Source organism: Coregonus clupeaformis, chromosome 14 (assembly GCF_020615455.1).
Source record: "Coregonus clupeaformis isolate EN_2021a chromosome 14, ASM2061545v1, whole genome shotgun sequence".
In the NCBI taxonomy this organism is placed as follows: Eukaryota; Metazoa; Chordata; class Actinopteri; order Salmoniformes; family Salmonidae; genus Coregonus; species Coregonus clupeaformis.
In genome coordinates, this window is record NC_059205.1 from 27,455,242 (window position 1) to 27,685,737 (window position 230,496).

General features: G+C 42.6%; 4 protein-coding genes across 10 annotated transcripts; 2 read left to right on the plus strand and 2 right to left on the minus strand.

Moving 5' to 3' along the window:
• Positions 1–920: 920 nt before the first annotated feature.
• LOC121581070 (alanine aminotransferase 2-like) lies at positions 921–20,182 on the plus strand. 3 transcript variants are annotated; one of them, XM_041896438.2, is made up of 12 exons: positions 921–1,052; positions 1,493–1,684; positions 7,199–7,288; positions 7,523–7,631; positions 7,847–7,980; positions 8,218–8,461; positions 10,243–10,322; positions 16,638–16,774; positions 17,031–17,205; positions 18,431–18,586; positions 18,933–19,045; positions 19,316–20,182. In XM_041896438.2, exons 2-12 carry the CDS (start codon positions 1,547–1,549, stop codon positions 19,404–19,406), a joined length of 1,467 nt encoding a protein of 488 aa, XP_041752372.1. In that variant the 5' UTR covers positions 921–1,052; positions 1,493–1,546; the 3' UTR covers positions 19,407–20,182. The 3 variants fall into 3 exon arrangements, with proteins under 3 accessions (XP_041752372.1, XP_041752373.1, XP_041752371.1); XM_041896439.2 differs by having other exon boundaries at positions 1,498–1,684; XM_041896437.2 differs by lacking the exon at positions 921–1,052 and having other exon boundaries at positions 1,078–1,684.
• Positions 20,183–26,413: 6,231 nt separating this feature from the next.
• LOC121581542 (phosphotriesterase-related protein) lies at positions 26,414–42,864 on the minus strand. Of its 2 annotated transcripts, XM_041897037.2 has the most exons (6): positions 42,768–42,864; positions 37,871–38,102; positions 28,848–29,079; positions 28,396–28,661; positions 27,110–27,250; positions 26,414–26,915 (listed from the first exon to the last, which is right to left on the minus strand). In XM_041897037.2, the coding sequence occupies exons 2-6, from the start codon at positions 38,068–38,070 to the stop codon at positions 26,705–26,707; spliced, it is 1,050 nt and encodes a 349-aa protein (XP_041752971.1). In that variant the 5' UTR covers positions 38,071–38,102; positions 42,768–42,864; the 3' UTR covers positions 26,414–26,704. The 2 variants fall into 2 exon arrangements, with proteins under 2 accessions (XP_041752971.1, XP_041752972.1); XM_041897038.2 differs by lacking the exons at positions 37,871–38,102; positions 42,768–42,864 and adding an exon at positions 29,195–29,199.
• A 22,788-nt stretch (positions 42,865–65,652) lies between these two features.
• Positions 65,653–115,942, minus strand: LOC121581069 (matrix metalloproteinase-16-like). Of its 4 annotated transcripts, none has more exons than XM_045224894.1 (12): positions 115,506–115,942; positions 113,815–113,963; positions 113,620–113,634; positions 111,871–111,987; positions 109,960–110,126; positions 109,706–109,843; positions 90,456–90,617; positions 74,194–74,411; positions 69,566–69,704; positions 68,184–68,334; positions 67,188–67,303; positions 65,653–66,968 (listed from the first exon to the last, which is right to left on the minus strand). In XM_045224894.1, exons 1-12 carry the CDS (start codon positions 115,632–115,634, stop codon positions 66,601–66,603), a joined length of 1,869 nt encoding a protein of 622 aa, XP_045080829.1. In that variant the 5' UTR covers positions 115,635–115,942; the 3' UTR covers positions 65,653–66,600. The 4 variants fall into 4 exon arrangements, with proteins under 4 accessions (XP_045080829.1, XP_045080828.1, XP_045080831.1 ...); XM_045224893.1 differs by having other exon boundaries at positions 90,441–90,617; XM_045224896.1 differs by lacking the exon at positions 113,620–113,634.
• Positions 115,943–132,686: 16,744 nt separating this feature from the next.
• On the plus strand, positions 132,687–205,196 carry LOC121581068 (epidermal growth factor receptor). Its single transcript, XM_041896436.2, has 27 exons — positions 132,687–132,980; positions 180,656–180,807; positions 181,263–181,449; positions 182,311–182,442; positions 182,762–182,830; positions 183,858–183,976; positions 184,853–184,994; positions 185,585–185,701; positions 186,025–186,151; positions 186,724–186,797; positions 186,926–187,013; positions 187,145–187,344; positions 187,770–187,902; positions 188,500–188,590; positions 194,161–194,327; positions 194,497–194,535; positions 194,694–194,838; positions 194,967–195,089; positions 195,474–195,572; positions 196,820–197,005; positions 197,677–197,832; positions 198,110–198,185; positions 200,295–200,539; positions 200,710–200,877; positions 202,734–202,787; positions 202,976–203,069; positions 203,352–205,196. Exons 1-27 carry the CDS (start codon positions 132,878–132,880, stop codon positions 203,804–203,806), a joined length of 3,741 nt encoding a protein of 1,246 aa, XP_041752370.1. The 5' UTR covers positions 132,687–132,877; the 3' UTR covers positions 203,807–205,196.
• Positions 205,197–230,496: the final 25,300 nt, after the last annotated feature.

A 230,496-nucleotide genomic window follows, 5' to 3' on the forward strand; every position in this document is an offset into this window, starting at 1 on the left:
AGGAAAAGTCCAACTGCAATGCAGGAAAATGTGGTCTTTAAATAAATCCCTGTTTAATTGGCTCCAAGCTGTTATAATCTCATACGGTCCTTGTAACAAATACACTGAGTGAATGTGCAAAACATTTGGAACCCCTTTCCTAATATTGAGTTGCACCCACTTTTTCCCTCAGAACAGCCTCAATATGTGGCGGCAGGTAGCTTAGTGGTTAAGAGCGTTGTGCCAGTAACCGAAAGGTCGCTGGTTCTAATCCCCGAGCCAACTAGGTGAAAAATCTGTTGATGTGCCCTTGAGCAAGGCACTTAACCCAAATTGCTCCTGTAAGTCGCTCTGGATAAGAGCGTCTGCTAAATAATGTTAATGTAATATGTCGGGGGCATGGACTCAAGGTGTCAAGCGTTCCACAGGGATGCTGGCCCATGTTGACTCCAAGGCTTTATTTGATATTGAGATAAAAATGGCTGCCTTGGACCTTTAATTTAGGAATGGATATATCCTTTGAATTTAGTATTTGTTATTTACATTTTTACATTTTTAGTCATTTAGCAGACGCTCTTATCCAGAGCGACTTACATGAGCAATTAGAGTTAAGTGCCTTGCTTAAGGGCACATCGACAGATGTTATAATGTTATAATAAAGAACTATAATTTCAGCTATAAATATGGTATAAAGGGGACTGATAAAGCAACATCTATTTCATTCATTCACACTACAAACTTAAGTAGCCTAGAGTGGAGGGCCCTTAAAACGTATCTAGTTGAGCGCCGTGCACATTTCGTGTAAATTCTGTATACTGCTCCAATAGTGAGAGATCTGGGCTCGTGTCCAAATAGGAGGAGGAGTTGCGCTCAATTTCTGCAGAATGGCCAGGTCTGTAGTCTCCTCCCAATAGTCTAGAGCGCGCCGCCGGGTGTGTATTGACCATCGAAAGAGAGGGAGTTGCACAGAAAGGGAGAACGTTTGAAGCTGTTCCAGATCTGCTCGCATAGGCTAATCGCTTGTGTCTGTCGTCTCGGAAACCGGAGACCTGATCCTGACGGACAATTTATCGGTGGGTAATGGGGACGGGAGGGGATGGAGGTTGGATAACACTCACATGGGGGAGTAATGCTACAATGTGTGCGCAGCAGAAAACATACATTTCATGTTGAAAAGAGTGCCCCAGTCTGTGAATAACTGGGTTGTGGAAATTGTTAGGTCCAAAGGTCTGTCAGTTTTTTTTTTTTTTTTTGTCAGTTGAGCAACAAACAGTTGTCTGTCTGTGTGCATTCATTGAGCGTGAGGGTGGTCGCAGCGCTTCCCAACAAAGATATATCTTGTGACATGTCTGCTTCGCGCATAGGACAAATGTTGCCATCCAGAAGCTCGCGCGTTATATCCAGAGGAATTTACCGGTTTTTCGGCAGTGAGGCACAATACCCCGCGGGGCACCTCACCTCTGGTGTCCGCTCAATGATGATCCCCTCTCCACTGTCACCTTTCTCTTCCCAGAGTAGAACACTTTCAGGAGTCAGTGAACCGCAGCGTGGACTTGTCCAAGAGAAAATGACCGATAATGAAGTGTTCTCCCGGAAGAAGGTTTTGACCATCGACACCATGAACCCCACGGTGAAGAAGGTCGAGTATGCCGTGCGCGGACCCATTGTGCAGCGCGCCGTGCAGATCGAGAAGGAGCTGAGAGAGGTATGCTTAATAATAACATTTACTTTGTTAAATAATCACTTTTTTTTTCTCCATTTGTTTTTAAATTGTGTAAATCATTTGTTTCTCTCAATCTGAAATCTGTTGCAGTTTGCAAAGTGGGAAAGCACTGACACTGTCCCATGCACTGTCTGTCTCACCTAGACAAATTGCAACAGTCTGACTTTTAAAGAACTTGACAGTTTCCTGTGGCCTCACTGGCTCTGTTTTTCTGGATCTGCAACTGCAGCAGTGACATGCAGCCTAGGCCTATAGGCTTGCGTAATATAGGGTGACCAGACGATTTTGGTGGCCTATCCCCAGCTAAAGATGTCCCCGAAATGTCCCTGATTAGCTCTCAGAAAGAAAAAAGCAACTCTGAAGTAAATTGAGGCTGATATTTCAGTAATCAATCAGATTTGTATGTAAAAATAGTCTATCCCTGTACCAAACTTGTTTTCTCTCTGCTACCAAACTTGGGTGATTCTAAAATAAATAGATAGGCTAAGATTATCAATTTCTGTGTTATAATTGACAAAAGTATTTTAACCCCCACCCCCCCTAAAATGTCAAAAATAACTGGTTGTCATGTGCTTGCTCTTCCCTTTGCCCTCTAGCCTAAATGTTCACCAAAATATATCGTTTTTGAGTGCATTTGCTCACACACCCAAATAAAAGAAAATTGTATTGGCCACATGCGCCAAAAACAACAGGTTCACAACATCACATTACAGTGAAATGCTTACTTACAGCCCTTAACCAACAATGGATTTATTTTTAAATAAAAAAGTAAAATAAAACAACAACAAAAAATTGTTGAGAAAAAAAGAGCAGAAGTAAAATAAAATAACAGTAGGGAGGCTATATATACAGGGGGGTACCGGTGCAGAGTCAATGTGCGGGGATACCGGCTAGTTGTGGTAGTTGAAGTAATATGTACATGTGGGTAGAGTTAAAGTGACTATGCATAAATAATTAACAGAGTAGCAGCAGCGTAAAAAGTGCAAATAGTCCGGGTAGCCATGATTAGCTGTTCAGGAGTCTTATGGCTCGGGGGTAGAAGCTGTTGGGCCGTACGCACTACCCTCTGTAGTGCCTTGCGGTCGGAGGCTGAGCAGTTGCCATACCAGGCGGTGATGCAGCCAGTCAGGATGCTCTCGATGGTGCAGCTGTATACTTTTTTGAGGATCTGAGGACCCATGCCAAATCTTTTCAGTCTCCTGAGGGGGAATAGGCTTTGTCGTGCTCTCTTCACGACTGTCTTGGTGTGTTTGGACCATGATAGTTTGTTGGTCCAGTGTGTCACCGCCTGCCAAATTCTACTACTTTACAGGTTAGTTGAGCCTTCTGTTGGTCTTCTATTGATTTTGAAGGCAAGCAGACTGACCCTCATCGGAAATCCAATGACTGTTAAAACGCCACAGCGCTGATTGCTTATGACACTTGTCTAGTTATTTGTTCAACAATGGTGAGGCAAGATCTTATTTGTTATGCAGTTGAAGATTACAGTTTTTAATAAAATGTACTCTAGTCAGCTGGTAACCCCAATCTCTCTTTCTGTCACTCTCACTTTCTCACTCATTATCTTCCACGCCCTCTCTCTCTGTGACTCTCTCTCCCTTTCACGGCCGGTTGTGATACAGCCTGGAATCGAACCAGGGGGTCTGTAGTGTGACGCCTCAAGCGCTGAGATGCAGTGCCTTAGACCGCTGCGCCACTCGGGAGCCCCATCTATTGACACTGTCCACACTGTCTCACACTTTGGTTAGACTTAGTCAATGTTATTTCCAGTTGTTTTGTATGTACTTTCCCTCAGTGTAACCCTTACCTGTCCCATCCCCGTCCCCTCTCACTTCATTTCAGGGGTTGTCATGGAAACCCAGAGTGCATAGTTTACTGAGTTCAGTTAGGTGTGTAAAGCGGACCCTCCGAGTGGCTCTTTCCAGGAAGGCGAGCAACGTGTGTCTGTGTGTTTGAGAGAGAGGTGAAAGGGTCACTTTTTGGCTGCGGCGGGGGGTGGAGGGACTACGGTGACCTTTACCAGATGGTCCTGGGGCTTTACCCAAATACACGTTGGATTCATGGATTTTCTTTCTTGTTTTTGTTCAGAGTCATCCTCAAACACCCCAGCCAACCTGGGTTAGGGGATGTTGGCCATTCAGAAGTCTACCTCAGGGGTTTAATAAGAAGTTATTACATCCTTATATCATATTGAGCACCTGGAAATGAAAACAAAGTCTGTTTTGTTATTTACGGGAACCTCCAAATATATGAAGTCTAACCTCCAAATATATGGAGTCTAACACGCAAACCTTGTTAATCTGTGCTGTATCAGGTGAAGACTTCATATATTTGGAGGTTCCCGTTAATCTGTGCTGTATCATCTGTAGGCTATTTCAAGTCTAACTGGGCAAACCAGTCTTGTTTTTGGTTTTTTAAACCTGCTTTTCATACATAGCTGTGATGGGAGTTAGATTTCTTTGTGAAAACAGGGCACAGAGCTGACATTCACTTGCTTGCTTTTGTCTAAAATAGGTAAGGAAGGAACACCCACTTTCACACAAAATACATTCTGTCTTTCTCTGCCCCTCTCTATCCCCTTTTCACAATCTCTATTTTATCCTACTAACATATACACCTATTTTGAGGACTTAGATTAACTGTAATGTTTCAGATGCGGATAAAGTTTAGGAACATTTCCTGAAACCTGACCTAAATTGTCGTCTTTAGTTAATTCCCCTTTTAGCCTAGCAGGAAGAGAAAAAACACTAAGTAGAATGTGAGCAAAACAACTTTAAACCATTAACAGCTCAAGGACCAGGCTAGAGGCCCACGGAGATGCCTTCTATCGCCTCAGTGGTCTCCATGGAGACTGCAGGAGGATTGCTTAGTAGTATGGCACACTGTGACTTTCTTTAATGAATGAAAGACATCACATTACATCTCCTGCCTCTGCTACTACGCTACTTTTGAAGAGTAAACTAGTAACCATAATGATGTAACTTTCTTTGGCCAAACTTTGAATTTGTTTTGCCAGACCAATTAGAATGCTACTTACCAGATAATGCTACTTACCAGCCAGACCAATTAGAATGCTACTTACCAGAGACAGAAAAAGAGGCAAATAAACGTACACATGCAGAAAGAGCAAAGGAAACTAGAGAACTGGGTAATGAGGTAGAGAGAGAGGGCAAAATCAACTGTAGGCTAGTTTCAATCATCTTATAAAGAACATGCAATAGGCAGCACTCTGACAAGAGCCACATGGCCTAATCAGTGAAGGTGTTTCAACAAGGGGTCTGCTATGTTGTCTGTATGTGACATTATAACAATACTTCCTGGGATAAAATACCTTCTTAGAAACACTTAGAAGACTTTAGGAACTCTTAGGAAGCTTCTTAGGGGATTTTAAGAAAATTCCCAGAAAAAGAGTGGGACAGAATTTTTTATTTTTTATTTTTCATGTTTTTTAATAAAATGTACTCTAGTCAGCTGGGAACTGACATGTTTTTTCTTCTTTTTTTGCACCATATCTCTTTGCAGTAAAATGTAAACTACTCTACTCTGTAAGTCACTTTGGATAAAAGCGTCTGCTAAATGGCATATTATTACTCTCAGTATGAATGGAATGGGAGGAGGTCCTTTGTGTTCAGTGGGTGTCACTCCCCTGCTGTTTGTGATTGGTCTGGACTGAGAGACACCTCTGTCTTGTGACCAATGGGAGTGTAGGAGGTTTATTTTCTGTTGTGAACTTTGGTGTTCATTGCTGGTCCAGCTGGCCCAGTTAGATTGGATAAATGTATCTGGTGGGTAGAACAACAGCAGGGCTGCTTTGCTTCCCACTGGGTTTGAATGAGTTCCTCTTGTGGCCACTGACCGCTGTACATGTTGTTATAGGGTTTCAAATACCAAACATTTGGACACTCACTGAGGAGTCTGTTCTTGGCCAGTTTAGTTCCGTTGTCCTTAAGGAGATACTTTCAACCTCTTGACATATTGTTCTCAGATATTCTGAGAGAAGTAGCTAAGTAGTGCCATTTTTATTTGTTTATTAGGACAGAGAAAAGGGAACAGACAGCTAGTGTTACTATTGGCCTATAAGGACATAATGTTACCAAATTCCTTGACAACCTCCCCAAATTCTGTATTGTTTTCTATTCTCCATGACCTGGTCTGTTTTGGAGTCTGTTTTTTTACACCTGGTTTACTACTTATCGTCTGTTTCTACAGCTGGAAACCAGCTGATAAAACACTTGACAAGCCTTCCAGGCAGCAGGGGAATGTGTGTTTCTTTTTGCTTTCCAGACAGCATTTTCTCTCCTTTAATATATTAATATACAGTAGTTGGGCTGTAATTTCACAACAACTTCTTGCTTTGTCTCACTCCAGTCTGCTCCCAAACACACAGACACACATGATGTGTTTGTGTTTGTAGGTAAGTGTGTACAGTTGGAAACCCTAACATTAGAAAAGCTCAAATTGTATTCTGTCACTCGTGTTTTATATTTTTGTTATGTTTTTATTTAATTTAAACTTTATTTAACCAGGCAAGTCAATTAAGAACAATGACAGCCTGGCAAAAGGCCTCCTGTGATGTCCTACATTTTAGGACCTAAAAGCAAGGGGAGAGTACAACACATATTAAACCAATGCAGGCTGCCAAGTCATTTCTTCTGGCAAAGACTATACCTGATTTTGTATTTGTGCTTGAGAGTTTAAGTAAAAGCACATGGTAAAGAAGATGATAAAGAGTTGTAAGGGTTGTCTATTTAAAGGTCTAGAATTGTTTTACAATGGTCATCCCAAGGATCATTTAGCTATTTTATTTTGAATTTTAGGGCCCCTGTAGGTATACATTTCCCCCCCCAAAAAAATTATTTGATGAAGCATTGAATTTGGCCTACTAGCCCATAGAAACACATTGCATTACATATTCATACATTGAAAAACAGTGCAAAAATAAAGGAAGTATGTTTTGAAGTGTCTGTCCTATATCTGAGCGATATAAGAACGTTCAGAAAATAAAACATGTTTTTACTGTGGAAATGCCACATTCACTTCCATTCATTTTTCGGCCTTGTACCTTCAGACGTGACCTCATATTCCAGGAGGAAGTGACCTCATACTCATGTCTTACTTAGAGGGACACGCTCAGATCAGTAGTTATAAATAGTTAATTATGAGTTTATAAAGAATAAAGTAAAGTATTGGACTGCCTTTATGCCCTGCACACCCCTGTGACCCAAGAATGCATAGGACACACTCTTTTCACGCCACTTCGAAACAAAGAGCATTTTTGCTACCCCTAACCCTTTTCCTAGCCTTAACCTCAGTCTCCTAACCTGCTGTGTAAGTTCCCCTAACCTTCTACGAAAAAGTCATTTCGGTTTCGAAGTGGCGTGAAAAGAGTGTTTCCCAAGAACACATTGTATTCATCCATCTCTTTCTTCCTTGCCCGAATTGTTTCATCCTCTCTCTACCTCTCTCATCGTTTTGTGTTGTTTCTCTGTCCTGCAGGGAGTGAAGAAGCCCTTCACTGAAGTCATCAAGGCCAACATCGGTGACGCCCACGCCATGGGCCAGCAGCCAATAACCTTCTTCCGCCAGGTCTGCTTTTATTACCTATGTTCCAAACCATTTATCTAAAACAGTTTTATTTTTGATAACAGGGTGTCTTTCATTCTCCTTTGTCGCTTGAAACCATTCTGTCTATGGCAAAATCACATTGTGACATTTTCATGCAGATTCATGCGGCGTTTCATGCAGATTTGTGTACATTATCCTGCATCAACTCCTGTCTGTTCCTCACATAGCTCTCTCTGTCCTCTCTTCCTCCTGAAGGTCTTGGCACTCTGCTCCTACCCAGAACTCTTGAATGACAACATATTTCCAGAGGATGCCAAAAACAGAGCACGCCACATTCTGCAGGCTTGTGGAGGGAGTAGTATGGGTATGTTGTTCAAGTACTTGATTGATTGTGTCTTGGAAGGATGTAAGTTAAGATAAAATACATACGGGGATATTTGAGCCAATAAGCCTGTGTCAGCCTGTTAGTGTCTGCATAAGCAATGAATCACCTTTCGCAGTCAAGGGTGGCCAACCCCGGTCCTAGAGAGCCGCAGTGTATTGAGTCTCTCTCTCTCTCTCTCCCTTTCTCTCTCTCAGGTGCGTACAGTGCCAGTCAGGGTATAGACTGTGTGCGGCAGGACGTAGCTCGCTACATCGAGCGTCGGGACGGGGGAGTGCCCTGTGACCCAGACAACGTTTACCTCACCACCGGCGCCAGCGACGGCATCGTGGTAAGAACTCAAAATCAAATAATTATATTTTTCAAGTAACCTTCTCACTGCAGATAAAGGGGAGGGCAGGAGGAGAGCGTTGAGGACTATAGACTTGAGATGCACCCATCGGTCTATCATTCTATCACCCATCAACCTTATCACTTATTATTCTTGATTGATTGATTGATTGTTTGAATGGCCTATCATTTGCTCACCCACTCTCTCCCTCCTCCTTCTCTCCCCTCTCTATCCCAGACTATGCTGAAGCTGTTGGTGTGTGGTGAGGGTGCGTCGAGGACAGGGGTGATGATCTCCATCCCTCAGTACCCTCTGTACTCGGCTGCTCTGGCTGAGCTGGGCGCTGTGCAGGTCAACTACTACCTGAACGAGGAGAAGTGCTGGAGCATGGACCTCAGTGAGCTAGAGCGCTCCCTAGCGGAGGCTAGGAAGCACTGCAACCCCAAAGCCATCTGCATCATTAACCCTGGAAACCCCACTGGTAAGTACAGTTGAAGTCAGGAAGTTTACATACACTTAGGTTGGAGTCATTAAAACTTGTTTTTCAACCACTCCACAAATTTCTTGTTAACAAACTATAGTTTGGGCAAGTCGGTTAGGACACCTACTTTGTGCATGACACAAGTCATTTTTCCAACAATTGTTTACAGACAGATTATTTCACTTATAATTCACTGTATCACAATTCCAGTGGGTCAGAAGTTTACATACACTAAGTTGACTGTGCCTTTAAACAGCTTGGAAAATTCCAGAAAATGATGTCATGGCTTTAGAAGCTTCTGATAGGCTAATTGACATAATTTGAGTCAATTGGAGGTGTACCTGTGGATGTATTTCAAGGCCTACCTTCAAACTCAGTGCCTCTTTGCTTGACATCATGGGAAAATCAAAAGAAATCAGCCAATACCTCCGAAAAAAATGGTAGACCTCCACATGTCTGGTTCATCCTTGGAAGCAATTTCCAAATGCCTGAAGGTACCACGTTCATCTGTACAAACAATAGTACGCAAGTATAAACACCATGGGACCACGCAGCCGTCATACCGCTCAGGAAGGAGACGTGTTCTGTCTCCTAGAGATGAACGTATTTTGGTGCAAAAAGTGCAAATCAATCCCAGAACAACAGCAAAGAACCTTGTGAAGATGCTGGAGAAAACATGTACAAAAGTATCTATATCCACAGTAAAATGAGTCCTACATCGACATAACCTGAAAGGCCGCTCAGCAAGGAAGAAGCCACTGCTCCAAAACCGCCATAAAAAAGCCAGACTACGGTTTGCAACTGCACATGGGGACAAAGATCGTACTTTTTGGAGAAATGTCCTCTGGTCTGATTAAACAAAAATAGAACTGTTTGGCCATAATGACCATCCTTATGTTTGGAGGAAAAAAGGGGTCGCTTGCAAGCCGAAGAACACCATCCCAACCGTGAAGCACGGGGGTGGCAGCATCATGCTGTGGGGGTGCTTTGCTGCAGGAGGGACTGGTGCACTTCACAAAATAGATGGCATCATGAGGTAGGAAAATTATGTGGATATATTGAAGCAACATCTCAAGACATCAGTTAGGAAGTTAAAGCTTGGTCGCAAATGGGTCTTCCAAATGGACAATGACCCCAAGCATACTTCCAAAGTTGTGGCAAAATGGCTTAAGGACAATAAAGTAAAGGTATTGGAGTGGCCATCACAAAGCCCTGACCTCAATCCTATAGAAATCCTATAGAAAATGTGTGGACAGAACTGAAAAAGCGTGTGCGAGCTAGGAGGCCTACAGACCTGACTCAGTTACACCAGCTCTGTCAAGAGGAATGGGCCTAAATTCACCCAACTTATTGTGGGAAGCTTGTGGAAAGCTACCCGAAACGTTTGGCCCAAGTTAAACAATTTATAGGCAATGCTACCAAATACTAATTGAGTGTATGTAAACTTCTGACCCACTGGGAATGTGATGAAAGAAATAAAAGCTGAAATAAATCATTCTCTCTACTATTATTCTGACATTTAACATTTTTAAAATAAAGTGGTGATCCTAGCTGACCTAAGACAGGGAATGTTTACTAGATGTCAGGAATTGTGAAACTGAGTTTAAATGTATTTGGCTAAGGTGTATGTAAACTTCCAACTTCAACTGTAGCCCAAGCTTATCACATACAGTCATGTCACTAGATGGCGCCAGAGGAAATAGATCCCACTTAGACATGAACCAACATTTCCAGTTCTGCCCATATGAATCTGAACCTTTCCCTCTCCTCCTCTGTAATAGGTCAGGTCCAGAGTAGACAGTGCATTGAGGATGTGATCCGATTCGCTGCTAAGGAGCGTCTCTTCCTGATGGCAGATGAGGTAAACCAATCAGTCAATGTCAAGAACTGGGGCCTCATTTATAAAGGTTGAGTACCCACAAAATATGCCCCAAAACATGCGTGTGGCAGTTTTCACGTAAAAGTTGGCATTTATAAAAACTAAACTTGATGTAAGAATGTGCTTATCATCCTGCAAACTTTAGACCATGCATACGCACAGTTTCTAGTGGTTAAAGTATTGCATTGCAAGAATTCAAAAGTAGCCTTGTACAAATGGGGAATATATGATGACTTATTCATAACAAAAAAATCAGTAGCTAAATATAATAACAAGATGCAATCATTTGCTGTTAGTGAGAAGTGCGACAATCAATTTATTTTATCTTTGCATTCTGAAATAATTAGAAATCCATTTCCGATTATTTATTACATTTCCATGATCATTGCAGAATAAATTCTTCACCTTTTCTGACTGTGATGGTTTCATACCCACAAAATAGCCTATAGGTCTACAACAAGTCAGGATAGGCTACCATTCGTCCCATCTCTCATTTAATTGGACCCACTTCACAGTACTAAATAGATAATCTACCAATATTTAAAGTATTTTGCTCTTTGCAATCCGAAGCGCAGTTTAACGGTAGAACAGACTGTTCACATTTTCTCATTTAATTGGGCCTATTAGATAGACTATTATAATGTAAAGTTTTTTTCTCTATGCGTCCGAATGGGAGCACAGTTTATAATATACAGTAGAATTTAACAGGTGAACAGACAGTTGATTTTTTGCATTGAAGTGTGTAGGCTACCATTGTAAGTAGTCCTACTGTAGTTTTCATTTTTTTCTGAGTAGACAATGTTTCAGAATTCGTGGGCAGTGCAGCATATTTAGGTTCGGGAGAAAGTAAATGCCAAACATTATTGAATTCAAACGATCTGTTTACAGGTCCACAACAATTTGCAATTGTTTTTGTGTTTCAGAAATGGTCAGATACAGCAAATATCACTGCAACAAAACAACATTCTGCCAACACCTCAAAAGACATTTAATCAAGTTTGCCTTTGATATTTCCTTTATATTTACTGTCTTGGCCTAATTCCAATACTTCCAATGTATAGCCCTACAGCAAATAAGGGCGTTATTGTCACCATAAAAGGGGAATGATGGGCGTTATTCAGGCGGAGTTATAATGCTTGTTCACGCGCGCACATTTTTACGACAGGTCTGATTTATAACGGGAAACATGCGTTTAAGTTTATAAATCTCAATATTTCTGTGCGTGTGCAGTTTTTTTGTGTAAAATTTAGGCTACGGTTATAAATGAGGCCCCTGGTGTTGCTTTTGTCATCCACCACATACACTTCCTTCTCCTCAGTTTAGGGACAGATCACATTTTACAAGGGGGGAGGGGTGGTCCAAAATAGGAGAGGGTTGTCAAACTTTTCTTTGTTGCTTTGGGGAGGGTTGTGTGTTTTTTTTTATTGGGCACAGGGGAGGATAGTGCGTTTTTCCCTTTACATTGCTCTTTTGCAGGTTTTACTATAGCATTTCTTCCATCTTAGCCAAATTTCCTCATCTGCTTGAATGCGCCTCCTCTATATCAAGGTGTTTCGGTACTTCCCTTATTCACTATGCTTTTCCATGTGCTAACTATTACTATACCACAGGTCAGTATAGTCTACCAGTCTAATGGTCTATCCTGCCCCCTATCCACCATTTATAGTGACAATAGTGGTAGGTGGATCGTTTGTCCAGATCTGCAATAGGCTAACTAGCAATCATACCACACATAAAAACATTCAAAGCTGCATACATTTTTTATATGAATAGACAATAACAAATAGGAATAGCTGATAGGCAGCGGAGGGTCAGGTGCATCATTGCGCATGAAAGAACAGTGAAGACATGAGACACACAACTCAAAAATTGTTTAGGGACAAATCAATGATCCTACCTAGATTAGCCTACAACACCACAATGCAATGAATAATTGCATAATTGGTTTCAAGTGAGTACAACATTCTACACTAGGCTGCAGTGAAAATATCATTTGAATAACGGAGCAAAAGCCCTGTGATTTGAATGTTTCATTAGATTTGGATCAGTTGTGGGTCTACTCTCAACAGTTCATAAGGTCTAGAAAGGCACAGTAGCAGGCCAGTCTGGCTGTATTTTTACTTCTGATACTGAATGTGGTGTCTGTTGCAGATCATCATTCTCCCAAGTCGTCCTATAATAATGTGGCCACATATCCTCTTGGCAGGCCCAGTTATTCAGGAAAGCTTAACGCACGCTCTGCCTCCTCTCCAATCCGAGTGGCTATTCCTCACGCACCTAGAACCTAATGCTTCAATATAGCCTAAATATTTATAATGTAACTTTTTTAATGTATTACCTTTTTATATGTGACATAAACACAACCAGTCACAATGTTTTAATCTGATTAGGCTACTTCAAAAGTCTCCTGTAGGCATGCTCACCTTCATCCCAAATATAATTCCAGCATCCTCAAAATGGCTTGACATTAACCAGGTTTCAATCCAACTTTTTTATGTGAGTAAAGTAGCCTACATGTCTGATAAAAAATGTCACCACATCATGGGAAAGCATGCAGTTTATTAGGCTACAGATGAAATAAGTTATGATGAATTACACAGGGTGGTGAAAGTGCATGGTGATGAGGTTGATGCTCCTTTCAATAAATATTGAGGGTCTTATTCTGGTGACATGATGATTGATGCTTGGCTGCCATTTGACAAATAAAAATAATCTTGCACTTTTGTCCATAGTAATCTCATAATGTAGTAGGCACTGTATCGGCAAGCTGTTGGCTAGAACGTACGTGCCAATACCAGAGTGGGCTCATTCACTATACCTATGCAATTTGTTTTGTGACAAAACCATCAGTAGGCCTAGAGTTGGAAATGCAATGGAAACCCATTCAACTTTTATTTTTTATTCAGTACATGGGAATTTAACCTCAAAAGTTATTTTTATGTGCACTACGTATTTACGCACAGACTTTTATCTTCAACAAGTCCATTTGATGGTAATTGGCAGCATTTGCCCCCCAATTTTTTTTTTTTACAAATAAAAATACAATTGTAGCAGGCCAAATTGTCCAAGAGAGGCTGTCTATCATAGCCTACACCCCAAATTGATGCTTCAGCACCATTCTCTCATGCCTTGGCCTGCTGCTGAGGAGAGAGAGCACAACAGAGGAGCCTTGGCCTAGGCTACTGTTGATTGCGAAGATGGAGACCTTTTTCATTGAAGTAAAACAAAAGTTATAGGAAAAAGAGTATGCCTATAGTGAAAAGCCTTCAAGGGGAATTTAATATATTTTAATATTGTAGTGGACTAAGATGAGAAGAATGCAGGGTCCTTTGCAACTCCCTATTCAGGTAGGATGCAATTTTGGAACATAAATTTATTTATAATAGTTTGTTTTAACATTATTATTATTATTATTATTATTATTATTATTATTGTAAGCCTATGTATTAATCAAAACCAGTTCTTTAAATATGCAAACACCTGTTTTGTTTAATTCTGTTGAGACATTTTCATTGGCTAAATTAAATTAGATCTGTCTTTTTAATTGTGTGCTCCATATTTAGTTTAAGATAGATTATAAGTAGGTCTGTTGTAAAATAAATAACATTAGCCTAGTTTTGTCATTTGTTGGGTATGGTAGGTACTTGCCTTTGTCGGTAATTGATGCAATATAGCCTGTTCAAAACTTTTGTCAGGGTTTAAAACAGTTAGCAAGTGTTTTGTTTCATTCTGTTTAGACATTTTCTTTGGCCAAATTAAGTTCCAGCTGTAATGCCACAGACAGAACAATGAGACAGATATTTCACCGGATGGATAAATGTGAAGCATCCGCTTGGCGTTTCCACTCACTACCAAATATGGTAGTGAGAGGAAGCCCAGTGGCCGGCAGTGGGAGAAGATGGATTGAGATGTATTTTGGCTGACATTTAGCAAACTTTCTCATCAATGAAACATTTGATCTCAATGCCGTTTTCTGTTCCCAAAACTACAATCTGTTACGATCAGAGTGGACTACGTTTTGTAGACTTTACCCTTTGCCAAAGTAAAAAAACAACAACAACTGAAATATCACATTTACATAAGTGTTCAGACCCTTTACTCAGTCCTTTTGGCAAACTCCAAGCGGGCTGTCATGTGCCTTTTACTGAGGAGGGGCTTCCGTCTGGTCACTCTACCATCAAGGCCTGATTGGTGGAGTGCTGCAGAGATGGTTGTCCTTCTGGAAGGTTCTCCCATCTCCACAGAGGAACTCTGGAGATCTGTCAGAGTGACCATCGGGTTCTTGGTCACCTCCCTGACCAAGGCCCTTCTCCCCCGATTGCTCAGTTTGGCCGGGAGGCCAGCTCTAGGAAGAGTCTTGGTGGTTCCAAACTTCTTCCATTTAAGAATGATGGAGGCCACTGTGTTCTTGGGGACCTTCAATGCTACAGCATGTTTTTGGTACCGTTCCCCAGATCTGTGCCTCGACACAATCCTGTCACTGAGCTCTACGGACAATTCCTTCGACCTCATGGCTTGGTTTTTGCTCTGACATGCACTGTCAACTGTGGGACCTTATATAGACAGGTGTGTGCCTTTCCAAATAATGTCCAATCAATTGAATTTACCATAGGTGGACTCCAATCAATGGATTCTCTGGTCTGATGAAACCAAGATTGAACTCTTTGGCCTGAATGCCAAGCGTCATACCTGAAGTGGTAGGTCCCGTCTTTCTGTCCAAAGCCACTTACAAAGTGTCACGTCTGGAGGAAACCTGGCACCATCCCTACGGTGAAGCATGGTGGTGGCAGCATCATGCTGTGGGGATATATTTCAGCAGCAGGGACTGGGAGACTAGTCAGGATCGAGGGAAAGATGAACGGAGCAAAGTACAGAGAGATCCTTAATGAAACCTGCTCCAGAGCACTCAGGACCTCAGACTGGGGCGAAGTTTCACCTTCCAACAGGACAACGACCCTAAGCACACAACCAAGACAACGCAGGAATGGCTTCGGGACAAGTCTCTGAATGTCCTTGAGTGGCCCAGCCAGAGCCCGGACTTAAACCCGATCAAACATCTCTGGAGAGACCTGAAAATAGCTGTGCAGCGACACTCCCCATCCAACCTGACAGAGCTTGAGAGGATCTGCAGAGAAGAATGGTAGAAACTCCCCAGGTACAGGTGTGCCAAGCTTGTAGCGTCATACCCAAGAAGACTTGAGGCTGTAATCACTGCCAAAGGTGCTTCCACAAAAGTGGCCATTTTATTAATTGTTCAGCAGTCTTATGGCTTGGGGGTAGAAGCTGTTAAGGAGCCTTTTGGTTCTAGACTTGGCGCTCTGGTACCGCTTGCCGTGCGGTAACAAAGAGAACAGTCTATGACTAGTCTTTGACAATGTTTTGGGCTTTCCTCTGACACTGCCTAGTATATAGGTCCTGGATGGCAGGAAGCTTGGCCCCAGTGATGTACTGGGCCATACGCACTACCCTCTGTAGCGCCTTACGGTCAGATGCCGAGCAGTTGCCATACCAGGCGGTGATGCAACCGGTCAGGATGCTCTCGATGGTGCAGCTGTATAACTTTTTGAGGATCTGGGGCCCATGCCAAGTCTTTTCACATTACCATCCCTCCCTACAAGGGAGTTTTCTGTTTATCCAGATTGACATAGTCTATTTATTGTCGTGTTGAAAACGCAAACCATGATATTGAAGTGCCCGAAGTCAGTATGTTTTGTTTATTGGTTGTGTAGTGCATTGGCACAGAAACATGTTGGTGGAGAATGTGTTGCATACAGTATATTTCATGTAAATATAAATATGGCATCAAAATGTTGAAAATCTGATTTCCCCCTAGCTGATCATTGTCTGAAACCGGCTCTGATCGTGAAGTAATGAAACAGGCAGGGAGAGTGAGCTCCACTGTGGTGCTCGGCGAACCCTCAACCTTCTGGCCCGTAGCCCTGTGTGGCATTGACTGTGACACAAAAGCAAAGTAGATATCCACGTTTATAAACACAGGGTCGCTACAGTTATTGTTTTTTGTGGTCATAAACATTATTTTGAGTTAATTCTCTGAGGGGGGAGGGGGTTCTATTAATTTTACAGTACAAGGGGATGGTCATGTGAAAACATTGTTTATTTTGGGGGAGGGGGGTGATTTTTTCAAATGACACCTTGAGTTGGACCAGCCTCCCCCCTAGTAAATTTAGATCTGTCCCTTACCAATACCATCCTGATCCTCCTCAGAAACACAATTTCAACTGTGCTTACCTTTACATATACTACTAACATCTCCTTCTCTCTTCTCCTGTCCCTTAGGTGTACCAGGATAATGTGTATGCGGAGGGTTGCCAGTTCCACTCCTTTAAGAAGGTGCTGTTTGAGTTGGGACCACAGTACTCGAACACTGTAGAACTGGCATCTTTCCACTCCACCTCCAAGTGCTACATGGGAGAGTAAGACATTTTCTCCCACTCTTTCATACTCATACCCTGAACCGTTCACAACCAATATACAAACAGGCCAAGAGGACTGAGTTTGAATCTGCATTATTTTTTGTAGAAACCTTGAGCAATATTCAGTAACCTGACTCGACATATCAACCATTATATGACTTAATTTAAACTGTATCACCAATAGATATGGTAATGGTACATTTTGATGTGTTGCCTTATGAACCACTGTAACTGGTCTCCCCCCTTTCTCTCCCAGGTGTGGTTTCCGTGGGGGTTACATGGAGGTGATCAACATGGACCCAGAGGTGAAAGCCCAGCTCACTAAGCTGGTGTCGGTCAGACTGTGTCCCCCCGTCCCTGGTCAGGCTCTCATGGACCTGGTGGTCAACTCCCCACAGCCAGGAGAACCTTCCTACACCACCTTCATGAAGGTAATAATTTGGTAATAAGGTCATTTAGCAGACATTTTTATCCAAAATGACTTACCGGACTGTCAACATTGATAGGGACACATATTTAATATACAGTGGGGTCCGAAATTATTCACACCCTTGATAAAGATGAGCAAAAATGACTGTATAAAATAAATAAATAAAATACTGAGCAATATTGTGTGCTCCAAAAAATTGGGGGAAATTATATTATTTTATACTAATAAAATAGCTCCGAAAAATAGATTTTGTTTAACAAGTAAAACTTTTTTTCTCAAAAAGGTAGGGGTAAAAATTATTGACACCCCTGTTTTGCGCATATGGACTGCCCTCTTCAATTCAAACCACATAACATAAAAGATCCACCACCATAGTTTACAGTAGGTATGGGGTTCTTTTCTGCTCATGCATTCTCATTTAGATGTCAAACGCATCACTGCTGTGCGTGGCCAAAGAGCTCTATTTTCACGTCATTTAACAAATGTAAACGCCTGGAGTTTGCTAAACGGCATTGACTTTTTTTTAGTCATTTAGCAGACGCTATTATCCAGAGCCATTTACACTTGGATTGGAACCGGTGCTTTGGTCACATGACATGAAAATAGAGCTCTTAGGCCACGCACACCATTGGTGGGTTTGGTGTCGAAATCAGAATGCATATGCAGAAAAGAACCCCATACCTACTGTAAAATATGGTGGTCGATCTTTGATGTTATGGGGCTATTTTGCTTCCACTGGTCCTGGGGCCCTTGTTAAGGTCAACGGCATCATAAACTTTACCCAGTACCAAGACATTTTATCCAAAAACCTATTTGCCTCTGCCAGGAGGCTGAATCTTGGCCGCAAGTGAATCTTCCAGCAAGACAATAACCCCAAGCACACATCAAAATCCACAAATAAATGGTTAATTGGCTACATTTTGTAATGACCATCTCAGTCTCCAGACTTGAAAACCATTGAAAACCTGTGGTTTGAATTGAAGATGGCAGTCCATAAGCTCAGACGAAGGATATCAAGGATCTGGAAGGATTCTGTATGGAGGAATGGTCTAAGATTCCTCCCAATGTGTTCTCAAACTCATAAAACATTTTAGAAAAAGGCTCAGTGCCATTATCCTCGCAAGGTGATACATTGGTAATTAATGAGAGATAATTTTTACCCCTACCATTTTTGATTGCCCATGCGGCAATCAAACACACCCACACACCGTCTTCCCTGTGTCCAGGAGCGAACAGCGACCCTCAGTCTGCTGGCAGAGAAGGCCAAGCTGACAGAGGAGATTCTGAACACTGTACCTGGGATCACCTGTAACCCTGTCCAGGGAGCCATGTACTCATTCCCCAACATCAGCCTGCCTAAGAAAGCCATCAAGGAGGCGAAGGTTAGTCAGCCCCACATTACTGCTGCTCTGCTGTTAGGAACTGAAATAAGTCAAATTCAGGAAATTCATTTAAATTTTATTTGAATAATAATAATAAATTGCATTTGTAGAGCGCTTTTTGTTTACAGACAAATCACAAAGCTCTTTATATTGTGAGCAACCATTAAAAGAAAAAGCTTTTAGAAAAAGGGCTAAAAACATTAAGTGAGACATTTTCTACAACATCCTTTTATTAATCTGGTTGTGAAATACTTACTCTATGGATGTGTGAACCTACTGCAATACCGTAATTCACATATGCTTGTGAAAGTGCTTTTAATACTGTAATTTATGCCTCTCTCTCCAGGCTCTGGGCCAGGCACCAGACATGTTCTACTGTATGAAGATGTTGGAGGAGACTGGCATCTGTCTGGTGCCAGGAAGTGGCTTTGGACAGAAAGACGGGACCTACCACTTCAGGTATGGCCAACACAGTTTGCTCAAACATGTTATCACAACCTCTCTCACCGTAAAATGGGCATAGTACGTTATGGTGAAACTGTCCCTTTTTGCTGTACATCCCAAAGTAGAAATGCATGCAACATAAGTAACGTTTGTCATCAATCATTTCCAATGCACTGCTTTCTGTTCAAAGTCAAAGCTGTAGTAGATTACCAAGGTGTGGAGTATATTATTTATTTTACAGCTCTTTAATGATGTTCTCTTTCATTTTCTCCCTCCTTGTTCCAGGATGACCATTCTGCCGCCCACAGACAAGCTGAAGATCTTACTGGCTAAAGTGAAGGAGTTCCACCAGAAATTCACTCAGCAGTACTCTTAACCATCCTCCTTAACTTTCACCAAATCAGAAGAGAATAGGACACAGACCAATATGCACACTGTCTACCAGCCAACATATCAGAATTCATCTGTCACTAAGTGCCTACTCTACTACCACACCTTGGTAATCTACTCTGTCGTCGATCGCCTTGACAATGGACTTTAATTCCTAGGCCTACAAGATTCCAAGAAATGGTGGACTCACATACTGTACATGTGAAAGTGTAGTGGTTGTGAACACCCAGGAGATTTAGTTTTTAGGAATCAGGATTAGAGCTGTAGTTTTTTAAATGTTGGGACATATCAAATTCAGATCTATCTGACATACAATACTTGATCGAATTTATGTTCATTGTCATCTCAGTCATGTGTGTGTCCGTGCTTACATGCATGGGTCCTTGTGTGTGATGATCACACAAGTCAAGGCCAGTATGATGGTACAGTACATTTTCACATTTGAGTCATTTAGCAGACACTCTTATCTAGAGCGACTTACAGTAGTGAGTGCATACATTTTCATACTGGTCCCCCTTGGGAATCAAACCCACAACCCTGGCGTTGCAAGCGCCATGCTCTACCAACTGAGCTACGCGGGACTAGTAGCAGTGTATGAAATGGAAAATGCTACTAGATTATTTCCAGACTCTGTAGAAATTGTTTTGTCAGAATTGTAGAAAGGTAATGTATAGGATGGGATTATGTAAGAGAAGCTTTCACATAATGATTTTAATTGAAATATGATTTTATTGTATTTGCTAAATAAATAGAACATCTCTATTATCGTTTTTTTCTCATTTTTTGCATGTTGTTTTGTGTGGAACTTTCCACCACAGTGCTAGAATTCCACAAGAGGGCAAACTTGTCACACGCCATACATCTACTACAAAAAATGTCCTTGACTTTCAATTGAATAGCATACCTTTACATTCGTTAGAGCAAATTAATGGAAAAACCTGGATAAAGAGAAGACAGCAGTGAGAAGACAACACTAGCTCATGGCAAGTATCATGAGGAGTGAGTGAGGAGCCTACTGTGCACACACACACAAACACACACACACCCTGGGAGAGGCTGTCTGTCCGCTTGTCTGTCCCCTGAGGATGAATTCTCCTTCAGGGCTGGCCTGCTTTCACAGGTTTTATTGAGAGTTCAGTTCCTGTAAGCATTATCCCTGTTATTTACTGTATAACCACCACCTCCATGCTAAGCTATTATCTACAATGATCAAGACATTGTTGGACATACACTACCGTTCAAAAGTTTGGGGTCACTTAGAAATGTCCTTGTTTTCTAAAGAAAAGCATTTTTTTTGTCCATTAAAATAACATCAAAATGATCAGAAATACAATGTAGACATTGTTAATGTTGTAAATGGCTATTGTAGCTGGAAACGGCTGATTTTTAATGGAATATCTACATAGGCGTACAGAGGCCCATTATCAGCAACCATCAGTCCTGTGTTCCAATGGCACGTTGTGTTTGCTAATCCAAGTTTATCATTGCCTTAGACCACTGCGCCACTCTAGCTGCCTGTAGCAAACTATTATAGGCTTTTATTGTCCCCTCATTTGCTTTCTACATCCCTCCTTTTCGGTCACACACTTCAATTTTTTTTTGCATCTTATTGTTTTTCTGTATTTTCTCTTACTTTTGCCTCATCCCTCTCTCTCTCTCTTCTTTCCCACTGACCTCTGTTCACTCCCCAAACCCCACCTTTTTCTCATCTCTCCCTCACCACCATCTTCTCCTATATTTCCCACTCATTCATAAACCTCTGCCATCACATCTCAACATGCTAGAGTCTGCATTTTACATAACACATGTAGGCCTATACCTAGTAAAAGGAGTAAGAAATATAAAGAGTGAGTGAGAGCTAGTGGAGTAGGAGATTGCTAGAATGTGATCTGGTTTCTCTGTGGCTCCAACAGCACCTCAGAACCTCTTGCAGCCAGGGTAATTAGTTAATCCCAGACTGGCCTGATCGATCGGTGTCTCTGTGTTCCCCTGGCATGTTTACAATCTTATCTAATTTGCCACTAAGCTCCTTGCCACCGCTCAATCGCATTAGCCGAGAGTGACACACCGCCCCCCTGATGTTATCAGCAAGTGGAACATTGATTGGTGCCCCTCTAAGAATCCATCCTCTCATTTTCATTTGGGAGATTTGTTTTTGTCTGGTTTCTATCTGTAACATCCCTTTGCAGTTTTGGCATGGCAGGTTAATTTGACTGTCTCAGAATGCCTTGTACTAAGTCCATGTAGCACCAAATGTTCGATGTCAGAAACACAACTAAGAGCATCCAAAAAATACATTCGCAAAATATGAACTCCGATCACAGTCATTTTGTCTTTGAGAGGCTTCTATTTCAGAACCCAGTCCATTTTTATTGGACTTGATTCTAGATGTGATGTAACCACTGATCAGCTACAAGACACACTTTATGTTTATGTTGAGTGGTTGGTGGTGTGGTCACGGGGGAGTACATACAATTTGACACATTCATATAAAGATTCTGCAGAAAGAGCTGAATGTGTGAAAAGCAATGTGGCCATCCAACAAACAGGACAGATTATTAATTGATCAAATTACTTATTTACTCGGACTTATTTTAATTAATTAAATCATTGCACATCTCACTATTCATATTCTCATTATGATGAGGTTTTGATGTAAGGTCCCTCTTCTAATTTTGTGCCAAATCATGTCCAAATAATCCTAAAGTATCAGAAAAATGATTGTGTAACTCAATTAAGTTACTTGTAGATGATTTGGACATGATTTGGAAAATGCTAATTTAGGTACCATTGACTTGCATTGGATTGCCGGAGGGCATTGGAGCAGGGGGCAGTTTCCCCCAAACACACTCACCTTAAATTTGACTGCTTTATTCAAAACTGATTATATATATTTAGGCTCCCCTAATTGTATATCTATAAAACGTTTATAGATCTAACTTACTTAGATTATATACAGTGGGGAGAACAAGTATTTGATACACTACCGATTTTGCAGGTTTTCCTACTTACAAAGCATGTAGAGGTCTGTAATTTTTATCATAGGTACACTTCAACTGTGAGAGACGGAATCTAAAACAAAAATCCAGAAAATCACATTGTATGATTTTTAAGTAATTAATTTGCATTTTATTGCATGACATAAGTATTTGATACATCAGAAAAGCAGAACTTAATATTTGGTACAGAAACCTTTGTTTGTAATTACAGAGATCATACGTTTCCTGTAGGTCTTGACCAGGTTTGCACACACTGCAGCAGGGATTTTGGCCCACTCCTCCATACAGACCTTCTCCAGATCCTTCAGGTTTCGGGGCTGTCGCTGGGCATTATGGACTTTCAGCTCCCTCCAAAGATTTTCTATTGGGTTCAGGTCTGGAGACTGGCTAGGCCACTCCAGGACCTTGAGATGCTTCTTACGGAGCCACGCCTTAGTTGCCCTGGCTGTGTGTTTCGGGTCGTTGTCATGCTGGAAGACCTAGCCACGACCCATCTTCAATGCTCTTACTGATGGAAGGAGGTTGTTGGCCAAGATCTCGCGATACATGGCCCCATCCATCCTCCCCTCAATACGGTGCAGTCGTCCTGTCCCCTTTGCAGAAAAGCATCCCCAAAGAATGATGTTTCCACCTCCATGCTTCACGGTTGGGATGGTGTTCTTGGGGTTGTACTCATCCTTCTTCTTCCTCCAAACACGGCGAGTGGAGTTTAGACCAAAAAGCTCTATTTTTGTCTCATCATACGTCATGACCTTCTCCCATTCCTCCTCTGGATCATCCAGATGGTCATTGGCAAACTTCAGACGGGCCTGGACATGCGCTGGCTTGAGCAGGGGGACCTTGCGTGCACTGCAGGATTTTAATCCATGACGGCGTAGTGTGTTACTAATGGTTTTCTTTGAGACTGTGGTCCCAGCTCTCTTCAGGTCATTGACCAGGTCCTGCCCTGTAGTTCTGGGCTGATCCCTCACCTTCCTCATGATCATTGATGCCCCACAAGGTGAGATCTTGCATGGAGCCCCAGACCGAGGGTGATTGACCGTCATCTTGAACTTCTTCCATTTTCTAATAATTGCGCCAACAGTTGTTGCCTTCTCACCAAGCTGCTTGCCTATTGTCCTGTAGCCCATCCCAGCCTTGTGCAGGTCTACAATTGTATCCCTGATGTCCTTACACAGCTCTCTGGTCTTGGCCATTGTGGAGAGGTTGGAGTCTGTTTGATTGAGTGTGTGGACAGGTGTCTTTTATACAGGTAATGAGTTCAAACAGGTGCAGTTAATACAAGTAATGAGTGGAGAACAGGAGGGCTTCTTAAAGAAAAACGAACAGGTCTGTGAGAGCCGGAATTCTTACTGATTGGTAGGTGATCAAATACTTATGTCATGCAATAAAATGCAAATTAATTACTTAAAAATCATACAATGTGATTTTCTGGATTTTTGTTTTAGATTCCATCTCTCACAGTTGAAGTGTACCTATGATAAAAATTACAGACCTCTACATGCTTTGTAAGTAGGAAAACCTGCAAAATCGGCAGTGTATCAAATACTTGTTCTCCCCACTGTATATATAACTTTTTAAAAATGACAAAATATTAGATCAACTTACATCAGAATAGTTTTGTTGGAGTGACTTAGAAAATGTAGATTGTTTAGAACATCGGTTTAAGGTCTCATCCCAAGACTGAATTTAATATCTGAACAACCTCAATTAATGAACTGATCTCTCTGCTGTCTTTTGGGTAATTGCGTTATCATTCAGAGGTAGCTTATCCAGCTTTTTTATTTTTCACTAACCAGGTGTCCATCAAACCGTTTTATGCAAGTAAAATAGGCCTTTGTCACGCATTCTCCTGCTCCCTCCCTCCGGCGCTCAACGTCACCGGTCTACTAACCACCGGTCCTGCTAACCCACATTGCGCACACCTGGACTTCCATCACCACCCTGATTACTGTCCCTTCATATAGCCTCAGTGATCAGGCAGTATTGGTTTCGTTCAGTACACTTATCCTGATGTATTTTCTTTATGTTTATTATTATTAAACTCACCTTCTGCTTCCTGACTCCCTGCGTATACGTTACAGCCTACATGTCGGATATTATTTTTTTAAATGACAGGCCTGATGGAAACAGAACACTTGTCGGTAAACTTTCCAAATGTTCGACAAAACAAAATATTGTAGACAAGGTGGGATATTGTTGTGTAGGTAAATTGAATTATGCGATTATATCGGTGGCAACGCTTTTATGTGCAAATATTGATATAATAACCATCATATCGAAGTAAACTTGTGAGTCACGCGATGAAATTGTGTGGTCCTCCCAGTACGACTCGTCAGGAAAGCGTGCAGTTTATTAGGCTACAGAATAAAGAAGTTAGGAACTTCACAGGGTGGTGAAAGTGCAAGGTGATGAGCTTGAAGCGCCTTTCCAATACATATCGAGGGTCTTATTCTGGTGACATGATCATCGATGCTTTGCTGCATTGCCTATTGACAAATAGCATTAAAAATGGTAGGAAAATATTCCTTGGTCACATTTCTCTGAATGGCAGGCTACCATGATGTTCGATTTGGTGATGTATCAGAAACAAAGAGACACTCCTACCTCTAGTCCCTAACTTTTTAAATCCCATCACACACTGTCCTAATGTGACATATTGGTTTTGTATTGTCTGCTGTGATGTCGTTGCTCATGTGGCGAAGTCCCTCTGTGATGCCACCTGTTCTCAGAAGGGAAGACCATGTCCTTCAGGATGACCTACCCAGTGTTGCCAACTCCTCAGTAAGGAAAGTAGCTATTGGCTGTCCTAAAAGTCGCTAAATGACGTCATCACCTAATTTGCATAATTGGCCATGTGCATGTAATTGCGATGGAGCTGTAGGAGAGAGGAATAACGTCGTGGGAGAGACAAAAAGTGAGTAAAAAACACCCTACATTTACATCCTGCCCTGAATGTAAGCTAGGGCGAGATCAGCCAGCGGCGGCTTCCCGCATGCGCAATTCATTTGCAGTCTGGACGCGGAGGGGTGAACATCTCCTGCTCTGACTGCAGCTGGGAGGGACTGCTGCGCGAGGACTGGGCCGCCTGTGGGTGCTTTGGGACGGGGCTGCTCGTTGAGAAGAGTAAGAACGATACGTGCTTTCACATCAGAGTCTCCAAAAGTCTCCAATAACACCAGAAAAAGTCGCTAGATTTGTCGCTAGTCGCTTTTAAAAAAAATTGTCGCTAGAGGGGTCTGAAAACTCGCTAAATATAGCGACAAAGTCGCTAAGTTGGCAACACTGGACCTACCAGCCAACCAGCTCCCTCCCATAGGAACCCATTGGGTGACATAACCTATCAGCCAACCAGCTCCCCTCCTATAGCCACCCACTCACACTGTGACATCATGAAAACTCATCTAACAAGCTTTGAGTGCAGAGCATACTAATAAAGAAAACTACTGGTACCCCAATATCTTTGAGCAATAAAAAATGTATCCTAAATGGGAACAATGGTAATACTTTTCACAAAGAATCTTTGTTAAATGTCATTACTACAGGGGCGGCAGGTAGCTTAGTGGTTAAGAGCGTTGTGCCAGTAACCGAAAGTTCGCTGGTTCTAATCCCCGAGCCGACTAGGTGAAAAATCTGTCGATGTGCCCTTGAGCAAGGCACTTCACCCTAATTGCTCCTGTAAGTTGCTCTGGATAAGAGCGTCTGCTAAATGACTAAAAATAAATAAAAGCTGCAATGGCTTTCAGTAAAACTAGTCAGAACGGACAGCACCATATTTATGAGTAGTGCAGAAGATGTGCAGTCCTTGAGTTTGTTTAGGGCAGAAATTGTTGCTTTGTCTTGTTAAATGACATTTGGTTTCTGTGTATATTGGCACCACATTTATATTTAGTCTACGACTTCTTTTCTAGCTGGATGGTTTTATTTATTTGCTTACAGTATTAATTATTCATCACAAACATTAATTGAAGCTTTGATTCAGTCTTGGCTCGTATTACAGGACAAATTAAAATAATTTATTCAACGTTACTATCAGTAACGTTGTTAGTGTTCAACAATCCAAGGTTTTTTCCTTGTTTACTTCTCCATAGTACACTTTAATTCAGTACATCACAGATAAGTAGCAAGAATAAAGTGTCAACTTCTGACGTCAAATGCATTTGGTGATTTGCAAGTAATAAAACATTTATAAAATCTGTATTTTTTTATTTTTTTTTAGCTGATGCAAAGGATAAAGGCCTATGGAGCAGCCTTTCTCTGCTCTGGGTGATCTGATTCTGATCCTTCATTTGAATGTGAGCCAGCGTTTAGGGTTGTCTATGAGGATCTTGTCCACCTGGGTCTGGTTGATCCCTCTAATCAGCATCTTGGGCACAATGTTCTTCAGGATGTGCGAGTAGCCATGGCCTCCGTACTTGGTGAGACGGTTCTTGGTGTGGATGTCGTGGGCGATGACGATGTTGTCCTCATATCCCTCCTGGACCAGGAACGCCAAGCTAGAGAGGGTGTGTTGTACACACACACAGCCATGCACGCACACACACACACACACATCAAAACAGATCCATGGGTGTTATTTCACTTTTTACATTTGGTAAAGTATCGTGAAGAAGATACAGACAACCAAATTGCCCTAGTTTAGCTGTGGTTGTCTAGTAGGTAGTTTTGTAGCAACATAAAGAGCACTCACGCCTTGACTCTCTGGCTGTCACTGGGCATGTCCACCTCCAGGTTATAGGCATAGTTCAGCATCTCTGATCCAAACAGGTCGTATTCCAGGTAACTCCCCATCTTAGCAAACTCCAGCAGGTCTCCATTGTCAAATATGGTCCTGTGTTAGAAAAAACCCCATAAATAATTTACAGTCACTCATCACTGAAGCTACCTTTGAGCTATCAGCAGATTAAACATCTCCACAATAAGCATTCATACATTCCTGAACAGCTACAGTGCATTCGGAAAGTATTCAGACCCCTTCACTTTTTCCACATTTTGTTACAGCCTTATTCTAAAATTGATTACTTTTTTATTAAATTTTTTTATTTACACACTATACCCCATAATGAAAAAAATAAAATTTTACAAATATACACTGCCGTTCAAAAGTTTGGGGTCACTTAGAAATGTCCTTGTTTTCGAAAGAAAAGCAATTTTTATGTCCATTAAAATAACATCAAATTGATCAGAAATACAGTGTAGACATTGTTAATGTTGTAAATCGCTATTGTAGCTGGAAACGGCTGATTTTTAATGGAATATCTCCATAGGCGTACAGAGGCCCATTATCAGCAACCATCAGTTCTGTGTTCCAATGGCACGCTGTGTTTGCTAATCCAAGTTTATCATTTTAAAAGGCTAATTGATCATTAGAAAACCCATTTGCAATTATGTTCGCACAGCTGAAAACTGTTGTGCTGATTAAAGAAGCAATAAAACTGGCCTTCTTGAGACTAGTTGAGTATCTGGAGCATCAGCAATTGTGGGTTCGATTACAGGCTCAAAATAGCCAGAAACAAATAACTTTCTTCTGAAACTCGTCAGTCTATTCTTCTTCTGAGAAATGAAGGCTCAATTAGCCTTTTAAAATGATAAACTTGGATTAGCAAACACAACGTGCCATTGGAACACAGGACTGATGGTTGCTGATAATGGGCCTCTGTACGCCTATGTAGATATTCCATTAAAAATCAGCCGTTTCCAGCTACAATAGCCATTTACAACATTAACAATGTCTCCACTGTATTTCTGATCAATTTGATGTTATTTTAATGGACAAAAAAATTGCTTTTCTTTCGAAAACAAGGACATTTCTAAGTGACCCCAAACATTTGAACGGTAGTGTATATTTAATTTTTTTAAAGAAATACCTTATTTACATAAGTATTCAGACCCTTTCTATGAGACTTGAAATTGAGCTCAGGTTCATCCTGAGTCCTGCCACCCCTCCAGTCCAGTCTGGGTCCTGAAAGCTCTCACCTATCCAGGTGTGACATAACGGTCTTGCTGATGTCACCTCCAGCTTCCTGCAGGAGACGGACTATCTCAGCCGGTGCACCAGGGTTCCGTCCCGGGTGGATGATGACTGGGCAGCCCAGCTCGGTCTGAGCGTGTGCAGTGGCTTGCAACACTTTCTTCTCACTGTCCGTGATTGGCCAGCTGCAGCCAATCTCTCCAATCACACCGCAGCGTATCTCGGTCCCATCCGCCCCGTGGAGAACCTCACTGATGATGATGTCTGTGAGCTGGAGAGAGATGTCGGGTGTTAGTCAGGGGAGGGAGAGGTAGACAATGGACACAAACTGACCATAGCTCCCTCTGGTGGGAGACAGCTGACCAAATCCACTTGGATACATCTTACTGAGACAGGGCTTCTACAAATGAGCCAGTATACCTTCACACAGACACAAACTACCATAAACCTCCCCTACCTTCTCCACGGTCATCTTCCTGGTGGCCTCAGAGTGTGTGGCATCCACATAGTACCCCGCCCCTCCTATGATGTGGACGCCCGTATCCTTGGCCAGCTGTTTGAGGCAGGGCAGATCCCGGGCGATACCCTGGGTAGTGTTTTCTACGATGGTTCCCCCTCCTTCCTTTCGGTACTCATGCAGCTCTTCACGCACGGCACTGGTCTCCTGCAGCAGCAGCAGGTTCTCATGGCTAAAGAAGAAGAAGAAAAACAAAAATAATAAGAAGACCATTGTCACAGAGATTTGTCTTTTGGCTTCAGCCTGAACAGGTTCTAGACTACAGGCTGTTACAGGTTTTAGACTACCTGCTGTATGGTTCTAGAAATCTGCCTGCTGTTAGGGTTCTAGACTACACTGAGTGTACAAAACATTAAGAACACCTGCTCCTTCCATGACAGACTGACCAGGTTAATCCAGGTAAAAAGCTATGATCCCTTATTGATGTCACTTGTTAAATCCACTTCAATCAGTGTAGATGAAGGGGAGGATATAGGTTAAAGAAGGATTTTTAAGCCTTGAGACAATTGAGACATGGATTGTGTATGTGTGCCATTCAGAGGGTGAATGGGCAAGACAAAATACTTAAGTGCCTTTAAATGGGGTACGGTAGTAGGTGCCAGACACACCTGTTTGTGTCAAGAACTGGAATGCTGCTGGGGTTTTCACACTCAACAGTTTTCTGTGTATATCAAGAATGGTCCACCACCCAAAGGACATCCAGCCAACTTGACACAACAGAGGGAAGCATTGGAGTCAACATGGGCCAGCATACCTGTGGAACGCTTTCGACACCATGTAGAGTCCATGCCCAGACGAATTGAGGATGTTCTGAAAGGCAAAGGGGGGGGGTGCAACTACACTTTAGGAAGGTGTTCCTAATGTTTGATATACTCAATGTATTTGCTCTGAAGGTTAAAGACTGCCTGCCGTGACAGGTTTTAGACTAACGCTGTAAGGGTTCTAGATGACCTGCTGTATGGGTTCTAGACTACACTCCCCTCCATATTTGGACAGTGAAGCACATTTTTTACATTTGGCTCTATACTCCAGCATTTTGATTTGATATTAAATGTTTCATATTGAGCAACAGTACAGAATGTAACCTTTTATTTGAGGGTCTTTTCATACCCATCTGTTTTACCGTTTAGAAATGATAGCACTTCATGAATCTATTCCCCCTCATGGGAAGAAGTCAAGTATTTGGACAAATTCACATAGTTTATCAGAGTAGTCAAAAGTTTAGTATTTGGTCCCATATTTCTTGCACGCAGTGAATACATAAAGGTTGTGACAATACAAACTCGTTGGATGCATTTAAAGTTTGTTTTGGATTATGTTTTGCCCAATAGTAACTGAATGGTGAATGATGACTGTAGGGCCCTATAAAATCTGCGTTGTGGAGAACACGGACTGAAACACAGAATCCAGACATTAAAACAGAATTCAACAATATTCAAAAATGTATTGAACTTAGTAGGAAATCAACTAAATGTATTGAACTTATTAGAAAATGTATTAATTTGCCCAAGTTAATCACAAGACATTAACAAAATGCATCAGTAACTGGTACTTTTCTGCAACTTTCTGAAAGGTCATAAGAATGCTCCTGTATGTGTCACACTTTGTGTAGCCATTAGCGAAGATGCTAATGATAGCCATCTTCTTGTAGAGATGGAAAGTAGTGATACGTGGGTCAGCTGTTTGTTCACCAACACACTTATGTATGCAATTGCTAATAATCCATCCACAACCGCAATACTATATGTGATAAAGTAAAAATCTGAGGCCCGCACCTGACCCTAACCCGCAAATATATAAACTGCGCTGTACGATCTGAGATGGCGTAACCATTTTTTTCCTGCTTAGAATTTCCCACATTTTGGTAGGCTATTTGTTAGTCAACTTTTATATAATTAGATACAGTGCATTCGGAAAGTATTCAGACCCATTGACTTTTTCCACATTTTGTTACATTACAGCCTTATTCTAAAATGGATTAAATAGTTTTTTCCCCCTCATCAATCTACACACAATAACCCATAATGACAAATTAAAAACAGGTTTTTAGATCCTCTCAAGCTCTGTCAGGTTGAATGGGGAGCGTCGCTGCACAGCTATTTTCAGGTCTCTCCAGAGATGTTCAAGTCCGGCTCTGGCTGGGCCACTCAAGGACATTCAGAGACTTGTCCCAAAGCCACTCATGCGTTGTCTTGGCTGTGTGCTTAGGGTCGTTGTCCTGTTGGCAGGTGAACCTTCGCCCCTGTCTGAGGTCTTGAGCGCTCTGGAGCAGGTTTTCATCAAGGATCTCTCTGTACTTCGCTCCGTTCATCTTTCCCTCGATCCTGACTAGTCTCCCAGTCCCTGCCGCTGAAAAACATCCCCACAGCATGATGCTGCCACCACCATGCTTCACCGTAGGGATGGTGCCAGGTTTCCTCCAGAAGTGACGCTTGGCATTCAGGCCAAAGAGTTCAATCTTGGCTTCATCAGACCAGAGAATCTTGTTTCTCATGGTCAGAGTCCTCTAGCTCCCTTTTGACAAACTCCAAGCGGGCTGTCATGTGCCTTTTACTGAGGAGTGGCTTCCATCTGGCCACTCTACCATAAAGGCCTGATTGGTGGAGTGCTGCAGAGATGGTTGTCCTTCTGGAAGGTTTTCCCCATCTCCACAGCGAAACTCTGGAGCTCTGTCAGTGACCATCGGGTTCTTGGTCACCTCCCTGACCAAGACCCTTCTCCCTTGATTGCTCACTTTGGCCGGGCGGCCAGCTCTAGGAAGAATCTTGGTGGTTCCAAACTTCTTCCATTTAAGAATGATGGAGGCCACTATGTTCTTGGGGTCCTTAAATGCTGCAGACATTTTTTGGTAAGCTTCCCCAGATATGTGCCTCGACACATTCATGTCTCTGCGCTCTACGGACAATTCCTTTGACCTCATGGCTTGGTTTTTGTTCTGACATGCACTGTCAACTGTGGGACCTTATATAGACAGGTGTGTGCCAATCATGTCCGATCAATTGAATTTACCACAGCTATAGACTCCAATCAAGTTGTAGAAACATCAAGGATGATCAATGGAAACAGGATGCACCTGAGCTCAATTTCGAGTCTCATAGCAAAGGGTCTGAATACTTATGTAAATAAGGTATATATATATTTTTTATATATATATAAATTAGCAAACAAAAAAAAACAGATTTCGCTTCGTCATTATGGGGTATTGTCTGTAGATTGATGAGGAATAGGTTTTATTTAATCCATTTTAGAATAAGGCTGTAACGTAACAAAATTTGGAAAAAGTGAAGGGGTCTGAATACTTTCCAAATGCACTGTACATGCAGCTTCTCTTCTGTCATTACTTGTTGCCCTAGAATACTAAATAAACCCTTGCAACATTTACCTGGAGCTAACGCTGCAGATAGCAAGATCGGGTGATTTGAAAAGTCATAGTCAATCGATCAATGTTTATCTTTAATTTACAATCTATAGAAACTATGAGAATAGAAAGGTTCAGAACTTTTGTGAAGCATCACAGCACAGTTGAAAAATATATGTCAAATAGAAATCCAATATGGATGGTGTTAAGAGATAGATGGGAGGGGTTGAATGGAGCTGAACGGTGGGACTAATAACAACAAGATAAATGTAAAATATACTGTGTCTGTAAAATGTATTAGGATCAGAACTTTTGTGAAACAGCACAGTTAAAAATATATGGCAAATAGAAATCAAACTGGATGGACATCAGAAAAAGATGGGAGAGGTTGAGGGTAGAGGAAGGACAGGACTAAAAACAAATAAAATATAACTATTGTAAAATAGATTGTGTCCGTAAAATGTATATAGTATGTATAAACTGGAAGTAGAAGCCTAAGTGTTGTTATTCATTAGTTTACTCCAATTAGGGAAGAGGTGGTAGGATTAGCGGAAAATAATAAAGGAAAATATATACAAAAATATATGTGCAAAATTTCCAAATGTCATCAGTTTGACCGGTTTTAAGGAAATAAAAAGCTGTTAAAATGATCCAACATGTTTTTGATAACATTTCAGTTTGGCTTGGATGCAAATTTTATTGGTTGAAATACTAGGCCTATCAGCTTCTAGGATGCTGATAAAGATAGCACCGCCACCTTTACAGACGGTCCCTAACCGCACATTCTTTCTCTCAAGATGCTGAAAGAAATCAATCATATTTCGCCATTTTAAGTCCCCATCCTGTGACTGTTGAATTTTTATAGCATTTTTGCATATACTACTAAAGTTAAAAAGGTATTGCTAAAGTTAAAAAGCATTAGATTGGTATAAACATGGGCGACAGCGAATTTCCTTCCACCATATTTTTTGCACCAGTCTCTGCGCTATTCCTTTTAAATCCAAGTCACATTGTGGCCGACGTCTTTCATACGCACGCCTTTCCTACGGACTCCTCAGTATTTGGTATTCAGACTTATTAGGCCGCGTAACGTGATCTGCAGGTGTGGCTACCTTGCTGGCGCTGAATACATTTAATTCAACTGCTGAAAGCCCTCCCACTTGCTGGCAAACAGATTTTGTTGTGGAGTTTTCATTCAATAGGGTTTTCAGTACATTTATCTTTTGCCATCCCTTTAAATACGGTTTTACCTTTTAGTTCGAATTTTGTCGACAGACTCACTAGAATATATCGAGAGAACGGGTTCTGAATATTAGGGATCAATGAAAGAAATCCATCGAAATAAAATCTCAGTTTTCAGATTTTAAAATACTCTGATCTTGTAGATTATTTAGGTTTAGGAAAGTATTTATGAATCATAAAAAATTGATGATTAATGGTCCATTAAAATAACATCAAATTGATTAGAAATACAGTGTAGACATTGTTAATGTTGTAAATCGCTATTGTAGCTGGAAACGGCTGGTTTTTTATTACATTTACATTTACATTTTAGTCATTTAGGAGACGCTCTTATCCAGAGCGACTTACAGTTAGTGAGTGCATACATTATTTTTTTCATACTGGCCCCCCGTGGGAATCGAACCCACAACCCTGGCTCTACCAACTGAGCTACATCCCTGCCGGCCATTCCCTCCCCTACCCTGGACGACGCTGGGCCAATTGTGCGCCTCCCCATGGGTCTCCCGGTCGTGGCCGGCTACGACAGAGCCTGGATTCGAACCAGGATCTCTAGTGGCACAGCTAGCACTGCGATGCAGTGCCTCAGACCACTCCATGATTCCATATGTGTTATCCAATTTGATTTCCTTACCCTGTAAGCAGTCTATGGACAACGTATGACAGCAATCCATGCCTTGGTTGTATGTCCCAGGCACGGCATAAATTCCATGTAAGTTATGGAACCGATATTAGCATTATTGCGCACCATGTCCACATCATCAGAAAGTATCTAAAATAAATTCTGAAGCTCATCAAAGTCACTTATTGATGATTTTAAGATGATGCGCAAAAAATGCTAATATCGGTCCCATGACTTGGATGGGATTTGTGCCACAAATGCATTTGGAAAGTGCCAGGGAATCTAAACCAAAGCATGGATTGCTGTCATGCCTTGTCCATAGACTGCTTACAGGGTAAGGAAACCAATTTGTCATTTTGTCATTTGGGTGAACTCTACATTTAAACCTAACCTATGACCTGATCCATCACCTTGGATATTTCTGCCTCCCAGTTGCCAAAATAACTTTGCAACACAAATAGCTTCTAGCCTCCTACGCATGCTTTCTGTCCGTAGCACTAAAACTGAAACTAAATAATATTAAAACTAAATATACAGCCCCAGTCAAAAGTTTGGACACATCTACTCATTCAAGGGTTTTTCTTTATTTTCACAATTTTCTAGATATATTTTCTAGGGTGGCTACATTAAAGAATCTCAAATATAAAATATATTTTGATATGTTAAACACTTTTTTGGTTACTCCATGATTCCATATGTGTTATTTAATAGTTTTGATGTCTTCACTATTATTCTACAATGTAGAAAATAGTACAAAATAAAGAAAAACCCTGGTATGAGTAGGTGTTTCCAAACCTTTGACTGGTACTGTAAACTTATAATCCTCATAGCCTACATGTTGTTATTTTTCCGTAAAAGCACAATGTGTATGAAACGTTGAATTTGGTCATTTTGTGTAACTTCAGTTGTCTAGTCAAGAAAGCATCATGCTAAATATATTGGCACACTCCACTTACCAACACCATTGCCAGATAAGGCGTGCTGTCACCTACTTTTATAGTAAGGCCTGAGGTGGTACCACCCAGCACATCTAAAAGGGAGTGTATTTCATACCGAACCCCTCCCTTGAGATGACGTAGAGGCACCTTGCACCTTCTCAAGGTGCCTCTACATCATGATTTCAATGGTAGAGTTGAAACGATAGGGGCAAAAAGAGCTACAGTGCATTCGGAAAGTATTCAGACCGCTTCCCTTTTTCCACATTTTGTTATGTTACAGCCCTATTCTAAAATTTATGAAATAATTTTTTTCCCTCAATCTACACACAATACCCCATAATGAGAAAGCGAAAACAGGTTTTTAGAAATGTTTGCAATTTATTTATTTTTAAATACAGAAATACCTTATTTACATAAGTATTCAGACACTTTGCTATGAGACTAGAAATTGAGCTCAAGTGCATCCTGTTTCCATTGATCATCCTTGAGATGTTTCTACAACTTCATTGGAGTCCACCTGGGGTAAATTCAATTGATTGGACATGATTTGGGAAGGCACACACATGTCTATATAAGGTCCCACAGTTGACGGTGCATGACAGAGCAAAAACCAAGCCATGAGGTCAAAGGAATTATCCGTAGAGCTCAGAGACAGGATTGTGTCGAGGCACAGATCTGGGGAAGGGTACCAAAAAATGTCTGCAGCATTGAAGGTCCCCAAGAACACAGTGGCCTCCATCACTCTTAAATGGAAGAAGTTTGGAACCACAAAGACTCTTCCTAGAGCTGGCCGCCCAGCCAAACTGAACAATCGTGGGGAAGGGCCTTGGTCAGGGAGGTGACCAAGAACCCGATGGTCACTGACAGAGATCCAGAGTTCCTCTGTGGAGATGGGAAAACCTTCCAGAAGGACAACCATCTCTGCAGCACTCCACCAATCAGGCCTTTATGGTAGAGTTGCCAGACGGAAGCCACTCCTCAGTAAAAGGCACATGACAGCCCACTTGGAGTTTGCCAAAAGGCACCTAAAGGACTCTCAAGACCATGAGAAACAAGATTCTCTGGTCTGATGAAACCAAGATTGAACTCTTTGGCCTGAATGCCAAGCGTCACCACTGGAGGAAACCTGGCACCATCCCTACGGTGAAGCATGGTGGTGGCAGCATCATGCTGTGGGGATGTTTTTCAGCAGCAGGGACTGGGAGACTAGTCAGGATTGAGGGAAAGATAAATGGAGCAAAGTACAGAGAAATCCATGATGAAAACCTGCTCCAGAGCGCTCAGGACCTCAGACTGGGGCGAAGGTCCACCTTCCAACAGGACAATGACCCTAAGCACTCAGCCAAAACAACGCAGGAGTGGCTTTGGGACAAGTCTCTGAATGTCCTTGAGTGGCACAGCCAGAGGCCGGACTTGAACCCGATCGAACATCTCTGGAGAGACCTGAAAATAGCTGTGCAGCGACGCTCGCCATCCAACCTGACAGAGCTTGAGAGGATCTGCAGAGAAGAATGGGAGAAACTCCACAAATACAGGTGTGCCAAGCTTGTAGCGTCATACCCAAGAAGACTCAAGGCTGTAATTGCTGCCAAAGGTGCTTCAACAAAGTACTGAGTAAAGGGTCGGAATACTTATGTAAATGTGATATTTCATAAATTTTTTGGCAAACATTTCTAAAAACAATTTTTTGCATTGTCATTATGGGGTATTGTGTGCAGATTGATGATGATATTTTTTGAATAAGGCTGTAACGTAACAAAATGTGGAAAAGGTCAAGGGGTCTGAATACTTTCCGAATGCACTGTAGATTTACTACTTAAAGACCAAAATGTATCACTTTTGTAACGAGCTGTCAAAAGGAAGACCAGAATTGACTTGTTTCACTATAACTACGCCTAATAAATCTGGTTTTCGATTATGTTTTTATTTTTTTCATAAAAGTTACTCTTTAAAAAAGTGTGATTTTGAGATCGAAATACAGAAAAACGGAAACCAGGAAAAACTAAACTGAAAAAAATGAATTTGGGGGAAAAAACGGGATCAGGCAAAAAATTACAGATTTTATAGAGCCCTATGACTGGAGTAATTTTCTTTCTAAGTGAGTAGGTAAGATGTTTCTGAACACTTCTAAATTAATCCTGATAATGCCATGGTTAAGAAAAATCATGAATGAATCATGAATAATGATGAGTGAGATGCCGTTCAGAGGCTACAACAAAACATGCTAACCTCTCACCACTACCAATAACAGGCAAGGTTAGCATTTTGAGGGGTGGTATGATCTTTGTGCCTCTGTAACCTTCTCACTCATCATTATTCACAAATTCATCATGACTATCCATAATCATGATAGCATCCACATGAATGTAGATGTGTTCAGAAACATCTTCTATCCTTACTTACAATAAAAGTGACTCCCAAATGGCACAAGTCATTATTCACCATTCAGTTCCTATTGGGCAAAACATAATCCAAAACACAACCATAACAAACAGCAAATGCATCCAACAAGTTTGTAGAGTCACAAACTTGATGTAGTCATTGTGTGCAAGGAATATGGGACCAAATACTAAACTTTTGACTACATTAATAAACTAAGTGAATTCTTCCAAATACTTGACTACTTCAAATGGGAAGACGAGAAATGAAAGCACTTTATGTCTCTAAACGGTAAAACAGATATGTATGAAAATAACCCTCAAATAAGAGCTCACATTATGTACTGGCACCTAATATGAAACATTCTATCCCTCCCCCCCCAAAGAAATGTGCTTCACTGTCAAAATACATATGGAGGGGAGTGTACCTGCTGTAAGGGTTCTGCTTCAGCCAGAACAGGTTCTTCATCTGGATGGGTGCCTGGGCCACGGTCTCGTCACCCGGGGCCGGAGGGAAGTAGCAGCACTCAAAGGTCATGGTCAGGTGCTCGTGGGTCATGGTTCTACCCAGCTGGTCGGGTTCTATTGGACCCAACACCGTCTGGACCTTCCCACTCAGTGCTGACATGGTGAAATGGATGGGTGTCTGGGGTTTAGATCCTGCAGAATATAAGATTTTATAATTACTACATTACACATAACTTATTATTTATGAGCTATTCCAGTACTGGAAGAAAAAAAAACTTAGGAAAAAAGATGGCAGTCAGAGTGCAGTATAACTGCAGTATGCTGTGTCCAAAATAAGTATTTTTTTACTACAGTAATTTTGCAGAGTAACTACAGTTATTCTGCAATTACTGCGTCCAAAATACCACAGTCGACTGTAGTTACTACACTTTTACGGCAGTTTCAAAACTGCAATCTTTAAAAAAAAAAGGGAAATCTATTTGGTTGATGGATAGTTTTATGGATTGCTGGATTGATTGAGACCAACAGCAAAACACAGAGGTAGAAAGCAACTGTGCATGCATTTAGGCCACAACTCTTTCACATGAATATGTATGACTAGACAGGTGCCCATTTAAGCAGGGTTGCAATGTTCGTGATTTTCCGGTCAAATTGGGCTACTTTGAAAACGATGTCGCGGGTGAAAATGTATTGTTTGCAGGTTGTGGGTTTTGGGGCTAATTTAAAATGCACCGCAGCCGACATGGCATTTCTCTTAAAAAATGTATATACACTACATTTACATTTACATTTTAGTCATTTAGCAGATGCTCTTATCCAGAGCGACTTACAGTTAGTGAGGGCATACATTTTTCATACTGGCCCCCCGTGGGAAACGAACCCACAACCCTGGCGTTGCAAGCGCCATGCTCTAACACCAGTCAAAAGTTTGGACACACCTACTCATTCAAGGGTTTTTCTTTATTTTTACTATTTTCTACATTGTAGAATAATAGTGAAGACATCAAAACTATGAAATAACACATATGTAATCATGTAGTAAACAAAAAAGTGTTAAACAAATAAAAATATATTTTATATTTGAGATTCTTCAAATAGCCACCCTTTGCCTTAATGACAGCTTTGCACACTCTTGGCATTCTCTCAACCAGCTTCATGAGGTAGTCACCTGGAATGCTTTTCCAACAGTCTTGAAGGAGTTCCTACATATGCTGACCACTTGTTGGCTGCTCTTCCTTCACTCTGCGGTCCGACTCATCCCAAACCATTGTGTTGAGGTTAGGGGATTGTGGAGGCCAGGTCATCTGATGCAGCACTCCATCACTCTCCTTCTTGTTCTTGGTAAAATAGCCATTACACAGCCTGGAGGTGTGTTGGGTCATTGTCCTGTTGAAAAACAAATGATAGTCCCACTAAGCCCAAACCAGATGGGATGGCGTATCGCTGTAGAATGCTGTGGTAGCCATGCTGGTTAAGTGTGCCTTGAATTCTAAATAAATCACAGAAAGTGTCACCAGCAAAGCACCCCCACACCATAACACCACCTCTTCCATGCTTTACGGTGGGAAATACACATGCAGAGATCATCCGTTCACCCACACCGCGTCTCACAAAGACACAGCGGTTGGAACCAAAAATCTCAAATTTGGACTCCAGACCAAAGGACACATTTCCACTGGTCTAATGTCCATTGCTCGTGTTTCTTGGCCCAAGCAGGTCTCTTATTATTATTGGTGTCCTTTAGTAGTGGTTTCTTTGCAGCAATTCAACCATGAAGGCCTGTTTCACACAGTCCCCTCTCAACAGTTGATGTTGAGATGTGTCTGTGACTTGAACTCTGAGAAGCATTTATTTGGGCTGCAATTTCTGAGGCTGGTAACTCTAATGAACTTATCCTCTGCAGCAGAGTTAACTCTGGGTCTTCCATTTCTGTGGTGGTCCTCATGAGAGCCAGTTCCATCATAGCGCTTGATGGTTTTTGCGACTGCACTTGAAGAAACTTTCAAAGTTCTTGACATTTTCCGTACTGACTGACCTGATGGACTGTCGTTTCTCTTTGCTTATTTGAGCTGTTCTTGCCATAATATGGACTTGGTCTTTTACCAAATAGGGCTATCTTCTGTATACCCCCCCACCTTGTCAAAACACAACTGATTGGCTCAAATGCATTAAGAAGGAAAGAAATTACACAAATTAACTTTTAAGAAGGCACACCTGTTAATTGAAATGAATTCCAGGTGACTACCTCATGAAGCTGGTTGAGAGAATGCCAAGAGTGTGCAAAGCTGTCATCAAGGCAAAGGGTGGCTATTTGAAGTATATTTTGATTTGTTTAACACTTTATGGGTTACTACATGATTCCATATGTGTTATTTCATAGTTTTGATGTCTTCACTATTATTCTACAATGTAGAAAATAGTAAAAATAAAGAAAAACCCTGGAATGACTATCAGGAAGTGAGCAGGCTGTTACTGAGTAAGTGAGTTAGTGAGTGAGGAAGAGGAAAGGCTGGAGGGGTGTGTGTGTGTTAAGAGCATTCGTTGAGAGAGCACTGAGTCACGGAGACAGAGCAGTATGCGCACACATCGTGACAACTTTTTACCAGTTGTTGGTAGGCTATTTAGATAGGTCATTATGGTATTTCCAACCCCTTTTCCATAAAACATATTAACGCGCTAGAACTGATATAACGGCGACAAAGTATTGGAAAACTAGAGCTCTTTAGATAAATTAGCTCAGAGGTGGTTTAAAGTAAACTGCATTCTAATGTCGACTTTTCCTTTGGAAAACCGTATCAAGCAAAGGGTTTTACGCATGCTCAGTTCTAGGGTCTGGAGCGCTGCACGAGTGGAAATTTGAAATGGAAGTTATAGAACTCCCTTGCATGCTACTGTTATGGGGAAAAAGTCCACAATGAAACTGACATTAAATGTGGAGAATGATACATTTGCATCTGTTGGTCATCATGTAGGCTATTAATTTCTATGCCATTGTAGGCTACTGTAGCCTCCCATTTGATACAATAGATATGTTGAAATGAAGATATCACTGGAGTCCTTGCAAATCAATTTGTGTAGCCTACATGGAGCTGGCAAACATATTTAATAAATAGCCAATAACTTCAGTTTGCTGTTGTAGCCTTGTGTATCTATGCAATTATTAATAGCCATGTTTAGTTAATTAAATTGGAAGTGATCAATTGTGATCATGGTCACAGCTCTATCGCCAATGTAACATTCTCCACATTTAATGTCAGTTTCATTGTGGACTTTTCCCTGAAATTAGATGTTGGCCTATCAGGGGCTATAGGCCACCTGCATCTACCTCAGCAAGCCATGGCAAAGTTGAATTGCAATTATAAACCTAGATTTTAGTCAGTAGCCTATGCTTATTGAAATAACAAATAAATCTCGCAAATAGGCCATTCATAACAGATTGTAGTCTTAACATCTGGCACATAATAATGCCACAATTGCCAGAAAATAGCCTAACATTCATTTTTTGAAGTTCGTCCAAGTGTTTCTTGCACAGAGATTTTGAGATCCTCTGTCGAACGTAGATCACTCAAACTCTCCTGTCGGATTTATATATAGTTATGCACATGCGCAAACAGGATTTATTTAAGCAATAAGGCCCGAGGAGGTGTGGTATATGGCCAATGTACCACGGCTAAGGGCTGTTCTTACGCACGACGCAATGCGGAGTGCCTGGACACAGCCCTTAGCCGTGGTATATTGGCCATATATCACAAACCCCCGAGGTGCCTTATTGCTATTATAAACTGGTTACCAACATAATTAGGGCAGTAAAGATAAATGTTTTGTCATACCCGTGGTATACAGTCTGATATACCACGGCTGTGAGCCAATCAGCACTCAGGGCTCGAACCACCCAGTTTATAATCACAATTGCCCTGAATGCTAATTGGTTGAAAGCCATGGTATATCAGACCGTGTACCACGGGAATTACCTAAAAAATATTTTTACTGTTCTAATTATGTTGGTAAACAGTTTATAATATCAATAAGGTACCGCATGGGTTTTTGGTATATGGACAATATACCTCGGCTAAGGGCTATGTCCTAAGAACAGCCCTTAGCTGTGGTATATTGGCCATATACCACACCTCCTCAGGCCTTATTGCTTAATCATAGCAGTCAAAACAAGTTATATCGGCATCCATTGATGGAAAATTATCTGGCGAGTTTAATAAGGGCGATTTATATTTTATCTTGCGACATATCTTACTTACAATAATTATCATTTTAATGGAAAACCATATTTTGTTTCTTAGCCTATGTCGTTAAAAATGACGTCAACATTCGTTCTTAATTCGCTCTATATCATTATGGAAAAGGGGTTTATTGGATACATGTGGCAACTCTCTTTCTGCGAAAAAAAAATTGGCCTAGTTTTCAGGCCTTGTGGGCTGGTTTTGAGACGTCATTGGGCTAGAAATTGTATCTTGACCTGGCAACCCTGCACTGAAGAGACCTTTAGACCTATGGTTGTAAACAAGAGGTCAAGTGCCCCTATTTTAACTCACATGACCTGCTAGCTATAGTCTACTGCAGTCTCTGGTGCGAATAAATATCATTTAATTGTTCAATGTTCTTTTATCACAAAAATGATGCTGTCTTCAACCGTTTGTTTTACATTTTGTAGCACACTTATATGTATGTGATCTAAAATCATTTAACAGGCATTCAATTGAATGTAGTGACTGAGCCTAGCAAATACAGTGGGCTGAAGCATTCAACTGTGATTTCTGAAAATGCAACAGCTATTCAGTTCATTGGTGAAAAATATGCATTCATTGTTCACGACACTACGATATATCAAAAAATATATAAGACCTGGAAATCTTGCTTCGACTCAGCAGTCCACCACGTTCCTCCCAACTTACAGAAAATAGACATACCACTGCTAAAACCAGGAAGCAACAAGTCGTGCGATTAGGCAGTCCTAACTATCGCGAGAATTTGACTGACTCAAGGTGGCCTACTGTAACCCGCAGGAATGTATCGTACAATTTGATAATTTATCATAATGAGTAATGACATTAGGATACTCAGTGACTTTACTCATACAGTCATTTACATATTAATATAGTCTTCAAGAATATAGTACCACCATGTGTTTGAAGAACTGAGTATTCTTGCGAAATGCTACACACGATTTACAGTGCCTTCAGAAAGTATTCACACCCCTTGACTTTTTCCACATTTTGTTGTGTTACAGGCTGCATTTAAAATGGATTAAATGTAGATTTTTTTGTCACTGGCCTAAGCACAATACCCCATAATGTCAAAGTGGATTATATACAGTGGGGAGAACAAGTATTTGATACACTGCCGATTTTGCAGGTTTTCCTACTTACAAAGCATGTAGAGGTCTGTAATTTTTTCCATAGGTACACTTCAACTGTGAGAGACGGAATCTAAAACAAAAATCCAGAAAATCACATTCTATGATTTTTAAGTAATTAATTTGCATTTTATTGCAATACATAAATATTTGATACATCAGAAAAGCAGAACTTAATATTTTGGTACAGAAACCTTTGTTTGCAATTACAGAGATCATACGTTTCCTCTAGGTCTTGACCAGGTTTGCACACACTACAGCAGGGATTTTGGCCTACTCCTCCATACAGACCTTCTCCAGATCCTTCAGGTTTCGGGGCTGTCACTGGGCAATACGGACTTTCAGCTCCCTCCAAAGATTTTCTATTGGGTTCAGGTCTGGAGACTGGCTAGGCCACTCCAGGACCTTGAGATGCTTCTTACGGAGCCACTCCTTAGTTTCCCTGGCTGTGTGTTTCGGGTCGTTGTCATGCTGGAAGACCCAGCCACGACCCATCTTCAATGCTCTTACTGAGGGAAGGAGGTTGTTGGCCAAGATCTCGCGATACATGGCCCCATCCATCCTCCCCTCAATACGGTGCAGTCGTCCTGTCCCCTTTGCAGAAAAGCATCCCCAAGGAATGATGTTTCCACCTCCATGCTTCACGGTTGGGATGGTGTTCTTGGGGTTGTACTCATCCTTCTTCTTCCTCCAAACACGGCGAGTGGAGTTTAGACCAAAAAGCTCTATTTTTGTCTCATCATCAGACCACTTGACCTTCTCCCATTCCTCCTCTGGATCATCCAGATGGTCATTGGCAAACTTCAGACGGGCCTGGACATGCGCTGGCTTGAGCAGGGGGACCTTGCGTGCGCTGCAGGATTTTAATCCATGACGGCGTAGTGTGTTACTAATGGTTTTCTTTGAGACTGTGGTCCCAGCTCTCTTCAGGTCATTGACCAGGTCCTGCCGTGTAGTTCTGGGCTGATCCCTCACCTTCCTCATGATCATTGATGCCCCACGAGGTGAGATCTTGCAAGGAGCCCCAGACCAAGGGTGATTGACCGTCATCTTGAACTTCTTCCATTTTCTAATAATTGCGCCAACAGTTGTTGCCTTCTCACCAAGCTGCTTGCCTATTGTCCTGTAGCCCATCCCAGCCTTGTGCAGGTCTACAATTTTATCCCTGATGTCCTTACACAGCTCTCTGGTCTTGGCCATTGTGGAGAGGTTGGAGTCTGTTTCATTGAGTGTGTGGACAGGTGTCTTTTATACAGGTAACGAGTTCAAACAGGTGCAGTTAATACAGGTAATGAGTGGAGAACAGGAGGGCTTCTTAAAGAAAAACTAACAGGTCTGTGAGAGCCGGAATTCTTACTTGTTGGTAGGTGATCAAATACTTATGTCATGCAATAAAATGCAAATTAATTACTTAAAAATCATACAATGTGATTTTCTGGATTTTTGTTTTAGATTCCGTCTCTCACAGTTGAAGTGTACCTATGATAAAAATGACAGACCTCTACATGCTTTGTAAGTAGGAAAACCTGCCAGATCGGCAGTGTATCAAATACTTGTTCTCCCCACTGTATGTACATTTGCTAATATTTCTAAAAAAACATGTTTTCACTTTGTCATTATTGGGTATTATTTGTAAAAAAAAATGTTTACAAAATAATCAATTTTCAATTCAGGCTTTAACCTCTTAAGGATCGGACCCTTTTTTTTTTACAATTTTCGCCTAAAATGACATACCCAAATCGAACTGCTTGTAGCTCAGGACCTGAAGCAAGGATATGCATATTATTGATACCATTTGAAAGGAAACACTTTGAAGTTTGTGGAAATGTTAAAGTAATGTAGGAGAATATAACACATTAGATCTGTTTTTTTGTTCCATCATCTTTGAAATGCAAGAGAAAGGCCACAATATAATATTGCAGTTTACACGTAATTTAGATTTAGGTCACTAGATGGCAGCAGTGTGTGTGCAAAGTTTCAGATTGATCCAGTGAAGCATTGCAATACTGGACTATTTTGTATCAAGTCTGCCCAAATGTGCCGAATTGGTCAATTGATACATTTTCAAGTACATAACTATACAGAACATACAAAAATGATATGGTAATACAAAATGTAAGTTTAACCACTCTCAGGAATGTCATACATGATGGATCGTTTGCTTATACACTAACTTTCACATGTCTAGATGGCCGGGCGGGTGGGTGTGGAGCCAGAGACAGCAGGGGTTCAAACTATACATTTTACATTTTAGTTATTTAGCAGACGCTCTTATCCAGAGCGACTTACAGTTAGTGAGTGCGTACATTTTTCATACTGTTATGGGTATGAACCCATACTATAAAACCCAGTTCCTACATTTGAATATAAAAATGGATGCACTCTCCTCAAACAATAGCATGGTATGTTTTCACTGTAATAGCTACTGTAAATTGGACATTGCAGTTAGATTAACAAGATGTTAAGCTTTCTGCCCATAAAATATATGTCTATGTGCTGGAAAGTTTGCTGTTACTTACAACAGTCCTGCTAATCACATTAGCGCACGTTAGCTTAACCATCTCGTATACGGGACACCTATCCCGTAGAGGTTAACACAACAAAATGTGGAATAAGTCAAGGAGTATGTACTTTCTGAAGGCACTGTATAACAGGATTGATTGCAATTTGGACATGTTATCACATCCCCTTTGTTCATCTCTATCTTTCTCTGCCATCATCTATTCTCTCTAAATTCCATATTTTCTATTTCCTTTGTATAGCTCCCATCCCTTGAACAGGTTCACTGACAGTGACAGATGGATTAGGTAACCTCAGTGTATCATTCTCCAGCTGTCACTCAGTGACCGGCCCAGTGGATATGGAACTCATATCGCATGTGAGATCATTGCAGAGAGCCTGATATACAGTTGAAGTCGGACGTTTACATACACCTTAGCCAAATACATTTAAACTCAGTTTTTCACAATTCCCTGTCTTAGGTCAGTTAGGATCACCACTTTATTTTAAGAATGTGAAATGTCAGAATAATAGTAGAGATAATTATTTGTTTCAGCTTTTATTTCTTTCATCACATTCCCAGTAGGTCAGAGGTTTACATACACTCAGTATTTGGTAGCATTGCCTTTAAATTGCTTAACTGGGGCCACATTTTTCGGGCAGCCTTCCACAAGCTTCCCACAATAAGTTGGATGAATTTTGGCCCATTCCTCCTGACAGAGCTGGTGTAACTGAGTAACGTTTGTAGGCCTCCTTGCTCGCACACGCTTTTTCAGTTCTGCCCACACATTTTCTATAGGATTGAGGTCAGGGCTTTGTGATGGCCACTCCAGTTCCTTGACTTTGTTGTACTTAAGCCAATTTGCCACAACTTTGGAAGTATGCTTGGGGTCATTGTCCATTTGGAAGACCCATTTGCAACCAAGCTTTAATTTCCTGACTGATGTCTTGAGATGTTGCTTCAATATATCCACATAATTTTCCTTCCTCATGATGCCATCTATTTTGTGAAGTGCTCCAGTCCCTCCTGCAGCAAAGCACCCCCACAGCATGATGCTGGCACCCCCGTGCTTCACGGTTGGAATGGTGTTCTTCAGCTTGCAAGTCCCCCCTTTTTCCTCCAAACATAACGATGGTCATTATGGCCAAACAGTTCTATTTTTGTTTCATCAGACCAGAGGACATTTCTCCAAAAAGTACGATCTTTGTCCCCATGTTCAGTTGTCCCCTGGCTTTTTATGGCGGTTTTGGAGCAGTAGCTTCTTCCTTGCTGAGCGACCTTTCAGGTTATGTCGATATAGGACTCGTTTTACTGTGGATATAGATACTTTTGTACCTGTTTCCTTCAGCATCTTCACAAGGTCCTTTGCTGTTGTTCTGGGATTGATTTGCACTTTTCGCACCAAAGTACGTTCATCTCTAGGAGACAGAACGCATCTCCTTCCTGAGCGGTATGACGGCTGTGTGGTCCCATGGTGTTTATACTTGCTTACTATTGTTTGTACAGATGAACGTGGTACCTTCAGGCATTTGGAAATTGCTCCCAAGGATGAAACAGACTTGTGGAGGTCTACAATTATTTTTCTGAAGTCTTGGCTGATTTCTTTTGATTTTCCCATGATGTCAAGCAAAGAGGCACTGAGTTTGAAGGTAGGCCTTGAAATACATCCACAGGTACACCTCCAATTAACTCAAATGATGTCAATTAGCCTATCAGAAGCTTCTAAAGCCATGACATCATTTTCTGTAATTTTCCAAGCTGTTTAAAGGCACAGTCAACGTAGTGTATGTAAACTTCTGACCCACGGGAATTGTGATACAGTGAATTATAAGTGAAATAATCTGTCTGTAAACAATTGTTGGAAAAATTACTTGTGTCATGCACAAAGTAGATGTCCTAACCGACTTGCCAAAACTATAGTTTGTTAACAAGAAATTTGTGGAGTGGTTGAAAAACAACCTAAGTGTATGTAAACTTCCGACTTCAACTGTAGGCTACAATTTGAGTTAGGGCCAACGTATGTGCTCTCTCTGAGCACGTTTGGGCAGAATCTGTTACACTTTATGTTCTCCAGCATTCAGTTTTGAGAAATTAGTTCAGGGAGAAGTAGACCATCTCTGCCAATGGATGAATGAATGACAGACTATGGCTGTTCTCCATCTGTAGGCAAGAGTATGACTTCTCAACAGTGTCAAGTGGGACAGAGAGAGAGAGAGGCTATGACAAAAAAAATTTAAACTATGTTTTGCCCTAGTTATTGTCTTTAACAGGGGCCCAAACTCAAGCCCCTAAAGATGACTGAGGCCTAAAACTAGAGCTAACTGCCCTCAGAGGCGGCTTACCATTAGGCAGAAAAGGCAATTACCTCAGGCCTCACATCATTAAGGGGACTTGTGAACTGGGCATAATAAAACAATACTAGTAATACATTTCTACCAGCATGTTAAATGTGCAACCAGAGGAAAAAATACTCTAGACCACCTTTACTCCACACACAGAGACGCGTACAAAACTCTCCCTCGCCCTCCTGATTCCTGCTAATAAGCAAAAACTAAAGCAGGAAGCACCAGTGACTCGGTTAATAAGGAAGTGGTCAGATGACGCAGATGCTAAGCTACAGGACTGTTTTGCTAGCACAGACTGGAATATGTTCCGGGATTCTTCCGATAGCATTGAGGAGTACACCACATCAGTCACTGGCTTCATCAATAAGTGCATCGATGACGTCGTCCCCACAGTGACCGTACGTACATACCCAACCAGAAGCCATGGATTACAGGCAGCATCCGCACTAAACTAAAGGCTAGAGCTGCCGCTTTCAAGGACCTGGACGCTTATAAGAAATCCCACTATGCCCTCCAACAAACCATCAAACAGGCAAAGAGTCAATACTGGACTAAGATTGAATCGTACTACACCGGCTCTGACGCTCGTCGGATGTGGCAGGGCTGGAAAACTATTACAGACTACAAAGGAAAGCACAGCCGCGAGCTGCCCAGTGACACAAGCCTACCAGACGAGCTAAATCACTTCTATGCTCGCTTTGAGGCAAGGATTACCAGGACGTGTACTCCGAGCATGCGCTGACCAACTGGCAAGTGTCTTCACTGACATTTTCAACATGTCCCTGACTTAGTCTGTAATACCAACATATTTCAAGAAGACCACCGTAGTCCCTGTGCCCAAGAACACTAAGATAACCTGCCTAAATGACTACCGACTCGTAGCACTCACGTCTGTAGCCATGAAGTGCTTTGACAGGCTGGTCATGGCTCACATCAACACCATTATCCCAGAAACCCGAGACCCACTCCAATTTGCATACAGCCCCAACAGATCCACAGATGATGCAATTTCTATTGCACTCCACAATGCCCTTTCCCACCTGAACAAGAGGAACACCTACGTGAGAATGCTATTCATTGACTACAGCTCAGCATTCAACACCATAGTTCCCTCAAAGCTCATAATAATAATAATAATATGCCATTTAGCAGACGCTTTTATCCAAAGCGATTTACAGTCATGCGTGCACACATTTTTTTTTTGTGTATGGGTGGTCCCGGGGATCGAACCCACTACCTTGGCGTTACAAGCGCTGTGCTCTACCAGCTGAGCTACAGAGGTCCACACTAAGCTCATCACTAAGCTAAGGACCCTGGGATTAACACCTCCTTCTGCAACTGGATCCTGGACTTCTTGACGGGCAGCCCCCAGGTGGTAAGGGTAGGGAACAACACATTTGCCATACTGATCCTCAACACGGGGGCCCCTCAGGGGTGCATGCTCAGTCCCCTCCTGTACTCCCTGTACACCCATGACTGCATGGCCAGGCACGACTCCAACATCATCATTAAGTTTGCAGACGACACAACAGTGGTTGGCCTGATCACCGACAACGATGAGACAGCCTATAGGGAGGAGGTCAGAGACCTGGCCGTGTGGTGCCAGGATAACAACCTCTCCCTCAACGTGATCAAGACAAAGGAGATTATTGTGGACTACAGGAAAAAAAAAGAGGACTGAGCACACCCCCATTCTCATCTACAGGCTGTAGTGGAACAGGTTGTGAGATTCAAGTTCCTTGGTGTCCACATCACCAACAAACTATCATGGTCCAAACACACCAAGACAGTCGTGAAGAGGGCACGACAAAGCCTATTCCCCCTCAGGAGACTGAAAAGATTTGGCATGGGTCCTCAGATCCTCAGAAAGTTCTACAGCTGCACCATCGAGAGCATCCTGACTGGTTGCATCACCGCCTGGTATGGCAACTGCTCTGCCTCCGACCGCAAGGTACTACAGAGGGTAGTGCGTACAGCCCAGTACATCACTGGGGCCAAGCTTTCTGCCATCCAGGACCTCTAGACAAGGCGGTGTCAGAGGACGGCCCTAAAAATTATCAAAGACTCCAGCCACCCTAGTCATAGACTGTTCTCTCTGCTACCGCACGGTAAGTGGTACCGGAAAAGGCTTCTCAACAGCTTTTACCCACAAGCCATAAGACTCCTGAACAGCTATTCATGGCTAACCGGACTATTTGCATTGCCCCCCCACCCCAACCCAACCCATCCCCCTATTTTACGCTGCTGCTACTCTGTTTATTATTTATGCATAGTCACTTTAACTCTACTCACATGTACATATTACCTCAATTACCTCGACTAACCCGTGCCCCCGCACATTGACTCTGTACCGGTACCCCCTGTATGCATATTATTTATGCATAGTCACTTTAACTCTACTCACATGCACATATTACCTCAATTACCTCGACTAACCGGTGCATTGACTCTGTACCGGTACCCCCCGTTTTCTTAAAAACTGCATTGTTGGTTAAGGGCTTGTAAGTAAGCATTTCACTGTAATGTCTACACCTGTTGTATTCGGCGCATGTGGCAAGTACAATTTGATTTGATTTGATTTGAGGGGGGGGTATTTGCCTGGCCACTGAGATTTTTTAAAAGTTAATTCATAGACCTGTTGTCTGAAAACTTTACGAAAATGATGCATGCACATCGATGTGGCTGGAAGCCGTGCTTTGTTACAGTTAGATACATTAGCTAGCAACAATGACAAGAACCTGCCATGCGGGGAATTGTAGGTGGCTCATTTCAGCTAGTTTTATCTTGTTCTTGATATCATGTCTTGTTTTGAGGTGTTATGACTGATTTCATGTCAATACTAATATGGCAACAAAAAAATCCCTAGCTAGCTAACCAACAACTGTAACAATGTATTTAAGAGACAAGTTTTCATTGTGCAAATGTGTTTATGTTTTCAATAAACATTTTGAGATTAAATATAGTTTACATGTTGTCAACAATGTAAGCCAACCTCCTTCTCTTTTGCGCCATAGTTGTGCATGTGTCTGTTTTGTTGCTAAACAACCATCCCGTTTATACAGACGCATAATTATTAATAATAGATCAATAAGTATACATACAGTATACATATATTTCATATCAATATTAATATGATCCACATTTTTCTCATAATAGTAGAAACAAGTGTATTTTATCACCGATGGACTGGTTCATAATAATGGACTATTCCACCCTAACAGAGTTCCCATGCATTGTTTCACGCGACATGATTGCAAGTGTGACTTTCATTGAAATTAAACTGCAACAATGAGGGGCTTTAAAAGCGGGCAGAGAAAAGAAAAAGAAAGAAGATTGAAATTTAACAGAAACATTTCCACAGTTAGCGCATTTCTTTAGTAAAAAGACAGGTGCTGCTGTGCTGATAATTCTGCCATTGTCCAGACAGCATCAAATACATGGGCTACATATAGCCTGTCATAAATTCTAAATCAGTCCTAGCGATGCCAAAATCTGTCTGTCTGTGTCTGTCTGTCACACACACTCTAAGTCTCTCTCTCTGTCTTTTTATTAACCTGCCTGTCTTTCTTGTCTCTTGTCTTTCTTGCAGGCTGTTTGGGCAGCCATGTACTGAGGTCAACATGGCTCTGGTGAGTCAGATTAAAGCCTGGAGCCCCATGGCCGGCTGAGGTAAGAACCCTACTTCTGTATAAATCAAACTTAACTTCACTGTGGAAGATCCCTTTTCGTACATTTTCTGAAATAGAGAGATAGAGGGGCTATGTGCTCTGACTGGTCTGACAAAGGAGCTTGCTCCAAAACGTGAATCTTTTTTTATCACCTCAGACACTTTGTAATATCCATCCTTGCTAGTGGTGTAGGCATAGTAAAGGTTATGCTCTAAAATCATAGCTCACAATTCCCCAATTGGTGCAGTTTATAACAATGTAAAACAGTGTACTGTAGCATTACAAGAAAGGTAATACACAATTAAACATTGCTGGTCTTTCTCTTCCCCTATTCTAGCTGACATCAGCCTCTCCAGTAGAGATAACAGCCAACCACATGTCTCCAGATAACCTCCAGGTTGAGAACCTCAGCTTTACCATGGCCTATATCGAGATAGCTATGGGCTGCTAGGTGTTTATGAGTCAGACATTTATAGTTAATTCACTGTAAAATCATCAACAGCAGCCCACATTTTTATTCTAAACAAGGACAAACCTTGACGCATCATAGTACCGCATCATAGTACCGCAGAGTCACGCTGTTGACACCATTTTAATATAATGTATATTTCTACTTATCAATGAAAAATAAAAATAAAATTATTAGTGCTTTTTGTTGTGATTTTCAACAGGGTTCGTCAAAAACTCTCTCTTGGTTCAGTCTTCTGGACAAGGAACTACTGCAACCTCTACAACCTGCTGCAGGGTAAGACCTAGTTTTCTATTATAGAGTAGTTCTCTACATTGTTATTACATGCCACTGCTCATTAAGTCTTATAACCGGTACCGGCTCCGGCGAGTTTGGGGGGGGTACTTCCCCCACAAACAAATGTGTCCGAAAATAAAAAGTGACATATCATTTGAAAGCTACAGCCCTTGTCTTTTTGGAAATCGAACTCAAATTTTACTTCAAGCAATGTCATAAGAATATTCCTGCAAGACCAAAAATGACGTTGCACAAGGCCTGTACGTTTAAAATAGCAGTGTTCCTATGGGAATTTGTCCATGTTTAGAGTGTCACCATTGAGTAAAAATCCTTTTGAACCGTATTTATTCTCCCCAATTTGTAGTTACAGTCTTGTCCCATCGCTGCAACTCCCCTACGGACTCGGGAGAGGCGAAGGTCGAGAGCCATGTGTCCTCTGAAACATGACCCTGCCAAGCCTCACTGCTTCTTGACACACTGCTCGCTTAACCCGGAAGCCAGCCGCACCACTGTGTCGGAGGAAACACAGTCCAACTGGCGACCGAATTCAGCTTGCAGGCGCCCGGCCCGCCACAAGGAGTCAATAGAGCGTGATGGGACAAGGAACCCTCCCCTAACCTGGACGACGTTGGCCAATTGTGCGCCGCCTCATTGGTCTCCCAGTCACGGCCGGCTGTGACACAGCCTGGGATCGAACCCGGGGCTGTAGTGACGCCTCAAGCACTGCGATGCAGTGCCTTAGTCCGCTGCGTCACTCAGGAGGCCATTTCTTCCCTTTCTAACAGTACGAAGCATGTGTTTGTAGGGCTTATAGTTTTGAATCCGAAATGTACTTTATGAGGGTAGTATACAATATTATGCATCATTTAGAAAATGCCACCAGAGGGCATCAGATTTTAACAGGTTAACTATTTTCATGTCTGTTTCCTGTCTTTACAGGAAGTGGACTCCTCTTTGTTCCAGGCTACGTTGATATGACCAACGATTGGTCCTGTCTTGGATACTCATTGGCCACCTGTAAAGTTTGACCAATGACAATGTTGAGCGGACATGTACCTGATAATTGTCTGTTGAGAAAGAGATATTTTGTGTGTAAATATTTCAAATTTTCCTCAAAGCGATACCATGACAGCTTTTTATTATTTTCCTCAGGAAACCTATATTAACCTACTGTATATTGTAATATCTATTTTTTTTTAAATAAAATACTGTAGATACAACCACATTATTTTTATTGAAATATCAGACAGTTTCATCCTGAATGATTCTCTGATGGCCCTTAGATAGCTGTAGATCCCTACAGAAAGTTTATTTTACTGATCCACTTCTCTGATGTGGTCAGGATATTCTCCATTCATTTACATTTTAGTCATTTTGGCAGACGCTCTTATCCAGAGCGACTTACAGTTAGTGAGTGCATACATTTTTCATACTGGCCCCCCATGGGAATCAAACCCACAACCCTGCCGTCGCAGTTGTAAATGAGAACCTGTTCTCAACTGGCTTACCTGGTTAAATAAAGGTGAAATAAAAAAATAAAATAAAAAAAGTTGCAAGCGCCATGCTCTACCAACTGAGCTACAGGAGGCCTGTACAGTAGGTAATCATTCACAAATTGGATGACACTCCAATTGAGGAGTCTTCATGTCTCACCTGGTATGACCATTTCCATGGATTATTATCATGCACTATATTTTGTGGTCAAGGGAAGAAATGTCTGTGACATGAATAATGTGTCCCATGCAGTACAGTAATTAATTGGTTCTGTGAGAATGATATCTTCTTATACGCCTCTGTCCCATGATGCATGTCAAATGACCCCAGCCTGATTCATCTGCTACCTGTCACTGTTAATCAGAGATGTAGTACCTACCGTGGTGCTGCTGTTCTACTGTAACTCTCCTGGATAATACATATTTCATACCTTCTGTTCACCATCTTTGACTTTAACTTCATTAGCATGTGCTTTTTCTGCAATCATCCCATCACACATCACACTGCTTTCACAGTGTGTTTTTACTATTTTAGTTTTGTCGAATGTCATTAATTGTCGAGGACAAAACAGATGGATGTTAATATATGGGTCTGTGCTGTGTGTGTGCGCGCCCCTCTTCTCTCTCTCTCTCTCTCTATCTCTCTCTCTCCAAAAATGTCACGTCTCTTGTATCGACTGCTGTGTAATGGCCTCTTCCCACTTCCATTAATGGCACTCCAAATTATCCCTAATGGCTTAACAGCATGTGTCAAAGCAGCAGAGAGAGAGGCACTCAAGAGGCTGGTGAAGATAACACTTATCTACTTCCAGAGGACAGACAGAGCTGATAACTATGCCAGGCAGTTTTAAGATTTAATGCTCCTGGTTTTCATAACATTCCCTTTTGCCCTTAGTGGAGACGATCGCATGTTAGATGACTATAAAATTATATGGTTTTGGCTTGATTTGGCATTGATGCTGATTCTTTGTACACACAGATGGAATTCTCTATACAACCAAAAATGATTACAGTTTTTCTCGATTGCTAAGACACATTTCTTGAAAGCTGCTCTCCTTTTCTCTTAACTGTGAACACAAAACCCAATTTTCAAGCTACATTCACAAAACCTCAGACTCTTCTTGCAAAACCAAACTTTCACCTCAAAACAGTTCAATCTGTGCTCAAAACTGAACTATGTTGTCAAATCGTGCCCCGAGTCAATCAAAATAAAAAACACTACTGAACAGTCACTAAACACTACGTAGAAAAATAGAAAACACAATGCTCAGGACATGAAGCTGGAGAAATACATGTTTATGTTCACTGTAGGCTAAATGCATGTTGCAAAACAAAAAAAAACCTGTGCATTTAGCACTTGTACAAAAAGACAAAACAGAAATCTTGTGCATTTACATGTAGCACTTGTAAAAACAAACAGAAATCTTATGCGTTTGCCACTTGTGTACAGTAAGCCCATGTAAAAATAAAGTACAAAAATATACAAATAAGTGCATTATTCAGCCACAGCATCAGGTCTCCGTACTGGGTCAGGCCACAGGACTTCATCCACATCACAGGCCACATTTTGTCTAGCCAGGCAACGGGGGAAAAAACCCCTGGCATGCCGTATCCAGGCTTGGCATGCCTCCACACCTATGTCACCACAGGCAAGTCCCATGGCTTGCAGGAGATTTACCCTGGTGTAAGGTTGGCGTTCATATACCTTCCACCGCCATGAGGAGAAGAATTCCTCAATGGGGTTTAGGAAAGGGGAGTACGGTGGAAGGCAAAGATTGATAAAACCTTGGTTCATATTGTGCCACTCTCTAACCTGGAGGGCTCTGTGAAAACTCACATTGTCCCAAACAACAACATAGATGGGATGCTCATCCTGCTGCCCTAACAAAGCATCTCGCATGTGATTGAGGAAAATGAGGAGCTGGTGAGTGTTGTAGGGCCCCAGGTTGGCATGATGGTGGACAACCCCATGATTGCTGATGGCAGCACATAATGTGACATTGCCACCACGCTGCCCAGGAACACCAACAATGGCCCGATGGCCAATCACATTACGGCCTCTCCTTCTCCTTTTGGTGAGATTAAACCCAGCTTCATCCATGTAGATGTATTGATGAGGTCTTTCCATTGCATCCAGTTGAAAAACCCTCTGTAGAAATAGATATAGTTTTGTAAGTGATACGGAAAAAGTGATTTAGGCCACTACAGTAAATCACTACTTAGAGTAATCAACATTGAATGTGTCTGGATATATGCCAACCTGTACATACTGGAATCTTTGCTCTTTGACTCTGTCTGAGTTGCGATCAAAGGGCACTCTGTATAGCTGTTTCATGCGCAGTCTGTTGCGCTTGAGGACACGATCAACAGTAGAGAGGCTGACACTGTTGATACCCTCAAAATTTAAATGGTCCTCAATGATCTTCTGCTGAATTTCGCTCAGTTTAATGGCATTGTTCTCACGGACCATATCAACAATTAGGGTCTCTTGGTGTGGGGAGAACATACTTGTCCTCCCACCCCCATGTGGCAGTCTTTCAATTCTACAAAAAGAGAACATGGAGTTACAAAAAATATACATGGAATACTAGGCCTACAAACAGTTAGACCAACCCTCCATTACAATACTACAGTTCATTGGTACAGTGATGTACTGAAACATATATTTACTTACAGTATACTGTGGTACAGTATATAGTATGTCATACAGTAATTGCTGTCAACATTTACATACTGTACTATAATGTCAAAAAAAGGTAATTACCTGTTCTCTTCTCTAAATCTTTGGATTATGGTGGACACAGTGAATCTACTGATGTTTGGTTGTACCCTTTGTCCAGCCTCCCTCATGCTCATACCATGGACAAGAACATGGTCAATCACAGTAGCTCTGATTTCATCAGATATTACTGTTCTTTGTCTTCGCTGACCACCTCGACCTCCTCTCACACGAACTCTTCCTCTCAGATTTCTATCCATTGTAGGGCCTCACAAACCAGTGCTCTCTGAACTGGCTTACTGTATATGTTCCCTCACATCATTAGCCACAAGTGTGATCAATTTTGAGTTGTTGTGTTCAAGTGGTGACACCTGTGCTCTAATTGTGTTTGACTTGTGTCACCTGTGCTCACCATTATGCAGCACGGGTGCATCACAATGAAAATGTGTTGGCAAGTTATGTCTAAACAGGTGAAAAGTGCTTATGGTTTTGCCAAAAGAGTGATTGATTCAATCAGTGGGTTCAGGCAACTGAGCATTTGGTTCAGACAATAGGGTTTAGTGTTTTAGCAATTGAGAAAAACTGTAAATGGCTAAGCCTTTTTTAAACAGTGTATTCATCCTTTTGGTTTAGCCTTTTTTCTCATTTTATCTTTCCATCTCTTTACTTTCAAACGTTGTTCAATCATCATTTCTGTTGGTGATGATACTACGACCACTGTATTTCATTTAATGATAACTTACAAATATTAATGTTCTTAGATTTAAATACTTAAAATGAAAACAACATTTACATGAATGATGTGACTGTAATGTACAATGACAAAAACAACCAACAACAAAACATGAGGATGACCAAACATCCACTTTATTGACAGACTTTATCTTGCCCTCAGAACAGTGCAATGAGACTGAGGTGCTGATGAGCACAGATGAATAAATACAGCAATACAGTACTGACTGAACTGAACTAGCCTGACTGGCTCTGATCAGAGCTGAATTCCAAAACCTCATTAAGGAAAATTGGAATTTCAGCATACTTCACGAATTGACATGGAATTGACCCCAACCCTGCCTTACTTTCAGACCTACCTTTCAGACCCTCACTACAAACACACTGTCACGCCCTGACCTATAGAACTCTAGTTAGTTTAGTCAGGGTGTGAATATCATGTGTGTGTTTATTCTATGTTTGTATTTCTATGTTTGGCCGGGTGTGATTCCCAATCAGAGGCAGCTGTCGCTCGTTGTCTCTGATTGGGGATCATACTTAGGCAGCCAGTTTTCCTGCCTGGGTTGTGGGATCTTGTTTGTGCTCGGTGAGTTTGGCTTGTTAGTGTATAGCCCACGTTTCGTTGCCTTTTGTATGTTTATTCGGTTTAATAAACATGTATGCATTTCACGCTGCGCCTTGGTCTGACCCGTTCTTCAACGATTGTGACACACACTAACCATTAAAACATGGAGTGCAGGCAGGCTTTCTTCTTCAAGTTTAAATCATATGAGAATGTATAACCAACAGCAATTGGATGTTGAATTGGATTATTTGGACATCATTTGTTTCATGGCCTTCCAATGAGGAGAGGTTTGGGGAGCAGAACATTGGGGAGTTTCTATCATTCTTCTCTGCAGATCCTCTCAAGCTCTGTCAGGTTGGATGCAGAGCGTCACTGCACAGCTATCTTCAGGTCTCTCCAGAGATGTTTGATCGGGTTCAAGTCCGGGCTCTGGCTGGGCCACTCAAGGACATTCAGAGACTTGTCCCGAAGCCACTCCTGCGTTGCCTTGGCTGTGTGCTTAGGGTCGTTGTCTTGTTGGAAGGTGAACCTTCACCCCAGTCTGAGGTCCTGAGTGCTCTGGAACAGGTTTTCATCAAGGATCTCTCTGTACTTTGCTCCATTCATCTTTCTCTCGATCCTGACTTGTCTCCCAGTCCCTGCCGCTGAAAAACATCCCCACAGCATGATGCTGCCACCACCATGCTTCACCGTAGGGATGGTACCAGGTTTCCTCCAGACGTGACACTTGGCATTCAGGCCAAAGAGTTCAATCTTGTTTCTCATGGTCTGAGCCCTTTAGGTGCCTTTTGGCAAACTCCAAGCAGGCTGTCATGTGCCTTTTACTGAGGAGTGACTTCTGGCCACTCTACCATAAAGGCCTGATTGGTGGAGTGCTGCAGCGATGGTTGTCCTTCTGGAAGGTTCTAAAAACCTGTTTTCACTTTGTCATTATGGTGTATTGTGTATAGATTGATGAGGATGTTTTATTTTATTTTATCAATTTTAGAATAAGGCTGTAACGTAACAAAATATGGAAAAAGTCAAGGGGTCTGAATACTTTCCGAATGCACTGTACTTCCATTCATTTTATGAACTGGTACCGGGGGATCTTCATACGAGTCTTTTGAGGCATGTGGGCGTCCTAGAGCAAAACAACCGACATGTACCTGTTCGTGAAAGTCTCACCTTTCCGTGGCCAGATCGTTCGATGCTACAGACGATTCTGTGAGAAGATGGATTTTCGGGATGTCTCATGGTCTGACAAACACCGCTCTAGCTATGTTACCTTTCACCGCAGATGCGGAAGTGCAACATCGGCAGATGCAGTGGGTCTCTAGCTTAAACGGATTGATTTTTATGGGGATTTTTTTATTATGCTAATTACATTTCTGCGAGGCCGCGGACATCGACTCTAGGTTAAATGATCCATGGAGAACAACAATGAGAAATTAATGGCTTGATAAGAACCCTTTAGTTTTATGATTTCGAAGGGTTAAGATACAGTGCCTAGTGAAAGTTTACACACCCCTTGCACAGTTTTCACATTTTTCTGCCTTAAATTTAAATCTAAAAAATATATATATATTACTGATCTACACAATCTACTCCACATTTTCAAAGTGAAAGAAAATGTATAGAACATTTCTCAATGTCTAATTTCACCAACTTTGTAAAACTTTTAGGGCAGCGGTTCACAAACTAGGGGTCGTGAGTCTCGGGAAAAAAATATATACAAAAAATATATAGATATTATACAGTGGGGAAAAAAAGTATTTAGTCAGCCACTAATTGTGCAAGTTCTCCCACTTAAAAAGATGAGAGAGGCCTGTAATTTTCATCATAGGTACACGTCAACTATGACAGACAAATAGAGAATTTTTTTCCCAGAAAATCACATTGTAGGATTTTTAATGAATTTATTTGCAAATTATGGTGGAAAATAAGTATTTGGTCTCCTACAAACAAGCAAGATTTCTGGCTCTCACAGACCTGTAACAACTTCTTTAAGAGGCTCCTCTGTCCTCCACTCGTTACCTGTATTAATGGCACCTGTTTGAACTTGTTATCAGTATAAAAGACACCTGTCCACAACCTCAAACAGTCACACTCCAAACTCCACTATGGCCAAGACCAAAGAGCTGTCAAAGGACACCAGAAACAAAATTGTAGACCTGTACCAGGCTGGGAAGACTGAATCTGCAATAGGTAAGCAGCTTGGTTTGAAGAAATCAACTGTGGGAGCAATTATTAGGAAATGGAAGACATACAAGACCACTGATAATCTCCCTCGATCTGGGGCTCCACGCAAGATCTCACCCCGTGGGGTCAAAATGATCACAAGAACAGTGAGCAAAAATCCCAGAACCACACGGGGGGACCTAGTGAATGACCTGCAGAGAGCTGGGACCAAAGTAACAAAGCCTACCATCAGTAACACACTACGCCACCAGGGACTCAAATCCTGCAGTGCAAGACGTGTCCCCCTGCTTAAGCCAGTACATGTCCAGGCCCATCTGAAGTTTGCTAGAGTGCATCCAGAAGAGGATTGGGAGAATGTCATATGGTCAGATGAAACCAAAATATAACTTTTTGGTAAAAACTCAACTCGTCGTGTTTGGAGGACAAAGAATGCTGAGTTGCATCCAAAGAACACCATACCTACTGTGAAGCATGGGAGTGAAAACATCATACTTTGGGGCTGTTTTTCTGCAAAGGGACCAGGACGACTGATCCGTGTAAAGGAAAGAATGAATGGGGCCATGTATCGTGAGATTTTGAGTGAAAACCTCCTTCCATCAGCAAGGGCATTGAAGATTAAACGTGGCTGGGTCTTTCAGCATGACAATGATCCCAAACACACCGCCCGGGCAACGAAGGAGTGGCTTCGTAAGAAGCATTTCAAGGTCCTGGAGTCTCCAGATCTCAACCCCATAGAACATCTTTGGAGGGAGTTGAAAGTCTGTGTTGCCCAGCGACAGCCCCAAAACATCACTGCTCTAGAGGAGATCTGCATGGAGGAATGGGCCAAAATACCAGCAACAGTGTGTGAAAACCTTGTGAAGACTTACAGAAAACGTTTGACCTGTGTCATTGCCAACAAAGGGTATATAACAAAGTATTGAGAAACTTTTGTTATTGACCAAATACTTATTTTCCACCATAATTTGCAAATAAAATCATTAAAAATCCTACAATGTGATTTTCTGGATTTTCTTTTATCATTTTGTCTGTCATAGTTGACGTGTACCTATGATGAAAATTACAGGCCTCTCTCATCTTTTTAAGTGGGAGAACTTGCACAATTGGTGGCTGACTAAATACTTTTTTCCCCCACAGTAATATAGTATTTTTATCTCAAAATACATTGTAATGTGGTTAATCTTAAAAATCTAAATGAAAATGATTAAAATCTAAAAGATTAAATTAAACCAGAGAGCACCTTTAGATTATGGGAAAACGCCGCACTTGACCGTTGCACTTGACTCATTCCCACCGTGAATGGCTAGGCCCGCTATGCTATGAAACCACACACTATTGCAGAAACTTTGATATTACCAGCTGCAATTGATATGGTGAAAACAATGTGTGGTGAGGCAGAGGCACATAAACTCATATCAATACCTTTGTCAGAATAACACTGTTAAATAAATAATTTATGCTATTGCTAGCAATCAACAGGAAACTCTGACTGAACGACTCAAAAACTCCCCAGCTTATGCTCTACAAATGGACGCTAGCTGTGAGGACCGAGATGCCCATGCATTGACTTTTGTCGGGGCATGCTATTCACGAGGACATATTGTTCTGTTCAGTGTGCCGCGTGGCTACATTGACGAAAAACGGATTCCATGGGATCGAATGGTGGGCTTTTCCACAGATGGTTCTCCATCTATGGCGGGATGGCGGGCAACCCTCTGCACTCTAGTATTGAATCTGTCTCCCTCTGCCTTATGGAAGCATTGTATGACACACCGAGAGCAACCAGCGGCAAAAGAGCTGAGCACAGAACTCAGAGATATACTGCAGCAGGTAACTTCGATCAAACCACATCCATTGCGCACACGCCTGTTCGCAAAACTATGTGGAGATATGGGATCAGAGCATGACAAATGTTTTGTTTCACACCGAGGCTTGGTGGTTATAGAGGGGAATTTTTTGAAAGATTTTTTCGCATTGAGAGAGGAACTGTTGTCACTCACAATGGATGAAAAAAAAGAGACTTGGTTGACTTTCTGTGTAATGAAAAGAACATGTGTCTCCTTGCCTATGTAACAGACATATTTGGGAAACTAAACGAACTGAATGCAAGCATGCAGGGGAAATACAAAAACATTCTACAGATGAGTGACCGAATCAGTGGATTCAGAGGAAATCATTCTTATTAGAGAGAGTCTTTCAAAAGAGAACCATGCCCCCTGCCCTCGGCTGTGCATGTTCCTAACAGAAAACAGCTTCAGTAAGTGTCCCACACATTAAGGACAGCTTCCTTTAATTGAGTTGCACCCCCCTCCCTTTTGCCCTCAGAACAGCCTCAATTCGTCGGGGCATGGACTCTACAAGGTGTCAAAAGCATTCCACAGGGATTCTGGCCCATGTTGACTCAAATGCTTCCCACAGTTGTGTCAAATTGACTGGTTGTCCTTTGGGTGGTGGACCACACGGGAAACTGTTGAGCGTCTAAAACCCAATTGCAGTTCTTGACACAAACCGGTGCGCTTGCCACCTACTACCATGCCCCGTTCAAAGGCACTTCAATCTTTTGTCTTAACCATTCACCCTCTGAATGGCACACATACACAATCCATGTCTCAATTGTCTCAAGGCTTAAAAATCCTTCGTTAATCCGTCTCCTCCCCTTCATCTACATTGATTGAAGTGGATTTAACAAGTGACATCAATAAGGGATCATAGCTTTCACCTGGATTCACCTGATCAGTCTATGTCATGGAAAGATTGCTCAAGCTCAGTCAATTTGATTGGAAATTATTGATGTATAGCAATATTCAAATCTGTCTCTGATTTTCAAGAAGATTTAAGTCTGGACTGAGACTGGACCACTTAGGAACACTAAACACCTCTTCGAAAGCCATTCTGGCCTTAAAATTCATATATTTGCCACACTGAAAAATAATATTATATCCCACTGTTAGGTCTTCAGAGGACTGAGGCAGATTTTCCTTAACATTTTTACATAGTCCTTTCATCATTTTTTAAATCTGGACCAACTCCCCAGTTCTTGCCGGTGACATGCATACCCATAACATGATGCTGCACCCACAATACTTGGAAATACTCTGTGATGTGTTGTGTTGGATTTGTCCCAAAAAGTTCATTTATTTGCCATGTTCTTTCACTGTGGACTAGATTGTGTAGATGAGTAAAAAAAACAAAAAACTATTTAATCTATTTTTAGATGGGAATTTAAGGCAAGAAAATTTTAAAACTTTTACAAGGTTGTGTAGACTTTCACTAAGCACTGTATAGTATTGATATAGCTATTGATATGGAGTTCAATATCCTGATTCTATCAAATATTTTTAAGTTAAAAAAATAAGAAGTACCAAATGTGGACAACTCAAATCCCTAAAAATGTAAAAAGAAGTTTCTTCACGTTCACCGGGACTCTCACATACTGAGTCATCTCACACACGTCGAGAGGAACTTGACATCACACAACCACATTGATTTTAATATCATGGAGGGCAACCATGGGCAATTCAGAGACAATATACTGTAACATGTTCATTGGGACCTACTGTATATTGTATTCACATTGACTGTATCCACTGTACAGTGGGGAGAACAAGTATTTGATTCCCTGATTTTGCAGGTTTTCCTACTTACAAAGCATGTAGAGGTCTGTAATTTTTATCATAGGTACACTTCAACTGTGAGAGACGGAATCTAAAACAAAAATCCAGAAAATCACATTGTATGATTTTTAAGTAATACATTTGCATTTTATTGCATGACATAAGTATTTGATACATCAGAAAAGCAGAACTTAATATTTGGTACAGAAACCTTTGTTTGCAATTACAGAGATCATACGTTTCCTGTAGGTCTTGACCAGGTTTGCACACACTGCAGCAGGGATTTTGGCCCACTCCTCCATACAGACCTTCTCCAGATCCTTCAGGTTTCGGGGCTGTCGCTGGGCAATACGGACTTTCAGCTCCCTCCAAAGATGTTCTATTGGGTTCAGGTCTGGAGACTAGCTAGGCCACTCCAGGACCTTGAGATGCTTCTTACAGAGCCACTCCTTAGTTGCCCTGGCTGTGTGTTTCGGGTTGTTGTCATGCTGGAAGACCCAGCCACGACCCATCTTCAATGCTCTTACTGAGGGAAGGAGGTTGTTGGCCAAGATCTCGCGATACATGGCCCCATCCAACCTCCCCTCAAATCGTCCTGTCCCCTTTGCAGAAAAGCATCCCCAAAGAATGATGTTTCCACCTCCATGCTTCACGGTTGGGATGGTGTTCTTGGGGTTGTACTCATCCTTCTTCTTCCTCCAAACACGGCGAGTGAAGTTTAGACCAAAAAGCTCTATTTTTGTCTCATCAGACCACATGACCTTCTCTCATTCCTCCTCTGGATCATCCAGATGGTCATTGGCAAACTTCAGACGGGCCTGGACATGCACTGGCTTGAGCAGGGGGACCTTGCGTGCGCTGCAGGATTTTAATTAATGACGGCGTAGTGTGTTACTAATGGTTTTCTTTGAGACTGTGGTCCCAGCTCTCTTCAGGTCATTGACCAGGTCCTGCCGTGTAGTTCTGGGCTGATCCCTCACCTTCCTCATGATCATTGATGCCCCACGAGGTGAGATCTTGCATCTTCCATTTTCTAATAATTGCGCTAACAGTTGTTGCCTTCTCACCAAGCTGCTTGCCTATTGTCCTGTAGCCCATCCCATCCTTGTGCAGGTCTACAATTGTATCCCTGATGTCCTTACACAGCTCTCTGGCCTTGGCCATTGTGGAGAGGTTGGAGTCTGTTTGATTGAGTGTGTGGACAGGTGTCTTTTATACAGGTAACGAGTTCAAACAGGTGCAGTTAATACAGGTAATGAGTGGAGAACAGGAGGCTTCTTAAAGAAAAACGAACAGGTCTGTGAGAGCCGGAATTCTTACTGGTTGGTAGGTGATCAAATACCTATGTCATGCAATAAAATGCAAATTAATTACTTAAAAATCATACAATGTGATTTTCTGGATTTTTGTTTTAGATTCCGTCTCTCACAGTTGAAGTGTACCTATGATAAAAATTACAGACCTCTACATGCTTTGAAAGTAGGAAAACCTGCAAAATCGGCAGTGTATCAAATACTTGTTCTCCCCACTGTATATGTCTTCAGATCACAGCCAGGATTTTGCCACTTTTTCTTTATGCTTTTCTTATACTTTTTTTTATCACACCATGTAAAAGGATACTTGAAAAACCAACCGCTGTCACTGCCAGTCAGAAGAACGACATGTCAAAAGATGTTCAGAAATGGATGGATAGAGTAAAACCCAATACCACCATCTTCATACAGATTTGTAGAGCCTACGTACTGTAGATATGTAAACGCACACATGCACGCACGCACGCACGCTCTCACACACACACACACACACACACACACACACACACACACACACACACACACACACACACACACACACACACACAGACACACAAACACACACAAAGAAACATAACAAAAGTACGCTATGATTAAGGCAGTCTCCAAAATATTGCAGAGATGGTTTTGGCCCCTGTGTTAGAGACAGACTGCCACAACAGTCTTATTCAGTTCTCATCTCTGTTCCTAGCTGCTGCTGCTTCACATAGACCACACAGACAGAGAGCACACTAGACCAGACGGATGGTCATGAGCAGATATGGAAAAGACATGGCCAAAGAAAATGTGAGCGTAATGTCATGTCATGATGATATTAGATCCATAGTTTAGAATTAAACATCCCATCAAAGAATCCCGGAGTCGTAATCCTTTCTGGGAAGGGAAGATAGGTCAAAGGTCATATTTGGTTTGGGTATCAGACAGTCCACCTCACAAGTACTAATATTTTAAAGATAATTAAATCAAAAAGCACAGAGTCTGGGCAACTTGAACTTTACTAGGACATGAAAATAAAAAGTAGTAGCCTATTGCTAAATGGTCCACTGTACTGTAGTTAGTTAGTAAGGGCTTGTTACTGGCGTGCAGAGACAGAGATAGACATAGGTCCCACACAGCTTTCCTCTTTCTCCAATAACTACTAAGTGTACCCAATGATAGAGACAAGAGTTAAAGCAGACACCTCTTAGTTGGAATTGGTAGCCACAGTCCTTCATAGTCTTGAATGAAGACGGCTAGCGTCACTCCACCTTGCATGTCACAAAGAGGGCAAAGCACAGTTTTGAACATGTTAGGAGGACTCCTCTACTGTACTGTATATACTGTCCATCCACAGAGGGGCTTAGTTCAACAGTTAGAGAGCAATAGGAGTTTGACAACTCTTCCCTATAGTCCCTAGTGGGAGTTCCATCCACCTCCCCTACAGTTCCAGTCCCCTCTCAGGTTTAGCTCACACCCACTCCTGCATAGAGCGCTTGCAGTACAGTATGTGTCTCTGCGTGCTCTTCCTCCTGAACTGGAACACGGTGTAGAGCAGGACCATCATGCACAGCGCCAGGATGCAGGGGATGGCGATAGCCACAGCATTCTCTGTGCCCCCCGTGCTGTCCAGCTTGATGACGATGTCCACGTCACCGTTGCTGCTATCGGAGTGGCGCTCCTCCACCTCTGGGGGGCTCCAGTCCCAGTCGGGGTCGGCCGGCAGGCCGTCGCAGCCCATGAAGTCCCTCAGGATGGAGCGGGGGTAGCCCGGCTCCACACGCAACCGCTGGTTGTTGAACTTCCAGTACTCCTTCCCCTTGTAGAAGTAGGTGAATCCTGTTCACAGGAGAAAAATACTCAACATTGAAACATTCATACAAGTTAATAAAATGACTTGTGCCAAAAAGTTTTAGAACACAATATTTACTTCCTGTACTGAGAAGCAAGGCATAAATTACTACATAGAGCAAAGAGCAAAGAGGCCAATTTTAGTCATTAGAAAGAGATGTGATGCAGAGATAGAGGATGATATAGAGGGAGGAATGGATGGCCTACCGTTGGCCTTGTCCACAAACGCCCCCTGAGGGGAGTCAGGGATGCCCTTCCACACCGTAATGGGTTTGGGGTAACCAGGGTCCATGTTCCTCATCTCTTCATTGTACCTCCAATATCTAAAGCCAGGTAGGAATGAAACAGTGCAGTCAATATCCATAAATGCAGATGTAGGATCGTAATTTGAGCCAGTTTGCTACAGCAGGAAAATAATCTTGCATTAATAGGAAATATGAATTATTATGTGGATTATAATTAATGAAATTTTTATAGGGGTTGATACATTTTTCGTTAGGGCAACTTAAGTCTGAAATTTCAAAGTGGAAATTACAAACTTTGAAGCTTTTTTAAAACCCAAATACACTACAAGTTTGCATTTCCTGCTTTCCTGCACACACACGCACACACGCACCAACGTTATAATCTCATGATCTTCTACACATACACACAACTTTTAAGGTTCAAGATAATGTTATGCTGTCAAACACAGAGGGATGATGTCATGGTCTTAAAAACAGAAAATCATATTAGTGAACAGTGTGCTGCGGAATGATGACAGCATCATGACAAATCATTTTATCTGCTCTCACAACAGGGTCAGCACCTCATATGATTTAATCTATCATGACAGCTTCACAAAATATTTGAGTCATATTGGTAAACATCATGTACTAACTATAGCATCTTATCCTTTTACAGTCCACATACACAGGATGGTCTCCTTAGCAGAAAATCCCTCAACATTCGTGCCAATATCAGTCAATTCTATATCAGCTAGCCTGTATCATTGTCATTGATAAAAACTAATACAGTATAATGTATAACCTAATTCACAATCTAACAAATCTAATGTAACGCATAGATGGTCTCAAAGCCTCCATAGCATCCAGGCCCCTTGACATCAATGCCTGCCAGTCAATTCTATAATCAGCTACACTCTATCTTCACTATGAACCAAACCAATGTGGTGTCATGGAGAAATGAAAAGGTAAAACAGACCTGTCTCCCTTGAAGAAGTATGTCTTTGCCACATCCTCCCACCACACAGCGGTCTCTATACTCTGGGTGGGCATCCCACTTCCAAACAGAGAGATATCCTGAGGGTAGGTGGGTTGCAGAGTAGTGTCCTTGAACACCCAGAAGCGGTTCCCTAAAAAACCCCAGACACAAATGGATCAGTGGTCATAATTATCCAGTAATCACAAACAGAGCCTGGGTGCAAACATTATGTTTTACACTTTGCTAAGAAATATCCCTTGCTTTTTGCTGTAACACTGTGAGCAGTATTGGTGCTATTGATGCTACTTAATTCATTCCAATAATGAAGGCTTATTACACTGGCGTACTGGACACCCCCGCATCCTCTGCAAGGCGGGGGGCCCACACCTCTGGGGGCCCATCCGCCTGTCCTTGATGTCTATTTTATTTATTTAATCATTTTTACAGTAACCCTCCAAAAAGTCAGTTATAAACCGTTTTAATTTGAATATGTACTAGGAAGCTAAGTGTTTGTTTCTTGGGCTTCAGGAATGTGACTGAAAAAGTGCCTCAGGCCTTGAAAAAAAGAAACTGATTGAAAGAAATGGGATATCAGTGAACAAATGCCGTGGTCAAGGCTACGACAGCGCCAGTGCAATGAGTGGAGTTTACTCAGGTGTTCAAAAGCATATATCAGACCGAGAGTCTAATGCTTCTATGGTTCTTTATGAGTTTTAGTTTAGAAAACGATCTCTCCGCAGAAGCGACATTTACAGGGATGGTAAAAACAGCTTTATGCTGTAGCAACATCAGGGAAACTGGGCAGAAGGGAGTGGTGCTTCAAATACTGCAGTTGTGTAACATCTTTAATTGAGCCTCTCATTCTCCTTAATTGCTCGCCTCAACACTTTACGGAAAGAGATTAACTGTATAGGAAGCTCTGGGGAAAGGTCATCTGGATACTGGACAGTCAATACATTTGTCCAGTCCAGTAAGTAGCTCCTCCACGAGGGAATAAATAAATCATGATGCTCTCTGTGATCCTGCTGGGTGACAGATGTCATGTTAATCTGCCTGATGGAGGGATGCAGGGAAGGATAGATGGAGAGATGGAGGGATGGAGGAGGGGCTGAACTCTCACCCGTTATCATACAGTACAAAATGGATGCTATTTAGAACATATAAACCATATTTCTACTAATTGCATTGGCATTCTCTTGTACTTATCAATATGACATTGTGACAAACTGCTTTGCTCTGTCTTTTTCTCTCAATTGCTCTCCTCGAACTACCCTTCAAATGTAATGCTACCTTCTGCTGATACAAGAGTAAAATAAGCTCCCTTTCATCTCCTCCATCTCCCCCCCTCTCCTTCTTTCCTCTCATTCCTCTCTTTTGCTCACCTTTGAAGAAGACAAACTTCCCTTCGCTGTTTTCATAGACGGCGTCGATCTTGGCAGGCAGGCCTTTCAAGAAGTAGTTGATCTGCATGGGGTAGCCAGGGACCACTGAGTTGTCCCTCACCCTCCAGAACCACTGGTCCTACACACGTGCAGACAAAAACACATTATCTTCATCCCGTTCTCTGTAATAGTGTAACCCAAACTCTGAAACCTGCTTCGTCGCATTCCCTAAAATGAGCCGTGATTGATTCCACTGGGGGGTTGTGGTTACAGGTACATTATCCATTTCAAATTATAACTTTATAAAACCTGTAGGGTAATCACCGAATACAGAGTTTATTCCGGAATTGGGTCAAACAGTCCAGTGCGCACTGGAACCAAACAGGCACACAGGGAAAATATACCCCGGCAATACAAAATACACGGAACTCAACCGAGCTACGCCGAAGCCTGCCCGAACCAGGAGAGGAGGCAGCTTCGGAGGAAGTCGTGACATCCACCCCCAACCTCACATCCCATTCCCCCAACCCCACCCAGCCAACATGTCTCCATCCAAAGTCAGGGGGCGTGGTCAACAGTGTGCACCTCATCTCTGCTGTCACATCCAACCTGGATCGATATTTGGTTTTAATGCAGACGAGAGCACTGAATCCAGATTCACACAGATATGAGCTGGCGAAGGGTACCATGAGTTTTAATGCTCTGAGGGAGATGGCAGGGTATATATAGAGCCCCACAGTGGAGGTGTCATAATAACCATAAAATCTAGCGTTCAAACAGGGAAATGGTTCCAATCATTTTTCCACCATTAATTTTTCCCATAGGAAATATTAGAAACACTTAAAATAAGGGCTGTGTTTCGTGTAGGCTTACCTGGCGTGACGTTTTGATAATCATGTAAATCTCTCTCGGACAAGGTGACTTTAGTCAATATATTAGGTTTTATTTACTCTCAAACTCAAAAATGCTAATTAGCATCAAAGTAGACATCATGCAAGACTGACACCTTTGCTAACAGGTATTGTGTCAATTTAAAACTTACACAAGACAGTTCACAGAATTTTCAATTTAAAGAAATGTATAATTTTTGAAAGTAATTTAATATCTGTGTTTATCAAAGATAGAAGGTGATAGTGAGAGCACTGGGTGGAGTCCTTACCTTTTTGAAATAAAAGCAAAATTAGTGCTGTATTTACATCCCTTCAAAATGAACCTTTGTGAACGGCTGTGTTAATCATTTCAAGTAGCAGTGGACCTAATTGGTTCCAAAAAAATGTATAGACCTCAGGAGGAATACCGTCACAACCAGGTGATTTGTCTTCATTCATGTTATCCAATGCCCTTTTGAGTTGATGGTGAGAGATGTGGACTCCCAGCAAGCTGGCTTCTTCAGTTGAGAAAAGTTGAGGAGTTCTTATAGCTTTTTAAAATGACTCAATCTGGCTTGGTGTGGTTGTACAATCAGAGGTGTACAATTCTTTATAGAAACAGGAGAATCTTTGGTTGATTAATTTTGTTTCTGATATTAATTCACCTGATTCAGATTCAATAGTTGCAATATCCGCTAATTGATCATTACTGCAAAGCTTGTTAGCCAGTAGATGACTGGGTCGATTACCATGAAAGTAAAGGTTGAGTCTAACTCGATGGATGTCAAATTCTGCTCTCTGTCTTATCAATAGATTTAGATTTGTCTTGACTTTGAAAAGAGTAGTCGCTACCTAGTCTGAAAAAAGTGTTTGTTAAGAATGCTCTAACGTCGTTAACAACAATCTTCTTTTATTGTGATTTATTCAGCCCAGATGAAATGCAGTTGCATTGTTTTTAATAAAACCTTTAATGGCATCTCATAAAATCTGAGGATCATCGACTGAATTTCTGTTAATCATTATGAATTAATTTAATTCAGTTTCAAATTGTTCACAGAAAGTAGGATTTTGTAGTAAGGAAACATTAAAGCACCATCTTGTGTCTCTTTTAGGAGATTCAGACATTTGTATCTAGCATTAATAAGCATGATGATCAGATATGCTAATATGTTGAATTTCTATTTTCTTGATGAAAGAAAATACAGGAGTAGATAATAGCATGAAATCGATACGGGAGACTGTCTTGTGCCTATTTTAATAGAAAGTGTCCTCTTTTGCTTTAGGGTTATGAGCTAGTCAGGCATCAATGAGGTTGTAATCAGAGAGTATATGTTGGAGAGCCTTGGTTGTCTCTGGATTGTTGTTGGTCTTATTAGTTTTGTCCCGCATGTCCAGAATGGCATTCATGTTTGTCCCAATAACCAGTTGGAATTCACTTAATTCTAACAATATGCTGCTCAGAGAATCAAAAAAGTAGGATCATGTGAATTTGGAGCATACACATTAATAAAGGCCATTTTCTTTCCATTATGGATACATTTAAGGAAAGTGATTCTGCCTTCTTGGTCTTTGCCTTTACCCAAGATGGTAATTTTTTATTTCTTATGTATCATAATGATTACCCAAGCGAAACAAAATAGTATATTTTAATATATTACAAGTATCCTAAAATATACTAAAGTATACTTAAATATACAAAAAAAAAACAATAATATACTTCAAATACGAGATGTATTTTTCTAGTATATCTTAAGTATACTATAAATACATATAATATCATTACACTTCAACACACTTATTAAAAGTGCACTTTAAATTAATTGTTTTTTTTTAAGTATACTATATGCTCACTATCATCACTGTACTTCAATTTCAATCGCTTTAATTGTAATTTAGTATATTCATTCAAAATACACTTAGAGTTGTTTTTAAGTTGAAGCATTGATTTTTTTTATGAAACTCTGCTTGTGAGTGATCAAGTACACTATAATTATACAGTGCCTTGCAAAAGTATTCATACCCCTTGTATTCACATTTTATTGTGTTAAAAAGTGGGATTAAAATTGATTTAATTGTCATTTCTTGTCAACAAAAAAACAAAAAAACAAAAAAAACAATGAACTCAAAATACTCTGTAATGTCAAAGTAAAAAATAGACAATACAAATTAGATCACTAAACTACAGCCATTGCATAAGTATTCAGACCCTTTGTTTAGGCAAGCTTAAATTAGTTCAGGAGTACAATTTGTCTTAACAAAATCACAGAATATGTTACATGGATCTGTGTGAAGTCATAGGGGTTGACATTATTTTTTAAATGACTAACCCTTCCTCTGTCCCCCATACAACATATGTAAGGCCCCTCAGTCAAGTATTGAATTTCAAGCACAGATTCAACTACAAAGATGAGGGAGCCTTTCAAAAGACTCATAAAAGGGCTATGATTAATAGATCGGTAACAATATAAAATCAGACATCGAATATCTCTTTAAGCATGGTCAAGTTAATAATTATGCTGTGGATTCTGTAATAAACTACCCAGACATAGCAAAGGTACAGTTGTTCTTCTGAAATTAGCTGCAGGACAGGAATGAAACTGCTAAGGGATGTTACCATGAGGCCATTGGTGATTGATTGTAAAACAATTACAGAGTTCAATGGCTGTGATGGGAGAAGACTGAGGCTGGATCAACAACATTGAGGTGACTCCACAATAATGATGTAAATGACAGAGTGAAAATAATAATATAAATAAATATACAGAAGAAAAATATTCCAAACATACATCTTAATTTATGAGAAATACACATAAAATGTACTTACGGTGTATTCAAAGTATATTTGTTTTGCTCTTTATCTATTATACTAAGAATATACTTAAGTACCAAAAAATGGCCCCAATTTAGATATTGTTTTGTGTATTTAATATACTTAAATGGTAATAAAATACAAATAAAATTGACATTAATGCATTAAATGTATTTAAAATAGTTCACATTTAGATTATTTTAAATATACTTAAAATATGTTAATGAAGTATGATTTAAGTATATTTAAATATTTGTAAAAAATCCCTTGGGTGCACCTTTAGTTTTGTTTGGGGCTGATGAAAACGCAGCCAGTTTGTACAAATAGTTCTCTACTCTATGTGCGTCCTTTTGTAGCAGGTGTGTTTCTTGGAGCATTGCTATGTCAATATGGTTTCTATTCTAGGATATCAAGACAGCTGGAACGTTTAATAGTTGAGTTTAGGCCTTTCACATTCCAAGAGAGAATAGCTAGTGTTGCCATTGTTTCCCCCCCAAAAAACGTAGTATTAAAGATGTAATTATTATCTTTAGTGTTAATAAGCCCATGGATGTAAAACAAAAAGCAGGACCCCACAGGGAAACTCACACATTGGTCGTTCCCCCCTCACGAACAATCTGGTAAAGTCTGGTATTGAGAGACGCCATATTACCACTGTCGAATTGTGGACAGACAAATTCTAGCTGCTGGAGCGTAATAGACCTGCTAGTTATTCCTTGTCACACAATGAATGTCCCACACCTTAATATGATGTTTAGTATTGACAAGTTTTAGGAAAAAAGTCCATTAATTTATAGTAATTAGCAAAAGAAAGCCACGAAAAAGCCACACTTTTCAATGCATGCCACCGGAACCGGAAAGCAAAATCAATTTATTTTTAACACTTTGTCTATTAGATTTTATGGGCTAGACAAGTGTACATTATACAGTATCTGTGCATGCCAACCTACCTTGAATACGAACAGCTCCTGTCTGAGGATGGCCACGGTGTTGAAGCCTCCGTCACAGATGTTGGGTTTGGCGTAGGGGTTGGAGGGTTTGGCGCCCTGAGGAGGGCGGTGGGGCCGGACCTGGCGGTCGTGCTTACGGGGTTCCAAGGGGGGGTGGAAGCGTGGGGGAGGGGCCGTGGGTGGAGCCCTGGTGGGCTGGAGAGCCCTGTCTGGTGGACCTGGAGATGAATGAGAAACATTAGCCTAGCCAGCTAACTAGCTAAGGGCGTAAAAAATATACATATTGTCATTGAACATTTGTTCCTTCAATGAAAACAATTAAACAAATGTTTTTTAAATTACATACACAAGACTATTATTATACTACTTGGTGTAGATTTGGTGTACTAAACAGATTGAGGACATTACTATAATATAATATTCCATAGATACAGGTAACTGCCCAAATAAAGGAAACCCTTGAGTAAATGAAGGATACAAAGTATTTTGAAAGCAGGTGCTTCCACACAGGAGTGGAACCTGAGTTAATTAAGAAATTAAAATCACATCATGCTTAGGGTCATGTATAAAAAAAAGAACTCAGTGACTTTGAAAGAGAGGTTTCAAAGGAGCATAGGGGGTTTAAAGGGTGTGTGTGTGTGTCTCAGTCACCAGATCTCAACCCAATTGAACATTTATGGGAGATTCTGGAGCGTTCCCTTTCAGTCAGCCAACTTCGGTACAACATACTATGGGGAGTTGCACTCTCGCGACTTCGGTTGAACGATCTACAATCACGCCTGACAAGGTCAATGAAATCCACGCCTCGTGAGAAGCCCCGCCTTCCACAGGTGATAAGTGTGATGCTCGGATTCTTTCTTTCAATTATTCCACTCTTCACCGCGGTGTGGTCCCGTGTGGCTCAGTTGGTAGAGCATGGTTCGATTCCCACGAGGGACCAGTATGAAAATGTATGCTCTCACTACTGTAAGTCGCTCTGGATAAGAGTGTCTGCTAAATGACTAAAATGTAAAAACAGGAACGATTCACGCTACTAAAACAAACAATTGGAAAATGAAACTGTCTTACGTTGCGCTAACTAAACTGTCCCATAGTGGTAGAGTGCTCACCCCCTGGACGCTGTACTGGTTCTCATACGTTTTCTAATCACAAATAGTTAGTTATTCTTCAATTTGTTGGTGCAATGACTAAGATGGCCAAGAAAACGACAGAGACGACAAAGGCTAAGCCGGGTATGGGGTCGAGATCATGCCCCCAGTCATGCGGTTATAGCATTTCTCTGAAAGATACTTAAGATCTATGTGTAGTTTGTCTCGGTTTGGAGCACGCTCAGGCGGCCCTCAATTGAACCAGTCCGTGTGCGCATTGCCACGTACTGCTTACAAACTTCCTGGAAAGATGTGTAGCATTCTTGAGGAAGCTTGGAATTACTGATGGTGACTTTCCTTTCCCGGATGCTGGTACCTCGGCTGGGACCGAGGTGGAGGAAGCGGAGATGGAATGGGTGGTCAGAGCAAATGTCTTGTCTGCCTGGGCGTGGGGTATGTGGTGGCTGCCTGTGCCCAACCCGGCACCTGTGCACTCTGTCATCGGTTACGGGAGGCTATTCGAAGAGAGGGGCGGCCAGGTTCGGTGGGTACCTCCCGCCGCCTGTGTCTGCCTCGGTCAAGCATCGCTTGCCTCTCTTCCCAGACTTGTTGATGAAGGGTCCGGTCCCACCTCAGTGATCCGTTCTTATGTGGACTTTCGAGACCGGGCTAGCTAAACAAGCCAGGTTGGCTAACTCACTGAGGCAAGCTAGCTATTACGAGCTATTCTTGTCTCCCCACGGTGGAGTTGCTGGGGTAGCTCTCTTGTTTAGTATATGTATCGTTAAGTTGCTTAGTTATTCTAAACTGACTGTGCTGCGGTCAAAGAGGCTAGCTAACCTAGCTTATGCTAAAAAGCCTCCTGGCTAACATTGGCTAGCATGCTTAACTTCCGGCGAGTGAAACTTACTAGCTTTCCCCTGGCGTTATGGCAACCCTATTCCTATTTTCAGTTCCTGGAGTTGGAGGGAGTGAAGGAAACTGAGTTTTTGTGCACCGCCGATGAAGAAGTATCCCCCCGGGCACTTGGCTGGGGTAACCCCCGGAGCGAGGGGCTTTGGCTTGGGTCTGTGACAACAGTGCCCCCACTTTAGGTAAAACGGTTACTACGTCAGCCATTGCCAGAGCCCCCTGTGCCCGTAAAGGGGCCGGGCTTCATGCAGGCTATACAGTCTCACGGAATTACAACGTATGTTGGAAGCTTGTCCATGTTTAATGCTGCCCCCTCTGTTACCCCATGTTCAACGGTGTTCATAGGGTTCAAGGGGATATCAGTGTCCCCAGGGTGAGAGTGACAAGTTGGGTCACTGTCCGCAAGGGGGCGTCCCTCCCCCATTGGTGGCTAATTACTGGTATCATTCCTGATTTCCTGCCTGTAGCTCACTAGTCCCTATGAGGTGTCTAGTGATACAGGTTATGGGCTATATAGGCGATTAGTTGTTGGTAATGGAGTCGAGGGAACGAGCAGGGTTGGACACGACCACGCTTTTATCCCACACGCAGTCTCTATGGTTCATATGAGCCCCCCAAATGAACTGTCTGTCTCCAGTTCAATGCTTTTCATTCCTGGGAATAAGATTAATTTACGAATCGCCCCTGTCTGCTACAACAAAAGGGGTCCGTTTTTTAGAGCTGTCTGTCCCATTTCCAACTAGGTTACAAGGCACTTTGTCGCCAGTGCCTATCACTGGTCGGTAGAGTAAACTCCATGATAACGTTTTTTCCCTGGGTCTATTTTTTATGCGTGCGGTGCAGCTCTGGGTGACAGCCGGTTACTGGAACGCATTTTACCGCCTAAACCGAGTGAGGCTCGTTGTGACAACAGTACCCCAAATGGCACGGACAATCGGGGATAGCCGGACCCAGAGTGGGCCGGGCTTTAGGCAAACCTTGGCATATAAACACCAATTTTTCAAGTGAGTTCCACACTGTTCACGGGTTTTAAAACTGTTGTCTCCTGTATTTAAGTTTTATGAAAAGTTTTCCTTCTCTGGGCTTCCGGTGACGCAATTTAGGAAATGGCTGCCTGATTTTTCGTACTGCATATCGGTTGGGTATTTTCCCCATAAATTAAAATATTTACTCTGATTATTAAAGTAACTTACACTAAAATGGAAAAGGGGAAAGTAGGAAAAGGTTATGGAGCTACAACGATAGTCCGTAACAAGATAGGAGAAGCTAAAATCGTAGACGAAACAGAGATGGTTAATGCTAGCGAAAACGAGCTAGCAGCAGCAAAACAACCCTCATTCTGTGAGGTGATAAAGGAGGAATTGCGGGAGGTGCTCGCTGGCTTTCGAAAGGAACTTCGAGAAGATGTACAAAAATAACTAAATGAGTTCAAGAAGGACATTAACCAGAAACTCGAAGAAAACAAAGAAGAACTTCTACAAGAATGGGGGATGCAGAACAGCGCATTGGGGAAACGGACACATGTAACACTGTGGTCAAAGACGCACTTGTACAGTCTTTAAAATGCCATCACGCACTACAGGCAAAAGTGACAGAACTCGGAAGGTTTTTCACATCGTAATAACATTCTGTGGCTGAGGGCACAGAAAAAGTCTTGATGCCCAAATTCGTGGAGGGTCTATTCAAATAAATACTTGAAGACGACACTGACTTGGGAATCGAGAGAGCACACCGAGCTCTGGCCCCAAAACCCCCCAGCGGCGCCCCACCAAGATCCATAGTTGTACGGTTCCTATAATTCTCAGTCAAATAGTTTTCTTTGATCATGACTATGCGGGAGAGATACTGAAAAGAAGGAAGGAATACACCCCTATCAAGAAGGCACTAAAGGAGAAAAGGAATTGCTTCCAAACACCATTTCAAGGCAAAGATTTGAGTATTTCTGGATAATGGCCCGGTTTCATACGAGCATGCAGACGAGGCGGTTGAGGACCTGAAGTCGAGGGGCATCCCAGTGGAGTATTCCCCCAGGAGAAAGGAGTCTTCACTGGCGGAAAGACTCAAGCAGCTCCAATGGACCGTGGTCGGCGAGCAGAGTCGCAGAGAAAGAGGGAAGTCACTTCAGCGAGAGGACGTTCACATTCAAGAGAGAAGATAGAAGACAATGAATCCAATTGAACAGTTACCGCGAGCTGTTAGACATATTGGGCCGTTATGGTTGACATTGCAAGAGGTAAAACAGCTCTCCTATTTTCCCCCACTGCTGTGTAAGGGTAAGTAGCCAAAAGTATGTGGCCTTTATGGACACATTATGTATGGTCACGTTAATAACAGATCTATTAGCTAAGGATGAATGACACAGTGACAACGAGGTGACAGAAGGACATATCATGGGGAGGATTCAATGAATGGACTGCATATAATTAATAGCTTATATTAACACATAGTAGGCTATGAGATACAGACCAGACTGTTTTTGTTCCATTATTTATCCCCTATTACATTATACTCACACCCCTAGCGCATGACCTATACATTTTTCTCTTGTAAGCAACAAAAAAGGCGCCATTTTTATTTTTGGTTCCAACAGTTTTTGTTTGTGTCACGCATTTTGACATTTGAGCGAGGGGCCCCTCCAGCGGTCAGGTTCATCCCATCAAACTCCAGAGGCAAGACACAGTCCTCTGACATGGGAGTCCTTATAGCAAAGTCTTTCCCCACTTTGGTAAACTTTTTTATTGTTCTTGTTTTTTCGTTCTTTTTTAGGTTGATATGGTTTAAGGTCGTAAGTCTCAATGTAAACAGATTGGGGAGTGCCATCAAGAGAAGTAAGGTAACAGCAAAGATGAAACGGGAGAGAGTTGACATATTATTCTGGCAGGAAACTCACTTATCCCGTCCTGAACACGAGAAACTCAAGAAAATGGGATATAGGAATACCTTTTTCTCTTCTTATTTTAATTTTTTTATTTAACCTTTATTTAACTAGGCAAGTCAGTTAAGAACAAATTATTATTTACAATGACGGCCTATCCCGTCCAAACCTGGATGACGCTGGGCCAATTGTGCACCGCCCTATGGGACTCCCAATCACGGCCGGATTGTGATACAGCCTGGAATCGAACCAGGGTCTGTAGTGACGCCTCTACAGTGGGGAAAAAAAGTATTTAGTCAGCTACCAATTGTGCAAGTTCTCCCACTTAAAAAGATGAGAGAGGCCTGTAATTTTCATCATAGGTACACGTCAACTATGACAGACAAAATGAGGAAAAAAAAATCCAGAAAATCACATTGTAGGATTTTTAATGAATTTATTTGCAAATTATGGTGGAAAATAAGTATTTGGTCAATAACAAAAGTTTCTCAATACTTTGTTATATACCCTTTGTTGGCAATGACAAAGGTCAAACGTTTTCTGTAAGTCTTCACAAGGTTTTCACACACTGTTGCTGGTATTTTGGCCCATTCCTCCATGCAGATCTCCTCTAGAGCAGTGATGTTTTGGGGCTGTCGCTGGGCAACACAGACTTTCAACTCCCTCCAAAGATTTTCTATGGGGTTGAGATCTGGAGACTGGCTAGGCCACTCCAGGACCTTGAAATGCTTCTTACGAAGCCACTCCTTCATTGCCCGGGCGGTGTGTTTGGGATCATTGTCATGCTGAAAGACCCAGCCACGTTTCATCTTCAATGCCCTTGCTGATGGAAGGAGGTTTTCACTCAAGATCTCACGATACATGGCCCCATTCATTCTTTCCTTTACACGGATCAGTCGTCCTGGTCCCTTTGCAGAAAAACAGCCCCAAAGCATGATGTTTCCACCCCCATGCTTCACAGTAGGTATGGTGTTCTTTGGATGCAACTCAGCATTCTTTGTCCTCCAAACACGACGAGTTGAGTTTTTACCAAAAAGTTATATTTTGGTTTCATCTGACCATATGACATTCTCCCAATCCTCTTCTGGATCATCCAAATGCACTCTAGCAAACTTCAGACGGGCCTGGACATGTACTGGCTTAAGCAGGGGGACACGTCTGGCACTGCAGGATTTGAGTCCCTGGCGGCGTAGTGTGTTACTGATGGTAGGCTTTGTTACTTTGGTCCCAGCTCTCTGCAGGTCATTCACTAGGTCCCCCGTGTGGTTCTGGGATTTTTGCTCACCGTTCTTGTGATCATTTTGACCCCACGGGGTGAGATCTTGCGTGGAGCCCCAGATCGAGGGAGATTATCAGTGGTCTTGTATGTCTTCCATTTCCTAATAATTGCTCCCACAGTTGATTTCTTCAAACCAAGCTGCTTACCTATTGCAGATTCAGTATTCCCAGCCTGGTGCTGGTCTACAATTTTGTTTCTGGTGTCCTTTGACAGCTCTTTGGTCTTGGCCATAGTGGAGTTTGGAGTGTGACTGTTTGAGGTTGTGGACAGGTGTCTTTTATACTGATAACAAGTTCAAACAGGTGCCATTAATACAGGTAACGAGTGGAGGACAGAGGAGCCTCTTAAAGAAGAAGTTACAGGTCTGTGAGATCCAGAAATCTTGCTTGTTTGTAGGTGACCAAATACTTATTTTCCACCATAATTTGCAAATAAATTCATAAAAAATCCTACAATGTGATTTTCTGGATTACTTTTCTCAATTTGTCTGTCATAGTTGACGTGTACCTATGATGAAAATTACAGGCCTCTCTCATCTTTTTAAGTGGGAGAACTTGCACAATTGGTGGCTGACTAAATACTTTTTTTCCCCACTGTAGCACTGAGATGCAGTGCCTTAGACTGCTGCGCCACTCAGGAGTAAAATGAGTAGAAGGGGCGTTGCAATTTTGATCCCAAATTCAGTTAATTTATATCAGAAATAGAAGGCAAGGAGGGTAGATTTATCTTTGCTAAATGTAAACTGGATCACTAGGAAGTTAAATTATTTCATCTTTACGCGCCCCCGGGGAGTGACATGGTCTTCTTTAGGAATGTGTTTGATTTAATTGCCACATAAACCACTGGCACGCTTATCTGTGGAGGGGATTTTAACATGATTTGAAACTCAAAATTGGACAGCACAAATCTAAATAGGAAAATTAGTCTGGTTGCTAAAAAGATCAATAGGATATTACAGGATTTAGGACTGTTTGATGTATGGCGCGACTTCCATATGTCAGATAGCGAATATACTTTTTACTCAGCCCGCCACACTGAATAATCCAAGTTAGACTACTTTTCATTTACAGTGCAGATAGGCACAAGCTTAAGGATTGTAGGATCGGGCAAAGCGACATCAGATCATAATGGAGTTTACCTAACTCTACACCTTGATAGCAAACCAAGAAATACTCTATGGAGGCTTAATACACGCATGCTGAATGATCCAGCATTCAAGGAATCAATAAAGACTGAACTGAACGTCAATCTGCAGAATAATGATAACGGGGAAGTATCTCCTGCTACATCGTGGGATGCAGCTAAGGCAGTTAGTAGAGGGAAGATCATAGCCACATCATCTTTCAAGAAAAATATTAAATCACAGAAACTGCTGAAATGACAGGAAACATTAGGAAGCTTAGAACGATCTCATTTTCATTTCAAAGACCCTCTTATATTACGTTAGATTCCAAAGGTAAAACAGGAAATTGACCAGATTTATCTTGAAGAAGTAGAGAAAAAGCTTAGGTCCTGAAACAGCGATATTATGAAGCAGACTCATAGGCATTAAAATTACTAGCATGGAGACTCAGAAAACAACAAGCACAGAATACAATTTTCTAAATAAAAGACCCCAAAACAAAGAAGATTACATGCAAATTGGATGAAATACAGAATGCATTTGACACATACTATACAAATATGTACAAGCAACCAGAGAAGGCAGATGCACAGACAATAGAGCATTTTTTGAACTCACTTGAGCTCCCCTCAATTGGGACGGAACAAAATGATAGACTTACTTCAGAAATAACCATTGAAGAAATGAATAATGCAATATCTAATCTAAAAGCAAACCAATCCCTAGGCACTGATGGCTTTCCTTCAGAATGGTTCAAAGCCTTCTGAGTACAACTAACACCTCTACTTCAGGCCTGTTTTAACTGGAATCTGCGGGAGGGGGATCTACCACCATCGTGGAGAGAAGCCATAATATCTGTAATTCCAAAAGAGGGTAAAGATAAGAAGGAATGCAGTTCCAATAGACCTATCGCAAGTCTTAACATGGATTATAAATGGTATGCATCAATAATAGCCAAAAGAATGGAGGACATAATCCCAGAATTGATTGACAGGGATCAAACTGGTTTCATACGAAATAGACAGACACAGGACAACATAAGGAGAACAATACATTCTCTCTAGATGCAGAAAAAGCATTTGATTCAGTGGGAAGGGAATATCTATTCCAAGTTATGGATAGATTTGGTTTCAACAAAGAAGTGATACAGTGCATCAAAACACTGTATTCATGTCCGACTGCTAGAATAAAGATGAATGGACATTTGTCACGAACGATAAGTATAGAACGAGGGGCAAGACAAGGCTGTAATCTTTCACCCACTCTCTTCTCCTTGTACATCGAGCCGTTAGCACAGGCAATAAGACACCACCCATCTTTAGAGGGAATAACAATAAGAGGCAGTGAACATAAGATATGCATGTATGCTGATTATGTTCTCTTATTCCTTAAAGACCCAGGTTCAAGTGTACCTAGACTGGTGGATGCTTTACAAACATTTGGAACATATTCAGGTTATGTGCTTAACGTACACAAGACTCAAGCCCTAGTATATAATTATACCCCACAGCAAGAGCTGAAGAGCAGGTAGAACTTCCAGTGGACCTCTTCATGAACAACAAACCTGGTTTAAATAAACAGATAAAGCAACACCTCACGGAACAACGCCTCTCCCCTATTTGACCTAGATATTTTGTGTGTATGTATTGATATGTAGGCTATGAGTGCCATTTTTAAATGTATGTAGTTCTGTCCTTGAGCTGTTATTGTCTATTAATGTTTCATGTTCTGTGTGGACTCCAGGAAGAGTAGCTTTGGCTTTCGCAACAGCTAAGGGGGATCCTAATAAAATACCCCAAAAATACCATACATTAAATATCTTGGAGTAAATCTACCAATAGATACACCCAAACTGTATGACATGAATTACATTCCCATCAACAAGAAAATATATAGATGACCTGGACAGGTGGAATTCACTTCCTAAGGGATCTTAGTAGTAGAATTGAAACAAACAAAATTAATATCCTGCCAAGGTTACTGTATTTGTTCCAATCACTGCCCATAGAAATCCCACCTAAACAGTTTAGGGAATGGGATAAACAGATATCAAGGTTTATCTGGAACAGTAAGAGACCAATAATTAGATATACAACAATTACCAAAAGACAGAGGAGGCATGGCCTTACCAAGCCTAAAATATTATTTTGTGTCAGCCCAATTGAGGCCTCTGGTCTGTTGCTGCAATTCAGAATACGAATCCAAATGGAAAGACATTGAAACTACTTTGACAGAGATACCCATATAGTCAGTTTTGGGTAACAAGGACATGGTAACAGAAATATACAATAGACAAAATCAGTGGATTAATTTCTCTCTCAAGACATGGTTTAGGATAGTTAAGCAAATTCATTTAGACAGAGAGGTCAAACTGCTGAGTTGGCCCGCATTAAAATAAATAAAAGTGATTGACCCTCGGGCACCTCAGAAATTGATCCAAGTACAACTTGGGGAGTATTAAAAAAATGATTTCAAATCTTTACCTGGGTATTCTATCCTCAAAGAAACACTATACAAACTATATTAAACAGAAATGGGAGGAGGAACATAACATTGAAATAACTGATGAAACATGGTTGAACATATTTACAACTCAATTATGCTCTACCAAGTCATGGTCTTGGAGAGAATTCTGTTGGAAGAATGTTATACGTTTCTTCATAACACCTAAACTGAAATCAAAACAGACTGACTCCCAACGCCCTTGTTGGAGAGAATGCGGGCTATCAAGGGCGGAATACTCTCATATCTTTTGGTCCTGCCCCGCTATTGAATCTTACTGGGGAGAAATAAGTTATGGGTTTTGACATAGAACAAACATGAATTTATTTGTATTTGGGTGAAATACCTGATAACTTACACAATAGAGACAAGTGCGTGTTGAAGGTTCTACTGGCAGCCAGTAAAAAGGCTATAATGGCTATGGGTAGACATTGTTAAAGAAACACACTATATGGAGTGTCTGACCTTTGCTTTAAGAACACATGAGGAGAGAGGACAGGAATACTTGGAAAAATGGGTTTTGTACTTGAAAATGGTCTAATTCAAAGATAGTGTTATTGTAACTCATCTGATGTATGTATGATGTGTGCTGTACCTGCCAGACCATTTTTTTGTTTGTGTGTTCGTTGGTAAAAAGAAAGTATAACAAACAAAAAAAGTGTTCCTTCTCCATGTTCAGACACACGGTTGTCAAAAGTGGTGGAAATGGAAGAACAACCAATCTCTCCCAGTCCACAAGGTGGCGTCCCGCCCCTTCAGATGGTACTTCACGGGAGTCTCGCTGTCTGCTCCGACCAATGGTGAGCATGGGCAGTGTCACTCTGGATCATGCGAAAAGTGACGTCAGTGTACAGGCTACAATTTGTTGTGCGTCCCCCACGCTTCTGCAGCGTCATCACATCGACTGTTCCTGAGGCCTCAGCGCCCATTTTGAGGGAGTAAATATCCTTCCCTCCAGAAGCAGGCAATCCAAGTGGTTCCTATGTTGAAGATCCGGAACTGCTGGTACAGTCTGTATTTCCTGGTTATGAAAAGGGATGGGACTTTGCGTCCCATTCTACGTGCCCTCAGCAAGCACCTCAGAGTCTACAAACTCAGAATGCTCAAGAGCCGCCGGCTATTACAGCGATTGGCTGGTGGTGGCGGAGTCAAGGGGGCAAGCAGTGTTACACACATCCATGCTACTGTCCCGTATTCAGTCTCTAGGCTTCATAAGAAACCAGAAAAAGAGCTGTCTGACTCCATCTCAGTGTATTCCGTTTCTGGGTTTTGAGCTGGACTCACTCACGTATCACGCTTTTCTATCCCCATGGAGGGTGTCCAAGTTCCGGCTCTGCTTGGCCAAATTTCGGCTGGGTCACACAGTGCGTTTTGACTACTGGGGATGTGCCTATGACTACTGGGGATGATGGGTTCTGTGATAGAAGTCGTTCCCGTGGGAATATAGTTGATACAGCCCTTCCAGTGCTGAGTGCTAGTCACTCACCTGGACGCATCGCACAGCCTAAGCTAGTCGCTTCGAGTGTCCCTGTCAGGCCTACGGGCCATGGACCAGTGGTGGAACCCTCTGCTATTGTCAGTGGGCACCCATGGGCTGAGTTGTATCCCACAAGGCGATCATCACAGATTGATCCCCCCGAGGGTGGGGTGCGCTGTATGAAGGCAACTCAATTCGGGGTTATTGGACACTGGTGTAGACCGCACTGCATGTCAATTACCTGGAGTATCTGGCAATCAGGCTCTTCCCCCTGTTTTTGTCGGGCCAGTTTGTGCTGGTCAGAACCGACAATATGTCACTGGGGCCATGCATCAACTGATGGTGAAAGACTTTGTCTCTCTCCCTCCTAACCTTGGCTCGCTCCCTTTTGCTGGGGAGCAGTGCGCACATGCTTTCGCTTTGGGTGACGCATGTCCCCAGTTGTGTTACAGGAGGGGGTCGCAGTTCCGGAGCGATCCACTAGGTGTCCTCCTCTGACAACCTTAGGCACCTTCTCACTCACCGTCTGGACTAATCATGATCCTATTGGTGTCACCTGTGTCTACCTGTTCACCTGTGTATTTATGCCCTCACTTCCCTGTGTTCCCTTGCTCAGTTTTCTCTACTAGTTTCTCTATGCTCAGCAGTACTAATCAGTGTCTGATCGGAGAAGTATGTACAGGTACTCGAGAAGTGTTCTCCCTGTTTCTTTATTATCCAGTCGTAGTTACTATTTCGTATTTTGGCGGTCAGCCTGTTTTTGGAGATTTATTTGCTCCGACTTTCTTTTATCGTGTTAAATCCGTTGTTTTGTATCCTGGCTTCGGGACCACCAGTAAAGATCCTTGTTTCACCATCTCTGCCTACTGCCTACTGTCTATCCTGCACCGCACCTGGGTCACACCTCACACCAACCCTTACAGGTTGCCTCAACTCGGGTGCAGATCTTTTATCCAGGTGGAACCCTCTCTCTCAGGAGTGGAAGCTTTCACAGGTATGGGACATTTTCGGCAAGGCCAACGTTGAGCTTTACGCTTCGCGAGAAAACGTGCAGTGTCGTCTATTTTTCTTGATGAGGGACCCGAGTGCCACGTTGGGAACAGATGCTCTTGCGCACCAGTGGCCTCTGACCCTCCTTTACGCGTTTCCGACCAGTGGTTCTGATTCAGCCCACATTGGAGCTTACCATTGATTCTTGTGGCTCCCCGTTGGCCCAGGCAGCCTTGGTTCGCAGAGATCATTCGCTTTTAGGCGGGATCTGTAGAAACTCCCGTTGCGGAGGAACCTATTGTCCCAGGTTACTATGGGCCTGGCCCCTAAGAGGGCAAATCTGATGGCTAGAGGTTTACCTCAGAATTGTATTGCTACCATTCAGTCTGCAAGGGCGCCCTCCACGAGAGGGCTGTATGTGTATAAGTTGCAAGAGTTTGAGCTCTGGTGCCAAGAAAAAGGACTTGTTCCTTTTCAGTGCTCTGTGAGGGACGTCCTTATGTTCCTACAGGAGCTTTTCAAGCATTCTCCACTTGAAAAGTGTGCATGGCCGCTGTCTCAGCGTGTCATGTGGGAATTGACAGAATCTCACAGGGGCTCACACACTGGTGGTGCGGTTCCTGAAAGGTGTATGTCGTCTCAGACCGGTCTCTAAACCTATTGCGCCCACATTGGAATTGGCACTGGTTTTGGAGGCACTGTGTGCGGCCCCCTTTGAGACTCTGGATTCGGTGAATCTGAAGATCCTCTCCTACAAAAATCCCTGCTCATGGCTATGTCCTACAGGTCCTTAGCTTTTGAGCTATTTCCCTTTTTGTATCCTCTTTTTGCTTCTGAAGAGAAACAGAGGTTACATGCCCTGTGCCCGGTGCGAGTTTTACGCATGTACATTGAACGGACCCGGGATATCCGTTTATGTGACCAACTTTTTGTCTGTTTTGCTAATCCAGCACGCGGCAGTGCGCTCTCTAAGCAGCGTCTCTCCCATTGGATTGTGGAGGCTATCTCCCTGGCATATAGCATAAAGGGGCAAGGGTTACTTAGCGGTGTACACATCCACTCCACCAGGGGTCTGGCGGCATCTTGGGCGTTGTTTAAAGGGTTGACTATAGGAGATATATGTGCTGCGGCGAGTTGGGCATCACCACACCCTTTTGTGAGGTTTTATTGCTTGGATGTCACTGCTCCCAGTAAAGCACACAGTGGACTTACGGCTGGGACAGGGGAAAGTCACTAGCCAGCACGTCGTGTGCGCAATACCCAGACTGCCGCATCTGGCGGGATCAGGTCTGGGTGGTTTGCCATGGGCCGTTTCATTTATTATCCGATGGGGTCAGCTTGGGGCGTGATTATATTTCCCCATTTTATGTTGTACCGAAGTTGACTGACTGAAAGGGAACGTAACGTTTTGACTATAACTACTGTTCCCTGAAGGAGGGAAACGCACCATCCGTTCCTGGGCTCGGTTAAGAGTGGTAGTAAATTGAAGGAGAGAATCCGAGCCTCACGCTTATCACCTGTAGAAGGCGTGATTGTAGATCCTTCAACCGAAGTTGCAAGAGTGTGACTCCCCATAGTATGGTGTACCTTGTTGCCCTCGTTCAGGGAACAGTAGTTATAGTCATAATGTTAAGTTTTCCACCACCATCAACAAAACACTGAATTATGGAATTTCTCGTGGAAGAATGGTGTCGCATCCCTCCAGTAGAGTTACAGACACTTTTTTTTATTTAACCAGGAGAAGATGTGCAAATAGAGATACTGAGGTGCAAATGAGCAAAAAAAAAAAAAAATGCTCTAACAACTGATGCTTAAAGTTAGTGAGGGAGATAAGAGTCTCCAGCTTCAGAGATTTTTGCAGTTCGTTCCAGTCATTAGCAGCAGAGATCTGGAAGGATTGGCGGCCAACAGTGATCGCTGAGATCCTGGTTGAAGACAGCAGAGGTGTATTTAGAGGGTCAATTAGTCAGGATGATATCTATGAGGGTGCCCATGTTTACAGATTTAGGGTTGTACCTGGTAGGTTCCTTGATAATTTGTATGAGATTGAGGGCATCTAGTTTAGAATGTAGGACGGCCGGGGTGTTAAGCATATCCCAGTTTAGGTCACCAAGCAGTACGAACTCTGAGGATAGATGGGGGGCAATCAATTCACATATGGTGTCCAGGGCACAGCTGGGGGCTGAGGGGGGTCTGTAACAAGCGGCAACAGTGATAGACTTATTTCTGGAGAGGTGGATTTTTAGAAGTAGAAGCTCAAACTGTTTGGGCACAGACCTGGATAGTATGATAGAGCTCTGCAGGCTATCTGTACAGTAGATTGCAACTCCGCCCCCTTTGGCAGTTCTATCTAGACGGAAAATGTTGTAGTTGGGGATGGACATTTCAGAGTTTTTAGTGGTCTTCCTAAGCCAGGATTCAGACACTGCTAGAACATCAGGGTTGGTGGAGTGTGCTAACGCAGTGAGTAACTCAAACTTAGGGAGGAGGCTTCTGATGTTAACATGCAAAAAAACAAGGCTTTTACGGTTACAGAAGTCAACAAATGATAGTGCCTGGGCAGTAGGAGTGATACTGGGGGCTACAGGGCCTGGGTTAACCTCTACATCACCAGAGGAACAGAGGAGGAGTAGAATAAAGATACGGCTAAAGGCTTTAAGAACTGGTCTTCTCGTGCGTTGGGTACAGAGAATAAAAGGGGCAGATTTCCGGGCGTTGTAAAATAGATTCAGGGCATTATGTACAGACAAGGAGATGGAAGGATATGAGTACAGTGGAGGTAAACCTAAGCGTTGGGTAACGATGACATAGCATCACTGGAGGCACCGATTGAGCCGGTCTCCGCGTGTATGGGGGGTGGGACAAAGGAGCTCTCTGAGGCTGGTTGAGTGGGACTGGGGGCTCTACAGTGAAATTGTATAATAAGAACTAACCGGAACAGCAATAGGCAAGGCATATTGACATGGGAGAGAAGCATAAAGCAATCACAGGTGTTATTCGAGAGAGCTAAGACAACTGGTAATGGCGACAAAAGTTTGGGCTGAGGCTAAACAGATAAACAGGACAGATAGACAGGATGGGGGTACCGTGTAAAGGAACAGTCCAGCAGGCATCAGCTGTGCAGCTGAGTGATCATAAGGTCCAGTGAACAGCAATAGGTGAGACCGGGAGCAGTTTGAATGGCTGCTACAGCACAGGCGAACAGGAAGCAAGGCTGTTGATTGCGTGTGCTAGCGGACCGGGGCTAGCAGATGGATCTTCGTCTTCGTCGCAACGGGAAGCCTGTTGAAACCACATCAGACGATTACGTCGGCAGACCAGTCGTGATGGATCGGCGGGGCTCCGTGTCGACACTAGGAGGTCCCGTCCGGTTGACAGAGAGGTAGATAGCCGGGAGATGGGCCTGGCTCGAGGCTAGTTCAAGGCTAACTGGTGCTTGCTTTGGGTGGCGGTGGTGATTAGCCAACAACATCCATTCGGTTGCAGCTAGCTAGTTGTGATGATCCGGTGTTCAGGTCCAGTGATTCCGGCAGAAAATCCGATATGTTCTTGGTCGATAGTGCGCTGTGCAGACAGTGCAGACTTGCCGATAATAGTCCAGGCTAGAGCTGGCTGGTAGGTAGTGCAGGCCACGGACAATGGTGAAAACCGCTAACGGTGGCTAATAGCAAGTAGCTAGTTAGCTAGTTAGCTGGCTAGCTGGCTAGTTTCAACTGGAGGTTCTGGATAAAAAGGTAAAATAAATAATAGAATCCGTTCCACATTGGGTGATGCGGGTTGCAGGAAAGTATATTTAGTTGAAGGATGAAAAGAGTGATTGAGAAATATACACGAAAGAGACAAAAAAACAGAAAACAGGCTATTTACATGGACACACTACAGAGTACACGACAGCACTGCTACGCCAAGGTGCATTGAAGCTGTTCTGGTGGCTTGTGGTGGGTGGCCCAACGCCCTATTAAGACACTTTATGTTGGTGTTTCCTATATTTTGGCTGTTACCTGTAGGTACAGTACCATATATTTTCTGGATGCCCTGAAGGTCGTCGTGAGGAAGTTTGAAGTTCTCTGTGTCCATGTACTGGTAGAATGGAGCCATGATGGCTGTGGGGTCATTGGAGTGTTCCAGACCCAGGGCGTGGCCCAGCTCATGGACTGCCACCAGGAACAGGTCATTACCTGGAAGGGAGAGAGAGAGACTAAGGATTAGAATCACACACACGCAGCGTGTCTGCAATCACGCATGCACACATGCACACACACAGGCCCCAGCTAGCACATTTGGTTCCTTGGAAGTTGTGGGAATGTATGTTTTTGATTTTCCATTGGTTCTGGGAACGAAGCCATACGTTTCCTGACCGGTAAAACAGAACGTTTTTTTTTATTCTAAAAACTGAAGTAAAACATTTTGCCTGTTCTGGGAATGTTCATTTTTAGGTTGCAGGGAGGTTCTGAGAATGTTTTACTATGGTTCCCTGAATGTTTTCCTGGGAGGTTTTATTAATGTTCTGAGAATGAAAATCATGTAAATTAATCTGCTTAGGCATTAATCATGCAAAAAATGTGTTTTATTGTGGCACAGCGTCAGTGAGATTCGAAAATCAAGTATGGTTTAAATGCCAGTATGTTATACTTATTTCGGCTCTTCATCTAGTAGAATTCGATGCACACTTTTCCATAATGCATTCGAAGAGTTGGGCTGCGAGAGATAGGCCCTATTTCTCTTCAAGTAGCCAAACAAAAAAACTAGGCTACTTAATTGAGAAGATGCTGAATAGCGAAGCTTCTGCGGTGGTGTTCAAATGTACACCACCGTTCAAAAGTTTGGGGTCACTTAGAAATGTCCTTGTTTTTTGGTCCATTAAAATAACATCAAATTGATCAGAAATACAGTGTAGACATTGTTAATGTTGTAAATGGCTATTGTAGCTGGAAACGGCTGATTTTCAATGGAATATCTACATAGGTGTACAGAGGCCCATTATCAGCAACCATCAGTCCTGTGTTCCAATGGCACGTTGTGTTTGCTAATCCAAGTTTATCACTTTAAAAGGCTAATTGATCATTAGAAAACCCTTTTGCAATTATGTTAGCACAGCTGAAAACTGTTGTGCTGATTAAAGAAGCAATAAAACTGGTCTTCTTGAGACTAGTTTAGTATCTGGAGCATCAGTGTGTATCTGGGCTCCCGAGTGGCGCAGCGGTCTAAGGCACTGCATCTCAGTGCTTGAGGCGTCACTACAGACCCCCTGGTTAGATTCCAGGCTGTATCACAACCGGCCGTGATTGGGAGTCCCATAGGGCGGCGCACAATTGGCCCAGCGTCGTCCGGGTTTGGCCGGTGTAGGCCGTCATTGTAAATAAGAATTTGTTCTTAACTGACTTGCCTAGTTAAATAAAGGTAAAAATATATATATAACAAAATCAGCAATTGTGGGTCCGATTGCAGGCTCAAAAGGGCCAGAAACAAAGAACTTTCTTCTGAAACTCATCAGTCTATTCTTGTTCTGAGAAATGAAGGCTATTCCATGTGAGAAATTGCCAAGAAACTGAAGATCTCGTACAACGCTGTGTACTACTCCCTTCACAGAACAGCGCAAACTGGCTCTAACCAGAATAGAAAGAGGAGTGGGAGGCCCAACTGAGCAAGAGGACAAATACATTAGTGCCTAGTTTGAGAAACAGACGCCTCACAGGTCCTCAACTGGCAGCTTCATTAAATAGTACCCGCAAAACACCAGTCTCAACGTCAACAGTGAAGAGGCGACTCCGGGATACTGACCTTCTAGGCAGAGTTGCAAAGAAAAAGCCATATCTCAGACTGGCCAATAAAAAGAAAATATTAAGATGGGCAAAAGAACACAGACACTGGACAGAGGATTGGAAAAAAGTGTTATGGACAGACAAATCAAAGTTTGAGGTGTTCGGATCACAAAGAATAACATTTGTGAGACGCAGACCAAATGAAAAGATGCTGGAGGAGTGCTTGATGCCATCTGTCAAGCATGGTGGAGGCAATGTGATGGTCTGGGGGTGCTTTAGTGGTGGTAAAGTGGGAGATTTGTACAGGGTAAAAGGGATCTTGAAAAAGGAAGGCTATCACTCCATTTTGCAGTGCCATGCCATACCCTGTGGACGGCGCTTGATTGGAGCCAATTTCCTCCTACAACAGGACAATGACCCAAAGCACAGCTCCAAACTATGCAATAACTATTTATGGAAGAATCAGTCAGCTGGTATTCTGTCTATAATGGAGTGGCCAGCACAGTCACCGGATCTCAACCCTATTGAGCTGTTGTGGGAGCAGCTTGACCGTATGGTACGTAAGAAGTGCCCATCAAGCCAATCCAACTTGTGGGAGGTGCTTCAGGAATCATGGGGTGAAATCTCTTCAGATTACCTCAACAAATTGACAACTAGAATGCCAAAGGTCTGCAAGGCTGTAATTGCTGCAAATGGAGGATTCTTTGACGAAAGCAAAGCTTGAAGGACACAGTTATTATTTCAAATAAAAATCATTATTTCTAACCTTGTCAATGACTACATTTCCTATGCATTTTGCTATATTTCCTATTCAAACTCATTTCATGTATGTTTTCATGGAAAACAAGGACATTTCAAAGTGACCCCAAACTTTTGAACGGTAGTGTAGGCTAAATCGTGTTTATTCTCCATTACATGATCACGAGTATTGCATCGTAGGCTACATCTTTGAAAACAGACGTTTATTTTTTATTTATTTTTACCCAAAGTGGATTTCTGTTTCACATTGAAAAGTGTTTCTTGTTCTCTTGGCCTTCGTCAGAGTTTTTAAACCAAATACTAAACCATCTTTTGATTTCTGAATTTGTCAGCACCACGGACTCGGGATGTGGCGGCATTATTGATGTCATGTTAATCAGGCCTTTTGATTTGAACATATGGACTGGCTAGGCTACCTATTTAATTATTTAATTTATGGATCAAGCCTTGGCAGTCATTCTGATCTCGTTCCCAATGATCAGTGCTTTAGTTTATTATGTCGTGGTCCAGCGGTTCTGAATTTGCGATGCACCCGACTGTCCACATTTTTCTGTGCAATAGCCTTTTGATTTGAACATTTGCAAAGTTTTGGTGTGTGTACTAGGCTATTTGATTTATATATGTTACAGCACTTTGGTTTCACTAATAAATATGTTGAAATGGAACCAAGTGATCTGTTTCTGTCTTCAGTCCTTTTTAAATAGGATAGATGGGCTATATGGGCTACGGTATAGGTTGAATGTGATAGTCACCAGCCTGTGTCGGCCTATAACTCCATTCCTATTCTATTCAGAGTTTAGAGAAATGAATCGCATTGGAAATTAGCTACTATGATGCTGGTTAATGCGATGCATGTTTGTTGAATTTGGAAAAATCCACCCGCACTCTGCCCCGCCCCACCTACTCAGCCAATCAGGAGGCATACTGCATACTTTTTACTAAACGGTACATGCTAAATAGTATGCAACAATGAGTACATAGTATGCAATTTAAGTATGTAGTACGCTAGTATGGGTATTCGGACACGGCCAGAGTTTTGTTGACGATGAAAACGGAATGTACACTGAGTGTACAAAACATTAGGAACAACTGCTCTTTCCATGACATAGACTGACCAGGTGAATCCAGATGAAAGCAATGATCCCTTATTGATGCCACTTGTTAAATCCCCTTCATTGAGTGCAGATGAAGGGGAGTAGACAGGTTAAAGAAGGATTTTTAAGCCTTGAGACAACTGAGACATGGATTGTGTATGTGTGCCATTTAGAGGGTGAATGGATAAGAACAAAGATTGAAGTGCCTTTGAACAGGAGATGGTAGTAGGAGCCAGGCGCACTGGTTTGTGTCAAGAACTGCAACTCGGCTGGGTTTTTCATGCTCAACAGTTTCCTGTGTGTATCAAGAATGGTCCACCACCCATAGGACATCCAGCCAACTTGACACAACTGTGGGAAGCATTGGAGTCAACATGGGCCAGCATCCCTGTGGAACGCTTTCGACATCTTGTAGAATCCATGCCCAGACGAACTGAGGCTGTTCTGAGGGCAAAAGGGAGGGGGGTGCAACTCAATTATAGGAAGCTGTCCTTAATGTTTTGTACACTCAGTGTATATGTTTTAAAATAACATTCTTAGAACGTTCTTTGAACACTACTAATGTTTTCTTGTGGTTTTTATGGAAAGTTCTCTTAATGTTCTTAGAACCATGAGGAAACCTGCAGAAAACGTTATTTTGAAGTACTGAAATTACCACAGAAGAACATTGTTTCTTAACGTTCTCAGAGCATTCTGAGAACATTACTTTAAATAGAACCATGAGGAAACCTGTAGAAAACGTTATGTTGAAAATACTGAAATTCCCATCTAAGAAACTGAAAAAGAAAAGAAAAAGCTGGGTATCCTGCAACATTCTCAGAACATTGTGGGAAGGTTGTATGCAAAATAACCATAGGACAACCAAGCTCTCACCAAGCTCTTAGAAACATATGGTTCTGTGCCAGCTGCGACACACACACACACACCCTTACGAAGCTGGCTCATTTCCAGTTGAATTCTACAGAAGTGTATCACCATGTTAATCACACTGCTGACATTTACTATAGTCTATAGGGCTATAATTCATACGGTTTCGAGTTTTTCACCTGGGGAATCAACTCTATTATGAACGGCAAGGTTAGAATGAGGCTATTGAGGCTGGGAAACGTGAAGGGCATATTATGTGTCTATAGGGAGCCACAGCTTACACAGAGAAGAGTGTCCCTGCCCAGGGCATTGGGACATTCATGTCCTGTTATACAACACAGGGGCGCGCGCACACACACACTCACAGGCACACACACATGTCCACACACACAGCAGCAGGACCACATAACTATGTGCTGGACTTTACGCTACTGTCAGCATTCAGTTAATAGTAGAGGTCTTCACGGAGCCTCCTGTACCCGAATACCCGAGACCCGATTCGGGACCCGAGCAGGTTGGGATCCAGAATTCTAAATAACGTCACAGGTCTGGGTCCAATCTGATATGTTTGTCATGGGTCTCGTGTAATTTTAATTGACTTGTCCGGAAGGGCCCGTACAGATCCGAACGCAACTGCTGCAGTAGAGAGAGAGAGAGAGAAACTGTATAATTTATGCTGCTCCTCTTGCTTTTCACGAGAGTGGAGCATGACAGGTGTAGCTTGTTGTTGTTGTTGGCCAATGACAAGTCATTAAAAGCAGCAATAGGCTACAGTCATTGAGCCTCCGTGTGGCAAAAGTTAGGAGATATCTAATCAATGGAAGATGGAATTAAAAGTTAAAGGAGAAGGATAGGCTACAACCACCAAAAGCCAACAGGTTTAGCTAATATTCTGAATGGAGTTGTTGTTATTTGTAACTGTAGGATGAGAAAGCGCATGCACTGCAGTGTCAATTAGCCTAGCTAGTTTAACTAGCTTCTCCCGGTTTGAGTTTCTAGTCATTTAGCAGACGCTCTTATCCAGAGTGACTTACAGGAGCAATTAGGGTGAAGTGCCTTGCTCAAGGGCACATCGACAGATTTTTCACCTAGTCGGCTCGGGGATTAGAACCAGCGACCTTTCGGTTACTGGCACAACACTCTTAACCACTAAGCTACCTGCCGCCCTTTGATGCAGTCAAGACAGGTACAACTTAATCATATTTGATGATAAATAACCTAGCTATGGCAGCTATTAGTCTACTATAGCGCGAGTCGGCAGGGTTGGTTGGTTGGTTGCTGTCTCTGGTCTCTCCCTCCCTGCTCCCTGTTTCACTCGCTCACAGTACGGCCCTTCCCACACCTGTTGGAGCTGCACTTCTCTTCTTCTTCGATGGGGTTTAACGGCGGTTGGTCTCCAATGTTAATGGTGCATCACCGCCACCGACTGGATGGGGCATTGAATAAGAAACTTTTAAAAAACATTGCGAGAAAGGGGGAAAACGTCATCATACAAAATTAAACACGTCAACTAAGAAAACCCATCCCACTTCTTCAATCACAGTCCACCCAAAAATACATCCCTACACAGGCTCACCGACTACACACTTTCCTCCAACACATTCCAGATTTCCTCGAGACGTTAAACGGATTTCCCAAGTAGCATTCTCACTTTCTGTACTATTAGCTTCACCCGACTCACTAGCAGTTTCAAACGAAACTTAAGTTTCCGCCATCTTCCCGCGACACCTCTCTCCCTCCTCTCGCGCTTTATCAGCTCTGCTTACAGTGGGGAGAACAAGTATTTGATACACTGCCGATTTTGCAGGTTTTCCTACTTACAAAGCATGTAGAGGTCTGTAATTTTTATCATAGGTACACTTCAACTGTGAGAGACGGAATCTAAAACAAAAATCCAGAAAATCACATTGTATGATTTTTAAGTAATTAATTTGCATTTTATTGCATGACATAAGTATTTGATCACCTACCAACCAGTAAGAATTCCGGCTCTCACAGACCTGTTAGTTTTTCTTTAAGAAGCCCTCCTGTTCTCCACTCATTACCTGTATTAACTGCACCTGTTTGAACTCGTTACCTGTATAAAAGACACCTGTCCACACACTCAATCAAACAGACTCCAACCTCTCCACAATGGCCAAGACCAGAGAGCTGTGTAAGGACATCAGGGATACACTTGTAGACCTGCACAAGGCTGGGATGGGCTACAGGACAATAGGCAAGCAGCCTGGTGAGAAGGCAACAACTGTTGGCGCAATTATTAGAAAATGGAAGAAGTTCAAGATGACGGTCAATCACCCTCGGTCTGGGGCTCCATGCAAGATTTCACCTCGTGGGGCATCAATGATCATGAGGAAGGTGAGGGATCAGCCCAGAACTACATGGCAGGACCTGGTCAATGACCTGAAGAGAGCTGGGACCACAGTCTCAAAGAAAACCATTAGTAACACACTACGCCGTCATGGATTAAAAGCCTGCAGCGCACGCAAGGTCCCCCTGCTCAAGACAGCGCATGTCCAGGTCCGTCTGAAGTTTGCCAATGACCATCTGGATGATCCAGAGGAGGAATGGGAGAAGGTCATGTGGTCTGATGAGACAAAAATAGAGCTTTTTGGTCTAAACTCCACTCACCGTGTTTGGAGGAAGAAGAAGGATGAGTACAACCCCAAGAACACCATCCCAACCGTGAAGCATGGAGGTGGAAACATCATTCTTTGGGGATTCTTTTCTGCAAAGGGGACAGGACGACTGCTCCGTATTGAGGGGAGGATGGATGGGGCCATGTATCGCGAGATCTTGGCCAACAACCTCCTTCCCTCAGTAAGAGCATTGAAGATGGGTCGTGGCTGGGTCTTCCAGCATGACAACGACCCGAAACACACAGCTAGGGCAACTAAGGAGTGGCTCCTTAAGAAGCATCTCAAGGTCCTGGAGTGGCCTAGCCAGTCTCCAGACCTGAACCCAATAGAACATCTTTGGAGGGAGCTGAAAGTCCGTATTGCCCAGCGACATTCCCGAAACCTGAAGGATCTGGAGAAGATCTGTATGGAGGAGTGGGCCAAAATCCCTGCTGCAGTGTGTGCAAACCTGGTCAAGACCTACAGGAAATGTATGATCTCTGTAATTGCAAACAAAGGTTTCTGTACCAAATATTAAGTTCTGCTTTTCTGATGTATCAAATACTTATGTCATGCAATAAAATGCAAATTAATTACTTAAAAATCATACAATGTGATTTTCTGGATTTCTGTTTTAGATTCCGTCTCTCACAGTTGAAGTGTACCTATGATAAAAATTACAGACCTCTACATGCTTTGTAAGTAGGAAAACCTGCAAAATCGGCAGTGTATCAAATACTTGTTCTCCCCACTGTATAAAGTAGCTTAAAAAATGACTTTTCTGCTGCTTCCCTCACTCGGATTGGATCGGGTCTGGATCTGACCAGGTCTATATGGAACAAGTCTAATTGTCCTCGGGTCCGTTCGGTACGGGTCTCCATTTCTGAACGTTCCAACATTTTGGACCTGTGAAGACCTCTAGTTAATAGTGTCAGGTTGATTTTGTGTTCAACATATAGTACAGTATCTCTCTTTAGCATGTGACTGCCCAACTAGCACATTTGGTTCCTTGGAAGTTGTGAGAACGTATGTTTCTGGCATCACATTGGTTGTGGGAACGAAGCCATACGTTTCCTGACCGGTAAAACTGAACGTTTTTCAAAATGTTGCCTGTTCTGGGAATGTAAATGTTTAGGTTGCAGGGAGGTTCTGAGAATGTTTTACTCTGGTTCCCTGAAAGTTTTCCTGGGAGGTTTTATTAACGCTCTGAGAACGGAAATTATAGGTTATTTTAAAGTAATTAAATAACATTATGAGAACATTCTCCAAATGTTGTGCAAGTTTTGTTATGGTTATTATTTAAAGTTTTCTTTAACACTCTAAGAAATACATTTAAAGGTTATTTGGAGGTTTTTGAATAGCATCCTTAAAACTTTCACTGAATTCAATAAGACTTTTAACAACACTGCTAGCTTATTTTGGGTTAACTTATTTTAACTCAAAGCACAGATACAGTAGTCTGGGTACCAGTCTTTTTAGCTAACATTCCACTCCTTGCCACTCCTGCATTAGCCAAAGAGACTGGCCTTTCAGCAATCTCAACATTCAATATGCAGCCGGATTTACAGCGCAGTTGCTGATTGGTAGTTGGAAACAACATTCATATTTTCCATGACAACATTATGGAACATGGGGTGTGTGCAAATGTGGCGCAATACAGAATTTTAAGAACAACAATAACCAATACTGTTACGACCTGCTGCGGTCATTCCCTTGTGAGATGTTAGTGTCAATGCACTATAATTTTGTTCAAAGTGGCTAGAGATGACTCTGTAATGAGAGAGAGAAATAATGATACGGAACATATTAGCCTACAAGATTCAATCGAGCTACGTTTGCTTCAGTTGCATCCCAGTAATGATAATGAGAGGGAAGAAAACACAAAAACTGGCACCTGTCGTCATTCCTCGCACATATGCTGATCTTCATGACTTGCTTACATTTAGACATTTTTGTTATGCTCATTTCAGTTATATTATTTGTCTTACATTATTTGTCCCTCCTCTCGTATTAAGAGATGGAGTCTAGACAGGCTACTTTAGGAAACTTTTTGAATGGACATAAAGAGAATTAGCGAACTCACACCCACACCCTACGATTAAAGGCTACACTGATCACTCATGCTTGGCTGCCAATTTCCAAAAAGGAGCTCAGTGGGGAATCGTAGATTCACTGTTTTGTGATCTGTTGCCTACGTCAACAACCAGGGTTTCATTAAATAGGCCTAGGCACTATATCTTTTTTATTGCACATTTAATTAAACTGACGCATTTGGTGATGTTCAACTTAAATTCATTGGCACAAAATGTGCGTCAGACAAAAACATTTTTTGGGTCTCTGACTTGCATAGCACAGGTGGTGGTCTCCTAAATTCACTGTAGTAGGCTAGGCCTAATATAGGTGGAATAATAGCCCAGCCTATGAATCAACTTCTAATGTTTAAATGCCAAGAGTGTGCAAAACTGTCATCAAGGCAAAGGGTGGCTATTTGAAGAAACTGAAATCTAAAATATATTTGTTTAACACTTTTTTGGTTACTACATGATTTAAATATGTGTTATTTCATAGTTTTGATGTCTAAACTATGAAATAACACATATGGAATCATTTAGTAACCAAAAATGTGTTAAACAAATCAAAATATATTTGAGATTCTTCAAATAGCCCCCCTTTGCCTTGATGACAGCTTTGCACACTATTGACATTCTCTCAACCAGCTTCATGAGGTAGTCACCTGGAATGCATTTCAATTAACAGGTGTGCCTTCTTAAAAGTTAATTTGTGGAATTGCTTTCCTTCTTAATGCGTTTGAGTCAATCAATTGTGTTGTGACAAGGTAGAGAAGATAGGCCTATTTGGTAAAAGACCAAGACCATATTATGGCAAGAACAGCTCAAATAAGCAAAGAGAAACGACAGTCCATCATTACTTTAAGACATGAAGGTCAGTCAATACGGAACATTTCAAGAACTTTGAACGTTTCTTCAAGTGCAGTCGCAAAAACCATCAAGCGCTATGATGAAACTGGCTCTCATGAGGACCGCTACAGGAATGGAAGACCCAGAGTTACCTGTGCTGCAGAGGATAAGTTCATTAGAGTTACCAGCCTCAGAAATTGTAGCCCAAATAAATACTTCACAGAGTTCAAGTTACAGACACATCTCAACATCAACTGTTCAGAGAGGACTGTGTGAATCAGGCCTTCATGGTTGAATTGCTGCAAAGAAACCACTACTAAAGGACACCAATAATAAGAAGAGACCTGCTTGGGCCAAGAAACACGAGCAATGGACATTAGAACAGTGGAAATTTGTCCTTTGGTCTGGAGTCCAAATTTGAGATTTTTGGTTCCAACCGCTGTGGCTTTGTGAGACGTGGTGTGGGTGAACGGATGATCTCTGCATGTGTATTTCCCAATGTAAAGCATGGAGGAGGTGTTATGGTGTGGGGGTGCTTTGCTGGTGACACTGTCTGTGAATTTTTACTAGGATTAAATGTCAGGAATTGTAAAAAACTGAGTTTAAATATATTTGACTAAGGTGTATGTAAACTTCCGACTTCAACTGTGTGTGTGTGTATATATATATATATATATATATATATATATATATATATATATATACACACAATCGGGAAAGAAGCAAGGTTGTTCTTGCTTGCTGGATGTAAAATAGGCTACAGCATTCACAATGAACTGGCAGGGAAGATTGAATAACGAGAGCTTCTCTGGTGTGATACGATCACATTGGCTGGTGATAAAAAATGCAATAAACAGGAATCCTCTGCTCTCCCCACGCCCAGTGTTTATGTTTACAATGAAATGTATTACGTCAGAATGCCCAATGCTATAAGTTAGAACATTTTCCTATAAGTCTAATTTGCATAAACATTGTGATTGGAGGATAGCTGTGACAGTTATCGAATCAGGATCAAATCCTCTGATTTCCTCGAGCTCATTAATGATAGAATGTTCATATTTGAAGATTGCCGAAAGGGTCAGTCTCTTTGGCAATGACAAGGAGTGGCAAGGAGTGGAATGTTAGCTAAAGAGACTGGTACTAAGGCTACAGATACAGTAAGAGACATTGAAATTCATTTGCTTAAGCATTAATCATGCAACATTTTTTTTATTTTTTATTGTGGCACGGCATCAACACACACTCATTAAGATCAGGTGTGACCAATTAGTGGGCACTGCCAACCAGTGGTGGAAAAAGTACCCAATTGTCATACTTGAGTAAAACTAAAGATACCTTAATAGAATATGACTCAAGTAAAAGTGAAAGTAACCCAGTAAAATACTACTTGAGTAAAAGTCTAAAAGTATTTGGTTTGAAATATACTTAAGTATCAAAAGTAAATGTAATTGCTAAAGTATACTTAAGTATCAAAAGTAAAAGTATAAATAATTTCAAATTCCTTATATTAAGCAAACCAGATGGCACCATTTTCTTGTTTTTTAAATGTATGGATAGCCAGGGGCTATCTCCAACACTCAGACATAATTTACAAATAAAGCATTTGTGTTTAGTGAGTCCACCATATCAGAGGCAGTAGGGATGACCAGGGATGTTCTCTTGATAAGTGTGTGAATTGGACCATTTTCCCATCCTGCTAAGCATTCAAAATGTAATGAGTACTTTTGGGTGTCAGGGAAAATGTATGGAGTAAAAAGTACAATATTTTCTTTAGGAATGTAGTGAAGTAAATGTAAAAGTAGTCAAAAATATAAATAGTAAAGTAAAGTAAAGTACTGATACCCCCAAAAACTACTTAAGTAGTACTTTAAAGTATTTTTACTTAAGTACTTTACACCACTGCTGCCAACACACCTGAACACAGTTAACAAGAAAGAGGATAGAGTTTTGTTGACACTGAGAATGGAATGTATATGTTTTTAAATAACATTCTTAGAATGTTTTCTGAATGTTACTAAGTTTTCATGTGATTTTTATGGAAAGTATTCTTCATGGTCTGAGAATGAAATTCAAAGCTAATTGATGTTAATGTGTAGAATTCAACTTTGTTGAACGTTCTCAGAATATTGCCAAGAACTGACACAAAAGAGAACCATACATTCTCTGAACGTTCTGAGAACATCGCTTAAGGAGTTTCAGCTTTCCATGGTGACATCACCATGCGGTAAATTGGTTAATAGACCAATAACAAAGAGAGTTCCAAACCTCTGCCAACAACAGCTAGTTTTCAGTTTTCCCCTCCCCACTCAGACCACTCCCAGACAGTCTTAGCATAATTCTTGCTTGAGAAATAGTTTTTTGCTAAAAAAGCTATTTTTGCTGATTTGAATGGAAATCTATTACAGTAAGGTACTTAGTTGTTACCCAGGAATGATTTGATATTGATATAAAAACGCCTGCATTTGGCCTTTAACGTTCTTGGAACAATTTGAGAACATGACTTTAAATAGAACCATGAGGAAACCTGTAGGAAACGTTATGCTGAAGTACTGAAATTCCCTCAGAAGAGCTTTGTTTCTTAACGTTCTCTGAACTATTTGAGAACATTCCCAATGTAAACCCGTTGGAGAACATTCCTAGAACATTATCAAAATGTTAACTGAATATAACCATGGTTGAACTTTTAAGAAATATTCTGTTAAAGTAATGAAATACCAAGAAAATATGTTACTTTTTTTGTCAAGTTCCTTAAATGTGATGAGAATGTTCCGAAGCCAAGCAACTATCCTGCACCATTCCCAGAACGTTGTGGGAAGGTTGTATGCAAAATAACCATAGGGCCACCACGCTCTCACCAAGCTCTAAAAAACATATGGTTCTCAGAACATTATGTGCTAGCTGGGTGAAGATGTCACAGGGAGATGGCTGTCCTTTACAATATTATATCTACTCCTGTCACAACTTCCTCCAACTACTCCTGTCACAACTTCCAAGCAGGCTTCGGCGTTCGTCGTCACCGGCCTTCTAGCCACTGCCGCTCCTCATCTCATCATTCCATTTGTTTTGCCTCGTTTATAACACACACCTGGTTCATATCCCCTCATCAGTACCTGTATAAGTGTTCCCTCTGCCCTCTTGTCTTTGTGTGTGATTGTTTATTGTGGAGGAGAGAGAAGCTCGGTGGAGCTCCGTGTACTTTGTATCGCCGGGAATATTCCCCGTGTGCCTTGTATTTTCCAGTGCGCCTGTTTTGTGCAATGGAGTGTTTTTACGCATTACTCCGTAACTCTGTGGTTCAGAATAAATCCTGTTATTCTGTGATTTACCCTCCTGCGCCTGACTCCTTCAAAATCATCTCATTACAACTCTAGACAGGAGCACAAAGAGCCAGCAGCACAGAGAACACAGTAACAACAGCAACAGCTGACCCTCCTATCTACGCAACTAGCTGAGAAAGAGGCATTATACAGAGATAAGATCCAAGCCCTCAAAAGGCAAGATCCTGCCCAGTGGCATAAGAATATCAAGGACATAGCCAACCTCTCCCACACTGAGGCAACCTTCCACATAGAGGGTCTTAGACCAGGTGACAGAAAACAAGCAGCAAATGAAATCAACAAAGCACTATCAAAATTAGCACAGTCCCTACCACCCATCAACCCAGCACTGCTGCCCTCCTTTTTACCAGCACGCCCTGCTCCAAAGGTCCAACCCTCGGAAGTCTACAGAAAATATCAGAAAACCAAGTCACTAACCTCTCTACTGAGCAAAGTAGCTGAGAGCTTTATCACTGAATGGGCACTCAGTGACATTCTATATCAAATTGACACCCAACAGTATGGATGTCTACAAGGCCAATCAACCACACTGTCTGGTGGATCTAACCAATGAGCTCTTCAAGTCCCAGGATAAGAATGGTTCCATCTGCTCCCCGGTGACCACCGACTTCAGCAAAGCCTTCGACCGTGTCTGACACAACCTCATCATCACCAGGATGTAAGACCTCAGGCTTCGTCCATCACTCGCCAGATGGATAGGCAACTTCCTCTCTAATAGACACCAGGTGGTGAGGTATCATGGTGTGCTGTTGGACAGTGTCAGTATATCTTGTGCCCTACCTCAATGAACTCTGCTCGGCCCGCTGATTGCAAACTGCAGTCAAGCAATGGACATTTTTGGTTAACCTTAATTTATTAGATACCAGACAACTGACATCACCTTCCACCATCCAAGAAGAGCTGGTTGACCTGGAGAAGTAGTCAGTGGGGAGCCACATGGTTCTGCACCCCAAAAAGTGCAACCTGCTCCATGTGCACTTCACCAAGTCACCACCCGTACTACCACCCCTGTCTATAAACAACACAACACTACAGAAGAGGTTATCATGATCCTCGGAATCTACATCCAAGGAAATCTAAAATCAACACAGGTAGAGAACATCTGTGAAAAGGCCAACCAACGTCTGTTCCTCCTCCGACGCCTGAAGCACTTCCACTTCCCTAACCTGGTAACGGTATTTACCACCTACATCTGGCCAACGGTGGAATGTGCTGGCCGAGTGTGGCATGCAGGGATAAACAAGCGGCAATCCGATGCCATCGAGAGAGTTCAGAGAACAGCAATTCGTATCATCATAGACTACACTTCCTACTCAGATGCAGACATGGCCTCTGACTCCTCCTCCACTAACTACAGCCCATAATAATACCCAGGGGACAGGCCAGGCCACCATTAGCACACATGTCAACATGCAACATTCACCGTTACATACACCACCGTGGAAACCTATTAACTTAACATGCATCTAAACCCTTATTTGACAGCTCTGTTTTACAGTCATTGATTTACACACACAAGCTGAGGCAAAGGATTGAACCAGAGTCTATTCTACATGGGTAGCCATGATTTTTCAACAGCACGTAGAAAGGAATCTGAATCAAAGATAATAACAAGAAGCGACTGAGGAGAATTGATAGGGGGCTACAGGACAAAAAGCTGAACCAACAAACAAAAAGAAACAACACTGCTTTTCACACTAACAGGCAGGTGGCCTAGGAGGGGACTGCCTATCTAAGTGGCAGTGTTGTGCCAGTTAATGCTGCCTGACAGCTCTCTAGATGTGCTGTTCCGCAGGCAGCAGTAACGGCAGCCAGAGCAGAGCAGGCTGGCAGCAGGGTAATTAAAGTAAAGTGCTCCCTGACAGTGGATGGGTGTAGGCTGACAGGGCTGAGAGAGGGATCTGATTACCCTCTTCAAGCTACAGCTCTCTAGGGCTGCAGGCTGGATCCACCCTCCACCCTGCCCTGCAGCTACAGTACAATACACTCCCTCACCATAACACAATAGAAATGTGAGGGTTTATATCTGATAACAGCAGGGATGGGCTCTGCACTATGACCTGGTGCTGTGCAATACAATGCAGCCTGTTGAAATGCAGACTGTATCAGTGACGGGAAGTCAGGGTAGGCAGTTTAATAAGAAAATCTGTAATGAAAAGCCAAATAAAAAATTATATAAAAAATGGTCATTCTTTTTTTAACCGGATGTCTATTCTCAGTGATTCTGGTGGTTTTTATGCACACAAAAAAAATCAAAAACTGCATCAAAACCTCAGGAAAGGCGCCAGGGTGTGCATACCTTCATTCCCATCCTTTAAAATCCATTCAAATCATTGACGCATGTGGCCGTTCATGACTCCAGTCCCCGTTAATGGACAGGGTCAGGATAGGACTCACTGCTTTGCCTAGCTGACATTCGTTGCAGTGAGCTGATTTCATATTTTGCACATGTTGCCTAAACATGTTGTGTGGGTAAGCTCTGCACATTTGGGCGTGTCTACATAATTTGGCGTGCACATCCCTTAAAATGAATGAAACTAGCTAACTAGCAAAAACAACCTGACAAAATGGACACTATTGCACCTCAAACAATTTTCCAAGTTAGGTGTTAGGTATCTATATAATATTGTACGCTTTCTTGATTTTATTCTGGATTTGGTGACTATGAAAATACTTAGATTTCCAAGGAAAACTTAATTCAGAGAGGGAGACCAACACCTGCGCTTCCTGAATTTCATCAGAGGAAGAGACAGAAAATAATCTGATTGTTTAAACAGGAGTGGTTTGAAAGAAAAGAGTAGCTGTGTGGCTACGCTACCAGCAGCCGCCTGTACTGTTTCCCCTGCCTGCTCTTCTCAACCGGGGACAACATTTGGGTAGAAGGCGGCTACTGCAACCTCAACAATCTGACCAATGCCCTCAACAAACACAAAAAGTCGGCATCGCACATCCAACACCAGATCACCCTAAAAACTTTTGGGAACACATGGATCGATCTGGCGTTAAATGAACAGCAAAAACAACAAGTGACCATCCACAATGCTAATGTAAAGGAAAACTGTGAGATTTTGAAGGACCTTATTAGAGCAACATGCTACCTAGGGAAACATGAGTTAACATTTCACAGTAATGATGAGAGTACAATCTCATGTAATTGTGGCAACTATGTGGAGTTATTGTATACCTTTGCTAAAAAAGGTTAGCTAAACACATGGAGACTTCCACTGTGTTTTCGGTTATCAAACAGAATGATTTGATTGAAGCAGTCAGCGATGTGATTCGAAAGGACATTGAAGATGAGATTAATGCAGCCCCATTTGTTGCAGTAGAAGTAGTTGAGACCACAGATGTTACAAACAAATCCCAGATCTCTGTGGTTTTGCATTATGTGGCTAAAAGTGAAGTCAAGGAGGCGTTTTGGGGATTTAATTATATCAGCGATAGTGCTGGGCGATTAGTGCTTTTTGAGGTCGGTTCGGTTTCAGTTCGATTATTAGTTCGGAAAACTGCCCTTTTCGTCCTCATGCTAGCTAGCAGTAGCCACAGCAGCCATGATGGAATGGCAGTCGCGTTGAACAACAAAGGAGCTAATTGGCTGAGACTGCCATTCCAAAATGGCTGCGGTGGCTACTGCTAGCTAGCATGAGGACGAAAAGGGCAGTTTTCAACAACAATAATCATTATTGCAATCTTCTCGATGTATCAGTGTGGATAAAGGTACAATTTGGAGTACAGTGGCATATCTCATCCCTACATTGAGGTAAGTTTTCGGACCCATATCTGGCGCCGGCTCCACGGTGTCTTAAAGTAACCATGATTGTGTTCAGACCCCAGTGCAGCTCAATCTAAACAAGTGTAAAGGTAGGGAGGATATCTTCTGCTTAACATCAATAGATCAATAGGAAATTACTATGAAAAAATTTAATATTTCAGTAGCAGTAGCAGCCAGCCAGCCAGTCAGCCAGACTATCTAATGTTATCTCTGTGCTCCCTATACTGTGCTATCTTTAGTCATCCTATTTATCTAGGCTAGCCTGCCTAAGTATGCAGCAGAGCTGTCTGAAAAAATCATTTTACTAGTTCTTCAAAGTAGATAAGGCATACTTTCACGAACTGTCTCTGTCCCTCTCGTCATTGTCGTGTACATTCCTCTTTCATGTGGTCTATGCTGTCTGTGTGTATCTAACCTAATGTAGCAGGTGTAAAAGTGTATCCATCTCTGTTTGAGCCAGAAAGAACAGGCACAATGGATTATGGTCATTGTAGTTAATTACCACGTTTCTGCGCTGAACTAGGTTGAATATTTGCTTAATGAAAACTCCCTTCAGCCCAGCATCCCACATACTGTAGTTCTTGACTTGATTTATCTCATGAATGATTTGATTTCTCTCTAGAGAAATGGCGCGTTGGCCTAACATACACCAAAAAAACGTACAACTTAATTTCATAAAGCGGTCTAGCTGTTTATGGTTTTGATTAACGGACAACATCCCTTTAATGCATTTGATTTATCAAGCTAGAATTCCGTTTTGATGAGACACTTTTGTTTTGTTTTTGAATTTTTTAGTCATTTTGATTGTTGATATGGACATTTTGTTAGTACCTTATTTATTATATACAGTATTTGTGCGAATTATTCGGATGAAACGTGTCCATATATGGGTATTTTAGTGACACCTATCAGTTGTAACTGTGGACGCTACATCGGTCTATGACTGAGCTGAGTTGAGCAGTGTGTCATTTTGTCGGATGATATGAAATATGCCGCCATCGGAGGCTATCGCTTGTGTATCTTAGCTACATTGGTATTTACATTTAGTGACATTTTTTTGTCAATTTCGGTTAATAGCCTACAGTTGAAGTTTACATACACTTAGGTTGGAGTCATTAAATCTTGTTTTTCAACCACTCCACACATTTCTTGTTAACAAACTATAGTTTTGGCAAGTCAGTTAGGACATCTACTTTGTGCATGACACAAGTAATTTTTCCAACATTTTGTTTACAGACAGATTATTTCACTTATAATTCACTGTATCACAATTCCAGTGGGTCAGAAGTGTACATACACTAAGTTGACTGTGCCTTTAAACAGCTTGGAAAATTGACCACAAGCATACTTCCAAAGTTGTGCCAAAATGGCTTAAGGACAACAAAGTCAAGGTATTGGAGTGGCCATCACAAAGCCCTGACCTCAATCCTACAGAAAATCTGTGGGCAGAACTGAAAAAGCGTGTGCGAGCAAGGAGGCCTACAAACCTGACACAGTTACACCAGCTCTGTCAGGAGGAATGGGCCAAAATTCACCCAACTTATTGTGGGAAGCTTGTGGAAGGCTATCTGAAACTTTTGACCCAAGTTAAACAATTGAAAGGCAATGCTACCAAATACTAATTGAGTGTATGTAAACTTCTGACCCACTGGGAATGTGATGAAAGAAATAAAAGCTGAAATAAATCATTCTCTCTACTATTATTCTGACATTTCACATTCTTAAAATAAAGTGATGATCCTAACTGACCTAAGAAAGGGAATTTTTACTAGGATTAAATGTCAGGAATTGTGAAAAACTGAATTTCAACGTATTTGGCTAAGGTGTATGTAAACTTCCGGATTCAACTGTATGTCACTTTGGTTGTTGGAGCTTTCTGTTGTATGGTGAACTTGGGCTTCATCAAGGTTTATTTGTGAGTAAATTTGGCTTTGATAATAGCCAGTGCCTACCTAGCCACCGACCTCACCGTATGTCACTGGACTGTATCCATTTACATTCTTTGACTTGTTAGTCTTTGATATGATTCTCACACAACCATATTCCTTTAATCTTTCTCTCTAAACCTCCCCACCCACTCCCTCTTTCTCTATCTCGTTCCCCCTTCCCCTCCCTCTTTCCCTCCCTCCATCTCTCACCATCGTGGTTGGGGTTCCCCAGGGTCCAGGGTTCGTCTGAGTCGAAGTGGGTGTCCCCTCCGATCCCAGGGCCCGGAAAGTAGGCGTGGGCTAGGAACCCCCCCTCGCCATCGAAGGGTGAGCTGTCACCGTGGAAACCTGAGGTGAGATCAATTTAATTTAACTTCAAAGTTTACATTGGGAGAACGGGATTAGGGCAACATTGACATAGTTTCAGTTTTCCTCTCCCAGGCACCACTCAATACAATTCTCACCTGAGGCGAAGATGATGGTGATGTCCACGTCCCGCCTGCCGCTCTCCAGGGCGCTGTAGGGGACGGCCTCGAAGTGGAGCGGTGTCACTCCCTGCCACACGTCAAACGCACGCCGGATGGCATCGTGGGTCTCCCTGGAGCCCACTTTGGGCGTGACGTTCTTTATGCTGAGGGAGGAAGAGAGGGTGAGTCAATATAGAACATATTCTTATTTACATTGACAACATGTTTTTACAATAAAGACCTGATGTTAGGAGAGAAATGGATAGGGTGGATAGGGAATATGATAAAAGTGAAAAACAGATTGCATCCTGGGTGGGGGGTTATTGGAAGCTTGGATGGTACCACCAGCTAGATAAGAGCCACTTTTTACTTGTAAAAAAATATAAGACATTGACAGTAATATAAGAAAACTATTCTACTCATTAGAAAGATTTAACTCCTATTCTGCACTAGCCAGAATAAATATACCCACATCATTCATAATTTTTACTGCAGTGGGCTAAATCAAGGTCACACAGTGTTTCTTGGTAGTCTTAAACAAATCTACTTTGAAACAAAAGTATACACCTCACACACATGGTTATGGGCTTAAAAAATTGAAGACACCTGTACCATGCCAGATATAGAGTTGATATGTATTACATTTTTAGTTTGCATTCCAATATTACACTTTATATACATCACAGAAGACTGAAATATAACGATACCATTTGACATCGAAACACTGGATTTTCAGCGTTAAAAAAATAAGAATGTTGATTAATTATGACATTCTGAACAATATTAATAACATTCCACCCATGAGGCCACTAGAGGGTGATTTGGTCATTTGACTGCAAGAAAGGGCTACAACAAAGCTTTAACACAAAGCAGCCCCGCAAATACAGCATTTTAAATATAGAAAGAAACAGATGGCTACAGCGTCACATACAGCACCACATATCATATACTGTATGTCCAAATCTGAACCACCCTCCCACTATTGCTTGGGGAGAATATTCTCGAAAATGGATGATGAGATCCTTGAAAAGTTTCAGTATTAAACTATTCCGACAAACCCAGCAGCTTTCACTGCACTTTTAACACAGCTGTCGTTATCAGTCGCTCGCAGACAGAGAGAGAGAGAGAGAAGTCTTCTCCCCCTCATTTTCTCTCCCCAACTCATTTTCATGGAGAGAGTGCAGACAGCAGCAGCAGCCAGAATGACTGACATTCCATTAGAAGAGGTGCCTCATCAATTCACATGCAGGAAGGAAGTAAGGATTTAAATAAATTGACAGAGTGTTATCATCTATTACGGCTGTAACCTGTCAATTTCCCACCGCGCCGAGCAGCACCCCTTATCCTGCTCTCTCAGACCCCATTAGCAGCGGAAACTTAATCACGCGTGATAAGATGGGGAATTTGAATATTTTTGTTAAGATTATTGGATGATTTACTTAGAGGATTTTAGAGAGAATAGGACGAAATAAAAGTTGTCCTCATCCTTGCTATTAAAATGAGGCAGTTTGTCTTCTGGTATTCTTAAAATGAGAAATGAAAGATAACTGTAAAGGAATGGAATGCAAAGAAGAAGAAAGTTGAAAACCATTACATCACTTTATTCTGTTCTCTGACTTGACTTCTATTCACACACAAACAACTCTTCTTCTGTGTGTGTGTGTATGTGTGCGCCCGTATGTGCTGTCTCCAAGGCAACGCTGAGGGAATGTGAGACCAAGGAGGAAGAGAGACGAAAAGAGAGCACAAATTAATAGCTACACTGACAAACACGGAACCTACAATAACCCTTGGCTAATCTGACTAACGGTTGGTTGTCATGGTAACCATCAAGGCTGCTGGAATGCGTCTCTCACTTGTAGGTGATGCGTGCATGTGCATGTGCATGTGCCGGCCTACGTTTCTCACCTGTAAGTGATGTGTGTTCGCTGCCACTTCTGCCCGGTCAGCGCGTACCTCCGCTTCCGCGACCTTGAGTTGCCCTTTAGTTTGTCTGGATTTCCACACCTCGGCTTCTTCATCCAACTAAGAACAAGGGAGGAAGTGGAGGTGGAAGACGAGAAGGACAATGGAGGGAGGAGGAGGACAAGAGCTGGTTAGATAAGCACAATAATGTGGTGACACACATATACACTATATATACAAAAGTATGCGGACACCCCTTCAAATGAGTGGATTCGGCTATTTCAGCCATACCCGTTGCTGACAGGTGTATAAAATCGAGCACACAGCCATGCGATCTCCATAGACAAACATTGGCAGTAGAATGGCCTTACTGAAGAGCTCAGTGACATTCAACGTGGCACCGTCACTGGATGCCACCTTTCCAACAAGTCAGTTTGTCACATTTCTGCCCTGCTAGAGCTGCCCCGGTCAACTGTAAGTGCTGTTATCGTGAAGTGGAAAAGTCTAGGAGCAACAACGGCTCAGCAGCGAAGTGGTAGGCCACACAAGCTTACAGAACGGGACTGCCGAGTGCTGAAGCGCTTAGCGCGTAAAAATAGTCTGTCCTCGGTTGCAACACTCACTACCGAGTTCCAAACTGCCTCTGTAAGCAACGTCAGCACAAGAACTGTTAGTCGGTAACTTCATGAAATGGGTTTCCATGGCCGAGCAGCCGCACACAAGCCTAAGAACACAATGTGCAATGCTAAGTGTCGGCTGGAGTCGTGTAAAGCTTGCCGCCATTGGACTCTTGCGCTGTGGAAACGCGTTCTCTGGAGTGATGAATCACGCTTCACCATCTGGCAGTCCGACGGACAAATCTGGGTTTGGCAGATGCCAGGAGAACGCTACTTGCCCCAATGCGTAGTGCCAATTGTAAAGTTTGGTGGAGGAGGAATAATGGTCTGGGGCTGTTTTTCATGGTTCGGGCTTGGCCCCTTAGTTCTAGTGAAGGGAAATCTTAACGCTACAGCATACAATTACATTATAGACGATTCTGTACTTCCAACTTTGTGGCAACAGTTTGGGGAAGGCCCTTTCTTGTTTCAGCATGACAATTCCGCCGTGCACAAAGTGAGGTCCATACAGAAATGGTTTGTCGATCGGTGTGGAAGAACTTGACTGGCCTGCACAGAGCCCTGACCTCAACCCGATCGAACACCTTTGTACCTACAGGATGTTTGACTGGTTATATCTGATGCCACAACAAGCACTACTCTGAACTAGAATACCAAACATATGGCCTTACATACTGCGGTTTAGTGGACAATGGGACTAGTGTTTCCCACTATAATATACACTGACTGTATAAACATTAGGAACACCTTCCTAATATTGAGTGGCACTCCATTTTGCCCTCAGAACAGCCTAAATTCATCGGGCATGGACTCTACAAGGTGTTGAAAGCGTTCAACAGGGATGCGGGCCCATGTTGACTCCAATGCTTCCCACAGTTGTGTCAAGTTGGCTGGATGTCCTATGGGTGGTGGACCATCCTAGATACACACGGGAAACTGTTGAGCGTGAAAAACCCAGCAGCATAAAAATGTGACATCTAGTTGACTGAAATGGTTCTTTCCATTCTGAGAAAAAGTGGTAAGACTGAGTGTTGGCCAGGTTAGAGCTTCAATGACTGATCTATTTCCATTCAAACCCATGTAACACGTATGGAATACTGTGCACACAAATAATATGTAAAAGATCGAGCCTCACCTTAGTGTGATATCACTTCATCAATTAAGCAAGAAGGGGAAGAATGAAAAGTGTTATGATCTCACTGGGCTGCTAGTTAGAGATGTTGGAGCTAATTTGGGTAAATCAATGTAGGCTACATACATTTATCATTGGTGATAATTACTTTTTTGTGTTCCTATATTAGTGTGTGTGTGTGTGTGTGTATCTACTCACTCTGTGGTCCTCTCATCCAGTGTCCCTGTGACATTGAGGCCGTAGACGCCCTGCATTGCTGCGATGGCTTGCTGCATGGTCTGTGTTGAGCGCAGGACAGCCATTCTGGGGTCTGTGTGGGGCAGGTAGCCATACTTCTGTAGCCATCCCTACAGAAGAGCGAGAGGGAGGACAGAGGGAGAGAGTCTTGACAAATGCTGCTATTACATTGTTATTACATGAGTTATAAGCTACATTTTGGTCATGGTCACCAAGAGAGAAATGGGAGGGTGGAATGGTTGTTCATAAAGTCTCTAGTATGAGTCAAACTGATCATACAGTTGAGGTTCATAATTGATGGAGAACTCTCAGGATAGAAGTTCCTCTGTTCCAACCTGAACATTTTAAGCCACATCCTATGGGCTACAGTATACCTACATGCCTTCCAGAGTTACAGGAACACTCAGTGCTGTCTATAATCACCACTGCTCAAAGCTTCCACCCACACACAGTGACACTGACAGAGAAAAGGCCTAGTTCAGGCTCATATTTTCTGCATATTAGGATGGACAGAAGTCTAGTATTCAAGGCTGAACATTGTAACCCACATGGCTATGCTCAGTTACCCACATCCCTTCCAGTAACATTCACTCAGTGTTTCTGCCTATAACCACCACCGCTCAAAGCTGCCACCCACACAGAGTGACACTGCCACCGCTCCACTCCTTCTGAGTAAAGCAGAGATTCAGTGTCGTCCAGGGGTCATTGTCAGACCCAATCCCTGTTGACCGTAGCCAAGAGCCATGAGGCAGCTAGGCAGGCAGCCACGCTCCACCACAGCTGTCCACACGCCAACCAACCGCTGCTGCCTCGCAATCACCATCATTACCCAGCCTATGAGACGCTCCCGCTAATCCTCCATTTATCTCTCCCTCATCCCTCCCTCTATCCCTGTATCTCTATCGCTCGCTCTCCGCTGCTCACTGAGCCAAATGCCTTGTTGTTGTTTGTCCATCTTTCCACCATCTCTTAATCAGATGTAGCCAATGGTTGTTTGTTTGTTTTGTCTGTGTATAGCTAAGGCCCAGGTTCTGGTTCACAGCACAAAGAACTGAATAAGGATCCGAGGCCAGAACCGTGTCATTTGACTTGAGGGATGAGAGAGAATAGCCTACAGTAGGCTAGGCCTATACAGAGAATATGACAGCAGCAATTAATATGGTACAATATATTCAACCCTGTTTATCCTATTATGTAACTTGGATCACATCTTAATCTGCACAACCATAAACCCACCCAATTGCGTAGGTAATTTATATAATACTAGTATATACTGTATACTATATATATATTCACAGATGTATGATAACAAATATTACAGACAGTGTGAGATCATGAGTCGACTGAGCAGACGGGCGCTGGACCATGTCGTTCAAAGCAATGCCAAAAGCTTCCGATGTTTTTCTGTTTGTAAAAAAAATAATAGAACGCATAATAATTTCGATGTTCCGCGCGTCTTGAAACATCCATCAGAATCAGATACATTTGCCATGTCATCTGCCATGCTTCAGTGACGATGTAGCCAGATAAATAACAACCCTCGTCTACAGTTAATATTGTTTTTCGCGCAAAGCGCTGCCACCCGAGCAGAGGAGAGTGCATAGTCATTTATGATGAGCAGCGGCGAAGCACTAGCAGGCCATTAATCTTACCTCAACGCTGAACTGATGATGCTCTTCTCCGGACACAACGCATACAATCCACAGCAAGAAATGCAAGCAGAACACTGCTGCGTAAAAACAATCCAATGGTTTTCTTTTAGATGAGGATACTAAGGTCATAATGACCCGTTTTTCCCAAGTGGGTATTAGATAACACCGCCCGTCGTCTGATTAGGTTCGTGCGTCAAATTAAGAAAACCATCGGACGAGCTGTCAAAGCCAAATTCCGAGACGCGCATAGAAGGACGGCCGCGGTGGTTTTGCCAAGGGGATAAACCCAGATGCCATGTATTATTTTCTCATGTCAAGCAGTGATAGAATTAGGCATGTTAGATCCACCGCCTCCGTTGCTGTTATTTACATCGCTGGTTTGGTTTATCCAGCGGCATCGATGGCCATGTACAGTAATCATACCTCCAGAGTCTACGCCTGCGCTTTGATGTTTCCAGCAGCGCAACATTCCCCATGAAGGCGTAAAGACCAGCGTCATGTAATGTTTGCCTGGCTACCCAAACTCCCAAACGCAACGCCATGTACGCCCACGGCAGTTTTATAGCTTATCTCATGCTATTTTACACATTTTGCCATGAGGCTGAGAGAAAATGTTGCCGTTTTAGAGGGATTATTGAAAGACCGGACAATCACAACTTTTTTCCCACAAATATTTGTCTTAATATTAAACATGTTTGAATCCCTGAGCTAATTTCCTGCTATTCTACACATTTTGCCATGACGCTGAGAGAAAATGTAGCAGTTTTAGAGCAAACTGCCTGTAATAAAAATAAAAATAAATCATGGTTTATGACATGTTCATATGCTATTTGGGGGACCCGAACTCCGGGTGGACCCCAACCTAAAAAATGTAACAGATTATTTCGTTTTTAGGGTGGGTTGGGGGCTGCAGCAGGGGTAAGCTATTCGCCAGTGGCCCACGGACATTAGTTTATTCTCCACAGTGAACATAGAGCAGAGGAAGGATTCAGTTTCAGTCGTCAGGCAAATGTAATGTACCCTGGTATAAAATATGTACATTGAGAATAGAAATAGCCCGAGACAGATGGAGCAATCATCCTTCAATATGCACCGATATCATTCAAGTATAGACTATTACACAGTTATAACAATGTAATGTAATAAAGGGCACATTAACAGTATTAATCATATTGGCCAATTCCGTGATAAGATACATACAAAGATACACATATGATATTCAGTGAAGACACAAGCATTTTAATATCAATAACCATTCAACCAGATAAGCCTACCCTAACACCACTCTTGGAAATACTCCATTAGCAGGTTCATGGTGATTGGTGAGTGAATACATGGAGACAAGAACCCTCATCTGGGTACCAAAGTCAGGAATCTGCATGAGACAGATATACTGTACTTTAACCACAAGCTGGCAGTGTTCTATTGAGAAACAGGTTCCCTACTACTACTCAAATGGGGTCAAGAGAAATATAATGAGACAAGCCAAGCCTAACCTATCTTAATTAAATAATGATATAGTGTATGCTGGTGGTTCCAAACTTCTTCCATTTAAGAATGATGGAGGCCACTGTGTTCTTGGGGACCTTCAATGCACAATAGATGTGAAAGATTAAAGAGGCATTGTTACATTTGTTTGATAGAATACACCTCTCTCTCTCAGCCAGGTAACATAATGTCTCATGGGTAATGTATCAGAGGAAATGTCTTGCTCTTGATAACAGACCTAAGGTGCACTGCAGTGTGGGAGGGAGCCAGGGGGAGGCAAATGAGGCTATTTTAAACCAACACTCCATGGGGAAAAAAGGTCTCACCTTTTCATTATGAAATTGGATTGATTACTTACGCATTAGGAAAGTATTCAGACCTTTTCCACATTTTGTTACGTTACAGCCTTATTCTAAAATTGATGTTTTTTTTTCTTTCTCATCAATCTACACACACTACCCCATAATGACAAAGAGAAAACAGGTTTTTAGAAATAGTAGCAAATGTATTAAAAATAAAAAACAGAAATACCTTATTTACATAAGTATTCAGACCCTTTGCTATGAGACTCGAAATTGAGCTCAGGTACATCCTGTTTCCATTGATCATCCTTGAGATGTTTCTACAACTTGTTTGGAGTCCACCTATGGTAAATGCAATTGATTGGACATGATTTAGAAAGGCACACACCTGTCTATATAAGGTCCCACAGTTGACAGTGCATGTCAGAGCAAAAACCAAGCCATGAGGTCGAAGGAATTTTCCGTAGAGCTCCGAGACAGGATTGTGTTGAGGCACAGATCTGGGGAAGGGTACCAAAAAATGTCTGCAGCATTGAAGGTCCCTCAGAACACAGTGGCCTCCATCATTCTGAAATGGAAGAAGTTTGGAACCACCAAGACTCTTCCTAGAGCTGGCCACCCGGCCAAACTGAGCAATCAGGGGAGAAGGGCCTTGGTCAGGGAGGTGACCAAGAACCCGATGGTCACTCTGACAGAGCTCCAGAGTTCCTCTGTGGAGATGGGATAACCTTCCAGAAGGACAACCATCTCTGCAGCACTCCACCAATCAGGCCTTTATGGGAGAGTGGCCAGACGGAAGCCACTCCTCAGTAAAATGCACATGACAGCCCGCTTGGAATTTGCCAAAAGGCACCTAAAGACTCTCAGACCATGAAAAACAAGATTTGTTTGTTTGTTTGCTGTACACAGAGCAGACTATATGGGGACAGCCAGGAGTGACGTATGTTTTCTTTTGTCACATCAGTCTGCTCTTGAGCAAGGCAGTTAATCCCCAACAACAACTGCTCCCCCGCACCTCTCTGATTCAGAGGGGTTGGGTTAAATGCAGAAGACACATTTCGGTTGAATGCATTCAGTTGTGCAACTGACTAGGTGTCCCCTTTCCCTTTCAGTCGTTATCACATTATGATGGAGCAGGGGAGAACGACTGCCCCCTCTCATTCAGGATTTCAGTTCATGGCTGACCGGAGTAGCATTGTTTTCAGAAAACAGGATCCCCATTATAGTAAATCGAAGTATGACGATCTTCATGGTCAATATTCGTGGATATAAAAAAAAATCGAACACAATAATGGTACCAATACTTGCTTCTATTTCACCAGATATGTGTCCCTGAACCGATTATTTTAGTATCGCACACAGAAGAAGATAATTTAGTGGCTAGCGGCAGCCTGCAGTACCCCGGTCGGCCTTCAAGTTGAGATACTCAATGACAGGGTGCAGCACTGACCTTGCCTGCAACGTCACTTCCTAGAGTAGCTCAAACTGCGCATGCAATGTTTCCAAAAACTCCTCCATGAAGCAAGATGGTGACACGCTAAAATGACATTTCCTGATCTTCAAATGCGCCACTGAGACTTCACATAGGAAACAAGCTCCGTCCATTCTTTTTACAGTTTATGTGTCTGAGCTTAATGGCTCTGCAAATTGTCTTTGGTCGCTGGACAGAGGAGGAAGACGATATCATGTGTATTGGTGAAGTTATGACCATTTCCACTTTCCTCATAGAGTGCTTGGCTAAATTGAAGGGAATATTTCAAATATGAATAGTTAGTGTGCTATTTTGTGCTATTTTTAGCTTGTGGATGTGTTGCAACTAGTTTGCCGTCTTAGAAAAGATTAAGGTAACACTTTACTTGACACCCAGCATCATAACACGTTATATGACACGGTCATAACCATGTCATAATATGTCATAACAGTTGACATAACTTGTCATAACCTTTCCTAATATGGTCATAACACTGTCATGACACATATATTTAGACCTGTATTGCATTATTTTATGGCTAGTTATGAAACCTACATAAGAGTGTCAAAACCCACAAAACCTTCGACGGTAGTTCTTTTATGGCTGGTTATGACGCCTACATAAGAATGTAAAAACCCACAAAACCTACCACACAGGGCAAAACATTCCATTACACCATAGCCTACTTGTCAACATTATGTTTATGTTATATGAAACTTTCTGAAATTGACCATATTAAATTATCATTGTAATTGCGCACAAATTGATGTCAGACATGCACCTACCCCAATGCTCTGTTGCTGATGACTGGGATGAATGCAGGAGCAGATTTCAGGAGCAGGACAAGACACCCTCTTTTTGACTGATGACTTATATAAGGACATGAACGTGATAGGCCTATCTGGCTTATATGATTATGATGGTCATAATGCTTCTTGAGAGTGTCATAAAGTGCATTTTCTTCGTCCAAGTAAAGTGAAACAGGATGGTCATAATGCTTCATGACAGCGTCATAAAGTGTAGTTTCTGCAAGTTATTTAAAATATGACTGTAAATAATTAATTAAAACAACAACACAGCACTTATGAAACAAAAGGAAACTTCTTGGCATGGAAAAAATACATTTGAATAAATGTGGGTTTTGACACTCTTATTTAGGTGTCATAACCAGCCATAAAATAATGCAATATATGTCACAACAGATGTAAATATATGGGTCATGACAGTGTTATGACCATATTATGACAGGTTATGACCATCTCATAACGTGTTATGACGCCGAGGGTCAGGTAAATTGTTACCAACATGGTTATGTCTGTCTCTGTGTTTGCCAAGATAAGTAAGTGGAAAATATGTAGACAGAGTGTGTGCATTGTGCAAGTGTGCATTGTGCAAGTGTGTGTCTAGGGCTTAATTGAAAGGGAAAAAACAAAAAACCTGCAGATACTAGGCCTTCCATGGAATGCGTTTGACACACCTGCTGTAAGCAGTCTATGGACAAGTTATGACAGTAATCCATGCTTTGGTTTAGTTTCCTTGGCACTATTTCCACATGCTAACGTTTTAGCATTTGTGCCACAAATCCAATTCAAGTCATTGGACCGATATTATAATTTTTCACGCATCATGTTCAAAACATCTAGAAGTGACTTTGTTGAGTTTCACAAACAATTTTAGATACTTTCGGATGATTTGGGCATGATGCTAATATCGGTCACATGACTTGAATGGGATTTGTGCCACATGCTAAACCACAAATGTAACACAATTCATAAACCTCATCTCCCCTGGAAAAAAGCATCTAGACAATATTTCTACTAGCCTAGCATTTGGTTTGTAACAGTTGGGGTTTGTCTAAACCTTGCTGTCTGCCTCTCCAACCTGTTGCTGTTTTTTTGTTGTTGCAATCTCCACCGTGCCATATGAGAAAGAACGTGACGAAACTGACAGCTTCTCTGAGCCAGGTGAATTCATTTATCTGTGATTTTGCAACTACAAGCTTTTTTGTGTCTCGGTTATATATTGACATATATTATTATATATTAAGTAGACACTCAAATAACCTAAACCTTTTTCTTTTCAGCTTTCAATATATATATATTTTTTTGTTTTTGGGGGGGTGGGATTTTCTATAGCATTTTATGTCTGGATTTGTCTGTTTTGCACTGTTTTAGCCTTGTCTCACACCCAGACGTTTAATATTCTGCTATGTATTACATTACACATTTGAAAATATTTAATGCACCTGGTTAGAAAAATATTATAATTTTTCTAATACATCTTTTATGTGCATAAGCACTAAATATATTATTTTCTACAAAATACAGTTGTCTCACAGTATTGCGCCATTACCATCACACTGAACAAAGTAATCAATTATAGTGCTTTTTCAACATTAAATAATTATATGGTGTACGCTACACCCTACTCATTAGATATGAAAGATTAAAGAGGCATTGTTACATTTGTTTGATAGAATACACCTCTCTCTCTCAGCCAGGTAACATAATGTCTCATGGGTAATGTATCAGAGGAAATGTCTTGCTCTTGATAACAGACCTAAGGTGCACTGCAGTGTGGGAGGGAGTCAGGGGGAGGCAAATGAGGCTATTTTAAACCAACACTCCATGGGGAAAAAAGGTCTCACCTTTTCATGATGAAATTGGATTGATTACCCACTATTTATACAACGGGTGGGTCTAATCCTGAATGCTGATTGGTTTAAAACCGCATTCCAGCAGGTGTCTATTCCACAAGTTACCACCGGCTAAATCTATGACGTTAAAATACCTATTTATGTTCCATCTGACTGCGCAATCCGCTGTCTCATCAGTCCAGCCAAGCAATTTATAAACTTCATCTCCACTATAAAAAGCATCTAGACATTATCTCAAATTTCTTTTAGACTAACATTTAGTTTTCAAAAGCGGAGATTTGTATAAACCTTGCTGTCTGTCTCTCCGACATTTGCAACATTGTTTCAATATTTAAATTCGATCTCCAGCTGTCCCATAGTAATGCACATGTCAGGAGTCAGGGCGAGACAGACAGGCAGGCAGCGTTTCTCAGCCAGTCGAAATCATGAATCAGCTGGCATAATTTTTTACGGATATATACAAAGAAATATCATTTGAAAAACGGTCAAACTAAACGAACTGCAGCTAGTTTGCAGTTGTTCCAGCTTCAGTTTGAAGTGATTGTGTTACTGTAGCTGTGTTGTTGGCTAGCTCCTCGGAACAAGTGTCCTGACAAGTGAGCACATTTTCTATGCCAGGCGAAATCGTGCCTCATTAGCTCATCGTTATGGATGTATCCAAATAAATGTCACTAGAAAACAGCTTAAACAAATGCAAATGCAGCTACTTTGCTGTTATTCTGGCCACACTTTTTGACGTGACTGTAAGTTAGCCGTAGTTGGCTAGCTAGCAAGCAAGGGATAAGAACGTTGCCAGCCGGTATAGCAATGGAACATTTAGAACGAACAACTGGATACAGAACAAAAAGACTGAACGACTGGGTTGCGTCTCTCGCAACCGAACCGATAGAACGAACGACCAGCCGGCTTGGGTAGTAACCCTAGATTTGTGGTGCGACTATATCTTGTGGAAGGATGAAATAGTATGAATAAATTCATCAGTTTTTAATGAAAATATGTCAATCATTATTTGATTGTCTCGGCCCTAACAACACCCATGCCAATATATCCTCCAAACACTGGCTTCTCGGGCATTATCACTTAAATATACTTTACAATGGACATTCTGTACTGTACTTTCCTTAAGGGTTGAAACAGGACAGGGTGACTAGTGTACCACTTCTGGAAAGATTCCTATTGGATTAAAGTCACCAGGTTCATTCATATCTTCTGAGTGTTTACTGTATAACCCAATGGGCTGCTATGGAGACCACATGTTCTGACAAGAACTGTATTGGCCTGGGGAGATTGTTGGGAAACAGTAAAACCATCACCATGCAATGAGAGAAGTCCCGTTTCACTGTGTCAGCACAAAAATGTGTGTGTGTGTGCGTGCGTGTACCTGTGTACATGCATGCATGTGTGAATATGAGTTTCACTGTTATTATACAGTACATACAGTGTGGGAAAAAAGTATTTAGTCAGCCACCAATTGTGCAAGTTCTCCCACTTAAAAAGATGAGAGAGGCCTGTAATTTTCCTCATATGTACACGTCAACTATAACAGACAAAATTAGAAAAAAATATCCAGAAAATCACATTGTAGGATTTTTTATGAATTTATTTGCAAATTATGGTGGAAAATAAGTATTTGGTCAATAACAAAAGTTTCTCAATACTTTGTTATATACCCTTTGTTGGCAATGACACAGGTCAAACGTTTTCTGTAAGTCTTCACAAGGTTTTCACACACTGTTGCTGGTATTTTGGCCCATTCCTCCATGCAGATCTCCTCTAGAGCAGTGATGTTTTGGGGCTGTCGCTGGGCAACACAGACTTTCAACTCCCTCCAAAGATTTTCTATGGGGTTGAGATCTGGAGACTGGCTAGGCCACTCCAGGACCTTGAAATGCTTCATACGAAGCCACTCCTTCGTTGCCCGGGCAATGTGTTTGGGATCATTGTCATCTTCAATGCCCTTGCTGATGGAAGGAGGTTTTCACTCAGAATCTCACGATACATGGCCCCATTCATTCTTTCCTTTACACGGATCAGTCGTCCTGGTCCCTTTGCAGAAAAACAGCCCCAAAGCATGATGTTTCCACCCCCATGCTTCACAGTAGGTATGGTGTTCTTTGGATGCAACTCAGCATTCATTGTCCTCCAAATACGACGAGTTGAGTTTTTACCAAAAAGTTATATTTTGGTTTCATCTGACCATATGACATTCTCCCAATCCTCTTCTGGATCATCCAAATGCACTCTAGTAAACTTCAGACGGGCCTGGACATGTACTGGCTTAAGCAGGGGGACACGTCTGTCACTGCAGGATTTGAGTCCCTGGCGGCATAGTGTGTTACTGATGGTAGGCTTTGTTACTTTGGTCCCAGCTCTCTGCAGGTCATTCACTAGGTCCCCCCATGTGGTTCTGGGATTTTTGCTCACCGTTCTTGTGATCATTTTGACCCCACGGGGTGAGATCTTGCGTGGAGCCCCAGATCGAGGGAGATTATCAGTGGTCTTGTATGTCTTCCATTTCCTAATAATTGCTCCCACAGTTGATTTCTTCAAACCAAGCTGCTTACCTATTGCAGATTCAGTCTTCCCAGCCTGGTGCAGGTCTACACTTTTGTTTCTGGTGTCCTTTGACAGCTCTTTGGTCTTGGCCATAGTGGAGTTTGGAGTGTGACTGTTTGAGGTTGTGGACAGGTGTCTTTTATACTGATAACAAGTTCAAACAGGTGCCATTAATACAGGTAACGAGTGGAGGACAGAGGAGCCTCTTAAAGAAGAAGTTACAGGTCTGTGAGAGCCAGAAATCTTGCTTGTTTGTAGGTGACCAAATACTTATTTTCCACCATAATTTGCAAATAAATTCATAAAAAATCCTACAATGTGATTTTCTGGATTTTTGTTTTAGATTCTGTCTCTCACAGTTGAAGTGTACTTATGATAAAAATTACAGACCTCTACATGCTTTGTAAGTAGGAAAACCTGCAAAATCGGCAGTGTATCAAATACTTGTTCTCCCCACTGTATGTTATCTCATCCACCACAAAACAATGTTGTTGCCATTAACAGTAGGGGAATCTACCAGTGAAAATATTGTTCATCTTGTGAAGTCCCCTTTGCATTCAAATATTAGCTAGTCTTAGCTGTGTGAACACAGTGAAAACTGCCTGGAGGAAAGCAGACATTTTAGAGATATCAGGTGGTGTACTGTAATCTCTGCAGCTCTGCTAATTAACTCTTCCTTAATTGGCGTTAGGCTGTTTGTTCACAGTGCCTGGAGCCTTCTTATATCACTGAACCATTGACATAGCCTGGTTAATCCAGACTGAATGATGTGAACAAACCATTTCTGAGCATTCAGTCTGGCTTAACCAGGCTACCATTGACAATAGGATTCAGTTATCCCTTTCAACATTTCAAGTTTGCTGTGTGTGTTCTCCACATTTTAGTGTCATCCTACAGTTCTGAAAAGAAAATGGGCCAAGTCAGTTGATCAGAACTAACAGCTGCATTGCAAAACTGTAGGAACAACAAAACCTATAGGTAGTAACAAGAACCGCCACATTCTTATAATGCTGATATACCAACCCAAATCCATAACAAAACCTCTAATGGAGTGATGGGTCAATCTGGCAGATGCTATATAGCCTCAAACTGACACGGGATCCTCCTATATGTTATACCATATGGTGTTTACGGTACTGTACAGTACCTCCCCCTCTGTGTGCCTGTCTCCACCCACCTCCAAGATACTTCTCTCTCTGAGGAGGATTGGGGAGGGGTCTCTCTGTGTATTATTTGGTTTCAAGTATTTTCCTACATTCAATGAATAACCTAGTTAGATGAGAGGCCCCTGGTCCAGCTGGTGCCTCTCATGCAGATCAAACCAGAGCAGAGCCCTGAGACCTTGGGGGAACCTCCCTCACATCACGGACACGGTCACATCACCCCTCTCTCTGCTTCAATTAACCACTTAATTGGTTTGACTGCTTTGTCCGGTTGTTGTTGAATAATTAGGTGTCATTTTCCTTGATGGACATGTAGCTATCATAGTTGGGTTGCTTTTCTTTAAGTTACTGTAGAGGCTCCTAATACCTTCTTCAGTCAGCTGTAGGCTATTGACCTGCTCCCTACCAATATTTTCCTTTATATGAAGAACATGTTTTCCCCTCCAATAGTTATTTCCCGGAGGAACAGGTCTTAAATAATGAGGATGGTGCTAAATTGAAAGGTGATGAGTGAAAGCAAGGAGGGATGACCAACCACTACCTTCTTTCAGCCACCACTCTCCCTTTTCAGAGGAATCCCCAGTAGACTAGCTGGTCATTATGTTGTGTTTGTTTGGAGTTTCTGCTTGGCTGACAGCTGTGGTACGGGGCTGGGGCTCTGAGTAGGTTAGGGTCTACACAAACAGCCTGAGGGAGGGAGAGAGCGTTGGAGACTACCAGATAGGGTGTGTTAGGGCGTGCTCTGATAAAGGCTTAAAGAGGGAATTATGGGGACAGGTTGATTAGCAGGGTCTGTCACAACAACATGTTTTTAATATGGCCATACATTTAGATATGGGTCAACATCATCATGGACCAAAACATGTTATTTCCTTTTCTTGTGTAAATGCAGATCTGAATTGCCATGGTGTTCTCTTGTTTTCAGAAGTTTTGTAAACATTTAAGCAATAAGGCATGAGAACCTGGGAATTACCTTGTGAATAACTCCCGACTAAGGACTGTTCTTAGGCCCTAAGTGAAGCAAAGGGCCGGGAAACAGCCCTTAGGAGGGTGTTATTCACAATAATTCCCGGGTTCTCATGCCCTATTGCTTTTATAAAACGGTTGCCAACATATAAAAAAAGATTAACAAAATTTTTTCAATAAAAACATTATTTTAATGAGTATATTTGTTTTATTCCATCCTTCCACCATTCAATATAGCCCGGGCAAAAGCCAGTTGTTAGTTCTGAGATTCTGAAGTTGTTAGCCAAATGGGCTGGTCATCTATTCTATGTAGGGGTCATAACCAGCCATAAAATAATGCAATATATGTCACAACAGGTCTAAATATATGTGTCATGACAGTGTTATGTCCATATTATTAAAGGTTAAGGCAAGTTATGTCAGCTTTTATGACATATTATGACATGATTAAGACCGTGTCATAACGTGTTATGACGCTGGGTGTCAAGTAAAGTGTTACCTTGATTTTTCCCAAGACCGCAAACAAAGTTGCAACACATCCACATGCTAAAAATAGCACAATAACTATTCATATATGAAATGTTCCCTTCAATTTAGCCAAGCACTCTATGAGGAAAGTGGAAATGGTCATAACTTCACCAATACACATGATATCGTCTTCCTCCTCTGTCCAGCGACGAAAGACAATTTGCAGAGCCATTAAGCTCCAACACATAGACTGTATAAAGAATGGACGGAGCTTGTTTCCTATGTGAAGTCTCAGTGGCGGATTTGAAGATCAGGAAATGTCGTTTTAGCGTGTCACTATCTTGCTTCATGGAGGAGAGATCAAATCAAATCAAATCAAATCAAATTTTATTGGTCACATGCGCCGAATACAACAAGTGCAGACATTACAGTGAAATGCTTACTTACAGCCCTTAACCAACAGTGCGTTTATTTTAAACAAAAAAAGTAAGAATAAAACAACAACAAAAAAAAAAAGTGTTGAGAAAAACAAAGAGCAGAAGTAAAATAAAGTGACAGTAGGGAGGCTATATATACAGGGGGGTAACGGTGCAGAGTCAATGTGCGGGGGCACCGGCTAGTTGAGGTAGTTGAGGTAATATGTACATGTGGGTAGAGTTAAAGTGACTATGCATAAATACTTAACAGAGTAGCAGCAGCGTAAAAAGGATGGGGTGGGGGGCAGTGCAAATAGTCCGGGTAGCCATGATTAGCTGTTCAGGAGTCTTATGGCTTGTGGGTAGAAGCTGTTGAGAAGTCTTTTGGACCTAGACTTGGCACTCCGGTACCGCTTGCCGTGCGGTAGCAGAGAGAACAGTCTATGACTAGGGTGGCTGGAGTCTTTGACAATTTTGAGGGCCTTCCTCTGACACCGCCTGGTATAGAGGTCTTGGATGGCAGGGAGCTTTGCCCCAGTGATGTACTGGGCCGTACGCACTACCCTCTGTAGTGCCTTGCGGTCAGAGGCCAAGCAGTTGCCATACCAGGCGGTGATGCAACCAGTCAGGATGCTCTCGATGGTGCAGCTGTAGAATTTTTTTGAGGATCTGAGGACCCATGCCAAATCTTTTAGTCTCCTGAGGGGGAATAGGCTTTGTCGTGCCCTCTTCACGACTGTCTTGGTGTGCTTGGACCATGATAGTTCGTTGGTGATGTGGACACCAAGGAACTTGAAGCTCTCAACCTGTTCCACTACAGCCCCGTCGATGAGAATGGGGGCGTGCTCAGTCCTCTTTTTTTTCCTGTAGTCCACAATCATCTCCTTTGTCTTGGTCACGTTGAGGGAGAGGTTGTTGTCCTGGCACCACACGGCCAGATCTCTGACCTCCTCCCTATAGGCTGTCTCATCGTTGTCGGTGATCAGGCCTACCACTGTTGTGTCGTCGGCAAACTTAATGATGGTGTTGGAGTCGTGCCTGGCCATGCAGTCATGGGTGAACAGAGAGTACAGGAGGGGACTGAGCACGCACCCCTGAGGGGTCCCCGTGTTGAGGATCAGTGTGGCAGATGTGTTGTTACCTACCCTTACCACCTGGGGGCGGCCCGTCAGGAAGTCCAGGATCCAGTTGCAGAGGGAGGTGTTTAGTCCCAGGATCCTTAGCTTAGTGATGAGCTTAGAGGGCACTATGGTGTTGAATGCTGAGCTGTAGTCAATGAATAGCATTCTCACGTAGGTGTTCCTCTTGTCCAGGTGGGAAAGGGCAGTGTGGAGTGCGATAGAGATTGCATCATCTGTGGATCTGTTGGGGCGGTATGCAAATTGGAGTGGGTCTAGGGTTTCTGGGATTATGCTGTTGATGTGAGCCATGACCAGTCTTTCAAAGCACTTCATGGCTACAGACGTCAGTGCCACGGGTCGGTAGTCATTTAGGCAGGTTATCTTAGAGTTCTTGGGCACGGGGACTATGGTGGTCTGCTTGAAACATGTTGGTATTACAGACTCGGTCAGGGACATGTTGAAAATGTCAGTGAAGACACTTGCCAGTTGGTCAGCACATGCTCGGAGTACACGCCCTGGTAATCCGTCTGGCCCAGCGGCCTTGTGAATGTTGACTTGCTTAAAAGTCTTACTCACATCGGCTACGGAGAGCGTGATCACATAGTCGTCCGGAACAGCTGGTGCTCTCATGCATGCTTCAGTGTTGCTTGCCTCGAAGCGAGCATAGAAGTGGTTTAGCTCGTCTGGTAGGCTTGTGTCACTGGGCAGCTCGCGGCTGTGCTTCCCTTTGTAGTCTGTAATAGTTTTCAAGCCCTGCCACATCCGACGAGCGTCAGAGCCAGTGTAGTATGATTCAATCTTAGACCTGTATTGACTCTTTGCCTGTTTGATGGTTCGTCGGAGGTCATAGCGGGATTTCTTATAAGCTTCCGGGTTAGAGTCCCGTTCCTTGAAAGCGGCAGCTCTACCCTTTAGCTCAGTGCGGATGTTGCCTGTAATCCATGGCTTCTGGTTGGGGGTATGTACGTACGGTCACTGTGGGGACGACATCATCGATGCACTTATTGATGAAGCCAGTGACTGATGTGGTGTACTCCTCAATGCTGTCTGAAGAATCCCGGAACATGTTCCAGTCTGTGCTAGCAAAACAGTCCTGTAGCTTGGCATCTGCGTCATCTGACCACTTTTTTATTAACCGAATCACTGGTGCTTCCTGCTTCAGTTTTTGCTTATAAGCAGGAATCAGGAGGATAGAGTTATGGTCAGATTTGCCAAATGGAGGGCGAGGGAGAGCTTTGTATGCGTCTCTGTGTGTGGAGTAAAGGTGGTCTAGAGTTTTTTTCCCTCTGGTTGCACATTTGACATGCTGGTAGAAATTAGGTAGAACGGATTTAAGTTTCCCTGCATTAAAGTCCCCGGCCACTAGGAGCGCTGCATCTGGATGAGCGTTTTCCTGTTGATTAATGGCCTTGTACAACTCATTCAGTGCAATCTTAATGCCAGCATTGGTTTGTGGTGGTAAATAGACAGCTATGAAAAATATAGCTGAAAACTCTCTTGGTAAATAGTGTGGTCTACAGCTTATCATAAGATACTCTACCTCAGGCGAGCAAAACCTCGAGACATGTCCCTTTCCCTTTCAGTTGTTATCATATTATGATGGAGTGTTTGGAAACATTGCATGCGCAGTTTGAGCTACTCTAGGAAGTGACGTGGCAGGCAAGGTCAGTGCTGCCCCCTGTCATTGAGTATCTCAAGTTGAAGACCGACCGGGATACTGCAGGCTGCCGCTAGCCACTAAATTATCTTCTTCTGTGTGCGATACTAAAATAATCGGTTCAAGGACATACATATGGTGAAATAGAAGCAAGTATTGGTACCATTATTTTTTTAGATTTTTTTTTTATCCACAAACATTGACCACGAAGATCGCCATACTCCCATTGACTATAATGGGGGACCCTGTTTTCTGAAAACATTGCCTGCAGTACTCCGGTCAGCCATGAACTGAAATCCTCAATGAGAGGGGGCAGTCGTTCTCCCCTGCTCCATCATAATATGATAACAACTGAAAGGGAAAGGGACATCTAGTCAGTTGCACAACTGAATGCTTTCAACCGAAATGTGTCTTCCGCATCTAACCCAACCCCTGTGAATCAGAGAGGTGCGGGGGGCTGCCTTAATCGATGTCATTGGCCCCTGGGAAGCAGCTGTTGTTGGGGGTTACCTGTCTTGCTCAAGGGCAGACTGATGTGACAAAAAAAAAGTATGTCACTCCTGGCAGTCTCCATATAGTCTGCTCTGTGTACAGCAAAACAGTGTGATGAAAAACCCAGAAAATGCCTGGGCCGATTTCTGGTCCCAGTTCGTCCCTGGACACACACACACATGCACACAGACATCTCTGGCTCGGCGGCTATTAATGTCCCTTTGACCCGGCTGACCCTCTGTCAACAACAGTCTGCACACGCTATTATTTGTCTATTAACATGTCAGCCCCTGACTGTGTTACTTTAGTCAGTTGTTTGTTTTATGTCCACAAAATAGGTGAGGAAAACCTAGACCAGACCCACGGTATGACATTAGAGAGAGGGTGATAAGATTGCAATATATTGTTGCTATGATTTTAGTCCAGGTACCACTTCCTGTAATTGCATTATGAAGAGGGTATCTGTAGCCTATACATACCCTCTTCATAATGCATTAGAAGCTAATTTCTAACGCTTCTATAGTCTGACTTAAAAGTTAACTTTTTTTTTTTTTACCAAATCTGTATTTGTTATGTAAATAGAATGTTATTGAAGTGTCCTGACAGTTTTTTTTGCGATACCCCACCAGTGATAGACTTCCTCATGCTCATTCTGCAGTTGCAGGGGCACCCAAACGCTCAACTACATCGTTTTAGAAACTGCAATGCTCTCAGTATAATGATGCATGTCTTTAGATGTTGTACACATGAAATTGTCTCATTCCGAACTTTATCCACAACGTTAAATTCCATTTTGTTGGACTCGAGCGATAATTCTCTGTGTAGGACAAAAAATATTGTTTGAGTCCAACAACATGGAATATAATGTTTTATACAACGGGTGGGTCTAATCCTGAATGCTGATTGGTTAAAACCACATTCCAGCCGGTGTTCCACATCTAGACATTATCTCCTATTTATATTCTTAATTTGTAAAGTTTTTTTTGCCCCTTTTTCTCCCCAATTGGTAGTTACAGTCTTGTCCCATTGCTGCAACTCCTGTACGGACTCGGGAGAGGTGAAGGTCAAGCAAGAGCCATGCGTCCTCCGAAACACGACCCTGCCAAGCCACACTGCTTCATGACACATTGCCCGCTTAACCCAGAAGCCAGCCGCACCAATGTGTCGGAGGAAACACCATACAACTGGTGACCGAAGTCAGCGTGCATGCACCCGGCCCGCCACAAGGAGTCGCTAAAGCGCGATGGGACAAGTCCCGGCCGGCCAAACCCTCCCCTAACCTAGACGACGCTGGGCCAATTGTGCACCGCCTCATGGGTCTCCCGGACACAGGCTGGGATCGAACTCAGGTCTGTAGTGATGCCTCTAGCACTGCGATGCAGTGCCTTAGACCTCTGCACCAGTGCCTTAGACTGCAGCGATACAGTGGTATAAACGTTGGTGTCTGTCTCGCCGACATTTGCAACATTGTTTCAATATTCAAATTCGATCTTTAGCTGTCCCATAGTAATGAACGTGTCGGGACAAGGCAGACAAGCAGGCAGCGTTTCTCAGCCAGTCGAAATCATGAATCAGCTGGCATCATTTTTATGGATGTATACAAAGAAAGGTCAATTGAAAAAAGGTCAAACGAAACGAAGTGCAACTAGTTTGCAGTCTTTCAAGCTTCAGTTTGAAGTGATTGTGTTAGCTGTGTTATTGGCTAGCTCCTTTGAACAACAGTATCCTGACGAGTGAGCACATTTTCTATGCCAGGCGAAATCGCGCCTCATTAGCTCATTGTTATGGATGTATCCAAATAAATATCTCTAGAAAACAGCTTCAACAAATGCAAATGCAGCTACTTTGCTGTTATTCTGGCTGCACTTTTTGACCTGACTGTAAATTAGCCATAGTTGGCTAGCTAGCAAGCAAGGGATAAGAACGTTGCCAGCCAGTATGGCAATGGAACATTTAGAACGAACAACTGGGTCGCGTCCGTAGATACAGAACAAAAAGACTGAAGGACTGGGTCGCGTCTCTGGCAACCGAACCGATAGAGCGAACGACCAGTCGGCTTGGGTAGCAACCCTAGATTTGTGTCGGGACTATATCTTGTGGAAGGATGAAATAGTATGAATAAATTCATCACTTAAATATATCGCCGGTGGGGTTTCTTATGTGAAATCGCCAAAATATTTGAAAAAAAAGTGAACTTATCCTTTAAAGGCCTATATGCATGCAAATTGAACTGATAGGCTATCAAATGAATTATATGTGTTCTATATTTTTCTGTCCTTAATTGTAAATAACATCATGACAATGTGTAGCTTCATACAGAAATGTTGGAAAGAGACCCATTGCAACGTCATACCTGGTGACCCGCTAACCTGAGAGGATGCATGAGAATTTCGTCCTCCCTACTGATGACGTCAGAAATCCCTTTGGTTGCTCTTGCTTTCCTTCGAGCGCTTCGTATTGTTGAGAGATACAGCCTGGAGAGGAGGAGGAGCTGTCAAACTTACAAGTAAAGAAAAAAGTCCTTCTGTTGACGCCAGCTCACAGTTTTAGTGTAAAATTAGTTGAATTGTATACAGAATTAGTATGGACTGACACGTTTTCATTTGGAGAGGAAGAATGAAGACGAGCTTAAAAAATACCATGGCTACACAGTTTCAAATCTGGATCATTTTCACCTCTTTGGTCTCCTTGGTCTCGTGTGCTTTGCCGGAAAAGAAAGGTAAGACAACGAACTTTGATGTGCTTATATTATCCTATATTATTGAACATTTTTGGTATCCTACTTGCTTTTCTTTAAGTTATCAACGAAAGTTGAGGTATTTCACTGCCGTGAGGTCGATACGCGCTCTCAAAGATGTAGAAACTCCAGACAGCCAGCGTGGAAAAGAGTCCAGGAGAGAAGAACTCTTCCTGGTTATTACTTGTTGAGACTATGTAGCACACTTGTGAAAGAGTTAACTCACGGTGTATTATTCTTGCTTAATGTATAGAAAGATCGATGATAGACTTTCATAGTAGCGTAGGTCCTGTTTGAGGTGCCAAGTAACACAGGCATGGACCAATAGACCACTACAGCGCAGACTACATTACGCCTCCTATGCGAAACGAAGCCGTAGGGAATATTCACTCCATTGATGATGCCCGGGAAGGGAGGAGAGTTGTTTCGCAATGGCTTCCACGGTACCACACTTTGAATTGCAACATACACTGAGTGTACAACACATTAGGAACACCTTCCTAATATTGAGTTGCACTTCCCTTTGCCCTCAGAACAGCCTCAATTCGTCGGGGCATAGACTCTACAAGCTGTCGAAAGCGTTCCACAGGGATGCTGGCCCATGTTGATTGACTCCATTGCTTCCCACAGTTGTCAGGTTGGCTGGATGACTTTTGGGTGGTGGACCATTCTTGATACACACTGGAAACTGTTGCGCATGAAAAACCCAGCAGCGTTGCAGTTCTTGATGCATTCAAACCAGTGTGCCTGGCACCTACTACCATACCAGTTAAACTCACTTAAATATTTTGTCTTGCCCATTCACCCTCTGAATGGCACACATACACAATCCATGTCTCAATTGTCTCAAAGCTTAAAATTCCTTATTTAACCTTCATCTACACTGATTGAAGTGGATTTAACAAGTGACATCAATAAGGGATCATAGCTTTCACCTGGTCATGGAAAGAGCAGGCGTTCCTATTGTTTTGTACACTCAGTGTACAAGTTGGAGAACATACTTTTGCATAGTATACATAATTTACATACGTAAAGGACAATTCCAATATCACTTTAAAATGTATGTACAACAAAAATCAACGATTGAATTTTTTTTTAAACATTACAAGTGTATGCACAATACTAGGCCTGCTGTTAACAATTTTCACAGAAAATTGTACTAAAACACATTTTATTTGAAGAACAGTGCAGATCCAATGTTTGGTAAAAGAATGACGGCACAAACAGCACAAACCATCATTCTGTTACCAAACTTTGAATCTGCACTGTTCTTTAAGTAAATGTCATCCTGTATTTTTCTCACCTTAGTGTCTTTTTTTGCTCTCCCTACTATGTACTTATGACATCTACTATGCATTTTCACCATACGCACCTCAGAATATCTTCTGTTTTAAAGAGCCTTTGTCTGAATTAAACACAGACAAGTCAACTATTTTATAATAATCTATTTAATTTATGTATGAAACAGGTTTACTTTAGAGAAAACAGTGAAGGTCTTTCTCTTGGCCTTGTTCTAAAGGTGTTATTGTTAACTAGAGACAAGTGGAGCTGTTATGTCTGCTACTCTAAACAATTTTCTTTGTCTGTATTCTTCAACCATTGTAGATGTTATTTTAACCATAGTACCATTGTAATGTTTCCAAAGTAGACACATTAGTTCAGTTGCATGGCACATTGAAGGTGTTTTTGGTTTGTGGGACTTTCCCTACAACCCACAAACTACACTCTGGACATCGAAGCCAGTTCCACTGCTTTTATTTCATTGTTCCCCTCTAATCAGGGACTGATTTAGACCTTGGACACCAGGTAAGTGCAATTAATTATCAGGTAATACGGAACCAGTAGGCTCCGGACGTCGTAGGGTAAGAGTTGAATACCCCTGCCCTTCAACATGTACGACTTCTGACACCAATTTAGTTTGCTTCCTCAGTAAGCATGAATAAACTAAGTAAACAGAAGCTTTGAGGCAGAGTAAACCAGGAGGCAATAGGACAAGCACCCATTGAACTACATGTCATCCCTCAGCTGACAAGAAGGCAAATGTAGTATTTTGTGGTGGCAATATCATGGAACTAATCTTTACTGAGATCAAAACATTTACGTTTCATTTTAGTAATGTAGGCTAGCTAGCAGATGTTATTATTTAGAGTGATTTACAATAAGTGCACTCAAACTAAGAGGAAAAAAAACAACAACATCAACAACGCAGACATATGCTAGCAGTAATCACAGTGCTTGAATAAAAGAGTAAGATTCAATGTTCAAAAACATCATCATACAAAAAGTGTGCCCTAATGTGCAGAATTCAAGTTTATTATGTTTGTACGAAACTGGTTTGTTTATTCACATCACATCACACCAGTCAGAACAGAAGAGAATGGTTGAATGACTCCATATATCCCAGGATAGCCAGGTGTAAGAAGAAGGCCCCTGGGGTATCCTCTTTAATCCTTCATAACCTTTAGTTCCGTTGTTCATCCATCATCATCGAGTGTCATTATCCTGTCCCCCAACACCACTGTAGCAGATAACAATCACAGCTTTCCAAACCATGCTCCCTACAGAGTCCCTACAAACCATCATCCCTACTGAGTCCCTACAGAGTTAACCAGTGCAACGGGTTCATCAGCCCGTTCTAGCAAGTTCCTCTCCCAGTCCCAGCCGGTGTTCACAGAATCATAACAAGTCAGGCGTGTTTGTGAGCCAAAAGACAGATTTCCTAAATATTTCGGTGCAGCTAAACAAACCGGACAGCGCACATTGGCACCCTGATTTAAAACAGTGAAAGGACCCTAAATAAGGCATTTAGAGAGTCAATAAAACGAAAGAAAACACATAGTTGCCTGACTGGAGAGTTTGTCTTTTTAAGTTTCAGTACACAGAACATTAGTTTAGAAAGCTGGTGTTGCATAGAATTTCGCAGAATTTCAAGTCCTGCCATAGAGGGATTCCTCCTAAAACCAGACCCAAAAATACCATGATTTGGAGGATTTTCACAAAATGTAATCCATAAAATAGTCGTTTGGAGGAAGGATTGTTGACATATATAAAAAATTAAATAAACATGAAAATATAACATTTTAGATTTGGCAAATGTTTCTATATATTGTTGAACATAATATACTCTACGGAGTATCAAAATTCCAGAGTGGGATCTCATTCTCTACATTGCTTTGTAGCATCTACAGATGAAACATTATGGGGTCTTAAAGGAGACCTGGCCAAAAATTATTAATATGCCAACATTGATTAATTATTTCTTAATTATGCTTTTAGATACAAATGTCAAATATACACTGTGGACGCCGCTTCAAATTAGTGGATTTGGCTATTTCAGCCACACCCATTGCTGACAAGTGTATAAAATCAAGCACACAGCCATGCAATCTCCATAGACAAACATTGGCAGTAGAATGGCCTTACTGAAGCGCTTAGTGACTTTCAATGTGGCACTATCATAGGATGCCACCTTTCCAACAAGTTTTTCAAATGTCTGCCCTGCTAGAGCTAACCCGGTCAACTGTAAGTGCTTTTATTGTGAAGTGGAAACGTCTAGGAGCAACAATGGCTCAGCTGCAAAGTGGTAGGCCACACAAGCTCACAGAACGGGACCGTCGAGTGCTGAGGTGCGTAAAAATCGTCTGTCCGGGCCTCCCGAGTGGCGCAGCGGTCTAAGGCACTGCATCGCAGTGCTAGAGGCATCACTACAGACCCGGGTTCGATCCCAGGCTGTGTCGCGGCCGGCCGCGACCGGGAGACCCATGAGGCGGCGCACAATTGGCCCAGCGTCGTCCGGGTTAGGGGAGGGTTTGGCCGGCCGGGATGTCCTTGTGTCATCGCGCTCTAGCGACTCCTTGTGGCGGGCCAGGCACATGCATGCTGACTTCGGTCGCCAGCTGTACGGTGTTTCCTCTGACACATTGGTGCGGCTGGCTTCCGGGTTAAGCAGTGTGTCAAGAAGCAGTGCAGCTTGGCGGGGTCGTGTTTCGTAGGACGCATGGCTCTTGACCTTCGCCTCTCCCGAGTCCATACGGGAGTTGCAGCGATGGGACTAGACTGTAACTACCAATTGGATATCATAAAAAAGGGGTAAAAAAAATATATATATATATATATACAGTGGGGAAAAAAAGTATTTAGTCAGCCACCAATTGTGCAAGTTCTCCCACTTAAAAAGATGAGAGAGGCCTGTACTTTTCATCATAGGTACACGTCAACTATGACAGACAAATGGAGATTTTTTTTCTCCAGAAAATCACATTGTAGGATTTTTTATGAATTTATTTGCAAATTATGGTGGAAAATAAGTATTTGGTCACCTACAAACAAGCAAGATTTCTGGCTCTCACAGACCTGTAACTTCTTCTTTAAGAGGCTCCTCTGTCCTCCATTCGTTACCTGTATTAATGGCACCTGTTTGAACTTGTTATCAGTATAAAAGACACCTGTCCACAACCTCAAACAGTCACACTCCAAACTCCACTATGGCCAAGACCAAAGAGCTGTCAAAGGACACCAGAAACAAAATTGTAGACCTGCACCAGGCTGGGAAGACTGAATCTGCAATAGGTAAGCAGCTTGGTTTGAAGAAGTCAACTGTGGGAGCAATTATTAGGAAATGGAAGACATACAAGACCACTGATAATCTCCCCTCGATCTGGGGCTCCACGCAAGATCTCACCCCGTGGGGTCAAAATGATCACAAGAACGGTGAGCAAAAATCCCAGAACCACACAGGGGGACCTAGTGAATGACCTGCAGAGAGCTGGGACCAAAGTAACAAAGCCTACCATCAGTAACACACTACGCCGCCAGGGACTCAAATCCTGCAGTGCCAGACGTGTCCCCCTGCTTAAGCCAGTACATGTCCAGGCCCGTCTGAAGTTTGCTAGAGTGCATTTGGATGATCCAGAAGAGGATTGGGAGAATGTCATATGGTTAGATGAAACCAAAATATAACTTTTTGGTAAAAACTCAACTCGTCGTGTTTGGAGGACAAATAATGCTGAGTTGCATCCAAAGAACACCATACCTACTGTGAAGCATGGGGGTGGAAACATCATGCTTTGGGGCTGTTTTTCTGCAAAGGGACCAGGACGACTGATCCGTGTAATGGAAAGAATGAATGGGGCCATGTATCGTGAGATTTTGAGTGAAAACCTCCTTCTATCAGCAAGGGCATTGAAGATGAAACGTGGCTGGGTCTTTCAGCATGACAATGATCCCAAACACACCGCCCGGGCAACGACGGAGTGGCTTCGTAAGAAGCATTTCAAGGTCCTGGAGTGGCCTAGCCAGTCTCCAGAGCTCAACCCCATAGAAAATCTTTGGAGGGAGTTGAAAGTCTGTGTTGCCCAGCGACAGCCCCAAAACATCACTGCTCTAGAGGAGATCTGCATGGAGGAATGGGCCAAAATACCAGCAACAGTGTGTGAAAACCTTGTGAAGACTTACAGAAAACGTTTGACCTGTGTCATTGCCAACAAAGGGTATATAACAAAGTATTGAGAAACTTAATTAATTATATGAATGCCCATGATTTTGGAATTAGATGTTCGACGAGCAGGTGTCCACAGACTTTTATTCATGTAGTGTATGTTAACAATCTTTCCTCCAAAGGACTATTCTAGATTTCGTGAGGACAAAGGTGTTTTGGTTTTGTTGTTTGGCCATGGACTATGACAATGTTTTCTTCTTTTACGCACAACTTTTTCATGACACTCACTCAGTTTCCAAAATATTCAAGCCAATATGAACATTGTGCGAAATTACCGTATGTTATAGTCTGTTAATTTGACATAATTCTCCTCATTTGGACTGGTTTCAAAACAACCATCTGAAATGTTTCAGCTATGTCTTATTAAAAGTAATTGAGAGGTTCGGATTGCAAAGGTATTCGGTATTTTATTAGGATCCCCATTAGCTGTTGTGATAGCCGCAGCTACTCTTCCTGGGGTCCACACAAAACATGAAACATTACATAATACAGAACATTAATAGGCAAGAACAGCTCAAGGACAGAACTACATACATTTAAAAACGGCACACAAAGCCTACATATCAATACATACATACAAAATATCTAGGTCATATAGGGGAGAGGCGTTTTGCGGTGAGGTGTTGCTTTATCCGTTTTTTAAAACCAGGTTTGCTGTACACTGAGTGTTGGAGGTTACACATAAAGTGATATGAGTTACTCAGTAGAGAGAGAAGATGCCAAGAGTGTTGCATTATGTTAATGAGGTTGTGCCTTGCCTTCCACATTCAAGTCATAAAAATTAATAAATGTAGCCTACTCAAAACGAAAAAACGTCTGTATGGGCATTTTCCTAGAATTTCTCTAGCGTTCTAGATGGACTATTCTATCTCTTTCCTAGGGCTAAATGTCAGTGTTGAACTTTTTCAGCAACGGTGGCAAAGTTAGCATGGGGCATGGCCAATGGCCCCAACCTATTTGTATTTTTTTTAGAGGCCCTCATCTTGGCCGCAGAGACGAACCTTTGCTGTGAAAATTGTACAGTTATAACGTTATTTTCCTGCAATTCTACAGGTTTTGTCATGGGGCTGAGAGAAAATGTGCAGTTTTAAAACTAATTCAATTCTACACATTTTGCCATGGCTTATGCCGTGTTCTTATGCTATCTAGGTGACTCAACATTATAACAAAATTAATGTGGGCCCCATGCCATGATATTTTTGGAATCTTAGAGATTATCTTATATAAAAATACTGTATATAGCTCCATTATCTTTTCTATATACTTTATCTGGTTTTAAGTTTACACTAAACTTTTTACCATCCCGAAAGAAATGGTCACACAAAAATACATGCCGGCCCGCCACTGCTAAATGAATATAGGGGAAACACTGGGTGGGAGAAAACCACTAACACAGCCCCACAGTAATGTTCTTCCTACATAAGTGACAATAAGAAGAACTGAAAGTTTGCTCTGGGGATGTGAATGCATTTAGTAGATGTTGTTATCCTGTATGCATGGGGAAGACATCAAGGCAAGGCAGTGGGCTACTGGGCTCCCTCTTTCCTTGTTGAGCTGAATTGGAGATTTGATAATGCACTTAGCAGCAATTACCCATCTCCCACAGGAAGTAGGGCCTGTCAGCTCTGTCAGTCCTACTGTGACAGCCAAGCGGCCTGGCTACCCGTTTAGTGGTGGTGGGATTCAGGTATAACTAGTGTCGAGAGAGATCTTCTAGTGTTCCTTCCTGCAAGTTGGCCATAGCCTGGTCCCAGATCAGTTTGTACTGTCTTGCCAACTCCATTGCTTCGATTGTCACGCCAAACAGGCTACATTGGCGCAGCCTTTTCCTTAATCAACATCCATGGCCTCTAGCCAAGGGCTTTCCTAATACAATATTTGGTGAAAAATATCTTCTGAAAGATCTGAGAGATCTTCTGATGTTCCTTCAAGCACTTCATTGGTATCAATGATGATAAACTGTCATCTTATGAGAGAGGACGTTAATAGAACCCATAGAATTATCATCAACCACTCGGAAGCAATCACTTCAGCAATTATACATTACCGGGCTTGGATGCATTTCAGTCAATGTATCTTCCAGTGGATCTATATTTGGAGAATTCCATAATGGTTAAGATGTTTTTTTTTGCTGTCATAAAAAAAATCCTGTTTTCGATGGGTAGAGATGACGCATTGAAAAACATAGGAATTTTCAGATGGTTGACATTTTCTTAATGCAGGCAGTCCTAAAACTTCCTATCTTTTCAATGTGTCATTTCATCACCTCTCCCCATCCCAAGCTGTCAGAGAGAGAAGAGATATGGAGGGTAGTATAGTTCCCCTCAGGGCCTTTCTATCTGTCTCTGTGTCTCTGTGGTCTAGAGATAATAGGAGAACCTGTTACAGGTCAGTCTATTCATAGGGACATGTTCACAGCTAAATCCTTAATCCCCATCACACCAGGCTGCCTGTGAGGCAAGGCCTGGCCTGTGTGGTCACAACCTACCAAACCCGCTTATATCAATATGCAGCAATATTCTACTATTCCCAGTTAATAGGTGACTGGAGCTCTTGTATGACTGTAGGTCTTGGCAGTGTGTGAGTGCAAGTGAGACATGTAGGTATAAATCCAGTTAAAGTGCAACAAACCAAACTGCTATCTTTCAATGAAGCTGTGTGAGTAGTATAGTCAGACTGTAGTGCATCTCCCCTATTCTTGTATAAGAAAATATTACATAAAGGCACAGCAGGTGCTGTAGGTCAAAGATTGTGTTCAGGTCTGACCTGATGAAGAACTAAGGGTAGACATACTTCTAGACATTTTTTAAAAACCAATTAACTCCTATACTACTCTTGCACACCTTATATGTTCTTATCTCAGTGCCACTGCACCATACCAGAATCCTTAGAATCCTCCATAACACTTCCCAACTTCTCTCTACGGTCTCTCCATCCATCATCCATTCTTTTCCATCATTTCAGAAAACCCATTCCTTTACTTTTCATTAAGGTTCAGGTTGATATCGTCGTTGTGAGTGAAATATAGGTTACAACACTTAAATAACCCTAGAAACAGACTGGCTGTTCATTAGAATCAAGGAGGTGCTTGCCTGGCTATTGTAGCCGCTCTGACAGACCTGGGTTCAAACTGTATTGGTTTTCTTTCAAATACTTTGAGTGTTTGATCAGTGCCAGATGCAAAGGGTTTGCACTTTTGGGACTTTCACGTTGTTTCCATTGCGCCAGGCAAGCTCAGTCAAGTGCAGCTAACGTGCTTGAAAGAAAACAAATACTATTTAAACCCAGGTGTGCTCTCTGATGACCTTCCCAGATTTCTCATCTGCTCAAGCCATTGTTGTGGATATGGCTTCTGGAGCATGGCCATGAGATCTAACTGCTGGCTGGGGGGAAACTCTCTCTCTCTGCTTCTCTCTTTGATAAACTGCTCTACCTCAGAGTGGCAGAGAGAGATTTCATTTGGCGAGACGAGTACAGTTTCACAGAGGGACAATGGTGGCTTTGTAGATTGCAGGTATCCAGGAAGGAACACTGATACCAATGCCGACATGAGCAGGGGCACCCAACTGTGGTTCTTGGCCAAAACTGGTCTTGAAGTGCTGTTAGAAATACCACTATATGTGTCTACATAAAATGAAGATATAGGAGCCCATTGTTATTGCCTGATTTCCATTCTGCCATTAGGACACCATTATTTCCAGCTTGTTATCATTCATCTGGCTTCTGTCCATTTTTGCCTTCATGGAAATGAATCAATACGTGTCATGATAAGCAGGTCCAGTGCTATTAGGCATACCATATGGTAGGGGTGTGAACTAACGTTTAAATGAAATTGGGACCATTAAGGTCATGAACAGTCAATCATGTTTTTCATTAAATTTGATGATATTTGGATGAAACCAGATCAAAGTATGATGACCAAAGTACGAAAAATGACTGTTGCTACTACATTGCTTAAAGTTTGATCATAAAGTTACTGGCCCCCTCCTCCATGTCAAACACTTGGATTCAGGAGACAGGATTATTAAGGGGATAGGTTGACATCACCCTAACTCTCATTTTAATACACCAATGGTAACATGATATTCTCTTATCTAATTTAAATAAATACTGCCTTGTAACCAACATCGGAGAAGGCATGTTTGCGGAGGGGTATGGTTTACAGTGAGGGAAAAAAGTATTTGATCCCCTGCTGATTTTGTACGTTTGCCCACTGACAAAGAAATGATCAGTCTATAATTTTAATGATAGGTTTATTTGAGCAGTGAGAGACAGAATAACAACAACAAAATCCAGAAAAACGCATGTCAAAAATTTTAGAAATTGATTTGCATTTTAATGAGGGAAATAAGCATTTAACCCCCTCTCAATCAGAAAGATTTCTGGCTCCCAGGTGTCTTTTATACAGGTAACGAGCTGAGATTAGGAGCACATTCTTAAAGGGAGTGCTCCTAATCTCAGTTTTTTACCTGTATAAAAGACACCTGTCCACAGAAGCAATCAATCAGATTCCAAACTCTCCACCATGGCCAAGACCAAAGAGCTCTCCAAGGATGTCAGGGACAAGATTGTAGACCTACACAAGGCTGGAATGGGCTACAAGACCATTGCCAAGCAGCTTGGTGAGAAGGTGACAACAGTTGGTGCGATTATTCGCAAATGGAAGAAACACAAAAGAACTGTCAATCTCCCTCGGCCTGGGGCCCCATGCAAGATCTCACCTCGTGGAGTTGCAATGATCATGAGAACGGTGAGGAATCAGCCCAGAACTACACGGGAGGATCTTGTCAATGATCTCAAGGCAGCTGGGACCATAGTCACCAAGAAAACAATTGGTAACACACTACGCCGTGAAGGACTGAAATCCTGCAGCGCCCGCAAGGTCCACCTGCTCAAGAAAGCACATATACAGGGCTGTCTGAAGTTTGCCAATGAACATCTGAATGATTCAGAGAAGAACTGGGTGAAAGTGTTGTGATCAGATGAGACCAAAATCGAGCTCTTTGACATCAACTCAACTCGCCGTGTTTGGAGGAGGAGGAATGCTGCCTATGACCCCAAGAACACCATCCCCACCGTCAAACATGGAGGTGGAAACATTATGCTTTGGGGGTGTTTTTCAGCTAAGGGGACAGGACAACTTCACCGCATCAAAGGGACGAAGGACGGGGCCATGTACCGTCAAATCTTGGGTAAGAACCTCCTTCCCTCAGCCAGGGCATTGAAAATGGGTTGTGGATGGGTATTCCAGCATGACAATGACCCAAAACACACGGCCAAGGCAACAAAGGAGTGGCTCAAGAAGAAGCACATTAAGGTCCTGGAGTGGCCTAGCCAGTCTCCAGACCTTAATCCCATATAAAATCTGTGGAGGGAGCTGAAGGTTCGAGTTGCCAAACGTCAGGCTTGGAGTAGATCTGCAAAGAGGAGTGGGACAAAATCCATCCTGAGATGTGTGCAAACCTGGTGGCCAACTACAAGAAACGTCTGACCTCTGTGATTGCCAACAAGGGTTTTGCCACCAAGTACTAAGTCATGTTTTGCAGAGGGGTCAAATACTTATTTCCCTCATTAAAATGCAAATCAATTTATAACATTTTTGACATGCATTTTTTCTGGATTTTGTTGTTGTTATTCTGTCTCTCACTGTTCAAATAAACCTACCATTAAAATTATAGACGGATCATGTCTTTGTCAGTGGGCAAACGTACAAAATCAGCAGAGGATCAAATACTTTTCCCCTCACTGTATATAGCTAGATGGCTACTCTACAGGTGGTAAAATTTGACTGTAGGGTGTCAGCAAATAAAATTACAAGTTTACACTTCATCTATGGCAAAGATACTTATGTCTCCCCTTTCATCTGTGTCTGGTGTTAGCTAGTAACTGGCTAACTAGGTCTTCAGCCAGCATGGCAACAAAAGACGGGGAAGGGTCATTTAAAACTCTGACACAGTTGTCATGTCAACACATCCGTCAGTGCTGCTGTGAAACGCATCACAAGAGACATGCCAAACGGGAGACGTATATAAACTCAGCAAAAAAAGAAACGTCCCTTTTACAGGACCCTGTCTTTCAAAGATAATTTGTAAAAATCAAAATAACTTCACAGATCTTCATTGTAAAGTGTTTAAACACTGTTTCCCGTGCTTGTTCAATGAACCATAAACAATTAATGAATATGCACCTGTGGAACGTTCGTTAAGACACTAACAGCTTACAGACGGTAGGCAATTAAGGTCACAGTTATGAAAACTTAGGACACTAAAGAGGCCTTTCTACTGACTCTGAAAAACACCAAAAGAAAGATGCCCAGGGTCCCTGCTCATCTGCGTGAACGTGCCTTAGGCATGCTGCAAGGAGGCATGAGGACTGCAGATGTGGCCAGGGCAATAAATTGCAATGTCCGTACTGTGAGACGCCTAAGACAGCACTACAGGGAGACAGGACGGACAGCTGATCGTCCTCGCGGTAGCAGACCACGTGTAACAACACCTGCACAGGATCAGTACATCCGAACATCACACCTGCGGGACAGGTACAGGATGGCAACAACAACTGCCCGAGTTACACCAGGAACGCACAATCCCTCCATCAGTGCTCAGACTGTCCGCAATAGGCTGAGAGAGGCTGGACTGAGGGCTTGTAGGCTTGTTGTAAGGCAGGTTCTCACCAGACATCACCGGCAACAACGTCGCCTATGGGCACAAACCCACCGTCGCTGGACCAGACAGGACTGGCAAAAAGTGCTCTTCACTGACGAGTCGTGGTTTTGTCTCACCAAGGGTGATGGTCGGATTTGCGTTTATCGTCGAAGGAATGAGCGTTACACCGAGGCCTGTACTCTGGAGCGAGATCGATTTGGAGGTGGAGGGTCCGTCATGGTCTGGGGCGGTGTGTCACAGCATCATCGGACTGAGCTTGTTGTCATTGCAGGCAATCTCAACGCTGTGCGTTACAGGGAAGACACCCTCCTCCCTCATGTGGTACCCTTCCTGCAGGCTCATCCTGACATGACCCTCCAGCATGTCAATGCCACCAAATCAAATCAAATCAAATTTGATTTGCCACATGCGCCGAATACAACAGGTATAGACATTACAGTGAAATGCTTACTTACAAGCCCTTAACCAACAATGCAGTTTTTTAAAAGAAAAATGTAAAATAAATGTTAATTAAGAAAAATAACAAATAAAAGCAAATAGCTAAAGAGCAGCAGTAAAATAAAATAACAGTAGGGAGGCTATATACAGGGGGGTACCGGTACAGAGTCAATGTGTGGGGGCACCGGCTAGTCGAGGTAATTGAGGTCATATGTACATGTGGGTAGAGTTAAAGTGACTATGCATAAATAGTAAATAGAGTAGCAGCAGCGTAAAAGAGGGGGATGGGGTGGGGTGGGGGGGCAGTGCAAATAGTCCGGGTAGCCATGATTAGCTGTTCAGGAGTCTTATGGCTTGGGGGTAGAAGCTGTTGAGAAGCCTTTTGGACCTAGACTTGGCGCTCCGGTACCGCTTGCCGTGCGGTAGCAGAGAGAACAGTCTATGACTAGGGTGGCTTGAGTCTTTGACAATTTTTAGGGCCTTCCTCTGACACCGCCTGGTATAGAGGTCCTGGATGGCAGGAAGCTTGACCCCAGTGATATACTGGGCCGTACACACTACCCTCTGTAGTGCCTTGCGGTCGGAGGCCGAGCAGTTGCCATACCAGGCGGTGATGCAACCAGTCAGGATGCTCTCGATGGTGCAGCTGTAGAACCTTTTGAGGATCTGAGGACCCATGCCAAATATTTTCAGTCTCCTGAGGGGAATAGGTTTTGTCGTGCCCTCTTCACGACTGTCTTGGTGTGTTTGGACCATGATAGTTCGTTGGTGATGTGGACACCAAGGAACTTGAAGCTCTCAACCTGTTCCACTACAGCCCCGTCGATGAGAATGGGCCATACTGCTCGTTCAGTGCGTGATTTTCTGCAAGACAGGAATGTCAGTGTTCTGCCATGGCCAGCGAAGAGCCCGGATCTCAATCCCATTGAGTACGTCTGGGACCTGTTGGATCAGAGGGTGAGGGCTATGGCCATTCCCCCCAGAAATGTCTGGGAACTGTTGTTGGAAGAGTGGGGTAACATCTCACAGCAAGAACTGGCAAATCTGGTGCAGTCCATGAGGAGGAGATGCACTGCAGTACTTAATGCAGCTGATGGCCACACCAGATACTGACTGTTACTTTTGATTTTGACCCCCCCTTTCTTCAGGGACACATTATTCAATTGTTCAGTTTATGTCTCAGTTGTTGAATCTTATGTTCATACAAATATTTACACATGTTAAGTTTGCTGAAAATAAACACAGTTGACAGTGAGAGGACGTTTCTTTTTTTGCTGAGTTTATATATTTTACACAATTGATGCAATTTCAACGTTGTTTGAGTTGCTTTGTGTATCACCAAATTTTCTTGAGATAATTTTACTGCAGCACTGATCACTGCATCCAAGTTTCTTGACATAGGCATTTCAAAGAGCTGTCAGTCAAGGCGAGTCCATGAATATAAGCTCCCTGCCCACTCAGCCTATCTTTTCAATCTTCCTGGCAGTTAGCCATGAGAGAAACATTTATTTTCTTCTTTCTTTATATAGCATTTCTAGCCCCAAAAAATATTATGGGTGATATTTTAGTCACTCAAAAGCCTATTTTACATGGGATTCAGAATGACTGTTCGGGACCTTTACCTTACCAAAAAATGTTTCTTCCTCCCACAAAATAGAAATCGCAGTGCAGTTATCACAAAACATATAATTTTCTGTGTTATAGCCTAACTAGTTGATATACTTTAAAGGCCTGGTGAAAGTTCTGTAATTTGAATAAAAACAGAGAGGAATATGCAAACTTTAGGCTACTTTGGTGAATTTGTGAGGCATTTGCGAGACAGATTACCAAGGCATATGCGTAACACATTTTTTGTCTGCCTGCCCCCTCCTCTCTCTCTCACGTTGGGGCGTATTCATTATGCCGATTATGTTGCAAAACGTTTCTTAAACAGAAGCAAACTAAACGGGGAGGGACCTATCTGAATTTTTCCAATAGAAACTCTAATTTTAGTTCTGTTTTGCAACTGTTTGGACTAATGATTACACCCCTGCTCTTTCTCTTCGCTAATGATGCAAGTGTGTGTTCAGTCTTCAGTCTGTTGCATGTAGAATATCCTAGCCTATTCATTGATGATAGGCCCTGCTTTACTGAAGTTGGGAGACATTGCAAGTCAAGAAATTGCAAGATACATCATTCCATTGCGAGGTACAGCTTTTGATTTGCCGATAGATAGGTCTAGTGCACGGTTCTGACTGTCTGCCTGGTGGCCGACCTGCCTGTACTGTGCCCCTCCCCTCTCTCTCTGTCCCTCGCTAGCTCGCTATGAAAGATGCGAGTGTTTGTGTTCTCGGAAGTACAGCAACTAATAAGTCTCCTCCATTCCAAAAATACTGAATCTTAGTAGTCGATTCCTAGTGGAATTGAATCTTGACACTCAGAAATGGGAGTAGACACCGGGAGTTGACGTACAAGGAGTCGAGGAATCAATTATTTTGGAGTCGACTCTCCACCACTACGTCATCGTCGTTAACAGTTGGAAAAATGGCAGAGAAAGGCAAGCGACAGCAATGATGTCCTGTATGGCAATACTTTGAGAAGTTAAATGAGAAGGAAATTCAAACTTTGGAATTGAGGTAGGCCTACAGTAATGGTAGTACAGGTGCAATGCTTAACCATCTGAAAGGGACCCACCGTGAGACCCAAACCATTGCTGGAAGCAGTGCAGCTGCATTGTGAATTCACATGGAATTTCATAAATTTTTCTAATAGTTCAACGGGAAACCGATAAAACAAATGTTTAAACGTCAAGAAATGTTTTCCATTTGTCACATCCCTACCAGATGGTCAACAGTGATTTCAGTGATGGAAATTATTATCTCACACAGACACACTTACAGTTGATTATCAATAGACACTATTTGTATCCCTAGGTAGACTACTATGTCATCACCAATGCAGAATCCTGAAGTTTGAAACACATACGAATTTGGAACACTGAGTATTATACTGAACAAAAATATAAACGCAACATGCAACCATTTCAAAGATTTCACTGAGTTACAGTTCATATAAGGAAATCATTCAAGAAATAAATTCATTAGGCCCTAATCTATGGATTTCACATGACTGGGTTTGGCCGGCTGGGATGTCTTTGTCCCATCACGCTCTAGCGACTCCTTGTGGCTCCGTACGGCGTTTCCTCCGACACATTGGTGCGGCTGGCTTCCGGGTTAAGCGAGCAGTGTGTCAAGAAGCAGTGCGGCTTGGCGGGGTCGTGTTTCGGAGGACGCATGAATCTCGACCTACGCCTCTCCCGAGTCCGTACGGGAGTTGCAGCGATGAGACAAGACTGTATCTACCAATTGGATATCATGAAATTGGGGAGAAAAATGGGTAAAAAGTACAAAAAATTAAGAAACCACCCCCACCATGGGGCACTCTTTTCACAACATTGACATCAGCAAACCGCTCGCCCACACGACGCAATACACGCTGTCTGCCATCTGCCCGGTACAGTTGAAACTGGAATTCATCCGTGAAGAGCACACTTCTCCAGTGTGCCAGTGGCCATCGAAGGTGAGCATTTGTCCACTGAAGTCGGTTACGACGCCGAACTACATTCAGGTCAAGACCCTGGTGAGGACGACAAGCACGCAGATGAGCTTCCCTGAGACGGTTTCTGACAGTTTGTGCAGAAATCCTTTGGTTGTGCAAACCCACAGTTTCATCAGCTGTCTGGGTGGCTGGTCTCAGATGATCCCGCACGTACTGCCAAATTCTCTAAAACGACATTGGAGGCAGCTTATGTGACAAAACTGCACATTATAGAGTGGCCTTTTATTGTCCCCAACACAAGGTGCACCTTTGTAATGATCATGCTGTTTAATCAGCTTCTTGATATGCCACATCTGTCAGGTGGATGGATTATCTTGGTAAAGGAGAAAAGCGCACTAACAGGGATGTAAACGCATTTGTGCACAACATTTGAGATAAATAAACTTTGTGTGTATGGAACATTTCTGAGATCTTGAAACATGGGACCAACACTTTACATGTTGTGTTTATATTTTTGTTCAGTGTAGATATGCTTTGGAGAAGGGGCGTTGTCTGCATGTAGTTACTAGAGCTGGGCGATATGGAGAAGAATTCATAACTCGATAAATTGTCTGAATTGATGCGATAATGATAATGGAGCAATACGTTTATAACATGAATGTGCTTAAAACATGTTTTTTTATGATCCTTTAAACTACTACTACTAGTTTGGCTGGCTGGGAGCTCTGTAGCTCAATTGGTAGAGCATGGCACTTGTAACGCCAGGGTAGTGGGTTCGATCCCCGGGACCACCCATACATAAAAATGTATGCACACATGACTGTAAGTCGCTTTGGATAAAAGCGTCTGCTAAATGGCATATTATTATTATAGTTTTATGGTTGAAGCCATCAATTGTCTCATTAATAATCACCCATATTACAAAACGTATTTCATTTTAAACTTACATTTCTCTAGTATAGGCTACTTATTGTAATGAACGATATCAGCAAAATGCGATAAGTGATCGGTATGGTCGGTGTCGATCATTTTTGGTTTATTGTCCCAGCACTAGTAGTTACTCATTGAGCTAATTTCAATCCTTTGTTTGTACATGGTAACAGAGTAATGGAGTGCTTTTATAGCCTTTCCATGATCCAGTGGGTCATCTGTAGCTGTGTGAGAGGCTCCAGTGGAAAGAGACGCAGGAATTTAGGCTGGAAAAACTAGCTAAAGGCCCTGCTGCTATCTTACCATCTCAACAGGTGCAGGCAGTATCGTGCACCAGGAAAACACCCCATTGCTCACTTGAGTTCTGTGACCCCTTATACTGATTGCAATGAAGCCATATTTTACTAATAAAAAAGTTGATCAGATAATACAGATTGTGAATTGAATGCTTTGACTGAATATTTGTCTTCCCTATAAGCAAAATCACTCTCAATAGCCTTTCTTTTATTGAGGCAGGTTATCACATTATAATTGCGTGCAATTACGTTTTCTCTCCCCAAATATTTCAATTTAATTAGTAAGGTTAAAACACACAGATAACCTAAATATGTTATATGTTGTTGCATAATCTAGAACTCTGTGTATTCTGTAACAGTAGGCCTGCATCAGTATATAGCAGCACACAACTTATATATATTGAACTGCAATAATGGCACAAACAAGACCAGAGGCCTAAGTACAAAAGGGGTTGTATGTAATACCATATAGATGTCAGCTAATTGAAACTTAAAGAACTAACTTCCAGTTCCTTGCTTGTTTTTTGCCAGTTTGGTTGGCTAGTAGGCAAATTAATGCGTTTTCCACTGTGGCCTAGGCCTATCCTGTGGGTCCTTCTCTCTCTCTCTCTGTCTCTCTCTCTCTCACACACACTTTCACTCTTTCACACTCTCTCACACTCTCTCTCCTCTTGACTCATCTCACAACTAAACCTGGCTCTTCAACAGATTAACCAGTGACTGGAGTCTTTCTTCTCTATCGACCAAAAAATGAAGATTTTATCACCTGAACATACACACAGTGCACATTGATCCTACTTATGTGGTTTACAAAGGATATAACTATTCATAGCGTTTTGTTATTGTGCATATTCATTTCCATATGGCTATGCAGATTATGTGTGTGACAGAGAGAGAGACAAGTAGGATGAACAGATCAATTGGGGGAAAAAACAAGAAAATCAAAGCTACACAAACAACCTTCAGAAAGACAGTGTCAGATTCTTGACATTTGGTTTGGAATATTGCCACATTTCCGTGCTATCCCTCAGTTGCCTATCATCGTCTTTTCTGTCATCTTTATACACTCCCTAACACATTGTATCACATTTAGATACCAGAGCCTGGAATTTCTCCTTTTCTCATCATTCTAGGTGTGGTAACAAGCCTACTCTTGGGTCTTTAAGCAGAACATTTCTGTGGAATATGTCTTGCACAAAAAGGAATCCCCCATTGGGAAGAGAACAATAGCTCCACAAACAAAACAATTGTCTTCGCTTCCCCAAACCATCCTCGGGGCTGGATCAAGGGAGGTGCTGTCTGATTTCAATAATGGGTGCGCTTTCCTAATACCATTTAGCCTCTTCCTGTGTGGTCCATCGGTCTAATAAACTACATGGTTATATTAAAGCTCAATGTGAGTCTTATGTTTGTTTCACATTTCGTTACATTACAGCCTTATTCTAAAATGGATTAAATAAAAAATGGTCCTCATCAATCTACACACAATACCCCATAATGACAAAGGGAAAACAGGTTTTTAGACATTTTTGAGAAGAAAAAGCTTTATTTACATAAGTATTCAGACCCTTTGCTATGAGACTCGAAATTGAGCTCAGGTGCATCCTGTTTCCATTGATCATCCTTGAGATGTTTCTACCACTTGATTGGAGTCCACCTGTGGTAAATTCAATTGATTGGACATGATTTAGAAAGGCACACACCTGTCTATATAAGTTCCCACATTTGACAGTGCATGACAGAGCAAAAACCAATCCATGAAGTCAAAGGAATTGTCCGTAGAGCTCCGAAACAGGATTGTGTCGATGCACAGATCTGGGGAAGGGTAACAAAATATGTCTGCAGCATTTAAGGTCCCCAAGAACACAGTGGCCTCCATCACTCTTAAATGGAAGAAGTTTGGAACCACCAAAACTCTTCCTAGAGCTGGCCGCCCGGCCAAACTGAGCAATCAGGGGAGAAGGGCCTTGGTCAGGGAGGTGACCAAGAACCCAATGGTCACTCTGACAGAGCTCCAGAGTTCCTCTGTGGAGATGGGAGAACCTTCCAGAAGGACAGCCATCTCTGCAGCACTCCACCAATCAGGCTTTTATGGGAGAGTGGCCAGACGGAAGCCACTCCTCAGTAAAATGCACATGACACCCCACTTGGAGTTTTCCAAAGCACCTAAAGGACTCAGACCGTGAGAAAAAATATTATCTGGTCTGATGAAACCAAGATTGAACTCTTTGGCCTGAATGCCAAGCGTCACGTCTGGAGGAAACCTGGCACCATCCCTACGGTGAAGCATGGTGGTGGCAGCATCATGCTGTGGGGATGTTTTTCAGTGGCAGGGACTGGGAGACTAGTCAGGATCGAGGGAAAGATGAACAGAGCAGAAAGATCATTGATGAAAACCTGCTCAGGACCTCAGACTGTGGCGAACGTTCGCCTTCCAACAGGACAACGACCCTAAGCACACAGCCAAGACAACGCAGGAGTGGCTTCGGGACAAGTCTCTGAATGTCCTTGAGGGGCCCAGCCAGAGCCCGGACTTGATCCCGATCGAACATCTCTGGAGAGACCTAAAAATAGCTGTGCAGCGACACTCCCCATCCAACCTGACAGAGCTTGAGAGGATCTGCAGAGAAGAATGGGAGAAACTCCCCAAATACAGGTGTGCCAAGCTTGTAGCATCATAGCCAAGAAGACTCGAGGCTGTAATCGTTGCCAAAGGTGCTTCAACAAAGTACGGAGTAAAGGGTCTGAATACTTATGTAAATGTGATATTTACGTTTTTGGTATTTTATACATTTGCAAAATTTTCTGAAAACCTGTTTTTGCTTTTTCATTATGGGGTATTGTGTGTAGATTGATGAGGGGGGAAAACTATTTAATCCATTTAAGAATAAGGCTGTAACGTAACAAAATGTGGGAAAAGTCAAGGGGTCGGAATACTTTCCGAATGCACTGTGTATAGTTAATTTGTCCACTTGTACATGTAGATTCATATTCTCCATATGTTCTGAATCTATTATGGTTGAGATTCAGGATTTTTGCCTTCTAATTTCCCTCCCAGGTGTAAATCGAAGTTGCTGCTTGTTTTATTATATCCTGATTTTGAGGAATTCCTATTCACTATATAATGCACTACTTTTGGTTTGAACCACGTCTGTCCATCTGCCTGTCTGTGTGGTCCATTTCTGCCCCCCAAAATGCCCTCCTGGAAATATTTCATGGAGTAATCTGAGATTTTCCCCAGGTGTCAGACAGATACCTGTTGGTGTCTGTTGTAATGTGTATATATGACATGTGACCTCTGATTTGTCAGCCTGAGTCGGACTGCTGTAAAGCAGCTGTGATTTTCCATACCTGAGGCACTTTCACGCTTACACGGTGTCCCGTAGAGAAAACATTTCCTCTAATCCTCATGTAAGGCTAGACTCTAAAACACATCGTAGATGATTTATGTAAAGATGTGTGTGTGCGTGTGCACGTGTGTGTATATTAGATAGAAGTACAGGGCAATTCCACGTTAACAGAATAATGCTGAGACTCAGATGTTTCACTTTAAAATGTATGTCAAACAAAAACCAATGTTAAAAAGTTGTTAAAAGTTGTCCGTATGCATAGAGTTGCATGGTTTGTTTAACTTTGCTGTCATTGTTTTTTGTTTGGCATACATTTTGAGTCTTAGCATCATTCTGTTACTGTGGAATTGCCGTACATAATTTAAAAGTATATACAAATGTACATGCACTCACCGGCCAGTGTATTAGGTACACGAATGGATCACTCCTACAGACAGTGAGTCACGTGTCTGTGGCTTGCTATATAAAGCAGGCAAACCGGCATCGAGGCATTCAGTTACTGTTCGATTGAACGTTAGAATATGCAGAACGAGTGACCTAAGCGACTTTGAGCGTGGTATGATCATCGGTCCCAGGCACGCCGGATCCAGTATCTCAGAAGCGGCCGCCCTCCTGGGCTTTTCAAGCACGACAGTGTCTAGGGTTTCCCAAGAATGGTGTGACCAAACAAAAAATATCAGCAGCAGTCCTGTGGGCGAAAGCAGCTCATTGATTAGAGAGGTCGAAGGAGAATAGCAAGAATCGTGCAAGCTAACAGGCGGGCCACAAACAGACAAATAACGGCGCAGTACAACAGTGGTGTGCAGAACGGCATCTAGGAATGCACAACTCATCGATCCTTGTCACGGATGGGCTATTACAGCAGACGACCACACCGGGTTCCAATCCTATCAGCTAAAAACAAGAAGAAGCTGCTCCAGTGGGAACGCGATCACCAATACTGGAGAATTGAGGAGTGCCTGGTCTGACGAATCCCGGTTCCTGTTGCGTCATGCTGATGGCAGAGTCAGGATTTGGCGTAAGCAGGATGAGTCCATGAACCCATCCTGCCTGTTGTCAACAGTACAGGCTGGTGGTGGTACTGCTATCCAATCTGCAGCAACTGCGTGATGCCATCGTGTCACCATGGACCAACATCCCTGTGGAACGTTTCCGATTTAGAGAATCCAGAATCCATGCCCCGAAGAATTCAGGCTGTTCTGGAGGCAAAGGGGAGTCCGACCCGGTTCTAGATGGGTGTACCTAATATACTGGCAGGTGAGTGTGAATACGAATGTACAACTTGCCTGGTAAAGGTAAAATTGTATTGGCTCAACCCAGTACAGAGAACTCAAATGTCTTACAAAACCAAGCGAGCAAACTGTTGATTCAGATAGAAATCCTGTCATGTCTTGTCAGTGAGTTTTCATCACTTGACTACATGTAACTACAGTATGGCATGTTTTCTTTCCCCATGATGGCAGTGCATGCTTTATTTCAATGGGTGTGGTAAAAGAGTTGATCAAGGCCTATATAACTTTCCAATTTCTACTTTAATGTTGCTTTCAGTGCATAGAGACAACATTTTTGCAGACGAACAGACATTGTTTGGTCTAAACCTGCCACCATTTTAAGTACAACTGATTGTGCTTCCTGCAAGGCCATGGCTGAAGAAAAAACCTGAGCCAATAGCGTGAAATGATTGCCTTTAAGAATTCCACTGTTTCTACTGCAAATACATTTTTCTTTCCAGGATACCAACACTGACAGACTTTCAGCCGGATAATTTTGTATTTTGTACCCCCATCTATCTGCCTGTAAACCGTCAGAAAACCACCATCACGTACAGTACTATCACAGTCAAATCAAAATAAAACAAAATGTTAATTGTCACTTGCTTTGTTAACAACAGGTGTAGACTAACAGTGAAATGCTTACTTACGGGTCCTTTCCCAACAATGCAGAGCTAAAGATAAAAAATTATAATAATACAATAGTGACACAAGGAATAAATACACAGTCAGTGTTCCTCTAAAGGTTTCTGTGATAGTTCCTGTAATAAGAAGAAAAGGCAGCCTAAACAGAACAACCGTCCAGTGATACATTAACGCCCCCACCCAGCTCCATTCTTCAAAACCCTTCTGTAAATAACTACACGTCTGAATAATGTTGACAGGGGAGTTAAAATCTGAAAGCATGGGCCTTTGACTACATTCTGAAGTCATGCGTGCTTTAGGCCTACAGACAGAGCAGTGGCGATGTGTATGCATGTGTGTTATCCCTCTGGCTCCTGATCAATAGCCTCTTTGACACGACTCGTTCTGATGTCTGGATTAACTAAACACACACAAGGTCCCAAGCTTTACTCAACGGGCCAGCTGAGCTGCCTGTAACATCAACAGACCGAGTGATGTCCTGTTTGGTTGTTACATTTTCCGATGCACTTGTTATATATGCTAGAGGGAGAGGGGGAGGGAGAGAGAGAGAGAGGAAAGAGAGAGGGGGGGATGAGAGCGAGAGAGTAGGTAATACATAGTGTAACCATCATCAATGTACATTTTGTTGTTTATTTATTCGCCGCCATTTCGTTTTCTTTTTTATAATCTGATTTGTATTTCATGAAATGTATTGACTGAAGATTACACAATACAACAGCAGTACTGTTGTACCTGTATACATGATTATACAGTATGTACTATTATTATTACTACTGAAATTAACTGTATTTCATTATCCTCATTGCATTGTACTGTATTTACTGAAATGCTGTACCACTATACTGCTTTGGCAATATCTACAAATTGTATTTCATGCCAGTAAAGCAATCTGAATTTGAATTTGAGAGAGAAGAAAAGGGAGAAAAATAGAGAGAAATAGTGTGAGAGCGAGCGCAGACTCAGAGAGATAGAAACAGAGGGAGAGGGAGAAGAAGAGGGAGGAAAGAGAAAGCTAAATGCATGTGCATTCAGCCATTGATCCATACAGACCAAACCTGAATGTATAACCCCATCTCCGTGGAAACCACAACCCGGTTGGACAAAAGGTTCTTCCTTCAGGGCTTTGGCGTCTGCTGTGACACTGGCTTATCTGTCTTCTGGGGTGTTAATGGGCTGTGTAGACATGACTTTTAGACACATTGTTATTTAACCCTTTGGCAACACAGGGAGAAAGGCCAGTTCCTTGGCTGACATGTATGGGCACCAGAGAATGCACTTACAGTTGAAGTCGGAAGTTTACATACACCTTAGCCAAATACATTTAAACTCAGTTTTTCACAATTCCTGACATTTAATCCTAGTAAAAATGCCCTGTCTTAGGTCAGTTAGGATCACCACTTTATTTTAAGAATGTGAAATGTCAGAATAATAGTAGAGAGAATGATTTATTTCAGCTTTTATTTCTTTCATCACATTCCCAGTGGGTCAGAAGTTTACATACACTCAATTAGTATTTGGTAACACTGCCTTTAAATTGTTTAACTTGGGTCAAACCTTTCGAGTAGCCTTCCACAAGCTTCCCACAATAGGTTGGGTGAATTTTGGCCCATTCCTCCTGACAGAGCTGGTGTAACTGAGTCAGGTTTGTTGGCCTCCTTGCTCGCACATGCTTTTTCAGTTCTGCCCACACATTTTCTATAGGATTGAGGTCAGGGCTTTGTGATGGCCACTCCAATACCTTGACTTTGTTGTCCTTAAGCCATTTTGGCACAACTTTGGAAGTATGCTTGGGGTCATTGTCCATTTGGAAGTCCCATTTGCGACCAAGCTTTAACTTCCTGACTGATGTCTTGAGATGTTGCTTCAATATATCCATATAATTTTCCTTCCTCATGATGCCATCTATTTTGTGAAGTGCACCAGTCCCTCCTGCAGCAAAGCACCCCCACAGCATGATGCTGCCACACCCGTGCTTCACGTTTGGGATGGTGTTCTTCGGCTTGCAAGCAACCACCTTTTTCCTCCAAACATAACAATGGTCATTATGGCCAAACAGTTCTATTTTTGTTTCATTAGACCAGAGGACATTTCTCCAAAAAGTATGATCTTTGTCCCCATGTGCAGTTGCAAACCGTAGTCTGGCTTTTTTATGGCGGTTTTGGAGCATTGGCTTCTTCCTTGCTGAGCTGCCTTTCAGGTTATGTCGATATAGGACTTGTTTTACTGTAGATATAGATACTTTTGTACCTGTTTGCTCCAGCATCTTCACAAGGTCCTTTGCTGTTGTTCTGGGATTGATTTGCACTTTTCGCACCAAAGTACGTTCAAATCTAGGAGACAGAACGCGTCTCCTTCCTGAGCGGTATGACGGCTGCGTGGTCCCATGGTGTTTATACTTGCGTACTATTGTTTGTACAGATGAACGTGGTACCTTCAGGCATTTGTGAATTGCTCCCAAGGATGAACCAGACTTGTGGAGGTCTATTTCTTTTGATTTTCCCATGATGTCAAGCAAAGAGGCACTGAGTTTGAAGGTAGGCCTTGAAATACATCCACAGATACACCTCCAATTGACTCAAATGATGTCAATTAGCCTATCAGAAGCTTCTAAAGCCATGACATCATTTTCTGGAATTTTCCAAGCTGTTTAAAGGCACAGTAAACTTAGTGTATTTAAACTTCTGACCCACTGGAATTGTGATACAGTGAATAATAAGTGAAATAATCTGTCTGTAAACAATTGTTGGAAATATTGCTTGTGTCATGCACAAAGTAGATGTCCTAACCAACTTGCCCAAACTATAGTTTGTTAACAAGAAATTTGTGGAGAGGTTGAAAAACGAGTTTTAATAACTCCAACCTAAGTGTATGTAAACTTCCGACTTCAACTGTAGATGGGTCAATGTTTGAGATAATAAGGCCGGAATATCCTGAATTTAACTGATGTACCTCTCTGTTCAAAGAATTTAGGCATAATGCAACTGGTCCAACTTTACATTGTGTCGTTAAAGATTTGTATTAACATATTATTTATGTAGGCAGTTAGTGTAAGCTAACTTCTGTGCAGGTACATGATACAACTACAATACGAGTACTGAATAAGTTGGAGGGAATTGGTAAACCCTCTGTTGACAAACATCTATAGTAGTACCTACGTACTGTATGTTACTGGGGATGAAATTACAGACATTCCACCTGATAACATAGGCTTAGCCCTGTATGAGTTATAGACATGATGATAGGGTAGCAGGCAACACTAGGCAGGCTAGCAGCATGTCATAGCCAGGCCGGGCAGGGTGTGGGAAGAAGATGTCAGCCCTCACTGTCTCACCCTCCAGTACAGCCTTTACAAGCTCGGACAAATCTCAGCTCTGAAACAATGTTTTATCATCCACAGTTCTTTACTGCAGGGAGGATCGGCTTGTTGATATCTAATGGGTATCATCATTCACTATCAATAGCATAGAGATTATCTGTGATTTGTATGTTGTTTGATTAACTTGAGATCCTGGTCAGCAGCACTGTGACTCTTCTTGACATTGTTTGTTGATATCGAGTTGGTATCACATTCCCTAGCAATAAGTGATTGGTTTATTCAACTTGATGTTAAAGATATTGATCACTGGTCAGCGTGAGCATGATGGCCCGTCTCTCACCTTTGTAACTGTCTGGTCTTGTAGGTTCAACCAACTGATGCCGCCTCATTGCACTTAAAATGTATTTCCTTTTTTAAAAGGCTGAACGACATAATGACCACATTTACATTTTTAGTCATTTAGCAGACGCTCTTATCCAGAGCGACTTACAGTTAGTGAGTGCATACATTTTCATACTGGCCCCCCGTGGGAAACGAACCCACAACCCTGGCGTTGCAAGCGCCATGCTCTACCAACTGAGCTACAGGGGACTACATGTCATAATAGGAGCCAGAAGGCTGTAAAAAAACAAGTTTCCCATCTCTAGAACAGGGCATGATTTGATGTTCTCATTCCTTGACCACAGAGACTTTACTATGTTACCTTACATTTAACCTTTTATTTATTGAGGTTAGTCTTGTTGAGATAAAATCTCTGTCGAAAGAGACCTGGTTCACATTACCATATTAGGGCACGTATTTCATAATATTCCCATACATTGCATGACATTATAGCATAATGAGTAGCCTAATCTAGAGCAGAGGGCTGAAATATTATTGAAAATAAATGATTTGTTCTAGGTAACAAAGGGAGGTTTATGGAGGTTTCCATGATAGAAATACCTTAGAGTGCAAAGTTGGAATGATTCCAATAGGATTAGCCCAGTAGACCTTGTATTCACTATATTATCAACCTCCCGCTCTGAGCTGATTATGGTAGAGCGAGAGAGTCAGAATTGTTAATATGGATTCACTTCTCTGGGTATTATCAAAGTACAATCCACTGTGGGCATGGCATACAAAGTAATAATCGCCCATGCAGAATATTGCCCCAAAGATTAGAATAAGTTTAATTGGTTTAGGGGGTCAAAGAGCAACACAAGAAAGTTAGATTGCTTTCAAATAGTCAAGCATATGAGGTATGTGAAGAATGCCAAGCAGCTATCGCCATTGGCAGCGAAGGGGGAACGCTTCGTTGGGTCATTGTATATGGGTCATTTTCCCCCGTTTCTGTCTGTCTGTCTGAGGCAGACACTAAGGTTGGTTGTTTTGCAAGCAATGGATAGTCTTTAGATCTCAGACATTTAGCTAAAGGATGTGAAGTTTTCCCAGGCCAAATTACCCCTAATTCTGTTTTTTGGCACCAACAGTACCTAGAGCTGGAAAAGCCATGGAAAGTTAGACATTCAATTTTTTTTACAGGAAACATCATTGCATCTGCTGAGAGGAGTTTGATCCGAAGCTCACATCTCTCAATAAGAATGCTGTGATGCCATTGGTTGGACTGTGTGATAGCTGTTTTAGCCAAACAATTGTAGGACCGTCCATGTTCTTCATACACTATATATACAAAATGATGTGGACACTCCTTCAAATTAGTGGATTTGGCTATTTCAGCCACACTCGTTGCTGACAGGTATATAAAATCGAGCACACAGCCATGCAATCTCCAAACATTGGCAGTAGAATGGCCTTACTGAAGAGCTCAGTGACTTTCAACATTGCACCGTCATAGGAGGCCACCTTTCCAACAAGTCAGTTCATCACATTTCTGTGATGCTAGAGCTGCCCCGGTCAACTGTAAGTGCTGTTATTGTGAAATGGAAAGGTCTAGGAGCAACAACGGCTCAGCCGCGAAGTGGTAGGCCACACAAGCTCACAGAACGGGACCGAGTGCTGAAGTGCTTAGCGTGTAAAAAACGTCTGTCCTCGGTTGCAACACTCACTACCCAGTTCCAAACTGCCTCTGGAAGCAACGTCAGCACAATAACTGTTCGTCGGTAGCTTCATGAAATGGGTTTCCATGGCCAAGCAGCCGCACACAAGCCTAAGATCACCATGCGCAATGCCAAGCGTCGGCTGGAGTGGTGTAAAGCTTGCCACCATTGGACTCTGGAGCAGGGGAAACGCGTTCCCTGGAGTGATGAATCACGCTTCACCGTCTGGCAGTCCGACGGACGAATCTGGGTTTGGCAGATGTCAGGAGAACGCTACCTGCCCGAATGCATAGTGCCAACTGTAAAGTTTGGTGGAGGAGGAATAATGGTCTGGGGCTGTTTTTCATGGTTCGGGCTAGGCCCCTTAGTTCCAGTGAAGGGAAATCTTAATGCTACAGCATACAATGACATTCTAGACGATTCTGTGCTTCCAACTTTGTGGAAACAGTTTGGGGAAGGCCCTTTCCTGTTTCAGCATGACAATGCCCCCGTGCACAAAGCGAGGTCCATACAGAAATAGTTTGTCAAGATCGGTGTGGAAGAACTTGACTGGCCTGCACAGAGCCCTGACCTCAACCCCATCGAACACCTTTGGGATGAATTGGAACGCCGACTGCAAGCCAGGCCTACAACATCAGTGCCTGAGCTCACAAATGCTCTTGTGGCTGAATGGAAGCAAGTCCCTGCGGCAATGTTCCAACACCTAGTGGAAAGCCTTCCCAGAAGAGTGGAGGCTGTTATAGCAACAAAGGGGGGATCAACTCCATATTAATGCCCATGATTTTGGAATGAGATGTTCGACGAGCAGGTGTCCACATACTTTTGGTCATGTCGTGTATCTTCTCCCTAGCTACCCACTCCTGGTCTGTGTGTATGTGGTATAGAGCGTTTCACACACATACTGACTCTGAGCAACGGCCCTAGTGCTCAGAAGTGAGTGCATTACACCCTGATAGGGGGAACGATTCACTGTCCGCCAAGACCCAGACCCTTTGATGAGTGATGCAAAACAGCCAGCGCTCAGCACTGAGGTCCTGGGGTCCCTGCCAACAGCACTGCTTTGTATCCGGTAAGATGAGGGGGCGGCTTTAAAACAACTGTCCCCCGCTCCGCACTGCAGCCATGATCACTTCAAACAACTAGCTTAAAAAAACAAGGCATTGTTTTGGCTTCCGTTACCATCCATGTGCGATATGTATTTTTATCACACAGAGCAAGGGTCATTTCAATCACACACCCCAAATCTAACAATAGAAGTCAAATGAGCCTCCGTTTCTGTGTGAGATTTTTCACATAAAGGAAGTGTTACAGCGTTTTAATGTCAGGTTTCATATCATATTTTTTGCACAATTTCCAGATAAGGCGATTGTTTTCTCAATACTCTGAAGATTATTACCAAGCTGAATAATTGTCGTTATACCCCAAGCTCTTGGCACCTCTTTCACATTTTAGGCATTTCAGTTTGATGTGTCATCTGCAAGTCATAACTAAATTCTTTTAAACTTCACGGTGAAAATGGAATTGGTCACACTTTGGGCCAATACAAGACACAATGTAACCAAATCCCCCTTTCGTAGTGTCCTTAATTCAGATGGCTCCTTAGACAGCTACGCAAGCTAAGATGGTTTAGTGTGAAGAGGCCTAGAAACTGCTTATCCAAAGGAAATTCCCGATCAAACTTGTAGGTGATGTCATGACGATGTTAGCTAGCTAAACTCATGCGCAGAAACACATCATTGGGTCTAACGGTCATGTTGCGCCGAACTGTGCATATGCATGCCGTCAAATCAAAGGCACGCCTTCGATATAAAGTTATTTTTAACGTGAGGTTGGAGTAATAACATGTTCAGCTACATAAGACATTGGCTCGAATCTACAGTTGAAGTCGGAAGTTTACATACACCTTAGCCAAATACATTTAAACTCAGTTTTTCACAATTCCTAACATCTAGTAAACATTCCCTGTCTTAGGTCAGCTAGGATCACCACTTTATTTTAAGAATGTGAAATGTCGGAATAATAGTAGAGAGAATGATTTATTCCAGCTTTTATTTATTTCATCATATTCCCCTTGGGTCAGAAGTTTACATACACTCAATTAGTATTTGGTAGCATTGCCTTTAAATTGTTTAACTTGGGTCAAACGTTTCGGGTAGCCTTCCACAAGCTTCCCACAATAAGTTGGGTTAATTTTGGCCCATTCCTCCTGACAGAGCTGGTGTAACTGAGTCAGGTTTGTAGGCCTCCTTGCTCGCACATGCTTTTTCAGTTCTGCCCACAAATGTTCTATAGGATTGAGGTCAGGGCTTTGTGATGGCCACTCCAATACCTTGACTTTGTTGTCCTTAAGCCATTTGGCCACAACTTTGGAAGTATGCTTGGGGTCATTGTCCATTTGGAAGACCCATTTGCGACCAAGCTTTAACTTCCTAACTGATGTCTTGAGATGTTGCTTCAATATATCCACATAATTTTCCTTCCTCGTGATGCCATCTATTTTGTGAAGTGCACCAGTCCCTCCTGCAGCAAAGCACCCCCACAGCATGATGCTGCCACCCCCGTGCTTCACGGTTGCGATGGTGTTCTTCGGCTTGCAAGCAACCCCCTTTTCCTCCAAACATAACGATGGTCATTATGGCCAAACAGTTCTATTTTTGTTTCATTAGATCAGAGGACATTTCTCCAAAAAGTACGATCTTTGTCCCCATGTGGAGTTGCAAACTGTAGTCTGGCTTTTTTGTGGCGGTTTTGGAGCAGTGGCTTCTTCCTTGCTGAGCTGCCTTTCAGGTTATGTCGATATAGGACTCGTTTTACTGTGGATATAGATACTTTTGTACCTGTTTCCTCCAGCATCTTCACAAGGTCCTATGCTGTTGTTCTGGGATTGATTTGCACTTTTTGCACCAAAGTACGTTCATCTCTAGGAGACAGAACGCGTCTCCTTCCTGAGCGGTATGACGGCTGCGTGGTCCCATGGTGTTTATACTTGCGTACCATTGTTTGTACAGATGAACGTGGTACCTTCAGGCATTTGGAAATTGCTCCTAAGGATGAACCAGACTTGTGGAGGTCTACAATTTGTTTTCTGAGGTCTTGGCTGATTTCCTTTGATTTTCCCATGATGTCAAGCAAAGAGGCACTGAGTTTGAAGGTAGGCCTTGAAATACATCCACAGGTACACCTCCAATTGACTCAAATGATGTCAATTAGCCTATCAGAAGGCTATTTTCTGGAATTTTCCAAGCTGTTTACAGGCACAGTCAACTTAGTGTATGTAAACTTCTGACCCACTGGAGTTGTGATACAGTGAATTATAAATGAAATAATCTGTCTGTAAACAATTGTTGGAAAAATGACTTGTGTCATGCACAAAGTAGATGTCCTAACCGACTTGCCAAAACTATAGTTTGTTAACAAGAAATGTGTGGAGTGGTTGAAAAACGAGTTTTAATGACTCCAACCTACGTGTATGTAAACTTCCGACTTCAACTGTAGGTTTTGCCTTCATAAATCGAGAAAATTATATAAGTCGAGTCTGCTTTGCGAAAGGGTCCCGGAAGTATTGCAATGTTGGGCCTCTGGGTTTAGAAGCTCTGTGACGCTAGGCTAATTCGCTAATGACCCTGCAGTCCTTCTATTGAATCACACTGTGTGTGTGTGTATGTGACTGAATGAATGAGGAGGAAACTATTCATCACTAGGAGGCTATAGTAGAGGCCCCCAGTCTCAGTCTGCGTAATGCGTAAACCAGGGGGTGAAACTGACGGTGAGTAAGAGCTGAGCAACACAATGCCGCTTACGGTCTAAAACCTCAGTCTTTTTAAAAGTATGTATGCCTTTTTATGGGTCCAGAGAGGCAGAGGCAATAGAGTGAGTTAATAGGGATGTGACTAAGGCAGTAGCTGAGTTGGCACAAGTGGTTGGAATCACACACGAACAGTACTAGGAGAAATTCAGTTTGATCCCTGATATCCCCTTCACGCTTCCCTAGTATAAACTGTTTTCAATCTGTCCCATTTAAAAGTTTAGAAAGATCAGGTTCTACTCACTACCACTGACTACCATGACTTAACTGTAGCTTTCAGTATAGGGTTGATAAGTTGCAACCAGTGTCTTTATCTCCTGTGCCCTTAGAAGCTGTTAAGATAAGAGCATCTGCTAAATGACGTAAATGTAAATGTAAATGTTAAGGACACAGAGCTCAGCCTTCCTTATCTGTGCTGCGTGCTGCTCTGCTTGGCTCCACTCGGACCCGGGATGGCTTTGGGAATGCTGCTGAAACCAAACCAATAGGGCATTCCCAAATCACAGCTGCTTTTTCTTGCTGGAATGATGTGTGAAATGTGTGGGTTTTTCTGCCTGTGGTTTTTGTTCCCCCCCCCTCCCTTCTCCCTTTCCAGGCATGGTTCTCTAAAGAGCATTGGTAAAGGAAAGGGGAAATGCCTCCACAACCTCTTTTTGTGTGTGTGCGTGTGTGTGTGTGTGTGTGTGTGTGTGTGTGTGTGTGTGTGTGTGTGTGTGTGTGTGTGTGTGTGTGTGTGTGTGTGTGTGTGTGTGTGTGTGTGTGTGTGTGTGTGTGTGTGTGTGTGTGTGTGTGTGTATTTTTGTTTAAATATCCTTGTGGGTACTAGAAGCCCTCACAAGGATAGTAAAACAAGGAAAATCTGGACAAGTGGGGACATTTTGCTGGTCCCCACGAGGAAAAAGGCTATTTTAGACTTATGGGTTAGGTTTAGGGTTAGCATTACAATTAGGGTTAGGGTTAGGGTTAGAATTAAGGTAAGGGTTAGGTTTAGGTTTAGGGTTAGAGTTAGGGTTAGGTATAGTTTTAGGGTAAGGGTTTTGGGGTTAAGGTTAGGCTTAGGGTTAAGGTTAGAGTTATGGTTAGGTTAAGGGTTAAGGTTAGGGTTAGGGTTAGGGTTAGGGTTAGGATTTAGGGAAAATTGGATTTTGGATGGGAATCAATTATTTGGGCCCAACAAGGATAGCAATACAAATGTGTGTGTGTAAGTGGTGTGCGTGCGTCAGTGAGTTAGCAGGCAGCAGTGAGTTTGTCTTGCCGGCCTCTCTGCCGGCCGAACCACCCACTCTCTCTCTCCAGTCTTCCTCTCTCTGACTTCCTGTGGGATTGCTAAAGAGGAGGATAGTGTTTGCAGAGGAAGGGGGAAAACACTGGGAGAGGAGGGGGAGACGGGGTAGAATGTCTTGAGCCTAAAAGGGGACAATGGGGAGAATGTCTGGAGTGAAAGAAGGAAAGGAGGTGGGCAGACTGTTGAAAGTTTAAGGAGGCTGGTGGGTAGTTATTGGATTTTAAAAGGGTTAGATATTTGAGTGTTGGGTGACTGGTGGGATGCAGTGTGATTTAAAAACAGAGAAATGGATAGCACATACAAATGGTGCCAAGTATGTTTATGACATGGGTGTCTAATGATTATAAAACCCAGATTGAATTGTGGTCTTCTATATGGGACAGCTGTGGGAAGTGATACTGGTGCAGGTACGTGTATGTATGGCCACTGGCAAGCTAAAAGAAATGGATGCTTTTACTTGGTTATTTACACATCTATAACATATCTTTCTGTGGCCACAAAAGGGCATCATTTGGAGCAGTGAATGAGCCATTGATAGTTCAAATAAATGAAGGAAGGGTCTGTTGTGTGACCAGGGATCACTTTGGCAATTCAAGGGATCACCGACTTGAATGCCATGAAAAGAGCTTCTTGTATCAATATCAATATCAAACAGCAGCTTTGTATAAGCCAAGCCTACATCAGGGATGTCCTGAGGACATTCGGCGACGTTCCCATTAGGTCCCTTAAGAGTTTCGGCGAGACATTATCCCTCTGACGTTCTGAGAACATTCTGAGAACGTCGCGTGATGTTCCCAAGTGAACGTTCTCTGGGGGACCTTTGTCGAGTTGCCTGTAAGTTCCCAGGATGTCACTGAGGACCATGTCAGGACCTTTTTAAGACGTTCTCAGGACTTTCATTTTACTAGTTCTTAGGACGTTGTGTGATGTCCCAAGGGACCGTTCTCTGGGGGACCTTTTTTTAGTTTGTCCCAGGGACGTCCCCAAAGACGTTTTTAGGATGTTCTTGGGACGTTGTGTCATGGCCCCCTGGAGGTTTTGTCTAAGTCCCGGTTTGTCCTAGGTTAAGGATCCCAACTTCATTTGTGGTCCTCTGTAGCTCAATTGGTAGAGCATGGCGCTTGTAACGCCAGGGTAGTGGGTTCGATCCCCGGGACCACCCATACGTAAAAATGTATGCACACATGACTGTAAGTCGCTTTGGATAAAAGTGTCTGCTAAATGGTATATTATTATTCATTTAAAGGTTTTAACGTTTAAACGTTCACACCCCTATACAGTACAGCAGAGTAGAGAAGAGTACAGTACAATATATTAAATTATACTGTACTCTACTCTAGTGTGTTCTACAGGGCCGTAGCCACAAATGAGGACACAGAGGTCCGGACCTCTGTAATTTTCGAATGTCTTATTATATATTGTTTTAGGAACTCATTCGGAGTCTCAATTTGTAAACTGGTTGCAGCAGTTTTCTTCTTGTTATATGTCACTCACTGACAGTCACTCAATTAGCCCATGTAAGTTAAACATTTTCAGATTGGTAAATTAGTCTAGTCTAGCCAGCTATCTAAACTTGTAGTAATCATGGCCGAATTACCGACTGGCACGCAGGGCACTTGCCCAGGGGCCCTGACCTCCAGGGGTCCCCCATTGATTTTGTTAGGTCACTCTCACTCAGATATCATATTAACCTGGCAAAAGTCATGGTCAAAATGTGTAGAAACAAAAAAATCGGCTAACAGATCCCTCTTAAATTATAGCTTTTAATCCCGGTGCTGAGTTAATGTAGATCGACTGAGGTGAATGAAGCTACAGCAACCAATGTATATTGGCTGGGGTCATTTTTGTTTGTTTTTGCTGTTCTCCAAGTAGCATTTTAGTGTTTTTAAATTGTATAGAAATGCAGTAAATGAGCTTCACCTTTTAAAAATGTATTAGGTTCTTGATTTTGGGGCCACCGATTTGGTAACAGAATGATGCATTTTAATCACTTAATAAATCATAAACCAAATTGTTTTAGTAAAAACACTTACTGATTGGTAGGTCTATCTTTACTTTACAGGAAAGTACCTGGATGTGCGCATGTTCTTCAGCTTTTGTACTTCTGTGAACCTTCACTATCGGAGGGGAAATTTGAAAATATCAAGACTAGGAAATGTTTCTTAAACGTACAGAAGGCACCATTTCTGCAAAACTAAATATAAATGTTGATATAAGTTGGCAGGCGTTGTTACTTCAACATGATTGTGTATGTGTGTAATGTATTTCTAATACCTTAAGACTTTTTCTGCTAGATGTTTTTGCTAGATCCCTTTTCCATCTGTTTGACCAGAAATCAAAGCCTTTGCTTATTCCAAATATTTGGGATGAAAAAAATAAATAGAAAAACGTATAAATGCCTTAATTTCTCAAGCATATAGACTCTTGTCTTTCATTTGACACCAAATGAACTTCGCCCCCCTTCTTAGTTATTGTTGCGACTTACAAGAAACGGTGTGTGTGCTGTGCAACAGTGCAGAGTGACTGGGTCTATTCCTGTGTGTTTGTAAGGAACTTACAACCAGCATTCCACCACAGGGTCACAGAGTAAACATATGACTGACCCTTCTGCTGCAGATATCTGGAGTGTCTCAGTGACTGTTAGAGAACACTCTGTGTTTGTACAGAAACACTCTCTGACTGGGGTAAACATTAGCCTTTTGGCCTTTACTTGGTCTCTTTTCCCTCAGCTTCTAAAGGACCAAACCGCTCCAAAGACAACATTTTCAAAGCCTTTACTTTCAGCTCAAACTGTAAGAGCTCTTCCAGTGAGAAGTCATGGAGTTGTGTTGTGATTACAGAGGACTCAATCTGCTCTCCAGATAGATTAACGTAAGTTAAAGTGAACACAGTTAGAAGGGATCATCGGTCATTCACAGCATTCACTGGTGTTTTGTCCTCTCTGCAACCCTGAGGGGTACAGGCAGCCATTTCATTTTCCTCTATTAAGGATGAGGCTTAAAGATGTCCCTCTCTCTCACTACAGTATACAGCACAGCTTCAGCCACAGTGGCTCTTCAACATCTGGCTGGGTTGGTTAAATCACCTTCCTTCCTCTATGGCTTAGAACTAGAACATTCTCCCAGCCACCCTTGGGACAACAACCCAGGCAGCATTTGGGCTAGCATCGTAGTTCATATTCAGCATAGCTCTGACAGCACTGACCCCATGCAAAAGTCAGAGGGGCCTGCTGTGTAGTTGCATCCATCCGTTCTGTGTGTGTGTGGAAGATGGGGGGGAGGGGGGAGTATCCGCCACCTTCCACTCCCATTGTGGACCCATTTCTTATGAGACGCCCCAAGTTGTTGTCTCAAAGGGATTGATGCTACATGCATCTCCCACGCAGAGGAAGATGAAGTCTTCCTCTGGCCTCACAGTACAAAGAACAGGATATTAGGAAGGGTTTGTTTAACTGCAAGTCTGTAGGCCTATTCATGCACACTAGGCCTAAACAGGGTACTTCTCAGAATGAAGGTTTTCTATTACGATCCATACCTGTGTATGTTAACTGCATTAGTAAACCAAAGTATTATCTTTTAATCATATTGTGAAATCGGGACTTAACCCCTCACCCCCTCGTCAACATCAGCCAATCAGAAAGGAGGAGATGAAGAGGGAGGAGGAAGTTTGTGCTCAACGCACAGGAAGTATGGGGGAAGTGCTTTATTTTCCTCCCTCTGATAGTGGGCCTTTGAGATTATGCTCCCATCAAATCTGGGGGTCTGGATGGAAACTTGAGGCAGTGCACTGCACCCCCGAGGAGCCTATACTTTGTACTGCATCCAAGGAAAGCAGAAGAACTGCTACACAATGCATCTGTTTTCCCCTTCAGAAGCATGGTGTCTTTGCGTTTAAGAGATAGATTGCTGAATAAGAAATAGATGATTATTCTTATTAAACTTTTCTGACTCATACAATTTATTACATGTATTTAATTTTATATTGATGATACTATCATTCTGCATTAATAGAAATGCAGCCGAAGTCTTACTAAGGAAATTAGTATTTGAATTGATTTGTAATGAAGAGAGGAAAACACTGGCGGTTGGGTTACACACAATAATGCTCTGCTGTGATTCTTTCTTCGGGAGGGAGAAAATAAACAAGAATATAAATTAACATAGCCACTTCCCTTTAATTATGAGTAAAATGTCACTAATGTAATTATCAGACTCTGGCTGCAGTGTAATTGAATTGCAGGTAGTAAATGAGGGGAAGGAAACAACGTTGTTGGGTCATTTCTGTTTCCCCCAGTACAACAGGCTTTCAATCATCATTACCTTTACTGAAGATAGGCTATAGATACATTAGTACAACCCAGTTGGCATATGAATATTGTTTACCGTTTGCTTTGGTGAAATTAGAGCAATTCTTGATACAGAATTCAACTTGGCCAAATTCCTCACCCTAATAGGCCTACAGAGGTTCCTTGCAAACACTCTTTAGAAACAACTTTTTATAACAATGTAATGTTAATGGACTAATAAACTAACGTTTGGAGATGAAGTAGCTACCTCATTACACGTCCTGCAGTTTAAAGATCTGATAGCCTCCAGAAACAGAAATCTGCTCTCACAACCTTGAGTTCTAACACTAGTCCAGCAAGCAAACATCAAAGGGCAAATATGTGACCCCACATTGGAACAAGTTCAGATGACTAATGATCAGGTTAGTCTAGGATGTGTGTGTGTGTGTGTGTGTGTGTGTGTGTGTGTGTGTGTGTGTGTGTGTGTGTGTGTGTGTGTGTGTGTGTGTGTGTGTGTGTGTGTGTGTGTGTGTGTGTGTGTGTGTGTGTGTGTGTGTGTGTGTGTGTGCGCGCGTGCGCGTGTGTATGCGTGCGAGCGGCATTGTGGCTGCTTCAGTACAGGGCGCTCCAGGGAATGTTCTGTACACCTGGGTCTCTCAAACAGGAAGTTGTCTACCTGATTACATAACACACACAAAGAGGTAGAGGTTGTGGAGACTTGCCAGAGCCGCCACTCCCTGCCTGCTCCTCCTTGGCTTCTGGCATTGTAAGTGACGTCACCGCAGCTGGGGGAGAGGAAGTGAAGCGTTCTATCAATCTCACAAACTATCTCCTCACTCATCCCATTGACTTAATCAGAAATCACTCCCTGTGCATCTTACGTAAAGTGACAGTACTCTCTTTCTTGATGAGTCAAACGTGCATCAGGTGTGACAAAAGAAATGGAGCATCCGGTTTGAGTTGTAGTTTCCATTCAACAAAAACAATTTCAAGTATTTCCACATTCAGTTCTCATGAAGGATTGTAATGGAATAATATCTAACTAGGGATGTGTCCAAGGTATTTTAATGGTTCTCAGATCCATGTAGAGGCAGATGATTGCATCATTTGCACAAAAGCTATTTTTCAATTGTAACTATTAATCTGGTATTCATTATAAATCTTTGATTCTCTCTTAATCATGAGCGTAGTGCTATTCTATCCTCTAAAAGGACTTGGGCTGCATCTGAAATGGCATTCACTAAAGTGCACTACTTTAGACCAGGGCCGTTCCTTTTATAGTGGACAACTTTTGAAGTGGATTCACTTTGTTTTTTTGTTTCTTCTTGTCGTGGCGTATGCAGTAAGTCGTTTTATGGTCAGGTCGTTTAGAGCACTGCCTGGGTCTGCCATTAAACTGTTGATGAAATCAGTAGGCAAATACAGTGCAATGTTTACCATGGCTTGCACACACACAAAAACACACACACACACACACACTTTTTCATCAGATTGAATGTACCACTGACATGTAAGAAGACAGCAAGCCACCCTGCCCTCAGATGTGTTATTGTAAACAATAACTTTCGACCTTTTCTCATCTTTAATTGGAATTCTTCAATAGATAACCTCTCAATGAGAGAAGGGCAACAATGACAAGACACATGGCCATGTTTTAGGCTTGATTGTAGCTGAACGTGTAGTTTGATATTGTAAGTCAATCTTATGGCACACAACTGTGATAATATGATATCACTCCCTATGATGATCTATCTGTGATGTCAAATTATGGTAATACGTTAATGCATTTCCTCTTACTACTGTATATATACACACGTTGTGATGTTTTTGGTTTATTCCTCTTCAGCCTTTCTGTCAGTCCTAATTGAGTTCATTACATTTATTAAATCTCACATCATGCCTCTCCTAATTAAAACAAGAGGCAGCTTGCTACAGTAGCGTCCTAAATCTGCCTCTGTTGCTAGGCATTAAGGTGTTAGGGTCTGCCTCAATTGCCAGAGTCAGGGTGTTAGTCTGCATCCCAAATAGCACCCAGTTCCCTATATAGTGCACTACATTTGACCAGAGCAGTGCACTATAAATAGAATAGGGTGCCATTTGGGACGTAACCTTAGTTAGGCCAGTGGAGTGGAAGGTAAGGGTTAATGTCAGGGTGTTAATGAGGACTAGAACATAATGGCTTCACAGAGGAACACAGCTGTTCATGTCCTATACTCTCTCTCTGATTGGCCTCATCACTAGCCTGGTCCCAGATCTGTTTGTGCTGTATTGCCAGCTCCTTTGTTTTCTGCAAGACAATGACCAGATAAATTGGCAAGACAGCACAAACAGATCTGGGACCAGGCTAGCCCATCTCAACTGATCACAAGAGCTAGCAATAACAAACAAGTGAAGTATACCATGGAAGGAGTAAATAAATAGAGTAAGATTGTACTTTTGACATTTGTGTTGCCAGTTCCATTATGAAGTTCCATGGTATCATTTCTAGGACAAGCTTTGATAGAATAATAATCCTTAGTAATGATATGTTTATTTCCTCCATTCTTGGCAATGAAAAGGCCAGTGTACGACAGCATAGTGTTGTGTTAGTTAGGTGTGTCTTATGCTGAGGCTGCTGCTTGAGTTCTGGAGCGTGTTCTGGCTTTGCAGTCAAGACCAGGCATGTTTAGGAATGTATTCCTAGGAACACTACAACAATCATTTTATGCGAGTAAAGAACATGTCTGATAAAACATGTCATGACAGGCCTGATTGAAACATAATTTTTCAGTAAACTTTGCAAATGTCGACAAAACAAAATACGCAGATAAGGTGGGATGTTTTTGTGTCGGTAAAATGAATTATGCGAGAAATGTCGGTGGAAACGCTTTTATGCGCAAATACTGATATAATAACCATCATGTCGAAATAAATTTGGAGTCGAGCGATGACATGTTGTGTGGTCCTCCCACTACGACTCGTCGTGGAAAGCATGCAGTTTATTAGGCTGTAGATTAAATAAATTATGATGAACTTCACAGGGTGGTGAAAGTGCAAGGTGATGAGTTTGATGATCCTTTCCGATGAATATCGAGGGTCTTTTTCTGGTGACATGATAATCGACGCTTGGCTGCCGTTTGACAAATACAAATAATCTCACTATTTTGTCCATAATAATAATCTCATCATGTATACACGTGTCCTAGCAGATAGCGCAGTTGGTTAGAGCGCACGTGCCAATACCAGAGTGGGCACACTCGTTATATAACACAACATCAGTAGAGTTGAAAATGCGATGGAAACCCATTTCACTTGTACTTTTTATTTGGTACATGGGAATTTAACCTCCAAATGGTATTTTTATGTGCAGTACGTCATCACGCACAGCCTTTTATCAGCAACAAGTCAATTTGATGGAAACACATCTCTGGTGGGAAAATGCGCATATTGTTTTTATGCGGATTTTAGAATATTTGCATGACAATCTGACGCCAATTGGATGGAAACATAGCTACTGAATGGAATTTGAGGAAGATACATTCCCTTATTGTCCCAAAGCTCTTACTCTGACACCAGGGACAAATTAACAGAAGTTAAAGTAAAGTAGTGTCGCGCTTGCGCAACCACGACCATAGCTTTTGTTAGAGCGATTGGTTAGATTGCTGCTTAGTGTGTGTGAAGTGTTGTGGTGCAGAGGGTCCCTGGTTCGATTCCAGGCTACTCTGTTTGTTAAAAGTGAATTTTATTCCATATTTAACTATGTACTGTACAGTCGTCTATAGTTGATCCCTTGTGGTCTTTAGTGTGTAATGATGCTTGGGAAAGCATGCGTCTTTCCTCATGTGCCCCTGATTCACAGTATCACATGTCAGTCTCAACAACCTGTCAGACCAGCTCAAGGGACAGACAGACAGACAGACAGACAGACAGACAGAATGAACAGGAAGTCAGTAAGGTGAACTGTTTCCTCCAGACCCACATTCTCCTCAGTCAGTCTCTACTACTATGTAAAGGATCCTTTTTTCTTCTTCTTTATTCTTAACTCTAATAGTGCCTCATTGCTTTGTCTTATCCAAACGGGTTATGTAAGAGTAGATTAGAGCATTATCAGCCTGTTATCGTAGGCGGTTGTTGTACTGGCTCACTCAATGGCTCTATTGTTGTTGCTAGAGCCTGTGTGTACATACACATCATCAATACTTGGAAGATCCTGCAACATTTTTTATTGTGCCAAGAATGGGAGTTGTAATCCAATATGTCTCCGGCTTTAATTTCCAAAATGTCTTAAAGGTCCCGAACAGTCATTCTGATTCCCATGTAAAAAAGCCTTTTGAGTGACTAAAATATCATTTTATTTTTGGGGTATAGAAATGCACAACAAAAAAAAAACGTTCTCTCTAATGGCTATCTACCAGGAAGTTTGAAAAGACAGGCTGAGTGGGCGGGAAGTTTATTGATTTATTTATTTTTATTTCACCTTTATTTAACCAGGTAAGCCAGTTGAGAACAAGTTCTCATTTACAACTGCGACCTGGCCCAGGGGCGGCGCACAAATTGGCCCAGCGTCGTCCAGGGTAGGGGAGGGAATGGCCGGCAGGGATGTAGCTCAGTTGATAGAGCATGGCGTTTGCAACGCCAGGGTTGTGGGTTCGTTTCCCACGGGGGGCCAGTATAAAAAATATATATGTATTCACTAACTGTAAGTCGCTCTGGATAAGAGCGTCTGCTAAATGACTAAAATGTAAAATGTATAAAGCAAAGCAGTGTGATTAAAAACAACAACAACACAGAGTTACATATGGGATAAACAAACACAATAGAAAAATATAAAATCTATATACAGTGTGTGCAAATGTAGTAAGTTATGGATGTAAGGCAAAAAATAGGTCATAGTGCAAAATAATTACAATTTAGTATTAACACTGGAGTGATAGATGTGCAGAAGATGATGTGCAAATAGAGATACTGGGGTGCAAATGAGCAAAATAAATAACAGTATGGGGATGAGGGAGTTGGGTGGGCTAATTACAGATGGGCTGTGTATAGGTGCAGTGATCGGTAAGCTGCTCTGACAACTGATGCTTAAAGTTAGTGAGGGAGATAAGTGTCTCCAGCTTCAGAGAATTTTGCAGTTCGTTCCAGTCTGTAACAGTTTGGATCTAGAGTGTCACCCCCTTTGAAGAGGGGGATGTCCGCGGCAGCTTTCCAATCCCTGGGGATCTCAGACGATACGAAAGAGAGGTTGAACAGGCTAGTAATAGGGGTTGCGACAATTTCGGCGGCTAATTTTAGAAAGAAAGTGTCCAGATTGTCTAGCCCAGCTGATTTGTAGGGGTCCAGATTTTGCAGCTCTTTCAGAACATCAGCTATCTGAATTTGGGTGAAGGAGAAGGGGGCATGGGCAAGTTGCAGCGGAGGGTGCAGAGCTGGTGGCCGGGGTAGGAGTAGCCAGGTGGAAAGCATGGCCAGCCGTAGCAAAATGCTTGTTGAAATTCTCGATTATCGTAGATTTGTCAGCGGTGACAGTGTTTCTTAGCCTCAGTGCAGGAGGCAGCTGGGAGGAGGTGCTCTTATTCTCCATGGACTTTACATTGTCCAAAACCTTTTGGAGTTAGTGCTACAGGATGCACATTTCTGCTTGAAAGTATTAATGAGCTTGCCTTGACTGAGAACTCTTTGAAATAACTATGTCAAGAAACGTGGATGCAGTGTTGCAGTAAAATAATCTCAAGCAAACTTGGTGACAAACAAAGCAACTCAAACAACATTGAAATTGCATCAATTACCTCTTTTTAAAAATATATATATTTGGCAGGTCTCTTGTGATACTTTTCACGGATGTGTTAACTTGACAACTGCGTCAGAGTTTTGAATGACCCTTCCCCCTCTTTTGTTCCATGCTGGCTGAAGACATACAGTGAGGGAAAAAATTATTTTTTAATTTTTTTTTAGTCATTTTAGCAGTCGCTCTTATCCAGAGCGACTTACATGAGCAATTAGGGTTAAGTGCCTTGCTCAAGGGCACATCGACAGATTTTTCACCTAGTTGGCTCAGGGATTAGAACCAGCGACCTTTCGGTTACTGCCACAACGCTCTTACCCACTAAGCTACCTGCCGCACCCTAGTATTTGATCCCCTGCTGATTTTGTACGTTTGCCCACTGACAAAGACATGATCAGTCTATCATTTTAATGGTAGGTTTATTTGAACAGTGAGAGACAGAATAACAACAAAAAAATCCAGAAAAACGCATGTCAAAAATGTTATAAATTGATGTGCATTTTAATGAGGGAAATAAGTATTTGACTCCTCTGCAAAACATGATTTAGTACTTGGTGGCAAAACCCTTGTTGGCAATCACAGAGGTCAGACGTTTCTTGTAGTTGGCCACCAGGTTTGCACACATCTCAGGAGGGATTTTGTTCCACTCCTCTTTGCAAATCTTCTCCAAGTCATTAAGGTTTCGAGGCTGACGTTTGGCAACTCGAACCTTCAGCTCCCTCCACAGATTTTCTATGGGATTAAGGTCTGGAGACTGGCTAGGCCACTCCAGGACCTTAATGTGCTTCTTCTTGAGACACTCCTTTGTTGCCTTGGCCGTGTGTTTTGGGTCATTGTCATGCTGGAATACCCATCCACGACCCATTTTTAATGCCCTGGCTGACGGAAGGAGGTTCTCACCCAAGATTTGACGGTACATGGCCCCGTCCATCGTCCCTTTGATGCGGTGAAGTTGTCCTGTCCCCTTAGCAGAAAAACACCCCCAAAGCATAATGTTTCCACCTTCATGTTTGACGGTGGGGATGATGTTCTTGGGGTCATAGGCAGCATTCCTCCTCCTCCAAACACGGCGAGTTGAGTTGATGCCAAAGAGCTCGATTTTGGTCTCATCTGACCACAACCCTTTCACCCAGTTCTCCTCTGAATCATTCAGATGTTCATTGGCAAACTTCAGACGGCCCTGTATATGTGCTTTCTTGAGCAGGGGGACCTTGCAGGCGCTGCAGGATTTCAGTCCTTCTGTGTTACCAATTGTTTTCTTGGTGACTATGGTCCCAGCTGCCTTGAGATCATTGACAAGATCCTCCCGTGTAGTTCTGGGCTGATTCCTCACCGTTCTCATGATCATTGCAACTCCACGAGGTGAGATCTTGCATGGAGCCCCAGGCCGAGGGAGATTGACAGTTTTTTTGTGTTTCTTCCATTTGCGAATAATCGCACCAACTGTTGTCACCTTCTCACCAAGCTGCTTGGCGATAGTCTTGTAGCTCATTCCAGCCTTGTGTAGGTCTACAATCTTGTCCCTGACATCCTTGGAGAGCTCTTTGGTCTTGGCCATGGTGGAGAGTTTGGAATCTGATTGATTGATTGCTTCTGTGGACAGGTGTCTTTTATACAGGTAACAAGCTGAGATTAGGAGCACTCCCTTTAAGAGTGTGCTCCTAATCTCAGCTCGTTACCTGTATAAAAGACACCTTGGAGCCAGAAATCTTTCTGATTGAGAGGGGGTCAAATACTTACTTCCCTCATTAAAATGCAAATCAATTTATAACATTTTTGACATATGTTTTTCTGGACTTTTTTGTTGTTATTCTGTCTCTCACTGTTCAAATAAACCTACCATTAAAATTATAGACTGATCATTTCTTTGTCAGTGGGCAAACGTACAAAATCAGCAGGGGATCAAATACTTTTGTCCCTCACTGTAAACCATACCCCTCCACAAACACACCTTTTCCGATGTTGGTTACAAGGCAGTACTTATTTAAATTAGGTAAGAGAATATCATGTTACCATTGGTGTAATAAAATGAGTGTTAGGGTGATGTCACCCTATCCCCTTAATAAACCCGCCTCCTGAATCCAAGTGTTTGACATGGGGAAGGGGACCTTTATGATCAAACTTCATTAATGTAGAAGTGACAGTCATTTTTCATACTTTGGTCATCATACTTTGATCTGGATTAATCTAAATATCAACCAATTTCATGAAAAACATGATTTTGACTGTTCAAGACCTTTAAATAATCCTTGTTATCTAACTCGAAAACCTGTCTGTTCATTAACTTCAGTAGAGGCCGTATTCATGGACCGATAGCGTCCCATTAATGTTGCCAATATTCTTCCTTTTGACAGGGAGATGAGTGGAATAGATAATAGCCCCCATGAATTGCATGTGTGTGAATAATAACTCAATATATTTCTGCACAGAGATGACACGGTGCAGAGTCGCTAGGCATTTGTTTTAACTAGCCTGAATAGCAGTGGAAAGAGTCTACAGTCGTGGTCAAACGTTTTGAGAATTACACAAATACTAATTTTCACAAAGTCTGCTGTCTCAGTTTTGATGATGGCAATTTGCATATACTCCAGAATGTCATGAAGAGTGATCAGATGAATTGCAATTAATTGCAAAGTCCCTCTTTGCCATGAAAATGAACTTAATCCCCAAAAAAACATTTCCACTGCATTTCAGCCCTGCCACAAAAGGACCAGCTGCCATCATGTCAGTGATTCTCTCATTAACACAGGTGAGAGTGTTGACGAGGATAAGGCTGGAGATCACTCTTTCATGCTGATTGAGTTAGAATAACAGACTGGAAGGTTTAAAAGGAGGGTGGTGCTTGAAATCATTGTTCTTCCTCTGTTAACCATGGTTACTTGCAAGGAAACACGTGCCGTCATCATTGCTTTGCACAAAAAGGGTTTCACAGGCAAGGATATTGCTGCTAGTAAGATTGCACCTAAATCAACCATTTATCGGATCATCAAGAACTTCAAGGAGAGAGGTTCAATTGTTGTGAAGAAGGCGTCAGGGCGCCCAAGAAAGTCCAGCAAGCGCCAGGACCGTCTCCTAAAGTTGATTCAGCTGCGGGATCGGGCACCACCAGTGCAGAGCTTGCTCAGGAATGGCAGCAGGCAGGTGTGAGTGCATCTGCACGCACAGTGAGGCGAATACTTTTGGAGGATGGCCTGGTGTCAAGAAGGGCAGCAAAGAAGCCACTTCTCTCCAGGAAAAACATCAGGGACAGACTGATATTCTGCAAAAGGTACAGGGATTGGACTGCTGAGGACTGGGGTAAAGTCATTTTCTCTGATGAATCCCCTTTCCGATTGTTTGGGGCATCCGGAAAACACCTTGCAGGAGAAGACAAGGTGAGCGCTACCATCAGTCCTGTGTCATGCCAACAGTAAAGCATCCTGAGACCATTCATGTGTGGGGTTGCTTCTCAGCCAAGGGAGTAGGCTCACTCACAATTTTGCCTAAGAACACAGCCATGAATAAAGAATGGTACCAACACATCCTCCGAGAGCAACTTCTCCCAACCATCCAAGAACAGTTTGGTGACGACCAATGCCTTTTCCAGCATGATGGAGCACCTTGCCATCAGGCAAAAGTGATAACTAAATGGCTCGGGGAACAAAACATCAACATTTTGGGTCCATGGCCAGGAAACTCCCCAGACCTTAATCCAATTGAGAACTTGTGGTCGATCCTCAAGAGGCGGGTGGATAAACAAAAACCCACAAATTCTGACAAACTCCAAGCATTGATTATGCAAGAATGGGCTGCCATCAGTCAGGATGTGGCCCAGAAGTTAATTGACAGCATGCCAGGTCGGATTGCAGAGGTCTTGAAAAAGAAGGGTCAACACTGCAAATATTGACTCTTTGCATAAACTTAATGTAATTGTCAATAAAAGCCTTTGACACTTATGGAATGCTTGTAATTATACTTCAGTATACCATAGTAACATCTGACAAAAATAACACTGAAGCAGCAAACTTTTGACCACGACTGTAGTCTGAGCCAAGATAAATATGGTCGGCCAGCTCAGAGCACACCAGCATCGTAGGGGTCGATTTCCCATTCTAGATTCAATCCAGATCAGCTATTGAATGAGCCAAAGTATGACCGTGCACAGCACAGCTCACACCTACAAACAAAGAAATTAGCTAACTTAAGCTCCTCTGACACATGTGTGGATAGAGGCGGAAGTGAATCAGAGAGTCGGTGTACTTTGTTGTCTTGGGTATACCAGTGTACATTTTAACAGAGACTATGCATGATGAATATCACTATCCATGTAAGGGTGCTTGGTAGCTAAGATATTCCTGTATGGATCAAGGCATCCGTTTTTTGATAACAGCCATGTTTGTTCTTGCCAGCTCACCAACTTGTTTTTATATGAGGGGCCTACTACTCTAGCTCTATAAATGTTCATTGTGAAATTCAAGTACGCTCACTTTTCACTCAGATGTTCTCTCTTCTACTCTCCTGGATGATTTCCCATCATCATCTCCTCCCTTTTCCTCCACAGTATGCCAGGGCATCACTAACCGGTTCAACCTTCTGGGGTCAAAAGAGGGCCACTACTTGAACATGGTCAAGACCTACAGCAACTGTACTGTTGTCCTAGAGAACCTGGAGGTCACCCACATGGAGGACCACCATGATCTGTCTTTCCTAAGGGTAAGATAAAGGAACGCTAGTCTGGTCCCAGATCTGTTTGTGCTGTCTTGTCAGCTCCTATGAACAATGACCATAGGAGATGTCAAGATGGCACAAACAGATCTGGGACAAGGCTACAGGTAAGGAACCCCTTTGTCTGGAGAAAGCATTACTGGATGAAAACATCACAGCTGCAAAAAATATCTAACAAGCTTGTTTTAACCTACGGGCATGGTCCAAAGCTATTTTAATGGGTAAGCTGTCCAAAACACCTCATTAGAGCCTTGTAGCTTCAGTTGAAATAGTCTCTTAGGTTGCGCTCATACTTGTGACTAGGTTCAGTGGGTTACCGGTAGTAACCTTGTGTGAACCTTGTCTAGCTATGAGGTTGTAGACAGGTGATGCGAAAACCAGCAGGACCTGAGCTGGAGCCTCTAGGTCTGGTCTAACCCAAATCTTTCCTTGTTTGTCCCCAGTCCATTCAGGAGGTGGGTGGCTACGTTCTGATCGCCCTTAACACAGCCAACAGGATTCCCCTGGACAACCTGCGCATCATCCGAGGCCACACTCTCTACGACAATGGCTTTGCCCTGGCTGTGTTGCTAAACTATAACAAGTCAATGGGAGCAGGCACCACCGAGCTGCCTCTGACCAGCCTCACAGGTCAGTCTCTAGGCCTGTCCCTGCACTGCCCAGGCAATCTCTATACCCAGCTTCATAATGAATGGTCACTGTGGGCCTTCTCACATACTAGAGCCAAACCAGGGAAACTCTGAGCCCTTGTTATAAACTAGGATTAGGGTAGGGTTGTATCTGGAGCTAGGGTTGTGGTTGAGGGTTAGGGTTTAACCAGCTTGTGTACATTAAGCTAGTGTTAGGGTTGTGATTGAGGCTATGGTTAGGGCTTAACCAGGTTGTGTACATTAAGCTAGTGTTAGGGTTGTGATTGAGGCTATGGTTAGGGCTTAACCAGGTTGTGTACATTAAGCTAGTGTTAGGGTTGTGATTGAGGCTATGGTTAGGGCTTAACCAGGTTGTGTACATTAAGCTAGTGTTAGGGTTGTGATTGAGGCTATGGTTAGGGCTTAACCAGGTTGTGTACATTAAGCTAGTGTTAGGGTTGTGATTGAGGCTATGGTTAGGGCTTAACCAGGTTGTGTACATTAAGCTAGTGTTAGGGTTGTGATTGAGGCTATGGTTAGGGCTTAACCAGGTTGTGTACATAAAGCAAGGGTTGTGGTTGTGATTGAGGCTATGGTTAGGGTTGGACCAGGATGTGGACATGAAGCTAGGGTTAGGGTTGAGGCTAGGGTTAGGTTTGAACCAAGATGTGGACACGAAGCTAGGGTCAGGGTTGAGGCTAGTGTTAGGGTTGAACCAGGATGTGGTCGCAAAGCTATGGTTGCATTTGGAGCTGGAGTTGGGTTATAGATTATTTAATATACACAGTTTTATTACATTAATTAATTCACATCAACATTTAGCTTCCACCTGAAAATAAACGCATCTCTCTCCATTTTCCAGAAATCCTGAAAGGAGGAGTGAAGTTCTCAGGCAACCAGCTGTGTAACATGGAGACCATCCAGTGGTTGGACATTGTGGACAGTAACAGCAAACCCAACATGCAGTTACCTGAACCCAGCAGAAATCGTCTCTGTAAGGAGCTGCTGTTACAGCACATTAGACAATGTTACAGCACATTAAACAATGCGTCACATAAATGTACCTACTATAATCCCATTCAATATTTTGTGTTTTTATACACCCTTGAGGCTAGATTTGTTCATGTTGTTAGATATTAACAGGAAGCTGCTTCACCCAGTGCAGCCAACATTTTAGTAATGTTTAACTTTCAACTATCAAATACTCCAACTTTGTTTTATTGAACATTAAAGTGCTAAAGTACACTATAAAGTATTGAAGTACACTGAAGTTGCAGAGTTCTTGAACTATTATTTTGATATATTTTCTGTAGGTGAAAAATGTGATCCTGGATGCTTCAATGGTTCATGTTGGGCGCCCGGCCCAGAACACTGCCAGACATGTAAGTCTGTAAACCATACTCTAATATTGTTGAAAGGTACACTACCGTTCAAAAGTTTGGGGTCACTTAGAAATGTCCTTGTTTTCGAAAGAAAAGCAATTTTTTTTTGTCCATTAAAATAACATCAAATTGATCAGAAATACAGTGTAGACATTGTTAATGTTGTAAATGGCTATTGTAGCTGGAAACGACTGATTTTTAATGGAATATCTACATAGGCGTACAGAGGCCCATTATCAGCAACCATCAGTCCTGTGTTCCAATGGCACGTTGTGTTATCATTTTAAAAGGCTAATTGCTCAATAGAAAACCCTTTTGCAATTATGTTAGCACAGCTGAAAACTGTTGTGCTGATTAAAGAAGCAATAAAACTGGCCTTCTTGAGTTGAGTATCTGGAGCATCAGCAATTGTGGGTTCGATTACAGGCTCAAAATGGCCAGAAACAAATAACTTTCTTCTGAAACTCATCAGTCTATTCTTGTTCTGAGAAATGAAGGCTATTCCATGCGAGAAATTGCCAAGAAACTGAAGATCTCGTACAACGCTGTGTACTACTCCCTTCACAGAACAGCGCAAACTGGCTCTAACCAGAATAGAAAGAGGAGTGGGAGGCCCCGGTGCACAACTGAGCAAGAGGACAAATACATTAGAGTGTCTAGTTTGAGAAACAGACGCCTCACAGGTCTCAACGTCAACAGTGAAGAGGCGACTCCGGGATGCTGACCTTCTAGGCAGAGTTGCAAAGAAAAAGCCATATCTCAGACTGGCCAATAAAAAGAAAAGATTAAGATGGGCAGTCTGAGATGTGGCTTTTTCTTTGCAACTCTGCCTAGAAGGTCAGCATCCCGGAGTCGCCTCTTCACTGTTGACGTTGAGACCTGTGAGGCGTCTGTTTCTTTCGAAAACAAGGACATTTCTAAGTGACACCAAACTTTTGAACGGTAGTGTAAGACAAAACAAGGGCTTAGTTGTATGATATCATAACTGGCACCTGCACATTACTGATTCTGTTTTCCTTCCATTTAGTGACGAAGCTGAACTGTGCCCAGCAGTGCTCTAAGAGGTGTAAGGGCCCGTCTCCCATCGACTGCTGCAACGAACACTGTGCTGCTGGCTGCACTGGACCCAGACCTACAGACTGTCTGGTGAGAGACCCTAACCATAACCCTAACTCATCTTCACACTGTATCGGACCCAGACCTAGACCGTCTGGTGAGAGACAGACCGACAGACACATACGCCACTTTCACACACTACTGGGGTCGGGAGTATTTCTTCATGTCATGTGACCTGACCAGGAAGAGAGAGACAGATGCCACCATTGTACTGGGGTCATAGGGTGGGACAGGAGTGATCATGAACAATTCTGGGCTTTAGTTAGGCTTTAAGTAGGGTCCAGTTTTTTCTGGTCAGGTCACGTGGTCTGAAAAAACCCTAGCTAGTCATAGGTCAATAATGGAGGCCAATTGCATCTCTCACATATACTATGTTTTTTCCTTCTTCTTTGTAGTTATTTCTTCACCAAATAAATGTGTTAGGAAACAGACACACATTCCATTTCACATTTCACACATATTTATTTCTCTTTTATGATGCTCCCTTTTGTCGTATTGGCTGGTGACCAACATACTGTACACCAGTAACACTGTTTTCTATCCACTTTATGATTGAAACCACATTGTGTTGCTTTTGCATCCGGTGATCCTTTCTATCACTGAATAAACCCTGCTTTTTGACAGAATCAGGCTTGGTCCCAAGCTGGTAAGATAAGCCGGCGTCACCTATTCCTCTCTGGCTAAACTGAGCCGTGAAATATGAATGCAGTGTTAGAATCTGTGCATACGGCGCTGTTATGGTCCAATTGCTCTGTCAATGAAGGCTGGGCTGTATTTATTAGGACATTTTGCAACAGAAAGTGAAAACAAGCGTTTCTTATTGGACAAGTTCAGGTAGTCCATTTCCTGTTTGTCTGTTTTCTTCCATTTGGTGCTTAATGAACATAGCCCTGTTTGGTGCCGTAGGCCTGCCGGGACTTTCAGGATGACGGGACATGTAAAGACTCGTGTCCGCGCCTTCTGCTCTACGACCGCAACCTTCACCAACTGGTCAACAACCCAGACGGGAAGTACAACTTCGGGGCCACCTGCGTCAAGACCTGCCCTCGTAAGAAAACCCCCATGTCCCATCCATGTCCCCTTATGACCTCCTCTATGAGGCTACTGTCTATTAATTAGAAGCTTTGTACACAGAGGGTGCTTCAGCCGAGACATTCAGCGATGTGAAACGTTCAGATATGGTATGCTGGTGTGCTGAACAAGGGGCCAAATGGTCCCTCTAGGCCAGTGTTTCCCAACTCCAGTCCACCAGTACCCCCAACAGCACACATGTTTGTTGTAGCCCCAGACAAACTCGCCTCATTCAACTCATTGAGGACTTGATGATTAGTTGACAAGTAGAATCAGGTGAGTTTGTCCGAGGCTACAACACAAATGTGTGCTGTTGGGGGGACTCGAGGACTGGAGTTGGGAAACGCTGGCCTATGGGCTGGTGTATTGCTCTAAGTCAGTCAGTCTGTGCCAGTCTCTGAGTTTAATCATAAACTGCATAAACGAGGAAAGACAATACTACAGCTGCCTCCACTTTCTCCAGGCTGTTAGAATCAGCTCTCAGACACTGGCATGCATGCAATCCTGTTCTATACAGTACACAATGCATTACATAGGTTTGTTATATATTCTGTTTTTTCCCCTCAGATAACTATGTGGTGACAGACCATGGAGCGTGCGTTCGGACGTGCAGTGGTGACACATACGAAGTGGACGAGGGAGGGGTTAGGAAGTGCAAGAAGTGTGATGGACTGTGCCCCAAAGGTAGAGTTGATACTGCCACAACTCCTAACGTTATTTTACATCCTCATGGCAGGGATTATAGCGTTCATGATGATACTGCCTGAATGTGCCTCTCTGTAACATGTAATGTTCATCCCACAGTGTTATTCCCCAACGATGCACTGCAGGGTTGTGTTCAATACAATTTGATTTCCAATAGAGGATTTTCAGATTCTTGAATTGGAATTTCATTTTACTTCTTGAATACAAATGTATTTTACCCTGCTGTACTGCACTAGTTTTCTGGGGGAGGAAGAAATCAGAAGCCAAGTTTGTTTTTATTAATATGTTACACATTTTCACAGTTTGCAATGGACTTGGAATGGGGAAACTTGCCAATATTCTGTCCATTAATGCCACCAACATTGACACATTCAAAAACTGCACCAAAATCAATGGGAACATTGCCATTATCTACACATCTATCCATGGGTAAGTGTTAAGAACATATAGAATAAGACCTAAGAACATATAGAATAAGACCTAAGAACATATAGAATAAGACCTAAGAACATATAGAATAAGACCTAAGAACATATAGAATAAGACCTACGAGCCTATAGAATAAGACCTACGAGCCTGTAGAATAAGACCTACGAGCCTGTAGAATAAGACCTATGAGCCTGTAGAATAAGAGCTACGAGCCTGTAGAATAAGAGCTACGAGCCTGTAGAATAAGACCTACGAGCCTGTAGAATAAGACCTACGAGCCTGTAGAATAAGACCTACGAGCCTTTAGAATAAGACCTATGAGCCTGTAGAATAAGACCTACGAGCCTGTAGAATAAGACCTACGAGCCTGTAGAATAAGACCTACGAGCCTTTAGAATAAGACCTAAGAGCCTGTAGAATAAGAGCTACGAGCCTGTAGAATAAGAGCTACGAGCCTGTAGAATAAGAGCTACGAGCCTGTAGAATAAGACCTGACTAGTTTTTTACATCACATATAATGTATTATATTTGTGAATATGGCAGTTACATTTCACAGTTATTGCTATTCACAGGGACCAATTTACCAAAGCACCAAAGATGGACCCTGCCAAGCTAGACGTTTTTAAGACTGTCAGAGAAATCACTGGTAAGAGGCTTTGCAGACTAGTCTATTAACTATACTAAAACATTATCAAAAGAGCCATGCTGTTGATTATTTTACTTTCAAATTTATTTATATTGTATTTTTTTCTATTAAAAAAAAAACCCATCCAGGCTACCTGCTGATTCAGAACTGGCCAGAGAACATGACATCCCTCAGTCCCTTTGAAAACCTGGAGATCATTAGAGGACGGACCAAACGGTAAGACCACTGTTCAGTCTCAGCCTCTATTATAGAATGGCAGTAGTGAGCTGGTCAAGCCCTATAGCCACCTTGAACTTCCTAAATGAAGTTTCTCCCTCTCACTCCCTCTTGTCTCTCTCCCTCCTCAGTGGTCTGGTGAGCTTGGCCATAACCCAGTTAACCATCACCCACCTGGGTCTTCGCTCGCTGAAGGAGATCAGTGATGGAGACGTGGTCATCACCAGGAACCTCAACCTCTGCTACACCAAGAAACGCCACTGGAAGCAGCTGTTCAAGTCCAACACGCAGACCGTCCGGCTGGAGAGCAATGCCGATGCAGCCGCATGCGGTAAATCATAGTCATTATTTTATGATTAACATTTTTATTGATATGTGTGGTCACATAACACACAAAAAGGAACACCAACAAACAGAACAGACGCAACAAACACCAATAGTCAACACCATAATGTCACATAAACAACTCAAGCCCATAATAAATTAGAGATAACATGATGTTCTGTGCTTACTAAAGGTTACATCGGGATATGTGGCTCTGAGATTAATATTGGCCCATGCCAATCTCTATTGTTGTGGCCATAAAACTATGAAAGTGTGGGAGAACTAGGAAATTAACGCTAGCTTGTTGCTTGTACAGGGTTGTGTGAAAAGTAAAAAGGATATTTTGAATACTATATATACTTTATGTATTAATCTGGGTTAAAATAATTATTTTGTATTGATATCTGTGTGTCTGTATATGTGTGTTTGCAGAGCTGCAGAACAACACATGTGACACAATGTGTACCAGAGATGGCTGCTGGGGACCTGGACCCACCATGTGTTTCGCCTGTCAGGACTACAGCCGAGCAGGAAGCTGTGTAGACTCCTGTAACCTACTAGAGGGGTGAGGGAGGAGCCCCTTTCTGTTCCCCATTTATACAATCAAAGTAACCTGATTCTGCAAAGCTGAAGCAGTGAAGAAGCGTGAAATGTACTTTTTGTACACTTGGCAAAGATAAACTATTGGCAACTTAAGCTATCAATTGAACATGGGTATTTTGCAAGATGCAGTTTTGCATGGAACTAAATAGTAAAATCAGACAGAAGACGTGCCATCAGGAGTACATGTAAGAAGTTCTTAAGACAGTAAGGCAGCAATAAACCCAATTCATGAGAAGACGGTCCTCTCAGCTGGAATGGGAGCACTTAACTCATAGCTATTTAACTTTGGGAGTCTCCTCTGTCAAATATTGAGCATCACCTTGCTTACAATGTAACTCTTGCTATGAGGAAAGGGATCAATGCAACCATCTGCAAATGGAACCACCTGAAATCAAATGTTCAACCAGTAGAAATTATAGCCTGGTCCCAGATCTGTTTATGCTGTCTTAGAAACTCCTATGGGACAATGACAATAAAGGTTGGCAAGACAGCACAAACAGATCTGGGACTAGGGTAGTGGAAATATGTTACATGCTGACATTTTGTCCTCATTTTGCAGGGAGCCACGTGAGACTGAAGTGAATAAGACGTGTGTGGAGTGTCACCCTGAGTGTCAGCTCCTCAATGGAACCCAGACCTGCTCTGGACCAGTACGTGTGTCTCTTATATTTATTCTATGTCTAAGTATTTATAAACTGGGTGGTTCGAGCCCTGAATGCTGATTGGCTGAAAGCTGATCTAATTACATTGGTAACCAGTTTATAATAGCAATAAGGCACCTCGGGGGTTTGTGGTATATGGCCAAAATACATCGAAAAGTATGTGGACACCTGCTTGTCGAAACATCTCATTCCAAAATCATGGGTTTTAATATGGAGTTGCCCCCCTTTGCTGCTATAACAGCCTCCACTCTTCTGGGAAGGCTTTCCACTAGATGTTGGAACATTGCTGCGGGGACTTGCTTCCATTCAGCCACAAGAGCATTAGTGAGGTCGGTCACTGATGTTGGGCGATTAGGCCTGGCTCGGAGTCGGCATTCCAATTATTCCCAAAGGTGTTTGATGGGGTTGAGGTCAGGGCTCTGTACAGGCCAGTCAAGGTCTTCCACACCGATCTCAACAAACCATTTCTGTATGGACCTCGCTTTGTGCACGGGGGCATTGTCATGCTTAAACAGGAAAGGGCCTTCCCCAAACTGTTGCCACAAAGTTGGAATCTTTCGGAGCCATTATCGACTCAGTGGGTTTTGTCCAACATGTCTCTGGACCTACTCACTGCCACAGTCATACTCTGGACCTAGTTTTATCCCATGGAATAAATGTTGTAGATCTTAATGTTTTTCCACAAACTCCTGGACTATCGGACCACCATTTTATTACGTTTGCAATCGCAACAAATAATCTGCTCAGACCCCAACCAAGGAGCATCAAAATCGTGGCTATAAATTCTCAGACAACACAAAAATTCATTGATGCCCTTCCAGACTCCTTCTGCCTACCCAAGGACGTCAGAGGACAAAAATCAGTTAACCACTTAACTGAGGAACTCAATTTAACCCTTAGCAATACCCTAGATGCAGTTGCGCACCTAAAAACGAACATTTGTCATAAGAAACTAGCTCCCTGGTATACAGAAAATACCAGTCGAAGAGCTTTAAGCACAGCTTCGGAACGAAAATGGCGCCACACCAAACTGGAAGTCTTCCGACTAGCTTGGAAAGACAGTACCGTGCAGTACCGAAGAGCCCTCACTGCTGCTCGATCATCCTACTTTTCCAAATTAATCGAGGAAAATAAGAACAATCCAAAATTTCTTTGATGACTGTTGCAAAGCTAACTAAAAGCAGCATTCCCCAAGAGAGGATGGTTTTCACTTCAGCAGTGATAAATTCATGAACTTCTTTGAGGAAAAGATCATGACCATTAGAAAGCACCTAAATTCGGACTCCTCTTTGAATCTGCGTATTCCTCCAGGGCTTAGCTGTCCTGGATCTGCCGCTCTCGCGAGGGCCTGGGATCGGGAGAGACACTTAAGTGTTTTAGTACTATATCTCTTGACACAATGATGAAAATAATCATGGCCTCTAAACCTTCAAGCTGCATACTGGATCCTATTCCTACTAAACTGCTGAAGGAGCTGCTTCCTGTGCTTGGCCCTCCTATGTTGAACATAATAAACAGCTCTCTATCCACCGGTGATGTGTACCAAACTCACTAAAAGTGGCAGTGATAAAGCCTCTCTTGAAAAAAGCCAAACCTTGACCCGGAAAATATAAAAAACTATCGGCCCCATATCGAATCTTCCATTCCTCTCAAAAATTTTAGAAAAAGCTGTTGCGCAGCAACTCACTGCCTTTCTGAAGACAAACAATGTATACGAAATGCTTCAGTCTGGTTTTAGACCCCATCATAGCACTGAGACTGCACTTGTGAAGGTGGTAAATGACCTTTTAATGGCGTCAGACCGAGGCTCTGCATCTGTCCTCGTGCTACTAGACCTTAGTGCTGCCTTTGACACCACCGATCACCACATTCTTTTGGAGAGACTGGAAACCCAAATTGGTCTACACGGACAAGTTCTGGCCTGGTTTAGATCCTACCTGTCGGAAAGATATCAGTTTGTCTCTGTGAATGGTCTGTCCTCCGACAAATCAACTGTACATTTTCGGGTGTTCCTCAAGGTTCCGTTTTAGGACCACTATTGTTTTCACTATATATTTTACCTCTTGGGGATGTTATTCAAAAACATAATGTTAACTTTCACTGCTATGCGGATGACACACAGCTGTACATTTCAATGAAGCATGGTGAAGCCCCAAAATTGCCCTCGCTAGAAGCCTGTGTTTCAGACATAAGGAAGTGGATGGCTGAAAACTTTTTACTTTTAAACTTGGACAAAACAGATGCTTGTAGCTAGGTCCCAAGAAACAAAGAGGTCTTCTGTTAAATCTGACAATTCATCTTGATGGTTGTAAAGTCGTCTCAAATAAAACTGTGAAGGACCTAGGCGTTACTCTTGACCCTGATCTCTCTTTTTTTGACGAACATATCAAGACTGTTTCAAGGACAGCTTTTTTTCCATCTACGAAACATTGCAAAAATCAGAAATTTTCTGTCCAAAATGATGCAGAAAAAATTAATCCATGCATTTGTTACTTCTAGATTAGACTACTGCAATGCTCTATTTTCCGGCTACCCCGATAAAGCCACTAAATAAACTTCAGTTAGTGCTAAATACGGCTGCTAGAATCCTGACTAGAACCAAGAAATTTGATCATATTACTCCAGTGCTAGCTTCCCTACACTGGCTTCCTGTTAAGGCAAGGGCTGATTTCAAGGTTTTACTGTTAACCTATAAAGCGTTACATGGGCTTGCTCCTACCTATCTTTCCGAGTTGGTCCTGCCGTACATACCAATACGTACGCTACGGTCACAAGACGAGGCCTCCTAATTGTCCCTAGAATTTCTAAGCAAACAGCGGAAGGCAGGGCTTTCTCCCTATAGATCTCCATTTTTATGGAACAGTCTGCTCTACCCATGTGAGAGACGACCTCGGCCTCAACCTTTAAGTCTTTACTGAAGACTTATCTCTTCAGTAGGTCATATGATTGAGTGTAGTCTGGCCCAGGAGTGTGAAGGTGAACGGAAAGGCTGGAGCAACGAACAGCCCTTGCTGTCTCTGCGCGGGCCGGTTCCCCTCTCCACTGGGGTTCTCTGCCTCTAACCCTGTTGCAGGGGCTGAGTCACTGGCTTGCTGGTGCTCTTTCATGCCGTCCCTGGGAGGGGTGCGTCACCTGAGTGGGTTGAGTTACTGACGTGATCTTCCTGTCTGGGTTGGCGCCCCCCTTGGTTTGTGCTGTGGTGGAGACCTCTGTGGGCTATACTCGGCCTTGTCTCAGGATTGTAAGTTGGTGGTTGGGGATATCCCTCTAGTGGTGCGGGGCTGTGCTTTGGCGGAGTGGGGTGGGTTATATCCTTCCTGTTTGGCCCTGTCCGGGGTTTCTTCGGATGGGGCCACAGTGTCTCCGGACCGCTCTTGTCTCAGCCTCCAGTATTTATGCTGCAGTAGTTTGGTGTGTCGGGGGCTGGGGTTAGTTTGGTTATACCCGGAGTACTTCTCCTGTCTTATCCAGTGTCCTGTGTGAATTTAAGTATGCTCTCTCTCAATTCTCTCCTGCTCTCTTTCTCTCTGAGAACCTGAGCCCCTAGGACCATACGTCAGGACTACCGGGCATGATGACACCTTGCTGTCCCCAGTCCGCCTGGCCTTGCTGCTATTCCAGTTTCAACTGTTCTGCCTGCGGCTACGAAACCCCCTACCTGTCCCAGACCTGCTGTTTTCAACTCTAAATGATCGGCTATGAAAAGCCAACTGAGAGACCTGAGCCCTAGGACCATATTGTCGGACTACCGGCCGTGGTGACTCCTTGCTGTCCCCAGTCCGCCTGGCCTTGCTGCTATTCCAGTTTAAACTGTTCTGCCTTCGGTTATGGAACCCCCTACCTGTCCCAGACCTGCTGTTTTAAAACTCTAATGATCGGCTATGAAGAGCCAACTGAGATTTATTCCTGATTATTATTTGACCATGCTTGTCACTTATGAACATTTTGAACATCTTGGCATGGTTCTGTTATAACCTCCACCGGCACAGCCAGAAGAGGACTGGCCACCCCTCATAGCCTGGTTCCTCTCTAGGTTTCTTCCTAGGTTTTTGCCTTTCTAGGGAGTTTTCCTAGCCACCGTGCTTCTACACCTGCATTACTAGCTGTTTGGGGTTTTAGGCTGGGTTTCTGTACAGCACTTCGAGATATTAGCTGATGTAAGAAGGGCTATATAAAATAAAATTGATTGATTGATTGATTGATTGAATCACAGAATCATCTCAAATGTCATTGTATGCTGTAGCGTTAAGATTTCCCTTCACTGGAACTACGGGCCCTAGCCCGAACCATGAAAAACAGCCCCAGACCATTATTCCTCCTCCACCAAACTTTACAGTTGGCACTATGCATTGGGGCAGGTAGCATTCTCCTGGCTTCCACCAAACCCAGATTCGTCCGTCGGACTGCCAGATGGTGAAGCGTGATTCATCACTCCAGAGAACACTACTCCACAGTCCAATGGCGGCGAGCTTTACACCACTCCAGCTGACGCTTGACATTGCGCATGGTGATCTTAGGCTTGTGTGTGGCTGCTCGGCCATGGAAACCCATTTCATGAAGCTCCCAACGAACAGTTCTTGTGCTGACGTTGATTCAAGAGGCAGTTTGGAACTCTGTAGTGAGTGTTGCAACCGAGGACAGACGATTTTTACGCGCTTAAGCACTCGGTGGTCCCGTTCTATGAGCTTGTGTAGCCTACCACTTCACGGCTGAGCCGTTGTTGCTCCTAGACGTTTCCACTTCAAAATAACAGCACTTACAGTTGACCGGGGCAGCTCTAGCAGGGCAGAAATTTGACGAACTAACTTGTAGGAAAGGTGGCATCCTATGATGGTGCCACGTTGAAAGTCACTGAGCTCTTCAGTAAGTAATCTATAGAGATTGCATGGCTGTGTGCTCGATTTTATAGACCTGTCAGCAACGGGTGTGGCTGAAATAGCCGAATCCACTAATTTGAAGGGGTGTCCACATACCTTTGTATATATAGTGTACGGCTGGTGACTCCGCGTTGCGTCATGCATAAGAACAGCCCTTAGCAGTGGTATATTGGCCATATAGGGGCGGCAGGTAGCCTGGCGGGTAGGAGCGTTGGGCCAGTAACCGAAAGGTTGCTGGATTGAATCCCCGAGCTGACAAGGTAAACATCTGTCGTTCTGCCCCTGAGCAAGGCAGTTAACCCACTGTTCCCCGGGAGCCGATGACTTGGATTTCGATTAAGGCAGCCCCCCGCACCTCTCTGATTCAGAGGGGTTGGGTTAAATGCGGAAGACACATTTCAGTTGAATCCATTCAGTTGTACAACTGGCTAGGTATCCTCCTTTCCCTACCACACCCCCTCAGGCCTTATTGCTTAAATATACTATGAAGCAGTATGTGTCTCTCTCCATGCCATGTCCCAGCACAATAGGTACAATGTATTTCTCTAGCATGCTGTTATTATACAATAGTTGTGTCTGTTAAATATGTTATGTCTCCGCACAGTTGGCCTGTTTCCTTAGAATGTTTCTTTAGATGTGTATGTAATACAATGTCTTGCAATCCTCTTCTCTCTCTTTCAGGGCCACGAGCAGTGTACCCAGTGTGCTAACTTCAAAGATGGCAACAACTGTGTCCTGGGGTGCCCTAGAGGGGTGCCAGGGGTGGCAGGGGGCAAGAACACCTTCATCTGGAAATATGCAGATAAGATGAAGGTGTGCCAGCTGTGCCATCAGAACTGTACCCAGGGGTAAGTCAAGGAATCTGTCACAACCACATAAATACAGTAATACACAAATACAGACACATGCATCCCATTTTAATAAAAAAAAGAAATGTCTCAGTAAAAAATGTATAAAAAGTCATTCAGCCGAGGTGTTAGAATGGACACATGCTCATATGTGCTTATATGATTACAGATGTACCGGTCCTGGTCTGAAAGGCTGTCAGACTATAGGGTAAGCAATTGACTCTAATCATGAACAGTAACTTCAAACAGTACTGTTCAAATTGTATTTAAACTTAGAAACACTAAGTTTACTAAGCTAATGAACATTTATAATGTTTATGTCGTCTTTTCTCTGCATTGATTGGTTACCATCTGTCTCCCATGCAGTAACTCTGGCCTATCAGTGATCGCGGCTGGTGTGGTGGGTGGGCTGCTTGCCTTCCTCATCATGGGCCTGTCTGTCTTCGTGTTGCTACGGCGACGCCACATCAAGAGGAAGAGGACCCTGCGAAGACTACTCCAAGAGAGAGAGGTGAGAGGCAGACACTGAACCACTGAGCTTTAAGGGCTTTCTATGGATGGAATTCAGTCATCATTGATAGTGCATCAAAGTGAACAGAAGGTGAACAATCCTTATCCGCATCTATTGCTATTCTACAGTTAGTTGAACCATTGACCCCCAGTGGTGAGGCACCCAACCAGGCTCTGCTCCGCATTCTTAAAGAGACAGAGTTTAAGAAGATCAAAGTGTTGGGATCAGGGGCCTTCGGCACTGTTTACAAGGTAAATACAAACGTTACTTTTTCTAGATTTCATTCAGAAAACTCCAGTGTCTTGGATTGTACTGTAGTATTGTAGTAAAGGAGCTTATGGGAATGTGTGTTAAGACTGCATATAAACCAACACCCTTTAACCACATCTACATCTGTTGTCAATTTTGCAATTAACAGCCACATATTTAACGTACCACATCATGCATCATAATCCAATCCACACTTACTATCAGTTATTTTACCATTCCCACATTCCACTGTAACGAACCAAACCTTTAAGAAATTATTCAAGTACACACAGTTTTCTTATGATTATTTAGTGCCTGACATTTTTCCTGACCTCTTGACATGACCATGAAAACCTCTGTACTTTGTGTGTGTGTGTGTCGTGCAGGGTCTGTGGGTCCCTGAAGGAGAGGATGTGAAGATTCCTGTGGCCATTAAGGTTTTAAGAGAGGCCACATCACCTAAAGCCAACCGGGAGATATTGGACGTGAGTTATATCCCTCTATATCACTTCACTCTAAGACAGTGCTGCCCAATCCTGGTCCTGGAGGAATGAAACACATGGTTTTATCCTCTCCTTCTAATCAGGGACTAATTCAGACCAGGGACACCAGGTGAGTGCAATTAGCTACCAGGTAGAAACAAAATCCAGAAATGTTTCGGTCCTCCAGGACGAGGATTGGCATCCCTGCTCAAAGATGTTTGTTCATAGGAGTTAGAACTGGTATCTTCCAAATGTAAAGACATTCTATATCTAATTTACAGTAGAATCTAAGTTAGTGCTATTAGGTACAGTATGGTATCTTACATTCATTGATGGTTATCCATACCACACTGTACATGCACTTTCAAACGAAACATTTGTTGACAAATGAGTATTTTGACCTAATTTAGTGGCATAATATATTATTGAGTAGCCTATACAACCACTATTGCATGTCACTGGACAATTTAGGTGTCATGTTTCCTCTAAAAGTCTAATTCCAAGCACATGCTCTTCAATTTGGGAAGAAGCTGAAATAATGACAACATTTAGTTAGAAAATGGGAAAAGGAGTCTGGTCTGTAGAAGTCGACCTCTCAGTGGGAGCGTAGGAAATGAGATTAACTAATTGAGAAGGTTTGGACCAGGGTTGGGGCGTGGGAGGAGGATACTAATTCAAGGTTAAGGATTCCTGGAATTAAATCAAAAATCTCTTCCAGTAACCGCAGTTTAAAAAACACAGTCCAGACCTGGGTTCATATAGTATTGGAAATACTTTGGCTGGCTGGCTGGCTGCACTTGATTGAGCTTTCCTGGCGCAATGGAACCAATAGAATAGTCCAACTTCATGCCCCACCCATCTAGCACTTCAGGCAGGCTCAATCAAACGCTCTTAAGTATTTGAAAGATATCAAATATGATTTGAGCCCAGGTGTGGCACAGTCCTGTGATTATTCAGTTTCAGGATTTAGAGTGCATGGACAGCTGAGGTTTTGCAGTGATGTTTCTCTTGACATCTCATCATGAGGTCAAGAACTTTCTTAAAGAAAATGTCTTACACGTTTACATATCTGGCTCATAAGCGGACATTTTCTTCAAGCTGTCAGTTGTTGAAATGGTTCAACTTTAGATATCATTATTGAGTTTTATGAATGCACACTAGAATGATGCCACCATCCCTAGCCCTAAATGCTGTATACTGTACTGTACCGCCCTGGAGTAAATGTTGGTACTATATCTAACTGACTGTAGGAGGCCTATGTGATGGCCAGTGTGGACAACCCCCATGTGTGTCGTCTGCTGGGCATCTGCCTGACCTCCACAGTCCAGCTAGTCACCCAGCTCATGCCCTACGGCTGTCTGCTGGACTACGTCAAGGAGAACAAGGACAACATCGGATCCCAGTACCTCCTTAACTGGTGTGTGCAGATCGCCAAGGTAAGACTAAGGTGCATTTAAACGACCGGACAATCTGTGTTTATTCAATGTAGGGAATTTCCAAGACGCTGTTATTTTTCCAACTAACCAAAAGAAAAGTGTGTTTGTGAAAATCGGTATTCTCCTTTTACTCCTGTTACGGCTACATTTGGAATTTCAAACCACAAAATGCTGGGTGCACTTCCTGTCCTGAAGTCGTCTGTCATGCTCTACAGCATAATTATACAGATTTGGTGTCAGTCTGTGTTTGATTTAGAAACCTTGTTGCTGTCTTGTCACACAACGATCATGTGGAGGTTAAGCATAAATGGCGAAACTGGAACGTGGCACCCAGACTATAAGGCCCTGTGTTTTTCCTAGCCATGGGACTTGACCAAAACGCTGGCCCTTTGACTACCCATGAGTCACAGTGTAGTGTATTAAAGCTTAATCAAACAGTGAGTCAGTGGAAAGTTCGGAATGGCCATACACTCCTATAGACCCCTACAGTTCACCGCTCACTTGACATCTTGTTGACCTGTTTAAAACAATACAAGCACTAAAAAGTGCTGTAGCCCAATGGCTCTGTTTGAATACTGTTAGAATGCTTCAAATAGGGCCCATGTATGGCCTTAGACTCACTCATTCACTTCTACCACCTCATTTGACCTTTGACCTGTGGTTGACCCCAGGGGATGAGCTACCTGGAGGAGCGTCACCTGGTGCATCGTGACCTGGCAGCAAGGAACGTCCTGGTAAAGACCCCTCAGCACGTCAAGATCACGGACTTTGGCCTGGCCAAACTCCTCAACGCTGACGAGAAGGAGTACCACGCTGACGGAGGAAAGGTCTGCTCCTCAAAGTTTGATTTGAATTTAATTGAATTCCTGTGAAGTAATGTAACACAAGGAACACATTTTTTGTAAAGTAAATGTCATGTTATGATCCCCTTTTTAATTGTTCTGTTTGATGGTGATTTATGTTGTTACTATTTCCAACCCAACCTAAAATAGTCTATTGATAACACAGATGCTTTACCTACATACCTAATGTTGTATTAGCCATCTGGAAGAACTACCTCAGTTTGGTCTTGTGAACCCTAACTCATGAGCCCTCTCTCTGCAGGTACCAATCAAATGGATGGCACTGGAGTCCATCCTCCACCGGAAATACACACATCAGAGTGATGTTTGGAGCTATGGTCAGGAACCCACATATGCACACTATTTAATAGGATTAATGCACTAATCTCTTTAACATACATATATGAATACTGTATGTACAGCAATACATGTCAATGCTGAACTGTGCCGGAATTAACCACAATGCTTGTGTAACTCCAGATACATAAATATCGTTTCTGGATCTTGTACTTAATCAGAACTGTTAAAATCAGGTCCAGGTAGGAGTATTGGGTTTTTTGAGCATCTGGGAGATTAGAGAAATGGGTATCTGGTATCGGTGAACTAACTTTACACCAGCAGGTCCTGGAGGTCCGATGTCTTAGAATGTTGAAACCTCAACCTCAAACCAATGTCCCTAACACACATTACCCCTGGTTTGGACACACACAGTTTGGAAGCATGCACGCACACACACACACATTTCCGCTCTGTGGGCAGGTCTCCAGATCCTGTCCTCTGAAGTTGTGTCTTCTGCTTTACAAGGCAAAGACATCAGCAGGCCCTGGCAGCACCACCCGCCAGCCCTCCTCCTCCTCCTCCTCCTCCTCTCTTTCCATCCTCCTCTCCTTTTCCTCGTCCTCCTCTTCCCTTTCAAACTGATCCAACACCAATGGAACCTGCCAACTCCCACTCTTAAGGACACATCCTGATGTTGACTCTGCAGTGTTTTAGAAAGTAACTTGACATTGTCGGTATCTGCCTATCAGCTTTTCTGGAATGAAAACAAAGTCATCTTCCCTAGTTATTTAACTTTAACTGAGATTGTGCCTATGCCACTATAAGTAGCCCTCCACTCGTACCCGTATACAGGTTGAAAATGGCAGATTTGGGCACTGATAAACACATAAATTGGAACGCAGTGCCTGTACAGTAACATGCTATACATGACGTCAGAGCTCAGGCTCTGTGCTTCACAGCGCTGTATGGGTTTTGACTGACAGCCGTTCTGAACTTGAGCACCACACGCGACATGAAGTTGCCCCCATTCCTCCCGCTAACTGGGCAACTTTTGCAAATGTTTTGTTGTCTGAGTGAGGGAAATTAGGACTCTATTTATTTTGAAAGATGATACGTTGAGGATTATAATAAATACCGCTTTGATGTCATACAAGCAAGTCAAACACCATTAGTCCAAATGTGCACTTCACATTTCCATATCATAAAACTCATGTTATATACAGTGTCAATGTTTATGATCACTATGTCTGATGTACAGATACAAGATGACGTGGCGTCATACCCTGGGGTTGTTCTGAACAGAATGAGCCTATGTTTGTCTATTGTGAAGAAAATTCACTGCAGCACGCACCTGAATGCACTCATGACCCCTTTCTATGCACACCAAAATTAGAATCAGTTTCCCTGAATTGCATTGTGAAAGCCTAACACTGTAAGATCGTATTTTATAACTTAGCTAGTCATGTTGGCAATAGAACAGGCTTTCAAATGATGCCCACCTGATCCAGATTGCTATTTAGAATGGACTGTTTTTGGATTGCGTAAACAACTACAGTATTTGTGTGATGGCGGGGATGCAGGGTTGTGGTCCAACCCAAACAACTACACGTGTGCTTTCTCTAGTTCCTCAACGGCACAGCTAGGAGAGCTCAAAAATGCACTTTATAGTTGAAGACTTCTTTGAGTCATAAAAGTACATTGAAATTCCTTAGGAACTATGGCCACCAGTTAGTCCTCTCACTCAAACCCATGTCATATTTGTCTTATGTTACACCTACCCCACATTTCCAGGAAGATTTTTATCATGTTACTGAATGTATTCACAGTATTTTCAGATTTCATTATCAACAAATGCAGCGAAAAGTACAGTAAATGTAAAATGCACATAAAATCAACAGTGTCATGTTTGGATTCAGTCTTGTTTCAGGTGAACTGTTGTGTCCTCACATTTGGTCTAATCATTTTCCCAGAATCTCCAAACTGTTCCCTTTCAATTGCTACCATGGTTATGCATTTTCATATTTCTTCTGTAAGAAACATTTCAATTTAGCCTTATCCAAACAGGCCAATTCCCACCTGTGTAATTCATTGTGACAGTAATTAAAGTTTTTAACTGAGATTATGCCATTGATTGTGACTCTTATCTATTTCACTGTACCTCTGTTTAGGTGTGACCGTGTGGGAGCTGATGACATTTGGGACCAAGCCCTATGACGGCATCCCAGCCAATGAGATAGCAGGGGTGCTGGAGAAAGGGGAGCGGCTGCCCCAGCCTCCCATCTGTACCATAGACGTCTACATGATCATGGTCAAATGTTGGATGATCGATGCAGACAGCAGGCCTCGTTTCCGAGATCTTATAGCTGAGTTTTCCAAGATGGCGCGGGATCCCCCACGTTATCTTGTCATCCAGGTAAGCATTGTAACTCATTGTCATGAATTACTGTGGAGTCACAGACAACACAAGCCTATTAAACTCACTCAGCCACTGTAAGGTTAGTGAACAAACACGACCTACTCTGTAATTCTTTCTGACTGGTCTTTGGGTACTGATGGTGAGATGTATGTGTGTGTCTCTTCCAGGGTGATGACCGAATGCACCTCCCAAGCCCCACAGACACCAGGTTCTACCAGAGCCTAATCAGTGGAGAGGACATAGAGGACGCTGTGGACGCAGACGAGTACCTGGTACCTCAGCACAGCTTCTTCTCCAGCCACAGTACCTCGCGTACCCAGCTCCTACACTCTATGGTACAATAACACATCCACTAGGCTAGCCATAATCTACTGCTTTGTCATCTCGTCCACTAGCCGGCTCTCTGTCGAACCGTCTGGTTTCACAGTGCCTCAGAACGGGACTTGACTGGAAGTCTATGGCAGGAGCGGATGAAACAACCGCTGGTTTTAATTGGCTGATCTCTCATTCAATCACCATCTAGCATAGCCTTTAGAACCTCCCCCTACATTGTGGACTTCAAAGCGTGAGCAGCAGAAGTGATTTAAACAAGGTTTAAGTGAGTTTGGAAAATCTGAAAATACACATTTTATAAATAGTTTTCACATATAAACTTTTTATGCCCGAACTCAGAATCAATTGGGCTTCCCAAAAATGATATGGTCAATGTGATAGAACATTTATTTTGATTGACGATTTTCGCCATTTTTCAAAGTCCCATCTAATACAGCTGTAGCAGACTCGCTCCCTCACCCGCCTTGATTTTCACCACACCCCTTTCAAGTTGCACAGTGTTACCATGCTCTATGCACCAGCAATTTGAGCCTGGGGACGAGGCTTAAATTGATAGAGAGATACTGTTTCTCAGACATAGTCTACTCCTATACTAAAAAGCATGTTCAATGGGGATTAGTCCAGGAGAAGGCTTAATCTGCATCCACCATCCACCAGCCACTGGCTCTCTGCCTCTGCACTCATTTCTAACACAGAGAATAGGTTTTTTAGTCTATTAAAGAAACTGGATTAAATGCATCATTGCAGTGAATCAAAGAAAAGGAATTCCATCGAACTTTTTATGCTCACAGCTCTTTTCTGTTGTTCTACAAAGAAGGGGTCTGCAGAATTTTGGTATCCACCTCTACCGAGTTCACATTTTGGCAGGGTGGAAATTGACGTTTATTGGGCAATTTAGACTACTGGAGGCAATTTAGGTTTCCCTACTACACCTTGGATTAGAACTAACAACCTTGTGGTCAATTGTTTCCGCAAAGGCTAGAACAATGTCTTTATTTATTTATCCTGTATTTAACAAGATGAAATGAGGTCATGTTGATAGTACGTATCCCTGTTCAAGTTCTTAGTTAGCCCCTTTTGCAATCGTAGTGAAATTGAATCTTGGAAACAGAGTAAATTTAATTTACGTGGGCGTTTATACCGTGTCATACCTGGCTTGAACAAGACAGGCCTCAATCGCCCACTTCCTGTTCCTATTAAATTGTCATCAGGGGGACTCTTCTTCCCCTGTCCTTTTTCTGACCCCCGACTCCCCCACTACTCCCTCACCCCCGCTTTCTCACATATGCCCCTTGATTGATAGCATTTGAGATGAGGAGAAATCCTCTCCTCTCCTCTCCTCTCCTCTCCTCCAAGAGGCCAGTGTTGGCTATCTGGGCTGTATGCCTGCCACTGAAAGCCGGCTGCTTACTCCATAAGCTTTCAATTACCTTTGCAGGCAGGCAGCACTACTTCTTCAATATCTTTCTGCCAGAATACAAGTTGAGGGACCTGCTTATATAATACCAGCGTTTGGTACAATATACAGCCTTTTATGGGCTTGGACTGGAGTCTTTGGCAGATGGTCCCCTGCTTCACTTCTTTTCATTTCCTCTTATTCAGCCTGTCGAAAATAATTACATTTGGATGAGCTGTTTTGTCACTCTTTTTATTAATTGTGGTTGCTTTTATTTTACCTTCTTCATACGCATTTATGAAATTAAAAGGTTTTGACCTTTCTAAACATTACTGTAAAGAACTAACAAGAACTTAGTAGAAGTAGGCCTACAGAAATGTGGATATTTATTTATGTTTTTGTGGTATTTTACCAGATGTGTTGGAATGTAATTTTTGACCTGGGTATAAATCTGTGTTTCAGAGCCAGAACAGCACATTGAACAGTAGCTTTGGAATGTGCCACAGCAGAAATGGGGTAAGAGAGACACACATATTTTTTTTTTGTAACAGTCAACATCACAAATGCACATTGAGGTGTATTGAAAAGGAAACTTTGTAGCATTGACAGTCTTTCACAATATGAAACAACTCTCATCTCTAACTCATATGATACTTTGCAGTTAAGGTGTGGCTTTGGACTAACAACGATTTTATTCTACCTAGAATGGGTTCCCTGTCAGAGAAGGAAGCATGGTTCTCCGGTACATTGCTGATCCCACAGACAGGTTATTGGACCAAGCCTTCCAGCCAGCTCCAGGCAAGTATGCTCCTTGACCGCCCAAAGGGTCTTAACCTGAGAACATGTCTCACTTCCTAAGAAATAGTGATACATTGTGAAGTTTTCTTACCAGAAACAGTTTTATTTTCAAAGGAAGAAGGACCTCTGCTGGGCAATGGCTGTAGGTCATATGCCACGTAGCGCGTCTCTGTCATTGTTTAGAAACCTACAATTGAACATTTAATAAAATGTCTTCACTTAGTACACAGAGTGGTTGTTTTCCTGCTGTAGTAACTCATTTCTGTTATTTCGCTTCAACAGACTACATGAACCAGAATGGAATGTCGGACATGATGAACCCTGTATACCAGCACCCCGGTCCCCCTCGCACCCTCCTCCCCACCATCTCCTCAGACGACACAGAGACAGAGTACCTGAACTTCTATAAGAACGGGGCAGTGGGGCCTGAGTACCTAAACACCCTCCAGCCCTCCCTCCTCTCCCCAACCACCTCCAATGGCATCTCCCCCATCACCTCCAATGGCCTCACCCCCACTGCTAACAGCCTTTTCCCCATGTTCAATGGTCTCCCCTCCCCGAGCTCCAATGGCCTCTACCCCACTTCCAATAGCAGTCTCCACTGCGTCCAGAAATACCAACCCCAGAACAGTATAGATAACCCAGACTACCAGCAGGACTTCACCCCTTCCGTCAAGACCCATGCTAACGGACACATCCCAGCCACAGAGAACACAGAGTACCTAGGCCCAAACTGAGGCCTGTTATCCCCCACCTCCCACTGTGGATGAAATGAGACACCGGGTAATAAGGCTCTCTATCCTACTGAGAGAAGGCATAACGTCTTTGTTTAGCAGGGGTAGGGGTACCATGGACTGCTTTGCATTGTATTTATCCCTGCCTAAATGAGCCAAGTGTGCTCTCTATTGTTCGCCAGTTGTAGTACTTATTGTACAGTACTGTGAAACTCTCCTCATTCCAACAACTCTTCCATTTCAAACTGAGTCTGTGCTGATAGTTTGATGAGATGAGACCGAAGTGAGGCTCTTGGTGTTTAACTCCATTGTGTGCAAAAAAGCAAGAGAGCACCTTAGGCCTATACATTCAGATACTGTAGCCCATATCAGAAACCCATAGGTATCATGTTGCACAATACAATGTTGTGATACGAAAGTGGAGAAACACTATTACTAGACAAAATAGTGTATCCTTCAGTCCTTGAGATCTGATGCTCCTGTGAAAGAAATTGACAAAACACTATTATGTGGCAGCTCACCCCTTTCTTGCCAACACATAATTTTTTTGTTTTTTTTACATTTTAGTCATTTAGCAGTTAGTGAGTGCATACATTTGTATTTATTTTTTTCATACATAGACGGTACATGTACTATAAGATGTCACTGATACAGTATTGGTGTATTGAGTATATAGTATTGGGTATTTAGCTCCCACATCTAAAGGGCTGGAACTGTTAAAACAACAGTTGGATGTCTGAGCTCTTCCGTGTGGAACCTACAGTTTGAGACATGCTGGAGTCAAATGTTGCTGAACATTGGTGTCAGAAGTGGAAGGTGGAGGCCCTCATCTGTGTCTGATGGTGGCTGGTCCATGGAAGAACTTCTGAAACCTGACAGGACTCTTCCTGAAGGAGGGGTTGATGAGGACACATCAATGGCAAATATTGCTATTGATGACTTTGCTGAAGGCTTTATAACTTTTATCATATTGCCAGATGGGAGAGACACTGACCGCTGTTGGTGCCCCAGTGTAACTGCATCAATATTAGGACGTCTGTATTGTTTATTATTGTTTTGTACAGTAGGGCCATTAGTTCTGACACTACATCTGTAAATCTTCTCACAGCTTTAAAGTCTTGCACTCTTGCAGGTACTCAAACTTTCCCAGTTTTAAATGAACATATTAAATAGCTACTTGTCATTTGAGAGCCTGCTGTTTGACAGAGGTACATGTACAGATAAGTATGAGATTATGTTGTGTACAATATATTAAATATGGTCACCTATAAATTAACCTATCAACATTCCTCATCTAAATGGTCTTGCCACTTTATATATAAATATGCAGTTATTGACGAACTGTAATTATTTCCTTTCAAAGTGAAAATGAATAAAACATTGTTATATTGAACTATTTATAGTGGGTTTTTTTAACCTATTTACACTGTTCAACTGCCAATCTGAGTGTTTTTCATCCTGGTTTATTTAGCTGAACAAACAAGATTATTAAGGGTAAAAGATATATATATACACTACCATTCAGAAGTTTGGGGTCACTTAGAAATGTCCTTGTTTTCCATGAAAACATACAGTTGAAGTCGGAATTTTATATACACTTAGATTGGAGTCATTAAAACTCGTTTTTCAACCACTCCACAAATGTCTTGTTAACAAACTATAGTTTTGGCAAGTCGGTTAGGACATCTACTTTGTGCATGACACAAGTCATTTTTCCAACAATTGTTTACAGCCAGATTATTTCACTTATAATTCACTGTATCACAATTCCAGTGGGTCAGAAGTTTACATACATTAAGTTAACTGTGTCTTTAAACAGCTTGGAAAATTCCAGAAAATGATGTCATGGCTTTAGAAGCTTCTGATAGGCTAATTGACATCATTTGAGTCAATTGGAGGTGTACCTGTGGATGTATTTCAAGGCCTACCTTCAAACTCAGTGCCTCTTTGCTTGACATCATGGGAAAATCAAAACAAATCAGCAAAGACCTCAGAAAAGGAATTGTAGACCTCCACAAGTCTGGTTCATCCTTGGGAGCAATTTCCAAATGCCTGAAGGTACCACGTTCATCTGTACAAACAATAGTACACAAGTATAAACACCATGGGACCACGCAGCCATCATACCGCTCAGGAAGGAGACACGTTCTGTTTCCTAGAGATGAACGTACTTTGGTGCGAAAAGTGAAAATCAATAAACATCTCAAGACATCAGTCAGGAAGTTACAGCTTGGTCGCAAATGGGTCTTCCAAATGGACAATGACCCCAAGCATACTTCCAAAGTTGTGGCAAAATGGCTTAAGGACAATAAAGTCAAGGTATTGGAGTGGCCATCACAAAGCCCTGACCTCAATCCAATAGAAAATGTGTGGGCAGAACTGAAAAAGTGTGTGCGAGCAAGGAGGCCTATAGGAAATATAGCAAAATGAATAGGAAATGTAGTCATTGACATTACAGCCTTGCAGGCCTTTGGCATTCTAGTTGTCAATTTGTTGAGGTAATCTGAAGAGATTTCACCCCATTCTTCCTGAAGCACCTCCCACAAGTTGGATTGGCTTGATGGGCACTTCTTACGTACCATACGGTCAAGCTGCTCCCACAACAGCTCAATAGGGTTGTGATCCGGTAACTGTGCTGGCCACTCCATTATAGACAATATACCAGCTGACTGCTTCTTCCCTAAATAGTTATTGCATAGTTTGGAGTTGTGCTTTGGGTCATTGTCCTGTTGTAGGAGGAAATTGGCTCCAATCAAGTGCCGTCCACAGGGTAAGGCATGGCGTTGCAAAATGGAGTGATAGCCTTCCTTCTTCAAGATCCCTTTTACCCTGTACAAATCTCACACTTTACCACCACCAAAGCACCCCCAGACCATCACATTGCCTCCACCATGCTTGACAGATGGCATCAAGCACTCCTCCAGCATCTTTTCATTTGGTCTGCATCTCACAAATGTTTTTCTTTGTGATCCAAACACCTCAAACTTCAATTCGTCTGTCCATAACACTTTTTTCAAATCTTCCTCTGTCCAGTGTTCTTTTGCCCATCTTAATCTTTTATTTTTATTGGCCAGTCTGAGATATGGCTTTTTCTTTGCAACTCTGCCTAGAAGGTCAGCATCCCGGAGTCACCTCTTCACTGTTGACGTTGAGACTGGCGTTTTGCGGGTACTATTTAATGAAGCTGCAAGTTGAGGACCTGTGAGGCGTCTGTTTCTCAAACTAGACACTCTAATGTATTTGTCCTCTTGCTCAGTTGTCCACCGGGGCCTCCCACTCCTTTTTCTATTCTGGTTAGAGCCAGTTTGCGCTGTTCTGTGAAGGGAGTAGTACACAGTGTTGTACGAGATCTTCAGTTTCTTGGTAATTTCTCGCATGGAATATCCTTCATTTCTCAGAACAATTATAGACTGACGAGTTTCAAAAGAAAGTTCTTTGTTTCTGGCCATTTTGAGCCTGTAATTGAACCCACAATTGCTGATGCTCCAGATACTCAACTAGTCTCAAGAAGGCCAGTTTTATTGCTTCTAACGTAATTAATTGCAAAAGGGTTTTCTAATGATCAATTAGCCTTTTAAAATGATTAACTTGGATTAGCAAACAGAATGTGCCATTGGAACACAGGACTGATGGTTGCTGATAATGATCCTCTGTACGCCTATGTAGATATTCCATTAAAAATCAGTCATTTCCAGCTACAATAGCCATTTACAACATTAACAATGTCTACACTGTATTTCAAATCAATTTTAATGGACAAAAAAATTGCTTTTCTTTCGAAAAATGGACATACACAAAATAGTCCAAATTGGTGAAGTGAAATGAAAAAAATCACTTGTTTCAAAAAATTATAAAACATAAATAACGGAAAAGTTGTGCGTGCATATCTATTCACCCCCTTTGCTATGAAGCCCCTAAATAAGATATGGTGCAACCAATTACCTTCAGAAGTCACATAATTAGTTAAATAAGCTTTTTGGCCATCAAGGAAAATGCTATGTCTGGCGCAAACCCAACACCTCTCATCACCCCAAGAACACCATCCCCACAGTGAAGCATGGTGGTGGCAGCATCATGCTGTGGGGATGTTTTTAAATCGGCAGGGACTGGGAAACTAGTCAGAATTGAAGGATGATGGATGGCACTAAATACAGGGATATTCTTGAGGGAAACCTGTTTCAGTCTTCCAGAGATTTGAGACTGGGACGGAGGTTCACCTTCCAGCAGGACAATGACCCTAAGCATACTGCTAAAGCGACACTCGAGTGGTTTAAGGGGAAACATTTAAATGTCTTGGAATGGCCTAGTCAAAGCCAGACCTCAATCCAATTGAGAATCTGTGGTATGACTTAAAGATTGCTGTACACCAGCGGAACCCATCCAACTTGAAGGAGTTGGAGCAGTTTTGCCTTGAAAAATGGGCAAAAATCCCAGTGGCTAGATGTGCCAAGCTTATAGAGGCATACACCAAGAGACTTGCAGCTGTAATTGCTGCAAAATGTGGCTCTACAAAGTATTGACTTTGGGGGGGGGGTGAATAGTTTCACAAGCCACTGTACACCTAAAAAAGTATAATAAATCAATGTAATATAGCCTACACCAGTGGTCACCAACTTTTCCTGAGTCAAGATCACTTTTGCAGTCATGCCGAGATCTACCTCTCAGACTAAATTTTTTAAAAACATTAACAGAATAAAAACAGTTCTGTAGGAATGAGATTTGTGCAGTAGGTCTAATATATTATCACAGTATATTGGCTATATGCCTGGCCTGCCAATATTGTTCTTTTCAGACCATATTATATTTCAAGCTTTGATAACCAAATAGATCAGTTAGTGTAGCACTTGCGAGGCACAGCAGAGCATAAATTGAAATAATTAGCAAATAATTTGCTTTTTTATTTTACTGGACTGAGGGTACCTGCATCTGTCATGGTGCTTTCAAGACAATTGGGAACTCTGGAGAAAGAAACAATGTCTAATCATGATGCCAGTGATCTTCAGATCGGAAAGTCTGAGCTCTAGAAATGACCGTTCAAAAGATTTTTCCCAGTCAAAGTCAGAAGTCTGAGATTTCCGAGTCCCCAGTTGTTTTGAACCCTGCAATAGTCTCAGCGGAGGGAGGGCGAGAGCAAGAGAGGGTCCGCCTATCACGGTCCCTGCTCTCTAGTTCCTTTCCTCCGGTGAGACTGACCAGAGAGGGGGGGTCACCGTTTTTCACCTGATGGCGAAACACCACATCTGCTTCATGCACAAATTCATGCTTCTGCTTCATGCACAAATTCATGCTGTGCCTATGACCAGAGAAAGTGAAATATACTTCGATATTAAAATATACACGACGAGCTGCTAATAATAAAAACGCAGGGCTATCGATACACTTGGCTACTCATTCATTGCAGCTGCAGTGGTAGTAGGGAGAAACGCGTTTTATGTTTTGTAATAGTGTTGAATAAAAAGTGTTGACAGTGCTGAATAAAAACTTAAAAACATGAACTCACTCATAAAAACACCAGCTCTTTACTGTATTATTTGACAGTCTCTCTCTGGTGATGGTTTTAAATGTTATGAAATCTCAAGTATGCTATCAAATGTAGCTGTGGCCAGGTCATGGAAGCTGTAGAAAACAGTGATTTGAGCTATACGATTGGCCAGTGCAACTCGATTTAGCTACAGATCTCCCGGTCCGCCTGGTAGGCAAGGTTTGTCTTTTCAGGCAAATGAAATGGTTCAAAATGGGAACACTTGCCTACCCGGTGTGCAGGGCTTCTGATTCAAGTACACCTACTGCCAACAGCACAAAACATTTTTTTAATGAGGGCAAGCCTTTATCTAGGCTTTTCTACAGAAATGTTTGGTGATCGAGTAAGAATGACTTGAAGATCGACCAGTCTATCAGGATCAACCAGTTGGTGACCACTGGCCTACATGATCACAATAAATCCATTATTTATTTTAGGCAGGTCTAAATAAAGATTATGATAGTCTGAAATACATTTTCTTCATAACAGAATATGAGTTGGCCTACTGTATGTTATCTGGCTATGTGCAGTGCCATAGGCTGTAGGCTTGTTCATTTGGCAGACAATATATGCTTATAATGCTTGCCATTATTTTATTTTATATGATTTTATACTAAGAAGAATATAACTGAACTTAGCTGAATAAAATAGAAAGCATATCTTTCCCATTCCAGAGCAAGTGCGCATATGAAGTGGCTATGTTGAGCATAAAAGTGATCAATTGAAACAGGTCCTATATGCTAGATTTAGAGTTTTTGGCAACTTTAGTTGTGAATTATACAAACCTTAGTATGTCTTATGAATAAAAACATATACAGTGCATTCGGAAAGTATTCAGACCCCTTGACCTTTTCGAAATGTTGTTGCGTTACAGACTTATTCAAAAATTGATTAAATTGTTTTTTTTCGCTCATCAATCTACACCCAATACCCCATAATTACAAACAAAAACAGTTTTTTTGACATTTTTGCAAATGTATTAAAAATAAAAAACTTAAATATAACATTTACATAAGTATTCAGACCCTTTACTCAGTACTTTGTTGAAGCACCTTTGGCGGCGATTACAGCCTCGAATCTTCTTGGGTATGACGTTACAAGTTTGGCACACCTGTATTTGGGGAGTTTCTCCCATTCTTCTCTGCAGATCCTCTCAAGCTCTGTCAGGTTGGAAGGGGAGTGTCGATGCACAGCTATTTTCAGGTCTCTCCAGAGATGTTAGATCGGGTTCAAATCCGGGCACTGCCTGGGCCCCTCAAGGACATTCAGAGACTTGTCCCGAAGCCACTCCTACGTTGACTTGGCTGTGTGCTTAGGGTCATTATTCTTTTGGAATGTGAACTTTCGTCCCAGTCTGAGGACCTGAGCGCTCTGGAGCAGGTTTTCATCAAGGATCTCTCTGTACTTTGCTCCGTTCGTCTTTCCCTCGATCCTGACTAGTCTCCCAGTCTCTGTCACTGAAAAACATCCCCACAGCATGATGCTGCCATTACCATGCTTCACCTTAGGGATGGTGCCATGTTTCCTCCAGACGTGACGCTTGGCATTCAGGCCAAAGAGTTGAATCTTGGTTTCATCAGACCAGATAATCTTGTTTCTCATGGTTTGAGAGTCCTTTAGGTGCCTTTTGGCAAACTCCAAGTGGGCTATTATGTGCATTTTACTGAGGAGTGGCTTCCATCTGGCCACTACCAAAAAGGCCTGATTGGTGGAGTGCTGCAGAGATGGTTGTCCTTCTGGAAGGTTCTCCCATCTCCAGAGAGGAACTCTGGAGCTCTGTCAGAGTGACCATGGGGTTCTTGGTCACCAGTTTGTCTGGACGGCCATCTCTAGGAAGAGTCTTGGTGGTTCCAAACTTCTTCCTTTTAAGAATGATGGAGGCCACAGCATTCTTGGGGACCTTCAATGATGCAGACATTTTTTGGTACCCACCCCCAGATCTGTGCCTTGACACAATCCTGTATTAGAGCTCTCCGGACAATTCCTTCGACCTCATCGCTTGGTTTTTGCTCTGACACGCACTGTCAACTGTGGGACCTTATATAGACAGGTGTATGCCTTTCCAAATCATGTCCAATCAATTGAATTTACCACAGGTGAGTTGTAGAAACATCTCTAGGATGATCAATGGAAACAGGATGCACCTGAGCTCAATTTAGAGTCTCATAGTGAAGGGTCTGATTACTTATGTAAATAAGGTATTACCGTTATTTATTTGTAATACATTTGCAAACATTTCAAAAAACCTGTTTTCGCTCTGTCATTAAGGGGTATTGTGTATAGATTGAAGACTTTTTAATTTATTTAATTCATTTTATAATAAGGCTGTAACGTAACAAAATGTGGAAAAAGTAAAGGGGTCTGATTATTTGAGAAAGTTGAAAAAAACTGCTTGTGCTCTGTTACTTGCCTCAGGCTGCACATACTGTTCTCTCATCAAGTGATCATATTTTCACCCATCAGACTATTCTCAATTTAATCTTGTCTTTACTAATACACTACATGACCAAAAGTATGTGGATACCTGCTCGTCGAACACCTCATTCCAAAATCATGGGCATTAAAATGGAGTTGGTTCACCCTTTTCTGCTATAACAGCCTCCACTCTTCCGAGAAGCCTTTCCACTAGATGTTGGAACATTGCTGTGAGGGACTTGCTTCCATTCAGCCATAAGAGCATTAGTGAGGTCGGGCACTGATGTTGGGCGATTAGGCCTGGCTCGCAGTTAGCGTTTCAATTCATCCCAAAGGTGTTCGATGGGGTTGAGGTCAGGGCTCTGTGCAGGTCAGTCAAGTTCTTCCACACCGATCTCAACAAATCATTTCTGTATGGCCCTCGCTTTGTGCACAGGGGCATTGTCATGCTGAAACAGGAAAGGGCCTTCCGCAAACTGTTGCCACAAAGTTGTAGGCACAGAATCGTTAAGATTTAACTTCACTGGAACTAAGGGGCCTAGCCCGAACCATGAAAAACAGCCCCAGACCATTAATCCTCATCCACCAAATTTTACAGTTGGCACTATGCATTGGGGCAGGTAGCGTTCTTCTGGCATCCGCCAAACCCAGATTTGTCCGTCGGACTGCCAGATGGTGAAGCGTGATTCATCACTCCAGAGAATGCGTTTCCACTGCTCCAGAGTCCAATGGCGGCAAGCTTTACACCACTCCAGCCAACGCTTGGCATTGTGCATGGGGATCTTAGGCTTGTGTGAGGCTGCTCAGCCATGGAAACCCATTTCATGAAGCTCCCGACGAACAGTTATTGTGCTGACATTGCTTCCAGAGGCAGTTTGGAACTGGGTAGTGAGTGTTGCAACCAAGGACAGGCGATTTTTACGCGCTACCCGCTTCAGCACTTGGCGGTCCTGTTCTTTGAGCTTGTGTGGCCTAACACTTTGCGACTGAGTCATTGTTGCACCTAGATAACAGAACTTACAGTTGACCAGATCAGCTCTAGCAGGGCAGAAATTTGATGAACTGACTTGTTGGAAAGGTGGATCCTATGACGGTGCCACGTTGAAAGTCACTGAGCTCTTCAGCAAGGTCATTTTACTGCCATTGTTTGTCAGCAATGGGTGTGGCTGAAATAGCCGAAACCACTAATTTGAAGGGGTGTCCACATACTTTGTATATATAGTGTATGTAAAATTTGTTTAGATTTTAAATTGCCCATTATTAAATGGGAAGGAACAGGGGCAGGGGAAAAAAATAAGTAATCTGTATGCACTGGAATAGTGAATGGAGGCCGCTTTCCCACTGGTTGGTTTTTCAATTATGCCAGGTAGGCTACTCCGGTTATTTCACTCCATGCATCAACCACTGTTTGAGGTGCATGCAGCCTCTCCCTGCGTGACAGGTGATATTCGGCCCAAACTCTGTATGCCATGGGCTCTCCAACCCGGTTCCTGCAGCTACCTAGTGCTTAATTTGGGAAACCAAGTGAAATCTGATAGTAACATGTTTTCACGACAAAACATATTTAATTAAACTGTTGACAGCCCCTCTCTCTGAGCTCTCTTTCTCTGCCATGCATAATATGAGGTAGGCTATGATTTGTTAATGGCACAATCATTATTTTAATTCAGGGTATTTTATTCAAGCTTGGGCTAATATATAGGCCTCTGCTTATGCATAAGCTCTAATATGTGTATGGGTGTTTTTAATTAATCATCACCTTAGGGACAGATCGCAATTTACTGGGGCGGAGGGGTGGTCCAAAATAGGGGATGGTTGAAAAACATGTTTTTTTTTGCTTTGGGGAGGGTTGTGTGTTTTTTTTATTGAGCACAGGGGAGGGTAGTGCGTCTTTTGCAGGTTTTACTATAGCATTTCTTCCATCCTAGCCAAATGTCCTCATCTGCTTGCATGCGCCTCCTCTATATCAAGGTGTTTTGGTACTTCCCTTTTGCACTATGCTTTTCCATGTGCTAATTTTTACTATACCACAGGTCAGTATAGTCTACCAGTCTAACAGTCTATCATGCCCTCTATCCCAGCATGGTCTCATAGACTAGATGTAACATAGTAAAAGTAAGTCCGGGATACTCAAATTAGTTTGATATGTTACGTTTGGTATGGTTAAATACCACAGATGGTTACTTAAGGCAAAAACAAAAATCGGGTGGTTGATTGGGGTGGATGGGTGGGTGTTTAATGTGAACGTCTAGGAACCCTAAAGTTGCGAGTTCAAATCTCATCAAAGACAACTTTAGCTTTTTAGTTAATTAGCAACTTTTCAACTCTTACTACTTTTTCTCTACTTTGCAACTACTTAGCATGCTAGCTTCCCCTTCCCCTAACCGTAACCCTAAACTTAACCCATTTAGCTAACCCTTCCCCTAACTCTAACCTTAAGCCTTTAACCTAACTCCTAAACTTAATCTTAACCTTAACCCTAACCACTTACCCTAACCCTTAGCCTAGCTAACATTAGCCAGCTAGCTAATGTTAGCCACCTAGCTAGAATTCGTAACATATCATATGTTTTGCAAACTCATAACATATAGAACATTTTGCAAATTCGTAACAGATTGTATGTTTTGCAAATTCGTAATTATAATAAGTATTGTAATTCGTAACATGACCTACGAAATGAGTGATGGACAGAATAATACGAAATGCTCTGAGACCAGGTTGCAGCTCTATCCACCATTCATAGTGACAATAGTGGTAGGTATCGATCATTTGTCCAGATCTGCGATAGGCTAACTAGCAATCATCAGTGGTGTAAAGTACTTAAGTAAAAATACTTGAAAGTTGGGAGAGTTATATTTGGGAGTTTTGGTTTTTACTCTCTCCTTTCCCAGATGTTTAGTTCATTTCATTCCGATCTCCTCTGCATTATTGTAGCCATTTGCTACAGCCTGTCAACTATGCCTCTGCCTATCCCTGTTCTCTCCTCTCCGCACAGGCTACACAAACGCCTCACACCGCGTGGCTGCTGCCTCTCTAACCTGGTGGTCCCTGCACGCACCCCACACCTGGAGTTCCAGGTCTCATGCAGCCTCTGGAACTGCCGTTCTGCTGCCAACAAGGCTGACTTCATCCCAGCCTATGCTACCCTCCAGTCCCTCGACTTCCTGGCGCTGACGGAAACATGGATTACCACTGAAAACACTGCTACTCCTACTGCTCTCTCCTCGTCTGACCATGTGTTCTCGCATACCCCGAGAGCATCTGGTCAGAGGGGTGGTGGCACAGGAATCCTCATCTCTCCCAAGTGGACATTCTCAATTTTTCCCCTAACCCATCTGTCTATCTCCTCATTTGAATTCCATGCTGTCACAGTCACTAGCCCATTTAAGCTTAATATCCTTGTCATCTATCGCCCTCCAGGTTCCCTTGGAGAGTTCATCAATGAGCTTGACGCCTTGATAAGTTCCTTTCCTGAGGATGGCTCACCCCTCACAGTTTTGGGGGGATTTCAACCTCCCTACCTCTACATTTGACTCATTTCTCTCTGCCTCCTTCTTTCCACTCCTCTCCTCTTTTGACCTCACCCTCTCACCGTCCCCCCTACTCACAAGGCAGGCAATACGCTTGACCTCATCTTTACTAGATGCTGCTCTTCTACTAATCTCACTGCAACTCCCCTCCATGTCTCCGACCACTACTTTGTATCCTTTTCTCTCTCGCTCTCCTCCAACACTACTCACTCTGCCCCTACACAGATGGTAATGCGCCGCCGCAACCTTCGCTCTCTCTCTCCCACTACTCTCTCCTCTTCCATCCTATCATCTCTTCCCTCTGCTCAATCCTTCTCCCTCCAATCTCCTGATTCTGCCTCCTCAACCCTCCTCTCCTCCCTTTCTGCATCCTTTGACTCTCTGTGTCCCCTATCCTCCCGGCCGGCTCGGTCCTCCCCTCCAGCTCCGTGGCTTGATGACTCATTGCGAGCTCACAGAACAGAGCTCCGGGCAGCGGAGCGGAAATGGAAGAAAACTAAACTCCCCTGCCGACCTGGCATCTTTTCACTCCCTCCTCTCTACATTTTCTTCATCTGTTTCTGCTGCTAAGGCCACTTTCTACCACTCTAAATTCCAAGCATCTGCCTCTAACCCTAGGAAGCTCTTTGCCACATTCTCCTCCCTGCTGAATCCCCCCCCCCCCCCCCCTCTCTCTGTGGATGACTTCGTCAACCACTTTGAAAAGAAGGTTGACGACATCCGATCCTCGTTTGTTAAGTCTAATGACACTGCTGGTCCTGCTCACACTGCCCTACCCTATGCTTTGACTTCTTTCTCCCCTCTCTCTCCAGATAAAATCTTGCGACTTGTGACTGCAGGCCGCCCAACAACCTGCCCGCTTGACCCCATCCCCTCCTCTCTTCTCCAGACCATCTCCGGTGACCTTCTCCCCTACCTCACCTCGCTGATCAACTCATCCTTGACCGCTGGCTATGTCCCTTCCGTCTTCAAGAGAGCGAGAGTTGCACCCCTTCTCAAAAAAACCAACACTCGATCCCACTGATGTCAACAACTACAGACCAGTATCCCTTCTTTCTTTTCTTTCCAAAACTATTGAGCGTGCCGTCTTTAGCCAACTCTCTTGCTATCTCTCTCAGAATGACCTTCTTGATCCAAACCAGTCAGGTTTCAGGACTGGTCATTCAACTGAGACTGCTCTTCTCTGTGTCACGGAGGCTCTCCGCACTGCTAAAGCTAACTCTCTCTCCTCTGCTCTTATCCTTCTAGACCTGTCTGCTGCCTTTGATACTGTGAACCATCAGATCCTCCTCTCCACCCTCTCCGAGCTGGGCATCTCCGGCGCGGCTCACTCCTGGATCGCGTCCTACCTGACCGGTCGCTCCTACCAAGTGGCGTGGCGAGAAGCTGTCTCCGCACCACGTGCTCTCACCACTGGTGTCCCCCAGGGCTCAGTTCTAGGCCCTCTCCTATTCTCCCCTATACACCAAGTCACTTGGCTCTGTCATATCCTCACATGGCCTCTCCTATCATTGCTACGCTGACGATACACAACTAATCTTCTCCTTTCCCCCTTCTGATAACCAGGTGGCGAATCGCATCTCTGCATGTCTGGCAGACATATCAGTATGGATGACGGATCACCACCTCAAGCTGAACCTTGGCAAGACGGAGCTGCTCTTCCTCCCGGGGAAGGACTGCCCGTTCCATGATCTCGCCATCACGGTTGACAACTCCGTTGTGTCCTCCTCCCAGAGTGCGAAGAGCCTTGGCGTGACCCTGGACAACACCCTGTCGATTCTCCGCTAACATCAAGGCGGTGACCCGATCCTGCAGGTTCATGCTCTACAACATTTGGAGAGTACGACCCTGCCTTACACAGGAAGCGGCACAGGTCCTAATCCAGGCACTTGTCATCTCCCGTCTGGATTACTGCAACTCGCTGTTGGCTGGGCTCCCTGCCTGTGCCATTAAACCCCTATAACTCATCCAGAATGCCGCAGCCCGTCTGGTGTTCAACCTTCCCAAGTTCTCTCACGTCACCCCGCTCCTCCGCACACTCCACTGGCTTCCAGTTGAAGCTCGCATCTGTTACAAGACCATGGTGCTTGCCTATGGAGCTGTGAGGGGATCGGCACCTCTGTACCTTCAGGCTCTGATCAGTCCCTACATCCAAACGAGGGCATTGCGTTCATCCACCTCTGGCCTGCTGGCTCCCCTTCCTCTGCGGAAGCATAGTTCCCGCTCAGCCCAGTCAAAACTGTTCGCTGCTCTGGCACCCCAATGGTGGAACAAGCCCCCTCACGACGCCAGGACAGCGGAGTCACTCACCACCTTCCGGAGACATTTGAAACCCCACCTCTTTGAGTGTTGGAGCATGCCCCTGGCTATCCGTAAATTTAAAAAACAAGAAATTTATACCGTCTGGTTTGCTTTTTATAAGGAATTTAAAATGATTTATACTTTTACTTTTACTTTTGATACTTAAGTATATTTTAGCAATTACATTTACTTTAGATACTTAAGTATATTTAAAATCAAATACTTTTAGACTTTTACTCCAGTAGTACTTTACTGGGTGACTTTCACTTATACTTGAGTAATTTTCTATTAAGGAATCTTTTAGGAAAAATTGGGTACCTTTTCCACCACTGGCAATCATACCACACATAAAAACATTCAAAGCTGCATCAATTTTGAATATGAATCAACAAGAACAAATAGGAATAGCTAATAGGCAGAGGAGAGGCCAGGCAGTGAAAATGTCATTTGAATAACAGCGCAAGAGCACTGTGATTTGAATGTTTCACACGCTCTGCCTCCTCTCCAATCCGAGCTGCTATTCATTTTACATTTTAGTCATTTAGCAGACGCTCTTATCCAGAGTGATTTACAGATAGTGAATGCATACATGTTGTTTTTTTTGTCATACTGGCACACCGTGGGAAACGAACCCACATCCCTGCAGGTCAAACCCTCCCCTACCTTGGACGACGCTGGACCAATTGTGCACCGCCCATGGATCTCCCGGTCGCGGCCGGCTGCGACAGAGCTTGGACTCGAACCAGGATCTCTAGTGGCACAGCTTTCACTGCGATGCAGTGCCTTAGACCACTGCGCCACTCGGGAGTCACGCACCTAGAACCTAAAGCTTCAATATAGCCTAAATATGTATTATTTAACTTTTTAAATGTATTACATATGTATTACATTTTATATGTGGCATAAACACAACCAGTCACAATGTTTTAATCTGATTGGACTACTGCTTGCGCACCTTCATCTAAAATATTATTCCAGCATCCTCAAAATGACTTGACATAAACCAGGTTTCTGATAAAAAATGTCACCACCACATTATGAAAGCATGCAGTTTATTAGGCTACTGATTAAATAAGTTATTGTGAACTTCACAGGGTGGTGAACGTGCACAGTGATGAGGTTGATGCTACTTTCAATAAATATCGAGGGTCTTATTCTGGTGACATTATGATCGATGCTTGGCTGCCTTTTGACAAATAAAAATAATCTGGCACCTTTGTCCATAGTAATCTCACAATGTAGTAGGCTATACCTGCACTGTATCTGCAAACTGTTGGCTAGAGCGCACAGTGCCAATACCAGAGTTGGCACATTCGCTATACCTACGCAACATATTTTATGACAAAACCATCAGTAGGCCTATATTTTTAATTCCATTGGAAACCCATTGAACTTGTATTTTTTATTCGGTACATGGGAATTTAACCTCAAAAGTTATTTTTATGTGCACTATGTATTTATGCACAGACTATTATCTGCCAAGTCAATTTGATGAAAGCATAACTCTGATGGGGAAATGCGCCAGGGTTTCCCTTAGCCAGTATCTGCTAGCATTTGGATGATTAAAATAAGTATAAATACAATTGTAGTGGGCTAAATATTGTCCAGGAGAGACTGTCTATCATGGCTTCAGCACCATTCTCTCACACCTTGCGCGCTAGTGCGCCTGCTGCTGATGAGAGAGAGAGAGAGAGGCGTTTTTTACTTAAGTAAAACAAAAGCTAGAGGAAAAAGAGTATGCCTATAGTGAAAAGCCTTCCAGGGGAATTTACTATACGTTTTAATATTGGAGTGGACTAAGATAAGAAGAAAGTTGGTGCGGCCAAATGTCTTGACTTACTTTTGATATTATCCTAATAAAGTTTAGAACCTTTTGTGACGGTTTGGTGTGGTGTGGCTATTATTAAGCTTAAAGCCTATAAAATGAAAGAAGTGCGCACTGGCACTCCAACTGACTCCTACAGTTGAACTTGAGGTGAGGATGAATGTTTCAGGCCTACTAGAGTTACTCCTATAATCTAACAATAATGCTTATCTTTAAACAAAATATTCTGATCGAAAAGTTACGAAGTAGCCTCCTTATGTACATCTAGAATTGTATGCTGACGCAGTAGCCATCTGTCATAAAGAAATGCATATTGGGGCATATCGCTATCTCTCTTTTTATCTCTGGGACTAGGCCTACATTTATCTTCCTTTATATGTGAGGCCTGTGGGCGTAATAGAGCAAAACCGACATGTAGGTGTTTGTAAGAGTCTCACCTTTGCACAGAGGGGTCATATTAGTGTGTAGCCCAAACTGTTCGGCCTCTACAGACAGATCGGCTGTTCCGGGTTGTAGAGAGTCTTGTGGTGTCGCGTCTGTTGTTGGTGGTTCTTGCTGTCAACAAAGAGTCCGCTTAGGCTGCACCGTGATTAGAGGCTTTTATTAATATCACACGTTTACAGCATAAGTTACAGACCCGCGGTGTCTGGAGAAGCACCTTCCCAAATTAATCTGAATGCTTCTGACTCCCCCTTTGTCTAGCTCCTACTTATAAACAATGGCAAAAATGGGTTGCTCCCTCTTTCGTCCAATCACCGGTCTCCCCTGGGGCGTCACCCTACAACTGCTCCATTTAAACTAAGATAAACAGTTTTTCTTTGTCCCTCAAGACTAGTCATAATCTTCATACACGACAGTCTCATCTTTCCATAGAGTGGTCATGATAATTTGGACGCTACAGACGATTTTGTGAGAAGACACATTTTCGGGAAGACACATGGTCTGACAAACACCGCTCTAGCGCTGTCACCTTTCACCACAGATGCGGAAGTGCTACATAGATGGATCAAATCAAATTGTATTTGCCACATGCGCCGAATACAACAGGTGTATACATTACCATGAAATGCTTACTTACAGCCCTTAACCAACAATGCATTTATTTTTTAATAAAAAAGTAAAATAAAACAACAACAACAAAAAAGTGTTGAGAAAAAAAGAGCAGAAGTAAATTAAAATAACAGTAGGGAGGCTATATACAGGGGGGTACTGGTGCAGAGTCAATGTGCGGGGGCACCGGCTAGTTGAGGTAGTTGAGGTAATATGTGGGTAGAGTTAAAGTGACTATGCATAAATAATTAACAGAGTAGCAGCAGCGTAAAAAGATGGGGTGGGGGTGGGGGGGGCAGTGCAAATAGTCCGGGTAGCCAGGATTAGCTGTTCAGGAGTCTTATGGCTTGGGGGGTAGAAGCTGTTGAGAAGCCTTTTGGACCTAGACTTGGTGCTCCGGTACCGCTTGCCGTGCAGTAGCAGAGAGAACAGTCTATGACTAGGGTGGCTGGAGTCTTTGACAATTTTGAGGGCCTTCCTCTGACACCGCCTGGTATAGAGGTCCTGGATGGCAGGAAGCTTGGCCCCAGTGATGTACTGGGCCGTACGCACTACCCTCTGTAGTACCTTGTGGTCGGAGGCTGAGCAGTTGCCATACCAGGTGGTGATGCAACCAGTCAGGATACTTTCGATGGTGCAGCTGTATAATGTTTTGAGGATCTGAGGACCCATGCCAAATCTTTTCAGTCTCCTGAGGGGGAATAGGCTTTGTCGTGCCCTCTTCACGACTGTCTTGGTGTGTTTGGACCATGATAGTTCGTTGGTGATGTGGACACCAAGGAACTTGAAGCTCTCAATCTGTTCCACTACAGCCCCATCGATGAGAATGGGGGCGTGCTCAGTCCTCTTTTTTTTCTGTAGTCCACAATCATCTCCTTTGTCTTGGTCACGTTGAGGGAGAGGTTGTTATCCTGGCACCACACGGGCAGGTCTCTGACCTCCTCCCTATAGGCTGTCTCATCGTTGTCGGTGATCAGGCCTACCACTGTTGTGTCGTCAAAAAACGTAATGATGGTGTTGGAGTCGTTCCTGGCCATGCAGTCATGGGTGAACAGGGAGTACAGGAGGGGACTGAGCACGAACCCCTGAGGGGCCCCCGTGTTGAGGATCAGCATGGCAGATGTGTTGTTGCGTACTCTTACCACCTGGGGGCGGCCCGTCAGGAAGTCCAGGATCCAGTTGCAGAGGGATGTGTTTAGTCCCAGGATCCTTAGCTTAGTGATGAGCTTTGAGGGCACTATGGTGTTGAACGCTGAGCTGTAGTCAATGAATAGCATTCTCACGGAGGTGTTCTTTTTGTCCAGGTGGGAAAGGGCAGTGTGGAGTGCAATAGAGATTGCATCATCTGTGGATCTGTTGGGGCAGTATGCAAATTGGAGTGGGTCTAGGATTTCTGGGATAATGGTGTTGATGTGAGCCATGACCAGCCTTTCAAAGCACTTCATGGCTACAGACGTCAGTGCTATGGGTCGGTAGTCATTTAGGCAGGTTATCTTAGTGTCCTTGGGCATGGGGACTATGGTGGTCTGCTTGAAACATGTTGGTATTACAGACTCAGTCAGGGACATGTTGAAAATGTCGGTGAAGAAACTTGCCAGTTGGTCAGCACATGCTCGGAGTACACGTCCTGGTAATCCGTCTGGCCCTGCGGCCTTGTGAATGTTGACCTGGATGCTGTAGATTGAGACGCATCCAATTAAAAAAATCTTAAACTGATGAATTTTGATGAGGAATGTTTTACTATGCTAATTAAAGATCGACCTTAGGGTGTTTTAAGGAGAGAGGCCAGCGGAGCGCAGGTGCGTATTTGTGCAAGAGACATAGGCTGTAAATTTGTATCTTATGCATAGCCCATCATTTATTAGCTAAATATAAGGATAATTACTGCATTTAATTTATTACCTGAAATTATTACCTGAAATAGGTAGGCTAGGACATCATATATATGTATATGTAGTCCCATGTAGCTCAGTTGGTAGAGCATGGAGCTTGCAACGCCAGGGTTGTGGGTTCGATTCCCACGGGGGACCAGTATGAAAATGTATGCACTAACTGTAAGTCGCTCTGGATAAGAGCATCTGCTAAATGACTAAAATGTAAATATATATATAAACCGGGTGATTCGAGCCCTGAATGCTGCTTGTATGACAAAACCCTTATTTTTACTGCTCTAATTACATTGGTAACCAGTTTATAATAGCAATAAGGCACCTAGGGGGTTTGTGGTATATGCCTAGTATACCATGGCTAAGGGCAGTGTCCAGGCTCAGGGCTGTATCCAGGCACTCCGCGGTTGCATTGCGTCGTGCATAAGAACACCACTTAGCATTGGTATATTGGCCATACACTCTAAAAATTAGGGGTTCAACAAGGGTTCTTCTAAGATCCTCAAAGTTCTTTGAAGAACCTGAAAATGGCACCCAAAAGATTCTTCCAAGAACCCCATAGGAGGTGGGGTTTCTCGAGGAACCTCCCTCCTTAGTTGATGGGGGTTCTTGCAGGAACCTAACTGCCCAACTGAAACATTTGGATTTTAATTTGAAAGGACAGCAGGTGCAGGCACTTAACTGAAACATGTAAAGATCACCTCAATTTAAGGTAAGGTTTGTCCCTTGTATGATCTAAATTGATATTGTTTTCTGATGACATATTTGTGCAAATCTTTCTAAAACAGAAAATGGACACAATTCAATGGATATCAATCAACAAAGAGGTAAGAATATGTACTGTAGTCTATAAGAATATGTTGAAGGCTTGCTGTATTGGGTGCAGATGACTGAACTGCTCACTTTTGTGTCTGTCTGCAGGTATACAGACGAGGAGGCATACAAAGGTATGTCAATTAGTATTGGTATGTTATGCAGATCACATGTACCATCCTCCTCCCTTAACTGATTAATAGTAATAATAATAATACTAAGGGGGGTAGTTAAACATTTTACCCCAAAAGGCTATTCAAAAGGTTCTTCGGGGATCCATTAAAAGGGGTTCTTTGAAGAACCCTTTTAAAGGGTTCTTCCAAGAACTTATAGGGGTTCCCCCACAGTTTCAATTTGAAGAACCCCTAAAAGGATACTCCAGGAACCTTTTCTTTTTAGAGTGTATACCACATCACCTCGGGCCTTATTACTTAAATATACACTGAACACAATTATAAACAACATGCAACAATTTAAAACATTTTACTGAGTTACAGTTCATAAGGAAACCAGTCAATTTAAATAAATTAATTAGGCCCTAATCTATGGATTTCACATGACTGGGCAGGGGCGCAGCCATGGGTGGGCCTTGGAGGGCATATGCCCACCCACTGGGGAGCCAGGCCCAGGCATTCAGAATTAGTTTCCCCCCACAAAAGGGCTTTATTACAGACATAAATACTCCTCAGTTTCATCAGCTGTCCGGGTGGTTGATCTCAGACGATCACGCAGGTGAAGAAGCCGGATGTGGAGGACCTGGGCTGGCGTGGTTACACGTGCTCTGCGGTTGTGAGGCCGGTTGGACGTACTGCCATATTCTCTAAACCGACGTTATGGTAGAGAAATTAACATTACATTATCTGGCAACAGCTCTGGTGGACATTCCTGCAGTCAACATTCCAGTTGCATGCTCCCTCGAAACTTGAGACATTTGTGGCATTGTGTTGTTTTACAAAACTGCACATTTTAGAGCCTTTTGTTCTCCCCAGCACAAGGTGCACCTGTGTAATGACCATGCTGTTTAATCAGCTTCTTGATATGCCACACCTGTCAGGTGGATGGATTAGCTTGGCAAAGGAGAAATGCTCACTAACAGGGATGTTGTGATGAGGTGGTGTTGAAGGAGTCAGGCGCAGGAGGGTAAATCACAGAATAACAGGCTTTAATCCGCAAAATACAGGTTTACACAGAACTTCCGGCAGGGCAGGCGGAGGGGCAGATTCCGGGTCGAGAGCCAGACCCGATCCCCCGGTACGAAAACCGGGGCCTCACTGCGGTGACGGTCAGCGTTGGCCTTCTGACGACGCACAGCGCGCTGGAGGAGAATGTGGGCGGCGTCCCACGTCTCCTCCGCGCGCTGAAACCAGTCATCCACCGCAGGAGCCTCGGTCTGGCTCTGGTGCCACGGTGCCAGAACTGGTTGGTAACCTAAAACACATTGGAATGGTGTTAGGTTAGTAGAGGAGTGGCGGAGAGAGTTCTGGGCATATTCTGCCCATGGCAAGAACAAAATACATGAGCTCCATCGAGCTTCACTAACCTTCACAATAAACAATCACCCACAAGGACAAGGGGGCAGATGGAACACTTATACACAGACTAATTAGGGGATTAGAACCAGGTGTGTGTGATAACGAGACAAGACAATTGTGATGATGATTGGGGCGGCAGTGGTTAGTACTCCAGTGACGACGAACGCCGAAGCCTGCCCGAACAAGGAGGGGAGGCAGCCTCGGCCGAAGTCGTGACAGATTTAAACAAATGTGTGCACAAAATCTGAGAGAAATACGCTTTTTGTGCATATGGAACATTTCTGGGATCTTTTATTTCAGCTCATGAAACATGAGCCAACACTTTACATGTTGCTTTTATATATTTTTTATATACAGTGCCTTCGGAAAGTATTCAGACCCCTTGACTTTTTCCACATTTTGTTACGTTACAGCCTTAATCTAAAATGGATTACATAAATACAAATCCTCAGCAATCTACACACAATACCCCATAATGACAAAGCGAAAACAGATTTTATTATTTTTTGCAAATGTATAAAAAAAATGTAAAGACCAGACCACTGAGGAGGGAGAGAGAGGAGAGGGAGTGAGAGGGAGAAACTTCATTTAGGAAGTTCAAGGTGGCTATAGGGCTTGACCAGCTCACCACTGCCATTCTATAATAGAGGCTGAGACTGAACAGTGGTCTTACCGTTTGGTCCGTCCTCTAATGATCTCCAGGTTTTCAAAGGGACTGTTGAATGTCATGTTCTCTGGGCAGTTCTGAATCAGCAAGTAGCTTTTTTATAATGGGAAAAATACAATACAAATACATTTGAAAGTAAAATAATCAACAGCATGGCTCTTTTTTTTAGCAATAACTGTGAAATGTATCTGCCATTTTCACAAATATAATACATTATACAGTGGGGGAAAAAAGTATTTAGTCAGCCACCAATTGTGCATGTTCTCCCACTTACAAAGATGAGAGAGGCCTGTAATTTTCATCATAGGTACACGTCAACTATGACAGACAAAATGAGAAAGAAAAATCCAGAAAATCACATTGTAGGATTTTTTATGAATTTATTTGCAAATTATGGTGGAAAATAAGTATTTGGTCAATAATAAAAGTTTCTCAATACTTTGTTATATACCCTTTGTTGGCAATGACACAGGTCAAACGTTTTCTGTAAGTCTTCACAAGGTTTTCACACACTGTTGATGGTATTTTGGCCCATTCCTCCATGCAGATCTCCTCTAGAGCAGTGATGTTTTGGGGCTGTCGCTGGACAACACGGACTTTCAACTCCCTCCAAAGATTTTCTATGGGGTTGAGATCTGGAGACTGGCTAGGCCACTCCAGGACCTTGAAATGCTTCTTACGAAGTCACTCCTCCGTTGCCCGGGCGGTGTGTTTGGGATCATTGTCATGTTGAAAGACCCAAACACGTTTCATCTTCAATGCCCTTGCTGATGGAAGGAGGTTTTCACTCAAAATCTCACGATACATGGCCCCATTCATTCTTTCCTTTACACTGATCAGTCGTCCTGGTCCCTTTGCAGAAAAACAGCCCCAAAGCATGATGTTTCCACCCCCATGCTTCACAGTAGGTATGGTGTTCTTTGGATGCAACTCAGCATTCTTTGTCCTCCAAACACGACGAGTTGAGTTTTTACCAAAAAGTTATATTTTGGTTTCATCTGACCATATGACATTCTCCCCAATCCTCTTCTGGATCATCCAAATGCACTCTAGCAAACTTCAGACGGGCCTGGACATGTACTGGCTTAAGCAGGGGGACACGTCTGGCACTGCAGGATTTGAGTCCCTGGCGGCGTAGTGTGTTACTGATGGTAGGCTTTGTTACTTTGGTCCCAGCTCTCTGCAGGTCATTCACTAGGTCCCCCCGTGTGGTTCTGGGATTTTTGCTCACCGTTCTTGTGATCATTTTGACCCCATGGGGTGAGATCTTGCGTGGAGCCCCAGATCGAGGGAGATTATCAGTGGTCTTGTATGTCTTCCATTTCCTAATAATTGCTCCCACAGTTGATTTCTTCAAACCAAGCTGCTTACCTATTGCAGATTCAGTCTTCCCAGCCTGGTGCAGGTCTACAATTTTGTTTCTGGTGTCCTTTGACAGCTCTTTGGTCTTGGCCATAGTGGAGTTTGGAGTGTGACTGTTTGAGGTTGTGGACAGGTGTCTTTTATACTGATAACAAGTTCAAACAGGTGCCATTAATACAGGTAACGAGTGGAGGACAGAGGAGCCTCTTAAAGAAGAAGTTACAGGTCTGTGAGAGCCAGAAATCTTGCTTGTTTGTAGGTGACCAAATACTTATTTTCCACCATAATTTGCAAATAAATTCATTAAAAATCCTACAATGTGATTTTCTAGATTTTTTTCCCTCAATTTGTCTGTCATAGTTGACGTGTACCTGTGATGAAAATTACAGGCCTCTCTCATCTTTTTAAGTGGGAGAACTTGCACAATTGGTGGCTGACTAAATACTTTTTTCCCCCACTGTATGTGTTGTAAAAAACTAGGCAGGTCTTATTCTACGGGCTCTTAGGTCTTATTCTGTACAGTGCATTCGGAAAGTATTCAGACCACTTGACTTTTTCCACATTTTGTTACGTTACATCCTTATTCTAAAATGGATTGTTGTTTTTTTATCCTCAGCAATCAACAGACAATACCCCATAATGACAACGCAAAAACAGGTTGTTAGAAATTTTTGCAAATGTATTAAAAATAAAAAACAGAAATACCTTATTTACATACGTTTTCAGACCCTTTGCTATGAGAATTGAAATTGAGCTCAGTTGCATCCTGTTTCCACTGATCATCCTTGAGGTGTTTCTACAACTTGATTCGAGTCCACCTGTGGTAAATTCAATTGATTGGATATGATTTGGAAAGGCACACACCTTTCTATATAAGGTCCCACAGTTGACATTACAAAAACCAAGCCATGAGGTCGAAGGAATTGTCCGTAGAGCTCAGAGACAGGATTGTGTTGAGGCACAGATCTGGGGAAGGGTACCAAAACATTTCTGCAGCATTGAAGGTCCCCAAGAACACAATGGCCTCTATCATTCTTAAATGGAAGAAGTTTGGAACCACCAAGACTCTTCCTAGAGCTGGCCGCCCGGCCAAACTGAGCAATCGGGGGAGAAGGGCCATGGTCAGGGAGGTGACCAAGAACCCAATGGTCACTCTGACAGAGCTCTAGTTCCTCTGGAGATGGGAGAACCTTCCAGAAGGACAACCATCTCTGCAGCACTCCACCAATCAGGCCTTTATGGTAGTGGCCAGACGGAAGCCACTCCTCAGGAAAAGGCACGACAGCCCACTTGGAGTTTGCCAAAAGGCACCTAAAGACTCTCAGACCATGAGAAACAAGATTCTCTGGTCTGATGAAACCAAGATTCAACTCTTTGGCCTGAATGCCAAGCGTCACGTCTGGAGGAAACCTGGCACCATCCCTACGGGGAAGCACGGTGGTTGCAGCATCATACTGTGGGGATGTTTTTCAGCGGTAGGAACTGGGAGATTAGTCAGGATCGAGGTAAAGATGAACGGAGCAAAGTACAGAGAGATCCTTGATGAAAACCTGCTCCAGAGCGCTCAGGACCTCAGACTGGGGCGAAGGTTCACCTTCCAACAGTACAACGACCCTAAGCACACAGCCAAGACAACGCAGGAGTGGCTTCTGGACAAGTCTCTGAATGTCCTTGAGTGGCCCAGCCAGAGGCCGGACTTGAACCCGATCGAATATCTCTGGAAAGACCTGAAAATAGCTGTGCAGCATCCAACCTGACAGAGCTTGAGAGGATCTGCAGAGAAGAATGGGAGAAACTCCCCAAATATAGGTGTTCCAAGCTTGTAGCGTCATACCCAAGAAGACTCAAGGCTGTAATCGCTGCAAAAGGTGCTTCAACAAAGTACTTAGTAAAGGGTCTGAATACTTATTTAAATGTGATATTTCATTTTTATTTTATCTATAAATTAGCAAAAATGTCTAAACCTGTTTTTGCTTTGTCATTATAGGGTATTGTGCGTAGATTGATGAGCGGGAAAAACAATTTAATCAATTTTAGAATAAGGCTGTAACCTAACAAAATGTGGAAAAAGTAAAGGGGTCTGAATACTTTCAGAAGGCACTGTATATATCACAGAAGGTTGGCAGTACCTTAATTGAGGAGGACGGGCTCGTGGTAATGGCTGGACCGGAATTAGTGGAATAGTATCAAATATATCAAACACATGGTTTCCATGTGCAGAAACCAATGGGATGCTCGAGGGGGTGTGTTCATGAAGGAACCAATGGGATGCTCGAGCGGGGGCGTTCAAACTTCGCAGGACTGTCCACATGCAGGAACGCCCCGAATTGCAGGATGCAAATGCAAGCTGTTGGTCAAAGTCAAGAAAACGTTGCACAATGTTACTAGCTGGTGCTCGCACTATTAAATCCTGGCTGTAGCAGCAATGTGCCAAACGGTTGTTCTCCAGTCACCGATGCCATAACGAAGAACACCGAACACTGACGGCGAAACGCCGAAGCTTGTTATGGAATGCCAGTAAAGTCTTTTTGAGTAGAGGATAGGCTCTTATCAGAAAGAAGCTATTTATTTTTGTTTTACCTCTTCATAATTTTGACAGAGGAACATTATAAATGGGTAAGTCGACCTACGTGTTAAATAACTTTCTGGACAGGAGACTTTTAGCTAGTTGAGCTAACTAATCTCTTATTGTTGTGTATCTTTAGCTTGCTGTCAATCACCGGTAGGTAACGTTAGCTAGCTAAAGTGTGTCAAGCGAGCTAAATCAGTATCAAAAAGCTAAGCCAGTCCTGTTCATTTTTAGCCAGTGCGGGTGGTGTTTGTTCAGCGTAAAGTTGGCTTGATAGGTAGTGTAGTGTTAGTTAGATAACATCTATCAACCAGCATCATTTGGCCAGTTAACTATCTTGCCAGCTAACGTTAGCTACACCTAATTTGCATAATTGGCCATGTGCATGTAATTGCGATGGAGCTGTAGGAGAGAGGAATAACGTTGTGGGAGAGACAAAAAGTGAGTAAAAAACACCCTACATTTACATCCCGCCCTGAATGTAAGCTAGGCCGAGATCAGCCAGCGGCGGCTTCCCGCATGCGCAATTCATTTGCAGTCTGGACGCGGAGGGGTGAACATCTCCTGCTCTGACTGCAGCTGGGAGGGACTGCTGCGCGAGGACTGGGCCGCCTGTGGGTGCTTTGGGCCCACGGGTGGGGCCCACGGCAGCACCCGCTGCTCATTGAGAAGAGTAAGAACGATACGTGCTTTCACGTCAGAGTCTCCAATAACACCAGAAAAAGTCGCTAGATTTGTCGCTAGACGCTTTTTTGAAAATGTGTCGCTAGAGGGGTCTGAATACTCGCTAAATATAGTGACAAAGTCGCTAATTTGGCAACACTGGTTCTAGCTAGTTAACCCATACATTGCGAAATATTTAGCGTCACTGTCTCACGAAACTGCAGCAAGATAAAGGAAATGACCACTTTTGTTTTTCACAATCACAAATCTAATATTTGCGTGACATGGGCTTACATGTAAAATATTCGGACTCGAGAAGTGAGGTAAGATCTTTAAAGCCACAGATATGCATCCTCCATCTCCTGCTCCAATAAAACACTTTTATTGCTAAAAAAAAATACAATACAATCCACACTAAAACAAACCCAACCCCAAGCAATTGTATGTCATGTTTTGATCAGATTTGCTCTCGTGGAATGGAATTCAATAGCCCATTGTCAAAATTGTCAACTGCTGTCTTTGTACTCGCGTATTAATTTGCATCCCCGAGATAAGCAAG

What these genes read in the sequence shown, in the direction of transcription:
- LOC121581070 (XM_041896437.2), top strand. Translation starts at nt 1,325, where the DNA reads ATGTCTGCTTCGCGCATAGGACAAATGTTGCCATCCAGAAGCTCGCGC. An exon ending in TTGTGGAGGGAGTAGTATGG is followed by an intron (nt 7,632 to 7,846) that starts GTATGTTGTTCA and finishes TCTCTCTCTCAG; the next exon opens with GTGCGTACAGTGCCAGTCAG. An exon ending in TCCAAGTGCTACATGGGAGA is followed by an intron (nt 16,775 to 17,030) that starts GTAAGACATTTT and finishes TTTCTCTCCCAG; the next exon opens with GTGTGGTTTCCGTGGGGGTT.
- LOC121581542 (XM_041897037.2), bottom strand. Translation starts at nt 38,070, where the DNA reads ATGTCAGCACTGAGTGGGAAGGTCCAGACGGTGTTGGGTCCAATAGAA. An exon ending in GGAAGATGACCGTGGAGAAG is followed by an intron (nt 28,662 to 28,847) that starts GTAGGGGAGGTT and finishes ATCTCTCTCCAG; the next exon opens with CTCACAGACATCATCATCAG. An exon ending in GACAGCCAGAGAGTCAAGGC is followed by an intron (nt 26,916 to 27,109) that starts GTGAGTGCTCTT and finishes CACCCTCTCTAG; the next exon opens with CTTGGCGTTCCTGGTCCAGG.
- LOC121581069 (XM_045224893.1), bottom strand. Translation starts at nt 115,634, where the DNA reads ATGACCTTAGTATCCTCATCTAAAAGAAAACCATTGGATTGTTTTTAC. An exon ending in GGGGAACCCCAACCACGATG is followed by an intron (nt 90,618 to 109,705) that starts GTGAGAGATGGA and finishes TCTCCCTTCCAG; the next exon opens with GTAATGACCTGTTCCTGGTG. An exon ending in ATATGGTACTGTACCTACAG is followed by an intron (nt 74,412 to 90,440) that starts GTAACAGCCAAA and finishes ATTCATCTCCAG; the next exon opens with GTCCACCAGACAGGGCTCTC.
- LOC121581068 (XM_041896436.2), top strand. Translation starts at nt 132,878, where the DNA reads ATGAAGACGAGCTTAAAAAATACCATGGCTACACAGTTTCAAATCTGG. An exon ending in ATCTACACATCTATCCATGG is followed by an intron (nt 186,152 to 186,723) that starts GTAAGTGTTAAG and finishes TGCTATTCACAG; the next exon opens with GGACCAATTTACCAAAGCAC. An exon ending in CACGTTATCTTGTCATCCAG is followed by an intron (nt 200,540 to 200,709) that starts GTAAGCATTGTA and finishes TGTCTCTTCCAG; the next exon opens with GGTGATGACCGAATGCACCT.